This window comes from Pelodiscus sinensis, chromosome 1 (genome assembly GCF_052426305.1).
Source record: "Pelodiscus sinensis isolate ZL-2025 chromosome 1, ASM5242630v1, whole genome shotgun sequence".
Taxonomy (NCBI): Eukaryota; Metazoa; Chordata; order Testudines; family Trionychidae; genus Pelodiscus; species Pelodiscus sinensis.
Window position 1 is genome coordinate 125281999 of NC_143052.1, and position 288358 is coordinate 125570356.

The window sequence follows — 288358 nt, forward strand, 5'->3', positions numbered from 1 at the left end:
CCACTGCTTTAGAGGTGCAAACAAACCATATTACATCTCTGAACCGTTAAGGAGAGGGCTGGACATTGTGGAACAGATGGTTTGGGAGGTGTCAGTTCTGGGAGCGTTAGGGTCACCCTGCGCATGGTAAGCAAGGCTAGTGTAAGCCAGAGAGGGGCTCTGGGCCAGCAACCAGTCTGCTGAAGTCAGAATGGTTGAAGTGGACTGTGTAACACACAGATACTATTATGTAACCTATATGCTAACTGGCTAGTTGTGAGTCGCCCAGGTAGGAGCTATAGAAGCAAAGCATTGTAAGGAGCCCAAGGTTACAGAGATACTGGTGACACAATCCCACACTGGTTTATATTGCACCTCACCACATGACAAATTAATACACACACACACACACATACAGTGACAGAGTCAGGCCAGAACGGTACTAGAAAGTGAGGGAAAAAAGGTATATTAAAAAATCTCTGTTTCCAGGGTAAACTGGCAGGCACTAGTCCCGAACCAATGAGAACTTGCCAGAATTAATCATTAAGTGGGCTTGCAGAGCCAGGTGAACCAAGGCTAGTTGAAACACCAGGGGCCAATTAAAGAATCAGTTGAGACAGGTTAAAAAGGAGATTCTCTGCAGTTGGTGAGCATGCAAGGAGTTGAGAGGACAGAGGGAGCACTACAGAGAGTCCAGGAGGAGCAAGCACCAGTGGATTCTAGTAGGAAGAGCCTGAGATAAAGAAGGTGCCGGGGAAAGTGTGGGGAAGTAGCCCAGAGATTTTGTAGCTGTCTCACATCTGGTTTTGGAGACTTTTATAAGCAGCTGTGATTACAGAGCCCTGGACTGGAACCCAGAGTAGAAGGTAGGCTTGGTTTCCCTCAACACCCGTTTCCCTATTTCCTCTTGGGGAAAAGGCTGGCTGGGGAAAAGAAAAGGGGAACCACTTTGTCACATAAGATTTCTCATTTTAACATTTTTTAATGTTATTTTCCAAAACATTTTACCAAAGAACTCAGCTATTTACTGTTTACTGTCCTGCTTCTACTTAGGGTTGCCTGGTGTCCGGTATTTTTGCCTCCTTTCTGGTAAAAAAAATTCAGAACATACCGGACACCCAAAATGTCTGGTATTTCCTGTTTCTTTTCCCTGCCAGGAGGCAAAAATACGGCACACCTGGCAACCCTGCACACACTCAGCAACTGGGCCCAACCCCTGGGCTCTCTCCCTCCAGCCTCCCAGAATCCCTCTAGTCCCCCTCCCCCCACCCTCACTTACCTGGTTCCACAAGGAAGCTGTCTTCTGGCTCGATCAGGAAAACAAGATGGCCACTGGCACAAAGCTTCAAAGGCTTTTCTTAAAGGGCCCGTGCTGTTTTATTTTTTATTTTATTTTATTTATTTATTTTTGCTTAACTCCTCTCCTTTTTTTTTCCTTTCCCCTCGACAACTTTGGTCTTTCCCCCCTTTTTTTCCCTCAACAAAAGTTTTTCCCCTGTGTTTCTTTTTGGGGGCGGGGAAGAGCTGTTCGGTACCTTTAGTTAAACCATCTGGCAACCCTACTTCTACTTACTAAATATACATACTGGGCAAGATCTTCAAGTAGCTCAGCAGAAAGGGGTGTCACACTGCAGCAGGAAAGGAAAAAAAAAATATCCTCTTTCCTGTTTGTGGCGAGGCAATGGAATCACTCCATGTCCACTTTGTGGCTGGAGCAGTCTCTATGATGTGGATGGGGATGGATTAGAGGCTCTGTGTTACATCATTTTCTGGTCAGGCCTACAAATGGTAAATCAAAAAGCTCTTTCAGAGTTGTTTTCTGCACTACACAGGAGGTGTTCACTGCTTCCATAGACATGCCAAATCCTGTCACCCTCCTGTCCATTACAAGAGGGGCCTCTGTACCTCTGAGAATCTTCAGTTTTATCAAGAATTCTTCATATTGATACAGTACATAATCCAGGTTAAGCCTGTTCAAAGTATGGCTCACATTTATCAACAACAGACCTCTACTTCAGTGGTTGCACACTGAGTAAAGCAAAGACACAACAGAATTTCTTTCTGGTTGCTATTAACAGAATTAATTCCAATAGAAAGATCCAACCATAATAGGTAATATTTTATAGAAGAATGACTAAGCACATTCTATGAGGCAACGCAATGTAAACACTCTCTCATTTTTTGCTTTTTTTTACTTAGTCATTGCTAGCAATTAGGAAGGTGTTCTTAGGCATACAGTAATTGCCAGAAATAAGTGAGTGAGTGTTCTCCTAGAGAACAATAGTGTGTCAAAACTTTTGTCATGCATATGCTATATTAGACATGAGTAGTGATGCCTTCCTGTTAGAGAGCAAAACTGACAGAGCTTAGCAAAATAGCAGTGGAGTGAATTTTGCTTTTTGGCATCAGCATCTTTAACATGTTTCTTGATGAACTGAACAGGAAATGATTTTCCCAGCCCAAGAAAATTTGAGGTTTCAACATTTTTCCTGTTCCACATTGGGGAAAACCCGAAGTCTTTTGAAATTTGTGTGTGAAAACAAGACTGCAAGAGAAAGCATGCATATGCTACCCCAGTCAGGGCACAGAAGTGGGCTGTGGAAAACCCTGCTCTGCCTAACTCTGAACATCAGTCTTCAAAATCATTTACAGAGCACTTTTCAAGGGCAACATTTCTTCCTCCCCACTTCCCATTTCTTACTGCTTAGAGAAATTTATTTTTCTCTTCTCACTCCCTGCTGTGATTTCCTTATCAAACACAACAGAGCTCTTTTTCTTTCTTTAATTTCATTTTTACAAGTCAATTTTGCCAGGTAAAATTTCATCAATTGATATTTCATCAATCGATGACAATTAGAGAAAAGACAACATATTTTGCAGGTAGTCCTATACATTGTAACACACTATACAACCCAAAGCCTCAATAGCTTTGTATAGCAGTTAAAGATCCCATAGAACTTGTGGTAAGGTTACAGATTTACCGTGGCACAATGGATAAAATTCCCTGCTCAGAACTCTTATGCGACATCGAGGTGGCCTTAAGGATAAAATCCCAGAAAAATTAACATTGGTGGCCAGCAGTAAAGGTGAGTGTAGTATAAGCAGGAGCAGGTGGAAGTGAAATGACTGAAGGGACCAGAAGCAATAGTTAAAGATGGCACACCTCTCCAACTAACCTCGTCTACAAAGAGTTCATCCACCCTAAAGGAGGAACTAACTAAAGTTCATCTAGCTCCTACTTATGGCCTGGGTAATAGTTTGTGCAGTCCACAAAATTCAACCAAGCATATTGCATGAAAATATTTTCCCTCAAGATAGAACGCTCTCAATTTTTTTTTACATTAAAGTATTCCACTTTTTTAGGATCCATGATCCCTTTTTAACTGAAATGTTTATTAAACAGAATTGTTAACAGAGACCCACTTCGTTAACTGACAGCTGGATTTTCAGCAAAGGAAATTTTTCAAATAATTTCAATACAAATTACGGTAAATGGAGACTTCAGTGAAAAATAATAATGTATCCCATTTTGAAGGCTTCAAAATGGAAATAGCCATGAAATGGAAAATGTTAATAAATGTTTCCTGTGTTTTTTTATCAGCTATAATAATGTAGAGGAGTGGGATGGGCAGATGGGTGGATACTAGTACATCAGGGAGCATATGCTGTGTTGGGTGTGCACTTGTAGTTTACTCCCTCTTTTGGAGCAGTGAGGAAAATGAGAGGAAGACTAATGGCTGAGGAATCTTGTTGCATCTTAGAAAATAGCAGATTTATTAAGTCATGAGCTTTCATGGGTAAAACCAATTAATCAGAAAGATCATAACCTAATAAATCTGTTAGTCTTTAAGATTTAAGAAGACCCCTCATTGTTTTTACAGTTACAGACTAACTTGGCTACCCCTCTGAGACATATTACCCAGGGTTATCCAGGCTTAGTGCAACAATTGTCTGTTCCTTATTCTGTGTTATGTTCAAAACATACACACAGAATATTTATGGTTATCTAATTTCTCTTTGTGGAAGGTTGCAATGAAACACAACTTTATTTCTTTGATTTCAGACTGGTAACATACAAGAGCCAAAAATCAGAGAGAAAGAAAACAGACTGCTCTGAGGCAGTGAAACAACTCCCCTTGGGTGAGATTGTAAACTGATGGTCTAATAAACCATTGATTATTAGATCCTTTCTGATGAAATATGCTATAAAAAAGATAAAATATTCTAATGAAGTGAATTTGGAAATAGTGAACATTGGTAAGAGAAATCAGTGCCTGCAAAAACAAGAAGTTTCATACAGAATTTTAAAAATGTATATTTTTTGGCAAGGAGGAAGAAACAGACCAATGAATAATGGTAGAATGCCAGCCAGGAACAACAGAGCATGCAGATATGCTGTTTGTAGTTACTGTACACATGAATTCATATAAACTATGAAAAACAATGCTGAAAATGCAAAAGAGAACTGGCAGTTCAATATTTATGTAATAAATAAAGTGCTGCAACTGTTTACTTAGATTGCTCATCACATAATCATTTTGTAAGATAAGACTTGCAAACCTTACACATGTGAGTAGCCTCCTGGAAATCAATAGGGCTCTTCAATGTAATATAAAAACTACTCACATGCATAAGGGCTGAAGGAGTGTAGCTGAGGTGCTAAAAATCAGTGAACATATGTCTTGCTGTAGAAAATAACATGAAAAGAGCTGGAGTGAGGAATCAGGGGGCAAAGGAAGATTGAGGTGCTTCAGGGCTTGAGTGTATGACTACAAGAAAATGCTTTATTAAGGATTCTTAGAATTACAACCACGATATGAAAAAGGTAAATGCTCAGACACATTTGAAGCTAAAATAAATTCAGAACTCCAGAGATGAGTATTGTTATCATTCATGTTTCCTACTTACAGTACAATGTATGCATATTTCTTACAGACAAGGCCTGGGGAAGACTGAATTCAAATGAGGTATGCCATAGCTCAGCTGTCTGAGTCAGCCTGATTATACTTTCATATATTCAAGAAGATTTACAAATGGATTCTGTGCTTTTATTTTGAAAATGTCCTTGTCTACATGACAATCAGCAAATTCAAAACTATAGTCCTTTCAAGGGCACTTGTCCTGTGCACAAGAAGGTGGGAAAATATTGATAAGAGCTGAAAAGCTTTCTGGCTCTCAACAAATAGAAACAAAAGGCAAGAGGGAGGTTTAGTACCACAGCTAAATATTAAGTATTTCTTTTATTGGATTTGGAAATCAGTTCAGTCATGAATACACTAGCATGACCAAATTCCATACTCCATGTCCTTCAACTTGCTTCTTTTTCTCCCCAAAAATATAATTCAGTGTCTATCTGTGGCCTTCAACTTCACATATCACTGGGTCCAACTCCCTCCTTCTACCTCAGGGCAACAGTAGGATCTCCCTTTGGACTATTAAACTTTTTCATTACTTCTGCCTGTTTGTTTGTTTTTTCATCTTCTTTGTCTAAACTAGAAAGGTTTTTTTTGGCAGAGCTATACTAACAAACCCCTGTAAAGGAGACTAATTTATGCCCGCAAGAGTTCTTTTCTTGATATAGCCTGTACCAGATCCCCAAACAAAATAAACCACACCAGAAAAGGACTTTTTTGATGGTGTAAGTGCATCTACAATGGGTCTTGTGCTGGCATAGCTATATTAGTCAGTGGTGTGATATGTCACATTCTTAACCAATGGAGTTCTGTAATCAAAACTTTTGAGTTTACACCAGTCATAAGGAAAGAGCTCTGAAGTGTTTGTGTGCAAGGAGCTAAAAGAGTGCAAGAAACTTTGACATGAATAGTGGGCAGTGCTCAGGAAAATCACGGATTAAGTATATAAATCTACATAACATATCATGGAATTATAGAATTGGAAGGGACCTCAAGAGGTCATCAAGTCCAATCCCCTGCACTCATGGCAGGAGCAAGTACCATCTAAACCATCCCTGACAGGAGTTTTCTAACCTGCTCTAAAAAAATCTCCAATGATAAAGGTTCCACAATCTTTCTAGGCAATTTATTCCAATGCTTAGCCAGTCTCACAATTAGGAAGCTTTTCCTAATGTCCAACCTAAACCTCCCTTGCTTCAATTTAAGCCCATTGCTTCTTGTTCTATCATCAAGAGTTGAGGAAAATATTTTTTCTACCTCCTCCTTTTAATTACTTGAAAGCTTTTATGCTCCCTCTTAGTCTTCTTTTCCAATCTAATAAAACCCAATTCTTTCAGCCTTCCCCATAGGTCATGTTTTCTCGCCCTTTAATCACTTTTGTTGCTCTTTTTCCAGCAGCCCAGTTGCTTTTTAGCTCCAGAGTTTTATAGGCCCCACCTATCACTGAGCAGCTGAACCTCCTTAATTGACTATCTAATGTATTAATTGGCTCATCTGGCCTGCATTAAACTCTGCAGGGTGAGTGTGGGATAGTCACCCCATCACACCTGGCAAAATACAAGGGTCATGTATCCCAAACATTTAAGTGGGGACACATTCTGGATGATGTATACTAATTGCTATGTGGCAAGAACCTTGGGTAAACCATTAGCCAAGACATGCAAAGATAACACCACTAATGGTACTTGTCAAACTTCTCTCAACAAACCCAAACTGTGTCCTCATTATTTTATATGCAATATTTTGGACCTTATTTTTTTAAATAGTAGACTATATAGCCACCACACTTCAAGTTGTTATCCAGTGAATTTTTATGTTAAGTAGTATTGGGCTAGTATTAGTTTTCAACCTGTGGTCTGTGAGCCCCTTGAGGTCTAAGATTTCCAAAGGGCTCCACCTCTCCATTTGAAAATTTTTAGGGGTCCACCAATGAAAAAAGGTTGAAAACCACTGTTCTAGGGAAAGCATAGATGTTACAAAGAGTGATGTTTGTAACAAACAGCCTCTGCAATCAGCAACCAACATCCTTTATAAACCCTGTTTTATCTTTCCTTACATCTTTGGCTTGCAACATTGACATGAACTAAAAATTACTTGTCTTTACTCAGAAGACAAAGGAGAACATTTCCACAAAGTACAAAGAAAAGTCAAACAGTATGAATCATTTAACAATTACCCTGATACACAATTGAGTTTTTTCTAACATTTCGCCTAGGTTTACACTACCGCTTCTTTTCAGAAAAAGCTACGCATAATGTGCTCCACATTTTGAGTACCTTTTTCTGATTCTTTTTTTCCAGAAAAGGGTTTTCCAAAATTTGGCCCATCTATGCTGGGCTAAATTTTGGAAAATTCCCCTCTTTTGGAAGATCCCTTCTTTCTCATGGAATGAGGGAGACGGGGCTTCTGAAAGAGTGCGTTTATATTTCTCCTCTCCCCCCAAAAAAGAGCAAATATGTTCTCATGATGCAGCAGTTTTTCCAGGATACCTCCAGTATCCTGGGAAAACCCTGCAGTGTAGATGTACCCTTCTTTATCTCCCCCTAGCTCCTAAATTGCTTGTTACTTCCTCATTAAGTTTAAACCTCCTTACAAAATCATATGTTGGCAGGGGTGCAGGTGCTGAGAGCCACTGAATCAAACTGTAAATCTTGCGTATAATGGAAATCATTTCAAGTCAGGGAGGTAAGCTGGAACATTTACTGCACCTGTAGTTCTAGCTCCTAAGTATGTTAGCTACATTTGAAGAAAATAGATTAAGAGTTAAGTAAAGCTATTAAAGAATTCTGTTGCAGATAGTTTGAGGGTCAGTGCTGCCCTCATTGATGTCAATGAGAGGTATGTGTATATGCCTGTGTATATTACACCCACATGCTCCCCCAGTGATTTATTTGGAGCAGTATCCATTACTCCAGATGATATCTTCATTTGCAATTAAAGGGCATTCAGAGCAGGTGAGAAGGGATACGTGTGCAGAGCTTCCTGAACATCAGGGAAGCTCTGGACCCTGATGTCTGTGAGACATATTGCTGTCTCGATTACATCTCTAGCAAGCTCTTTGGCTCATTCGGCTGAGTGTTGTCCTTTTACAGCTAGAGTATCACAGTTCTAGTCCCAACTGATAAGTTGTCCACTGTATAAGTTTTAATGGAATCATTATAAGGCTCCAGCCCCAAAGAACAAAACTTCTATCTTCAGAGTTCATCAACAATTAGAATGTGTTCTGAAGCTTTTCATTAACCTCAATCATTTTTTTTTAGATGTAAGTACTTCAACTATATAAAGGAGAATATAACGTGTCTGTGGCTCTCGCTCCCTCTCTGTGCCCGGTGAAATATTTCACCACAAAATACAAATATATTCTGACACTGGCACACAGTAAAAGTGGTTTTAGGGATGCAAATAAAAAAATTAAGATATTTCCATTGTTTGAAAGCTTGACATAATTTTCTGTCAATGAAGCTAATGTAGAATCTTTTCATTAACAGCCTCCAAACCAAACTGTGCTACTTTTCACAAGTGAAGGAAAATGTCAGGCCTCTGCACTCAGACTATGACTACATAAGCTATCATATATATAGTAGCCCAATGTCTGTGACTCTAACACTGAAATGCTGGCTGTTCTCTCTGGGCGGCGCTGTTGCTGAAATGCTGGCTCGTCCCTCTGGGCGGACCATGCAGTATGGGGAGTGCGCAGCCCAAAAAGCTGTTTGGGCTCCACGGTCCCCTGAGTGAGAGGCAGGAGGGGGAGGAGAAGAGAAAGAGAGAAGCAGGAGGCAGAGGAGAGCTGAGGGGTGGCGGAGGCAGTAGGAGGAGGAGAGAGAGAGAGAGACGGAGCGAGAGACCAGAGGCTCAGGGGAGAAGACTGACGTGGAGGAGAGATCTGAAAATCCCGTTTTATGACGGACTAATTGGCTAGTATAGTTAATAGCTATTCATGGAGCAACTGCATGTGGTGGAGAAGCAAGTTTGGGCCAATCCAATAAGCCCCAACTGGTGGGATGGAATGGGTTACAAACCTGGGATGATCAGCAGTGGCTCCAGAACTTTCAGATGCAGAAGCCCACATCCCAGAAGTTGTGTTCTCAGGTCGCCACTGTCCTGCACCACAAAAACGTTGGGATGAATGTTGCCTTTATGATGGAGAAACGAGTGGAGTTTACCATGTGGAAACTTGCAACCTCAGATTGCTATCTGTTAGTGGGACATCAATTTGGCTTTGGAAAAATCAACAGTGGAGGCAGTTATAACTGAAGTATGCAAAAAGCATGTCCTGTTGAATGGACAGGTCAGATTAAGCAATGTGCAGGAAATAATAGATGGATTCAGGGAGCTGGGCTTCCCTAAACATGCTGGGGTGTTGAATGGTGCATATGTCCCCTTCCTGTGCTCATTCACACCTAGCCACCATATGGTTATGCAGTCCTTGGTGGTCACCATCAGTGCTTTAATGTCATCACCTTTGGCTGGGCTGAAAGAGTCCCCAGGGCCAGAATCTTTAGAAATTCAGTACTTGTTGATAATCCGACAGGAGGTTCTTTCTTCCCCTGGGCTGCTTAAAGGTTGTGTGTTAATCCTGATCCTACATGACACTGCCTATCTTTTGTTTGCTGGCTCATGCAGCCATATATTGCTAAGTTGGATGAAGATAAGGAAAGGTCTAACTAACCAGCAGGACACTTGCCAAAGGAATGGAACATGCCTTTTGAAAACTGAAGGGAAGTCGAAAGTGCTTCATGGCAAGACAAGACCTAAACAAGGAAACTATTCTTACAGTTATTGCAGTGTGCAGTGAGAGCAAGGTGAGAGAGTTGCGTGGCTGAATGAGCTGCTTGCCAGGCCAGGCACACTGCTGATTTTGAACACCCTGCAATAAGTATGGTTACGACGGACACTGGTAGTGCTTTTCAGGTGACAGACATTCTAAACAGTGAGAGTTAACCTAACACTGTTTGTGAATACTATTAAATAACTGCAGATGTATGGTAGGTGATGCTGAGTACATTCATTTTTATAAATCTACAAAAATCTTTGTGGACTAATGAAGCCTTTTCTAGCCCTTGAGGTAGCATCATAGTTCCAGTGCTCACAGCAAACATGCATAAACTTATGCACAACTTGTCTTTATTTACATCATAACAGCACTATATACGCGGACTGTAACCTGCAGCATAAAAGGTCTAAAGGCTGCCGCAGAACATACAGCCAAGGTCTTTTCCAGGAAGATTTCCTCACCACAAATTTGGTGAAACAAATTCAAGCCCCTTCCCTTGTGTGCATGAATTATACAGACTTTAATTACATGATCATATATTATTTTCCCTCATAGGACCCCTGTCTTATTTAGTGTACAGAAAAGACAGTGCTCAATTAATGACCAGCCATTCAATGACCATTTTCTCCTCATTGTTCAATGTGTGGCCCCAGGCCTTCTTTGCTGCACACTAGTCAAACCCTGCTCTGAAGACAGAATTATTCATTACTGCCCAGGCTTTTCCATAGTGAACATCCATATTGTATCTGAGTGCTTCATAAATATTAATCAATTTATTTTCACAGCACCATGTGAATTAAGGTTATTCCCATTTTACAGATGAGGAAAAGAGACACAGAAATTAAGATTCAGACTATCCACTACTTTCACGTGCCCCATTGACACATATAGCATTTTAAAGCACTTTATAAATTTAAATCACAGCTACCATTGACTTCAGATGTAAGTGCTCAGACTTCTGCAAATCACACCCCAGCACCTCAAGTGCCCCAAAATAGCAAACACACAGTTAGAGACCACTCTGTAAAGAAAGTATTTTAAAAGTTTAAGTGATTTGCATAGTATCACCTGTGAATTCTATTAAGGTTGCCTAGGAAACCTTAATTGTGGTATTTACTACCTTCAGAGTGCTTGACTTGGCGAATTAACTTTCTTTTAATTTTTGTTTAATATATGTATTATGGTTGAGTTCACAAAGTTTGTAAAGAACTTGGGATCCTTCAGGATGATAGGTATTATATCAATGTAGGGACAATGTATGTTAATTATAATTACTGAGAAGATTCAGGTATTCTCTTACAAATGTTATACTGCACTGATTTTTAACTTCTGAATTATTCATTAATTCCTTTACTTACAGAGGGAATTTTTTTCAGCAAAAGTGTTTAATTTGTTTGATTCACTCAGCTATAAATGAATCCGCAGAGTATTGTATTTGTTCTCAATTCTGAGAGTAGAACTATTGATAGAATAAGGTATTTAATTGTGCGGAAAACAAACATTAGTTTTGGTCCATAGACAAAATATTGACTATTGTGCGGAAAGTTAGCCTTAAGTGCGATAAACATCCATTACAATTATCTTATTGAGTTCATGCACTTTATAGATCTCTAATGCTTACACTCTGCAAAATAAAGAAAAAATAAACTAATTTACAAAATCATTAGTTCAATTTTTAAAGATTGTTGATTCTTCTATTTCTCCTCTTTGTCTCCTCTTTGTATGATGTGTGCCTCATTGGTGAATGACAATTGTGAATTTACTTATTAAGCATCCCTTTTTTCCCCTCATATCTCAAAGTTGGGTAATTTACTTCCTCTTGCATTACTGCTTCACAACAAGTCCTTCTCTAGCTCATTAAAAGGAAAACCAGGATCTCTTGTGGGACCAGCATCTCTTGTGGGACCTCACTGGACTTTGACAGGGAGGTTTGGTTAAAACACACACACACACACACACACACACACAGATGGAAGTGATACAGATTGTTCAACTTGTGGCCCCAATCAATGAGACATATTAATCAATTATTTTATCAAACAAAAGTTAATATTTTAGGTAGCTGGGCTATTTCATTTCACTCTTCTTGGCTGAATTACATCTAAAAACAATACAGTCATGGGTAACTTAGGCCATGTCTAAACAACAAGAAGTTACATTGTGGTCAACAAGGTACATTGGCAGAAAGCTCCCCCTGTTACAATATAGCATGAGTGTGTGAATACTTGGCTCCTTGTGTCAGTGCTGCATGTACCCACCATCAGCACTAGGGTTAATGCACTGTGTGGTGCACCATGTGTAGATAAATATTCCTTGTGTCAAATCTTATTGTCCAGAGCACTGTCTTTTGGGGAGTTATGGAAATGTATCGTGGGCTGAAATGAATGGCATAGGGAGGACTAGAAGCAAGGCTTGACTTCCCACTGCGCCACTGTCTTGATCTCATAATGTCTATATCCCATAATTTTCATGACTTTTTAAAAAATCCTCTGAACTGGCAACCAGCTCTGACACAAGCCTACACAGCTCTGAACTATTGTCGTAAGTATTGCAACTATCAACTCCCTGATTTTGCAAAAGTCTGCCTTCTTGAAATCCATTGTCTTTATTTTGCTGTTTTCCCTCCTACCATTGCATAGAATCATGAAATCTATCATTTCATGATCCCTTTCACCAAGGCACCTTCCACTTTCAAATTCTCAACCAGGTCCTCCTCCTTTGTCAAAATCCAATCTAGAACAACCTCAAACCTAGTAGCTTTCTCCAACTTCTGAAATAAGTCTCCAATACGGTTACGGTTACCAGGTAGACCCTGCCAAAAAACTGGACACACTTGAGTGGGGGTGGGGGGGAGGGCGGAGGGACCAGCCGGGAGAGGGGCAGGGTAGGAAGCACTGGCGGGGGGGGGGGGGTTTCTGGGGGCCAGCCGGGAGGAAGGAGGGGATGGGAGGAGGAGGGGTGGGAAGCAGAGGTGGGGGGGGTCAGGGGCCACGGGGCTGGCTGGGAGGAAGGGGGGGCCGGGAAGCAGAGCTGGGGGGGGGGGGGTTGAGGGCCGCGGCGCTGGCTGGGAGGTGTGGGGCCTGAGGGAGCATGGAAAGCAGACCTGGCGGGGGGCGGGGGTCAGCCACTGGCTGCAGGTGCTCCCTTTAGTTGCAAGGAGAAGCTGAGCATGGGGCAGGGCTGGGAGTCCCAGTCCCTGACCCGCCCAGCTTTTGCACATGACCACAGGCTCCCAGCTGGGAGGCGGGGCCGCGATTGGCACTGGGAGCCTCTGGTCACGAGCAGAAGCCAGGCGGGGGGAGTGGCTGGGAGTACCCGTCCCACCCAGCTTTTGAATGCAACCACAGGGCTCCCAGCGCCAATCGCGCCCTACCTCACAGTCGCTCCCCCGCCCCCGCCAGGCTTCTGTCCGGCGCCCAGCCAGAAATTCAGAAAATACCGGATATTGCACATGTCCAGTATTTTCTGATTTTTTCTACCGAACAGATACTGGACTGTCTGGTAGAAAACTGGACACTTGGCAACCCTAAATACAGTCCAAGAATGTATTGCATAATCTGTGCCCTTATGTGTCATTTTCCCAACAAATGTCTGGGTAGCTGAAGTCCTCTATCACCATCAAGTACTGTGATTTTACTAATTTAGTTAGTTGTTGGGTTTTTTTTTAAATCTTTTTTAAAATCTTATCTACCTCTTCTTCCTGGTTAGGTGATCAGTAATAGATCCCTACCATGACATCATCCTTGTATTTTACTCCTTTTAGCCTTACCCAGACATTTTCAACAAGCTGGTCTTATTTCCATCTCAACCTCAGTTTAAGTATATACATTTTAATCTACAAGGCAACACCTCTTCCCTTTTTCTCTGTCTGTCCTTCCTGAGCAAGCTGTACCCTTCTATACCAATATTCCAGTCATTGGTATTATCCCACCAAATCTCTGTGATGCTAATGATGCTTTATTTATTGTGAATGATCGATGTTGTGTTTACCTTATGAGGTAATAAAGATGAAATATTTTCCAAATAGAATTTTATAAGCTAATACAGGTTGAAACTCTCTTAACCAGGATTCTCTGGTCCGGCAACATCCATGGTCTGGCATGATGGTACAGGACCAGAGAGTCCCGCTGGAAGGCCAGTGGCAAGAATCCCTGCAGAGCCAGCAGGGCAGTGGGATGCCCGTAGCGAGCTGATGGCAGGGCTGCCCAGCACATGGCAGCAGGGCTGCCCAATGGGGTTGGGTGACCCAGCGCATGGCTGCCCTGTGGGGCTATGAGCTGCAGTAGCTTGGTGGGGCAGGGAGCTGAAGCATGGTCCCAGAGCTCCAGCACTTTGTGCATGGCTGCCCGGCAGGTCTTGGAGTCCCAGTGCAGTGCACGCAGCTGCCCTGTGGGTCCAGGAGCCCCAGCGTGGCCCGTGCAGCTGCCTGGCGGCTCCAGGAGTTCCAACATGGCACACGGAACTCCTGGACCCACAGGGCAGCTGCGAACACTGCACTGGGACTCCAGGACCTGCCGGGCAGCCATGCACAAAGTGCTGGAGCTCTGGGACCATGCTTCAGCTCCCTGCCCCACCAAGCTACTGCAGCTTATAGGAGCCCCAGTACAGGGCTGCCCTGCAAGTCCCAGAGCCAAAAGAGCTATGGCTGCCCAAAAGAGCTATGGCTGCCCTGGCAGTGGGGCCAGCAGGAGGTGGGGAGCCGGCCAGAAGGCTGATGACTTGGCCAGGTGGGCCAGTGGCAGGAGCCAAAAATGACCTCCTCTGATCAGTTAGGTCCTGAGGGTGCCGGACCAGGGAGGTCCATCCTGTAAAGGAAAAAGTGAAAAGAAAAATGTGTGCAATTTAAAAGCAAATACATTAAAAACTAAGTTAGTGGAACAGAGCATTCATGTTCATTTTACCTACACACAGTGCAACTGTGGCTATCACATGTAGGTGCCTGTGAAGCTCTGGTTGCCCTTGATGTCCCTGAAAGTGGAGTGGTAGGGAGGCAATTCCTGATGCCCCATGTGGAATGTTGAGGGGAAAGAGTGTAGGGAGGTGCTGTAATGGACTTCTCCATGGATGGCAAAGGCTGGCAAAACCGTGATTATTGAACCTGCAAGTCTCCAAGGGTATGTCTACACTACCACCCTAGTTTGAACTAGGGTGGTAATGTAGTCAACCGGAGTTGCAAATGAAACCCGGGATTTGAATTTCCCGGGCTTCATTTGCATCTTGCCGGGCGCCGCCATTTTTAAATATCTGCTAGTTCGGACTCCGTGCCGCGCGGCTACACGTGGCACGAACTAGGTAGTTCGGACTAGGCTTCCTATTCCGAACTACCGGTACTCCTCGTGAAATGGTTGTTCGGAATAGGAAGCCTAATCCAAACTACCTAGTTCGTGCCATGTGTAGCCGCGCGGCACGGAGTCCGAACTAGCGGACATTTAACAATGGCGGCGCCCGGCAAGATGCAAATGAAGCCCGGGAAATTCAAATCCCGGACTTCATTTGCAACTCCGGTTGACTACATTACCACCCTAGTTCAAACTAGGGTGGTAGTGTAGACATACCCCAAGAGCCTTGTACATCTGTGTTTGCTGCCCCATGTTGGTCTCAGAGTATTAAAGAGAAGGTAGTATCGTTTACTACACCAACTTCTGCTAGGAAGAGAAAAGGTTTTTTTAGCTACATCAACCTTAAGAAAAGCTCTGTGGAGCTTGAAAGCTTGTCTCACCAACAGAAGTTGGTCCAATAAGATATTCTCACCCACCTTCTCTCTAAAAGTAGATGTAGTTTTTTCTAATTTATCAGGAGGGTGGCTGATAGATTAACCAGACTTCTTTTGCCCTGAGTTTCTTCACTCACAGGTGGCAATGAGTGTTGTTTAGCAAATGGGGTTTTCTGTTGATTCCCTCATTCCTTGTTCAGTTGGAAACAGATGGAATTTGATTTTCTAACAATAACTATGGGCTTAGAATAACAACTCTTACATTTCCATCTGAGGAGAGGGAAAGGAACAGCTAAAAATCCCACACAAACACTCTAGCCATCTGGACATCAAAGTGTAGAAATAATAATTCTATCTAGTGAGGCTCTTATGCCCTTCACTGTGGTCCTACTCAAGGCAGATTTTGTCTCCATAGCTCTACAAAACATATATAAAAAGAAGATCAAAATTTGATATTTATAAAGCACAAGTTTTCTATAAATACAGAAAGCATTAATAAACCTGATGGCTCTCAAAACCTTACAGATGCTGCCAGAAAAATAGGACATCTGTTGGTACAATGAGAAACCTTGTATCTAAAAACAAAGCTCACATAATTAATTTTACAAACTGAGACGTTTACTGATGCAGATCTGCAAAACTAGCTTCAAAGTAATCTTTTTGTTTAAGCAATGTGGAGATAGAATTTACATCAGATAGCCACAGAAAGGAGGGAGGAAAATGTGCCCCCTGCTCATTTTGCAGGTAAGACTGAACAGGAGAGTGCTGTAGCAAGCGCTCATATTCCTAAGATGTTGTTACTTTGACATACTTTTTTATAGCATTCCATCTTAATATTGCAGTGTCTTGCAAATATTAATTAAGGCTAACAATTGCTCTTTAAGTATTTACTTTAACACTATGACAAAGCAGAGCAGCCGCCACCTGCCAGAGAACCTTTAAAAATTATACCACAAAATTTCCTAGGGCAGAGGACACATGACATCCCAAAACACTTTTCTATCTGGAGTAGCAAGAAACAAGTCATTTTGGAGCCACACCTTAATTTGAGTAGCAGTGCCTTTAATTTGAGAGCTTGACCTCAAATCAACCATTGTACCTACTTCAGATATGAGTCTGCATATTGAAAAGTGGCCTACATTAAGACTGGGGAGGGGTACAGCTCTGCACTGAGGCTATGTCTAGACTGCAGGCTTCTTTCGAAAGAGGCTCTTTCGAAAGCATCTTTCGAAAGAGCCTCTTTCAAAAGATCGCGTCTAGACTGCAGGCGGATCTTTCGAAAGAGAAATCAGCTTTTTCGAAAGAGAGCACCCAGTGAGTCTGGATGCTCTCTTTCGAAGACGGCCTCTTTACATTGAAGAACGCCTTCTTTCGAAAGAGGAACTTTCGAAAGAAGGCGTTCTTCCTCGTAAATTGAGGTTTACCGCCATCGAAAGAAAAGCCGCGTTCTTTCGAAATAATTTCGAAAGAACGCGGCTTGAGTCTGGACGCAGGGGAAGTTTTTTCGGGAAAAGGCTACTTTTCCCGAAAAAACCCCTGAGTCTGGACACGGCCTAAGGGAGCTCCAAGAAGTACTGTGATTCACAGAGACACAATGCCTTCTGGGGAAGCAATGTCACAAGGTAGCATTTCTCCCCAGCTTGACAAAGACTCACTGTCCCACCCATAGTCTCTTGGGTATGTCTTCATGCACGCACACACACACACACACACACACACACGCGCACACACACACACACACACACATCTCAGATTCTATGTTTACAGGGGTAGGTTCATCAGGCTGATAGTACAGTGCTAAAAATAGCAGTGTAGACATTCACACTCATATACTGGTATTTTTAGTTTGGTAGCAAGAACCATCCAAACCTGGTCCCAAGCCCATAGACTCAAGGTTGGAGACTGGCTGCTGTGTTTGCTGGGGTCAAAATATCTTACTGGATGCTTCGAAGAAATTGTCAGAGAAATTAGACATCTGTTCACTATACTTGTTTATAGAAGAGATTTGGATACATACTGTGACTGTTCCCTCCCTCCCTCCCCCCAAGCTTTATGAAATTGTCTTATGGATACAAATATGCATTACTTGAAGATGATTTGGACAAAATACCTCATGTACCCTATCAATTTTAATGTCACAATCTGCTGTGTATCTTATTTTGGTGTATCTATCATTTTTGCATGTAAAGTTAGAAATATGGGTTATGAAATGGTTCATGATTTTAAATGTGCAAATAAAAGCCATCAAGGGTGTTTCCAATGCCTGGACAGCTTAATGGCTGGATGATCAACTTAACTTGAGAACAGCTCTCTTTGTCTTTTAGGTCTTAGCAATGGTTGATCTTGGGAAGACATGTGACCACCCCAACTGGTAGGATCTGACCAGGAAATTTTCCATAGAAGGTGAGAGAGAGAACAAGTTCCCACCCAAAGTGGAATCTATAACAATGGGAAGCAAGCTGTCCCTTGGTCTTTGGCTGGTATGGCACCCAAGAGAATAGCCACAGATCCCAAGGAGAAAAAGGTATCCCCTGGCTTGAAGATTTTTGCCCAGAATAAGAACAGTTTTAGAGTAAGTTTGCAATGAGCTTCAGTGTGTTAGAACTAGCTATGTATTTTCTTTTATTTTAAATTTGTAATTTACTTTGCTCTGTCTGTTTTCACTTGCAGCCACTTAAATCCCACTGTTTGTACTTAATAAAATTACTTGTATTTACTATCAAGCTCACCATAAATAATTGTTTCCTGGGGAGCATTCAGTGTGCACATCCTCCTTTCATTATTAAAGGCATCTTACCTGAATGAGCTTTTAAAGTGTGAAACTCTCACACAGTGAAAGATAGATTTATTTGGAGTTCTGATCCCATTTGGGGGTTAGTTTCCTGGATGCTGTGTAGAGAAGTTACTCACCCTGTGAAGTAACGATTGTTCTTCGAGATGTGCCCCGTGGGTGCTCCACTCTAGGTGTCGGGTCCCGTCCCGGCGCCGCAGCTCGGAGACTTTTCATAGCCGTGCTCCGCCGGCTCGCGCATGCATGGTTCACCAGGATAGCGTTCGCGCCTTTGATCAGCCGCGCGCGAGCCGGCAACCGTCCGTTCCTCTCATCCGCTCATCTGAAAGAGACATTAAGAAGAAAAATTTTTCCGGAGCGGGGAGGAAGGGCGGGTCGTGGAGCACCCACGGGGCACATCTCAAAGAACAATCGTTACTTCACAGGGTGAGTAACTTCTCTTTCTTCTTCGAGTGGCCCCGTGGGTGCTCCACTCTAGGTGACTCCGGAGCAGTACACAGAGCAGAATCAAAGCGCTCCGGAACCAAGACTATCAGCACGATTTAGTACTGCTGTAGCTACGGAAAAATCTGAAGCAAACTGTTCTACTATAGCGTAATGTTTCATAAAAGTCACATATGAAGACCATGTTGCTGCTCTACAAATGTCGCGAAATGACACTCCACTGAGGAAGGCCGTAGTGGCAGCCACTGCCCTAGTTGAATGAGCTTTAGGGCGAGAGGGGAGAGGCTTCCCTTGCAGCGAATGACACATTGATATACATAAAACTATGAGCTTAGAAATACGCTGAGAAGTTAAAGGCTGTCCTTTTGAGTGACCCGCTACTGCAACCAACAGACGGTCTGTTTTCCTAAAACCCCGTGTTCTGTCGATGTAGAACGCCAACGCCCTTCTCACGTCCAGAGTATGTAAGTGCGCTGCTTGAGTTGAGGTATGAGGTTTCGGAAAGAAGCACGGTAAGACCACCGGTTCATTTATGTGGAATTCAGAAGACACCTTCGGAATAAACGCTGGATGGGTCCTCAAGGTTACTGATTCTTTCGAAAAAACTGTTTAGGGCGGAGAAGCCATGAAGGCTGCTATCTCACTCACTCTGCGAGCTGAGGTGAGGGCTAGGAGAAAAACCAGTTTGAGCGTAAGTAAGTGTAGTGTTACTGTCGCTAAGGGCTCGAAAGGGGGACGAGTCAAAGTTTGTAGGACCAGGTCCAGATTCCATGCAGAGGGGGGGGTCTCCGCGGAGGGTGGAGATTCAAGAGCCCCTTCAGAAACCTTTTCGTAGTGGGGTGAGCAAACAACGAACTACCACCAACTCTATGATGGAATGCATTAATTGCTGCCAGATGCACCCGTAGCGATGCAATTGCCAAACCATTGTCATGTAGTTGCAAGAGATAGTCCAGTACACAAGGTAAGGGTGCAGAACGCGAGTCCACGTTATTGTCCGCACACCATGCTTGGAACTTTGCCCACTTAGCTGTGTAAGCAGTTCGAGTAGATTGTTTCCGGCTATGCATCAACACTTGTTTGACTCGTTGGTAGCAGGATTGCTCGGAGTCGGTAAACCAGCCAGCATCCACGCAGTGAGGTGTAGGACCTCCGGTCGCGGATGACTGAGGGATCCGTTGTCCTGGGTCAACAGATTCGGAAGGGAAGGTAGAGGATATGGCACTTTCACTGACATCTGGTGAAGCATTGAGAACCAAGGCTGGCGAGCCCATGCTGGTGCAAGAAGGATTACCCGAGCTTTGTCTACATTGATCTTTTCGAGAACTCTGGTAATTAACACTACTGGTGGGAAAGCATACAGTAATGACGTCCCCCAATGGAGAAGGAAGGCGTCCCCCAGCGAATGGCGTCCTATCCCAGCTCTTGAACAATAATTGGGACATTTCAAATTGAGTTCTGTCGCAAACAGGTCTATCGTTGGAAATCCCCATCGACCGAAGATACGATTCAGTATGTCCGAGCGAATCTCCCACTCGTGGTCGTGTGGAAAACGCCTGCTGAGAGAATCCGCTACTATATTGTCGGCACCCGGCAGGTAGGAAGCTGTTAGAACAGTGTTGTTGGTAATACACCAATTCCATAAACGGATGCTCTCTGCGCAAAGAGAACGGGATCGCGCACCTCCTTGCTTGTTTATATAAAACATAGTCGCCATGTTGTCTGTTAAAATCCTTGTCGTTGTATTTTGAATGCGTGACTGAAAATGCCTGCACACGTGCCGCACCGCTCTCAATTCGAGCACATTGATGTGCAAAAGCATTTCTCTTGTCGACCACCATCCCTGGACCGTGAGATTGCCCATGTGGGCACCCCAGCCTATGAGGGAGGCATCTGTCGTTATTTGTATAGTAGGTTGGGGGCGATGAAATGGAATGCCTGTGAGGAGATTGGTTGGGTTGACCCACCACTGGAGGGATTCCCGGACATACTGCGGCACCACTAGAGGCCTGTGGATACCGTGCTTCGACGGGATGTAAACTGTGGCTAACCAGTGCTGGAGGCAACGAAAACGTAACCTTGCGTTGGGCACGACGATGGTGGCAGCCGCCATATGCCCCAACAGTTGTAGACAGACACATGTGGGGATTGTTGGAGCGTGGACCACCGTGTGCACCAATTCCTTGATCATTGTAAAATGTTCCATCGGTAAATACGCGCGAGCCGTGGTTGAATCGAGGCGTGCACCTATGAACATGAGATTTTGGGATGGAACTAGTGTTGACTTCTTCAAGTTTATGAGAAGACCCAGGGTAGCAAACTCGTCGGATACTGTCCGAACCATATGACACGTTTCCATGCAGGTCGTACCCCTGAGAAGGCAATCGTCCAAGTAGGGAAATATCATTACCCCTAGTCTGCGTAGGTGGGCCGCGACCACTGCTAGCATCTTGGTGAAGACTCTGGGGGCACATGCCAGGCCGAATGGGAGAACCCTGTACTGGTAATGTTCGCTCCCCAGTTGGAACCGAAGGAAACGTCTGTGTGCCACGTGAATCTCTACGTGGAAATAAGCGTCTTGCAAGTCGAGGACTGCAAACCAATCCTTTTCGTTCAATGACGGAAGAATGGTCGATAAAGCTACCATCTTGAAACGCTGCTTTCGAAGGTGCCGGTTCAGTCTTCGAAGGTCCAGGATGGGCCTCCATCCTCCCGACTTCTTTGGTGTGAGGAAATAACGGGAGTAAAAGCCTTTCCCCCAAAACTGCTTGGGAACTCTCTCTATCGCCCCGATGGTGAGCAAACGTTGAACTTCTTGCTCCAATAGATTCTCGTGAGAGGGGTCCCTGAAGAGGGACGGGGAGGGGGGAGTGGTAGGGGGAATAGAGAGAAAGGGGATGGAGAGGCCGGATTGAACTACCTCTAGTACCCATCTGTCTGTGGTGATCGTAGACCAATGGTGGTAAAAAGAGCGTAAACGATGGTGAAAAAGATGGTGGGTTTCCGTATTGACTATAGACGATTGGTTTGTATCCTCGACAAGCAAGTCAAATCTGTTGCTTAGTAGACTGTTGATTACCCGAACGGTTCTGTTGTGGTCGCTTGCGCTGGGGGCGCTGTCTAAGACGCTGGTTGTCGAAGGGACGTGATTGTTGTCTAGGGAAATTGAAGTCATACCTCCGTTCGTAGGGGAAATAACGCCTACGTTTGAAGGAAGGTGTATACATCCCCAGTGTACGTAAAGTGGTGCGTGAGTCTTTTCCCGAATGGAGGACCTCATCGGTGTTTGCCGCAAAAAGTTAAAGTTTGTCAAAGGGCAGATCCTCAACCTTGCTCTGCCACTCTTTCGGTGCCCCTGCGGACGAAAGCCAAGATGATCTCCTCATGGCTATACCAGTAGCAGCGGCCCGAGCTGCTTTGTCAGCCACATCCATAGCGATCTGGAGCGCAGCGCTACATGATGTGTACCCTTCCTGTACTATCGCTTTCAGGAGTGGCTTCTTGGTGTCTGGGAGATGGTGCAATAAATCTGCTAATTTGGAGTAATTATCAAAATTATGGTTTGATAGGTGGGCTGAGTAATTCTCAATGCGAAGTAAGAGTGTAGCTGAAGAATACACTTTCCTCCCAAATATATCTAATTTTTTATTGTCCTTGTCTGAAAGGGGATTTCTGTACTGTGGCGCCTTACTCCTACGTTGCGCTGCGTCTACTACCAGTGAATTGGGTTGGGGGTGATTAAATAATCCCTTCGCTGGAACAAAATATTTTCTATCAGCCTTTTTACTTGTAGGTGCAATTGATGTTGGGGTTTGCCATATCTCGTCCGCTATTTCCATAATCGCCTCATCGATTGGTAGCGCGACTTTCGCACGTTGTTGTGGGCGGATATTCTTCAGAAGGCGATGTCTCTTAACAGGCACATCTGCTAGTTGAATGTCCTGTGTGTCTGCCACTCGTTTGAAGAGATCCTGAAAATGTTTCAGATCGTCCGGTGGGGAGATTTCAGCTGGGCAAATTGCTTCATCTGGGGAAGACGATGGACAGTCCGCCGGGGAAGTTTCCGGTTTAGGATCTTCCGTTTCTGATAGTTGGCCCTCCTCTGGTTCGGATTGATCTAACTGAATTGTTGAGCTTTTGACTGGGGAAGGTGAGTGTAGTGGTTGTGATTTATGATGTAAGTAGTCCGTTAACGGTGATTGGCAGATGTGAGAAGATCCCCTGTGCGATAATGGTGAATGATGACGGTAGAGGCAATCGTCATACGATCTATAATAGCGGTCACAGCAACGTTCAGAGCGTGACGGAGAGGGGTATCAAGAAGAACGTGCGCTATCATGCTGGATATAATAAACGCGGCAGGGGGAGCGCCTCACCAATCCGTATCTTGAGAGATGGGAGGGCGACCGGGATTGTGAACAGGATCGGTGTGCATCTAAATACACCACATCCCTATAACCATGCCGACTGTACATTCTCCGAGAGGGGGAAAAATAGTTGTGATAGCGACTCCGCCCTCTTGGTGAAGCAGGTGGGGAAAAGGACCTGTGCCTCTGATGGGTCTTTGACAATGACTTCCTATGTGCTGGAGTCTCATCTCTACCACGAGGCATAGGGGAACCAGGCACCGATTGAAGGTGGGACGGTGCCGGAGAGACCAGCTGCTGCTGGTCTAATGTCGGTGCCGGCAGGACGCCCGGTGCCGGAGTTGACAAAGGTGCCGAGTCTGAGGCATTAGCGTGTTCCGCCTCAGGTCTCGGTGCTGGGGAAGACGGTGCCGACGTCACCGCCGGGGCAGGGGAAACAGGCGCCAATCCACCGGGCGCCGTTGAAGCCGCTGAAGCCGGTGCCGGGACGCTGGTCAGTTGCGGTGCCGGCGCACTTGTCAATTTCAAGGCGCGTGAAGCTGAAGCCGATGCCGGCTTGCTGGTCAGTTGCGGCGCCGTTCCCGGTGTTGGTGCTGAAGCCACTCTGGCTCTAGATGATGAGGGCTCCTTTATGCCATCCCCCGTGAGTTGTCTGGACCCCCCGGAGGTCACTTTAGAAGCCGCTGCCGGGGTTGAAGCTGCCACAGGGAGGGAGCGCGCCCGGGACGGCTTTGACATTTTGGAGTCAGCCGGTCCCGGAGAAGCCACTCTCCGCTTGTGCTGGGAGATTTTTGTGGCTGCTGGAGGAGTAGGGTCAGGCTGCAATGCCTTACCAAACATGAACATCCTTAGTTTCATCTCCCGCTCCCTCCGGGCTCTCGAAGTTAGTTCGCGGCAATGGGTGCACTTGTCAGGGACATGAGTCTCCCCCAGGCACCTAATACAAGTATCATGGCCGTCAGCCATTGGCATGGCTTCTCAGCAGACCGAACATTTCTTGAAACCAGTTGATCCTGGCATTTTGAGCAGCGTTATGGAAAGACTGAATCTTGTGTAACCCGCTGCAGTTAGTCAATTTCACAGCTTAGCGCTTAGCAGCAGCGCTTCTGAGTGAAAACAGTTTTAAAGAATTTTCTTTTTTTTTTTTTAACAAGGAACAGGTAAAGTTAACAGGAACACAGCTAACCCTAAGAACTCTAACTATTTACAGGTAGACAACTATCTAAAGCATGACTAGATAAGAGATCAGGGAGCTCCGACCGCGACCTGAGGCGGTTGAGAGGAACTGACGGTTGCTGGCTCGCGCGTGGCTGATCAAAGGCGCGAACACTATCCTGGTGAACCACGCATGCGCGAGCCGGCGGAGCACGGCTATGAAAAGTCTCCGAGCTGCGGCGCCGGGACAGGACCCGACACCTAGAGTGGAACACCCACGGGGCCACTCGAAGAAGAACTGTATTTTCCTAGAGTTGGTAGGATTCTTTGTTTATATTCCTCTTTGGGGGTAGGTGGTGATCTCAGCTCTTTGCCATGGCTGGGGAAGACTGGGAGATCTGGCCCAGCAGGACAGGGTGGTGAGAAGCCCCAAAAAGCAAGAAGGCAAGTGTCAGTGGCTTTGACAGCACCCTAAGGGGTCTTCTGTGACAGCACCACATCACACACACCAATAAGTCTTTTTATTATATGTTAATAAATGTTTGTCTTTCTGTAATAATTTTAAATAGACCCCAATCTTATTTTTTGTTGATCTTACTTAGCCAATATTTTAAGCATTAGATATAGGAATGAATCTTTCTCTCTGTTCCCCTAAATGTGAGAGTGTTTTCTAGTTGCAAGGAATTATCATTTGGAAGGAGTAGGAACATATATGTCATCAGTCATTTAATGACACACTGCTGTTTATTTTTCCTTCTAAATCACTAGCATCAGGGAGACAATTCTTAGCACTCTACAGGGACTAACGAGGGGATGACAACAGAGAGGCAAACTCAATTTACCTTCTGGAGATAATTCATTTGATAGTTATTTTTGGGCTTGTAGGAAATGCCCAGAACAAATGCTGTTTTCTAGATGGTTATACTAACCAAGGTCACATAGCAAAGCAGAGACATAAACAAAAGAACCTCCCACAAATGTCTAAGCTTGGATCAACAGGGAGCCTATTTCCCTGCTAATGTAATAGCACTCAGGAATCTTGAGTACTCTGTCCACTAGGCAGCCCTGCATACTGTGCCATAATTATAGTCTCCTGCATAGTGTAGTCCAGGACACACTCATACAACATAAAAGATGATTTTCCAACTCAAATAGTTCCAAGAAATTCTTGAGAGAGAGTCTTCCAGGCTACAATACCCAAACATACCAGACTAGGACAGAGAATAAGAAAAAGTTTACAATTTGAGTGAGTTGCCTAACAGACAATACCGGATTTATAATGGAGTCAAAGATGTGATTGCCCCAGGCCCCCACACAGCAGGGGGCCCACTGGTCCAACGGGCTCTCTCCCCTTCTGCTGCAGCCCTGAAGCTGCAATGAAGGCTCTACTGTCTGGCCCCTCCCTGTGCTCTTGGCTGGCTGACCCAAGGCTTTTCCTTATTCACCCCTATCCTGGACCCCACCTCACTGTGCTCTTGACACAGCCCCTGCCTCACTCCAGCTGTGGACCAATCCTCCCCCGATCCCATGCTCTTATCCCCAACCCCTGCCTTGTTCCAGCTAGGGACCACTCCTCCTCCCCCATGCCCAGCTGTGCGCTTAACCTTGACCCCAGCCTTGACCCCAACCTTGCTCCAGTTGGGAATCAGTCCTTCCTCCTGCCCCCATGTCCTGCTGTGCCCTTCTCCCTCCTCCCCCCAGTCTCTGCCTCACTCCAGGCAGCATCCTGCATCCCAACCTCTGGACTCCTCCCCACACTCTGCTGGTGCCCTTCACTCCCAATCAGTAGCCCTGATCACTCTGCCCACTCAACCCCTTTAATTTATTTCCCTCTCCTGCAGTCATTTACAGCAAGGCACATGATATCACATTGTTCACTTTTTGTGTCAATCTCCTGGATTTTACAATCATTCCACCAAGGGGGACCGCTAATATGTTTGGCGCAGGCCCCACAGAAAGTTAATCCAGCTCTGCTAACAGACGTCTTAGTGAAAGAGCATCTTATAAATGTATTTTTTTCTAAAGCACTCTGGGAATTTTCATCACAGTGAACAGCAGTTCACAAGAAAAGCTATTTTAAACCACTAAGTTTCTGGAAGAATAAAATGTGTACAATAAATATGGGAGAATGCCTCAGCTTGTGTGTGTCCGTGTGTGTGTGTGTGTCCGTGTGTATGTGTGTGTGTGTATTGGACTTATTTTGTACAGCAATGGAAACTACCCCTGAAATGTCTTGCACATGGTAAGAAGCCACCTATTGAAGCCAATCACCTTCAAATGGCTTAGTGTGGTGGCTGATGAAAACATGTGGGCAGTGACCTATTCAATTTAAATAAAATGTGCCTTGCAATGGCATGGCTGAATTCCTCCATTTCCTCATTAGTTCCCCTCTGTCCCTTACTAAGACAAAGAAAATTTTTGGGTACGTCTAGCCTACAGGCTTTTGTCAACAGAAGCTTCTGTCGACAAAGAGTGTCTAGACTACATCCAGTTCTGTCGACAAAGCAAGCCACTTTGTCGACATGACAGTGTAGATGCAAAGGACAGTGTAGATGCAATAACACCTTCTGTCGACAGAGCTCTGTCAACAAAAGGCATTATTCCTCACAGAATGAGGTTTACAGCCATCGACAAAACTACTGAGTTTTGTCGACATTATGTCGACAGAACTCAACAGCGGTGTAGACGCAGGTATAGTTTTGTCGACAAAAGTCTACTTTTGTGGACAAAACCCTGTAGTCTAGACACACCCTATGTGTCAGCTTCTATACTGAAGAGGGAGTTGGAGACAATTGCCTGTCTCTGGTTAATGCTAAGCCAGCACTGCTAAGGATAACTTTCATCTGTCTCATCTGGCTTAGGAATGCACAACATTGCACCTAATAATGACATGCATTTTCCAGAGATGGGCCTCAACTACAAGGATTACATCAGAATCTGGCTCAGATCCAAGATGTTGGTTTATCTCGTTAAAGACAGAGCCCAGCTGCAAACTTTGGATCCAAGGTTACCCAGAGTATGTTTCAGTCTAATATTTAATTTGGGTCTAATTCCTAGTATTTCCCAAACAAACTCCCAGGTGAAATGTCCCCAGCCTTCCTGTACAGATTAATCCCCACTCGTACCTTCTGGTTACTCGGCTGAAGCCCTTTCTAGGTTAGATACATGCTATGATTAGCTCTGCAGAGAGATGGTCACAGTTCCAGGATTCTCTGCCTTGTGCATGCAAATCATGGGGACTGTCTAAGGGTATGTCTACACTACCCTCCTAATTTGAACTAGGAGGGTAATGTAGGCATACCGCACTTGCAAATGAAGCCCGGGATTTGAATTTCCAGGGCTTCATTTGCATAAGCCGGGCGCCGCCATTTTTAAATCCCGGCTAGTTCGAACCCCGTGCCGCACGGCTACACGCGGCACGGAGTAGCTAGTTCGGATTAGGCTTCTAATCCGAACCAGCTGTACTCCTCATGGACTCCTCTTCCCGGGACCAGGCTGGCGGCTCCCGGGAGCTTGCCCGGGACCGCAAGAGGCAGGCACCCGCCTGGGCTAGTGCGGACATCGTGGACCTCGTCCACGACCTCCGCACTAGGCACAGGAAAGTGGCCGGCTTGGGCAGGAGAGCTGCCAGCCTGGCCACCCAGGAGCAGGTGTGCATGAAAATCAAGGTGGTCCACTGAGACCCCCGACCCTGAGCCCTGAGCTTACAATGACCATACTGGGTCAGACCAAAGGTGCATCTAGCCCAGTAGCCTGTCTGCCGACAGCGGCCAACCCTAGGGACCCTGGAGGCGATGGACCGAAGACAGTGACCAAGCCATTGGTCTCGTGCTATCCCTCTCCAGCCTTCCACAAACTTTGGGCAGAGACACCACTCCTACCCCCTGGCTAATACCACTCCATGGACCCAACCTCCATCACTTTATCTCACTTCTCTTTAAACTCTGTTCTAGTTCTAGCCTTCACAGCCTCCTGCAGCAAGGAGTTCCACAGGTTGACTCTTTGCTTTGTGAAGAACAACTTTCTGTTACTAGTTTGAAGCCTGCTGCCCATTCCTTTCCTTTGGTGTCCTCTAGTCCTTCTATTATGGGAACTAATGAAGAACTTTTCTTGATGCACCCTCTCCACCCCACTCAGGCTTTTATAGACCTCTATCCTATCCCCCCTCAGTCTCCTCTTTTCTAAGCTGAAAAGTCCCAGTCTCTTTAGCCTTTCTTCATATGGGACCTCTTCCAAACCTCTGATCATTGTAGTTGCCCTCCCCTCTCCCACCCTATCTCTTTCCCTCTCCCACCTCCTTTTCCCAGTCTCCCCCAGTTTTGTTCAATAAAGAGAAATTCTATTTTTGAACACAATTGTCCTTTATTTTGTACATCAGGAAGGGGGGCTAGGGAGGGGTAAGTGGAAGGAGGTGAGGGAGGAATGGGGTACGAGCCCCCGATGGGGAGGACTGGGCTGGCTCTGCGGGCTTCTCAGGGTGCAACCTCTCCTGCAGCCCTCCAATTGCCCCCTCTCCCCAGATGGCAGCCTGCAGCAAGTGCAGCCGGTCTGATGGCCGAGTGCTGTGATGTGCCCAGTGTGGGTACTCCGGGCAATCCAAGCCAGGACTGCTTTGCAAGCGGGGCACCCCTGAGAACTGTCTGTCTGGGGTGGGGGTCGGGTCCCTTTAAGCACAGCCCTCGGCTAGCCTGAGACAGCAGCTTCACGCTCTAAGTCCTACTCTGATGCCCTGCCGGCACTGCTTCCGGCCATCCTTAACCTCGGTTCAGGGTCCACTCAATGTGGACATGCTAGTTCGAATTAGCAAAATGCTAATTCGAACTAGTTTTTAGGTCTAGCTGCACTAATTCGAATTAGCTTAGTTCGAATTAACTAATTCGAACTAAGTTAGTTCGAATTAGCGCTGTAGTGTAGACATACCCTTACTTATTACACATAGAGGCTACGTCTACACTGGCCCCTTTTCCGGAAGGGGCATGTTAATTTCAGAGATCGTAATAGGGAATTCCTACTTTGAAGGAGGAATAAGATCCTCCGGAAAAGGGCGCTTTTTCCGGAGGATCGGGGCCAGTGTAGACGCTCTTTTCCGGCTTTTCTAAAAGCCGGAAAAAAGCGGCGGGCATTTTTATTTAAATGCAGCGGGGGATATTTAAATCCCCCGTGGATTTCCCTATTACGATCTCTGAAATTAACATGCCCCTTCCGGAAAAGGGGCCAATGTAGACGAGCCCGGAGAGATTTGTACCAACTAAGGGTACGTCTAGACTACAGGCTTCTGTCGACAGAAGTTTTGTCGACAGATACTGTCGACAAAACTTCTGTCGACAAAGAGCGTCTAGACTACATTGAGTTCTGTTGACAAAGCAAGCTGCTTTGTTGACATGGTAGTGTAGACGCAAAGGACAGTTTACATTCAATAACATCTTCTGTCGAGAGAAACTCTGTCGACAGAAGGTGTTATGCCTCGTAAAATGAGGTTTACCAGCGTCGACAAAACTGCTGAGTTCTGTCGATGTTATGTCGACAGAACTCAGCAGTAGTGTAGACGCAGGTATAGTTTTGTCGACAAAAGTCCACTTTTGTCAACAAAACTCTGTAGTCTAGACACACCCTAAGAGTTCCAATTTGCTAAAAGGTTATCAGATGGCTAGATGCAACCAGATGGCTAGATGCAATGTTTCTCAAGAGGGGGTGAGCAGAAACTATAAAAAGGAAGGACTGCCCCCCCCCCCACACACACACCCTACCAATTGTATTCTCTGATCTGAGAAGACAAAAAAGACATAAATATAGGACTCAGGTGGTCTTGGCCTGAAAAGTTTGGCCAGTAAGGGTATGTCTACACTAGCACGGGTGGTAATGTAGGCATGCCGCACTTGCAAATGAAGCCCGGGATTTGAATTTCCCGGGCTTCATTTGCATAAGCCGGCCGGCGCCATTTTTAAATGCCGGCTTGTTCGAACCCCGTGCCACGCGGCTACACGCGGCACGGGCTAGATAGTTCGGAATGGCTTGCTAGTTCGAACTATCTAGCCCGTGCCGCGTGTAGCCGCGTGTAGCCGCGTGGCACGGGGTTCGAACAAGCCGGCATTTAAAAATGGCGCCGGCCGGCTTATGCAAATGAAGCCCGGGAAATTCAAATCCCGGGCTTCATTTGCAAGTGCGGTATGCCTACATTACCCCGCTAGCTCGAACTAGCGGGGTAGTGTAGACATACCCTAATATAGCTGGTCCCATATAGTGAGACATTTTGCTTGAATCTGACATAGTGGTGTTAAGTTAGGCACCAGAAAACATTTTCTCTTTAATTTTCTTGTAACTGTTTCTGCCTTAATATTTGTACTCACTTAAAATCTCTTTGTAATTAATTAACTTTTATCTAATCCAGTGTGTTTAAATTGTTGGGTCTAGGTAATTCTGTTTAAGATATATTATTCCCTAAAAATAATACTGGATTTAATACATTTGACTTTTTAGGAAAGGGCTGGACATTACCCTACCTCCACCCCCCCCAAAAAAAAACACCACTCTGAAGGAAAGTCATGGACTAAGAGGCTGTGTCTAGACTGGCAAGTTTTTCTGCAAAATCATCTGCTTTTGCGGAAAAACTTGCCAGCTGTCTACACTGGCCGCTTGAATTTCCGGAAAAGCACTGACGATCTCATGTAAGATCGTCAGTGCTTTTCCGGAAATACTATGCTGCTCCCATTTGGGCAAAAGTCTTTTTCAAAAAGACTTTTGCGCAAAAGGGCAGTGTAGACAGCAGAGAGTTGTTTTCTGCAAAAAAGTCCCGATCGCGAAAATGGCGATCAGGGCTTTTTTGCGGAAAACGGCATCTAGATTGGCCACGGACGCTTTTCCGCAAAAAGTGCTTTTATGGAAAAGCTTCCTACCAATCTAGACGTGCTTTTCCGAAAATGCTTTTAACGGAAAACTTTTCCATTAAAAGCATTTTCCGAAAATCGTGCCAGTGTAGACGTAGCCAGAGTGTGTTAAGGCTCCCTGCAGTATAACCAAGACTGGTAAAAGTTGGGTTTTGACTGGCAGGCCGCAGTTATACAAACACATTTGGGAGTGGCCTACATGCTGGTGGCTAGTTGTGAGCCATCCAAATTAGAGGCACCACACCCCAGATTACAGGACAGCAGTGACACAGCCTTCCTCCTCCCATTGGCCTGGATTATATAGTTATAAAATTTGCAGAAAACACCAAACTGGAAGAGGTTGCAAGCACTTTGGAAGACAGAATTAGAATTCAAAACAACCTTTACAAATTGGAGAGTTAGCTAGAATTCAACCCGATGAAATTCCATTGTGCAAATTATTTCATTTACAAAGAAAAAAATCAAATACCTCACAATAAAATGGGGAATAACTGGTTATCTGGCAATATTAATGAACAAGATCTGGGGATTATAGTGGATCATAAATTGAATGAGTCAATGAAAAGGTCAGTATTCTGGGGTGTATTAACAGGAACATCATTTCTAAAAAATGGGAGGTAATTGTCCCACTCAACTCAGTACTGGTGAGGCTTCCACTAGAGCAGGGGTGGGTAAAAATTTTTGGCCGGTGGCTGGGATGGAAGGGGCGGGGCCTATTCCAGAAGGGGTGGGGCCAGAATGCTTCTGGTCTGGAGGTGAGGGAGCCCCTTTGGCCTCCCCCTTCCCACTAGGCACCCATGCCCCTGGAAGGCCAGGAAGAGGCTTCACACACTACTCCACCCCCAGATCCCGATTGGCCTGAGAGTGAGGAAGTGCGGGAAGCTTCCCCCCACCTTGTGAGGAGCATGTGGTACTTTGAAGTGCTACACACTCCTCCCAGGGCTGGGACACGGCGAAAAAAGCTTTACGCAGTTCCCCTGCCCCCAGGCCCTCATTGGCCTGGGGGTGGGAGGAGCGCACGAAACCTCCTCCCGCCCTACGCCCGCACTGAAAGGAGCATGTGGCACTTGGAAGTGCCATGTACTGCTCGCAGGGTGGGAGAAGACATCACACACTCCCCTGCCCCCAAGTCCTGATTGGCCTAGGGGCAGGGGAGCTGTGCAAAGCTTCCCTCACCCTGCTCCTGCCCTGTGCCGTACGCCCCTCGCAGGGCGGGGGGGGGGGGGGGGGCGAAGGCAAAGGAAACTTTGCACTCTCCTCCTACCCCCAAGCCAATCAGGGCTTGGGGATGGGAGAGTAAATGATGTCTCCTCCCACCCTGAGAGCAGCACACGGCACTTCAAAGGGCGTGAGGAAGTTTCGCATACTCCCCCGCCCCTACGCATTGATTGGCCTGGGGGCTGGGGAGCGGCAGGGTCTCCACAGGCTGGATCAACCCGCTTGGCATGCCGGATCCAGCCCACATAGGCCCTTTTGCCCACCTCTGCACTAGAGTTGTGTGTCCAGTTCTGGAGTCCATACTTTAAGAAAGATGTAGACATATTGGAGACAGTCTAGAGGAGACAACAAAAATTATAAAAGGTCTAGAAAACATGACTTATAAGGGAAGGTTAAAAAATTGAGCATGTTTAGTCTTGAGAAAAGACTGAAGGAGTGTGACATTATATGGCAGTGGTGGGCAACCTGTGGTCCGAGGATTCTATGTTTGGCCCACAAGACACTGTTTACCGCTGCCCATGCACAGTGTTGCCAGATTCTGATGATTTTAATCCACAGGTTTTTTTCCTAACAGTATTACAAAAGTGACATGCACTTAAATCAAGGGCATGTGTAGTGAGGTATGCTGACTGCATACAACATTGTGAGAGCTGTGTGCTCCCTCTGCATCCAATCAAAGTGCTGCTATGGTTCAATCAGCACATCCTGCAAATTCTAGATACACACGCGCACTTAACAAAACTAGCTTATCCCAGGAGACAGTCTTGGTTATGACCATCAGGTGACCCACTCAGTAACCTAGATTGCCCCTCACTGCGGTATGAAATATGGGTGACCCATTTATATTACTGATACTGATACAGGTTGGACCTCCCTAATCCAGCACCCTCAGGACGTGACCAGTCCCAGACAAGGGAGTTTGGTGAACCAGAGGACATCGTGGGGGAGGGAAGGGAGGAAGAGGAGGAGGCGGGGTCAGCCTCCCCACTGGGCTCCTCTCTCCATCCTCCACTCCCCAGTCTCCTGGTACCACAAGCTGTTGGAGCTCTGCTGGAGCTCCCAGGCCCGCAAACTGCAGCAGTCCCACTGGAGCACCTGCCAGCCCTGCCAGCCTTGCAGCAACCCTGCCACCCTGCCAGAGCTCTCAAAAGCACTGTTGGCTTCAAGTCAGCCCTACTACTTTGCTGAAGCTCTAGCAGCCCTGCTGGCCTTGCAGCAGCCCCACTGGAGTTCTTGCTGGCCCCACTGGCTGCAGGCTCCACTACCACCAAGCTCCAGCTCTTCCAAGCTTCCCTGCCCTACTGGCTGCAGGCTCTGGTGCTCTGTGGGCTCCACTGCCCCCAACAGCTGGCTCTGCTCCAAGCTGCTGGCAACCTCTGGCTCTGGGTCCTTCTACTCCCATAACATCCCACAGTTCAACCTGTATTGCAAAATTGCAATGAATATTATAACATATGCCATGTAAGATATCAGTGAAAAAGTTATGATTTGCCAAATATAACAATCTTGTTTATAAAACATGTAGATGGTATCATGAACTTTCATGGGCACAGCCTACCTCTTCAGATGAATGGAGCATTAAAAGTCCAGGTCCAAGAATAAATAAGGGAAGGGGGGAAGGAAGGGTGGGAAAAATGTGAATTAATGTTCAAATTACAAGAAACTAAGAAGAACAATTTGCACCTTTTCTAAGTGCCCATTGTTTAGTTGGTTAAGTCATTAGGATGTGGAAGGTAGTGTGCTAGTCAGCCAATATCTTTATTCATACTTCTATTCATGGTACCATCTACATGTTTTGTTAGTCTTTAAGGTGCTGCTAGACTATTTGTTGTTTAAGTTTCTCCAGTTACAGACGAACTCGGCTACCCCTCTGAATCTTGTTTATAGGTATGCATCATCTTTGTCTCGTGAATTATAAATGTGTGATATATTGATCTCGAACTTGTGCTGTGTTTCTGGGTGGCACAGCCCGACAGATTGGCATCAGTACCAGTGTTCCCTCTAATTTTTCCCACACCTGAGCAAAATGAATTTTCTTATGTGCACCAAAATGGAGGTGCATATTGGTGCACGTAACAAAATTCATGTGGCAGGAGTGGGGCCAACAAGTTCTGAGTGTGGGAGGGAGCTCAGGGCTGGAGTAGAGGGTTGAGGTGAAGGAGAGTGAGGGTTTTGGCTGGGGATGCAGTCCTCAGGGTTGGAACAGAGGGTTGGAATTCAAGGGCTCAGGGATGGGGCTGGGTATGAGAGGCTTGGGATGTAAGAGGGGGTATAGGCTCTGGGGCTGGGGTATAGTATAGGAGACAGTATAGGCTCTGGGCTGGGGTGTGGGCTTTGGGGTGGGGCTGGGAATGAGTGCTTTGGAGTGCAGGAGGGTGGTCAGGGTTAGGGGAACTCAAGGTGGGGTAGGGGGTTGGAGGTCAGGCTTTCCTGGGTAGCTCCATGCTGGGGGTGGCTGGCCTCAGCAGCTTCAGTGCTTGGGGAAATATCTCTCTCCCCACTGCAGCCCTGAGCCCCTGCACAGGGTTTAATGGGAAGCTGCATAACTTAGGGAGAATTTAGATCAGTACTATCCAGCCTTCTTAATGGCCTATCAAGGGCAATCAGCTGTACAATGACCCCATTAAGAGAAGTTGGGGGCATAAGTCAGCAAGACATGTAGGGACATGCCTCTGGACACAGGACTCAACTGCTTTTCCCTGCACAGGTGCTGTGAGCTTGTGTTTGAGACAAAGGAGGTACAAGCCACATTGCAAAGGAGATAAAAGGCAGCTGCAGCTTCTCCATTTTATCTTCAGTCCTGCTTCCTACCTCTGGAATAACTTCATAGAATCATAGAATAATAGGACTGGAAGGGACCTCGAGAGGTCATCGAGTCCAGCCCCCCACCCTCAAGGCAGGATCAAGCTCCGTCTACACCATCCCTGACAGATGTCTATCTAACCTGTTCTTAAATATCTCCAGAGAGGGAGATTCCACCACCTCCCTTGGCAATTTATTCCAATATTTGACCACCCTGACAGTTAGGAATTTTTTCCTAATGTCCAATCTAAACCTCCCCTGCTGCACTTTAAGCCCATTACTCCTTGTCCTGTCCTCAGAAACCAAGAGGAACAAATTTTCTCCTTCCTCCTTGTGACACCCTTTTAGATATTTGAAAACCGCTATCATGTCCCCCCTTAATCTTCTTTTTTCCAAACTAAACAAGCCCAGTTCATGAAGCCTGGCTTCATAGGTCATGTTCTCTAAACCTTTAATCATTCTTGTCGCTCTTCTCTGTACCCTTTCCAATTTCTCCACATCTTTCTTGAAATGTGGTGCCCAGAACTGGACACAGTACTCCAGCTGAGGCCTAACTAGTGCAGAGTAGAGCGTCTAGTGCATCTACAAACTGAAGCTTTGAACAAATGGCTAGACCCATCCAAGCTTTTGATCTATTCCAGATGGACTCAGCATGCCAGCAAACTCAGCAATGCTCTAAGAACCTGATATATAGACTCTAAAGTCATATGTGTATATCTGATTGCTTTGACCATTTAACAACTCTCTTCTCTTCCTTTTACAATAAAACCTTCAGTTTTAGATACAAGAGGATTGGCTGACAGTCTGGTATTCTAGGTAAAATCCAAATTAATATTGATCTGGTCATGTGGCTGACCCTTTGGAGATCAGAAGAACATTTTGTATAGTGAATAATGTTTTAAATAACTCCTTCCCTTACTGGACCTCTTTGCAGATAGGGAGCTGGAGAACTTGGAATTCAATAAAGGGGACTGTGTGATTTCTTTTTAGTTTCCAGATAGCCAGTGTGAGGGAACAGGAGCCCAGTTTGTGAATTTAACTACAATGTTAGTCATTATAGTTTTGGGATAATCTGTTCTCATTTTGCAGCCTGCCCTTACTTTGGCATTTTCAGTGTGGGCTACTCTAGACACCTCAGGTCACAGAGTGGACCTGATAACAGTGTTCAAATATCTCAAAGGCTGTTCTGAAGAAGACAGTGTTGAATTGTTTTTCCATGTCCTCTGAAGGTACAAGAAGAAATAATGGGTTTAATCAGCAGCAAAGAAGATTTAGGTTAGATAGTAGGAAAAGCTTTCTAACTATAAAGGCAGTTAAGCCCTGAATAGGTTGAGAAGAGCATTTCATCACCTCCTATCACTGGAGATTTTTAAAAACGAGTTGGACAAACACCTGTCAGGGATGGTTTAGGTTGACTTGGTCCTGTCACAGTGCAGGGGGCTGGAATGATAACTTCTCAAGCTCTTGTCCAGCCCTACATTTCTATGATTCTATGCCACAGCTTCACTCATCTTAAATTTGAACTGTATTCTTTAACTCTTTCATTCACACAATATTATGGGTTATATATTGATCTCTTAACGCAGTACAAAAATTGGTGCGACTTAGCTGAAAAGTGTAATAGAGGAACATTTCTGCACTTAGCACCAATAAATACACTACCACATTACTGTCATCTGCTTGGTTACAGATTCCTTGACCAGTTAGAGCATTTTTCAGAGGTACCCTCTCCAGATCTTTCCTTCAGAAAGTCTTTCTGTTTCCTCTTTCCATTCATCAGCAAGGCTCCCATCTTGCTCTCACAGACATTATGCAAAACGCAGAAAACACTTATCACAAAAGGCATATGTTGCTCATCAGTCTCCAATCTTGTCAGGAGGCAACTTTCCTTCCATATTCCAATGTACACTTCAATGTCATTCTGCAGTTAGTTGGTGTATATTTGAGCATCTCTTTTGTCTTGTCCAAATGCCCAGTAAAGGCAGATAAGCAAAGGGGAAGCTAGGTCTCCCAGAATGACAAAAGACATCATAACTCTATTAATGCCTATAGTGGTCTAGGGAGCAAAAATTCCCTGGACTGATTCCAAAAAAAAAAAAAAAAAAAAAAAAAGCCTAAGTTTCTAAAGATCACCTCACATTAACATAAGTGAACCTTCCTTGTCAATCAGCCAGGTCTTGAGGCACTATGAAGAAATATACCTGCCTGCTGAGAAAATCTTTAGCCTGATATGGGGGCAAAGAATAGCCAAAGATGGCCATCAATAGTTCCATTACAGTTTGGGACCCTCCCATCTGTCCAAAAACAAACTAACAACCCCTCTGCCAAAACCCGCTATCAAGAACTTCCCATGTATTGCCAGGCTTTATTACTCAGCACAGCAGCATCCTCTGAATAGCACAACAAATATCCATATCAATTGACCCATCAGCTTTTCAATCAACACTAAATTATTTAGCCAATTGTTAGCAATAAAGGATGGCAAGCTTACAGAGAGTGATAGACATGCATCTCTTCATACTGAGTATAATGCTCATGAAGGTGTTCTATCAGTGCAATCCTGGCACAAGTTCTGCACAGATCTCCAGGAAAGTAGCTTTCTGCAATATGAACTCATGTAAACATGGCTGATCATGGCATTATCTTGTCACACCAGTCTCTGCCAATTGACTAAACCTAGAAGCAGCACTCTACTGAATAAAGCTGCTCCAGATAAATGCCCTGCAGACCTAATTGCTTGAGTTTGTCCTCCTGTTCTTCCTGTACCTGAAGCCATATTGCTGCAACATCCAAAGCTGTCTGAAGTAAGTTCAACTGAGCAATAGCCACTACATGTGCATTATCCTGTTCATATAAGTCATTGCCATAATCTCAGGACTCAGAGGGTACGAGAGTACAGGCTTTTGTCGACAGAAGTTTTGTCGACAGATACTGTCGACAAAGAGCGTCTAGCCTACATCCAGTTCTGTCAAAACAGCAAACTGCTTTGTCGACATGACAGTGTAGATGAAAGGACAGTGTAGATGCAATAACGCCTTCTGTTGACAGAACTCTGTTGACAAAAGGCGTTATTCCTCGTAGAATGAGGTGTACAGCTGTTGACAAAACTGTCGACAGAACTCAACAGCAGTGTAGACACATGTATAGTTTTGTCGACAAAAGCCCACTTTTGTCAACAAAACCCTGTAGTCTAGACACACCCAGTGTGTTCTTGGTATATGGGGGCCTTTGTCTGTTAGTACTCCCTCGAGGCATGATAGTGAGCCACACCAATCTCACTCAATCACCATTATGTCTCCATACCCAAGTCTGCATTTTCCAAATCCTTGTTATGACTAGGGATCTTAGTTTTCTGTGATAAAAAGCCCCATATTCCCCAATTAAAAAAATCCACAAAAATCTGTTTTCCCAGGATTAAAATGAAACACTGAAATTTAGTTTCCCTAAGCAGTGGAACACGATGTTTTATTGATATATTCACATTTTTAAACAAGTTCAAAGCCTACCAGGCAATCATTATACTATAAAAATAACAGCATTGCAATATGTATTGCTTATATGTGCCAAATAATTCTATGTGTGCATTCTATATTTTGAGAAAACAGGTTTTTTTAACTGAAGAAAAAAATTAAGCAAAAATTGCTTTATTCCGAGTTAATCCCAAAAGTTGAAGTGAAATTTGAGCTGCTTTAAAACACAAATTCATATACGCCATTGGGTATATTCTGGAAGCTCTTTATTGGAGTATGTTTAGCTATGTAAATGTAAACTGAATTCAGAAATCAAGAGAAGTTAATTGCATAAGCGACACTGTACATAAAATTGAATTGAGTATACTTTTTTTAACAAAACGTAAAAGCTAAAGATTCTCTATAAAAACACAAATTCTGTGTTTTTCTATGGCAAATGGATTTTTAGGATTTCTGGTTATGACCCAAGTCCTGCTGACCAGGTCATTGGTAATCTCTGTCCCCTTCAGAATGGTGGGGAGTCAGAAGTTTCATGGCTCTAGCAGATGCTAATCCACCCTAGCCTAGGCCTTAAGATCATTTTTCTGCAAAAGCCACTGGCTGCAGTAGGAAGTGGAACACAGGCCCATGCACTCCACTGTTTTCCAGCTCAGGGCCCTTGTTTGCAACAGCCAGAGTCAGTCCATCTCAGTCCCTTTTTTCTCCTGAAGCTAATTCCCACCTGCCATGTCTTCACTGTAGGCTTCCCCAACTTCTTGCCTTGCTTCTCCCTCTTTGGAGTGTTGGGTTGTCTAGGAGTTTCTTACTAGTCCGCTGGAGGAATTGTGTCTACAATCCCTTTACCTCTCTAACAACCACTACACCATCCTGAATTGCAGCCCATTTTATGCTCAGTCTTGTGGGGTAGTCATTTGGCTGGCACCGTGAGCAGGCAGTTGTTTCATTAACCAGGTGTGGCCAGGAGTGCCTTTGGGCAACTTCGTTTGATCCGCCAGCTGCAACCCTTACTGAACAAACATAACTTGGCCACAGTGATCCAAGCTCTTGTTACATCCCGACTGGATTACTGTAATGCACTTTATGTAGGGCTGCCTCTAAAGAGCCTTCAGAAACTTCAACTGGTCCAGGATGTGGCTGCTTGAGTTTTAACTAACACTAGTTATACAGAGCACATTATGACAGTGCTTCAGCAGCTGCACTGGCTTCCAGTATGTTTCCAGGCACAATTTAAGGTTTTAGTTATGACCTATAAAGCCTTAAATGAGTAAGGTCCAAGGTATCTGAAGGACCATCTTCTCCCATATGAACCAGCCTGGGGACTGAGGTCAGCTGGGGAGGCTGCGCTTCGTGTTCCCCCACTTGTGGAGATAAGATTAACATCTACAAGGAACAGGACATTCTTAGCTTTTGCTCCCAGGCTGTGGAATTCTCTTCCTCGGGATATTCGCATGGCGCCAATGCTAGCGTTGTTTCAGCGTCACGCTAAAGCCACCCTTTTTACTCGTGCTTTTATTAATGTCTGAGTCTGTATGTGTGTTCCTCCTCTTTATAGCTACGTCTAGACTGGCATGATTTTGCGGAAATACTTTTAACAGAAAAGTTTTTCCATTAAAAGTATTTCCGCAAAAGAGCATCTAGATTGGCACGGATGCTTTTGCGTGCCAATCTAGATGCGCTTTTGTGCAAGAAAGCTCCAATGGCCATTTTAGCCATCATGCTTTCTTGTGCAAAAAATTAAGGTGCCTGTCTACACTGGCCCTCTTGCGCAAGAGGGCTTATCCCTGAGCGGGAGCATCGAAATATTTGCGCAAGAAGCACTGATTTTGTACTTTACAAAGTCAGTGCTCTTGTGCAAATTCAAGCGGCCAGTGTAAACAGCTGGCAAGTTTTTGCGCGAAAGTGACTGAAAATAAGCAGCAGAACGGCTCTTACGCAAGAGGGAGTTTTTGCGCAAGAAGGAGCAGTATAGACTGCTCTTTCTTGCGTAAAAGCCCCTTGCGCAAAATGGCAGCTTATTAGGTATGCAAATGAGGCACGGCGATATTCATCATCATGCCTCATTTGCATATGTTATCGCACAAGAGAGCACAATGTAGATGTAGCCTCACTGTAGATGCTATAATTCTTCTATCAACTTAATTTACGCTTTTTGAAGAGGTGTATTAACTCCAGCAAGTTCTCTACCAATTACTGCTGTCCTGCGTTTATGGTGATCATCACTGTCAAGAAGAGTGCATACATTCCAGGATGCAAAATGTAGTTTCTGTTTAGTCATTAATTTTCTTTTGTGATCACAAAACTGGATATCCAGTCGTCATGGCTAACTGACAGGAATCAACTTGAACAAGCTGTGTTTAGGGTTTGTTTTCTCTCCCTCTCTTCTTTTAAAGAAAGCAACGCTATCCCTAAATAGGGCGGCTTTGCCATCTGGACAGGATACAGAAGCTGCTGTTGTTCCAGTTCAGCAGCCAGATGACCATCACACCCGAGCCACCTATGTGCAGGTTTATGGCTAGATGCTTCCAGTGGTGTCCGCCACCTGCATCCAAATGTCACTTGCTCATCACCATAGAACTTTTGTCAACAAGAGGTAAATCTTTAGTGTCAAGAGATATACCATCACACATGAATGGATTTAAGTGAGACTGGCTTGTGGGTTCTAACACCACTCTCTCATCTCATACCGATCATTGTACACAGGCACAGGAACTGCAACATGTGCACTGAAAGGAGAGAGTGCATGTTTCAGATCAGAGTTGCCTTCTCCTATACAGATGTGACTTAAAAAGGCTTAGTGAGCTCTGTCTGTCTCTGTTTAAAATCAGAGTTTCCCTTCTCCTTGGTACTGTCTGTGGGTCCATGGCACCTTATTCCATATTATTCAGCACAAACCCTCAAGATCACTTCACAGAGGCCTTCCTCAGTAAAAGCTTTACCAGCATTAAAACACACATTGTCAGCATTACATATCAAAATGCACAATGTGTATAGCCTCAAAATCAAATCCTAGTACGTTATCAAAAAGCATTTTCTTTACTGTGTCCAGCTATAAATTTTGGTGATTCTCAATGAAAACATTTTTTCAGCTTGTGTGCAGAAAGTGAAATTGATGTTTACCAACATTTCATTGATAACAATATAACTCCTCCCAACCCTGTCTATACTACAGGACCTGGATGAGACCCTCCAAAGTTATTCAGACTCCACAACTGGCACATCCCGAGTATAATATTTGACCCAGTTAAGTGGAGAGCCCTAAGCAGCAGTAAAGGAGCCACAGTAGCCAGACAGAGAAGGAGCTCTGTAAACAGACAATCCCTGCCTTGATCTAATCTGCATGGAAGTGACTGAGCAGTGAGTCACCAGTGGCTACGGGCAGGCAGGGCTGATGTGGCTGCTTTTAGTAGGGCATCCATGGGGCCCCCGTATATACCCACAGCTGTCACCCCACTCCCAGAAACACACATCCTGGCAATTGAAATTCAGGGCCTCTCAAGTCATCGGGGCAACCTTCAGAACAAAGTTTCCTTAGTGCTTTTTACCCCTCTGATACTTTGTTAGTGCTTGTCGTCTTGGTAGCCTGTGCCCGTCACGGGACATCAGCGAGACAAGGCGAATGAGATAAAATATATTTTATTGGACCAACTTCTGCAGCTGCGAGCCTGATTATCAGAGCCCCTGGGTCACCACACCCTGCTCCCTCCCTCTGCTCCCCCGCCCCCCGCAAGCTGGGGGAGTGTCCCTAGGGCGCTCTCTATAGGCCAGCAGGCTGCTTGAGACACGTGACCCAAATTCGAACGCGACCTAACCCCGCCCCCTCCCTTCCCCGACCGGCTCAGTGGGACGGGCGGAGCGGGAGAAGCCCAGCGCATTGGCTGGCGGTGGCACGCGACCAGCATTCCAACGGCCGGGCGCGAGTCACTTTCCGGAATCTCCGCCCCCCACCCCCTTTCTCTACTGCGTTTGCGCCGCCATTCCGGCCTGGCTGCTGCCCGCCGGCCGGCAACAAGAAGTCGGGCTCAGGGCTGGGGTGAGTGCGCATGCGCCGGGGGAGGCCGGGCGCCGGGACGGTTCTCGACGGGTTTCCCTCCCGTGTTTCCACGAGCGAGTTCCGCGGCGGTACCACAGTAAAATGGCCGCGGGAGGAAGCCGAGTGGGGGGAAGGCCCTGATCGGAGCGCGAAGGGGACTTCCTGTGTCGGGGGGTGGGCGAGAGCGCTCGTGGCCCTGCGACTCAGACTCCGCCTCCTCCGGAGCCTCGGCCCCGCAGCGCTGCGAGAGGCGCCACCGTCCGCTCCCCGCCGCCCGCCCCGCCTGACTGCTGGGAACGGGAAGCGACGAGAGAGGTAGCGGCCCCGCGGAGGCGCCCCCCTCTCGCCGGCGCTGCCCCCCCCCCCCCGCCCCCTCTCGCCGGCGCTGCCCGGGCCTGGGGGCGGAGGACGCGCCCCTTTGCCGGTACCTGCCCCTGTCCTGGTCAGCGCCCCCCTCCCCGGCAGCGCGGCGCGCGCCCATCACGCTCTTCCCGGGCCTGGAGTTGCCGGGGGGGGGGGGGGGGGGGGGAAGAGACACTTGCAGCGCGCGCCTCTCAGTAACGTGCAACCCTAATCGGCCCCCTCCCCCCGCCGCCTTGGCCTGTAACGCCGCAGTGGCAGGGTGGCTGCTGGCCCCGCGATGCCGGGGATGGAAAGACTCCTGCTGCACAGACCTGACCGGGGGGGGGAAGAAATCTGCTGTTACTTTTCTATCCTGCTGGTTGCAGAGAAACAGTGTTGCAGCTTAACCTCCTTCATCAGGAGTCTATTTCATTACGTATTTTAATGTGCACAGGAAGTAAATTTCAGGCAAGCTAATGCTATTACTATCAATCTTCTTTTGAACAGTGAATCTTTAAAAGGTCTCACTTGTTTGATGCCCAGAGATCTATTAGCAAACCATCAGTAAGCTCAAGATATGAAGGCAAGAGGGGGTTTATGTAGAGAGGGTTTTCTTAATAGTGGAACTTCTGCAGGGAGGAGGGGAGGCGGAGATGTCCTGACTGGTGCACTTCTCCCTTTGAAATGTACATGAGAGGCAGACAGCTCTTGTACATTTCTCAAAGGGAGAGGCACTGCAGGATAGCCTATGCCTTCCTTATCGACTAGTTGATGGAAATCGCAACAGCTACTTGATTAAATCTAATTTTAATATCCCTAGATGTGTTCATATAGAATAGGAATATGGTATAATTAAGACATCAAGAAGTGTATCATTTAAAAAAATATATACTTGTCCTTGAAGGAGTTGAGCTCCACCATCCTCTTATCAAAAGCAAGGTAGTTTTGATGATGGTAAATTGAAGTGGTACATTAGTCTCACTTACTTTTGTACTGTGAAATATTTGACAAACTGCAAAATGACATCCTATTAATTTTTCAGTATGAAAAATTGAAGTATCTTTTCTGACAGTCTTATAGAAATTTCACTTAATTGTAGAAAGTGTACAGTTTCCCATGAGGTTGAATCATGTTGAGATATTGAAATTTGAGATTCGCAGAAAGTTGAGATGTTGAGTTAAAGAATACTCTAAAACTTTACTCCACACACTGCATTAAATGCCTAAGTTCTTACAGGTAATTAATGTTCCTCTAATCTTTTCCATCTATGTACAGAATTTTGTGTGTATCAAGGCATGTGTGAATGTGCACCACCAACAAACAAAAAGCTCTAGCCAGCTGTCCAGCATTTAATCTGAGAGGCTGCACAAGTGCACTTCTTACAGCAGTGGTCTCCAACCTTTTTACACCCCAGATCACTTTTTAAATGTCAGAACAAGCCGTGGTCTGCCGCCCCATCCTTCCCTCAAAACCTCACCCCTTCCTTGAAGCCCTACCCTCTCTATTCTCCTCCTCTCAGTCACTTGCTATCCCCAGCCCTTATACAGTCTACGCTGCTGCTCTTTTTTGGTACTTCTGTAGGAAGAGATTTTTCCAACATTTGGCCTGTCTAGACTGGACCAAGTGTCATAAAAAAACCTTTCGGAAGCCCCCTTATTCCTCGTGGAACGAGGAATACATGGGTTACCGAAAGAGTACGTTTGCTCTTCTACTAAAAAAGGTGGAAGAACAAACGTGTCCTTGGATGCGGAGGAGTTTTTCTAGCCATACCCCCACTGGGTGGAGACAGGATGTGGGCTCTGGGATGGGAATGAGGGATTTGGGTGTGGAAAGGGGTAAGTGGTGTAAGCTCTGGGAGGAATTTGGATGCAGGAGGAGGACAGCTCCCAGTATGCACCTCCTCTGGGGAGTCTTCCCCATCCTGCAAGTTCTCAGCACATCATAGACCTGGGGGAGGGAAGCAGGAAGCTGGCACTACCTCCATTGTCACTGGAGGTAGGTAGTGGGGCTTCTGAGGAGTGGGGCTCCCAGAATCAACGGGTTGGTGACCACGGACTTACAGGGAACACTGCAGGCAACCTATCTCAAACTTAATTTTTTAAATGAGCCTTTAAATTGTTCATTTTAAATTACTTTTAACTAAATCAGATGTCACAATATAACCAATACCAGAAATTTACATCAGTTTCAGACCCATCTAAATTAATTTTTAGATGTTCTTCTAAAGATTGGTTTAAATCTCAAAATTAATTGTCCAAATTAAATTTATGAATCAAGCCAAGGAGAATCGAGAATGAATTCATGAACTCGGTGTAATGGTGCTGTAACTTTTTTGAAGCTTCTTGGTAATTTAATTGTTTATAAAAATGTTTTAATATTTGAAAAACTTTTAACCTCAACAATAGAACCGTAAATGTTTAGATCTTATTGTAACTCCCATCTCTAACCTTTTAAAAAAGCCCCAAGTCACCACAACACTCCTTCCTATATAAATAGTATATAATTCTATAGGGTTTTTTTAGTTTATAGTTAAATCTATCAACAATTTTGTCAGGGTATAATATAGGCAAAATAGTTTAATTTGTTGGCGTAAGTATACATTTTCAGAACATCTTGTGCTAAAGTGGAGTGTAGAAGCTTTCAGCTATTAGATGCCTGGCATACCGTATAAGATTCTTACACTGCAGTGAAGACCAATAAAGTGATTGTTAAGGTGAAATATGAACAGGTTATTTTCCCTCTCCCAGTACATTTCAGAAGTCACTAAGTGTCATGCTGCCTTACTACAGTTTGGTGTTTGAAACAAAGTGCAAGTTTCCCAACTTCCTAAATGTTTCCGCAGTTTGGTTTCAAAAGGGCAACATATTTAGTCTTGACTCTTCAGTAGTTATTTTTAGCTTAAAATTCTACAAGTTTTCGAGAGTGTGCACTTCAGATGCAATTAGAGGTTCTTACACATGTAAAAGCAATGTTACACACAATGTCATAGTAATTCATAAACTTAGTGTCAAATAGTAACTCCTGCACCTTGTGTGATACAATATGCTGTAAATTGAGCCTCCAGTGTGCATAAGTCTTCATTCATATTTCCAGTTTTATGTGATTTCTATAAACCCTTTTTATATTAACACAAAATAAAGATCGGACTAATTTTTGGTTTCTTTTTAAAATCAGTTTGATGCTCTTAATAGAGATTGCTGATTACTGAAATTCTTGCACAGGTGTGGGAAAAATGGCAAAGAGAATTGCAGAGAAGGAGTTGACTGACAGGAATTGGGATCAAGAGGATGAAGCTGAGGAGGTAAAGTTTTGTTTTTGTTTTTTTGCATTTCCAAGCAAGAAAATAAAATGACTTGGACAAAACAAATAGTGAGGTCTTTTCTCTGAAGTAAAGAACAAGCATCTGTAAGATGTACACTAATACTGTAAAACTGGATAAACATTAAGAAAGTAAAGATCAAGTTTGAAAAATTATGAGTAGTAAAAGGATTGACTCACCACTGGCATGCGCCCTTCTGCAGTTAGATATAGCAGTTCTTTTCTCAACTAATTCCCGCTGTTCTAGCCCTGGTCTTTCCTTGTGGCTTTGTTCTTCAGCCATTTCATATCTTTATTCCACTCTTCTAGGGTATGAGTCCAACAAACAACAGACCAGGGTCCTTTCAAAACATCTTCAGCCTGTAACTGTGGATCCCATGGTCTTAGATCTTAATTGTTCTTATGCCTTTCTGTGAGGCCTCACATCACTTTCTATAGCAGCTGTTAGGAGAACCCAGGCTCTCCCACTACATTGGTTCCAGTTCAGACTCTGTAGCAGCCAAAATCTGTTCCTCTTCACTTCTTGCTATTTTGGACTTTCTTATACTGTAGCCTGTCAGCTGGCCTCTCACTTAGTTCACTCTTCTGTCAGGGCTGGAAGACTCTCAGGACTTTCCTCTGGCATCTTCTAGTAAATCATCAACCAGAAGTATAAGCTTAAACTGAATTCATGCTCCATCAACTTGATCTTTCATGTCTCTTATGTTCCCCTTGTTCTGTTCCCTGAACACCTTCCAGAGTACACTCCCTAGAATTACAGGTCCTGCTCTTTTTTTCAAGATTCCTCACCACTGAAGTTTGCTTCCCCCCCAATATTCTGTCTCCCCTGCCAGACTTCTCCTAAGTAGAGAAGATCCTAAGGCTAATTCTTCCCCCTAGACTTCCTCTACTTTCTCGTCCTAAAGATTAATTGCAGCTTCCATCTGCTGCTCCAATCTTCCTTTCTTTATACTAACCACCCAGCTGGGAGTTATCTTTTAATTAGAGCTGGCCCATCCTCCAGGTGCAGCCAGGTCAGTTAATTGGTGTTGCAGACCCATATTGAATGCTTTCAATGACAGGATAGGGGATAAATCCTGTCAGTCCCCAAGATGAATTGAACAATGATGTTAATTATTTGTTTGGTGGGGTAACAAGGTCTCCCTTTTCTCTAAATTCTTTAGGGCAGTAGACAAAGTAGTAGTCCATTTGTCCTGATTTTAAGTCCTCTTTAAAAAAAAAAAAAAAAAAAAAAAAAAACTTGAGGACTGATCGTACCACATTACTATCTGAACTAGTGTTATGAAGGAACTAATCAGGGCAGGGGGTTACTAGCTTATTTCCCTTTCATTTTGGTCTTGGAGAAGACTATTCAGTTATCATAAAAGGAGCAAGGCCTCCTGGAGCTGATAGATCTCTCTCACAAGCTGAATTTTGGTGTCTGTGCTGTGTAGGGTAAAGAAAATAAGAAATCCAAGGACCTTGTGCAGTCCTTGAAAGCAGCTAATATTGGGGTCGACAGGACCACCAGGATCCTCAGGCCCAGGGCATCCAGCTGCTTTAGAGCAGCCCCATGCCACTGTAGTTCTCTGCTCCCAGAGCCAGGAGAAAGATCTGTGGAAACCAGATGGGAGCGGAGAGATTTTGCTGGGGTGGGGGCAGTGTGGAAAACCTTCCCCTCCACCTGGTGCCCAGAACAGAGCTCTGTTTGACCAGAGATGAGTGCAGGATCTTGGATGGAGTTGTGACCTGGGGGAATGGAGTGTTTGGAGGGTGACCTGGGATAGAGAGGTAGGGAGAAGGATGTGCCGGGATGTCAGAAACAGGCTGCAACTGGTAGGTGATTACCTAGGCAGTTCCCAGCCAGAAGCCCTGCTGGACCCCAAGGCAGGACCCAGACTGCTCAAGATGGCTGGTTGCAATGGTCAAAATCCTCTTCTGCATGTAGACCCCCTCCTGGACCCTGCACTCCAACCCCTCTGCCCCAGTTCACAACCCACTCCTTCACCCAAACTCCCTGTCAGACCTCACACCTTCTCTTCCACTTCAGTTCTACTCCAAGTTCCCTTCTGCACACAATCTTCATCCCAGACCCCACAGCCTCTCCATTGAAAAGTATGGCCTTTGACTACTTAGCAAAATCTTAGTGTGGTCCCCATCAAAAATTATTGTCCATGCCTAAACTAACAGCATCATCAAAGAGTAGATGCTGAATAGGAGAGGAGCAAGGACACATAATTGCTTTGTACTATTTGATACTCCAAAAGGTGCTATCATCTCCATTAGTGGACGCAATCCAGCATGCCATCATGAAAGGACTGAATTATATTGATAAATTTTTGAGGACACCCAAATTGCTTGAGTACCTCCAAAGCCCATTTCTGATGAGCAGGGTGTGACGGCGCGTTGGGGGTCCCCCGTCTCCTGCACCCCGAAATGGCACAAACAGACTGCACCAGCTGGTGGAATAGAGGAAGTTTATTGCCTCTCCAGGATACAGAACAGATGTAATCTGGTCACAGAGCTGGGCTAGGATGCCTCAGGCCCCCTTGAGATGGGGGGAGACTGGGCCCCTAAACTCCAGCCCCTTTCCCTAGGCTGTCTCCTCCATGCTCTCAGACAGCAACTAACTAACTCTCTTCCAGCCCTGCCCCCCCCCCCCCCCCCCAGCCAGGGCAGCATTCCACCTTCCTTTGTTCCTCTCCATGGGGGGTGTCTGGCCATACTGGATTGCATAGTGACTCATCCTGTTTTGCTGGGTCGTGGTACCCATGGCAGCCAGTGGGGGTTACCCCAGAGCCAGCAGCATAGAAACCAGCCAGGTACCCCCACTACGTCACACAGGGCTCAACAATTACTATAATCTACTCGCCTGAGGCGAGTAGATTACGAAACAGCACAGCCACACAGCGCATGCGCAGCGTGCCGAACTGCGCGGCTGGAGAGTGGGGCTCGCTGCCGCTTGGCGAGCCCTGCTGATGAGCATGTCAAACACCTTGGTCACGTCGATTAAAAATCATGTAGAGCTCTATTTATTTTTCTTGGATGTGCCTGGCTGTGAATATCGTGTCGGCAGTGCCTCAACTGGCACTAAAGCCACACTGACATTCGGAGACTATGCCATTTGTGAATACATGTAATGACAGCCCGTTGTAGAGGCTGTGGGCCAGGATCTTACCAGCTATAGACAGCAGTGAGATGCCTCTGTCTTTACAACATGCACTGTCACCTTTTGTCATATGTTCATAATCAGGGGTTCGTTGAAGTCCTGGGTAATCTTTCAAATGGTGATACACTGTCTCACCCATTTGTTTATCAGCTGGCCACCACTGGCTTTATAAATTTCTGATTGGAAACTGGTCATTTCCAGGTGCCTTAACAGATTTCATCTGCTTGACAGCTTTTTGTTCCTCATCAAGTGTTGGCAATATAACCAGCTGTGAATCACTAGCCCTCTCAAAATTTCTTCAAGAATTCTGCGCTCAAAAGTTGATGTAGTGCTGCCATCAGCAGAGCGCACTGACAGTGCCAGCAACACATGGCCCATAGGGTGCGTTCAGATGATCATAGAATGCTTTAAAATCATGTCTGTAGGCTGCATCTTAAAGTTTGACTGCTTTTCATTTGCACCAGTCCTCTTTCATTTGCTGTAATTTGACTTGTGCCTCCAGCATATATTCAAGCTAAGCAGATTCCTGGAGGTATTCTCTTTATTGTTGCTCCAGGCCAGGAGTCACATCCATCTTATCAAGAAGATCTTGGGCATCTTTTTCCTTGTCAAACCAGTCCTTATGGATTGCGTTTTTGGAAGCCTCGTATTTCAATAGCAGTTTTGTAGGTTGTTTCCTTGATGTTTATCCAGTTCTCAATAGTGGATGAGTGCTCTGGACCTTCATTGTTAATTACTAAGGAAGCATCAAAACTGAGTTGAAACAATGCTTATGTCTTAGGCATTTCAAGTTTACCTGCATCCAACTTTTTCCAGCATACAGCAGAATGACGTTTTGGCAGACAAAGACTCGGAGAGGACAGTGTGTACCATCTAATAGTGAGACCAGGAGTCAGTGTTATGCATTGCAGAAGTCAACTTAACATCAGAAAGATTTTTGTTTTGAAATGAAGTAGTCAGTCATATGCCAGTACATAGACTGAGGGTGATTCTAAGTTGCTTTGTATTTGTTAGCCTCTGGCAAGCTCAAGCTCCACAAAGGTTTGAAGGAGGGGGCCATTTGAATTCTTGCTTCCAATATTAGGAAGCCCAAATATCTTTGGCCATGAGACGCAGTCCTGACCAACTCTAGCATTAAAATTGGCAATTGTGTATACAGGCAGTCCCCGGGTTACGTACAAGATAGGGACTGTAGGTTTGTTCTTAAGTTGAATTTGTATGTAAGTTGGAACTGGTACATATTGTAGGGGAAACTCTAGCCAAACATTTCTCCAGAGCTCAGTTTTATTCTCCCACACCTCACTTCCCTCAGTCCTTTATTCTAAAGCTGAAGTGTCTGCTGAGAAAAGCCGCTCTGCGTCTCCCTGGTCTGCTGGGGGGGGGGGGGGGGGGGGGGGGGGGGGCGCGGCGCGCGCTAGCTTCGCGTCTCCCTGGTCTGCTGGGGGAAAGCAGCTAGTGCGAGGTTGCCTCCTCCCGTTTGTAAGTAGGGATCTGATGCAAGTCGGATCCATGTAACCCGGGGACTGCCTGTATATAGTTTGGATTTCAAATGTACTGAAGAGATGACTCAATTCAGCCATCATAGAAAGCTTCCTTTTCATCATCTGCCTGCAGCCGGCAATGTGGGTGCATATGCACTAACAAGTACAAGACATTATTCCTGCCTCAGTGGAGGTTTTGTGGTCATGAGGCAAGAGAACTGATGGCATGTGGCTGGAATTCAAGCTGGGGAACTAGTCATGTCCTGATGGTGAAGCCAATTCTTGGATGCTCCTCACAATAATATGCATGGCTTGCTCTATTCTCTGTGGTATCAGATATGCAAGTTTCTTAGGGCTGCAACATCAGTGTTATAATGTATACATTCTCTACCAATGATTGCTTGTGACCACAAAATTTGATATCCAGTCAGTCATGGTTAACCAACAGGAATCAGCTGGAATAAACTGTGTTTAGCGATTGTCCTCTTTCCCCCTCTTATTTTGAAGAAAGCAGCCCTATCCCTAAATAAGGCTGCTTTGTCACCTGGGCAGCATATGGCAGCTGCTGCTGTTCCAGGTCAGCAGACAGACAACCATCATTCCTGCACAGCCTATATGCAGGTTTATGGTTATATACTTCCAGTGGTGTCCTCCTTCTGGAATCAGCCTCAAGAGACATACCTTCACATATGATAGGGTGCGTAAAGAGTGATAAATGTTAAATATCCTGCCTGATTATTTTCTTTCAGAGAAGTGTATTTCTTCTTTATTTTAGGGAAAGGTGTGTTTGCTGCCAAAACACGAAGGCTCTTCAATCTTGAACAGTTGCTTGAATGTCAGCTGAAGGATTGAAATCACCTTTGGAAGCAGAAAAATTGTTCATTTTACTAGTCATTCATAAGATATATGTGCTCAAAATCAATGTTCTTTTTCCGTTATTTTGTTCTTCCTTTTCCTCTATTCATTTTATTCTCCACTTCTCATTTGTGAAGCTTTGGCAAACTTTCAGAAATCAATCTAATTGTTGGAAGTGGGAGTTACTACTGAAGCTGGGAGTGAATGATGGGAAATAGTCCCTTAGTGATTGCCTGTTCTGTTTAATCCCTCTAAAAAAAATGGCTTTGGCTTCCGTTAGGAGATAGGATAATGGGCTAGATGGACCATTGGCCTGATTCAGGGATGTTAAATTTAGATTAATTGGCTAATCAAATAGTTGATGCAATTTGTATTCACTATTTGATTAGTCGGTAAGGGCACCTCTGCCTTTGACATATAGCAATAGCCCCTTTGAAGCACTGTGGGGAGCAGGGGCCAGCCGGGGACTCGAGCAGTTCCCTGCGGTGTTTCAAAACGGCCATTCTTACAACTGCTTGGAATGCAGAAGACTGATGCTGCTGATAGGTTTCTTTCCATGGTATTTTGATCCTGCTTGTTCTCAGATCCTCACCATTGATTCCATGGTTTGCACTCTTCCTACAGGTGGGAACTTTTTCAGTGGCCAGTGAAGAAGTTCTGAAGAACAGAGCTATTAAGAAAGCAAAGCGCCGAAATGTTGGGTTTGAGGTAACTAACACTAATATAGTTAGACTGATTTTAATACTGGAAAACGTGCCACCTGTACTCTATTAATGTTTATGTATTGCACATTTCTCCTAAAATTTAACTAACTTAGTACCTTTTTAAAAAAATTACTATAGTGGACACATTTCAAATAACCTCTGCAGCAAATGTACCTAGATTATTGTATTTTTAGTAACAGTCCATATAGCAGTGGTAAGGTTAAGGTTGCCAGATGTCTACTGAAATACCCTATTTTTAGTTGCTATACTTCTAACCATTAGGCCTGAAATTTGCCATCCTGAAATTTCCTGAAACTGGCAGAAGATGTATGTATGGAAAATACATCCCCCCCCCCCAATTTTTACCTGCAGTTATTGTATAGCTCTACAGTTGTGTGTTCAGCAAAGCAAGTTAATTATGCAAGATTCTTGCTATGGGAATATATCAACTGTTCATCAACAATGATGATACAATGTTTAGTTACTAACACATCTTCCTGTCAGACTTCCACATACAGGCAGTCCCCAGGTTACATGGATCCGACTTACTTCGGATCCCTACTTACAAACGGGGTGAGGCAACCTTGCACTAGCTGCTTCTCCCAAGCAGACCAGGGAGACGCGAAGCTAGCACCCCCTCCTCCCAGCAGACCAGGGAGACGTGGAGCGGCTTTTCTCAGCAGACACCTCAGCTTGAGAATAAAGGACTGAGGGAAGTGAGGTGTGGGAGAATAAAACTGAGCTCTGGAGAAATGTTTGGCTAGAGTTTCCCCTACAATATGTACCAGTTCTGACTTACATACAAATTCAACTTAAGAACAAATCTATAGTCCCTATCTTGTACGTAACCCGGGGACTGCCTGTACTGTACAATATATACTTTTTAAAATAGGGCATTTTCCTAATCATTACTGATCTTACAGATCTTTCACCATACATTCACACCAATGCCAAAATACTTCCATTAGTAGTCAGACATTTACAGATAGAGAAACTTCCATTAGTAGTCATAAACATTTACAGATAGAGAAAGGAAGGAAAATATTGCTTGAAAATTAACTAAATGGCTATCTGTTGAAATTACTTTATAATACCCCACTAGATATGGCAGAATGTATGTACCTTTGTACTTGTATTTGTTAGTTGCCTGAGCCAAAGTACTGTAAATTATAAACATTTTGTTGAAAACAAAGCATGTATGAACTGTAAAGAAGTTGATGCCTGACTTCTGTAAATAGAGAATGGCTAGAAAATGATTTGTCAAATGTAGTAAACTACAAAAACCACCCTTACTTGTTTTTGTAAGGATTCAGTACCATTGAAAGTATCCTTGACAATTTTTTACTGGAAATGTAAAAATGAGTAGTCCTATAGCATCTGAGAGATGAACAAATTATATAAAATCATGAGCTTTCATGGGCAAAATTATATATCTCTATTTTGGTTTCTAAAGTGCTAAAGGACTTCTCATTTTTATAGTTAGACTAATATGACTACCCCCCTGAGTCTTGGAACTGTGTTGGTAGTACTGTTTAATACTAAGTTGGTGGAATAATATGTGGGTGAGGTATGTAACTGCTAGTATTTTTTTTTTTCAGTCTGACAGTGGAGGAGCTTTTAAAGGGTTTAAGGGTTTTGTTTTACCTTCTGGTAAAGGAGGTGGCTTCACTGGATTTGGTAATGGTACAGAAATTAAGCCTTTGGAAGGGCTGTCGAATGGAAGCAGCGGTATTTCTTCTACTCCCTCATTCACTTGTGTAAAGACTGCTTCTGAAGCACAGCCTGCGTTTGGTAAGTTGATGAATACATTTATTTGTATTAAATGAAACTTCTATGTAATTATTTCCAAAGTTGTTTAAGGCACAATGGTGGCCCCAACTTTAAGTAACAGTTTTAAATTGTTATAGTAAGAGAAGGCTTCAAAAAACTGTTGGGATTTCTTACAAAGACTTTATACAAGTGGGAAGGATGGGTCATCCTAAACTTAGTTGGACCCACAAATGTAATATTTGGAAACTAATTCATATTTGGCAATAGTTTAAATAGAAGTTAGAGACTTGCTGAAATGTAAAATTAAAACATGACTAGTTTGTGAAATCCTGCTGATAAAAGTATTTTAATTTTAATTCTCATTTTTCTTAAATTCTACAACTCAGATCAGTTGTGGGCAGCTCTTATTGTCTGGGAATGGTGAACTGCAGCCATTGGGAGCTGCAGGGGGCAAGGTCTGTTGATAGTCAACAAAATGTCTTGTGGCCCACAATCATATTGTGCAGGTTACCCACCACTGACTGTGGGTGCCGTGAAAGTAACTCATAAGATGTGACTGTTTCAGTTGTAACTCTCATTATTGAAAGATGGATCAGATAGTGTTTAGATCTTAAGGGAAGAGATTTAAATGTTTCAGACTATGCTTTTTTAAATCTTGTGTATAAAACATGTGGCTGATCGACTTAAAATCAAACCGAATGCACTGAGAATTGTTACTTTTAAAATACTTGTGAATTACTCACCATGCAAATAATTTTTTCTCTGTAACAATTATGTTCGTTATAGTGTTCTTGAGGTAATGTTAAAATCATGATTCTGGCCACTTGGTTCTATAATTGTTTTCTAAAATAACTCATGACAACTGCAGAAACTTCATAAAGCAGCTACAGTGATCTGAAATGGATTTTTGTACTGTAGTTTCTTATGGGAAACTTGTAACTAATGAAGTGATGGGTTGTGCAGTCAGTGGTGGGCAGCCTGTCTTTTGTACAATAATACTTTTGGCTCCAGTTTCCTGGAGTCAAACTGACAACTTTAAAGCCTTCATAATGCTTGTGACTTATTTCCTTCTGGTGGTGGGGTCATCCTTATATTTTTCCTTGAATGAAGAGCTAAAACAAACTTTTTTGCTATTTTCTCCATAGAAACGCTAGGTGGAGCTATGGACATCTTAGCTGCAGATTGCAGGATAATCAGTTTCCAAAGCTGTATGATTTTATGCTGTAAGATAATTTACAATGTATAAAGATGTATATTTTTAAATGGATTGTATACAAACAAAAGTATTCATCCATAATGAAGAGTCTAGACTAGGTACTCTTTCAGTTTACTGTAACATTTTCCAACACTCAGATCTTGTAGCTGCAGCATTTTTCCATACTATGTAAATATGCACACCTTACATTGTATATACAATTTTAGTATTTACAATAATTAACATACACTTAAGTTATCCTAATAACTAGACTTTCATATATTGTGCTATGACCCTTCATAGCTTTAAGAAATTTTAAATAGCTTGACAATAGGTTTATCCAGACTTTTTGAAATAACTGCCAGTATTCGACACACATTAAACGACACCATTCACTACGTTATCTTAATAGCCAGCACTGGCTATGCTACTTATAGTGAGTGAAGGTGGTAAAACTTTCTAACTCCTGTTTCCCCACCATTTTCTAGAATTATTCAGGATTGAATTCTTTGCATGATCTCTGCTGGAAGATGAAACTTAATTTTGAAAGTTTTTTTTCCTTCTTCTTGCTGTATTGTAGATATGCATTCCTGAATTTTAAATAAGGAAAGTACTTATGCCAACCAAGTACTGCTATCTCATGCTCTGCCTCGAGGCTATATAGTGCTGCATGGGTGAACCACTCTGAGTTCTTTCCCAACCACTTTTGGCCTGAAATAAAGCATTAGCAGAGTCCAAGTGATTTATTTGTACATTATATTTCCAGTTGATAGTATAACTAGTACAGTTTGTTAGACTATTATTTTTTCTTAGTCTTGGGAAGGTAGGGTTTGAAAAGTTGTCTCCCTGTCCATAATAGATTTTCTACTTGAAGTAAAAATAAAGGACAATTAAACATGAATTCAAGTGCACACTCCTCATGTTGGAAAGTTCAGTGGGACTGCCTCAGAACAACAGTCCACCAACCACCATCAATCAGGGTCCTCAGGACATCACACTCAGATGGCTCTAAAGAGGAGATGCGGTCATCCATCTCAGAAAACCTTCAGAAAAAGGGCTGCAAAATCCTAGACAAAGTAATTGACCAGGAAAAATGATCCCTGGCAAAATTGACTACTTCGGTGTCAACTAAATTTCAACTGGATTCCCAGGAAGCAATAGGCTCCTCAAGTACTGGTACTTCCGGTAAGTCTAAAGATTTGAAGGGCACAGGCTCATGGACATCAGTACAGTCTGTGGAGAAAAGTGGTAGAAAGCACATTAGCACTTCCAAGATGGCACTGTCAGAGTCAAGGAGAGCCTTGGAACCTGGCTGTTGCACCACAAAAGAGACTACAGTACCAGCCTCTGTCCTCTTATCAAACCACAGGTATTGTTGATTCAACACTGATGGTCCCCTCTCTGCAGACTTTAATGGTACTGATTGCTACCACAATACTGTACAAATTCCATTTCTCCAAATACTTTTACTGGTCATAAACATCTGAATCCCTGTTAGTCGGTACTGGCACAATCCGAGTATCAAATACATAATGATCACCTGAATTCTCCATGGCACTAAAACTCACCCTCAGCTTTCTTGTCTGCTTCACCTTTATCTAATGAAGAGGAGGATGATAATGACCTATATTCAGTCTAAGTGCAAAGCTTCCCCAGGATAATGTCACAGGACCAGACACCTAGAAACAGTCACAGAGCTACTGTATCAATCTGGCAGACAAGGGCTATCCACTTGGTAGGGAAACTCAAACCTTTTTCATCACCCCAATTGACCATACTAGGTCTCATGGGCAACCTATAGACTCCAGTTCTTTAGGAGCACTAGAGTTTTTCTTCTGTCTCATATCAGGATAATTTCCCAGGGCTTCCTTTTCTAGACCCCCAGGTTCTCAAGAGGAGACTTTCTGAGAGACAGGAAGCAAGACTGGACAAAAAGATTACTCCAGTAACAAATATTTCATCATCCTCCCTGATGAAGCCATTAAGCCTCCACCACCAACCATGGCAGATGATATCAAACAGTTTCAAGAACTTACCAAGACAGTAGAGGACTCACTTCAGATTACCCTAGAAGAGTGAAGGAGTCACAATGCAAGCTGCTTGACAACATGCACACATCCTTATTAGCTGATAATGCCATCTCTATCGATAAGGGCCTACTAGACCCAGTCAAAACCATGTGGCAAACAGCCATGATACTGCTCACATGTAAAAAGGCTGATAATATTTATGTCCCTTTTAAAGATGTGGACTCTCTATTTTCCTGTTCACACACAAATTCTTTCATGTTAAATTAACATGGCACATGGTGCCACACTAAATTGATACCATACGAAAACTGGATTTATTTGGCAGAAAACTGTTAATTAGTAGCCCTACAATTTAGCCCAGGGCAGTTAATAGGTGAGCCTTACCAATTCTGGTTAACCAATTATGTCCCTAATATGTTGAGGCCTCGAATTACCACCTCTCACCATCAATTTGTTGCAAAACTTGAATCATCAACATCCTATTGGACTCCACTTTTTACAAAACTAGGAAAAGAGAACATCAGACAAGTAGGTACTAGAAATCTTTTGTGGTTCTTTCATCCCACTTTTCTTACCTCCCTCTCTCTGCTTCTCATGAGCAATTGTTAAGTCAGGAGATGAGCCATCTACTAAACCTCTGTGCTGACTGACGAAAGGGTTTCTAGCCAAATACTTGCTGGTCTAGAAAAAAACAGAGAATGGAGACTCATTCTGGATCTGAGAACTCAAAGGAAAAGTAAAGGCACAATGATTCAGAAGTTTACAGTTACCAGCATAATTCCATCTCTGAACTAGGGAGACTGGTTCTCGGGACTTGACCTCAATTTTGGGCAAATTAGTTGAAACTGTAGTAAAGAATAAAATTGTCAAACGTGGATGAACATAATTTGTTGGGGAGAAGTCAACATGGTTTCCGTAAAGGGAAATCACGTCTTATTGATCTACTAGAGTTCCTTGAGGGGGGTCAACAAATGTGGACAAGGGAGATCCAGTAGATATAGTGTACTTAGATTTCCAGAAAGCCTTTGACAAGGTCCCTCACCAAAGGCTCTTAAGTGAAATAAGTTGTCATGGTGTAAGAGGGAATTCTCACCTGGATTGATAACTGGTTAAAAGACAGGAAACAAAGGCTAGGAATATATGGTCAGTTATCAGAATCTGGAGCAAGGGGTAAACAGTGAGGTGGCAAAATTTGCAGGGGATACTAAACTGCTCAAGATGGTTTGTAAAGAGCTTCAAAAAGATCTCACCAGTCTCCTTTGGTCTTAACTAAGTGATTGGGCAACAAAATGTCATGAAAGTTAATATTGATAAATGTAAAGTAATGCACATTGGGAAAAAATAATCCCAACAGTCCAGGCAATATGATGGATTAATTTAGCTAATAGAGATCTTGGAATCATTGTTGATAGTTTTCTGAAAAGATCCACTCAATGTGCAGCATCAGTCAAAAAAGCAAACAATGTTAGGACTAAGACGGAGAATAACCTATTGCCTCTATATAAAACCATGGTATGCCCACATCTTGAATGTTGAATACAGATGTGGTTGCCTCATCTCAAAACAGATATATTGGCATTAGAAAAGGTTCAAAAAAGGGCAACAAAAGTGATTGGGGTTTGGCACAGGTCCCATATGAAGAGAGATTAAAAAGACTGGGACTTCTCAGCTTAGAAAATAAGAGACTATATGAAAATATGATAGAGGTAAAATCATGACTGGTGTGGAAAAAGTGAAGGAGAATTTATTTACTTGTTCCCATAACATAAGTATGAGGGAGTCACCAAATAAAATTAATAGGTAGCAAGTTTAAAACAAATAAAAGGAAGTTTTTCTTCTCATAGTACACAGTCAGACTGTGGAACTCCTTGCCAGAGGAGGTTGTGAAGTCCAGGACTTTAACAGAGTTCAAGAAATAAATAGATAAATTCATGGAGGTTAGGTCCATCAATGGCTGTTAAGTATACTGTGCCTAGCCTTTGTCAGAGGCTGGGAAAGGGTGATGGGGTGGATTGCTTGAAGGAGGCCCTGTTCTTTCACTCCCTCTGGGGCATCTGGCATTGGCCACTGTCAGAAGACAAGATACTGGGCTAGATAGACCTTTAGTTTGACCCAGTATGGCCATTCTTATGATGTACAAGATGCTTATTTATTTGTTTCAGCCATCCCACAGTGGGCTTTTGAGATTGACTTTGTGTCAAGACCATTTTCAGTACATGGTACTTCCATCTGTCCTATCATCTGCATCCAGGATGTTTTCAGAGATCCTATCTGTGGTAGTAGCATATCTTTGCAAGCTAGGAATTGGGATTTCCATATGTACACTGTCTACTCAAGACCTGATTCTTCAAAGCCATATCAGCCACACAAGACTACAAATATATTAATGGAATTATGACTATAAAAACTGAATTTTCAAAAATTAACTCTGACTCCAGTACAATATCTATAATTCATAGGAGCCTGGATAGATGCAGTGAAGGCCAGTGCCTTCCTCCCACTACATAGGTTTAACACCTTAACTGGCTTAGCATAATCGAGACCAGCCCACAGACTTCAGCCAGAAATTGCCTACAACATGGTGGTAGGTATCTTTGTAAGAACTCCCACAAGACCCCATATGCATTGCCTTTAAGCATATCTCAGAACAGTATATGAACCAAAAATACTGAACAAACTGCTGTCAAGGTTCTCAATCAAAAACTCTCTCAAATGGTGGCAACTCCACAGTATGTTTGCGTAAAGTCTTTCTTCACTTAATCACCTCCCAAAACGTATACTGACAAATATATCAACTTTACTACACTGAGGAGCTCATCTAAACAACCATATAGACCAAGGCAAATGGTCCCTTGTGGCATCAACACTAAATATCAGCCTGTTAGAGATCTAAATGATCAGGAATGCCCGTTCACATTTGTTGTTGTTGATCAAAGGCAAACATAGAAAAGTTGGTAGACAACACACAATGTATGCTTTAGATAAATCTCTAAAGAGAAAAATGAGTCCGATGGTGCTAAGGCAGTGCAACTCTGGAATTGATGCATTTGTCACAGCATCAACATACCAGCAACCTGCCTACCTTAGAACACCAGAGCAGACTCCCTCAGCAGAAATTTTTTGCAGCAGCATGAATGGAAAATGGACCCTGTTCTCATAACACATTTCTGCATTGGGAGAGTATCAGAAATAGACTTATTTTCCAAGGCCAACACCAAGAAATGTTCCCAGTTCTGCTCATCATTTGTGGAGACACTTTTCTCTCTTGCTGGAACACAGGTTTCCTTATTCCTTTCTTCTATTTTCTCTCCTATCAAAGGTCCTGCTCAAGAAAAGAGAGCAGAGATTATTCACATAGTTCTCATTTGGCCAAAACAAATATGGTTCCCCTCCCTTATCAGTCATTCTTTGGCCCTTTTTCCCCCTCCTCCTCTATCAGAATGCCAGATAGAGCTGCCACCCAACTTGTAGGTTCTGACTCAAGGCACAGCTCTTGATGATTTAAAAGCATAGAGATTTCCAGTTTAGAGGATGTGAAAGATGTGCTACTACATAGCTAAATAAATAAATTCATTAAAATGTATATTCACAAGTGAAAAAGATTCCAAATCTGGTGACTAACAACACAGTGTCCCCACATTCTCTCATTATCCCGTTTGTACTCATCTACATTCTATATCTAAAGTCAGGATTATCTCTTAAAATCATCCATAACCTCCTTTCATGGTAAGATAGCAAGTCTGTTTTCACTTTTCCTACCTGATGTCAGGCTTCTTCAGAGGTTCCAAACAATTTAATCTGTTGTTGTTGAGCCAGTGGATGTGTAGTGTACTTTGGCCTTTAAGAAAGACTTTGATAAGATTACTCAAACATGGGCTTTTCAGCAAAGTAAGCAGTCATGGGATAATCATGTACCGTCTTCTCATCGTTCAGTAACTGGCATAAAGGGTAGGAATAAATGGTGGGTTTTCAGACTAGAGAAAAGCTGGTAACTGTGTCCCTCAAAGATCTGTACTGGGACCAGTGCTGTTCAACATAGTCAAACTATCTGCGAAAATGTGGTAAACAGTGAAGTGGCAATGTTTGTAAATGGTACAAAATTATTCCAGCTTGTTAAGTCCAAAGCAGACTGCAGAGTTTCCAAAGGATGTTGCAAAACTAGGTGACGAAGCACCAGGATGGCGAATGAAATTAAATTTTGACACATACAAAGTAATGCACATTTGAGAACAATCCCAGCTGTGCATGCACAAAGAAGGAATCTAAATTAGCTGTTAACCACTTAAGAGATCTTGGAGACATTGTGGATAATTCTTTGAAAACATCTGCTCAATATGCAGCAGTCGTCAAAGATAACCATTGTTGGGAATAGGGATGTTTAAATTTAGATTAGCTAATCAAATAGTAGATGCAATTTGCATCTACTATTCGATTAGTCGATAAGGATGCCTGAGCCTTTGAAGTGTAGCAACAGCCCCAGGGCTATTGCTACACTTCAGAGGTGAAAGTACTGCTGAGTGCATGGAGCTAGCAGGGGTCTCAAAATAGTCCCCTACTGGCCCCGTACTCTTCACTGCATTTCAAAGCGGCAGCTCTGCATGGAGCCCAGGATCAGTAGGGGCATCCGCAACTGACCCCAGGCTTCGCTCGGTACTGCCACTTTGAAGCATCCCTTCCTTTTTCCCCCTGCTTGCTGCCTTTTTCTGTTAGAAGCAGCAAAGGGGGAAGTGATTAGTCGACAGCTGTATTGACAAGTCGTTCACATCCCTAGTTGGGAACCATTATAAAAAGGATCAATAAAGAAATACAAGATAATGCATCTATATAAGTCCATGGTATGATGGCAACTTTGCTGCATACATTTGATTGCCCCATCTTTAAAAGAATTGTTTTGGAAAAAGAGAAGGACAACAAAAATTTAGCTTTTGTAGGAGGAGAGATTAAAAAGATTGACTCTTTAGCTTGGAAAAGTGATTGTGAGGGGGATACAATGAATGGTGTGGAGAAAGTGAACAAAGTGGTGTTCTTTACAAAACCCAAGCTGTTCTTGGACTCTTCAAAGTTTCTTGGCCTCTGTTTATTCGCCAAGTTGTTTCATCTGAACTTTTTGCTGAATGTGCCTCTTCAACTATCAAACTTTTCTAGAGTAGCGGACAAACCCGGTCGTGTATATAGACATTTTCTTTGTGCAGCCTCAACCTTCCCCTCAAAACTACATGTTAGGGAGGTAAGTGCTTCAGTTTCGTTTATGATGGTTTCTTCTCAAGTCATGGGAAAAAGCCTGTTTGTTATCACATACAACACAGTGCCAGTGTTTTATTTCCATAGGCAGGGTGGTTCTTGCTTTTGCTTACTTTGTCAAGAGGCAGTTCACTTACTGAATTTTTGCATTTTCAGTTCAATTGATCTTGAAACCTCTTACATTCCTGGGTAGCAGAATGAGCTTCCAGACTGCCTAAGCAGATTGAGTCACCATAAGTGGTTTCTCTGACTGAATATAGGCAGATGCATCTTCCAGCAGGAGGGAATCCTTGAGTAAACCTATTCTCCACTAAAATCAACAGGAAATGCTATCCATTGTTTTCTACAAGGTTGCAGTTCTGGTTCCATTGAACTGTTTTAATTATGCAGGATCGTGACCAGTGATTTCATCTAAATCTTTTGACATGCATTTGTCCACTAATCAAAAGAAGGAAAAAATGCTTACTAAATTTCTGTGACTGTTCTTCAAGATGCACTGTGCATGTCCATTCTAGAACCTGCCCCTCCAGCATTAGAGGAGTTGAACAAAAAAGGAACAGAGAGGGTTCTGGGGTATCTGAGGTTCTTTATATGGACATTCAGCAGTGTGCATAAGAACGGCCGTACTGGGTCAGACCAAAGGTCCATCTAACCCAGTATCCTGTCTGCCAACAGTGGCCAGCACCAGGTGCCCCAGAGAGGATGGACCGAAGACAATGATCAAGCGATTTATCTCCTGCCATCCCTCTCCAGCCTCTGACAGACAGAGGCCAAGGACACCATTTTATCCCCTGGCTAATAGCCTTTTATGGACCTAACCTCCATGAAATTATTTAGCTTCTCTTTAAACTCTATTATAGTCCTAGCCTTCACAGCCTCCTCTGGCAAGGAGTTCCACAGGTTGACTACACGCTGTGTGAAGAAGAATTTTCTTTTATTAGTTTTAAACCTGCTACCCATTAATTTCATTTGGTGTCCTCTAGTGCAACAGCAGAGAACTCTTGATCTGCTGCAATATGTGCCACTGAGGGGAAAATTTCCTAGGACTGCAAGGGTGTGCGCATACCAAACATGGAATGGACATATGTAACACCTCTTGAAGAACCGATGCAGAAGAATGGCAACCTTCTCTTCCCTCCCTTCTCCCGTTGTCTCCTAAATTCCCTGTGTTATGTACAGAGTGATTTTATTTTAAAAAATAACTAACCTCTAAGTCATAGCAAAAGGTGGGAAAGTCAAAGTTCTGTTGAATCTTTTTCAACACTAAAGCTGAATACTGGCAATTAGGAAGATATTGTTGGAGAATAAATGTAAAAGCTAAAGTTGCGCAAAAGCAAGGTTAAGTTGCCTGTACTGAATGTATTCAATATTTTAAATCCCTGCCTTTTTGATTGAAGGGACTGATCTGTCTCTCATTGAAGTGAATGACACTTTTTTTTTTTAACTTCAATGAAAACAGGTTCATGTGTGTGTGTGTGTGTGTGTGTGTGTGTGTGTGTGTGTGTGTGTGTGTGTGTGTGTGTGTGTGTGTGTGTGTGTGTGTGTGTGTGTGAAGATCAATATAACTATGGGCAGATCTACACTATGGGGGAGAGGTGGTTTAAAATACGCAATTCCAGCTACGTAAATAAAGTAGCTGGTATCAATGTACCTTAAGCTGAGCTAGGGTGCTGTCCTCGCTGTGGGAGGTAAATGGGAGAAATGCTGCTGTTGACTACCCTTACTCAAGGTGCTGTAAGCATTTGATTCAGCACGGCCCCATTAGACCCTCTAAATTGAATGTCAGAAGATTGACAGTGCAACATCAGTCTTCCCAGTAATGTAGACATGCCCTGTGTATAACATTTTGTGAAATCCTGCACAACTGCATATAGCCAAGTAAATATTGCTGTGTGTGTGTGTGTGTATCTTCTGCATTTCTTGATTTTTAAATGTACATCTTTAAACTTGTAATAGCTTTTGATCTTTTAGTTTTTATTCGCTGAATCATGTTGGATACAGCAGATAAGTAACTGAAAAGGGACCTATACCTAGAATCTTCCCTTATATCTCCTTGATACTTTCCTACACTGCTTGCTTTTTTTTTTTTTTGTACTGTTTTTGTTTTTTGGAATTTTTTGTTTCCTTTAATCGCTGTGTAGCCATACAATTTTGAACCTGCAGACTGCAAACATTGTACCTCTTTTAAAGTATTGTTTATTTACTTGTACTGCTCTCTACCTGTGTTTTTCTCAGCCCTTAACCAGTGGTGATACAGATTTAATTGAGCTCAGAGAGCTAGCTGAGCAAGACCATAGATGATTTGATATACATACTTTGAAGTAAGTATCTTCCAGATTAGTTTCATTTTTTAAAATTACTTTTACTTTTTTCAATAGGATCTGTGGCATCAAATGGTCCCACCACCACGTTGGTTGAGAAAAAGGCGTCAGGCACAAAAGCTAACGGTGGCAGTCAACAGTCCTCTTCCTCGGATTGCACTCAAAGTAAAACATGCAGCTCTAGTGTTTATCACAAACAGTTAGCAGCTCTAAACTGTTCTGTGCGTGACTGGATAGTAAAGCATGTAAACACAAATCCACTCTGTGATCTGACTCCCATATTTAGAGACTATGAGAAATATTTAGCAAGCATTGAACAACACCACGGAAGCAGTAGTGATAGTGGTTCTGAAAATGAAAGTAACAAAACAATTGGAACTCAGTGTGTTCCTACATTTGGCACTTCTAAACTTCAGCAAGGATCAACTTTTTTGTTTAACAGCAACAAAACTGAGGATAAATCTGACAAGAAAACTGAATCTACAATGGAAAAGAACAGGGAATCATCATTAGGAGCTACATCAAATGTTTCATTTAATTTTGGCAAGAATGTTGATAGTTCTATTTTGAGTTCCCTTAGTTCTGGCACAAAAACTAGTTTTTCATTCTCCCCTGGGAATTCGGGTGTATTTGGAAAAGACGAAAACCAGGGAAAGACTGTCTCTATGCTTTCCAGCAAGGTATTGGAAGCTCAGACAGAAAGTGGAAGTAGTGATGACAAAGGTAAATATGTGTGTCGTTTTTTGTATGTGTTTTTTCTTTTGACAAGTTAAACTTTTGCAAATAAGCTTTGAGTGTTGAGGTATAACTTGATATTCCATGACTACTTTGTAGTGAGCTTTTAAGCTTAAAATGGGGCTTGTCCATGTTTATTCACTGTTTTGCTCTTGTATTTTTAGTATGAATAATTGTAAAACTTTCTCTCATCCTGAATATCAGTCTTGCTGTCATGACAAATTAAATTTGTTGAATTTATACATATTAGTAGCATCAGCTCAGTGTTATATAAGCAGTTTATTTGCCTACAGAACTTGACATGTTACATGATTTGAAATCTTAAATTTGTGTTCATCCAAAATTTCAATCAGATTTGTAATTCATACCCAGTGTTGATTTACAGGCAGTCCCCGGGTTACATGGATCCGACTTACATCGGATCCCTACTTACAAACGGGGTGAGGCAACCCCGCACTAGCTGCTTCCCCCCAGCAAACCAGGGAGACGTGAAGCTAGCGCCCTCACCACCCCCCAGCAGACCAGGGAGACGCGGAGCAGCTTTTCTCAGCAGACACCTTAGCTTGAGAATAAAGGACTGAGGGAAGTGAGGTGTGGAGAATAAAACTGAGCTCTGGAGAAATGTTTGGCTAGAGTTTCCCCTACAATATGTACCAGTTCCGACTTACATACAAATTCAACTTAAGAACAAACCTACAGTCCCTATCTTGTACGTAACCCGGGGACTGCCTGTATTTGAATACCTGTCAGACTGGTATATGTCTAAAAAGTGCACATTTCTCCCTGCAATGAAATATAATCACTAATGAAATGTAATTACATTGCAGTGTTTAGCTCCAGTTAAACAATGTACTGGAACCTGCATATTTAAAGGGGCTGCCACCTGTTAAAGGGAGGATCCCTTTTTATCTTTTTTAGAACATTCTCTAAAATTATAAATAATGATGCAACAATCAGTGTGATAAATGGTATTTTTATAAAAGTGCGGAATTTTAAATAGCACTGTCAAATACTGATTAGATTGTTATATAAAAGTACTATTTTATGTGAAAAGTGAGTGGGTTATTGCAGTGTTTTTGATTCCCTGTCCCCTATTTATCTGGAAATTACTACTGGTACAGTATTGATAAATGTTTCTGTTGTAATCCTATACATTACATTTATCTTTTGAGGTTCAGTGTAGGAACTTGTAACCCTATTTACTTGTAATCAACATTTCAGTCTGCCTATATCGAAGTTCTATAATTCTGTTTTGGGGAAAAAAACCACTGACTAGTAAGTAACTTCCCTTGACGTTTTGCGGCCTTTCCCCACCACACTTTCAATATTTGTGGAACTTACACTTTTGAACAAAACTAAGTTCCTTATTTTTCTGAATGGGATCAACCTATACAGTGGTACATTAAAGCCTTCAAGTCTCCAGGCAGTTTCGGGCCCCTTACTCAGTAGTTTTGTCGCACAGTTGCAGAGCAAAATTAATAAAATTCTGGTCAATTTCACTGCTGCTATTTATAAGTAGGTAGGAAGAAGTCAAACAAACAAAAAAATCAGTGTCCTTCTGCTACTGCTTAGAAAAGTTTTGAGTAGCAGCAGAGACAGGCACAGCATCCTGGTAGAATTCCTGGAAAGAGGCTGAGTTCTTACCCAGTTGTTGTCTCTTGCTATCACGGGTATAACTCTCCTTCACCTTCTCCCACCCCCAGGAATACTTTAAGCTCTTCAAATAATTTTATTTGGGGGGAGAGGGAGAACTACTCATGTAAATCTCTTCATTTTCTAACTAACCCCCCGCCCATCCTGGTTTTAAAAGACCCTTATAATTAACTAGCTGCTATTTAAACGTCCAAAATAGATATGGTGATAAAAATGATACTAATTATATTTAGCTGATGTGACTCTTAAAATGCTAGATTTACCAGGAACAAGTTTCTTACAGTTCCCTTACTTCCAAGGTACCAAAAATTTTAAATGTGATCTTAGGGGACTGTATTTGGGTACTCTGAATATGTAACTTTTTATGTTTGTGTATTACCAATAATGCACTGCGAAGAAAATATTTTTGAAGTAGCATCTGCACAATGTTGTTCTGAGTTGTATTAAATCATTCATTTGTTCAAGGAGGCGAGGAGGAGGAGGAGGAACCGCCAAAAGCAGTTTTTAATGAGGTGAAGGAAGACGATGCCTTTTACTCAAAGAAGTAAGTGATCGTTTTTAATGTTTAACAGCCACAGTGGATAAAAATCATGTCTCTGTCTCTCTCTCATTTTATTTCTATATATATATATATATATATATATATATATATATATATATACACACACACACACACACACATACACACACACACATATGGAGAGAGAATGAATTTTAAAAATTCAAAAAGCTTTTATTTACATGCTGCAGGTTCTGTAACTCTTTCCTATTTTACAGTCCTAAATTGGTTAAATTGATGTTTTCAGCGGTTTTTAGTTTCTTCATTGTTAAAACTTCAGATTTTACAGGATTTTTTTTTTCTGTGAAGAAGTTTCATCTATGCAGAAAATATAAGGTTTCCAAGGCATTGTCTACACTGCATTCTTTTTCCGCTTTTTTCCAGAAGAGGCTTTTCCGACATTTGACATTCCTCAAAATGAGGAATGCAGGGCTTCTGAAAGAACATGACCGCTTTTTCGGAAACTGTTCCAAAAAAGCAGATCCATTCCCTCGATGCGGCAGAGTTTTTCTGTGATACCTCTGGTGTCCCAGAAAAACTCTGTAGTGTAGACGTAGCCTAACTTCCTCACTGTGAGAACAGCACACACAAACAAAATTGATATGCAATAATTTATGCCCCTATTTGTAACCACCACCACATTCTACTATATCAAATCTCCACAGCTCAAGAAAGCTGAAATTCTTTGACCAGCTACACTCCATCAGATTTTGCAATTTGAAGTCTGAGACTTTTCACTTTATATGCTTTTTGAAAATCCCTCCCATAGGAGACTAAAGTTACACACTTTTTAAAAATTTTGGTTTGTATATGAAGTAATTCACAATATTTAAGGTATTTTAAGTCCATACTTTTTGTTAACATTGAACCAAATGTTTCAAATTCAGGCTTTACGCCTATTAAAAGAAATGTTTAATTAAAATAGTTTGTCAAAGTGCCTCATTCTCCAACTGCTTATGCACATGCTTAAAAGTTAAATTCTAAGTTTGAAATATTCTAACTCTGGCATTTACATTTTTTAACAGTTATTTTCAAGGTCAGCTTCCCATTTCTGAACCCTTTATTTTATGGGCATGCTGAAATCTGTTATGTTTTAACTTGACATTGTATGCGAATTCTGTTTCCCCAGTTTTCCTGTTAAATTAGCATTGCAGACAATGGCCACAAGCTTTATGTATTACAGTTTTTATTTAACCGCTATTTACTTTTACCATAAAATTTTAACTTAAAATGCTTTCAAACTTTTGTTACAAAAAAAGTTTGACAATGATTATTGTATGTTTCACATGGAATTGATAGTCAACAGTTTATACTTGAAACCTAAATGACACATTTTCTTCCTGAAATAACAATATAGACAAGCCTGCCCATGCTGTGGGAGCTACTGTGCGGTAGTTGCAGTAAGAATCTGAATAATACATTTTGTGATCTGGGAGACTGGACATGTGTGGGAGGCTTCATTATTGAATGTCAGGTTTAAATTTATTTAAAGGGTTTTAACTGTATGGTCTTCTGTTGTCTATTTTCTGGGAGACTTTTTATATTTGTATTTACTGTCTGACTTTTATAGGTGCAAACTGTTCTACAAAAAAGATAATGAATTTAAAGAAAAAGGTGTAGGAACACTGCATTTAAAGCCTGCAGGAAATGAAAAAACTCAATTGTTAGTGCGAGCAGACACCAATTTAGGTATGTAACTTATGAGTCTTCCTTGTTAGTCTTGATAATGCTCTATAATCGTTATATTAGTACTCGCCTAATGGATTCAGTGTTTGCTATAATTGACAGATCTCAAACTTCTAGCATCTCTTATTTGAACGTGTATATACATTGAGCACATAAGAATTTTTTTTAACTGTGAGATAGCTATAGTTGCTCTGAACTGTGACTGTTTTTTCCCCTCATGGTTCACTAAACACACACATCCTAGACTTCTAACTCACCTTTTGGATAGAGACCTGCATGTCTTCTTCCTAATGAGTTGCACATTTCTTCCTACTTACACTATAATAGTCTCAGCAAGCCAATATCTGCATTTTGCTTCCTCTTTGAAGACTGATTAGCAGTAATTGCCAGCTGTCATAAGTAACAATACAGTCCTTTATAAACAAATATGTTGATTAAGGTGAAAGCATTACAGAGAAAACATGTACAAAAGTAAGGTAATACACATGCGTAAATAAGCTTTAGCCAGAGATTACCCAACCGCTAACAGTGTCTCTAGAAGGAGACAGACCTTCACATACTAGTTCTTGTGTATTTAAATGTGTAATAGCCTTAGCTCAGAATTAGCACAATGACTGGATTTATTAGTCCATTATACAGCTTGGGCCTTTGATCTTGAGTCCCTGTTGGGCCAGCCAGAGAGCCCCCTCGAGTGGCGCCGGTATATTGGCACATATGTATCACTGCTGGCCCCCCACCCCATCAGTTCCTTCTTACTGCCTGTGACAGTAGCTGGAGTGGTGTAAGACTCTTAGCCTGTACGTAGTTTTACTTATCGCCTGAATATTGTATTAGTTAATTAGTAGTTCATTAGTTACTGTAAATAGTTAAGAAAGGAGGGCTTCTCCGGTCTGGTCTCTCCCCACCTGGGGAGGGGATGCCAGCGATTTGAGCCTGTGCCCTGTGGGGATCTGCATTACTCTTGCTTGAAGTGTCTTGGAGAGACCCACAGTACAGAGAGCTGCAACATCTGCAAACAGAGGACTAAGCACAAGAGAGACTCTAGGCTCAAGCTTATCCTCATGGAGTTTGCTTTACAGCTGCCGGCTCCGGAGCGGGTTCTGTTGGTGTGCAGCACACCATCCTCGGTACAGGAGACCTCAGTAGTGCTGTGCAGGCACCGGTCACAGTCCCCAGCACAGAGGAGAGCTAAGGATGTCAGGGGAAGATTGCCTGAGAGTCGTGGCTACAAGGAGTGCCCTAAGGAGGACAATCAGCCTCAAAGGCACTCTGGGATGTCCCGGTATCACCAAGGTGAAGACACAGCTCTACCTGGAGAGAAAGTCCGATACCGGAAGGGACTTTTGAAGAACTCCATCAGCCGTCAACCTCAGAGACCTTTGATTCGGCACGGGAGCTCATCGAACTGACCTCCCCAGATTCAGAGGCCTCAGCACTGCAGGTGCCAAGACAGCCATCTCCGGCATTGTGAGTAGCTCTGGGATAGTCTGAACTGGCATCAAAGCAGGCACTGAGTCAATCGGCAGCACTGGCACCGATACCAACATTGGCACCAATACCGGTTCCAGTACTGACACCGGCGCAGGCAATTGTGCAGCCGATGCCCATGCTTCTGTGGACAGCATTGGAAGGCCCAACACCGCAGACTGCTCCAGTACCTCCAGCATATGCGTCCTCCCAACCGCCACCTTTGGCACCAGTGTACTCAACCCTGGCAACGCCACACGGTCCAGTACCGATGGAACAACTTAATCTGACCCCGATGCCGCCAATGAGTCCACCAGCACCAGTGCACAGAAGGAAGCAGACAGACATGGCCTGACACCACTGGGAGCACAGGTCAACAGCTCCCCTATGGTCAACCTCAGATTACTTGTTGGAGTCAGAGGCCGAATCTGTACATTCGGTGAGACCCTCATATAGGTTGAGATCCTGGCACCACTCCCATGTCAATTATAGATTGCAGCGCAGGAGCCCTTTGGATACATGTACTTGGCCACCCCAATGGCAGCCACATCCCCAGTGGCCATTCTGGACTCCATGGGTCTACCACCAGGTTCAAGGTTCACCACCCCCGGTGTCAGTGTCGTCATGCCAGGGGAACAATGGTCACGAGTTAGGTGACTTTTTTTTACAGGCATACGGCAAGAAATTGCCATATCTGTAAGTGATTGAGAAATTGTGAATACTAGAGTGCTTGGTAGAGTCAGGATTGTGTAGCCTTATTATTGGGTGGGAAATTCTGTATTATGCAGTGGCACAAAATTCACTCAGGAATAACTAGAGCAGCTATAATAAATCTTATCTCCAAGCTTTGCCACCTGCACACAGTGCTCAATCAAATAGATCATCAGAATGAAACAGATAATACCAGTCTGCTGTTGCTTCAAAGAAATCATGAAGTAGAAATATACCTGCAGTTCTTACTGGTGGGAGAATCCCTTCCAATTCATCTGATGAAATGAATCTTTTTCATGAAAGCTCATGATCCTCTATATTTTTGTTGGCCTCTAAGATGCTGTGGGACTACTCGTTTTTAAAGTTACAGACTAACACTGCTATCCCTCTGTGTCTTGGGAATATGATGGGGAAAGAGAAATTTGAGAGTGGAGGGGCTATCTATCCCTCATTCCATGCTACATATTAAATTTCTGCTGTGTAAAGCTTACTAATATGTAAACTTTTTCTTAAAATGCCAACAATTTAATTTATATAACTTGCTCTTTTCTCACAAATGCAGGTAACATACTCTTGAATGTGTTGGTTCCGCCCAAGATGCCCTGCACAAGGACAGGAAAAAACAACGTTCTTATTGTCTGTGTTCCCAATCCACCAATTGATGAGAAGAGTTCCACTGTCCCTGTTACTATGTTAATAAGAGTGAAAACAAGTGAGGATGCAGATGAGTTGCACAAAATTCTACTTGAGAAAAAGGAGGTCTAAACATAGTGCATACAAATGCTCTGAGAAATTACTGCCAAACTGCTGCTACTCGTTTTTTCTTTAACTTAGAACACTTCTTAACTCTCTACTCTTACATTCTAAGAACGGTGTAGGAAAGCTGAAAAGTTTTTTGGGAGGAAAAGCTAAAATGACTAATAAAAGCTTTTACTGAAAACAAGTTTCCATCTATCTTCCCTCCTTTTTTGGAATATCTAATGTATGACCCATATTTGGACAAAATTTGTGCATTTAATTTAAAGTGATTGCTGGATTGACAAATCAAATTATAAAATGGGCTACCCTGTGTTCCTCAAGGCTTGAAGGTTGAAAGTGGAGCAACCTTATTTTTTGAGAAGGGAGAATGCTGCATTGTTTAACTTTTGAAACTGTTTCTAGACTGAATTTACTTTTTTTTCTTTCAAAATACAAAACTGGTTTCTACTAGCTTTGGTAAGGGATCTAATCTTTTGAACTATCACCTGAAAAATTATGCATCTCAATAACAATGCCTCTAGATTACATTTCTTACAATTTTTTAAAAATAATGTACTGTTGGGATTTAGAAACTACATCTGTGGTTCCTCAAAGAAAATGTTTGCATTATTCCTGTTGACTTTAATGTTGCTCTGCTTCAAATTCAGGGTTTTTGTGTGTGTGTTTACTGTTACAGTAGTAGCCACAGAAAACTGGAGATGATCATCTCTCAACGCAGACTAGCCCTATAATTGGTATTGTTGATAGAGCTAGAGGCAAGGGTAGAGATTCCACTACTCACTTTTTCCTAGAAGTATTCTTCTCTATTCCCTGCAGGTTATGGTTCAGAAACACAACAGTAGAAGCAGTGTAGTGTGGAAAATAGGGTATGTATTTTCCCTTTCCCAATCTGTTCATAAAATTTTGTATGCATGAACATCAAATTAAATTAAATAAATCTTGCACTGTAAGTGTCTCCTACACGGCCAAGAGTTTGTGTAAACTTGGGTACTATACTATTAAATATTTGTCTCTCTCTGAAAAAGCAATTTGCTGGCATTACATAGAACAGTTGGATTGGCTACAGTGTTATAGCTTTTGGACTACTGAAACATCTTAATCTGAGCAAAGTATTTAGTGTTAATCTGGAAGGGAGCTCAGATGCTGTATAGACATGACCATTATAAATGTAAATTGGTGCCTTTTTTGCATTTGGTTTTGTATTTAGCCACTGAAGTGTGTGTGTGTGTGTGTGTGTGTGATTAGTTTCCTTCTAAAGTCATGCTGGCACACAACTCAGATCAGAATTTAAATGTCTGCATGTTAATTCTGTGAGTGAAAAATCATAATGTGTACAAGTTTTACAGACTCAGGTTGAAGGGCCAAGGGAGGAAATAGTTTTGAGTTTGTTTTTAGAAAACAAAATTCAGTGAAGAAATTGTTTTGTAGGCCACAAGTTACTGCAAATGGAGGAGAGTAATCTGAGGAGCAGATCACTAATTAGGCACCTCTCAGTTTAAGAGGAATTTTGTATTACTCTTAGGTGTCTAATGCTTGGTATTTGTTTACTTCCTCATGTGCGAAGATATGTAGTAACAATGTGCCTCAATTGCAATGTGGACCAATAAACAGGCTAGACAAATTCATTAGTGGCACATTTGGCTAACTTTCCATGTGTCCTTTGCACATTGCCTCTGAAATTAATGAAATCTGAGCCATGGAAATGCATGTTTTGACTTGCTGTTGAAGCTGGGTAGGCTAAGTAGAAGAGGCTTATCAATGGTTCTGTTACCTCTGTGATTGCAAGCATTTAAAACGTTTACATTGTGACTGTATGTTTGGTGGTTGGTGTTGACGGCAGGAAAGAGGATAGGACTAATGCTATTTAAGGAAAATCTAATATGCTGGAAACTTTATGCCCCACAATGTCCAAAATAGCAAATACACAAATTTTCCATGGTAGTTTGGGAGGACACACCTTATTTAGCTTAGCATGTGTTGGTATTTGTAAATGACATGTAAACATACATAGGAAAGATGAAATAAGCAAGTTTATATTCTCATAATACTAAAGTCTCCCTTAAAGAAAACTGTACACATATGAAATGTCTTAGGTCTATTTTTTTCATTTAAATTTGTAATCAGTTACAATTAAATAGGGAAAAGTGATATTAAATCTAAAAGTTCTTTCTTATATTGACTCTTCAGTAATTTGAATTGAGAGAGTGAGAACTTAAATTGTATGCTTTACTTGTAGTGTTCAATTGTAAATCAAATTATTTTGCTCTTAGGGTTATAAAAATGATTATTGTGGCACAATGGTTTGGCTTTTGTAGTTCATGGGACAGTGAGGGAGAAACCTAGAGTAGATTTTAGGAAAGTCTACAGATTTTAATACAGACCCTGGGGATTTTGTTGTTTGAAAAATTAACTAAACACAAATTAAAAGTAAATGTAAAAAATGGAGTTTGTTAGGAAATTACCCTTTAATTTGTATTAGGATGTTATCTGTTTCTTAACTATGAGTGTCTTAATTAGAATTCTAATTCAATAAATAATTTATTTCTTGCCTTGTAGATAGAGCATTGCTGTCTTCTTTCAAGAAGTAGGGAAATAAACAGGAACTAGAAATGCTAATGAATAATCATAACTATGGCATAATTGGCACCACAGTCTTAGTAGGATAATACACAACTAGAATATTAGTATGGAAGGGTTACAGCTTGCTCAGAAAGGACAAAGGTGTGTGGGTGAAAATACACACACACACACACACACACACACACACACACACGAATTGAGATTGAAATAGAAGACAGACTTGTTCAAAATGCCACGGTAGAGGTAAAAAAAAAAAGCCAGGGTAATGTCATGGTGGAGGTCTACTATAGACTGCTTAACCAGAAAAAAATAGTTAGGTAAGCTTTTTACAAACAAAACTAATCCTCCAAAACACAGGACTTGATGATGGTGGACTTCCTAGATGTCTGTTGGAAAAATAATACAGCTAGGCATAGATTAGTCAAGTTCTTGAAATGAATATTGGAGATAACTTTGTTCAGAAGGTAGAGCAGGGAACTAAGGGAGAGACTGTTCTAGATTTGATTTTGACAAACAGGGAGGAATTTGTTGAGATTTTAAGAGCAGAAGAGAGCTTGGAAGAAAGTGATCATAAATGATATGGTAACAAGAAAACATTCCACAAATACCTTGGAAGCAAAAAAGATGACCAAGGACAGAGTAGGTCTGTTTCTCAATGAGAGGGAAAGGAAAATAGAAAATGTGTATATAGAAGTGCTAAATACCTTTGTTTTCACCAGACAGGCTAGTAGCAATTGGACATTTATCATAGTAAACACCAGTAAAAATGAGGCAGGATTTGAGGCTAAACCAGGGGAAAAACTAGTTAGTTGTCTTCAGGTTGGCAGGGCCTGATGAAGTACATTCCAGAATACTCAAGGAGCTGATGGAGGTGATCTCTCAGCCATTAGTGATTATCTTCAAAAAATCATGGAAAATAGGTTCAAATTTATAAAAAGAATAAGGACAATGTGGGGAATTAAAGACCAGTCAGCTTCACTTCTTCAGTATCCAGAAAGATAAGGGAGCAAATCAATTTGCAAACACCTAAAAGATAACTGATACGTCAACACACATTTGTCAAGAACAAATCACATCAGTCTAATACTGTCGCTTTTTGATAGGGTAACTAGCTTGGTGAAGCAAGGGGAAATAGTTGTGGTATATCTTTATTTTTGGTAAGGCTTCTGATAGTGTCGTATATGACCTCAAACTAGGGAAATAAAGCCTTGAAGGAGCTACTATAAAGTAGATGCTTAACTAGATGGAAACCTGTTCCAGAGTAGTTATCAAGAGTCAGGCTGGAAGGGCATAATGAATGGGGTTCTGTAAGGCTCAGTCCTGGAAATTTTTCTTCATATCTTAATACATGATTTAGATAATGGCATAGAGTATGCTCAACAAGTTTACAGACAATACCAGGTGAGGAGAGATTGCAAGTGCTGTGTAGGACAGGATTAAAATTCAAAATGATCTGAACAAACTGGAGAAATGGCATGGGGTAACTAGTATGACATTCAATAAGAACAAATGTGTATTCCACTTGGAAGAACAATAAGTTGCACACTGACAAAGTGAGAAATTACTATCTAGGAAAGAGTACTGCAGGAAGCCATCTGGGGTTGATATTAGATTACAAGCTAAATTAATCAGTAACACTGTTGCTGATACATGCGGATTTTTTTTTGCAACAATATTGTAAGAGAGTAATTATTTTCCACTCTGTGCTTAAGGCCTCAACTGTGTGTGTGTGTGTGTGTGTGTGTGTGTGTGTGTGTGTGTGTGTGTGTGTTTTTGGTGTCTGAGCACCACACTTCAGAAGAGATATACACAAATTAAAGGAACATAAACATGATTTACAAAGAAAGATGGAAAAGAAATTTGTGGAGAAGAGGGAACTGTGAGGACAAATGTTTTCAAATATATAAAAAAAGTAGAAAAATTGTTCTTGTTAATCTCTGAGGATGGCATAAGAAGCAGCAGGCATACATTGGAGCAAGGGATATTTAGGTTAGACATTAGGAAAAGCTTCCCAAATGTTGGGTAGCTAAGCACTGGAACAAATTGCTTTGGGAGGTTTTAGAATCTCTATCATTGGCAGGGCTCGCTGAACTGTGGCGAGCCCTGCTCGCCAGCTGCGCTGTCTGGAAAATCGTTCTGCACATGTGCAGATCGCCCGAACCCGGCTCTTCCGGGTTACAGTCTACTCACCCGTGGTGACTAGATTGTATTATTTGTCGAGCCCTGATCATTGGACATTATGAAACAGGTTAGGCATACTTTTCAGGAATGGTCTAGTTATTACTTACCCCTGCCTTGACCACAGGGGAAGGGCTAAATGACCTATTGAGGTCCCCTACAGTCTTACACGTCTGATGCAATGTGACATTGTGCCAGCTGTCTGTTACACATTTGTGCAAGAAAGTTCTTCCCAATCTGACCTCAAATAATCAGTTTAAATGTTACAGCTGTAGATTGTTTTGATGGTTTTACATATGTTTGAGTTTGTTCTAATTTTGAAGCTCTGACTTTCTGGATATATTTTCCCCTCAAAAGAACAAGATTAACACCATTTCTTGTTCTTACAAAATCCATTTGTTATGAATATTAAATCGGAATGACTTAATAAAACCAGGTTTTAGCTGTTCCGGAGCAGAGAAATGGGTCATTGAGTGGCTGCTGTTGTTCCATGCTCCCCTCTAATGGCAGTCTAGCAAGATTCCAGTTAAATCTACAGCGATGCATCTTTTAAAGTAAATGTATAATTAAGCATAACAGTTAAAATGTATGTTCAGTGCTACCTACTTTAGTTCCTTTTGCAACATCATGACTTCTGAAATGTCAAGACTTTTCTGATGCCTTTATTTATTTGCATTTGCTAAATTTTGTGGCTGGTACATGTGTAAGCAAAAATATTTAAATTGCACATTAAACAACTTCAAATGGCATGAACTAGTATGAAATCAGTAATTAAAGGTTATTGAATTGAGTAATGTAACAATTTGCTCTTCATTATTGTCAAAGCCTTCAAAAAGCTCAAGTTTTTTCCATAGGAAATCTTTTAATTGAATGCTAGATTTGTCATGTAACTTCTTGTTAATTCTAATACATTCTGAGGAAATGTACAAATTCCATGGAAAATGTGAATAAACAAATGGGAGCTATAGCAGCCCTTTTTTTTAATGTTTCACTTTGTACACTTTTGGGTATGACTAATGGTAAAACTTCACGGTGGGAAGTGGCAGCTACTTGAAGGGAAAACTCTGCTCTGGTGCAAGTAGGGATAACTAACTACAAGGGAATTTTACCTGCTTATACCAAAGTTGAATTTGAGCTTTAAGGTAAGCCAGGCCAAGAGAAAATGAAAATACCTTCACAAAACCCAGAAAGGTGGATTTTCATAGCTGTGCTAATCCAGGTCTCAGCAGGAGCTTTTACTGCCAAAGTCAGAAATGGCAATTCCACGTCCAGTAGCCTTATACGGAATAGCTGGCTAAATGCTCCTCTTCCTCCTTTTGATTGTCCAGGTTTGGCATTCTACTAATAAGCAAAAATGTAAAGTAAATACTACAAATTAGGTGAAACCAATAATATGGCCCATCATTAAGGTTGCCTAGCACTTCGTGTGTCAGTTGATTATGATTTTACCAAATTTTAATCATTGATTTTAAAAAAAAAAAAAATCAGAAACCATGCAGATGAAAATTGGGTAAAAGTGGTTCTTCGTCGAGTAGTGTCCCCGAGGGTGCTCCACTCGAGGTGATGGGTCCGTCCCGGCGCCGCAAACGGAGAAACTTCCACAGCAGTAGCCCTGCCGGCCCGCGCATGCGCTCCTGTTGCCTCGCGCCGTTACAGCTGAGCGCGGGCCGGCTTGTCAGTTTCCTTCAACCGTCCGCGGCCGCAGACGGACCTAGGACGCGCTCCCTCTCCGGCCTGAGGAGAAAAGGGAATTTCATTTAGAAATTTGTTTGCCACTTGGCAGTTTATGGTTAGGATAGTTCTTAGTAGTTTTTACTTAGTTAATTAGTCTCAAGTTCCTTGTTTCCGTCCTAGTTTATTTTTTGTAGTAGCCTTTCAAAGAAAAAAAAAAAAACAGAAAAAGAGAGAGAAAACGAAAGAATAGACAAAATGCCTGGTTTCAAGAAATGTTCCCAGTGCCAGGAGGCCATGCTGGACTCAGATGGGCATTTGCGCTGCGTTAAATGCCTAGGGGACGGGCACATCCCTATGAAGTGCCCTCACTGCATGAAACTGACAGCCCGTGCTCGGCGCGATAGAGAAATGAGGCTGAGGGTGATTTTATTCAATAAAGCCCTCCAGTCTGATGCGACCGCGTCTTCTCCCACTACCTCGGGAGTTCACTTGTCCCGTTCACCTAAGAAGGACCTCTGCAATGCCGAGCCACAGCCCAGGACCGTACGGGACAGACCGGGTACCTCTGGCTCTTTGCCGAGGCACCCGACAGAGAAGCCGGGCAAGAGCCGCAGTGCCTCAGCTCCGACTTTGGTCGGATCAAAAGACCCGATGCGGGCTCCCCGTAAGGGACCGCGGGCAAACTCGGCACCGACAAAGGCTCCAACGGTCGGGCCACAAGCAGCAATGGCGGCTCCGGCACCGGCTGATACTGCGCATGCGCAGTCAATGACAATTCCGCCGGCACCCGTGCCCACGGAGCCAGCTGATGAGACCTTGCTCCGTGCGGTGCCGCAAGCAACAGCACCGACTCAGGCACCGCAGGCGCCCAGCAGCACCATGCAGCACTCTGCACCGCAGCCTCCTCCGGCATCGGCACAGCTGTTAACTCCCGCGGCACCGCTGATTCAACCCCAGGGCAGCCATGCGACCGGGACTACACCACTTCAAACAGCACCGTCTTCTCCCACAGATTGTTCGATGCTGAATGAGGTGCCCTTCAAGTCAAGGTGCGTGCGGACCCCTTCACTCACGCCTGAAAGAGCACGGTTCTCTCCGGGACCTTGGTCACCAGCTTCAATCTGCTCTGGGAATCATCGTGCTTCTCGTTATGTCTCCACTAGAGATCGATATCATAGATCGCCACAGCGATCACCGTCGTACCATCACTATCGCTACCACGACCAACGACGCTACTCCTATTATTCTCGTTCACCATCTCATTTTTCTGACAGATCTATATCACCGAGGTCTTCGAGACATTCGAGATATTCACGTCTATGCGAGGAGTCTAGAGCCTACACTCCTAGACGATCCCTGACTCAGTCGGAGATGTGACCGTCATTATGATGACCCTTGGTGTCCTCATAACACACGATATCCACGATCACGATCTCCGCAAACCACACACCCAGCGTCTCCACCTCGTGCGCCTTCGCCGGCGATTCCATCAGTGCCTGTGGAGGGCACGATGCCAGTTCCTAGTCAGGACACGTATGAAAACAACTACACTCCAAATACGGAACCACAGACCCCTGACTCTCCAGCCAACCAGTCATCTCCGGACGATGCTGTCTTTCCTGGTGAACAATCCCCCACGGAAGATCACAAACAGCTTCAGGAGCTCTTTGCCAGAGTGGCACAATCTCAGGGTATCCAGATTATGGACATACAGCAAAAGCAACATCCCTTGCTGAAGAACTTGCAGTCCTCACAAAAATCAAAGCTGGCTCTACCCTTCGATGAGGTTATCCTGGAAATCGCAAATGATATATGGCAGACCCCCGCCACTTCTTTACCGACTAACAAGAGAGCGGACAAGAAATACTTTATAAATCAAAAAGGGATGGACTTTTTGTTTACCCATCCCCAGCCCAATTCCCTTGTTATGGACGCCGCCCAGCAAAGATCAAAGTCGGCCCAAAATAAAAATACGGCAAGTGATAAAGAGGCTAAACGCCTGGACATTTTGGGTAGAAAAGTGTATTCTTCTGCCACTTCAGTTCTCTGGATGTGCAATTACGCCGCCCCTCTTGCCAATCACGACTTTGATAACTATTCCAAGTTAGTCTCTCTTCTAGAGCACCTACCAGACTCAAAACGCCAGATCTTGAGGGCAGTAATACAAGAGGGCTACACAACAGCCAGAACAGCGCTTCAGATCGCCCTAGACACTGCTGATGCAGCAGCTAGAGCCACGGCTACTGCGGTAGTTATGCGTCGCGGGTCGTGGCTGCACCAAGCAGCTACCCCGAGGGAGTTATTAAGCAAAGTGGAAGACTTACCTTTCGATCGTCAGTCTCTCTTCGCCCAGTCCACTGATCAGGTGTTCCACTCGGGCAAGGACTCCTGTACAACTCTTAGAACGCTTGGCATGTACACGCCTCCGTATAAACGTAAGAGGTATACGCCCTACAACAAACAGAGATCCTTCTCTTACGCAACATTCCGCCCCAAGTCATATGAACAACAGAGATCAAGACAACGCCAGCAAAAGCGAAGACAGCAACCTGGCAAGACTTCCGGTCAACAGCAGGGCCGGCAACAGGTTTGATGGGTCAGTCGAGGGACTGCGTGCAACTCCTTTGTCGGGAGCGTCACACAATCAGGTAGCCTTATTCCATCATCGGCTGAGGCCTTAACATCGCTGGTCTCTGATCTCCACCGATCGATGGGTCAACGACATAATTGTTTCAAGATATGCCATCCCTTTCAACTCCATTCCCCCCCACTTCCCGCCCTCCCCGTCCCTTTTCAGGGACCCCTCTCACAAGTTTCTGCTACAGCAAGAGGTTTCCCGACTACTTACTACAGGAGCCCATAGTAAGTAGGTACCCATTCAATTTCGGGGGAGAGGTTTCTATTCCACGTACTTCCTCACCCAGAAGAAGTCAGGGGGTTGGAGGCCTATCCTGGACCTGCGTCAACTCAACCGCTACCTGAGAAAACAAAAATTCAAAATGGTCACTTTAGCTTCTATCATCCCGGCTCTCCACAAAGGGGATTGGTTTGCATCCCTCGACTTACAGGACGCCTATTTCCACATAACCATTCACCCGGCCCACAGGCGATTCCTTCGTTTCGTAGTGGGCGCGGAACACTACCAATACCGAGTGTTACCCTTCGGTCTGTCAGCAGCACCACGGGTGTTTTCCAAAACCCTGGCAGTGGTAGCTGCCTACCTCCGACGCCTCAATATCGCGATTTTCCCATATCTCGACGATTGCCTATTAAAGGCCCCGACTCGCGAGGAGGCTACGTGGGCAGTGACCACCACCACAGCCGTATTCGAGGCTCTGGGCCTCATAATCAATGTCGGCAAATCGTCCTTGGCACCAAGTCAAGACTTGGAGTTTATCGGCGCGAGACTCGATGCACTGAGTGCGAGAGTATACTTGTCTGCAACAAGATTCCAGAAGATTCGGGACTTGGTACATACGGTTTCAATAGCTCCCAGATCCAGCATACTGACTTACCTGAAACTGCTCGGACATATGGCTGCCACCACATATGTGGTGGCACATGCGAGACTTCATCTACGCAGCCTCCAGCATTGGCTGTTCAAAGTCTACACACCGGGGGTACACGCTGTGAGCAAGAGTGTCCATTCCCCGACAGGTCAGGACTTCACTAATATGGTGGGACAACCCGCAAAATTTGTTATCGGGGTCCCTTTCCACGCACGAAGACCCACAGTGCAGATCACAACAGATGCTTCTCTGATCGGTTGGGGCGCACATCTGCAGCAACATTGAGTTCAGGGACTCTGGTCGGCACAGGAGTCGCTTCTACACATAAATCTCGAGCTCCGAGCTGTATCCAATGCATGCAGGCACTTCCTTCAGAGGATCCGAGGTCATGCAGTCCACATCCTCACCGACAATATATGCACGGTGTACTATATCAACAGACAAGGCGGGGCCCGTTCACGATCCCTGTGCGCGGAGGCGATACGACTGTGGAACTGGGCGATCCACCACAATATAAGCCTTACCGCATCGTACCTCCCAGGCAAAGACAATACCATCGCCCATGCCCTGAGCAGACACTTCCTTCCTCAGCACGAGTGGGAGTTACACAACGAGGTGGCCCATGGTCTCTTCCGTCTCTGGGGGTTCCTGAGTATAGACCTCTTTGCCACTCGTCACAACAAGAAGTGTCATCATTACTGCTCACGGGCAGGTACCGGCAAGAATTCCCTGGGGGACGCTCTTCTGCTCAATTGGGGATCTCACCAACTTCTCTATGCGTTTCCGCCTCTTCCTCTCATTCCGAGGGCACTAGAGAAGATAGCGACAGAGGGTGCAACAGTGATTTTCATAGCACCCTTTTGGCCTCGGCAGACTTGGCTGACACAATTGTCCAGAATGTCGGTCGCTCAGGCACAACGACTTCCACTGATGCCCAACTTACTGTCTCAGCAGCACGGGTCGATGCTACATCCGAGCATCGATCGCATGCATCTTACAGCATGGCTCCTAACTGGTTTCAGCCACCGGAAATGACTTGCTCTCAGGAAGTGAAACATGTGCTTATGAATAGCAGACGCCATAGCACTCGCAAGGCCTACACCTACAAATGGCACCGGTTCCAAGCGTGGTGTCTGGAAAGGGACTTTGACCCTCTTTCTTTACCGGTGCAGCATACTTTGGACTACATCTTCCATCTGAAGATGGAGGGCTTAGCAAATGCTTCGTTGAAAGTGCACTTGGCAGCAATCTCGGCCTTCCGCCCGCACATCGATGGACATTAGCTATTTGCTCACCCGTTAGTTAAGAGGTTCCTAAAGGGACTTGATAACCTATATCCGGCCTTCACAATCCCTCCGGAACTGTGGGACTTATCTTTGGTACTGGACGCATTAACTCGTCCCCCCTTTGAACCATTAGCAACTTGCGACCTGCGCATGCTAACAATGAAAGTGTCATTCCTTCTGGCAATCACGTCAGCACGTCGGGTTAGTGAGTTGGCAGCCCTTTCAGCCGATCCACCATACACTTTATTTTCTGAGCAAAGGGTTCTGCTTCGCGTTCACCCTCCCTTCCTTCCGAAGATAAATTCTCCCTTCCATGTAAACGAGCCCATAATTCTGCCAACATGCTATCCGAAACCTCATTCCTCGCCAGAAGATTCACGTCTACATACCCTCGATGTTAGACGAGCACTGGCCTTCTACCTGCATAGAACACACGCCTTCAGAAAGTCTCGGCACCTTTTTATAGCTACGGCGGAGCGCTCCAAGGGTCAACAGCTCTCCGCACAACGTATTTCCAATCTGATCACCCCCTGTATCTCGCGTTGTTATGCCCTACGATACAAACCCTTACCAGGACGACCTTGCGCTCATTCCACCAGAGGCATGGCCGCATCTACTGCGTACCTTAGAGGGGTACCATTACAGGACATATGCCGTGCAGCAACCTGGTCATCCTCGCTCACCTTTGCCAAGCACTATGCTCTTGCGAACATATTGAGGAATGATTCAACGGTGGCGCAAGCAGTCTTGGCCACAGCACAGAGACCATAAGTCCGAAGCACACCGATAGTGCTTGACCACTGCTCTGTACTCACCTTGAGTGGAGCACCCTCGGGGACACTACTCGATGAAGAAGAGAGAGTTACTCACCCTGTGCAGTAACGTCTGTTCTTCGAGATGTGTGTCCCCGTAGGTGCTCCACGACCCACCCTCCTCCCTGCTTCGGAGCTTCTGTTTCTCTCTTTCAGATGCTTCTGGTTGGGAGGAAACTGACGAGCCGGCCCGCGCTCAGCTGTAACGGCGCGAGGCAACAGGAGCGCATGCACGGGCCGGCAGGGCTACTGCTGTGGAAGTTTCTCTGTTTGCGGCACCGGGACGGACCCAGCACCTCAAGTGGAGCACCCACAGGGACACACATCTCGAAGAACAGACGTTACTGCACAGGGTGAGTAACTCTTTTTATTCTGCCAAAAGTATTTTCCTGACACCTATTTAACTTGGATGGAAAAAGTGTTCTGCTGCTGTTTCAATACTGTATTCCTGCCTTGCAGTAAACAAAGGGAAGAGTGACCAAGGTGTCTTAATTTCAAAAGTAAAGCTTTCTGAAAAACATTTGGAGGAGGGAAAAAAAGATTAGAGAGAGGAGGGGGAGGCTTTGTATGCTGCGCCCCCCCCCCTTTTCCCTCAGCAAAATCTCTCATCTACAAAACCGGTCCATGAGAGCAGAGAGATTGTAGTGTTGGGGGAGAGGGCAGCAAGTGAACCCTCCCTGGCACCCAGAGCAGATGACAGGTCATGCCACAGTCCCCAGCCTTTAAGCCCTATGATCACTGTAAATGCCCTATGCCCATCAGCGATCAGTATAGCAGGTGCATTGGTGAAGGGCATATAAGTGACAAGTGTTAGGTATCTGTAAACCCTTTAAACCCAGGACCACCAAGGAGCACAAGATCAGGTTTAAAGAGCTCATGACAGAGTCTGCACCTACTCTGTACCTGGAGGAAAGGTCCAGCTCAAGCCTCAGCAGCTCAGTATTGGGCTGTAGTGCCAGAGCAGCTCCATCAATGAGTCAGCACTGATCCCCCTTTGCAGTCCTGGCCAATAAGGTGAAGGTGACCAGTAGAGGTTGATCTACCCCCCACAAGGGGAAGGGCAGGACTGGGGACAAGCTAAGACCCACATTTGGCAACTCATCTCTCCAGTCTGGAAGTCTGGCCAAGCTCATGTTGAGTGGTGCAGCCCATCCCATTTCTTGCCTGAAAGCCCAGACACAGAGGCTGCGTCTAGATTGGTAAGTTTTTCCACAAAAGCAGGCGCTTTTGCAGAAAAACTTGCCAGCTGTCTACACTGGCCGCTTTTAATTTGCGCAAGAACACTGATCTCATGTAAGATTGTCAGTGTTCTTCCGCAAATACGACTCTCCCGTTTGGGGAAAAAGCTCTCTTGCGCAAATGCTTTTGAGCAAGAGGGCCAGTGTAGACAGCTGAGAACAGTTTTGCACAAAAAGCCCCAATGGCGAAAATGATGATCGGGGCTTTCTTGCGCAGAAAGTGCTTTTGCGCAAAAGCGTCCGTGCCAATCTAGATGCTCTTTTCCACAAATGCTTTTAAGGAAAAACTTTTCCATTAAGAGCATTTGCGGAAAATCATGCCAGTCTAGACGCAGCCAGAAGGTCTACAGGCTGCACAGGAGATGCTGATGCTCCTGGTGCTGCCCACACAGGCCCCAGCAATGACCAGACCCCAAGTTAAGCCTGCCTTGGGATCCTTTTATCTGTCTTCGTCCCCAACAGCACTGCTCCTCGTTGTGGGCTACTCCCTGGCACTGGTCACCTAGTAGAAGCCAACATACCTCAGACTGGGGGAGGCAGTTGCAGCAAATCCCTCTCTGGTCCCTGGATACCATCTGCAGGAGTCAAGGTGGACTTCAGTCATTACCTGGCACAGACCCATAGAGGCACACGCCTCCCAGCAATCACGTTGGGAGTGAGTCATCGAGCCAAGTCATTACAGATCCAGAGAATATTCAGCCAACAGGAGCCACGGTGTCCGTTTCGCTCTTCGTGCCTGTACCAGTCTTGATGTGTGGATTGCTGGTCTTCCATTGTGACTACACCAAGCACTGACAGAGATCCTCATGCAGGTGCACCTTCTCCAGCCCTGATTCTGGCACCACTAGTTACTGCTTCAGTGGATCCTGGTTGCCAGACACCTATCACTCTGGATAGAGCTCAAGTACAGAGCAAGGCTCTATATTGGTGGTGCAGTCCTCAGTGCCCTCTACATCACAAGCACCAGACACAGTGGCCGGTTCTATGATACCTCTGGGCAACACGGGGGTTCACTCAGCCCTCCTAACTTACCTGCTTGGTGTGTCAGGAACTTCAGACAGACCAGTGGCCTCAACAACCCAACTGCCTCTGGGGCTCAAGGACCAAGGGGAAAAGACCTCCCCAAGTCCATGTAGCCGAAGAGGGTCAACCTGTAAACCACCAATAGGTTCTGTGCAAGGTAGGATACTGCCCTCCTCATTGCCAGCCAAGGCTACCGTTGGGGCCCCTCATCCTCTACAGGATGACTCCAAGGGGTATGAGGAACTTCTAAAGAGGGTTGGGTCCAAATACAGCCTGCAGGCTGAGGAGTTGGAGCAGCAGGCGAACTCCATGTTTGATGTTCTCTCCCCGCAGCCACTGCTAGGATGACCCTTCCCCTTTGTGAAGGGGTGTCCAAAATAACTAATGTCGTGTGGCAACCGCCACCCCGGGTCCACACCATCTCCAAGCAGGCAGAGCATAAGTACTTTGTCCTGACAAAAGGGCATGAATACCTTTTTCCACCCTGCCCCCAATTCCCTGGTGGTCAAGGCAGTAAATCATAGGGAACATGAGGGACTTGTTTGGACAAGAAAATTATTCTTTGTCTAGCCACCCACCAGGGACTCCTAGGCTGCTATGATTTTAATGTGGGGCAGATGGTGGCCAAGTAAGAATACCCTCCCACAGGGTTCCAGTAAATAATTCCAGGCAATCTTCAATGAAGGCATGGTTGCTGCCATAGCAGATTTCCAAGCAGCATTGAATGCCACAGACTACACAGCTTGCCCAATGTCATCTGTCATCACCATGTCGTCACGCTTCCTGGCTGAGGCTCAACAGTCAGGCCCTGTTTGTGGAGCAGACTGATAATAAATTACATTGGCTTGAAGACTCCTGTACCACCCTGAAAACCTTGGTTCTATGGATTAAGCCCAGTGGGTAAGAGACTCAAATCTGCAACCTTCCTAGAGGCAAGGAAGCCAGCCTCAAAAGACCCACACACAACGTGCAAGGGCTCTAGGAAGATCACAAGCCACCCACCCTAACAGTCTGCTCAGTCAGGCTCGACATGCTCCAGGTAAGGGGCCAAGAAGTCGTTTTGATGATACGACAGAGGACAACACACACTATTCCCTGGTTTTTACTCCCCAGTTTCAGCAACCTCCTTTTCCATTTCCTCCCCTCTCCCCATCTCAGCTTCCCATTTCTCTTCTGGATCTCTTAACACAAGAGTCTCCTCAACCAAGAGTTTGTGGGGCTCCTGCACCTACTAGTGGTGGTGGAAGTCCTACCTCCTTACCGGAACAAAGGTTTCTAATCCTGCTATTTCGTATTCCTGAAGCCAAGTGCAGTCTACATCCCATCCTAGACCTAAACAAGTAGCTATGGAAAATAAAGTTCCACATGGTCTCCCTGGCCTCTGTTATCCCCTCCCTGGATTTAGGAGACTGATATGCCATCCCTGACCTCAAAGACATTTCTAGATGCGCGTCTTCCTTGAGCACAGATGCTTTCTTCATTTTCATGGTGGATTTGGCTCACTACCACTTTGCAGTTCTCCCATTTGGCCTATTACGACGAGGGTCTTTGCCATAGTTATGGTTTACCTTAGGGTACTGAAGTATTGAGCTAAGGAAAAACGTGGATGATTAGCTGGTCCAGGGCAGCTGCAAAGTGCAACACTACCTCAAAATCCTGTAAATCGTATGCAGTTCCTTGGGGGCTACTGGTCAACATCAAAAACTCCATGTTAGACACAGTTCAAAGGATAGAATTCATCAGGGCAGTTCTTGACTTGTGCGAATGCATTCCTGCCACTAGCCAGGCTTCAAGCCCTGATGGATGTCATTGCAGAGGTTCCTAAGTTTCTCCTGACAATGACCAGTGTGTGTCTTTGCTTGCTGGGGGCACATGGTGCCACATACTTGTGTGTTCCATCATACCAGGCTCCACCTGTAATCCCTCCAGCAATCGCTGGAATCAACCTCTTCCCAGGCCAGAGCCCATTTGGAAAAGAACATAATCATTCCTTCAGCAGTGCTCGCCTCATTTGCAGTTGTGGACCTAACCAGAGAAAGTTCTGGAAGGAGTCTCATTCGACAATCATACTGCCTCCCATAAGCTGGTTCCAGATGCCATGGATATTGGCTAGGGAATGCACCTCAGGGATATTTGGACCCAGGGGGATGTGGACCCCAGAGGAGATTGTTACATACAAAGATCAAGGAACTCAGGGTGGCTCATTTGGAAAGCAGGGTCTTCCTGCCGCCCCTGTCAGGCAAGGCAGTAAGAGTCCTGATGCACAACACAGCCTGGAGGTTCTACATTAAGGCTGTGTCTAGATTGGCAAGTTTTTCCAGAAAATCATCTGCTTTTCCAGAAAAACTTTCCAGCTGGCTACACTGGCCGCTTGAATTTCCGGAAAAGCACTGACGATCTCATGTAAAATCTTCAGTGCGTTTCTGGAAAAACTATGCTGCTCCCGTTTGGGCAAAAGTCTTTTTCCGAAAGATTTTTGCGCAAAAGGGCCAGTGTAGACCGCATAGTACTGTTTTCCGCAAAAAAGCCCCGATCGTGAAAAAGGCAATCGGGGCTTTATTGCGGAAAACCGCGTCTAGATTGGCCACGGACACTTTTCCACAAAAAGTGCTTTTGCGGAAAAGCACCCTGCCAATCTAGACGCACTTTTCCAAAAATGCCTTTAATGGAAAAGTTTTCCATTAAAAGCATTTTCGGAAATTCATGCCAGTGTAGACGTAGCCTAACAGTTTAGGGTAGCACCACAAGAGGCAAAAGGCATTCCATCTCTGGGTCTTGTGCATCACCCATGACATCCACTTGGAAGCTGGTCCCCTCTAAGGAGTCAGGAATGCCCCAGTGGATCATTGCAGCAGGGACTTCTCTTGCCACAAGTGATTGCTCCACCACAAGTGATTGTTCCACCCATTGGTGGCCTACATGATCTTCCAGAGGTGTGGAATTCCCCAAATAGACCTGTTGGCTACCCCAACAGAAAGTCATCAGTTCTGCTCTCAGCAAGGCCTGGGCAAGGACTCTAATGCCTTCCTCCTGTCATGGATTGAGGGCCCGATATGCATTCCCACCTATCCCTCTCATCTGTTAGGTCCTAATAAAATTAAGAAGGCTTGTGGTTACTCCAGCGTGGTCTCAACAACTTTGGTTTGGTTTGGCACACTCATGAACATGGCAATGGGCCCACCTTGGACCCTTCCTAGTCATCTGGATCTACTGTCACAAGACCACCACTGGCTTCTAATGGAGACTTTTTTCTACACACTTCCCTTAGTATTTCAGCACAACTCAGATACAGAGGGCACATCTATTTTAAGTAAAAGGATTCTTGCAAACTAAACCCATCTTTGCAATGCGAAGGAGATACGATGGGAGTGGGGGTTGTAAGGAGATGTTTACTGCAATTTAGGTCAATTTAATGTACACATGCTGTGTGGGAAGAACAAGTGCAAATTTGTTGCACCACATAGAAAATAAGCAGCTGGTGGCAGTTTGGCAAGATATGAATCTGAATGTCAGTAACTATACATATTACTCTGCTACTCCTGGATTTTATTTCAGGGTTGATAAGATTTTGTTTTTAAGACCTTGATTAATTTGGTCCGAAAAAAGGAATGTGGGAAATGCTCTGATAAGGCCTCTGCATATATATTAAATTAAAAGATTGGGACTCGGTGGAAAAAGGGTTTAACAGTTGACTATTGACTAGAGTTTTGTTGTATGTCCCCCTGTGAATTTTAAAGAGCTGGAAGAAAATACAGAAATAACATATAGAAGAAAGGAAAGGGATCAGTAAGTGTTCCCTGGGATGCTGGAAATATGGTTATATAAGGATCCCCCATTAGTAAGAATCAAACCTTAAATGAGTTTGGTTCATGAACTTTGTTTTGGAAAAAGATATACACTTTTAGATTCTGCAGATAAGAAATTAAAGGGGGAAAATGAAGTTTGAAATAGGTAAGGCTCAACACCCACCTAGCTGTTAATACGAGTAGAACTCTTAGCCAGAAGGGGAAGAGAGGTGTGGGGGGTCGGCTGGGATGTGCATATGTGTCACACACATACACCCCCATTTGCTTTGGCATTGGAGTCATCCACAATAAGGGTACCAGGCACAGGAAAATGAAGCGGCGATTTAAATCATTGCCGCTTCATTTAAATTTACATGGCTGCCACGCTGAGCCGACAAACAGCTGATCAGCTGTTTGTCAGCTCAGCGCGGTAGTCTGGACGCACAGGTGTTGACATCAAAGGCATTTGTCGACCACCCGGTATGCCTCCTGGGATGAGGTTTACCTGGGTGATCGCCAAATGCCTTTGATGTCGACACCCACACGTCCAGACTACCGCGCTGAGCCGACAAACAGCTAATCAGCTGTTTGTCGGCTCAGCGCGGCAGCCATGTAAATTTAAATGAAGCGGCGATTATTTTCCTATGCCTGGTAGCCTAATCTACATGCCTCTGGCGACAGAGGCATGTAGTCTAGATGTACCCTTAGTGAGCATCAGCCCCTGTGTAAAAGGCATTAAAACACTTGCTAAACTAAAAACTAATTTTGTATGGTGACTGTCTTTTTTGAAGAGGCTTCTGCAAATAACAGTTCATCAAGGAGCTGATAGAGGAAGTATCTGAGCCATTAGCTATCATCTTTGAAAAATCATACAAGATAGGAGAGATTCCAGAAGACCGAAAAAGGGCAAATATAGTGCCCATACATAAAAAGGGAAATAAGAACAACCCAGGAAACTACAGACCAGTCATGCATCTGACAAAGTGGGTCTTTGCCCACAAAAGCTTACGTTCCAATAAATCTGTTAGTCTATAAAGTGCCACAGGACTTCTTGTTGTTTATGCAGATTCAGACTAACACAGCTACCCCTCTGATACAGACCAGTCACTAACTTCTGTGCCAGAAAAGATAATGGAGCAAGTAATTAAGGAATTCAACTGAAAACAAATGGAAGATGATGAGGTGATAGGTAACAGCCAGCATGGATTTGTAAAGAACAAATAATGTCAAACCAATCTGATAGCTTTCTCTGATAGGATAACGAGTCTTGTGGCTAAGGGAGAAGTGATGGACATGGTATACCTAGACTTTAGTAAGGCATTTGATACGGTCTCGCATGATATCAATCAACTATGCAAATACAACTTATATGGGGATACTATAAGGTGGGTGCATAACTGGCTGGATAATCATTCTCAGAGAGTAGATATTAATGGTTCACAATCATGCTGGAAGGGCATAACAAGTGGGGTTCCACAGGGTCTGTTTTGGGACCAGTTCTGTTCAAGATCTTCATCAACTATTTAGATATTGGCATAGAGAGTATGCTTAGATGATACTAAGCTGCGAGGGATTGCAAATGTTTCAGAGAATAGAGTTATAATTCAAAATGATCTGGACAAACTGGAGAAATGGTCTGAGGTAAATAGGATGAAGTTTAATAAGGACAAAGGCAAAGTACTCCACTTAGGGAGGAACAATCAATCAGTTTCACACATACAGACTAGGAAGTGACTGTCTAGGAAGGAGTACTGCAGAAAGGGATCTAGGGGTCATACTGGACCACAAGCTAAATATGAGTCAACAGTGTGATGATGTTGCCAAAAAAAGAGTAAACATGATTCCGGGATACATCAACAGGAGTGTTTTGAGCAAGACACGAGAAGTCATTCTTCCACTCTATTCTGTGCTAATTAGGCCTAAATTGGAGTAGTGTGTCCATTTCTGGGCACCAAATTTCAAGAAAGATGGAGAAATTGGGGAAGATCCAGAGAAGAGCAACAAGAATGATTAAAGATCTAGAGAACATGACCTATGAAGGAAGACTGAAAGAATTGGGCTTGTTTAGTTTGAAAAGGAGAAGACAGAGGACATGAGAGCGGTTTTCAGGTATCAAAGGGTGTCACAAGGAGGAGAGAGAAAAATTCTTCTCCTTGGCCTCTGAGGATAGGACAAGAAGCAATGGGCTTAAACTGCAGCAAGGGAGGTTAAGGTTGGACATTAGGAAAAACTTCCTAACTGTCAGGGTGGTTAAACACTGGAGTAAGTTGCCTAGGGAGGTTGTGGAATCCAACCTGCTTTTAAATATTGAGAGAATCCAAACTCTATAGCAATACTTTCTTGCCTCTGACTAAGCTGGGTTCGCTCCTCCCCATAATGAGCCTGATGCTGTTTGGCTAAGGGGTGTTTGCTAACTTATTGAGAGAGATACCTTGTTGCTAGAGATGGCTGTGTAAGAACCTGAAAGCAAGGCTTGTCCTCATCTTTGTGTTTTCCTTACCAAGAGCTTATCCACACTTATTGATGTGTGGTGCTACTGCCTGATTTTTCTCTTCACTACAGGCCTAGAATCTTCCTACTTTCCCTCTCCTCTGTGTCTCTTCAAACCTTCCTGCACACTACCTTTTCTAGTATGATCGAGGAAGCACAAACAGTGCAGCAAGGGACAACATATCTATCAAAGGGTTGAAGTTCCCTTGCTTGGGATTCTTAGTGCAAATAGTGCTTACACACGAGAGCAAGTTCAACACCATCTGCTTTGTTGACACAGTACTTCATAAACAGTTGTTCCGTCTCCCCCCCCCCCCCGTCTCCCTCTCCCCCCCACAGCCTAAGGCTTTTCCCCAAGTCTTTCTCTGCTACTCAGACACAGGGCAGGACTGAAGTGAGAGCATTCATCTCAGATCTTGGGCATCTCTGGTGCACCCTTCCACGCTCCCCCATATCTTCCTGACTTCCTTTCAACAGTTTCCAGCTGACAGGATGAATCACCCAGATAATTATTTAATTGCTTAGTACCAAAACTTACCTCAGCAATGTACCCAAGGTGGGGACACCTCCAAACTCTGAGTGGAGAGTCCGCCTTAGACTACTCACATTGTTACAACAGGCTTAGCTTTCACATACTATGAGTGTCTGCACACAAAGTAACCCCCTAATTGGCAGCTGCGGTGGATATTGATCAGCCCAGAGTAACCAGCTGTGACCATAAGATGTACATAAAACATTCTCCAACTCTGACGTGAGTTCCCACACTCGATCATTGAATATAAAGATAATTCAAGGGAATCTTAAAATATGAGGAAGCGGCAAGAAACTTATGACTCAGACTAACATGGATATAGACCCAGCCGTATAACTTTGCTTGTCTCTAGACATGGCATAGGGCAATTTTTTCCCAGGTGCAAACCCCTTTGGAAATCTCAGACAGTCTGTCCCCTTCTTCTCCCTGCTTGAAAACCATTGGCTTATGATGAACTAGTTGTTTCCTTACAAGGGAAATTTTTGCTGCGCATGATTTATTGCAACATTGTTTTAATAATGCTGTTTCTTTTGGCACAAGTCAGAAGTCATTTCTGCCCACTCATGGTCTAGGCTGACAGCATCAAACAAGACATATATCAGTTGCTCAGTAGCTTTCATAAGCAGCCCATCATGCTAGATAACTTGAAACTACAGTATTTCATATCACTCTCTTCCCTAAGATACAGGTAATAAATCCAAAAAAGAAACTTTCAAGTTAGTGACAATAAATGTAAATTTCTTGTAAGATATGAAAAATCTTTTAAAACACTGTTGCCTTTCCTTTCCCTTCCCTTCCCTTTCTCTCCCCTCCAATCTAGAGTGATCACGCAAGGAGCCAATATTAGTCACAGAAGATGAATCCTTTATTCAAGGTCAAATGAAAGTGAACAGGAAATGGGTTACTCATCTTCAGAGAATTGCCTATTTGGTGGCCCTTACTACATGTTTCACATTATTAGCCTGACCAATTTCTTTACTTGCTGTGCAATATAAAGACTTGTACTGTTCTGGAAATATAAATTCATATGACCCTTAAACATCATAGGATACAATGCAAAGAAAATACTATTAAAACATATGTTCATTTAAGAGGTCTTTGCTTTTTGGCTACAGGGTTCAACATTTTCTCATGTTGCAATAAGTAATGTTAGTTTTATTTTGGTGCACACTGGTGTTCTCACTGCTTTGTTCAAGGCGCTCAGCTATAGTGACAGCATGATTTTCAGTTGATCATCTGTCACTCAATGCTGATGATCACAGAGGCAAAAAACCATGCAACTAGTGTTAATTGGCTAAAATTAGTCTGCGAATATATGTATATATGTACTTTGAGAATGTTGAACATTGTAACCTGCTTGCAATTTTATATTATCCTGACCAAACACCTGTACAGTTACCTTCTGCTGTAAAATACTGTCTCTTTTTTATTTAAGGTTTGGTGTTCAGGCAACTTACCCATTTAGCCGTTGCTCTAAGTGAGTTCTATTCTACTTACTTTCAACATACACAATTTCTACACAGTCTGTTCATTCATATTTAATAATGCAAGGTGAGGGGCAGCCCCAGATAACTCTGGGCAGTGATTACAGGGAACCCAATTTCCAATGTTTGAGTCACAACCCTGTGGAAGTCATGAAAACTATTTGCTAATGTAGATAAGACGGGTCTGCAGGAAATAGCTAGCTCTGCCAAGTACAGTTAAACTCACCACTTCTAGCAGCTGTCCCTGGAACACTAGAAGAATTCTCCCAAGTACCATCCTTCCATGGATTTAAGAACTTTCACATCCTATTGACTGTTGCTGGGACTTGAAACTTTCAGAAATGCTCATCTACAGTTACTTCTATCGGGAAAATTTTAGACTTGAAAAAGTAGGTGACAAAAACTCAGCTGGAAAGCAACATATTGCAATGACTGGCTAAAAGCAATGTCAACACTCACATGTGTGGACATAAAGTTATAGCCGGACATTGTGGGTCTTAGCAATTTTCAGAAATGAATGCTGGTATGAGGAGATATTTTGGAAATGTAAGTGTAATATGTATCTCCCTTTGAAAATCAAACTAAATGTCTCTTTTTGGCAAAAGCTCATCATGTCCTTTCTGCAAATAGAGGGCTGTAGATAACAGCATAATACAAGCCACATCACAAATCAACCTTTGCAAAACTCGATGTCCCTACTTTTGTTTCAAAGCCAGGTTCACCATGGTGAGCCATGTGATCTGACTTACAGTTTTGAACAGGCTGATTCATGTGGCTTTGTCTCAGTCAAGTTTTGCCCCCAACATGAAGTGAATCAGAAGAGAAGGAATGTAAACCTATGCTGATAGTCCAGATGAACCAAGACTGCTCAAGCTTATATAATAATGGCCTCTATCAATGATGTGACGTATGCAAGAGGTTGGACAGACTTGAAAGACATCCTGTGGTGGAGGGGGACGGGACAGCAAAGACTTTGGACAGAATTTTACATACACTGTGGTCTTTAAGGCACAGCCCACACTGCTAATACAATATAATTGATCAAAGAGAACATCTTTTTAAGCTTGTCAACCTAAACAGCCTTCTTACACTCTTGCATTTGACATCTATCTATATAGCCATCGTGAGGATGATCAGTATGGAAAATTTCAGCTCTCCGGAGATGGTGGCTGCGCAGCACAATGAAAAAAGCTATTAAGACAAGAATAAGCCTATTGATTAACAGACCGACCTGAGCAGCAAAACTTGCTTGTGTTAACCACAATGCCTACTCATACTAAAAACTTCCATTCTAGTTGCCAAGTTGCAGTATCCATAATTAAAATTCCTGCTGCTTCAATAGTCAAAACAGAAACTGGGCAAATGAAACCCTGTTTACTGTTGTTGTGGTCTCCATGGCATATTTATAGAACTCAACAACACTTCAGTCCATTCCCTAGTAGTGTTTCATTCCAGTGTTGCCTCCGATCCATTGATTTAATGCTTTGGAGCTATGGGGTGGGGGAAATTCCAAAGAAAAAGCTTAGGGGCTCCAACCTAACATTTCCGTATGTGGCATAGTGCAAAAATATGTTAAAGGTCCAGTTGAGCCAACCTCCTGCTAACTTCATTAGGAATGCAGATTTTGGTCCTCATAAGGGGTTAATAAAAAAAAACAAAAAAACCCACTCAAATCCTCATACCATGGAACATTTTCACTTGACAGTGGGTAACAGCTGAGCAGAGCTGTTATACTTTAGATTTTTAGAAGGACTATTTTAGAATCTGGTACATCTACTACTTCCTCAAAGCAGTATTGTCATTCAATGCACACTGATTTGTATTTCTCGTGGCTGTCCAAGCAGGTGCATTTCCAGCTCCTTTCTGCTAGTCAAAAAGGTGACTTCATTAATAGTGCCTGTGAGAGATCCGTTAATGCAGTATAAAATATATCAAAATGAATGGCTGACTTAGGACTTAGCAGCCCTTTAAAAAACTACATAGTATCAAATCTCAGGTCTAGTACATCTTGCATAAAGGTATGGAGTTTGTACTGTTTTCCCCTAGAGTTGTCCTTACATTCCTGCTCAGTTCAGTTCAGTCTCATACCGTGTTTCCTCATTTATCCTGAAAATACAGAGCATGAAGAATTTAGGCTATTTAATGCTGTCTTATTGATGTCAGCCTGAGACTGGGAGGTGAATATGGCTACAGACAGAACAGTACTCAGATGCCTACGTCATATTTCCAAGTGCGTACATTTTCCTATTCATAATATTTACTAATCTCAGAATATTTTATTCAAATGTACCAATTGCCTCTAGAGGTACAACTGTTAACTCTCTTTTCCCTCCTCACTGCAATGAACATGTAAAGAAAAAGTGCATTGATTTGCTTAGCCCACCAGTATGAAAGTGCAGAATAAAGGGCATTTTCAGAGTCTTAAGACAAGTATTAAAAGCTGCTCTCTTGCAGAAAGTGATTTAATTCTTGACACAAAGACTGAAGGAACAATGTGTACAACAGCCTCCAATCTGCAGCGATATCGGTTAGTACTAACAAAATACACTCTACTAGTTAATGAATTACTTAAATCTCAAAAGGTTTTAACTAAAGGGGATTGGAAATGGGCCTACAATCTCTTATAGTGCGTTCACATTGCCAGTGTTAGAAATACCATCACTGCCTTCAGTGGACTTCTTCCAGGCCTAGGTTCCAACAATGCGTATTCTAATTTAAGTTTCAAATGTAACCATAAACACACTGACAAGTACTTCTTGCCAGACGGAGCCTTCATGCTGGGTGAGTGATAAAGATACAGACCACCTTGAAGCTGTAGTGGAGCTGTTTCCATGGAGTCTGGGCAGAAATTAAGCTGAAAGCTTTACCTGAAAGTTGCCTGATGCTACTGAGAGAATGACAAAGCCATTTAGGAAAAAGGTCAAGGGGACAAACAAAGATTAAGGCTTTTAACACATGCCATGTTGGTAACTGCATTGCCAGCATACAGCATTGGGTGGTTATATTCTGAGGGCTTGTTTGCATGTGTAGACAAGCCTTGAAAAGTAATTAATGGCATCCCCTTTCTCTATTGATCTCTCTCCTGTGCGTTCTTTAGAATCTCTGCTCTTTTTAGCGACATTCTATTACTTTTTTCCTACTCCCAGTTGCTGCATTGGTTCTGGAGCGCTAAGAAAGTGAACTGTGATGTATTCTGACTCTCCTGTCAGAACGGTTAACAATGCTAACTGCAGCATATTTATCAGTTTAACTTTCAGATTCCCAGAGAATATTACAGGGCTGCTATTTAGTAAAACATGCATTTGTAAACATAGCACACATTTACAAGCCTCCAATATACTCATTTCAATTTCTTTTCACTTAAGCTTGTCTTTACAGAAAACCCCTTTGTGGTTCAGCACAGTGAATCACAGAAACTAACAAATGTAGAATCCAGAGAAACAGCTGAGTTGGTCAAAGTCTTCCAGGAGGAGAACACTAGTTACCCTGCAGTCCTGCAAGTGCAGGATGATAAAAAAATAATCCCAAAGTGTCTGGTACTAGAATCTAGTTATGCTCTCCCGTTTTTCTATACTTTAAAACTTGCATCCTCTCTTAAATGTTGTATCAACAGCAGTTCTTGTACTGGTTTACAGATTTTTAAGAGCAGCATTTTCCCTTCTTATGTTTGCTCTTTCCCCTAGAGCACTCTGGAGCATGATGTCTTCACTGTTCTTTGGTAGAGGGGGAAACTGTCATCACAGAATAAAGCTGTTTAAGGAATTCAGCATCGACACACCAACAGAAATAGAACATTGAAAGCATCATTTTAGCGCCATCCTTACCAATTGCACATACCACAACAACAAGACATCTTTGTTGCATCTCTTTCCTTACCCTGTCTCACTAGTGAACTATTCTACTGTCCCTTGCATTCCAAAACACATGCACACAAAGCCATTATAACAAGGAGGGCATGGATAAGAGTCTTTGAACAAAGTTAATTGGTACATCATTATGAAACCCTTAAGTCGTTTCTCTCAAAGAATATAAAGTTCACCATATTCTGTACATGTTGTTGGTTTCTCAGTTATAAAGTAAACACGGTAACAAATTGTTCATAAAGCATTGATTTTTTTTTTTCAACACAGCCCCTTCTGGTTTTGTTTTTGAAAGTCCTCTAGTCAGAACACAATAAAGAGATGTATTACTAGTGTGTGCAGACGGTGTATGACAGCAGAGGAAGGAAGAGAGAGGCACTTTGATAGGCTGGTATTCTTAGACTTCCCTTTTTTCTGTGTAGGTTTATATTCCTGACACTAGATGGTAGCATTGTCACAGAAAACCATCGTGGATAGGCACTTGGCAGCAAGATTCCAAGGCAGTGCCCAGCACTCTGCTATGTCATCAGAATTGGTTTCTGCCGCACTTCCAGAATATCTAAACAGACAAGGGAAGACAAGTGACAATCTGTATTGAAAATACCTGGCAAAAGTTGTAATTGTTCAACAGCAAGTAAAGTGCAACAGTGATCTAATCATGGATTTCATATTAAGTCACATCTATACTTATCTGCAGATCAATGCTCCGAAGGTCGATCTTCGGACATTCGATTTAGCAGGTCTAGTAAGGACCTGCTAAATCAAATGCTGAAGGCACCCTCATTGACCCCAGTAGTCCCAGTCCTCATGAGGAGTTAGGGAAGCAGATGGGAACATTTCTCCTGTTGATCTCACACTCCGGGGACAATGCCAAAGTTCAAATTAAAGGTACAGTACATCAACGCCAGTTACGCAATTAACATAGCTGGAGTTGTGTATTTTAATTCAAACTTATCCCCTAGTAAAGACCTGGCCCTAGTCAAATTGTTTTCACACTAATTCAAAAGGGGGTTAAAAAGCAGAACTGTCACATCATCTACCATATAAAACATTCATTTCCTGTTCTGAGTACTAAAAGTGTGGTAGTAAATAGGAGCTATGTGACATCAGAGAAAAAGGACAACTGATCCAATGTACAGTTATTGTAGTTGCATAGGATTCCTTGATAGGAAAGCGTAGCTGAACGGTATCCTTTCAGATGCCTTCGTTAGCCAGTGGAAGAGTCTTCCAAGGGAACTGGTGGAAGCCCCATCACTAAAAAAATCACTGTAGCAAAATAAGCTTTTGCTGCCATGCAGAAATGCACCCAAATTCTGTTCTCACACACCAAAGGAGTCGAGCCCATGGGTTTCTTAAAGCTTTAGAGACAAACATTGATAAGATTTTGTCTGATGGCCTCGGTTACAGACAACACAAAGCCTAAGGGGTTGGAGCATTTTTACTGTGATCTAGTACAAGAATACATTCATTGAAGAGTGGTTTTGAAGTCAGGATTCAGTTTCTATATTGGCATTGAAAGGCAGACACTTAAATTTGAGTTTAGATGCCTAAATGGGTACTTTAGTTACTTAAATGACATTTCAAAATTGGGCTGCCAGTCTCTCCTTTATTAGGCAACAGAAAAAAAAAAGGATTTCACACTTAAGAAGCAAAATAAATACATGTGCACAACTTGCAAAAATCAAGCTTTAGTGCTGAATAAGATTCTCACTAGCTCCCACTCCCACTTAATAAATTAATGGAGATTGCCTATCTCCTAGAACTGGAAGGGACCTTGCAAGGTTGATGAGTCCAGTCCCCAGCCTTCACAGCAGAACCAAATACCATTCCTGACAAATTTTTGCCCTAAATCTCTAAATGACCTTCTCAAGGATTGAACTCACAACCCTGGGTTTTTCAGGCCAATGCACAAACCACTGAACTATCCCTCCCCCCCTTGTAAAGAAGGAAACCACGTACATCTTTCTAGCTAGTTTTCCCCCTTTCTAGCAGTGCTTATAGCACTTGGGTGCTCTGGGAATGACCTCTGAAGCCAGCCAAATATCCTCCTCACAAAGTGCTGCTGCACCAGCCAGATTCATCAGTGCTGAACTGCGAACCAGAATCTATATCTGTGCAGGTGATTTAGCTGTGGGTTATTTTAGACCCTAATTCTTGTAAGCCTGCCTTTGAAACATTTTCCTACAGAGAGCCTCAGAAGGGTGTTAGCCATCAGCAAACAGGATGGAGGCATTTATGAAGCCCAATTAAACATGTAGTAAATGCCAGAAGAAAACCATACATTTCTCTGTACTGCAAAATGCATACATTAAGAGAGATAGGCCTTGATGAAGGCTCCAGTTATGCAGCAGATACAGTCTCAAATATCTAGAAGTGATTTTATAATATGAATATATAGTTATCCATTAAGGTACAGATTTAGCTATGGTTCTCCATTTTCCTCAAGTATTCTTCACAGTCTGTTTTTAACTGTGGAGGGCCAATGGATGGATGAATGAATGGAATTTAAATTTGTCATTTTATTCTGAATTACACTGACCGCTATATGCAAAGGGAAAAAGGATATCCATATCCATCACTTTGCTAGTTGTAGTATTTGTCACTGACTCAGTTTCACATGCTGTAAAAGGAGGATAAATACTGATGCATCTTTGTAAAGAGTTTTGAGACTCCTTGCTGAAAATTAGCCTATAATTGCAAGCTATTATAATAGGATAATGCAACTGGAGGCATGATAGGCACATCAGTTCCCCCTTTCAACATTCCTTGACTAGTGTAAAAAAAAACCATTTCCTTAGTACAAGTCCACCCAGTCTTCAAGCTACCTCACAGAAAGACCCTGACAAGTAGATAATATTTATAATGTTCCCTGAATTGCAATAACTGTGGGGTTTTACTGGATTAATGCAAAAAGTGATTTCATTAGGTGAAAGCTCTGTGCTCAGACAAACCCATTTGGGATCTATCAGTTCACACATCTCAGGTGATCTCAACTGCTGGACTGGAGCATGAAGTGAGGTGGATTCAAAGATACAGGAGGCCCAAGTAAAAAAGATCTTCCCAGATCAAAACCAGCTCCTTACAATTCACCCAGAAAATATCTTTGAGACAGTGCAGACTATGGAATGCAGTTGTAGCATAGCATGAAATGCTGTTATGTAACCGGACAAATAATTTTGTACTATCTGAGCTTGCTAAGTGGTCTGAAAGGGCACTTTCATCTACAGGGTATTACGATGCTCCAACCTGAAGCTGAAAGAGGCATAGTTGGGTTTGCCTGAAGAGAAGCGTCACAGCCTCCAGATTGACATAAACAAGTACTCTTGATCACTGCTGCTCTCTCAGCATCCATAAGCAGCCTAGGATCATACAGGATCTCTAGACTGGCAGCCTTATCATGGAAAGGTTAGTATGCTCCCTCAATTGACAGCAAAAGCACAGACCCATCCTGCTGTTTTCCTCAGCCCATGAGCAATAATTCTGTCTTTAGCAAACAGATTGGCATTAGTTGGATACAAGTCTTCAGAAAGCCTAGGTCACAGCTGAGACATAGGTCAACTAAATTGGCAATGGTCAATTGACATGAATACAGGAAAGAAAAAATACAGGAAGTCCCCGACATGCGATCCCCCGAGTTCCGACCCTCCCGCACTTACAACCATTTTTGTAAGCGTGGAAGGGGCCAGAAACCTGACTTATGTCCTCGGCCTGCGTTTACAACGGCGCATGGCTTCTACCGTAAATGCTGGTTCAAGGTACGACACCCCAACTTGCGACGCTTCCCCCAGAACAGACCGCATCACAAGTCAGGGGCCTCCTGTATCAATTTGATAGTTTTATAAGAAGCCTAACCCTAAGACACTAGCTAAGTCACAGGTATGCATCACTTGGGGACTAAGCTATTTGGGGTATTTATGAGAAAACCTGAAAGGTTTCACCTGTTAAAATTCGATGCAGTGGCAAAGTGACATAGGTTAAATGTGCATAGAGGAGGAAGTTTTCATCTGTTCTGTTTAACTTCAGCCAGGAGCCAACCAGAGACCGTCCTGTTCCAGATAAGGACCGTGACCTTAGATTCGAAGCATTGTGCAGATCTGTCAAGGTAGAAGACAATAATCTTAAAGAAACTGTGCTTTAAATCCATCCTGTCTCAGGCATGTTCAGGCATCCATTTCATCTTGAAAAGAACCCTCACAAACAGGATGAAAGTGGTGGTGTGATAAATGATCTAGAACTGAATTCCATGCGGGGCACTGAGACCCGTCCTTCAGGCAGTGGTCATTGGCAGCAGTGGAATGCAGGATCTTGCAAAGCAAATGCTCATTATCACTTGAATTAACAGAGACTCCACATGCTGGTGGAAGTAGTAATCAGTTATCTTATCATGGTCAAACACCAGTCTGGATCTTAGGCACACAGATGTTCTTGATCACAAAATCTCTCTGTATAGATATAGCTTATGTAGAAAAGTAACACTACGAAATTATTGTACTTTTAGCTCTCAAATAAGATCAACACCTGGAAGCCAGGAAAGGCAACACCATGTGATGAACCAGCTCAGTTCACAAGGACCACAGTTGGGTATACCCTACCACATGGCTTTCTTTACATCATCAATTGATAGCGCCAAAAATAGGCTCTCAAATGGAACAGGGACTTAAGTTACACAACAGTATTTACATTAGAGCTTGGGCTGAACAAAAACTTGAAACAACTTTGGGAGGGAGCTGCTCGAAACTGAAAACTAGGACAGAACCAAAAGGCCTTAACAGTAGAGAAATGTGCAGCAGTGGCCATTCCAGCAAACCCTAGAACAAAGAATGTGAGAAGCCAATTTCTTATTTCCTCATTGCTGTCAGAGAGCTTGTGGTGGTCAGCCTATCAATCTACTTTTCCCTCCCATTCCAGGAGATGCCATAGAAAGTCTCAGCTTGACAAAGCCCTGGCTGGGATGATGGTAGTTGGGATTAGCCCTGCTTTGGGCAGGGGGCTGGACTTGATGACCTCGTGAAGTCTCTTCCAGCCCTAAGATTCTATGAAATCCCAAACATACATAGATCCAGCACTATAAAGTCTATTATCAACTATTTAGTTAGAAGGTGGCCAATTCAACTTGGGTAAGGTTTTCAAAAGCATGCAAGTGACTAACATGCCTAACTCATTTCTAAAAAGTGACTTGGGTGCTACTGAAAACTAGACCCTACATCAAATTGATTAAATTCCTATTGAATGAAATCTCTGGAGGAAAAAAAATGTAGGGACAGCAGAAGTGTCTCTAAGACAAGCAAAAGGAAATTGTCCCCTCTACAAACTAAAGGACAGTTCAGAGTAGGGTCCTCAGAGGGCTGTTCATGAATCTTTCAGCGCCTCACCCCTGCTGTTCTCTTTTCTCCCTAGTAAAAAGGGACACAATAAAACTGGGCCCTATAAACTCTGTCTGGTGTAGGATTCCCCAGGCATAAGCATGGTGGAAGAATGTATTAAGGCTGTCTTCCAAGGAGCCCCTTGCAAAGCCTGGCACAGGGAGCACACCAGGGGCAGCATGCAGTACTGAACACACTCCAGGCTATGCGGAGGCCTCCAGGGCAAGAGAGAGCCTGGCACAATTTAAGTCAAGCACTCAAGGATCTTTGAGTAATACTAAGAGCTTCTACATCAATGGTCTCCAACCTTTTTACACCCAAGATTTTTAAATGACAGAACAAGTCAAGATCTATCACCCTGCCCCGTCCTTCAAGCCCCGCTCTCTCTATTCTCCTCCTCTCCATCACTTGTTATCCGCAACCCTTATACTGCTGCTTTTCCCCCCCAATTCTTCTGTAGGAAGAGGTTTTTCCAATATTTGGCCTGTCTAGACTGGACCAAATATCAGAAAAACCCCTTCTTTTGGAAGCCCCCTTATTCCTCGTGGAAAGAGGAATGACCTAAAGATCACGTTAGCTCTTCCACTAAAAGAAGCAAAAGAACAAACGCATCCCTGGATGCAGAAGAGTTTTTCTGGGATATCTCCGGAATCCTGAAAAACTCCTGCAGTCTAGCCGTAACCTCGCTGGGTTGAGACAGGATGTGTAGGCTCTGGGGTGGGAATGAGGGACTTGGGTGTGGGAAGGGGTGAGAGGTGCAAGCTCTGGGAGGAAATCTGGATGCAGGAGAAGGTGGAGAAGGGGATGGTGGCTCCGGGAGGGGGCGCCAGGCTGGGCAGTATTGGGGTCAGATGTAGGGGTAGGGTACTAAGCAAGCCACAGACTTCTGGATGTGAGAGTTCAGGAATTTGGGTTGGGGTATGTGAGGGGCTCAGGGCAGAGGTTCCAGTGTATGATCGGCTCAGATGTACATAAGAACATAAGAACGGCCGTACTGGGTCAGACCAAAGGTCCATCTAGCCCACTATCCTGTCTACCGACAGAGGCCAGCACCAGGTGCCCCAGAGAGGGTGGACCGAAGACAATGATCAAGCGATTTGTCTCCTGCCATCCTTCTCCAGCCTCTGACAAACAGAGGCCAAGGACACCATTTTATCCCCTGGCTAATAGCCTTTTATGGACCTAACCTCCATGAATTTATCCAGCTTCTCTTTAAACTCTATTATAGTCCTAGCCTTCACAGCCTCCTCTGGCAAGGAGTTCCACAGGTTGACTACACGCTGTGTGAAGAAGAACTTTCTTTTATTAGTTTTAAACCTGCTACCCATTAATTTCATTTGGTGTCCTCTAGTTCTTCTGTCATGGGAACTAATAAATAACTTTTCTTTATCCGCCCTCTCCACACCACTCATGATTTTATAGACCTCTATCATATCCCCCCTCAGTCTCCTCTTTTCTAAACTGAAAAGTCCCAGTCGCTTTAACCTCTCCTCATATGGGACCCGTTCCAAACCCCTAATCATTTTAGTTGCCCTTTTCTGAACCCTTTCCAAGGCCAAAATATCTTTTTTGAGGTGAGGAGACCACATCCGTACACAGTATTCAAGATGTGGGCGTACCATAGTTTTATACAGGGGCAGTAAGATATTCTGGGTCTGGGAGAAAGAAGTGTAGGTGTTATGATGCTATGGCCCCAACCGGGGGTTTTGGTGGCCAGGCTTCATTTTTAAATAAAATACTGTGTCAAACAAAAAAAGTTTCTGCATTGTCTTTATTTCTGAGAAGGGCAGGGAACCTGTTTTGAGTCAGGGGTCACTGACCCAAGAAAAGTCAGTTGGGGCCACACGAGTGAAATGCAAAAAAAAAAAAACACTCCTCCAACTCCCCCTCAAGCTTCACTAATGTGGCCCCAACTGTGTTGGTGGAAACGGGACATAGTACTGGGGAAGGGTGCTAGTGGGTGCTTTGGCAGGGGACAGGGGTGCCAGTGGGGACAGAGTTCTGTGGCTGGGAGCAGGGGACAGGGTGCTGGCAGAGGAGAGGGAGCAGGGTGCTGGGAGGGGAGAGGGAGCAGAGTTCTGCAGCTGGGGACAGGGTGCCAGTGGGGACAGAGTTCTGTGGCTGGGGAGAGGAAACTGGGAGCTGGGTACAAAATTTCAGTAATTCTGTCTGGCTCTAACACACTCACCTGAACCACTCATGTTATATTTGCATCCTTTTTAGATAAGAGGAGATTGAGTTCAGTGGCTTTGAGATTAAAATAAAAGATTTATTATAATGGTAAATAAATCTATATTTTCCTAAGGGCATGACAGAAGAGAGAGATTCCAACTCAGATGAAAAAAAGAGGGAATTTAAATCATGAGAATTGTTGTCACTATGATTTATTGCTTTAAAGTCTGATTCTGCCAAACATTACTAAGGGCTTGTCTCTTCTATGCTGGGGATTGACACTGCAGCGATCAATCCACCAACCATCAATTTATTGTGTCTGCTTAGACACGATAAATGAAACTCCAAGCACACTCCCATCGATGCTGGTACTCCACTAGGACAAGAAGAGCAGCAAGTATCAACAGGAGAGCAGCTCCCACCGACCTTATTACACACAAGATAGTGTGGTGAATACATTGACTTCAGCTACGCTATTTGCATAGCTGAAGTTACTTAGATTAGATTGATGGCAAGGGTCAGTGTAAACAAGGCCTTAGTAAAGCATTTTTACCATGGATATAAATTCATCTGCAAGAGCAGGCTTGAAATGAGATGAAGGTTTCTAGTCATCACAGGAGCATAGTTCTGGAACAGCTGTCCAAGGAAAGCCGTGAGGCAAAAACTCAACTTATTTCAAGACCGAGCTTCATAAATTTATAGAGGGGATGGTCTAATGAGGCTGCCTACAATAATGTATGACCCATCCATGACTATTAGTTGCAAATATCCCCAATTGCCAGTGATGGAACATTACAATGGATTACTGGAAAGAATTCTCTCTCAGCTGTCTGGCTAGTGGATATCACCCAGATACTTAACTGCTAATCATATTTAGAGTCAGGAAGGAATTTTCCCCCAGGTCAGAGATCCTTTGGGTTTTTGCCTTCCTTTGCATCATGGTGCACAGGTCACTTGCTGATTTGAATTAATTAGAGTAAACACTTGATTTTCTATAAGTGGAGGTCTTTTCATTAAGACTTGAGGACCTCAGTAATTCAGCCTGTGGTTAAAGGCCTATTGAAGGAGTAGGGGGTGAAGTTCTGCGGCCTGCAATGAACAGGTGATCAGACTAGACTGTCATGATTTGGCCTTGAAGTCTACGAGCCTAGTCCCATTGATATCACAGCAAGTATAACTAACAAGTTCTGTTGGATAAGTCCCAGAGGCTCCTATTCCACGTCACATCCAGCGGGAACCACAATACAACCAGTCACAACAGTTTTCTTCCCATACTGCACAGTACAGGATTGATGCTTTAGTTCATGCTCTACACTTTGTCTAATCACACAGGCCAAGTATCTCTTAGAAGATGAAGCGGTGAATTTTTTTAATAGAAAAGTTAAGGGGAAAGGGAGGAGAGTGGTCTCTGTGGATGAACATTTTAAGAATTTAGATGAAGTTTGGCTCCTGCATTTTACTTCACAGACATGGGATGGAATGGAACGTGGTTACTGAAGTTTGCATTTTCATTTGAAACTCTGATCAATACATTAATGTATTTGCATTAACTGGGCTTTAATTCTTTATGGCTTCTTGTTGGATAATATGGTCAAATTTCATTGAAATTTGATGGACAAAACAACATTGACCGATCATTTCTATTAATATTTTGTGATCTAGGAAATACCCCCTTTGTATTTACAAATCATCATATCAATAGGCCCTAATTTTGTTGGCTTGCCTACTGAATACATTTTTTAATATGAAAAACAATTCTTTCTTCTCACTGAGTTTTTAGATTATTTTCCGGCTCATAATTTTATAACGTGGCTGTATTCATTTCCTGTCTTATTAATATTGGGCTTCATTCATCTTTTTGCTTATTCCTACTGACTAACCAAGTCTAATTTAATTGGAACTGGAGAAATAAAAAATGTTAAGTTCTGTATGAAGTGGTAAAGCATCCCAATGCAATTTGCTATTAGTATCAGACTTTTTCATTTGTGCCATTAGGACCTGATCCAAATCCCACTGACGCTAATGGGAACCTTTCCACTGGCTTCAATCAGCTTTGGACGAGGCCTTTATTATAGAAAGTATTCTGAGAACTTGCCATTGAGTTTATTGTATATTATTGCCTTGGAAAGTGCATCTAAAATGAAGGACTTTCTTCTCTCACTTTTCTCCCAGATAAAGAAGGATATTATAAGAAGCAGGTAGGAATAAGAGGGCTCAAATTTTCAAAATTTTCTAAAATGGTTAGGCTCACAGTGAAAATCAATGCTTGCGTATTTCACTTTCAATGAAGTTGGGTGCACATTTCTTAGGCCCCTTAAATCTCAACTTTGATCCCTTTCCAGAAGTCTGCAGCCTAAGCTAGGGTTCTCTGATGTCATCTCTCTCACCTCCATCGTCATCGTCTCGAAAGAATTCTTCGCTATCATTTGCTGAGTGGGATTTTTTCATCTCAGCGATCCGATTCCGGGGCACTTTTCTCTTCAGAGATGGGGAGAAAAAGGATGGTCGATTGTTGCGCTCTGGTGTCGGTGGTGTACTGAAAGAAGTGACCTGAAAGGAAAGTAGAAACAGAAGAATTTTGGTGGCAGAGTTTTATTTGAGGATGACTTCTGCTTGTATGCAATGAGTTCATAGATACTACAGCCAAAAGGGACTTCTATGATCTATCTAGTCTGACCTCCTGTACAGCACAGGCCAGGCGACTTCCCTGAATTAATTCCTGTTTGAACTCTTTTTATTTGGTTGTCTCCGCTAGCCTTATGGAAGGGGACAGGTGAGTGTGGGTGGCAGTGGCTGGCACTCTCACCAGTTGTTTCAGCACAGTGCTCAGGAAGAAAGTGGAGGTAGGCCAGAGTATCTGGCAGCACTGCTATTTCTGCTGTAAGTAAAGAGAGAACTTCATTCTTCAGGGCTGTCTATTGAGCACCCCATTCATAGGAGACAAACTAGAAAAAAGATTGAAGCTGATTTTAGTAACAATAAAAATAAAGCAACCTTACAATGAAAAAGTTATGCAAAATGGATAAAAAAACCAGCCCTTGAAAATGCCACCAGACTCCATGCTGAGAAATCCATGAAGCACTGCTGTGCTAGGGGTGGCGTAATCCCAGTGGTGCTGAGGCTGTGGGAGGAGGAGGGGGGGGAAGAGGGCGGGAAGAGAGAGCTAGCCCCACTCCCACACCTTCTACCAAGGTCCTGCCCCTTCCGGGGGCACCAAGCCATCCCCCAGGCTTGACCAGGGGCCCAGTAAATCTGTCGGTTCCACTGGGATTGGCATGTGAATGGCACATGCACCTTGCCTTGGAAACCACAAGACTGACTTTCCTTGCCCTTAGGAGGACATATAGTGGCCTTCCTGAAAGATCCAATATCTCAGTGAGGCAGGGTCAGGAAGCAATTATTTAGACCGAGATGCTGATGTGAAAATGAAGTCAGTATATAATTATGGCAGATAAGAAAATGTGGGAAAGAACTTGTGATGATTTAGTTAGGATTAGCGATGGCAATTCCATGGAGATAGCTGCCTACAGTGGAGCAAAGCCAGAAGATGGAAGAGTAGTGAGATCCTTCACTTGGATAGACAGTTTCTCTTGGGCCAAACCAGGACTAGGACTGACCAGTTCAGGAACGCTTTCACTGCCTGGATTGAGTGCCGCTGCTAGTACTACTTTAACGGTTTCCTTTCAAGTTAAAAAATGGGTAACTACTTTTCTGCCTTAGAAATCCCCATCTCATCTTTTCTTCTATACACAGTTAATTTAACAATGTTGCTGCTGCTTGTAAGATGCAGTCTTACATTGCTCACATCTGTCCCTACATTTAAGGAGCTACGTGACACATGATCGAGGATGACAGCAAAGTCTGCCAGGTCCGTGGTGCACCGCAGAATCTCTCCATATAATTTCTCTGTCATTACTATAAAAATGCAAAGGTCTTCTTACATCCATCTGATCCTCTTGGTTTATGGCTGCGTTAGAAAAAACACATTTTCTTTTTTCTGTACACACTAGCTATATACATGGAAAAACAATAGTCAACTATGCTTACTTAAAACCATTCCCAGCAGGGTACAGGCAGTCCCCGGGTTACGTACAAGATAGGGACTGTAGGTTTGTTCTTAAGTTGAATCTGTATGTAAGTCAGAACTGGCGTCCAGATTCAGCCGCTGCTGAAACTGACCGCCAGTTCTGACTTACATACAGAATCAACTTAAGAACCCCAGGCGTCCCCAAGTCAGCTGCTGCTGAAACTGATCAGCAGCTGATTCCAGGAAGCCCGGGGCAGAGCAACTCTGCCTCGGGCTTCCTGTAGTAAGCGCTGGTCAGTTTCAGCAGAAGCTGACTTGGGGACACCTGGGGCAGAGCAGCTGGGGTGCTGCTGGGTTGCTCCAGTAGCGCCGCTCCTCGGTGCTACTGGACCAACCCAGCAGCACCCCATCTGCTCTGCCCCAGGGTCCAAAACAAAAGCCTGGTCTGCTGGGAGGGGGGCAGACCAGGGACACGGGGAGCAGAGCCGCAGCGGCAGCGGCTTCAGTCCCAGTGCCTGTGGTCTGCTGGGGATGGTCCCCAGCAGACCACAGGCACCCGGACTGAAGCCGTAGCCGCGGGGGGGTCCTGCGCCTCTGAGGCTTTGCTAGAGCAAAGCCTCAGAGGCGCGGGGAACCACCGCTGCTGCCGCTTCAGTCCCGGTGTCTGTGGTCTGCTGGGGACCGTCCCCAGCAGACCACCGGGACTGAAGCGGCAGCAGCAGCAGTTCCCCGCGCTGTGCCCCTGGTCTGCTGGAGACAGTCTCCAGCAGACCAGGGGCACCGGAGCAGCTTACGAACGGGGCTCTCTCGCCCCGGAGCTCGCAGGTAGCAATCCGCCACCTCGACCTCCGGTGCGAGAAAGCCCCGTTCGTAAGTGCGGATCCGACATAAGTCGGGGACTGCCTGTAATGTCAAGACACAAGCAACCATCAAGGAAGAACACTGGAAGTCTTGAGACATGAAGAGACCAGGAACTCCCTCCAGGCCTGTATCAAAGCTACAATGCAGGGAAACTAACTCTGTTCTAGGATATGAGACACCAGGATCTTTCACTCCACAGGTCGGCAAAGCACGGAGAGCACTGTGGTGGCTGTTCTTTATGGCCCTTTGGGAAGCCACAGACACAGAAAGGCCTTGTTACACTGGAGCGACCATGCAAAGGACTAGCATGGGTGAGCTTTGAAGAAGTCCTGTTCAGCTCTCCTTGACCAAACGAGGTTGCTTGTTTCATGCAGGAGGTCAGATGAGCACAACTGTCCCTTCTCACCTTAACCTGTGAAACAGGGACTTGGAGGAAGGAAAAGGCAGAGCTCACTGCTGAGCATGACAGAATAAAGTGGCACATGGTTACTGTTTTCCAGGGCTCTTTTGGTGGAGTATTCAATCCATTGGCCCTCACAGTGTATAGGAAAATAAATCCATTACTGCCAAAGGTGGGCCATGGTTTTTAAAGGGGGTTCTAACACAGCGTGGCATCATCCCTAAAAGCCTGGCAAAACTGCTTCGCTGAAACTGTAGGAAATTGGAATCTCTCCTGTCTCCCATGCGAGGACTGGAAAAGGGCAAATATAGTGCCCATCTATAAAAAGGGAAATAAGAACAACCCAGGAAACTACAGACCAGTTAGTTTAACTTCTGTGCCAGGGAAGATAATGGAGCAAGTAATTAAGGAAATCATCTGTTAACACTTGGAAAGTGGCAAGGTGATTGGGAACAGCCAGCATGGATTTGTAAAGAACAAACTATGTCAAATCAATCTGACAGCTTTCTTTGATAGGATAACGAGTCTTGTGGATAAGGGAGAAGCAGTGGATGTGGTATACCTAGACTTTAGTAAGGCGTTTGATACGGTCTCACATGATATTCTTACCAATAAACTAGGTAAATACAACTTAGATGGGGCTACTATAACGTGGGTGCATAACTGGCTGGATAACCGTACTCAGAGTAGTTATTAATGGTTCACAATCTTGCAGGAAAGGCATAACAAGTGGGGTTCCGCAGGGGCCTGTTTTGGGACCAGCTCTGTTCAATATCTTCATCAATGATTTAGATATTGGTATAGAAAGTACGCTTATTATAGTGGTCCCCAACCTTTTCAGGTTGGCGGGCACCAGGGGGCGTGGCCGTTCGCCCGCCGGGTGCCAGGGGGTGGGGACACTTGCCCCCCCGGAGGCGGCCCCACCCAGCCGCATGCCCGGGGGCGGAGCCCCCCGGCCGGGGCACACGCGGTGCCCCCGGGGGCGGGGCCAAGGCCAGAGCCAGCAAGGATACGCGCGGCGCCCCCGGGGCCGGGACCAGCCATGCGCCCAGGGCTGGCACCTGCCAGCCCAGATTGCTCCGCGGGTGCATGTAAAGAGCCCGGCCGGCGCCATGGCGCCCGCGGGCACTGGGTTGGGGACCACGGGCTTATTAAGTTTGCAGACACCACCAAGCTGAGAGAGGTTGTGACTAATCTGGAGGATAGGGTCATAATTCAAAATGATCTGGACAAATTGGAGAAATGGGCTGAGGTAAATAGGATGAAGTTTAATAAAGACAAATGCAAAGTGCTCCACTTAGGAAAGAACAATCAGTTTCACACATACAGAATGGGAAGCGACTGTCTAGGAAGGAGTACGGCAGAAAGAGATCTAGGGGTTATAGTGGACCAAAGTTGAATATGAGTCAGCAGTGTGATGCTGTTGCAAAGAAAGCAAACATGATTCTGGGATGCATTAACAGGTGTGTTGTGAGCAAGACACGAGAAGTTATTCTTCTGCTCTACTCTGCGCTGGTTAGGCCTCAATTGGAGTATTGTGTCCAGTTCTGGGCACCACGTTTCAAGAAGGATGTGGAGAAACTGTAGAGGGTCCAGAGAAGAGCAACGAGAATGATTAAAGGTCTAAAGAACATGACCTATGAGGGAAGGCTGAAGGAATTAGGTTTGTTTAGTTTAAAAAAAAGAGAAGATTGAGGGGGGACATGATAGCAGTTTTCAGATATCTAAAAGGGTGTCATAAGGAGGAGGGAGAAAACTTGTTCATCTTGGCCTCTGAGGAAAGAGCAGGCAGCAATGGGCTTAAACTGCAGCAAGGGAGGTTTAGGTTGGACATTAGGAAAAAGTTCCTAACTGTCAGGGTAGTCAAACACTGGAATAAATTGCCCAGGGAGGTTGTGGAATCTCCATCTGTGGAGATATTTAAGAGTAGGTTAGATAAATGTCTATAAGGGATGGTCTAGACAGTATTGGGTCCTGCCATGAGGGCAGGGACTGGATTCGATGACCTCTTGAGGTCCCTTCCAGTGTTAGTATTCTAAGATTCTATGAAACTGATTAGAAGTGAAGTATGGCCAGACTGATATTTTCCTCACATGAAATAGTATCTTCCTTCCAGAGAAGTCCCACTTAAGGCAACTGAATTAGCTTCATGCTTAAAATTAAGGATGTACTTAAGTGCTTTGCCTTAATAATACACCGGTCCCAGACTAAAACTAATTTGTGGCAAAATTCCCTAGAAATTCCTCCACTATTTGGTAAAGAGCAATGGGCACAGAACCTGTTGGCTGTACAGAACATACAGAATTGTGGTTAATCAGAGCCTTGGCCAATATGTAGATTCATTTAAAATTTCCATGTACTACTTACTCTCTCATGCATGGGGGACCCTGGATTAGAATCTTCCTCTGTTCCATATGGAGAAGTGTCACCGGTTGAAACTCGACTCACCGCCATCTCTGCATGTCCTTTACCTTGAGGCCCCTTCATCCGCACAAACTCCATGTTGCTGTACTTATAAAAGCCAAAGGACATCCTTTGAGCCATCTTTGCGGCAACGCTCACCTACAAGGCATAGAAAAGGAAAGAAGCGTGTAATGTGAATTGCTAAACATTCAAGAATAATTCTATAGCATGTTTGTCTAGTAGGCATTTAAGCACTGCACAATAACACCAATGCAAAACATTAAGGCCTACATTTGGAACTGTGCGTTTTGAAAATATTGATTTAAAATCCAAGTATACAAATATAGTAGATAATGAACAACACTTAGCTCTGATGTGGCATTGTTCATCTTTAGTTCTCAAAGCAGTCTACAAAGGAGGACGATATTTCCAATTTACAGATATTTCCAATTTACATTGCCTAGTAGGATTCAAGAGCCTAGTAGTCCAAATACAGAGCAAACCTCAACAACCTGCTATAAAAGCTAACCTGATAGGCCTTAAACACACCAGAAGTCATAGAACAATTCCCAATTAACAGAGAGAACAGGCTTGAAAAAGGGATAGGTCCCAAAATGGCCAAGGATAAGCCAGTTGACAAAGAGGGATTTATTCAAAGTGTTTCAAAATTTTCAGTAGTGAAAGATAAGGGGTCAGATTTATTACTGATAAAAAACAAGTCACATCATAGTTACAACTGTAAGTAATATGACCAAAGGAAACCAAGCAGTCTTCAAAAAACCAGTCACATTTTCTTCCATTCCCTCAAGTAGTAGTAAAAAATGACGACGGATCCAAGTTCAGATGTAAAGTCCCTCCCCGAGTTTGAGTACTTAGCTGAAATAGACTAGTTGGACTATTAACAAAACAATGTGAAATAGCAGCAAAATCAAACATACACTTTTAGTATGTGGGGACATTCCTTAGCTATTACGCTTTAGATACACTCCATTTTGACTTTCCACAAGACGTTTTCTACTCTATTGTGTCTTTTGTATACTCAGAGGACACACCTTCTGATTGTCCAAAACCCTACAGTCACATGACACGAAGTGTAGGAGGACTAGAGAAGCTAGTTCATGGTCTCCTGAAATTATGTTAATACAGGAGCAAACACTATTTTTCTCAAGATAAATTATTCAGGTCATCTCTTTTATGCGGGGGGAGGGGAAGAGAAAAGAAAGTGTACAGTGTCAAATAGAAAAGGCACAGCCCTCCCTGGTCTAATGGTTGAACTGATGCATCTATCACTGCATACCCAATCAGACTTTTGGATCTGAGTATTTTCCTCTCATTTGGCACACAAATGTATATTTTGCAATATAAATTTCCAAAGCATAAAGCATAGCCAAAGTTTTAATGTCTTCTAGCTTGAGCTTATGGTGGAGGGAGGCAAACCCCCTTAGTTTAGATGCACTTTTTAGCATGTTTGTCAGAGCTGCCTTTGGTGCTGAGCTCCCTGGGAAGTTCTGTTGATGGCTCTCACTCTCTGGAATTCTACATCAACTTTATGTGAATTATAAGCCATTTCTGTTAATATTTCCATAGCAAATCAATACTCCAGTGGCAAAGAAAATTGCAGAAGTCCTTTCAAAGCACCCGAGAGAGAGGCATCTGATATGTAACAGGGCAACAGTTATAGGTTAAAACCAACAGATGCAAAAAGGTAAGAGGTTCTTCCCACCTCTTAGAAAATTACTAAAGGTACCCAAAGACCTCTCTGAAAAGAGGAGGATCAAACACAAAGTGGGATGGCAAAACATCAATTTCATTACAGAACTGTCAAGAACCTAATTTCACACCAAGTTCACTTAGATTTCTTGGGGACCTGTCAATTTTAAAGCCTAGACAAACATCAGGAGTTACAACTCCTCCCTAACTCTTCAGATGATTTCTGTTGACTATGCCGGTGCAAACCCAAACTAGTGAATTTCATGCAATCATTTCTGGTAACTTTCAAAGACATCCAGTGTAAATAGACTGAGAAGACAAAAAGCTGGCAGCATAAATAGTATAAAAACCATTGTGGAAATTTCACTAACACCATTGCTCCAAAAGAGATTCTCTGGGTAGGAAGTGTCTTACCCTGTTGTCATAGACCTTCTTGAGTGCTTCGTAACGGATGGATCCCTGGAAGATCACTCCTTGGAAGGTGTTGCTTTTGTCACTGGCCACCAGCTCCACACAGACCATTTCTCCTTCCCCGACAGTCATGTCACTGAACACCTGTCATTGCACCCAAGGAAACCACTTTCAGGAAAAACTGTAGTACAGGCAGTCCCCGGGTTACGTACAAGATAGGGACTGTAGGTTTGTTCTTAAGTTGAATTTGTATGTAAGTCGGAACTGGCGTCCAGATTCAGCCGCTGTTGAAACTGACCAGCGGCTGACTACAGGAAGCCCGAGGCAGAGCTGCTCTGCCCAGGGCTTCCTGGAATCAGCCGCTGATCAGTTTCAACAGCGGCTGAATCTGGACGCCTGGGACATAAGTCGGATCCACGTAACTCGGGGACTGCCTGTAATTAGATACTTTAGCTATAGCTTGAGTGTGCATTGGTCTTACTTCTGCCCATTGTAAGACAGGGACCACATGGAAAATTCAGATCTAGATCTGTGTTTCAAACACCCATGCAGTTGGGGTGTTAAGGTGTAATTGAGCAATCTCTTAATGCTAACAGCAAGGAGGAACGGAGGCATTACAGAAATTTAATGAGTGTCACGAGTACGTTGTACAGGCAGTCCCCGACTTACGCGGATCCAACTTATGTCGGATCCGCACTTACGAATGGGGCTCTCGCGCCCCGGAGCTCGAAGGCAGCAGTCAGCCACCTCGACCTCTGGGGCGAGAAAAGCTGCTCCCGGTGCCCCTGGTCTGCTGAAGACGGTCCTCAGCAGACCAGGGGCACCGGGAGCAAATCCGCAGCGGCGGCGGGTCCCGCGCCAGAGCAAAGCCTCAGAGGCGAGGCACCCCGCCGCTGTGGCTTTGCTCCCCGTGTCCCTGGTCTGCTGGGGGGGGGGGGGGCGCAGCTAGTGTGCCTCCTCCCCCCCCCCAGCAGACCAGGCTTTTGTTGTGGACCCTGGGGCAGAGCAGCTGGGGCGCTGCCGGTTGGTCCCGCAGCGCCGCTCTGGGCACTACTGGACCAACCCGGCTGCTCCCCAGCTGCTCTGCCCCAGGTGTCCTGATTCAGCCGCTGCTGGTCAGTTTCAGCAGCGGCTGAATCAGGACTCCTGGGGCAGAGCAGCTGGGGTGCTGCTGGGTTGGTCCAGTAGCACCAAGGAGCGGTGCTACTGGAGCAACCCAGCAGCACCCCAGCTGCTCTGCCCCAGGCGTCCCCAACTCAGCCGCTGCTGAAACTGACCAGCGCTGACTACAGGAAGCCCGAGGCACAGTTGCTCTGCCCCGGGCTTCCTGGAATCAGCAGCTGATCAGTTTCAGCAGCAGCTGACTTGGGGTTCTTAAGTTGAATCTGTATGTAAGTCAGAACTGGCAGTCAGTTTAAGCAGCGGCTGAATCTGGACGCCAGTTCCGACTTAAGAACAAACCTACAGTCCCTATCTTGTACGTAACCCAGCGACTGCCTGTAGTTCACCAAAAAATGTCATGTGAGGTTTCAAATGAAAGCTGGTCTTTAATATTGTTGTGAAATGCATGTACAGATACTACATAATGAGTAATGTCTAGATAACTGAAAATATATTGGTAAAGTCTGTATCAAAATATCAACCACCAGCACAGATGAAAAACCTACACAGGAGGTAACAAATGTGCATTCTGTTATAAATACATTAAGCACTGTTAAACACAATGAATGTCCATTTACATATGCAGTCAAATGTTAAAGACATAAGCTCAACAGGAAAGGAACACACAGGAAAAAACAAAATCCTGGACCATGTGGAATGATCTCTGGGATATAGCTAGAAGGGAAAGAAGATGCCCTTTCATTTGCACCTAGAAAGCAGATAACATTTGCATTCCTGAAAACAGAATCTCAGTCAATTCTGAAAATGACTTTGGATGAAACAAACCACATTGCACAGGAGGATAACCTGTTAGCCATCTACATGTTCTGTTAGTCTTTAAAGTGCTACCAGACTATTTGTTGTTGTTTAAGTTTTTCCTGTTAGCTAGGATTAGTCTGTACAAAGCATGTTATGAGCTGGTTTTATATTTATCCATTTCCACTATTCTTACTCACTATTTCCTGAACGTCTAGTCTTTGATAATATATTTGCAATGAAAACAAATGTATCTCAGTGCTGTGGTGCTAAGCAAAGTGCTGGCTGGGAGCTGAATTCTAGAAGCTGGTGTTTACTGTTCTTCCCGTGGGAACAGCAGTCCCGGTAATTCTATGACTGTTCAGTGGTTGAGGAACTGGACACTAGGGAACATCTGGAGATTGCTCAGGGTTTGTGCCTTTCATTAATAGGCACAGAAGAACCTGGCAGGCAGTGCTCATGTTGCCAGAGACTGGTGGATTTAGGGAGCTGGATCACAGCAGGCACGGATAAAGCTGCTTCAGTGCTAAGAGCAGGTGGTGGTAAGTGCCTCACAAGCCTAAGTACTCCTGGGGAGTGTCATATACGATTAATGTTTCTGGGAAAGAATCATGGCTTTGCTTAGCTGGCTGGATCATGGTTAGAGGGCTCCATAAATCATAGAATACTAGGACTGGAAGGGACCTCGAGAGGTCATCGAGTCTAACCTACTCTTAAATATCTCCAGAGATGGAGATTCCACAACCTCCCTGGGCAATTTATTCCAGTGTTTGACCACCCTGACAGTTAGGAACTTTTTCCTAATGTTCAACCTAAACCTCTCCTGCTGCAGTTCAAGCCCATTGCTTCTTGTTCTATCCTCAGAGGCCAAGATGAATAATTTTTCTCCCTCCTCCTCATGACACCCTTTCAGATATCTTTTAGATACCTGAAAACTGCTATTTCTCCACATCTTCCTTGAAATGCGGTGCCCAGAAATTGGACACAATACTCCAACTGAGGCCTAACCAGCGCAGAGTAGAGCAGAAGAATGACTTCTCGTGTCTTGCTCACAACACACCTGTTAGACTAAGTCAACTGTTGCCTTTTTATCTGAGACAGCGATACAGTGGTGGGAATACATCAGGTTGGACAAACAATGGCAAAGGGAGATTAGCGAACAAAAATGAGAAAAAATGCTTCACTTTCATGACAGACCCACCTCTTCAAAGTTATCAATCATGAAGAATATGTTAGGGTAGCTGATCTTCGATTCCTCTCCTTTGCTGTCCATTGGATGTTTGCTTGGAGAGGCAAACACTTGCTGGAAGAAATTTTGAAGATGTTGTATATCTGACTTCTTGAATTTATGTACAATTATAAATAATTTAAAAAAAACAACAACAGAGTCAAACACTGCAGAACTGGCCAAAGGCATATTTTAGGACTATTTTACCTTCCTTTAAGCCAACAATTCTCCAACTTCGTTGTGTCTGCTGTAGGGGTGTAAATACCATTCAAACCACAATTATATGGTTTAGGCAGTTAACCATTTGTGGGCCAGTACAGAGTAGGATGATCTTATGGGTCCTAATACTGATCAGGTAACCAATTATCCTTTTACATCCCTAGTCTGCAGTAGTGCATGCCCCTCCTCCACACACACCATGTCCATCCTTACTTCTGTGTTGGTGCTGACAGCAGTGCTGCCTTCAGAGCTAGCTGCCCAACTAGCAGTCACCGCTTTCTGGCTACCCAGCTCTTGGGCCAAACTAAAAGTAGGGGTGGCAATTCTTTAAATCGGCTTCCGTACCTAATGACGGGAAGATAGCTAATGTGACATCAATATTTAAAAAGGGCTCTAGAGGCGATCCTGACAATTACAGACCGGTAAGTCTAACTTCAGTACCGGACAAATTAGTTGAAACAATAGTAAAGAACAAAATTGTCAGGCACGTAGAAGAACATAAGTTGTTGGACAAAAGTCAAGACATGACTTCCCTTTACAGAAACCATGTTACTAATCCATTAGAGTTCTTTGAAGGGGTTAACAAACATGCAAACAAGGGGGATCCAGTAGATATAGTATACTTAGATTTTCAGAAAGCCTTTGACAAGGTCCCTCACCAAAGGCTCTTGTGTAAATTACGTTGTCATGGGATAAGAGGGAAGGTCCTTTCATGGATTGAGAACTGGTTCAAAGACAGGAAACAAAGGATAGGAATAAATGGTAAATTTTCGGAATGGAGAGGGGTAACTAGTGGTGTCCACCAAGGGTCAGTCCTGGGACCAATCCTGTTCAACTTATTCATAAATGATCTGGAGAAAGGGGTAAATAGTGAGGTGGCAAAGTTTGTGGATGATACTAAACTGTTTAAGATAGTCAAGACCAAAGCAGACTGTGAAGAACTCCAAAAAGATCTCATCAAACTGAGTGATTGGGCAACAAAATGGCAAATGAAATTTAATGTGGATATGTGTAAAGTAATGCACATTGGAAAAAATAACCCCAACTATATGTACAATATGATGGGGGCTAATTTGGCTATGACAAGTCAGGAAAGAGATCTTGGAGTTATCGTGGATAGTTCGCTGAAAACTTCCACACAGTGTGCAGCGGCGGTCAAAAAGGGAAATAGGATGTTAGTAATTATTAAGAAAGGGATAGAAAATAACACAGAGAATATCTTACTGCCCTCCCCCCCCCCCCGTATAAAACTATGGCATGCCCACATCTTGAATACTGTGTACAGATGTGGTCTCCTCACCTCAAAAAAGATATTTTGGCCTTGGAAAGGGTTCAGAGAAGGGCAACTAAAATGATTAGGGGTTTGGAACGGGTACCATATGAAGAGAGGTTAAAGCGACTGGGACTTTTCAGTTTAGAAAAGAGGAGGCTGAGGGGGGATATGATAGAGGTATGTATATAAAATCATTAGTGGTGTGGAGAGGGCGGATAAAGACAAGTTATTTATTAGTTCCCATGACAGAAGAACTAGAGGACACCAAATGAAATTAATGGGTAGCAAGTTTAAAACTAATAAGTGAAAGGTCTTCTTCACACAGCGCATAGTCAACCTGTGGAACTCCTTGCCAGAGGAGGCTGTGAAGGCTAGACCTATAATAGAGTTTAAAGAGACGCTAGATAATTTCATGGAGGTTAGGTCCATAAAAGGCTATTAGCCAGGGGATAGAAATGGTGTCCCTGGCCTCTGTTTGTCAGAGGCTGGAGATGGATGGCACGAGACAAATCGCTTGATCATGGTCTTCGGTCCACCCAGTCCGGCGCACCTGGTGCTGGCCACTGTCAGCAGACAGGCTACAGGGCTAGATGGACCTTTGGTCTGACCCAGTATGGCCATTCTTATGTTCTGCAACCTTTCTACAGTAGTCCTGCTCCTCTCTCTTTTTCCTAAATCTTCTCATGCCCTCCTCCCAAAATACATTCTGCATCCCCCCCAGGCAGGTACAGTCCTCAGTTTGAGAACCTCTGCTTTAAGTCAGGAGTGTCAAACTCTTCCTATTAAGAAGGCTGAGCTGCATTACTAATGACAGCCTAGGAGCCAGGGTAAACTTTTAGGACTAACTACTACTCTTAATCCAAAGTGCCATTGGTATCAGTGGAAGGTTTGCACAGCGATAAAAGGTAGAATATGAACAAAGTATCAACTTTTAGTTATTTGCTTTGTAAATTAATTCATCTCAAAACCACTCCCTGAGAAAATATGCTCCTCTTTAGGGCCGTTACTTTTTCTGCTCTATCCTCTTTTTTCCCCATTTCTACTCCTCTTCACTCCTGGAGGCTCTCCCTCCTTTCTTCCTCTCTGCAGCAACTCCCACTTCATCAGCTAATATGTCCTCTAATAAAATAGCTAGTGGTGACATTTAAAGTAGTCTCAATATTTAGAAGTAATTCACTACTGAGAACAAGGCACAAGGTAGGAGGAGGCGTTCACACTAAATAGCATGTTTCCTGGTTGCCTATTTGCTGAGTTAGGAAGACAACATGGCTTTGGTTTACACTCTGTTCACGTTTGGAATGTTATCTTCCCAGCCATGAGGTTCTGCAACACATCCACCCACAACGTGAGCCACAAATCCATGAAGTGATTAGGATCTTACTCTACTCTTAAGGCTATTGCCTTCTGTCATTTTATATCTGGGCTGTTGATTTTTGGCCTCTGGGTAGATTTTACCTTTTAGTAGGAGCGAGTCTCTTCTCTTTACCTGTAGCTCCCACATCTACAATCTCTCCCAGCAGCCTTTTCTCTGTCCTCTTCTGGGTGTGATGCCCTGCCATTTTGGGGCAATTTTTAGACGTTCTTCACAGCTGAATGTACACCCAAGAGACTCCCAACAAAGACGCTGAAAGGCACTGGGCTGGGTTTTGAGCCAACCCCCCAAAACCCTATCCTGATAGCAGAGAGCTTCGCAGAGAGGTTTGGGTGCAAAACGTTTGTCCTCGAAGCCTCAACAATAGTGGATTCCTCTCACCTGAGATTTCTTTTTGTGTATGTGAATATCCCCTCCATCTGAGCGAGTACACACAGCACAGGTGACCACATAGTCCAGCTGAAACAGATGACAGAAGCATCAACAGTTGGGGAGGGAGGGAGGAAGGAGGTAAGGAAACAGATACTCAGAACTTAGTATTAGCATGCAAAACAGAAAACACGTTACAGTCACAGTTTTCATCTATCTGGCCTTGTCTACACTGGCATGGTTTGTCACCAAAAACTGCTTTTTGGCAACAAAACAGTGAGAACATTTACACTGTAATGTGAGTTGTTGGGGAAAAAATTCATTTTGTTGACAGTAAACTTCCACCCCTGTGAGAGACTTTTTTCTTTTTCCCCTCCCTTTATTGTCGACAAAGAGTCAGTGTGGATGCTGCTGTTTGTTTTATCGAGAGAACTGGCTTCTGCCAGTATCCCACAGTGCCCACCCTAAAGGCTACAGTTTTTTGTGATCTCTGTTGCCTGCCGCACATGCAACCCTCCCCCTTTCAAAGCTCCAGGAAGTAGCCAACAGCTGAGTGAGTGCTCCCTTTGGGGAAGAAGCAAAGAACAAATCACTGGAATGCTCCTGTTCTGCCCTGCTAGGAACACAATAGCAGGCCGGCTACTGCTGCAGAGGGAGGGCTGGAGAGACTGCTGTGCTGCTTTGACATTCCTTAGCACAGAAAGCTCACAGAACAATGAGGGAATCCCAAGAAGTGCAGGGATCAGCTCTGCCTTCCCACAACACTGCACTGTGGGATGTTTAAATGTCAACAATAGGAGGCAGAAAAACCGTTTTGAGCGTTTTTCACTTTTGGTGACTTTTGCATGTCAACAGAACTTTTGTCACCCAACCTTCCCAGTGCTGACATAGCCTCTGTCTTGTTTCAAAGAAAAATAGGTTTGCATTCCAATTTCTTTTCTGCCCCAGCTCAATGTTGTTTTATTTATAGCCAAGATGTACTTATTCTGACCATTACTTCAATCTCTAATAGCTCTGCAGAGACCTTTATTGTTGTTGTTATTTATAGTCAACTCCGGATGCGGGTGTAGGAATCCCACAATCATTCTATTCAGAAGTAAGTTCAGGGGTTGGCTGGAGAAGGAGTGTGCCAAATGTAGAAGTTAGTTTAAGGATAAACTGGATGAAATTGATTCCGTGGGCATGGAAATAAATAGAAATGTTAATTAGGAAAGGGCAACACCCAGGAAATATCCCTAGTCATGAAGCACCCTACCATGTAATCTGAGTAAATTTGGAACAAACATTTCCCAGCTGTGAGTATAATCTCAGAATCTCTGGCTTACAGTGAAATTATGCTATTGTATTCTACATTAAAAAAATTGTGAAAATTGCTCTCTGAAAAGCATCTTTAGAATTAGCCTGTTGGATAGTAAAAGAGGAAAAATGGAGAGAGAAAGAGAGAGAGAGGGAAGATCTCCCATTGTGAGATTGTAATCAATAAAAACTAGTGTAGATCTAGAATGATTATAATAAAAATAATTATCCCAAAAACTCCATATAATGTGTATTAACTAAACAATTCACGTGTTATTCTGAAAAAGAAAACAAACAATCTGTACTACTTCCAGATGTCTCCAAATAAGAAATAGCTTGCTAAACTTTTGATGCCAGTAGCTAGCAAATCAATAGAAATGTAGAAATGCTATTAGCAGGAACTCAGAACATTTTTTAATTACATCAACATTAAAAAAAGCCTTCATTAAGATTTGAAAACAGTCTTATCATATCACTAGATGAAGCTCACCTATTTTCTCATTTGGTTACAAAACTCAGCACATATTCGTTGAACATTGGAGGATTTACGGTTTTTAGATGGGAATCGTAGCTATGGAAATGTACATAAAATGTACATTCGCTCCAACCCAGAGAATCAAGATGAAACATGAGTTGTTTTTTTCCCTTCCCTGAATTGCTGAAACACCTCAAGCTATACTGTAGGTAAGAGCTGGCTTTGAAATCCCTGTTACCATGATTAGTCTGTCAGACTAAAGTGAGCATCAGAAATGGAAGAGGTTCGTGTCACCTTCTGCAGGATGAGGTTCAGATAGACGCTCTCCTCCCAATCGATGTCTGGGTCACCCAGGCCAGGAAGCTTCTTGGAATCCCTACGATAAACTTCAACTTCAACCTGCTGATAGAGGACAAGACATCCGGGGTAAACATGATATACAAACACCCGTGTGTGTGCATTTTTGCACTGCACTTGGAACCTCTGCTTTGAAATGTGCTGCCACTTCTGCCAGAGCCTGGATTTGTTCCCTGAAATGTCATCTCTTACAAACTTTTTCTGGTGTAGCAGGTAAGGGATGAATGTAGAATAGAAAATACACCCAAGTACTATTTTCTATATTTTTATAGTTTTCAGAATTGGGGAGGGCTTTTAGTTTTGGATATTCATCTCATTTATTCAAGTAAAGTCTAGAGTTTATGCTAGTCATTTTAACCAAGCACATATATAAAATACTCACATAAAAGGGACAGGATAATGTCACCTTGTAAGTGAAAGATGGTGGCAGATAATGCATAATTTAATCTAATGGTGGTTATCTGGAATGATGGGGGAAAGAACAAGAATCTTAAATTAAAAGCATCTGAGAAACCTTCATTTCAAAGGATTTGAAAGTGCTTTATAAAGGAATCACTTCACCTACTAGTGAAACATCTTTTGGATAGAAATTCTGTAGAGCTCACAGTAATTCTGCATAGCAGTGTAGGTGAGGAAGCAAAGAAGGATGCGTGTGCATTTGCTTTCACAAGGGAAACTTAGACTATCATTGCACAAACTAGAATTTAGCCAGCACACCCCTCTTTTTTCCCCCCATGAAAAAAGTGCTAGGTTACCTGTACTGATGACATTACTTGCAATGGGGTTTTTCCATCTTATCCAGAGATGAGAGGGTCCAGCACAGTCTCACCTAACACCTACCTGTTTGGGACACTGACTCTGAGGGGGTGAGGGGGGAGAAATGGAGTATCTACCACATCACTAACACTACTTCTTATAATCCTTCCGTTTTCCTTAGAGGTTTCCCATCAAGTACTGACTCTGCTTCCCTTTAGGTAATATGAACTCAAACAACAAAGCCTGCACCAGTGAAAGGACAGATGACAATGATAAAAAATGGCCTAGATAGGAATCTTACAGCCTAAATAGTGCACATGTATTATTTATAAAAGGACTGAGTTTGGCACAATACCAATATACAGAATGCGCCATGTAGCTGGATCTATTAGTATATATTAAAATAATACTTTGAAGGAGAACCTGACCAATAGACCTAAATACACACAATATCTCTAAAGACATCTGTTATGTTAATGTATTGATATGTTTGCATCCTATCTATTATTTGACAGAACACCAGAATAGCTAAAAAGAATCTATTCCTTACCACAAAACAGTGTCAGAAAATGCCAGACAGCATAACATAGCTAAGAAACATCCACTCATGCACCTTCATTTTGTTTTCACTGGGGCAAGAGGAGAGCTACTGAGTTTAGAAAATAAAGCTAGCTAGCTAGATAAATAAGTACATACATAATTTTTTAAAAAAAAACCAGGAGAATAAAACTACAAGAAACAAGCCCCACAGGAAATACAATGCAGCACTGTGTTAATTCTATACATAATTCAAATCCTCCAAAAAGAACAAATGCTAGAATAAATGCAGACATGTACAGAAGAAAGAAAATGAGGGAGCACAGTGTTTCAGAGCAGGTAGCAAAAACAGTCCTAAGAGAGGAAGCATTACCCAGATCTTGGTTCTACTCACAGCTCTACAATGACCTTGTCTACACAGGGACATTTAGAACTATGTAGACAAGCCATGACTAGCTACAGACCATCAGAAAATAGCTGGGGAGAGAGAAGGCAGTGGGGCAAGAGACATATGGAATAAGGCGTAGTTTGGGATAGTATTCATAAACAGTTCAGCAAATCAGATTCTGGTTCTCTTCTGGACACTTAAGGGGGATTGCAGGTCTCTTCAGCGGTTACATCATTCCTTGGTTTACTCAGTCAGCTCCAAAAACAAAGAAACCATAATAAAAGAGTGAGGGGAGGCAAGGCAAATCCCTTCCCAGGTCAACTCCCTGTCAAAAGCAGAATTATTCCTTATTGTAAATTTATTATGTGATTTGTCCAGACTAGTTTTTAAATGTGCCAACCAATAGCATTATCATCATGTCCACTATTCCACAGCTTAATCTCACTCACAGAACGAAGATTTCCTAATAATTATCCGAAATGTTTCCTTTATTATTTTCCCCCCATTACTAACACTTATAACGTCTCATACTATTCTCAATAATTCTGATTTATCTTTTTTTCAAAAGACTGGTCAAATATTTGAGAATTTAGGTCTTCCACATCTTAGCTATTATTTTACCAAACTAGACACATTTCATTCCTTCCACTATCCTTTCCTTGTATGCTGATCTCTCCAGCTGCTTGTATTATTCTTTCATTTTACCAGTCTCTCCTAGGAATGAGGTGTCCAGAAGTCAATGCTGTATTTCAGATGCAACCGTTCCATCACTGAGTGCAGAGAAAGTGTTCTGGATCAATAATGTGATGCTTCTAAATATGGAGTCAGAAATTGGTGTCCAACTTTGCTTTGGTCTTGTATGCCATTTGATGGCAATGCAGCCAATGTGTTTAAATGCCCAAAGTTACCCACCCCCATCCATAGATAGGTATCCATATAAGCTTCCTGATTTGTGCTGAGTACACAATGCTAGATGCCACAGGCTGTTGGCATACATTGTTACTTTGTATCTTTTAGACTGAAAAGTCCTAGATTTAGGATTTTCCTGCCCATTTTTGTTGCATTACTTTTTTTGAAGAGTGTAGGGAGGGACACAAGGAAGCTGGTTATACTCTCCAAGGTAAGAAGTCTTTTAGCTGACTTCACAATATTATCATGTTTCACAAAATGCAGGCCCTGATCCAGCAATGCAATTAAGCAGGTGTTTAATTTTAAGCACACATTCAATCAGTGTTTACAATAGGCTGAAAAAAGTGTGTGTGAGGAGGAGATGGAGGGGGGCGGGAGAGATCTACCAACCTGGGAGCAGCAATTTTGTAAGACAAGGCTTCAAGTGAATCTCCCAGTGATCCACACCCATTGCATTGCTCCTCTTTCGCCCCTCTCCCCACCATACACACTTTAAGCACTATGTGCAGACCTGCAGAAGTCAATATTCTTTGCTGAATGGGTTGTGTGTGTCTGTAAACACATCTTTCCCCCATTAAGTAGCTTCCTGTGTAGCATAGTACCACTGCATGAATCAGCACTCAGTCAAAAAGTAAAGAGTTGTTTCACAGTCCATAGACAAACACACCCACAGATCCATAACAAACCCAATGGAAGCAATTGTTCTCCAAAATACATCATGCCTTCATCTCACTAGCTGTTTAGCACAATTAAGATTCATTCAATGTGGTACTTACGTATCAGATTCAGGAAGCATCAGTGTGCGTTATTTTACACACCGTGATGTATACAGCTATAGAAGCAGGCCATGAAGAACATTAGATGTTACCAGTCTTTAATCTATTGCAGAGCCAGATATTTCATTTACAAGAATGAAAAAAAGACCGCTTAAAAAAATGTATGGAGATATCTAAGTAAAACAAACACGTGCTGCTAAATGCTGATGGTACATTCCAAGCACTGCCAAACATGCTTTGTGGATACACCGTATTTTCCGGCGTATAAGGCTACTGGGCGTATAAGACGACCCCCTAATTTTTTAGTTAAAAGATAGGTTTTCGTCTTATACCCCAGCGCCCCTCCACCTCTGCCAGAGCAAAGCCTCAGAAGCGCGGAACCCCTCCACCGCTTCGGCTTTGCTCCCAATGCCTCTGGTCTGCTGGGGACCGTCTCCAGCAGACCAGGGACACCGGGAGCAAAGCCTCTGAGGACGCCCCGGCAGCAGGACAGCCCCGGCGCACCTGGGCTGCCCCGCCGCCGGAGCCCCTCCACGGCTTTGCAAAGCCGCGGAGGGGCTCGGGCGGCGGGGCAGCCCAGACACACCTGGGCTGCCCCGCCGCCTGTATACCCGGCGTGTAAGACAACCCCCGATTTTTGGGGGATGTTTTTTAGCATCAAAAGTCGTCTTATATGCCGGAAAATATGGTAACTAGAGTGGTCTTCACTCCAAATCGGAGCAGAACATTACACACACATCCCTTTGCTTTTGTCCATAACTCCTTGGTTTTCTTATTTTGTATACATTTCTTGCAAGTAACTGAAAACACATGGCTTGAATTTGTTCTCAGAACGAATATAGCCCAACTATTTTAATGGATCATCATACCTAGGCAGGCCATTTGTCCTGTTATCAGCCAGAAAGTCCCACTTTTCTAAGGTTTGTCCCCAACCCGCTACCTGGACAAAACCAGACATGGCTTTGTCCAGTACTGGAAGGGGGTGAGGTTACATTGTGAAGAGCACTTCACCCTGATGGCATAACTTTGCACATCTCATGTGTGAAAGGTAATACCAGGAGGGGCAGGTTTATTTTATTCCCAGAAGTACCTGAATGTCCAATATTCTGAGGATGCACAAATGGCCAGTCTAATCACACTGCCTTGTAACTAAGGATATCAATATTATTGTTCATCTATACAAATAAATTCAAGAGGCAACAGTCATGCAAAGTCATAATGAGCACTTGAAATGTGTTGAAAAATAAAATGGAGAGAAAACAGAAACATCTCCTAAGGCTTCATAAGCATGTAAATGTTTCTTCTGTAAACAAAGGAACTGTTTTCTAGAGGGCATGTATTCTTGATAAGCATGGCAAGATTAGAATAGAATAGATTAGATAAAACAGACTTATGTACGATTTCTCACCTGAAAAAAGATATTGGGTTGTTTGCATCCTTCATTCAGCCAATAGATTATCTTTCCTAATCCCAATGTATCCTCTTTACCTCATCTATAAAAACTACAGATGAATACATACAAAGGTTGTATATTAGCTGATATTATATATGCAGTTACTCTGGATTAGCTGTCTAATTGTATTCCATTGTTGCATCTGTCACACTTTAAAAAACATCTAAATAATGACTTTGGTGATATTTAAATCAGAAACTTTTGCTTATGCATTTCTACATCTTGTTATTTTTCGTCATCCTGTGTTCAGAAAACAGGTCTTCTTACATTCTTTATAAATAAGTTTGCATGGAAGGTACTAGACTCCTCCATCATTTTCTCCTCCCAGTGGAAACAAACTACAAGGCCTCAAATTTTGAGTAGCTTCTAAGCCTAAGACTAAAAAGGGTAACAATGAAAATACTTCTGTACATGATGTATTCTCACCACCAGTCATCCTACTGAAGTCAGTAGGACTATCCATGTTAGTAAAGCTATGTTCATGCTTAAGGATTTGAAGGATAAGGGCTTTAATTTAACTTTTTTTTGGTTCGGAGCAGTTCTGTAAGATTCAAATTCCAAAAACCCTACTAATAATGGCATTAAAAGAAAGTGGGGATGTTTACAATTTGTCTGATTATAAATTTCAAAATAAAAGTTGCAACAGCACAAATTTTCAAAATTATTTTGCAAAATGTCAAGCTGATTTTACATCACTGTTTTTTTTTTAAAAGTGATTTAATTGCCTTGATGCAGATGTTTCCATCCTGATTTGAACATATCCCACATCTTTCAGCAGGCAGTAGGACTAATTGAATAGATAAATTGGGTTGGGCAAGTTTGGAGTCTTGGAGAGGGAGTGTTTTGTGTGAGGAAATGTTTGAGAAGATTATTCATGGAGATTCCCCTCTCTCAGCCTCTCTGGGTGAAGTGAGAAGAAGCTGTAAGATGCAGAAAAGCGGTCTTCAAAATGACTAGGACCATGAGGCTGTGCCTGGAGATACTGAACTCCTGCAATGACTCTAATGCCTCCCTCAGCACACAGTCACATGGCTACACAAAGACTACTTTGGGAGGAACTTTCCCCTCACATTACATTACAAACAGTCCACATTCACGTAATTAAAAGACGGTATAATTCTCACACACAAGACTACTGAATTAAGATTAGACAGGCATTTCTAACTTCTGTGAGAGTGTATAATTTCCTACATTTATAAAAGTTAACAAAATTGCATCTCTCAGATCATCAGCAGGTTTGGAAACGTTAGATACAACCCACAGACTTCTGCGGCTCCAGCTGCCGGGGAAACTGATAACAGTAGCAGAGTCTCATCCCCTAGAGGGGTATGAGACACACATGGCCAGTGGGTTTCACAGCTGTTCGCTGACAACAGTGAGACTCACAAACCTCCATTTCAGGCTGTGTAGGGTGCATGATTGAATGGCTACAGGCTCTTCCATCCATTTCCTCTGAGCTTGAGTCCTTTAGTCCTTGCCCCTTCTTCTGCAGCCTGTCCTTGCCCCATTCACTTCACCTAGCCAATCCCAGTTTCTACTCCTCAGGCTTTTCATCCCAGTTCCAATCTCTCCATTAGGACTCCCCGACCCAGGCCCAATTCTCCCCCAGCTGCTCCCTATCTCCTGGTCAAACCAGTGCGAGCCTTGTCTATCCTTCCAACTTACAATTTCCTTTGTATTACCTCTCCTGCATCAAACACCCTGCCCCTATGTACTCTCCCACCTCCCAAGTCCAGACAGCTCTTCTCCCTTCATGTCAGGCAGCTTCTGCCTCCACATGGCCTGGGCTTCAGCAGGGAGGGAATTGAGAGCATAGAAGATAAAGGTTTGCTGCTCTCAGTTCTGGTACCCAGCTCCTTACACGGAACCCTAGAACTGCAGCTACAGGGGAATGCTGTAGAATGCTTAATGCAGCGAGAATCTTCGGGGAAATTTAGCTGCAAAAACCCGAGAATGTGTGACTTGCGATTTTTCAGAGGGTTACAACTTTAATTTGATTGAACGTTCAGAGGTATGGCAAAAGGCACACATCAGATACACAAGCCATTTTGCACTGCCAAAGTTGAAGTCTTTGTTCCAAAGCATGGGAGGGTCAGTGAAGTTTTTTAAAATGGGGGTTATCATATGGACAAAACAGATTTTTCACTACCCTCACCCTCAGAAAAGATTCAGTTCTAGACAGATAATCAGCACGGAAAAATTCAGCCCAAATTGTTGAAGTTTAGCAAAACTAAAAAGTAACTTAAAACAGTATCTTATAATGAGAAGTGTCCAGCAACCTTAATGCTAGGAGTACTAAAAGCCCTGACTACAATATTTATCCAGACTGAATTTACAAAGGAACTGTTATACTTATCAGCACACCACTCTACCATTCTACAAAAGCTACCATTCTACAAAAGCTGAAAAATACAAACATCCTATATGTGACACAGGTTTTTATTTCAAAAGTACCTGACATTTTTATTTTCACTGGAATTCTTAAAAAAAAAAATACATTCCCCCAGGCAAAGTAAAAACCCAACTCTCTCTTCTCACACACCCTCTTAATCATTTACAAATCTGCACCTGATGCTCCTGGAATGCAGTCTGGAGCCCACATACAAGGCGGCACGGTTTCCAGTAGCTATGGCAACTAGACTCTTGGCTCTAAAGCGCTCCTAAGGTTCCATGCACGTAGCAATTGTGAACTGGCTTGTGTAATGGGCAAAGATCAGCCATCACAAAAACAACAAAACCAAAATCAATTTTGTTTTATTTCTATGGATATTAATTACCTAGCCTTTTTCCCTTTTGCGATAATAAAGCTACAGCTAACTAAAAATTGTCTGTAGGGTAGCTTGTGTTCCCAGGATTTTTCATACTCTGATAAACCAAAATGGCTAAAAGCTAACTATGTGGTGTATCCTCAGCATGGTGCTGTGGCTCCTTCAAGAATCCCAAAGGGGAAAAGAAGAATGAATGAGTGCTGGAATTGCCTTGGCAATTTGCCAATAAGAGAAGGCCAGAATGTCCATGACCCTCCCGTAAGAACCCATATATGAGAGTCTAAAAAGAAAGGACATAGCTTTGCTCCTGAAAAACTCTTAAATGTGTGCTTAACCTTGCATTTACATCAGTGGGATTGCATATATACATCTGAACTTAAACATGTGTAAAAGTTTATGGTAGCAGAACCATAAGATCTTTCACCACAATCTTTGATGATGCTTTAAAGAAGATATTCATCTCATATACACCAATCCCAATCCATCACAACTTAGTCAGGGCAATGGTACTCAGAAATGGCCACCAGAAAAGAGACTTGTTGAATTAAAAAAGGCACAATAACCCACTTAGACTCATCTGTTCTAAACTAGGAGATCTACTACTCGGTACTACACACAGAGGTGGTGAGTTCTACATCCTACAAGAGCAGGCACTACACATATCTATCTTACCTCTAGGGACCACTTCAGTTCTAATTTACTTTGACAATGATGTATCATACTGCTAAACCTAGTGTAAAGCATGCTCACAAGTGCTGCTCTCCTCCACCTCCCACATGTCCTCTGCAACCCACAAAAATCTCCCCAAACCACTCTTCTCCTCAGTGCTAATCGCTTCCTCAGAACGAATGGTCTAGTGGATCCACAGTGCAGTCCAATAGCCGAAGTCATTATCTAGAGTGCTGGTAGTTTCCTTGGTCACAGAATGGTAAATCACTAGAATTACAGATGCACATCTAAAAATAGAAGATGCATGGCAGCGTCTTCATCCCTCCTCTTGCATACATGTATAAAATCTTCAGTGGGACCTACTTCTGATGTAAGAGGATACAGAATGTGTTTACAAGCATCAGAGTCTGGGTCTGTATAAGATGGACAAGCTACCATTTTACAGAATTGAGAAATGCTCAGCAGAAGTTATTGTAATAATATGAAAGGGTCAAGCCCAACTTTCTGGTGGGAGGAGACATCCCACCTGTATGTGAGACCACCACATAACCATATCACACAGGGTTAGGTGAGCATCTCATGGAACTGATATTGCCTTTTTTAGGGAATGCATTCCTTGCGTGGCCCTTCTAAAACCATGCCCAATTTCTAACTCTCCAGAGTGTGGATTTCAGTAGGATTAGAGTAGCCTGTGTTTTTAAATTGTAGTAGAACTTTTGGCACACCTTAACCCATGTACTTATGTAGAAATATGTAATGCGGCCTAGGGTTATTAGTATGACAGCAATAGACAAGCTACAATGTGAGGGTATTCAAAAACAAACAGAAGTTTGAAAGGAGGAAAAATAATGTTGAGCCAGACTGTACTTGATGTAACACAAAATTTATGGATTCATAGATTAAAAATCTAAAAAGGCCACTGTAATAATCTGTTTTGACTACCTTTAAAACATAGGCCACAACTTCCCAAAGTAATTCCTACCACAGGTCTTTAAAAAAAACAAAAACGCAATTTTGATTATTTTAAAATCATTAGCGATGGAGAACCCATCACAATCCTCCACATGTTGTAGGTTAATTATGTCCATTGTTAAAAGTTTACACCTTATTTCCAGTTTTTATCTAGTCACACTCCAGCCATTGGATCAAGTTATACCCATGGTGTCCAACCATTTCCGAAGTGAACTAGCCACACTTATCTGGCCGAATAGCTACATTGGTCAAGCCAAACAGCCACACTAAACCAACCAAAAAGCTACATGTGGCTAGTGACCACAGTGTTATACCTTTCCCTGCTAGACTGAACAGCCCATTAAATATTTGTTCCCTATTTAGGTACTTAAGGACTGTAATCGAGCAAAGATATTTTTAATGAATCCGTTAAACTCAGGGGTCATACACTATACAGTCTCTATTTTTAAGAAGTTGGGGGAAGTGATCTGGGAAATTATAGGCCTGATAGTTTGTCCTCAATTCTATGCAGGGAATTGGAACAAATTTTGAAAGAAAAAGTAGTTAAAGACATAGAGGTCATTGAGATAAAATACAGCATGGGTCTACAAAAGACAGTTCCCGCCAGATCAACCTGATGATCTTTGAGAAGAGAATGGATTTTTTAGACAGAGGAAATGCAGTAAATCCAATCTACCTGCATTTCAGTAAGGCATTTGATACAGTTCCACATGGGAAATTATTAGTGAAACTGGAAAAGATGGGAGATTAATAGGGGAATTGAAAGGTGGATAGGAAACTGGCTAAAGGGGAGATTATAATGGATCATACTGAAAGGTAAACTGTCAGGCTCGAGGAACGTTACAAGCAGAGCTTCTCAGGGATACATTTTGGGACCAATCTTATTTAACATTTACATTAATAATATTGGCAACGAAAGTAAGTGTGCGCTAATAAAATGTGCAGATGACACAAAGTTGGAAAGCATTGCTTATATGGAGTACTGGAATATCAGACAAGAAGATCTAGATGACCTTGAAAATGGGAAAAATAGAAACTGGATGGATTTGATAATGCAAAATACACTTGGGGCATAAAAACAAGGATTTTTTTTATATGACATGGGGACATATCAGTTGGAAGCAACACAGGAGGAAAAAGACCTGGGTATATTGGTTGACACCAGGAGGACTATGAGCTGCCAAAGTGATGCAGCCATTAAAGAGCCTAATGCAATCGTAGGATGCATCAGGCAACGTATTTCCAGTAGAGACAGGAAAATGTTGGTACCATTATACAGGGCACTAGTGAGACTTCATTTGGAATACCATGCGCAGTCCTGGTCTCCCATTTTTCAAAACGAGGAATTTGAACCCTGGTGCAGAGATGGGCTATTAGGGTGATGAAAGGAATAGAAAACCTACTTTGAGGATGAGAGAAGACACATAGCTTCCATTGTTTAACTTAACCACACAGTCTGAGGGGAGATAGGATTGCTCTCTCTAAATACATGAGTGGGATAAATACCAGGATGGAGAAGAATTTAGGTGACGCACCAATGTTAACACAAAAACAAATAGGCATAAACTAGCCATCAACAAGTTTAGCCTTGAAATTACACAACTGTTTCTAACTACCAGAGGAGTGATGTTCTGGAAAAGCTTTCCAAGAGGAGCAGAGAGGGCAAAAAACTTAACTGGTTTCAAGACTGAGCTTGATACCTTTGTGAACTGGTATGATGGGACTGTCTAGAATAGCACATGGCCCATCGGTGACAGCTAGTAGTAAATATTCTCACTGGCCAAAGATGTGACAACTTAATGGGGAAGGCTCTGATTTACTATAGAGAATTGTTTCCAGGTCTCTGGTTGGTGAGTTTTGCCCACATTCTTAGGGTCTAACTGCACATCATATTTGGGGCCAGGAAATATTTTTTCCCACAAGATCCTATTGGCAGTGACCCTGGGAGGTTTTTGCCTTCCTTGACAACTTGCATGTTTAAACAGTGGTGGTTTCTTTGTGAATTGGTCTTTAAATCATGATTTGTGGACTTCAGTAACTCAGTCAGAGGTGAGGAGTCTAAGACAGGAGTAGACAGGCAAGATCTGTGACCTTCAAATGTTCAGAAGGGCACAGCAGATGATCACAAGAGTCCCTTCTGACCAGAAAGTGTGCAAGCCTATGACAGAGGGAAGGTGGGTGAGGTATCTTTTATTGGACCAACTCCTATTACTTCACCCATCCCCTCTGTCTCTAATATTCTAGGACCAACGTGTAACACAGCATATACGTCTACAAGTAAGTCATGCCTGAATCTTCTCTTTGATCAACTAAACTTTAAACTGATCTCTCTATAGCTTGTTTTCTAATTCTTTAACCATTTTTGTGGCTTTTTCTGAAGCCTCTTCACAGTTTATCAATATTCTTCCTGAATTCTGGACACCGGAGCTGAATATAGTATTCTAGCAGCGGTCACGCCAACACCAAACTGAGGTAAAAGAATGTCTCTGCTTCGCATGGCAATTTCCATTTTCATGAATCTGAGGATAGCACTAGCTCTTTGGGTCACAATGTTCTACTGGGAGCTCAAGTTATGCTGGTTTTCCACCATGACTCTGAAACCTCTCTCAGAGTCCCTGCTTCCCAGAATAAAGTCCCCATCATATAAATATGACCTACAATCTTGTTCCTAAATAGTTAGGAAATTTTTCCCAAAGTCCAACCCAAAACCTCGTTTACAGCAATTTGAGTGATTGTTTCGTGACTTGTGTCACAGCCCAACCTGGCACTTTGAGTGTAAATAATGGGGGGCAGCTAGCAAAATAAAAACGATTGTCAGATCTTGTCTCTGCAGTTCCCAGACACAAAAAAGTTTTCCTGGTTTCAGTTTTCCTTGGAATCCATTGGTACTGCCACCACCAAGTGTACAAATCTCCTTTTCCAGGGAATAAATCACTTGGAATCCCTTCTGAGGACAAAACCCCCCAATCTCCTTTCCCCAGGGAGTTGGAAAAAACCAAGCAAGGACACCCTCTGAGAACAATGAACCTGTGCTCTCTCTGGTAACGTATCTGCAGCCAGACACACAAGTTTAAGGACATGAAAGATCAACCAGTACTTAAAAAAATACTTTTATTATTAAAACAAGACTATTGTTGCAAGCATGGTAAATTACTTGGTGTTAAAAACCCTGAATTGAACCAAAGGTCAGGGATTGTCCCTGGGATTACTACTTGGTTACAGGAGAGGAAAACAAAAATGAACAATTAACCATCTCAGACAATTTCCACACCCCAAACAATGAAAACAATAAATCTTATGGACTATCTAGACTTTCTCCTACTCACACATTCTGATGAACCCAGGGGATCTGTTTTGGGAAAGCTCATTACTTCCCTCTGTACCTGGAGAAGATCCCTATCTCTCTAACAAAGGAGACTGCTGCTTCTCAGTTTGAAATTCTTTACCTGCATTTCATCGGCTCAATGCCCAAAGCCCCTTCCCTCAGATGCAGAATAGCTTAAAGTTAGCTTAACCCTTTTCTCGCTCTCCAGGTAAGTTTAGGCTCTCCTTTACAGCTCCCATTCATGACAACTTATCCTCCTCATATGTCAAAAAGAACTATGTCTCTCCCTGCTCCTTGTAACAACCTTTATCAGTGATTTTATATTTTGTTCCAGATCATTAAAAAAATGTTTAATAGCACAAGGCCAAGAATGGATCTGTATGTGATGCCACTAGAAACACACACATTTGAGGATTCCCTATTTACAACATTTTGAGACCTATCAACCAGCTTTTAATTCATGTAAATTTTATATCTTTCTAATTTTTAGTCAAAGTTTCATGCAGTACCAACTTATATGCCTTACTGAAAGCTATTATAGTTTGACCAGATCTGTTTTCCAAAAAAACAGGTTGATTTGCAATAGTTATAGTACTCTCTCCTTCAATTCTTTATTAATCCAGTTTGGTATCAACTTCTCCACTATTTTGCTTAGTGGCATCAGTGTCACACTGACAAGGCCTACAATTACTCAGCCCATCCCATTCCTTCTTTTTAAATATTGGCACAATAGTTACCATTCATAGAGTCTTCTAGAATCTTCCAGTGTTCCAAGATTGACAGCACTGGGGCCGGGAGGTCAGCCCAAGAAATTCAAATTACCTGCAAGTAGACTGTGAAAGCCTCGGGACAATTTTGATATTGAACACAGGACTGATTGGTTATTCAATGTTAATCTGGATAAAAGGATACAGATGGCAAAAAAAAAAGTTTCTACAACTAAATTCCTAATAAGGATAATTGCACATAATCAAAAAATATAAATAAAGATTCATTGTATTGGGCCTTTTCTTTGCGGCCAGCTGGAGTAATCTGCTAGATTTACAATGCTATCTGCAGTCATATTGTTTCAAGTCTCCAATGTAAGATATAGAAGTCTTCATACTGGAAGATATATATAAAGTGATGGCAATAATTACAAATAAGATAGGGAAAGATGGCCTGGAAAGAATGAAAACATTTGATTGTATAAAATATTTATACTTTAAAACTATGGGAAGGCTGAATTATAAAAGATACATTGTTTATTTTGTTGTCACTTAAACAATCTGATGTACAATGATGAAGTTAGTATGGTGTAAAAAGAACGAACTGTTCTGTCAGAAGAGCATTTTGACAGTGCAGCTGCATTGTCAGCAGAACTATTATGCTTATTTCTATGGTCTGATGATTTATTGTCCAAGGAAATTAACAGGCAGCATCAATTCCACCATCTATAAGGTACACTGTAGCTTCTAGTTATCGCAGTTTACTCGTATTTAGGAGCAACACTTGACCATCTGTAGAAGCTGAGCAAATAGTTTATGTTTTCTAGTTAATTTAGGATTTTTTTTTAAATTACTAGGGGTTTTTTTTAATGTCACCAGCTGGTACCAATAAATAGGAGTTAAACTTAAGGATAATCTTTATTTGTATACACTGTACTGAATGAGAATGTTCCCTCCTAAACTGGCTAATAGCTTCCTAGAGAAGACAGTATCCATATCGAAGTGCTATGGCTGTGACTATAGAAAGGGTTCTGTGTACAAACTTGTTAAACACTGGGGGCCAGATTGAAAGTCTGAATTGCTTTAAAAGCCCAAGATTAGAAAAGGAAAGGGGGGGGGGGGGAGAAGACATTTAGCCATTTATCTCATCTGATTTTCTGCAAAACAAAGTCCGTTACCCTACAGCATATTTGCTAGTGCTTTGTCCACTCCATTTTTAAATGATCTAATTCAGTGTTTCTCAACCAGTGGTATGAGTACCTTTAGGGGTACTTGAGAAATCTGAGGGGTATGTCACCACATTTGATATTTAGAGAAAACTGAATTTTTGTTTTAAGTTTTACAGCGTTTTATTATTTTTGTATCTTTTACACCCCAAAATTTCATCACCCACCTGGCTATGATTTAAGTTGTTTAAACAAATGTGTTGCAATGGAAGAAAACAAAATTGTGTCTGAAAACTGTAGGTACTGAGGGTACTTATTTTTTTTATTGAGAAGGGGGTACTTTATAAAAAAAGGTTGAGAACACTGACCGAAGTTATGAGATTTCCACTCCTTCCCTTGGGAAACTACTCCACAAAGGTCTCAGGCTTTAAAAACACCGTCTGCTATTCAGACAATCTTCCATGGTTTAATTTCCTCTCATTGCTTTTAGTTACACTGCCTTGTAGTGCTCTAAGCAATTCCACTCTCACTCTCCAGCTTTTGCACCCTTCTGTACAGGCAGACATACTATAATCCCTTGGTTATATGCCTATATTAACACTGTTCCTTTAATACTAACACATATATCAGTTTCAATTTCTCTCTGCTTAATCTATTGAGTTGCAGTCAAAATTTAAAAGAACAGAAGAAAATCAACCTTCACAATCTCTTTTCATCTTCACCTATTTCCTTTTGAAATTTAGTTTTGTACAATTATTCCCACAACTCATGGGGACAGCAGCGCTGCTATAATTCCTCATAACACAATCATTCTCCTGTCATTTATTACTCCAGTAGAAGAGGATTTTTAATGGTGCAAGACTGAAATGTAGAGTTCAAGCAGTCTACCTTTTAGAGAGAGATGCCCTTGTTTGGGGAACAGAGTACATTTACACTGCACACTTATTTTGAAATAAGCTATTCTGGAAGAAATACTCCAAAGCAGCTTATTTTGAAATAGCACATGTAGACTACAGGGAAGCCTCAAAATTAGTCCCAGGCAGGATTTCCTAATGTGGACGTGCTACCTTAATTTAGAACCACAGGAGGCACTGAGGAGTAATTATTTTGAATGGCCCCGGGGAGGAGTTATCTCGAAATATCAGCAGTGGAGCAACCACACTACTGCTATTCTGAAATAGCCATTTTGGAATAGGTGTTATTCCTCGTGGAATGAGGTTTACAGAAGTAGGAATAAGCCTCCTGTTATTCTGAAATTATTTCGAAATAACAGAATTGCTGTGTAGATGCTCGCATTGTTAGTTTGGAATAAATACCCCACAGGAGATAATGCTGCCTGCCTGCTTCTTATTAACAAAGTCACTTGAATACAAGGTATTTACTTGCCAGATATGCTAAATATTTATATGCACTTTCACACTCAGCCACCCTTCCAGCAGACATGCTTTCATGCTAATGATGCTCATTAAAAAAAACAAGGTATTAGTTAAATTTGAGAGTGAATTTCCTGCCCAGGGAGGAGGAAAGGGAACGGTGTGTCATCTGCTCTGTTTCACCCATATTATGCCGTATATTTCATGTTACAGAAGTCTCTGATGATGACCTAGCATGTAGTTTTAAAAATGCTTTCACTATAGATTTGACAAAATGCGAAGCATCTATGAGATGTCTAAAGACAGCTACAGCACTCAACCCAAGGTTTAAGAATCTGAAGTGTCTTCCAAAATCTGAGGGGATGAGGTGTGGAGTAGTGCTTGCAGAAATCTTAAAAGAACAACACTCCAATGTGGAAACGACAGAACCCAAACCACATGCGCGCACACAAAAATCAACTTTCTGCTAGTGGCATTTGACTCCTATGATGAAAATGAACGTGCATTGGTCTGCACAGCTTTGGACCATTATTGAGTAGAACCCATCCATCAGCATGGACACGTTTTCTGGAATGGTGCTTGAAGCATGAACAGGCATCCGTCAGGTGACTTGGGCTGTGGGGCTAAAAACTGCTCAGGCAGGCACCTAGCACCTGGGATTCTGCCCAACCTCTCCGGATCTCAGAACCCAGGCTCTAACTTGTGTCCAAATGTCTACACAGCAATTTTGTAGCTTGGCTAATCAAGCCCAGCCAGTCCTGGGTCTTTAATTGGTGTGTAGGCATATCCAGAGATTTTCAGGCGTGACTAGTGATTTTTGATCCAGAACTTTTCCCTATCCCCATCCCCTCTATGCACTCTTCCTTCTACTTCTACACACTGGGTATATCTACACTGTAGCATTTTTCCAGAAAAACTACACTTACGTCCATACTGCTATTGGGTTCTTTTAACAGAAAGTCGAAAGAACAGAGGGGTTTTTCCAAAAGCAGTAAACCTCTTACTATGAGGAAGCAGACTTTTTCCGAAAAAGCTTTTTTGGAAAAAGGCATGTGTGGATACAGAAGAGGGAGTTTTCGAAGGAAGAGACCTCCAGGAAGTAACACTGGTGCCCTGGTGGCCACTCCGTCCATACTAATCACAACTTAAATGCAAGATAGCATCCAATCAATGTGGACGCTATCTTTCAAAAAAGCACATCACTTTTTCCTTGCGCTTTTGCTGAGTAGACACTCTCTTTCTAAATAAGCTTTTCTGGACAATCTCTTCTGGAAAAGCTTCTTCCGAAAGAAGCCTGCAGCCTAGATATAGCCACTCTGGGAAGTTATTTGGAGAGGAGGCTGTTCTATAGCTCAGCTGATATAATTTATAAGTGAAGCCTTGGAGGACATGCAGGACTGCAAGAAGGCCCTGTTTGAGGACCTTGTATTAATCAAAATATTATTAGGCTGAGGAAAGCCCCTTTCCTATTGCAATCTGTTTCTCACATAGAATTTTCACATCTTGCCTCCCAGCCTGATGGGCGGTAGAGAAAGAGAGATTACGTCACTGCTTTGTGGCTTTTTTTCCCTCTCATACACTTTGTATCACTAGTTAGGCCTCAGCTGGAGTACTGTGTCCAGTTCTGGGCGCCACATTTCAAGAAAGATGTGGAGAAATTGGAAAGGGTACAGAGAAGAGCGACAAGAATGATTAAAGGTTTAGAGAACATGACCTATGAAGCCAGGCTTCATGAACTGGGCTTGTTTAGTTTGGAAAAAAGAAGATTAAGGGGGGACATGATAGCGGTTTTCAAATATCTAAAAGGGTGTCACAAGGAGGAAGGAGAAAATGTGTTCCTCTTGGTTTCTAAGGACAGGACAAGGAGTAATGGGCTTAAAGTGCAGCAGGGGAGGTTTAGATTGGACATTAGGAAAAAATTCCTAACTGTCAGGGTGGTCAAATATTGGAATAAATTGCCAAGGGAGGTGGTGGAATCTCCCTCTCTGGAGATATTTAAGAACAGGTTAGATAGACATCTGTCAGGGATGGTGTAGACGGAGCTTGGTCCTGCTTTGAGGGCGGGGGGCTGGACTCGATGACCTCTCGAGGTCCCTTCCAGTCCTATTATTCTATGATTTGTCATGTATGTCTAGATCCGTGGTCACCAACAGGTCGATCGAGGCCTCGACCAGTCGATCGCGAGGCATCCTGTCCGCCCCGCCCCCATTTTCCTCCCACCCCCGAGAAACCCCACTACCTACCTCAAGTGAAAACGGAGATAGTATAGGCTTCCCGGGGATGAACAGAAGTCCCACAGCTTAGCGTCACTTCCGGAAGTGCGCTAGCTGCTCTGCCGGGTGTACTGTGGGAGGGAGCATCGGCTCCCTGCACCGCACAGGAGGGGTGAGTCAGCCCCGGGGGAGGTGCGCGGGGGGGGGAGGGGGGTCGGCCCCGGGGGAGGCACGCATGGGGGCTTCCCTGCGCTGGGATGGAGGTGGGGGTCGCTTCCCTGCGCAGGGTCGGTCCCAGGGGAGGCGTGCGGGCACAGGGCTTCCCTGCGCCGCGGTGGGGTGGGGGGGTCGGCCCCAGGACAGGCAAATGCTGGTTTCCCTCTGCGGGGGGAATCCTGGGAGGAGGCAGATGCAGGGGACTCTCTGCCTCCACTGGCATCCCACTCCCCAGCCCCCACTACCCTGCCACAGAACTCTGTCCCCACTCCCCTCCCCACTCCCCAAACTCTGTCCCTACTCCCGTCCCCAGCCACACAACTCTGTCCCCACACCACTGTTCCCACTCCCCAAACTCCGTCTCCAGCTACAGAATTCTGTCCCCACACCCCGAACTGTCCCCACACCCCATTCCCCAGCCACAAAATTCTGTCCCCACTCTCCTGTCTCCAGCCACAGAACTCTGTCCCTATTCCTGTCCCCACTGGCACCCTGTCCCCAGCTGCAGAAACCTGTCCCCACTGGCACCCTGTCCCCCGCTGCAGAACCCTGTCCTCTGCCCTCCCAGCATCCTGTTCGCTCTTCCCTGCCCCCCGCTGCAGAACTCTGTCCCCACAAAATGTATAATTATAAATGCTTCATTTTAGATTTAAATAGCATGAATAAAAAACAGACCATTTATTTCATAACTATAAACATTATTTTTATTTTTAAATTATGCGATATATAAAATTAACTGTTTATCAGAGTGTGTAAGTAAAGGCTGGGGATAGCAAGTGATGGACAGGAGGAGAATAGAGAGGGCGGGGCTTCAAGAAAGGGGCAGGGCTTTAGATCTTCGCCTGTTCAGAGATTTAAAAAGTGATCTTGGGTGTAAAAAGGTTGGAGACCACTGGTCTAGATAATACACATACTAGATAAGTAAGAAGGTAGACAGGAATGTGACCAAGTATCTGAGAACTATGGATGTCCAATGATGTCTGACCACCATATGAGGGGGAAGAAAGTACTGAAGGTTCAGAAATGATCTCTCAGTGCCAGACCTATAAGTCAAAAAGGTGTTGCAATTGTTGGACAGCAAAGAAAGAAGTGTGCTTTCACTGCTTTGGGAAATTGAACCATTACTTCCTTCATGGGATTGAAGATATTGTGATCAGCATGCAAGATTAAGAATCAATGCATTTAAGATGCTGACAAACTGTTCTTAGCTTCTGTCTTATGCTAGTATTCTAAAAACAGTAACATCTTTCAATCACCAATTCAGTCTCTGGGAGGTCTGGGTTTCAGCTTTCATAAATTTGCTCATCTGTTGTTCCTATTCTTGTAGGCATCTGCTAATTTGAGCATTAGCCAAGGGTGGTCAAAGGCCATGTATTCTTACAGGTGTCATTGACAAACATTTGTCCTAGATTTTTACTCTGTCAGAACTGTTCAATAAGCAATTCCTAATGAGTGTAAAGATCAACGTATTTTACCGTCAGAGCAGCAGGGCAACAAAGACTGCAGCAATGGATTGCCCATTTTTAGTGCAATTCCTTAGCCTTATTGGATTCATTTGTACAGGGGTGGATACCTGAAATGGAAAGTGGAATGCCTAAAACTGGCATCACGTGAGAACTTATGCTAGAGCAGTAACTGATACATTAGAGCAGCAATACTAAGAGCCTCAGGCGTTGAGAGTAGCTCTTTAATGTGTGTCCTGTGACTCTTTGCAGCACATGATATTAAAACGCTGTGGGATTTAATTATTAACCAATCTAAGTTTTTAGCTGTTGAGGATGTTTTTGCTGTCATTAACCGATTATAGAACACTTGGTTTACCATTTTGCTACAAGACTTTTATTACATGTGTCTGTAAATATGTATAGGTAATGTTGATTGCTAATTTGGCTCCCGAACCACTGTTACCTGAGTATCATTGCATTGGAGAGACATGGAGGAAGTGTGATTAGAGTAAGCTAACATATTAGCACATCTCAAATTATCTTTGCCTGATAGGGAAATATTTTAAATGGGTAACTGAACATAAAATGTGGAATACAAAACTAGGCTGGCAAATGCACTAGATTTAAGATTTTCTGCCCTGAGCATTTTGCTATTGTAGACATTAGAGCATTAATTATGATATTCCAAAGCTCTGATTTGGTTGAGTAAATTATATATGCAGCAGATAAGTTTCTGGCCTCAAAAGAGTTAGTTTCATACCTGCAATTGTTAACTAGTTGATACATGATGAGGTAACTCACTGATTAAGTACATTGTTCTTTCTTCAGTGCATTTTGTTGCTTGAGAAATGGACTGATGAAATTGTCAGAGAGCTGCTACCAGCCACTTCTTATATTCAAGTCTTCCTAGGTGGCTTTCCCCTGTCCTTCAGTGACTCACAGGAGCTGTGTTTGCAGTCATGAATTATTCATGACATTTGTTTCTTCCCCATCAGATGGTAAACTAGGTTTGTATTTCCTCCTTTCATAATGAAATTAATCTCTGCAACAGAAGCTAGATGAAAAATATAATGGAGGAAATCTGTGGCCCTTATTTTCTTTTCACATACAGTTAAGAATATGTAGTTAGTGGATTCCAGGAAGAGGTAATTTCAATTACATAACTCAATCCTGTTACACATTTATACAGTTTATATTAGGAATTTCCTGTTTCTCTTGTTTTTTTAAAACTTCCTTTGATTTAAATTATTCAAATATCCTGCAAAGATTTTAAACATTCATGGCCACCCACAAAGTGTAATTATATAGTTGCACATTACACATAGGAACATTAATAATCAACTTAAAAAGTGATAAAAATGATGAAATTTAGTGATAATGTTTCAACCCCTGATGGGCGCACAGATGATCAATGAGGCTATCAAAAAGCAGAATTGTTACGTTCACAAACTTATAGGCTCAACAAAATGTCAGAAAACGAAAGTGTGAAAATAAATGGAGGCGATTTTGCAGGCAACTTACATACAGTAAAAAGTGAGTTCACCATTTTTTCTAAGGCTTTGAAAATCGTTTTAGAACATCCTCGTGAAACTCTGGCAGTGCAAACACAATCTTTCTCTATTCCATTTTCAGTTTCTATAATGAATATGATTTTGCCAGCATACTCACAGCTATGACTGCAACATAAAACTCAAAAGACTCAGAAAAATATTAAGCACTAGAAGGTTTACCTGGCATTGCTTGGGTCCTTCAGGCTGGGGGTGTGTGGTGGTGAAGAAGTCAGGACTGATGGGCTCAGGACACGGTGTGGAGGTACCAGAGTCAGGACAGGGGGTTGGGAGGTGTGGGGGACACAGGAGTCAGGGTGAGAGACAGTTGCTGACTGCTCCTGGGGCCAGCCTGGGGAGGCAGGGGCTGCATTGTCTAAACACTGGCTGCTCCCAAGGGCCAGCCAGCATGACAGGGGACATAGGGCAAGGGCAACAGGGACTGCACAGCTGCTTCCCAGAGCAGGGAGGCGGCGGCACACAGTCTGGCCGATGGCTATCTCCAGGGCAGACCTGGGCTGGATGGGGGCCACACTGTCAGGCCAATGGCTACTTTGCAGCTTTCCGAGATTGACAGGGTGGCGGGGGCATGCTGCCTCTATGTGGTCATTCTGGAGTATAACTCCCCCTGCACTCTCAGCCCTCCCTTTCCATTTGACGAGAAACAAATCGCATTCCATGCACATATCCCATTGTCCTGACACAACCAAACCCTTACCTTGCTGTAAGATTATAGTAAGAGGAAGCTGCAAGCTGATTTTTAGGAAAAGTTCTCAACCAGAATCACAGATGAATGGACAGACAGAAACTCTCACAAATATATAGTAGATTCAGGGAGCACAGCTGTCTGAACTGGTTCGCCACACAGTGACTGTGTAACTGTGCAAAAGGGCTGGAGAGTTACTGCACAGGTGAGAATGCAGAATCTTGCTTTTTGTTTCAGTGATCGTGATTTTCCAGCCAGTTCTTTGGACCAGCCAGAAATTACAATTTAAACGTGGCTCTACTGCCCACAGCCCCATAGCTTGCTTTACAACAAAACCAAACCAAAACAAAAAAACAACCAAACCATCAGTGGCTAGTAAGGTGAAGTATTTTTTTTTTAAATAAAGAGAGTGCCAATTAGCAGCAACATAAAACAAAGAAATTGCCATCTCTGTTAGATGACATATTGTCTCAGATTTTTTAATCATATGGTCTGGCAGATGGTGGATGAAATTTTCCCATTGAGCTAGGGATTTAGACATATAACTTTTGTTAATTGTAAGGGAAGTTTAGATGTGTAAATCCCTTCGGCTTTGAAAGTATCAACTAACCTGTCTCTCACCACAGCCAATACTTGGTACTTTAAGGGGAGAATAGTATAAAGACAGCACTCATTCTGGAGTTTACAATCCATGGAGTTACATTAAATTATTTCTGAAGATGGAGCACCAATATTGATAATTTTTATGTCTTTAGGAAGACTACCTGTTCGGACAGCTAAGTTACATCTAACTGGCAGCAACTTCAACACCACTTATTTATTCAAATTTATGTTAATCAAGAGAGCATAGGTACCCTTGTCCTATGCAATACATCTAATAAACGTATTAGTTCCTTCTCAACCCTACCACAGATGCGGTGCACGTTCCATATGACAAAGAAGAATTCAACAGCAAAGAGGTTAATACAATCTTCCATTTCAAATTTCACTTCTGTCTCTGCCTGGGTGAGTTGCCTGTTTCTTTTAAAGAAAGCCATGCTACGATTTCACTTCATCTCCTGAACTCACAATTTCCTTACGGTCTTCTACAGAAAAATCAGAAACTTCCATAAATGTACCAAAATGTAATTCTTTAAAAACATTTATTATAGGGCAGTGAGATTGTACCCTGAAGGGAAGCCATTACACTTTTAATGCAAAGGGTCTGATTCCATTTATACTTAGGCCCCTTTACATCATTCCTGCAGTAAAAAGGGGGCTTTAATGTAATTGAGGAGCACATATTAAATTTCCACTAATTATACTGGCTGGTGTTGGAGGGAGTGGGAAGAGAAAAAAGGTGTTTTTTCCCCTGATCGACATAATGGAGCATGAAGAACCGTGAGTCTGAGGGTTCTGGTCCCCCCTTAAACCACTATGGCTCTGTTAAATTTGAGAAGAGTTTAGTTCTAAGTTGCCCTGATTTCTCTGGTCATGATGGAGGAGATTTTAGTTACAGAGATTCTGAGAACTAAAGCCTTAGAAACTTGTTAAGATGCACTTTTGCCATAAGTAAAAAAGAAAAGCTGGTACTCAAGAGTCTATTTCTCTTCCCTGACATAGAATGATAGGGCTGGAAGTGATAGAGAGGTCTTCTAAACCAATTCCTGCACTAAGGGCAGGACTAAGTGTGATCTAGAGCTGATGATGCTCTTCAAAAATCTTTAATAGCAGAGATTCCACAACTTCCCTAGGCAATTTATTCCACTGATTAACAGAATCAACGTTCTAGGTTTGACACCATGAATTAAGGAAATAAAATTCTGTCCTGACACAAGCCCTATCAAGAACTCAGTGTGTACACACACACACACACACACACACACACACACACACACACACACACACAAAACAGTAAAAAAAGAATGGAAGGGGCCTGTTTTCAAAAGCCTGTTAAACAGAGGCTCAAGATAATTAATAATCATCATCAGCAGCAGCAGCAGCACATGGGAACCCCAGTTCTGGGGCATAGCCCCATTGTGCCAAGTGCTGTACAAACAAAACAAAAAGACTCTGCTCCAAAAACCCTACAATCAGAATTTTCAAATGACAACCTCTCTGTTGAAGCAGACTCAAGATGGGAAAAGCCTCACTAGAGTAGCTGATCCGGTGAACCCAGTCGCTGCTTCATCCTTCAAATTGTATATCTCCTAAAACTAATCTGAATCCAAAAAACAACCTTTTTTGCCCATCTTAATTACGTCAATTAGCCTATTACAGTCCATTTTAAAAATCTAGTGTTATTGCCTCTCCAGTTTTAGTAGAGACAGAAGGAATCATGTCATCAGGACAATTACAAAGTCTGAAAAGTGGCTGGATGTAGAAACAGAAACTGTCACTTGTTTCTTGTTGAAACAATAGATTCTAGTTAACATGGACAATCACAACATGGCACTAGAACATTAACATGCAACATGATCTTATTGGCTCAGAAAACAAGGATTTTTATTGTAGATGTTTTTACCAGAACTTTCTGAAATATTCTTTTTTGTGATCTCTGATCAGCCCCATGCACAACACCAGGCTCAAATCAATTGAGGTATTTCATAAGCTTGAAAGAACTATTTGTAGAGGCCAGGCATAGCATGGAACTTCAATTTACCTCACACAATTTAGCTCAGATTGCAAGTTGGCAATCCAAACAGACAGTCAGATCTGGAAATAGACCATAGACAAGTTTTCACAATGTCATCCTCTGATTAACTACCTTTACATCAATCCCATTCTGCAAACAGACCCAGTTCTACAGAATGAGCTTACCTTGCTGATAATCCTCTGTGCACTTCAAGCCACACACAATCTGTGGATAAACCTAACCCCAGGTAGAACAGGCACAATCTAGTATTCTGAGCACGGGGCCAGAATTAGAAGTTAATTCCACATTTGGAAACTATTCTCATTGTGGTCCTGGTCAGCTCACAATCTCTTTGGTCTCAATTTCCCCATCTGTAAAATGGGCATAATATGTCTCCACCTCTTAGGATGTAGCTAAGGTGAGTGTGCAATTTGGAGGTGGTCAGATTTAAAATGCAATTTTAAATGTTACTGATGTTGAAAGCCCAATCTTTTGTCTAGTGAGCTCTCTCTCCTTTAAGTATCCAAATAGGCAGACACTTTTACAGTCCCAGTGAGGGGATGGCAATCAGGTACTGCAGACAGTTGTCTCTCTGTCACAAGATAGTCGACAAAGCTGCAAAGTCAAATCAGTTGACAATGCTGCAAAGTGAAAAACAGCTCTATCATAAATCAAGACTTAGAAGCCACAATTCAGTGTTTCACGTCCCAAGACAGGTTCAACAACCCTACATAAAAGGCCGTTGAAACTGGCAAGCAACATAAACCTTCCATTTAAATAGGAACCTACAGGACAATTTTGAAAATAACTTGTAAAATATGTAAGTCCACAAGGCCATGAATTACAGCAACAGTCCCAAAAGGAAACAGCCTAACTCTCAGAGCTTGTTCCAGACACAATCCCGAAGCATACAATATGCTCTTTTGCTCAGTATGCTACAGCACACACAAGTTCTTAACTTCCCACATTAACCATTGTGGTAGGCTGTCTACTAAGGCTGAATCTGAAACAAGGACTTCTACTTATGAAAAATCCTCAGAGATCAGAAATATTTATGACTGCATTTTTACACTTGGGGCTTTGTTTAATGCAATATAATCAAGGCATTATTTGATCTCCTAATCCCTATAGGAAAGATGAATAACTTCAAAAGCTTTAGGCATCAGAAATTAGTTGTGTGTGCATTCAAGCAGACAAGCAGTAAAAGTGATCCTTCTTTCTCATTGGGAAGAATGAGTAGTCAGAAGACCCATATTTTTTCCAGGCTATATGAAGCCACAATCTTGTGTTATGCACGATAGTAACGCAACTGTGGAATTTCAAGGGTTCAGCTAAGGGTTACTTATTAAAGCACAGCTGTCCTCACAAAGCTACAAGGCTGCAAAATACCACATCCCACTTTCAGTGAGGACTGCTACGCACCATTTGAATCAGTAACTGTTTTTCACCTAGGATGCCAAACGTAGGGTCTCTTTTTTGTTTAGCAGCTCTATTGATCAAAGACACTTCCCACCCACCCCACGTCTTCAAAAATTATGAAAAAAGTCTCAAGATGCCTTCTGGCCCACTTTCCCCCTCTCAAACAAACAGGTTTTGATGCCTGAGGTTCTATTAGTTGCTTATAAGTCACCTCAACACCACTGCATATGAATTCCTGAGCCTGTGCATAAGTTATTGCCAAGTGCCTAATGGGCACGATATTAGATGATCCGGGCACGTGTGGATGCCACCAACCAGCCCTGCTTTGGTGTGTGTCTCTCCTGCTGCACTATTTAAACTTTCATTTAAAAAATTATTATTTCTACTCCTTATAGTTGCAAAAAGAAATCTTCTAGATGTGGACCAACACAGTGCCGTTTTCCTGAGTTTGCAGACAGATAGCTCCAACAAAAACGTGAACCACACTTACTCATCTCCTTGGGCTAACACTGAAGCATATTGATATTATTGTTGAAATCCACCTTGTTAACTATGATATTTCATCGTAAGCCAATTTCACATTAACATTCCCACCCTCAGTTTATAGTATCCCTGCAATACTTCAGGCAAGTAAGGCATGGCAGAAAGCCAAGTTGTGTGTTAAATGAGTGGAAAATATTTTCCAGACTGCAATATCCAGCAGAACAGAGTTACAAACACCTGAGGAATGGAAATTGTTCATAGCTCTGAAATGTTCATAACTCTGAACAAAACATTATGACTCTCCTTTCAAAAGTTTACAACTAAACACTGACTTAATGCAGTTTTGAAACTTTACTATGCAGAAAAAAAACCACTGCTTTCCTTTTTCTTTTTGTAGTTTACATTTAACGCTTCTGTGATGTATTTGCTCTTTATTTCCTCTCTTATATTTGCTGCTGCCTGATTGCATACTTCCAGTGCCAAATGAGGTGTGTGCTTGACTGGTTAAGCTCATAACTCTCGTGTTCCTAATTCTGAGGTTCACTGATGTAGCTGTTCACTCACCTTCTTTCCCTCTGTACTATCGCCACTGAGGCAGGATAACTTTCGGCGGACATAGAAAAGCATATCATCCTGCCGGGGGGCCCATTTCTCCATGAAATAAGTAGAAAACATCCAAGTCCAGAACACAATGCGATCATCTTTGAAGCAACCTAAGAGGAACAAAACAGGAGAGTCAGGAGTCGTTGAAGCTGTACTCTCACATTTCATTTTACTTAGTTTGTGTGTTGCAGGATCAAGTGAAATCCTAGGGTAGAGTTAGTTGCATGGCTTCGTGAAAGAAGTTCACCTCTGAGCAACACCCATACTACACAATAAGTTTCTGGCCAGATGTTTAAGTGGTGTAAATTGGCACAGCTCTGATGACAACATTTCACACCACTTGAAGGTCTGGCCCACAGCATTTTTCTCTATTTTTCCAGCTGCTCTGTTGGTGTCATTGGAAGAGACAGGGCCAGGGCACCAATCTAGGTGATATTAGAGAAGCACTGAAGCACTTAATTTCAAATGCAGCTAACACCACTAGTTGCCAGATTTTATTACTTAAATCTGTCAGCTTGTAATAGCCTTACCATATGTTGGCAGGGGAGTGTGGTAAGCACTGCAGAAAGCGAATAATTTAATCCTCTTTCCTTAGCCAATCCACATTAATGAGCCCATACCTTGAAAGGCACCTCTAATGCACGGGTGGCCAACCCATTCTGGGCAAAGAGCCAAGGTATCAGTGAATCCAGTGCAAAGAGCCTGGGCAAAGTCGGCAGAGAGGGGGGGAAGGCCAACCCCCCTCCCCTCCACTCTGCCTCTAAGAAAATGCGTTTAGAGGCTTTTGGCCACATCAGGCTCCCGCCAGCCAACACCATCTTTAATGGCCACGCCAGATGGCTCCCATGCCCAGGTGAGCACAGAGAGCCAGGAGGAGAGGGCCTTTTTTGGGGCACGGGAGCTGTTTTACGAGCCACAAGGGGAGGGAGCGGCTAGAGCCGCATGCAGCTCACAAGACCCGGGTTGGTCACGGCTGCCCTAATGCATCCCATGTATGGCAAGATACAAAACTAATTTTAATTTCTAATGGAAAAAAAGACACCAATCCTCCACTCAAACAAAGAGTGTAGAAGGCTTTCATGACAAATCAAGAAGCCTTATTAAGTTACATGGGGAATCAACTTTCCCTTGAAGGAGGAGAAAAAGGGTGGGAGATGAAGGGTAACCAAAGTCCTCTCGACTGTAGAAACAAGAAGTGCTACCACCAAACTCTGAAGTCTCTTAGTCTGGCTCCAATGCCATGACCGCGAGGAACGTGTTTGGAGGACGAAGACAGCAGCATGAGAAAAATCTCTCATATCTCACTGCAAGGAGTCACAGCAGAGGTTGACTTACAGTTTTATATATGAGACATTTTGTGTGTCTCAATATACACATACATTTCTGTTCAAGAATTTTTCCTAAACACTAAGAGCTATGACAACCACATTTGGTACGCAGCTTCCTCTTCTCATAACTTAAAACAAGGTCAGGGTTGTACCAGGAGAATGGAATGTGTGTGGAATCAGATTGTTTCTCATAAAACTGAAAGGGAAGGGTCCACTAGCAAGGACAGTTATACTGTACAATGACCATAGAGGGGAGCAAAGGGACAGAGACAGCTATAACCCCAATGGAACAGCATGGGTGGAGAAAGGGAAAGCTATCTGCTATATATTTCATAGAGTTTGTATGTCTGTCTGTCCCCAGACATAGGGACATGCACCGCTCCGGCAGCTGTGCCCGTTATAGCTGCAGCAGCCATGGACAGGTGCGACTCACCTGGCCCCAAGCTGCTGTAGTGAGAGAAGGCTAGGGTTGCCAGGTGTCCAGTTTTGAACCGGACAGTCCGGTATTTGAGCTTTTTGTCCGGGAAACAAATTGAGAAAATACTGGACATATAAATGTCCGGTATTTTCTAATTAAGTAAGTTTTATTATTATCATGAGTATCAGTACACAGTTGCGTACTGCCTGGCTGGTAGACATGCTCACACTGTGTGAGCTTGTATCAGCCAGGCAGTACGCAACTACATCATAGAAAGGAGGGAAATGGGGCCAGGGCCGGGGTGGGATGGAATCCCCAAGGCCGGACTCGCCCGTGTGCCCTACCGGGACCGCGCATGGGATGGGCAGCACCCCGGGATCGGTGTGTGTCCAGGCCAGCCCCACTGGCTGGTTCTCCCCCTCCTGGCCAGCCCCACTCCCCACTGGAGACTGTTCCCCCTCCCCCCCCCCGCTCCCGGCCAGCCCTGCTCCTCCCAACCCCCTCCCGGCCAGCCCTGCTTCCTCCTGGCTGATTCCCCCCTCCCCTCCCAAGCCAGCCCCGCTCACCCCAACCTCCTCCTGGTCAGCTTCCCCCCCCCCCAGCCCCAATCTGAGATCCAGTGTGTCCAGTAATCCTAGGGAGGGCTGGGGTTATTCAGTCTGCATTCTGAACCCCTCATCCCCAGCCCCACTCCAAGGCAATGATTTAAAAGAAGGAAAAAAATTGAGTTAAGGACCCGAGCAACGCCTGGTAAAATCTTCTAGTGGTTAAATAAAATAAGAGGGCAAAGATACTGCAAGTAGCCCCTCTGCAGCCCCACCTGGTGCTATTGGGGTCCTTGTGCTCCACAATCTGGCTACACAGAGAGGAAAACTGATGCTATGTCCTCTCATATGATGGCTGGTAGTGAGGCAGCTATGCTTCTGCAGCACTACGTGGAGCTACCAGAGGGCCTAGTAGGTGAGTGAATTGTGGTTTTTCTACCACTTTCACCTACTCTTGAAGGTGGCACCCTGGCTATGTACCACAGTTCAGCTTCTTAACTGCTTTCCAATCCTCTGGAATGAAAGACACTTTATATAAAGTGTCATTACTGGTTTATAGCAGCAAAAAAAATCTGAAGTGGATACAACAGTTGCCTTTAATAAACAGAAACAGCCACCTATTTATAGATCCGTACTCCACAGCTAACTTTCAGTATAGCACATATGCCTAACAGCAGTGTACTGCATATATGGACTACACAACAGTTTCTGTACAGAAGCACAAATCAACCTTATTTTGCAAAACATGATACTTATTTATGAGGATATCTGAATTAAGCTTTGAGGGAGTTTTTAATCAATTGCAAAGAATGGTGCCATCATCCATAATAAAAAATATTTTTTCTTGGACTCTGTTCACCATCTTCAGGACTTCATATGGGACCAGTCAGTTTTTTAATTCACAAATCTTGTTCAGAACATTTTCCAACCACATTATATGTGCATTTAATATTTACAGGCGAGACCTTTCTTCCCATTCTTAATCAACATAGCAAGCAAGGAAATTAGAATTCAAAATCTTTAAGCAGAGAAATATCTCATCAGGAAGTCTTTAGATTTCATTTCCAACTAAGTCCAAGAACAACAGTTCAAACAAAATGAAATTCTACTGCATGACCATGCAGAGAATACATTAAAGGAAGCCACAGCATTTGTTGGAAATATCTACTGCGTATTCAATATGATAACTATCATTAATATAAAGGCTGAGACAGAACACAAAGAAGCCAGCATAGTGAAAAGTTTTCAGTAATTTTGCAGTCTCACACAGGTGCAGCAATTGTTTTAGTCATTGAGTGGTTCTACTGATGTCACCATAAGTACTCAAGCATGCACTGCAACAACACTTGGCCTTGTGTAAAGTTTGTGAAACATTTAACAACAAACTGTAATACATTACACTTTAAACTTAGAGCATAGAAAACTCTGCAGACACACTTCCTAACCAGCTAAGTGTTCCATAGGAATCTGGACTTGTTAAATTTCTCGAGTTTGGGGTGCTTGAGTTCACAGTCTTAACACTGAATTCAATGTTAAGGGATTTGATACTTAACTTCTCTGGTGTTTTACAGAAATGAGTGAGAATGCAGAAAAATGGAGGCATCAAAAGTATAGTCAGCTTTAAAAGAAGTTCCAATGTTCATCACTTGAAAAACTTTATATGGCTATAAAACGTCAGTCTGAACTTGTCACTTAGAAAACCCAAAGCCAACTGACTTAAATATTTGCGTAACTAATGAGTCACTAAAATGGGTGGCCAGGAGGGCTTGGAATGGAAATTGGGACTTTGTATAATCATGGTGATGGGTTTAAGTATAAGAACCTACAATGGAATAATTTTATTTGTTATCAACAATATGTACATGCCTCCATGGGACCTTTACGGAATGGGTGTAGAGATGCCCAGCTCGTATTCAAATGTGTCAGAAGCCCAAAGTTACTGTGAACTGAAAGACAGTTTCCCTTCTACTCAAGCCGTAGGAGACTGTTATTTGGAGTAAGAAAAGCTAGATGTGGTTTTAATATAAGTCACTAAACACAAACACACACACGGGTGTAGGTAAGTGATCTAAATAAGAAAATACACAGTGTCTTCTGGTGTGGTGAAATGCTATATAATTGTGTATCTAAGTAATCCCGGCAATATTGCTTTGTCCTGTTAAGGAACCCTGGTTTTGAACCAGAATTCAATCTCTGCTGCAGCTGTAAAATTCTGAATGGACAACATTCATTTTTGTGTCTCATGTTTCAGTTACAACAGTATACATCTATTAATACACCTGTCCTAGAATCATGTCTGAAGTTACTGCAGTGCACTAGTATAAATGGGAGAGATACAGAGAAGAGACTAGATCTGAGGATTTGCCCAGGATCTCCACTGGGTAGAAGATTTACCAAGACAGGACAAGGGGGGAGGAGAGAGGAGTTTCTGATCACGCCTAGCAAGCAGAGCAAACTATCTTCCTTTGGTGCCATAATGCTGCGGCAAACAAAACCGGTTATCCACAGGGCCACGTAGAACTTCTGAGGAAAAACTGGTGACCCAGAAACAAGAATGCGAGGTGGTGACCTATGTTCCCTCTAATAATTTCCATTCAGGTGAAGATTTGTTCCAACCATGTGTGGAATAAATTTTGTGCACACTGAGGTATGTGTGAATGTAGAAACAAAAAACCTAAGTGTGAGTGCTCTGCTAATCAGCAAGGCAGCAGCTGAATCTCTCTTGAGCATCCTTACAAGCACATAACTTACAGGGAACACTGGTAGTGACTTTACAACTCAACCTGAGATTTAGGGCAGCTTCTCTGTCCTGGCTGAGCTGTGCTCAAAGTGGGAATGGTAAGGAGACATATGAAGGAAGGATTTCTGCTTCCCTTATTCTCAGAGCTGCTCGGGCTCCAGTGTAATTAACAGTAGCCCCAACTTCCCTTTGGCTGCAACGGCCCCTAAATGATTGTTGCTGCAGCCAAAAAAATAGCTGAAATGCATCAGCACTATAACCATACCCCCCACATCCAGGGCAACAGGAAGACTAGTACAGAGAATTGGACTTTGAAATCTACTACAACTGCAGAAGAATTCACTGTGGGGGAGAGCTCATTGCTCCTAATCATTGACTTTTTTCTTTTTTACATTTTAACTTCATACAAGAAATGAACAGACCCTTTCAATTTCATCAGCAGCTAATTAGCTCTCCATTTATTAAACAAAAACAAAAGCAGCCCATATGACCAGCATTATTTTCTAAATCCACAGCTGATCACTAAAGTGTTGGAAAGTTAGGGGACTTCTGTTTAGTTGCACCTAACTGATTTTTAAATATTGTTTTGGGCATCAAATTAATAGCCCAGGAGACAGAACTCCCCTTTTACTTACCGAGAATACAGACAGCACAAGGCCTTGTCTAGTCAGACTCTGCTATATCAACTATCCAAGTGCCACAACCTGCCCTGGAGTGCCACCTCTAGGAGTGGAGACAACGGTTCTGTCTCCAAACCACAGACTAATCCTGCAAGGTGTTGAGCAATTGGAGAAGGAGACATTCTGCTCCTAGAAGAATCAGGCCTTTAACCCTTTGGCACCACAAGGATGCCAGTTCACCTTCATACCGATATTGTTTTTGTGATGTAGACAAATCCAGTGGAAAGGACTGAGCCCAAACTCATTTTGTACAAGTATAAGCCGGGGTGACATTATTGTACTATGTATGGACATCACTGTTTGCTATCCCTGTTATATGTTTGCAACACATCTTATATGTTTGCTATCCCTGTTATAAGTGGGCCAAGTGAAGTGTCTATAAAAAGCTTATGATTTGCTGGTTCTGTTTGTGCTATTCATATGCATGTACCATTCTTGTATTTGAAGTTATGAGTATTGGTCATGCATTTGTATTTCAAAAGTTTGCTTCTAGGAGACATCAACAGGAGGCTTAGCCAGTCTACTGTGAAAGGACTAGGAGTCAAGTGAATAGAAGCACTTGACTGACAATAGGCCTTGGGTGGCACCAATCTACATCTGATGAGCTTTGCCATGAACATTCAGACCAGCATGGAAACAATGGCTTCTCCCTGTAAAGAACTGAGACATGCACGGACAGGTGACTTGCTCATGTGACATGTGATGAGATTTGGTTTTCATAACCCCTCATATGCATAAGGAGTGGTACTGGTGCTGGCATACGAGAACTGGGGTGTCTTAGGGAGTTGCTTGTATGGTTTCTTGCTAGTCAGTGTGGTGAATAGAAGTGCTTTTTATGACTGGTTTGGTGTGCCTTCGAGTGGAGGACCTCTAATCTTGGGCTGTAAGTAGCTCTTTCTCTAAGCAATTTGCCCTAAAATTACCTCTCTCAGCAGTGTCCCCAGAATTCCCATGTTACAGACAGTAACAAATTTATATCATTCTTGTCCTTGGCAAGACTTACACCAGACTTACAGAATGAAAACGCTTTATAAATACCATGGCCAAGACGGAAGATATTTAATGACAGACTTGCTAATGCTAAAGCTCTGGTGACATTGAAAAAGGCATTATGGGGTTACTGCTTCACTGACTAAAAGCTATGGTACAACTCTCACTTATACAGGAATAGAACTGGGCCTTTTTATACAATGGAATTAGGGATTCAAGAGGACCAATCCTATGCACAGTACAGGATGCAACATGAATATGCTTGGTAAGAACTCTCTACCACTAATAGATTTTGCTTCTAAATGACCAAAATGGAATTAGGAGTTCAGATTATAAATCTCAATATACCAAAAGTTAATTATAGGATTATGAGACCTGTGTAATGAATAAATTCTAATTACAATCATTCATTACCATGATTCATTTGCATGGATTTTACTGTTAGTCAAAAATTATGTCAGCTGGTATGCAGTCAATGTGTCCTTTTACTTGTAGTAGATTTTATATCAAGTACTCATTTGAGGGAACTCCAGATAATATAATAGGTTAGGATTTTTTTTTTAATTAATGCTTCTAAAAAGCAAAAATCACTGGCCAAAAAGAAATGTCAGGGTTGGGGTTTTTTCCTCCCTTCAAAACAAAACAAAACAAAACAAAACACAAAACACAAAACACACAAAACAAGATGACTGTGTCATGCTGGATAAATACTCCTTTGGCAGTTATCACTTACACTGCAGAGACGAAAAAGAATCTTCCTCTAATCTGGTGATGTGAACAAAAGATGGGGAGTCAGGTCTTCCAGGCTTTATCCCCAATTCTGCTATGAGTCACTATAACCTGTGGGATACCAGACTAGTCATTTAAGCAATCTGTGCCTCACTTTCATCATCCACAAAATGGGTTAGCAGTATGATCTTACCGAGGTGTTTGAAAGTTACCTGAACTGCTTGTGAAGCTCTGCAAGATTTTAGAATGGAAACAATGTGTAGGCAGTTTTTATTAAACTTCATTTTGGTTCTGCGTTGGCAAAACACGCGATGTGATAAACTGTTCTTTTAGCAATGTATTCCCAAAATATTCAGATTTAAGATAAAAACCCTACCTTGGGTTATAGTTTTATCTTTGTAATTTCAAGAATGCCTAACACAAAACCAAAATGCCACATTTGTCCTCACCTCATACCAAATATCATCTAGCCAACACATTAGAAACCCAAATCACCCAGGCTTCCTTCCCAAAAGCTCACCCCTAACTACTTCAGCTGTCCCACAAAGACTTTGCAAGAAACCCAGAAGATCAAGACACTCATATTTCACAATGGAAGGTATGAATCACTAAAATGAGACACTCTCTTAGAGAACATCTTGCCAACAGCTTCTTTTCTGACGTAGCAAGGGGCATGGGCATGAACAGCTCTACCAAGCCTAACTTTGTTAATATAGCCTGGGGCGAGAAATGCCCTCTCAGGCTGGAAGGTCCAGGCCACTTAAACAAAAAGTCATACTTTCATCAGAAACATCCTTCCTTTGGTAGAACTTTCGGTAGAAGAGGAAGAAGGAAACAACAGTGGTTAAGGGGCTAGCCTGGAATACACACGTTTCAATTCCTTGCTCTGCCATAGACTTCTTGTGTGATTGTGGGCATAGAATTTAGACTTGGTGCCTCCATTACCAAATCTGTAAAATGGGACTAATCACATTGCCCTACCTCATGTGTGTAGCAAGCATATACATTGTAGGATGCTTAGATAGTGACATATAAGTATCCAAGACAGAACAATTTTTTCCTTGAAAATGAAGAAAATCCATGGACCAATCTAAATGTAAAAAATATATATCTTTCACATTTTAAAAACATACAATGTAAAATGATGTAAGTTTGGAATCTGAAAAGAGTTCCACTCTTCAAATTATGTATATGTATGGCCTCTATGGTAATGAGCAACATCAGTACTCACTGCCTACCATCGATGAGGGAATTCAGCACTGTGACATCAAAAGAAAGAAAGAGAGAGACTGTATAACAAGCAAATATTTTACTAAAGAGTAAGAGCTTTAACTTTTCCCCTTGTTGCTCTGGATTTTTCTTCTTCTAATTTTACCAAACAACTGTTTTAAAAAAAACACCCAACTTATTACAGGGGCCTCTAATACAGAGAGAAAAAAAATACTGACTACATTATCAAAACATGCAACACACTTTCCTGTGCTGCAAATGTGGACACAGACTCAACTTTCCATGGAGGTTCCACTGACAGAAATGGAAGATCCATTTAGGTAGGGAAAGCAGAATATCATTAAAAGTTATGAGAAGAAAAGTTTGCTTAAATTAGACTAAGTGTCTTTCAGCCACTTGATCACTCCAGGCAATAAGGGAGGTCACAAGGAACTGAAAATGTTATTACTCTAAAGCAAAAAAAATCTCACTCTCCTGCTCTCCTCACCCCTTTACCCACCAAGGTCAAGGACTCACTGTCTAAATACACTCACAACAATAACCCTATATAAATACCCAATAACCCAATATCTAAAAGGGTGTCACATGGAGGAGGGGGGGGGAAATTGTTCTCCTTGGCCTCGGAGGATAGGACAAGAAACAATGGACTTGAACTGCAACAAGGGAGGTTTAGGTTGGATATTAGGAAAAACTTTCTAACTGTCAGGGTGGTTAAACACTGGAATAAATTGGCTAGGGAGGCTGTGGAATCTCCATCTCTGGAGATATTTAAGAGAAGGTTGGATAGACCTCTATCAGGGATGGTCTAGACAGTGGTCCTGCTGTGAGGGCAGGGGACTGGACTTGATGTCCTCTCAAGGTCCCTTCCAGTTCTAGTATTCTATAATTTATCACTGATACTTTTTAAAAAACCTCTTACACTAAAGGTAAAGGGGCCACAAAATATTTGGAATCAAAATAAGTGTCATCAACATGAAAGGGTTAAAAACCTCACTGACTTCGGGCAAGTAATTAACTCTGCAGCAGCTGCACCTTATTGCCAATAGATGAGTAGTGATCGTCCTGCTTGTCAGATTTCCAAACATGGCTGAATGGTGTTCAAATAGCTAGAACTCCATTTTTACAGCTGTCTGAATTCAATATATTCTCTCTTTGGAATCAATCTGCAGTTTTCTATTTACACCTTAAGTATATTCGCTCTGCTATTGCTAGATAACCGATCCCTTTGATTTGAAATAGCAGGTCAGCCTGTGGCCCATTATCATCATTCCTATGGAAAGGGAGTGGGGAAGGTTGTTGTACTCACGATTTCATTCCAGCTAAGCACTATAAATACTGTTGTGATCAAACACTTCCAACACGTACACGATGGGGTAACACACTACAGAGGGGGGTGTGTGTGTGTGTGTCTGTGTGTGCACGCGCACACACGTGTGCACATACTAACACATTGAACATCAACTGGTCCAGCTAGACCCTGCTAGTACACACCAAAAAAGATTCCTTAGTGTGCTTTATCCATGGTGCTCTTTATATATTAAAATTCATGAGGAAGCCTTTGATTCACATCAGCAGAGTCTACATGAACCAATTAACCCCCATACAATTGCAAGTAATGCTCATACAACTGCACATCATCTCATGTGATCTATGCCATCAAGTGGAAGCAATGCCCCTCTGCCATGTATCTTGGCCAAACTGGACCGTTTCTACCACAAAGTATAAATGGACACAAATCAGACAGCAGAAATGGTAACACACAGAAACCTGTACAGGAACATTGTAACCCGCCTGCACACTCAATCGTAGATGTAAAAGTAGCCATTCTTCCACAAAGGAATCTTACAACCCAATTGCAGGCAGGCAGGCAGGCAGGCAGGCAGGCAGGCAGGGATTGCAGAACTGGAATTCATCTACAAATTTGACACTGTTACCTGGGCTTGCATAAAGGCATTAACCGATTAACTATAAAGCCAATTTCCACTGTCTCTGACATTAACATTTTCATATCAAAAGTTATCAATGGGACACATCCAGCCCATTTAATTAGATTAATTAACACAGGTCCTACAATTGATAGGTACTTCTTTTGCGGTTCTCTCTCTCTCCCTCTCTCATTTTAGTTATAGATACAGATATAGATATATAATCTGTTATTTCCACTAACTCATCCAATGAAGTGGGTCTTACCCACTAAAGCTCATGATCCTACATATTTTTGTTAGTCTCTAAAAACAATGAATAGTCCTGTGGCACTTTAAAGTAAAGAGATTAACATCACTACATCCCTAAGACCAATTAACGCCCAGTACATTGCTGCACTTTAGAAGTTGGACCACAATAAAGTGCATTAACCCACCATGTAGACAAACCCAAAGAAATCTGAGAGTGTTTAGATGACCATTGCAGAGTAAGTTACAATATTCTTAAAATTTAAGTTACTGAGAAAAAAAATAAGTGAAAAATAATGTTCAGTTGCATCCAATTTCTGTGCAGAACTAAAGGGTGCATTGAGAAAAGAAACTACATCCTGGAAGCAAACACCCTTAACCATGTTTACTGGTAATTTCCTTCCTATGTAACTATGATGAGGTGGACAAGGCCTAAAGACAGCCTGCTGGAGGCTCCAGGTTCCTGCCACATCCATCTCAGGAAAGGAGCGATAGAGAAGTTCTCCAAGCAGGCTATAGCAACTTAGGGGAAACTGCCAGTTAGGACCCAGGAGGGCCATATAAAAGGAGCTGCAGAGAAGAGTAGCAGTTCAGTTGCTTCTGGGAGCTAGAGGGGAAGTGCCTGCATGCCTGGCTATGGGAGGGAACTGCAGCACAACAGGAGTAGGGACCAGAGAAGCAAGAGGACTAGGGATAGACAGACAAAAACCGTTTGCTAGCAGGTGCTGCGGAAGCAATGAAGAAGCTCTGGGCTGGCTACTGGGACTGAGCCCGGGGAGGGCCACAGATGGTGTCTCCAAGGAAGAGCACTGGGAATATAGCCCCATATCAAGGCTGGACTGGTTTAAAGAATGCAATCACACCTAACCAGTGGCAGGAAGCCAGTGAAAAGAGCATGCTTATCCTCAGATTTAAGCCCAAGATTTAACTGAGACCACTCATGTCACAATCACAGTACACCACACACAGACAACTTTTGATTACTGTCACTACCCTGGGCTAGATTTGTTCCAGGATATCTAGGTAATCAAGCATCATTTTTGAAGTGTTAAAAAACAGCAACTCCACATAGAGTTTCTCTCATTCTTGCATGCCAATGCTCTCTCATTTCCCCAATGCAAGAGACTCAAGCATTATTATTATTAAGATCATAAACATGTTTCTTTTTCTCTAGGAATGGAAACATGGTCCATGTAAGTGAAACTGGACCAAGAAAAAGGTTTGTAAAACATTGCAAAACGGTGTGATGCTCAGCGCAAGTGGAGATTTCCACCAACTAGAGAAAGCAAGAGAGGGAATTTGTGAGACATTTGCTAAGTTTTTAGTTCATTCTCAGAGTGTCTATCCCTTAGTGAATGATAAAAAGTACCTTATTGAAACTAATTCATTGGAACCAAAGACAGAGATTGAAATTTACATCCCATTCATCTGCCATTTAATTACAAAACTCCATCCACATTAATGTTGATGCTCTCCCTCTGTTGGGGAGGTGGGAGGAACTTGGCAGAAAGATGATCAGGAGGTACCCAAAGTGGAAAGCGAGGATGGGGCTTTCATTTTCCCCTTAGATATGCAAATTCCTGTTAGTGTGCATTCTGCTAACAGGAAACCATCAGGATTACAAGTTCAAAGGAGAGAAAAATCTGATCAAAAGGATGAGACCCTTTATAACCTAAGACTGACAGCACTTAATTTTTCATTCACATAAATAAAATATGGGTTAGGTTTTTAGTGTTTTTAATTGATTTAGCTTTTTATCATGATGTTGAAGGAATTAGATCAAGAATGTGTCTGTCACCTCTAATACCATTAACTCACAAACATCCCACTCTCCCCACCTCTAATATCGTCAATTCACAGACACTTGCCTTCCTTCCTCCCCCCCCCCCCCCAGCATCCCACTCCTGTTCTGAAATGTGATTTGTCCTTTTCATATGTGTTCATTTTTTTTAATTGTATCCTTTGGTATATATGCTTGTGACTATTTTCTTCCACTATTTGATCTGAGGAAGTGAGTCTGGCCCACGAAAGCTCATCATCTAATAAACCATCTTGTTAGTCTTTAAAGTGCTACATTGTCCTGCATTTTGCTTCTGTTTCTAGAAAGCATCTAAGCAACAGCAAATGGGTGAAGCTTTAGGGCCTGATCCTACACCACTGCAGTCAACTGATAAGCACCCAGTGACCCTGAGCTCCCAGTGACTCTAGAGGTGGGCCTGGGTGATGCTGCTGATCATCTGTGTGAGTATGAGGGAATCTCAGCACATCTTACAGGCTCATCTCCTTGGCGTATATTTGTACCTGTAATATCACTAGGGCCTTACCAAAGTCATGGTCCATTTTAGTAACTTTTACGGTGCTAGTATTTTTAAAATCTTAAATTCCATCGCTTCAGATATTTAACTCTGAAATGTCAGTGTTGAAACCATGGTCCTGATCCAAATGGGAGCTGCGGGGAAGGGGCAAGGCTATTGTAAGGGTAGCAGTACTGCAACTCCCCCTACATCTGAGCTACTGCTGGTGGCCATGCAGTGTTTAGAATTGGGTAGTAACAGGGTGGCAGCTGTTGGCTGAGATGACTCTCCACTCCTTACAAACAGTGGCACCCAGGGCAAACTTTTAGCGCCATTTCAAGATGTACAGGGGTTGTGTGTACAAGAGACAGGTCCCTAAAGAGTGACCTCTTCCCACAACTGGGGAATGATGGGGGCAGGAAGTGTGTGGGGGGGAAATGTAGTGCAGAGTTTCCTTCAGAGGAGGTTCCTGGAGGTGGGTGTGACTACCTCAGGAGCGGCCCGTGCAGGAGAAGAGGCAGTCATGTCCTTCCCCAGCTCACTAGGACTAGCAGCTGGAGTTTGGTGTCTTGCAGGAGCATTCCTAGGGGTTGGGGGTTAAAAAGGCCTTAGCATGTATATGGAACAGGGTTGACCATGGTACCCTGGACAGGTGCCCACCCATAAGGCCAGACCTGCCCCCTCCTAAATATGTTACAACCCCCCCACTATGCCATGCCACCCTCACTTTTGTGCTGCTGCTGGCAGTGACACTACTGTCCAGGAGCTGCTGTTCTTTGACTGCCCAGCTCTGAAACCAATGCAGAAGGAAGGACGGCAATACTGTGACCCTTCCTCTTGCCCCTTTACAATAGCTGGATTTCACATGCAATGCCAGATTTAATGCTCCACATCATGGTTTTTTTCCCTCCATGATCGTGAATCTGGTAAGGCCCTAAATATCAGACAGCTGAAAAGAGACCCAGTAACACTAACTACTCTGTGAAAAAGAAAAGTTAATTGGACAGTAACTAAAGAAATGCTGGCAAGAAAGTAACAGATCACATCACTGCTTTGGGGCGCTTTTTCCTCTCACCCTTTATCTGGTCTGTCTAGAAGTAACAAGCTAGGCTGGAACAATTTGAGAGCTCTAGATGCCCAAAGATGTCTGACCAACAAATGAGGGAGAAAAACATCTTAGAGCTCAGAAGACACTGAAGGTTGAGAAAGGATCTTTATGAAGCATAGCTTTGGCACTAGAAAGCTAATGTAATTGTAGCACGACAAAGAAAGAGGTGTGTAACTCAAGCCTTATGTGTAGTGCCCCAGAAACCCCACTGGTTCAAATGCTAATACTTTGAAATAGAGTTGCACAGTAGGGTCATAATTTTAAAATCTGTGAACCGAAGCTTAGGCTCCTGGCCTGAATATTGCAGCGGCCCTGGACACCTGCAAATCTAGTGAAATCAAAACTAATGAAAACTGCATTAGCTGTAGGTGTTCTGCCATTCTTAAAAAGCACACACTTTGGCTTATGCACCTCAATCCTATTTTGGTACCTAATAGGACAACCAAGTTGATAACATAGCCAAAAAGGACCATTTGATCATTTAGTCTGACCTCCTGTGTAATAGTACAGGCAAATCTTTCCTGAAATAATTCCTAGAGAAAAATCTTTAGGAAAACATCCAGTCTTGGGTTAAAAATGGTCCATGATGGAAAATCAACTAAGACCCCCTGCTAAATTATTTCAATAGATGAATTACACTGTTAAAAATGTGCATCTTATTTGCCATCTGTGCCATTGTAAGGTGTCTAATGTAGATGCAGCCTAAAGTATGAATAATTCTTTATTTCTGTGGAGTTACATATGGCTAAGATAATGGAGCAGTTGATAAGGGACTCAAGAAAGCAGATCAAGAGACACACAGTAATACAGCATGCTAAATATAGGAACATAAGAATTAACAGAGTAGATCAGACCCAAGGTCCAGATAATTCAGTGTCCTGTTTCCAACTGTTGTCAGAACCAGAGGCCTCAAAGGAAGGTGTAAGAACCTTAGAAGCAGGTATATGAGGGGTAATGTGTCCCATGAAGATCTCATTTTCATACTCTATTGATGGAGACTATCTTAAAATTCTGAGGTATGTGTTTTCTTAACCTTTTCCCAAACTCTTCGTTAGCATTACCTGTTAACTCCAATTAGTGTGGCTATCCATATAATTATCTAGACCCTTTCTGAATCCTGCTGAGTTCTCAGCCTCAATGAAATACTCTTTTCCCTTCTTTTTATTTTTAAAAGCTGTAGTTTTTATAGTCAATAAACATGCAGAGCTACTGTTGTTAAAAGGGTGAAGGAGAGGGGAAAATGTTACGCATTTCAAAGTTCCTATATCCCCAACTTTGGAAAAACATTATAAAACAACAGGAGCATTAATATATTCCTAAAAGAACATTTGACTGGGGTAAATCTGAAAGCCACAAAGTCATAGGAGTGATTTAGCAATATCAAATACTGTGTGCAATCTGGGAAATTTTACCAGGGGGCAAGTTTGTAATTTCCAATGGGACAGTTGCAGACCAATACACAAAACACCAACCAACCAACTTCGGAAAACAGCAAAAATATTCTTAAACAATATATGCTGGGGATAACCCCTCAGCATGTTGGCAAGAGCTGTCCCAGCACATGACGACAGCTTCTTGTAGTCTTCTCATCATACACAGTAAAGCACTATAATTACAGACAGAGTAACACATTCCAAATAAAGTGACTTACGAACCAAAGTCTTATTATAAGTTAAAGGCACTAGGCTTGTTTGAAAATGAGACTTAACATACTTTTGAAAAATTTACTCTAGATACTTGTCTCATCCCCACTCATACACTTTATTCCAGAACCCCTGGTTAATAGAGATCAAACACCCCTTTTATCGTCAGGGAATTGGACCACGCTCAATGCCAAAATAACTAACTAGCTGAAGGATAAATTAAAATATCCATTGATGTTAACATAGTTTTAAAATGTTTTTTTTCAGGAATCAGGACACGCAAGTTCTTTAATTTTTTTGTTTTGCTTCAGTCCCCTGAAATCACAGTTGTCTTATGGTTAATATTACAACCTCCATTCATTCCGATCAATTGTTTCGTAGTCAGGGGCCTCTTTCTGGCTGGTGAAGGTCAGATCCATGCCCTTCGGTATTTACAAAGTACACCCATCAATTTAAACAAGGGACATAGCAGCCCAATCAGAGGGGGAGGGGATTGGGTTCAGAGGGAGACTGTTTTTATTTTGAAGAGTGGGGAAAATCTCACTACAAATCACTCTCTGATATCATCATCCTAATCCACTGATGATATACCTACATCATACCACTGTGTGTTTTTCATTCTAACAAGGAATAGTATCAGAAACAGAATTCATTCTTAATTTCTCAGCTGAACACCTTTTAAAAACTTAATGAAAAAGACGGATTTTTCATTCAAATGAAAAAAATCCAGAAGGAAAATGAATGATTGAATCGTAAGATAGAAAGAAATATTAACTGAATTCACTGAAGCAAGACACAAACCTTATAGTAAGCGTGATCAGATTTTGCAATCTGCTCTCATGACTGCTACTCAAAATTCAAGCCCTGTTCTAGCACCTACATGCATATAAAGTATGGCACGCAGGAAGCAGACATGGTTGTAGTAGACAATTAGTTATAGTGGTTGAAAAAACAATCTATCAAGAAAACAGATTAAATTTGATACACTTTTCCTCTGGCTGCAACAGACACATGCATGACTTGCACGCTTACACTAACTGATCTGTGTAGCGCCTGTGAATGATGGCTCAGTGCATTAAATGTATACTTTGCAAGGTCAACCCTTTAATAGTTTATAAGGTATGATGCAAAGGAAGCTTATGAAAGGGCCGTTTCAGTTCAAAAATAATTTGGAATGGTAAATGCAAGCATTAAGAAATGAGGGATACAAAACCAAGACCGGGTTGTAGTTCAGTTGTTCAAATACCTGTGAGGATGACAAAAGCTCATTTTGTTTTGTTTTTTTAAATCCACAGTAAAGGTAGCAATTAGAATTTTGCTCCTAGCTGCTAAGGAAACACTGAGCCAAACTGCTTTCAGAATGCTCACCGCTCATATCTTAGCTTCTTTTTAAGAGCCATCCAAGCAGAAAGATGTATGCATCCTTGAGAACAAATCACAGCACACAAGAAGGTAGGCAGGTCTTGGAAAGCACTGGACTAATGTGCAGAAAATCTGGGTTCAAGTTCTTGGCTTTGCCACAGGCATCTTTAGTGATCTCAAGCAGGTCATTTTATCTCTCTGCATCTCAGTTCCCAAACTATAAAAATGGGAGACTTAAATGTACCCCAAGCCTTTGCACTTGAGAACTGATAGTATCAGGAAAACAATTCATAGATATGCAGCCATGTAGAACCAAAACTTAGTATATTTGGAAAATTAAGTATGGAAAAAGAGCAAGAAAAGATTTATCTACAGAAAGTAGATAAAATGCACCCCAAAGTCCCTTCTCTATGATCCTTTGAACTAGGGGAGAACAGTCAAGGATTTCAGTGGGAGATGTTCATGGGAATAGAGAACAGTATAAAAGAAGGCTCACCTATCCCTACTACAGATGCCCATTACTTGTTTTTGGTGAGGCAGTTAACTGAATTAACACCTCATCTGATTACATAATCTATTGGAGAGGACAGTGCTAAATAAGTCTGATGGGATGTATGCATGCATAGTGATTGGAAGAAGAGGTAGATGGTATGAGCACCTCTTATAAATTGACTGCCTATTAGCTACCAAGCAGAGGAGACTTAAAGTACAGCAGTGACTTGAATCTATTCCAAATCTTGTGCTCTGTAGGTTAAAAGCCAGCATTTCAAATCTACTCTTGCATCAACCATCTTGTTTTGCAGAAGCTAGCTGAGATCTCAGTACCTTTGGCATATTCATTTCCTCCTATAGGCAAGCTGAGCGTTCTTTGTATTACATCATCTGTCAAACTGTCTGGAAGACTAAGAGTCACATGTCACTCTCCCATCACGATTGTACTGAGTAATGAAAGCACTTGTCAGAAACCTTGTGGCAAGTTTACATACATGAAGGAAAATACCTTTATGCCAAATAGCCAGCCATAGCTAGATAGGCCTTCCTTCTTGATGGGGAAAAAAAGCTTAGGAAGTTTCCAGCACATAAAAAAGGATTAAACATTTTAAGCGTTTACATTGATAAAAATAATGTCTGTAGCATTCTCCCTGGTACAGAAAACTAACTGTAATCCTGAAACATTAGAATTTAGATAAGCTGCAATCAGGGAGACATTTCCCCATACAATACTGGAAAATTAGTTCCACTTTTGGCTGGTAATGGTCATAAGAGATGTGGGAAAAAATTAGCTTCTCCTCTAATAGATCTGTCACTGGCCAGTGGTGGAGAGAACATACTGGGTTACGCAGGGCCTGGGGCCTTTTTTATTGCTATAATTATGTTCAAATCCAATACACAGTAGCACATGGCACTAGGGGTAGAGGGTGCAAAGCAATAATTATTTTGAACAAGACCAAACAGACAAAAATCTCGCAGCGGGCACTTTTCTTTTTGAATTTATTTCAAGCATATATTCTTGGTTGGACTGAAACAGCAACATGCACACACGTTCGAATCAGCCCAGCAAGTGCTGAGCCAGAGACCTCCGCAAAGTTTTCATACAAATCCAGCAAAGTAGAGAAGCAAAACTATTAACCTCACAAGATTTCACCTCATCCCACCAAGCTTGAGATTGCAGAACCAGAGGCCTACAGCTTAGCAGACACCCAGAAAATCAAAGGGGTGGAGCTAATAACTTCACAAACATGCATGACTTAGTATCATCCCAGAAAGACTATATGCAGAGCATGAGAATGCAAGGAGACCTGTGCCGTGACATTATCCCAGCTGGACAGAGTCCCTGGATCATTACCGTTATCACAGTTTACTACTTGACATCAGAGCAGCAAGCTGAAGTTAAACCAAGAGCCTCCCAAGAGTCTATGCCTAGTCATCAGGCCAGAGTTGCTGAGCAACTGTTATACAAGGGGAGAGCACTGGAAGCATGTAGCTCCCTCTCTGCTGAATGCTTTCTCTCCTGGATTTGGGGGAGAGCAATTCCTCCTGCCGCTTGTCATTGGCCAGTGAGATTAAGACACTCAAAGTGGGAGGATAGGGAACAATAAGCAGAGCTGGTGATGAGGTTATGGGACTTCAAGCCTTCCTGCCAGTAGCAGACAACACTGGTGCCTGGGGAGAGAGTAAGAACCGTCCAACCAGGAATTATTCTAGTTGCCTCCTTTCTTCTCTCCCACTGCTGGTTTCCTCCACTCAAAGTTAAGAGGCAGATCCTGTTCCTATAGCTCTTCCCTATCTGCAGAGAAAACACGACTCTTCTGCATACCTCCCCTGGGTTCTAGCTAGAGGAAAACCAAGCAACTCTGCCAGCTCCCTCTTCCTTCTTAGAAGCCCCTAAAGGAGAGTATGAGTAGAGGGGGTTGTTGAGAGCCCAAGGGATGTTTCCCCTACAAGTCCATGTACACAAGAGCACCCACAATGCTTTTCTGGGTATAGGCTTGCTTGACGACACCGACTCCTCTCAGACACATCCCTTGTTCCCATTATCTTCCCTGTTCTGTGTCATACCACACAAATGATGCAGTGTCACATAGCATCACACAACCCCTTCCTAGTTCGATCTGACTCAGCCACTGGAGATGCCCAGCCTTTGTATCATTATACGAGGCAGTAACTGTTATAAACATACTGAATGCCAAGAGGTGCTATGCACTCAGCTGTTCCTCAGGCCTAGGTAGTCACTGCAGAAGTGAATGCAAGACCATGGACGGACGAAGACAATTCTATACAAAACAAAGGTGACTTGATCCGCAGCAATCAGTCAACCAACCAAGCTAATGCAGTCCAGGGTATTCCCATCCCCTCTACAGTACAATTTTTGATGCTCCATTTGTCTGTGAAGGACCCAGAAGTCAGGACAACAATGCAACGAACAATTAAAAATGGTTCTGTCGTTACACGTTAAACATCTTTGGAGTCTTTTAACCTCCACGAACTAACAGTCTATCAGGACCAAGGACAGGTCCTAGATCACTAATGGCTTGCTGATTTTGTTTTATTAAGAAGTCACTGCTATGCAACTAATGCAAAAGATCTTTGCTTGGACTTACTGGGTACTGCATCAATGGCTATTCAGAGTTATCCAAATGTCTTGAATATTCAAGTATTCTCTCAATATTAGATGTGCTCTAGACTTTGCTTTAGGTTAGCTCTATTTCATATCAATACATAGCATGGTTATTTAGAATGATGTGCTATGCTGAGATAACCTAAAGATTCTGCTCATGTATCAGAGAACTCTACAGACTGCTTTCTGCGCCACTTTTCTGGAAAAACCCTTATCTAGAGAAACTCCCTTCCGCTTTTTGGTCTCTGCATCATGGGGTCCTTTCTCTCTTGGGTCTGTCATTACCATGGTGCCCGGGCGATTCATTCACATAACTTTTCTATGCATCCAACACTTGTTATATTATTAAAACAGTGTTTTAATTGCTTAACAATTCACACAAATCATTTTTTCTGCATAACTATAAAGGGTACAAATTGCACTATATACACAAACACATTTTACTTCTCTTTCAAAATGTAAGGAATAGCAACCGATTTTCACTGAACATCCAAATTAAACCTTTTAAACTGCTCTCTCTCACATTCTTCAAGACATACTTTCACAAAAGAGAAATACTGCCTATTATGATACAATGTATCAGAAACCACATATATACTTTCGGAAGTCTTCTGCACAGCTCAGATAGATACGATCCTACAGAAAAAGGATAGCACGTTCAGTCAGGAAGTAGACTGATCTTCACTTTAAGAGACGTAAACCCACACTACAGCATTAGGAAGAGGTACATTCAAAACAAAGCCTTTTTTTGCTTTTGACTCCAATGAGAGGTCTGTTTTGGAGACTGGCTCCAGGGCCAGCTCTAGGAGAAAAAAACAGACATGGCAAAACTAGTGTTAAACTGAAACAATTTTTTTGTTGACAATATTAAAGCAGATGGCTTGAATGCAAGATTATGTTTACAAGTTTCATAATGCAGTCAGATCTTTCTGCACTGCAGACATTCCCATTCACTGGTTTCTTTCTAGGGATGTAAATATCCATTAAAAAGTTAACCGGTTAACAATATAATTGTATTAATTTAAATGCTTAACTGTACGGCTGGGGTCCCGTGGCTGGGATCCAGCCAGCCCGCTGTGGCCGGGGGGGGGGGTCCTTCAGCCTGTCCCTCTGCAGATGAGGAGGGACTGTTCCGGCCAGCAAGGGTCCCACCACGCTGCAGCGGGCGGGGGACTGCTTGGACCAGTAAGGGGGTCCTGCTGGCTGGGCCACAGGAGACAGGGGACTGGGCCACAGGAGACAGGGGACTGCTCCCCCACCCAGTCCTCTGGTTAACTGGCAATCAGGTAAGCCTGCCAGTAAGGCTAATGCTTACTGGGTAACAAGTTAACCTTTTACATCCCTATTTCCTTCTAGATCAACTGAACATAAAATCCCCCAGACTGCACAGCAATGCTTTGTCTCTGAAGAGTTGATTCTGCAAACAGGTATCTGGAAAAATGGAACTAGTGTGTCTCTGACGGCATTCCTCTCAATAGTTTCAAATCCAGTTTTCTGGGTTTACAGGCTTTGGTTTGCTTTTTAATGCAAACAATGTCTCATCTCTGAAAATCAAGCCACATTTTTCTTGTTTTGCATCATCACAAGCAACTCTGACCAAATCAAGGTGAGCTATAGTTGTAGTTAATATTGGAGGACACTTACAAGTATGTTTCTGTTTTGGTCAAGGTTACTAAATAAGATGCACATACAAAGATGAATCCATCCTGACTTGACATTCATGGTTGAATTTTTGTCTTCATTAGGGGAAAAAAAAAATCTCTTTTCAACTTTAAGCTGAATGCATTTACCCTTCACTGAGACACAAACATGGACATTTATAGTGCTATTTTATAGTCATTTTCCCAGTAGATTTTCATGCTTTCAAATGAATTTGTTACACCAAACACTCTGTCACATCATCAACACCTACTGCTATCACACTATGATTTCAGGGCAGTGAGGAGGGTGAGGAACTGACAGGAGAAGCCATATGTTAATGTAACAGATTAAAATGACCTCTATTTTTACTGTTTATAAACAACTTTAAAATATTTTTGAGAAACAACTACATTTTGTTTTAATGTTCGTTGTTTCCTCAACTGTACACACACAGTGTTATTAGCGATGCATCTCGTCCACACACCCTGCATGTATTCCTATACACAAATAAATAGCTCATCATTAACATGCAGCAGACTGTCTGTTAGAGCTGCCTCTCACATTTACCCTGCTTCATTTCCAACAGCTGCCTGGCCTTGAAGCAGACATTGCCCGGCAGAGCTAGGGTCACACTGATCTTTGGCTCTCTCTATGCCATTATCCGTCTGTTTGCCCAGATGAAACTCACCAGCTGTTGTTACGAGTGAATCACGAAGTAAATATTTTCCTACTCTTGTGACAGTGTTTGCTTTTTGTTAATTTGGAACCACCAGTTAAAATTAGGATTTGCCCAGAGTGTTCCAATTCATTACACTGGGGTTTCCAATTCAATTTAGCAAATGTTAATTGTTTTGATTTGCAGTTATCTTTTGTAGAAAGAGTGTGGTAAAGCATTGCCTCATACTTATAAGATCATCCGGTAATTGTGTTTTATATTCGAATGTGCAGGACAGAGAATTTAGTACTCAAAGTAGACACTGAGTGGACAGAACAGCTAGCAGCAGCGCAAGCTCTTTGCCCTTCATATTTGCCTCAGTTCTTATCCGGAAGGATCACTACCTCTACAGGTGACTGGGTAGTTCAGTCCTCATACCCATTCAGTCCTTCTCTACAGACACTTCCCACAGACACCAGTTCATGGACAGCTGTAACAGAGGATTTGGGGCACTGAACTGTTCACTGAATAGAAGCCATCAAATTTTACAGTTCTCACAATCAGCCCTTACGGGGTAACAAGTCTCATTTACGATTGGTTCAAATTCAGTTCTGAACAACCACTCAAGGCTTGTCTAACACTAAAAAATTGGATTGACAAAGCTATGCCGCTGAGAGCTGTGAAAATTCCACAGCCCTGAATCATATAATTAAGCTGATCTCAGTTCCCACATAGGCAGCACTAGTTTAACGCTGCCGCTTGGAGAGGTGCATTTACAACTGCAGTGGGAGAACGTGGTGCCTTTGTCTCAGTGTTGTAAGTGTAGACTTAGCTTGAGAACCTCATTACTAATCCTGTGAAAAGTCCCATCTCAATATGTGATTTGTAATCTCTTCATTCTAAACTCTAGAAACAGATCATGGATTCAAAATTACGAAACCATCAGATGTGTAAAAGGTTCTGTTAACAAGTGGTATAGACTCCATTCTCCTCAAGATTGATGTAACTGCTCATATTTAGCTTTATAGGCAGAATTAGTAGCCCAGCCTATTAATAAGATTGCCTCACACATCTCATTTAACCTCTTGGGTTGAAATTTTCCATGCAGGGCATCTTCCTCAGGTTGAATTGTTCTGGAAATTTTCAACCAAAATCATTCAGCCATTTCTGAGAACAAGACTAGGGAAATCTAATCCTTTTGCTGATGTAAAAAAAAATTGAGACCTTTTCTTTCAATGGCGTTAGTGCTTCCATGCTTTGGAAAAAGGGCTTGAAATTTGGAGTAGGAGGGCCTGTGTCTCATGGATATGCTTCTTCCCATCTTGTGATAATCCACCCAAATTTAATCATACTACAAGGCATGAGAGAGGGGGAGGAGAGGAACAGCTCAGGAAATACCTGTTTGAGAAAGGGTGGGCAAACTTTATGAACTGAGGGCCACCTAAAGATTTGGAAATTGTACGGTAGGCCATGAATACTCATGAAATTGGGATTGAGGTGTGGGCTCCGGCTGGGGGGGGCACAGGCTCTGAGTGGGGCCACAGATGAGTTCAGAGTGTATGAGGGAGCTCTGCTCTAGGGCAGGAAGCTGGGGTGGAAGAGGCTGCGTGCTCTGGCTGGGAATGCAGGTTCTGGCATGGGGTCAGCAATGAGAGATCTGGGATGAAGGAGGGGGATCCAGATGGGAACCAAGGGGCTCAGAGCAGTGGAAGGGGCTCTGGGCTGGGACAGCAGGTTGGTGCGTGGGTGTGGGCTCTGGAGTGGGGGTTTGGAAGACGGGGGTGGGGGCGCCTCAGGGGTGCAGGATCTGTGCAGCACTTACAAGCACTTACACTACAAGCAGCTCCTGGAAGCAGTGGCAGATCCCTGCAGCCAACTCAGGCAGCTCTGTGCACTGCCCCCATCAATAGGATCTCCCGGAGTGGCACCAGCAGGTCATGGTTCTCAGCCAATGGGAGTTGCTGGGGGCAGAGCTTAGGGTGGGGGGAGTGCACAGAACCCTCTGGCTGCGCCTACTCAGGGATGGGGAACATGGGGCTGCTTCTGGGAACCACACAGAGCAGGGGAAGCCCCACACCTCACTGCCCAGCAGGAGCTTGAGGGCTGGATTAAAATAGAGCGACAGGCCCACACTCCTCTCCATTGGCCACAGCGCCTCTTGGGAGTAAAGCCCTGCAGGTCAGCATATACTGATGTCTATTTGCGGATGTCTACATCCATGGGTAGACAAATATACAAGCAGGGCTCTTTTAAAAATATATATATATCAGTGGATATTTTTTACCTGAACTTCTCTGTGTGTCAGCTCCCCAGCTGAGAAAAGAAGATAATATCAACCTGCTCATGTAACAGGGGTTTTGTGAAGATAAATTCACTTATATTGGTGGAGCAAGCAGGTACAACTATGAGAAGCGCCACAGAAAAGCCCAGAAGGACATTTTAATAATTCGATCTTCCTGACAAGATTTGAAGAGTGTCTGTGCAGTAATGAAGGCCACAGTAATTAAACATCTATTGAGCAACAAGGAGAAAACAAAATAATTGAATGGCTGCTCACTAAAGCTATGTCTAGACTATATCCCTCTTTCGAAAGAGGGATGTAAATTAGACATATCGAAACTGGATTTGAATTTCCCGCACTTCTTTTGCATAATCGCCTCATGGCGTTTTTTCGAAAAATGCTATTTTGAGAGCGAAACTGTGGTCTAGACATGGTTCTTTTGAAAAGTACATGATTTTCTGAAAAGTACAGGATCTTTCAAAAAAAGGCTTTTCTTTTCGAAAGAACTATGGCTAGACAGCAATTTCACTTGCAAAATAGCATTTTTTAAAAAAACATTGTGACGTGATTATGCAACTGAAACACGGGAAATTCATATCTCGGCTTCATTTGCAATTTCGATATGTCTAATTTACATCCCACTTTTGAAAGAAGCATGTAGTTTAGATGTACCCTAAGACAGCAATAGCCACCCTCTGCACTGAATGAGGAGGGGTCCTCTGCAAAACAAAAAAAGTCTGATCACACAATTAAATAAATACTGTATCATAATGCAGATGCACAAGGGAGCCCAATTAAGATTACACAACCTCAATTTTGTCATTTCCTAACTTCCGCGTGCTTGATTTCATAACCTCAATAATAATTATCTTTTAACAAAGATTTTTGTTTATGATTTTATATAGCACTTTCTACGCTCAAAGAAGTGTGCAAATATTTACTAATTAATCCTCACATGACAGGAGACAGATGGGAAAAACAACAACAAAGTCAATGTGACTTGCCCAAGATCATACAAATGAACCAGTAAGAGCGCCAAAATTAGAATGGAGGACCTCTTGACTCCACATCCTTGCCTGAATCCATTACATCACACTCTGACATGTATTCCATCCTCACTGTTCTAGGACAAGCTAACAACACTAACATTCGCAATGTGGAAATACTAAGGAGCTTATTCTTTTAGATCAACAGGAGTTGAATTCTCCCTTTCCCAAGTGCAAACACTAAGGTTAAACGTATGAGGTATTCAAGATGAACTGAAAGCCTTTAGAGTTAGGAGTCACATTCCTGAGTAGAATACTACACCCATTGGTCTAAACATATCCAGTGAGGCCAAAGGTTCGCACCAGGTCCAAGTTTAGCCCATGATGTTTTCTAGTGTTCTAATAACATTTAAAATTCTCACTTCATGCCATGTAAGAAATGATACCAATGGACAAAAAACAGTTAGTTGAATAGGGAAAGGAAATATTGTCAGGAAAATTTCTAGTTAAACTCTCTACCCCAAAAAATAACAGTTAAATCTTTCCCAGGCTGAGCAAACTGATTTCTCAACAACTAAAAAAAGTGTGCTCTGAATGTAATTATTCCAGATCTATGCTTTAATACATCTAGAGCCAAAAAAGTGTCATACATAATTTATCCAAATGGACAAATTCTCACTGTTTTCTGGTGGGGGCTACGGGGAGTATACAACACTGTAATTGGACAGAGGCAGAATCAATAACGTTTTTTACTGGAGGCCTAGTGTCTAACTGAACTTTCAGCATATCCTTGGAGAGCACCATTGCTCCATGAACCGTGCAAGCAATTATTTTGTACATTCACATCAGCTCCAGAGGAGACCATGCTAAGTAAACTGCAGCAGCTACAAGCACAAACACGATTACCAGTGCTGGGTAATGCATAGAGCTAACATTCATACCTTTAGCAAAATCACAACACGGTGTTGAATTTAAGAGTTTTGCACACATTTTGATCAGTTTGCTACACTGTTTTGTGCCTCCATTTTCTGCTTGTAATTTGGCAACCGAACAAAATCTCAGAGGCATTGACACTAAATAGCAGAAAAGCCATGAAATCTCAGAAGGTTTTTCTGCAACCTAGAAATCTTACAGAGTTTGCTTAAAAACTTTGGAAACTTAGTCCCTGGCACTCAGAATGAACACAGAGAAAAGAAAGAAGGTATCTGTGACATTAGGTGAATTGTATGTTTCATCACAAATTGTTGTATCCACCTAATTTTAGGTGTTCAGAGATTTTGTTGCAAACCTTTTCCATGACTCCAGGCCAGAGCATGATGTGCTTAACTCTCACGAGTTCTGTACTCACTGTGAGAGATCAGACTATCTGCGATCAGATGACTGACATTTTAATTACAATCTACTGGTACTTTCTGTTCATGAGGTAACTGCCTTATGTTGTTATGATGTTAACAGCAAGCAACTTTAGTTTCTTGCACTGAAACGTGTTCTCCCCTCCTAATAGGTTATTGATTCTTTCACTGCCTCTCTCTGCTGTGGTTATCTACTGCACTCATCATCTGGCCATAACAAACAGAGTCACTTCAACATCTAAACCTCTCCCAACTATGTCACATCCCAAGACCCAAATAAGACACTTTTGGGCCTTGCGGTGCTTTAGGTTAACACAGAGGGGATCGGGCACGATGTGGGGAGAGAATGCAAGGGAGTGGCAAGGGAATAGGACAGCACCTGCATATCTCTCTGTGTGGGGGGGGGGGGAGGGAGGGAGGAAGGCAGCTATGAACGGAGCTGAGAGCAGAAAATCTGGGACAGTGGTAATGGAGCAGGTGGTGGGAAAGAGAAAACATTTCTCTTATCTAATACACCCCTAGCTATTGAAGCCAACTATATGGCCCCTCGCCTGCCCTTCTCCTTGGACACGTGTCCCAGTTTCGTACTCAAATCTGGACACCCTGCAATTAGCTGCATGGCAAAACAAAACGTGGAAAAAGTCAATCTCTGAAACCACATGCTGAATCTGCACCCTCAATGGGGCGTGTGTGTGAAGGGAGAGGAGGAGAGCTGTGGCTTTCTGCACAGACTTTTTAAAAATTTACTCCCCACCCTCTGAAATGAGGTGGAAGAGGTTACAAGAATAAAAAGCCTGATTCTCCTCTCTCTCAGGGCGTTGCTACATGTAAAAGTTATTGCAGTGTATAGCAGAGTATGAATTTAAAGCAGGATAGCTATTCTGAAATAACTCCACATGTAGACATGCTTATACATCGCTCTAACTCTGCTGACTTCCTACTGCCGATTAACCCCATCATGGCAGTGCAATTAGGCGCAACGTATTCCAAGTTCTCACCGATACTATAGACTGCAATGAGCGTTCTGGTCTTCACAATGTCACAGAGTGATGGATTGTGATGGGGCGACCCACTCCCGTCCCCCAGGCAAGAGCATGCCAGCGCTTGGGAACGAGCTGCACAGCGCTCTCCAGCGCTGTTGTGCATGCTCTGGTGGCCCGACGGACAATTTAAAAGCCGGTCCAGCACAGCTGGTGGGGAGGGGAGGCGTGGGGGAGCACATCAACGCCACGGCGGTGGGGAGGGCAACGGGAGGAGCAGCTGCAGAGGGCTAGAGGAAGCCGGAAGCAGTGCAGGATGGGCGAGGGGGGGGGGAGCTGTCCGTCAGCCGTTAGTCCCAGGAGATGACAGCCAAAGATCCCAGGGAGGAGGGAGGGGGAGTGTCCCAGGTGAACCGCCACGGGGATAGCTCTGACCCCTGCAAAGCCGGGTGAGCGGGCCCAGGAGGCCTGTCATGGAGGTCCCTTGGGAGAAGAGCCGAAGTCCAGCATCGGGACACCGGGACCCCCCTGGAAGCCACAGGAGCCTGTGCCCCAAGGACCATTAACCCCGGTGAAGACGACACCAGACTTGGTGGGTAAGTGTCGTGATGAGGCCAGCGAGCGGAGGGCATCAGAGGAGCGTCTAGGCCTAGTAGGAAGTAGCCCAGGACGGGGAGCTGAGGAGAATCCCCCGTGAGGGGTGGTGAGTTACTGACTGACACCTCACCTCTCGGGTAGTGCGAAGGTGTCCTACCCTTCAGGGTCCTGAGCTGGAACTCGGTTGAGAGGGAGGGCCTGAGTTCCCCAACCCCACCAGAAACTGAACTGTACTACTTTGGAGGTAGCCCAACTCGAGAGAGAGACTAGGCGGACGGACCACTGCCCCGAGGCACCGAGGAGGGGTCCCGGAGACTGTGGAACTTCGCCCCTAGGGGCCACAGAGACGGGACCCTTGAGTCACCAGTAGGCGAAAGGTACAAGTGGTGATAACGGGCTGCCGCGTCAAGGGCCTTGCCCGATCATGCAGGTAGACTCACACCCGACCCTAGATTAAACCCAGGACGGGGTGCTCTGGTCTCTCATATGAGGGATATCCCATCCTACATGCACCGGGGGGGAGGGGGGGACCCTGAGTGGGTGACATGCATAAACAATACTGCATCCGAACCGGCCCAAAAGATCTACAGGGGTGGGAGTGGGGAAGAGCCAACTTTAGAATATTAGCATTTGGCCCAAAAATAAATGTGACACCATTCTGACACCGAACCTAACAGTGATCTGTGCTTAACCAAGTTTCCAGTTATGCCTTCCAGTTCGTCTGGAAATCCTAGCAAGAGATCCGGGCTGCTAACAAAGTCAGCAGTTTGTCACTTATTACCAAATACTGCTGAACTTTGACTATTGTAACACATAGCTGAATCAGAGCTCTGAGGCTTTGTGGCTGGAGGCACCGAAATACTTGACATTTCAGTAATGCTTTGCAAACATTAACTCAGGAAGGCTCACAATGTGCCTCTAAAGCAAGTAAAAAGCTTCAGCTTCCCCATTTCATAGCATGGGAAAGCTATGGACTGCACAGGAAGGAGGGGGAGGGTTGAAACTGATGAAGGTGGATCATTAAATAAAACAGCACAGTCATTAATACACAGAGACAATGAGGAAAGAGGGATCAATATTTTCCAGCACAGGAAAATCGGAATGCAGCACCTTCTTTGAAAAACAAAACATGGGCCTGGATCATCCCTGGTGTTTGGGGAGGAAACTTCTCGAGTATGAAGACACAGTTCTTCCCCTATCGTACCAGAAGGAGGGGAGAAATCATCTTCCCGTTCCCACACTCCAGAATAAACAGTCCTATCTAGTCCTGAATTTAAGAGGACCCTAGGGCTATCAACAGGAAGATCCTGTGCCAATACAGCAGTTCCAGACCACAACGGCTTCCTCAGTCGCTGACAGCGAAAGTGCAGTAGGAGCCATGTTACCTGGGACTCCCTCTGGCCGCTCCATCTCCTGGGAGGGGGGTCTGTGGAAGAGTCAATGCAGTCACAGTCCAGGACATGAGGTTGCAGGGAGGACCACTCCAAGCCCCAGCTGAAGCCCCTTCTCTATCCCCTTCCAAATCTGGGCCATTTAGTTTCTGTTTCCTCCCCCATGCACGGACCTCAGGCTTGCAAGTTGGGGAAAATAGTGTCTCGCCATCAGCTATTCCTCCTCCCTTTCAGTTAGGGACCAGGAACCTCCAGAGGGGAGGGCAATGTGTAAGTGGAGAAGTTGTTCTGGGCCTTGGTTTCTTTGCTGATTTTTGTTATGCATTGATGTATCTTTAGGTTTATACTGCCACCCACCAAAGCAATGCCTGAGCGCCTTCCACATAAAAAAATCAATAGCAACAGCAAAGTCCCTAATAGACTTAATGGGGTCTCTGGCACATTTCCTTTGGGGGGTAGGGTCATATCTCTGCAAGGGGGAGCTTGTGTTGGGATTTTGGTTTGTAGTAGCTTGGGGATAGAGGTCAGTGGTCATTGTGGGAATGGGGGGGGGGGGTGGAGAGAGAGAAGGGAGGAGGGGACATCAATGCATCCCCAGAATACCAGGCATTCCAGTATTTCCAGGAATGGCGTGGGCTTGTCATGCATGTAAGGTCATGCCATGGGGTGAAATGCGCTCTCCAAAATGGTGCCCCCATCTGACACTGAACAAAACCACATCCAGTTTTCGTTTTGCTGTGAGACGAGGGACAGACCTTTGGAAAACAGGACTGTCCCGCTTAAAACCAGGCAAATGGCTTGCCTAGTTCTGACTGTCATTCTTATCATAGAAAGGCTCTTGCTACGCAGGAAGGTTTTGCAATGTTTCCTAAAGACAGTTAGTCTCTGGGTGTGCATGAACTCTGGACGTCTGTAACCACAAAACTGTAAACATTCTAGTATCCAAATTAACTTTTTAGTTAAATATTCATAACAACATGACTAAACCAAAAAAAAAAAAAATCTTGAATTAAAGTAATTTTTTGATCTGACGTGAACTTCTATAGCAACATAAAGCTGAGAGGATAGAACAACTACCAACAAAACTAAGTTTTAACCTTTTGGAGGCTTAAACTGGTATTTACTGGCAAGTCTTGACCTCAATTTCACTGTTGAATACCAGTTTACTTTAAAAAAAAAAAAAAAAAAAAAAGGAAGTAATCTTTGGATCATTTGTCAAGTTCCTCATTTGCTCCGTAGAGAAATCTTCCAAAATGTGCTGTCTGCATAAAAACATGGAGTTGAAATATAATAGAATTATTAGAGATTCTGACTTCAGCTGATCAGATGACAATCCTTGCCTTTCCCATTTATTTTTATACAATGAATTTGTTTGGCGGGTGACATGCTAGTAACTATGCACTCTCATTGTCCCCTGGTTCCCTCTACGGCCTGTGTATCCAACTCTGGTATCCCATCTTAGACTGTAAGCTCTTTGCTGCAGGGACCATTGTATATTTCATGAAGCATCTTCCACAATGCACTGAGGGCTCTAGGTGCTACTACAGCTCAAACACCATCACCAAAACAACCATTTAAGAACATTTATCTGTTATGATTTATATATTCCCAAGGTATGTGAAAGCTGCTGAGTCAATTGTATTAAGTGCTTTGTAGGGATGTATAAACCCTGTGTCTAAAGTTTACCGAGAATTAAAGTTACAAATATTTGGGGGTTTTTTTGTTGTTTTTTTAAATAAAGTAACTGTTCTCTAGACTTTTTTCCAGGAGTAAAAGTAACGTACATTTCTTACAGATAACGTCCTTTCGCCATACCCCTTGGGGGAGGGTTTGCAACAGGATAGTATCTGTAAGAAACTGAAGTGTGGGATGGAGTGTGGGAGGCTCAAGACAAGGGGTTAGTGTATGGGGGGGGATGAGGGCAGGGGTATGAGAGGAGCACTGGGGGCTCACAGCATGTGGAGGGTGCAGGAGTCAGGGTAGGGAGGTGGGAGGGGCTCAAGGCACAGGCTGGGGGTACAGGAGTCAAGGTAGTGGTGGGAGGCTCCGGGCAAGAGGTTGGGGGTGTGGGGAGCACTCAGGGCTGGGAGCGTGGCCACTGTGATGCATGGCTGCCAGATCCCCAGGGCTGGCCAGAACAGCAGGTACTGCGCTGTTGAACTGCCCGGGCACCGGGATGTGGGGACCACGCTGCCTGGTTGCCATGTCCCTGGAGTAGTGGAGACTGCACTGCCTGAGCAGTGGAGCAGAAGCCTAAGTGAGCTGTGGCCATGCTACAGCTGGCAACATCCTAAGCCCAGCCCTCAGTTGGCCAGCCTCTTTGTGGTACGCTGCACCCCTGATTATTTAGGAGGAAATGTGGAAAGGTGAAAGTAGATTCAATTCCCACTTGTGGCTACTTTGTAAACCACACTCACATGCAACTAAACCAAATCAGATATCTGACTGTTTCTCTCTACTTGTTTACTAATTTATTTTACTTCAGCACCTTACATGAATTAACTTTATCAAAACTAGAACAGGGTCTAGAGCAGTGTTTCTTAAACTGTGTTCCAAGAAACACTGGTGTGCCGCGAGGCAGTCAGAGGTCTGCTGCGGAGAACAGAATTCAAAATGGCCACCCTTAAAGGGGCAGGTGACTTTTTTCTCAACTTCCCCCCAATCCTTTCCCTCCCCCCCCCCGAATAATTCCCCCCCTTCCCCGACTTTTTTTTTTGGGGGGGGGGGCTAAACAAAAATCCTTAGTGTTCCTTATTAGAAAAAATTATTGTTTGGTGTTCCTCGGTCTTAAAAAGTTTAAGAAACACTGATCTAGAGAGTGGTTAGTTCCTGATTTCAAAAGTTACCTGAAGTTGATTATTATAGGAGCTAGGCAGAATTTTCTTTATGAAACTTGAAGCCAGGGATTACTCATCCAGGTTAAGCTTTTGTCACCAATTCCAAACTCAGGCCAGGCTCACCAGAAGGTTCAGCAACAGTCATGAACCTCTCTAGCATTGCTGGGTCAAGTTTTGATTGAGTCACTTTACAATGAGGTACTCTAAGATGATGGGATGGAACCCACATACCATCAGTGTACATCTTTTCTGCAGAGTTAACTTGAGAGGAATAAATAAGTACAGGCCGCTCCCGACTTGCGACGCAATCAGCTCTGGGGATAGCATCGCAAGTCAAGAGCATTGTAACTCAAGCCCACACTTATGACAAGCGCTGTAAGCAGTCAAATGTGGGGCTGAGGATGTAAGTTGGGGGATTTCGGCCCCTTCCACACTTATGGAAAAGGACGTAAGTGCGGGGGTCGTAAATCGGGCCATCGTAAAGCGGAGCCTCCTGTATAGATAACCCAAGGTAGCCCAGCATGAGCAAGAGCAGCCACACTTCAACACACCACTGGAGATGTACAGAGAGATTGTGTCAGCTGACAACGTGTGCTCACCAAAGCTGTAGCCAAGGTGGGTTAGAAACACTGTCACACTCAAGGTGAGGAGGGTTTGTGGGCAGACAGTACCTGTATTAAGGTCAATATTTGAGCTATATCTTGAGTTAATTCTGCAGCAAAGACAATACCTAAGTGAAAAAGATAAAAACTAGTCTGGATTTTGCTTAGAAGCTTTGGGTTCATTCAGATGGCAAACTAAGGGGCCAGGAGGTAGAGGGAGAATTGAACAGAAGTTGAACACAAAGTTAATATTCACTTGAAACCCCTTAAACACATAATCTAGTTCATGGGTTCCCAAACTGGGCGGGGAGGGGGGGGGAGACAATGAAGAAATTCCTGGTTGGGGGGGAAGCACATGAGGTGGCCCAGCTCCACCCCCCAATCAAGTTTTGCTGCCCTAGTTAGTTCCTTTTTTTTGGCTCAACAAGTTTTGCTCCTTGGGGGGAGGGGGGGGGGGAGAGAAGGTGAGGATTTTTCAAAAATCAAAAAGGGAGAGTGATGCTGAAAAATTTGGGAACCACTGATTTCTAGTTTCTTGCAGCTCTTCTTATTTTAGGCATTTTGAACCCACTGATCAAATTTCCAACCTATGTGCAAGTGGCTGCGTACCCTTGAGATATGGCCTAGGCAGAGTCATGCAGAGTTCAGATCCTAGCCAGGTCCCAGCTGGCATGGCTTTTTTTTTAAAGTGTGGGGGAGGGGGGAGGAAGGAGAGAGACATGATTCAGTGGTTAAGGTGCAATGCTGGGACTCAAGAGAACTGGGCTCAATTCCCTGCTTTGCTACAGATTCCACGTGTGAGCTACCTTGATCTTTGTCCTACCTTCCCATCTCTATGAGGGAATAAAAGAACTTTCCTCCCTTACAGGGGTGATGTAGGATACAGTACTTGGATACTTTTGGTGTTGGGGACCATATAAATACTTTTAGACAAAAGAATGATTTACTTTTGACCTTTCAAAAACCAAAGAAAATGATGCTACTTCAAAGAAAAGCAGATCTATACTTCCTTTGTTCAAGTCACAATACTGTCCGACTTCAGGAAACATGGCAGGCTACCCCCCAAAGAGAGATCTCTCACTTTGATGACATGTTACTACATTAGGGATGTTAAATATTAGTCAATTGAATAGTCGAGTAACCTCATGAATTCTTATTGGGTGCCAGGTGGGAGCCACTCCACAAGGGGAGCCAATTTAAAAACTAGCTCCTCTTGCAGACCAGCTGCTTGTCGCCCTGTGCTGCTACCTCTGATAAAGAGGCAGCAGTGCAGGGTGGCAGCAGCCCGTCTGGAAGGAGGGAGGGGTCTGAGCTCCCAGACCCAGAGCGAACTGGAACCGAGCCGAGCCGTCTGCCCACCCGGCTCCTAATGCACTTTAAATGCAGAGCCACAGCGGGGGTAGGTCTGGGACCCAGCGTGAGCCAGAACTGAGCCGGGCTGCTGGTCAGCCTGCAAAAAAAATTTACTGGTTGGGTGGAGGGGGGGAAAATGCCTGTAGTCTGTAGCATTAACCTATAAGCTTTTACTTATCGGTTAATCAGTTATGCTATTACATTCCTTTTCTTCATCTGTTGTTTATTTGTCTTTGCTTTGCAGAACTGAACTTCATTCAGTGTTTTCTCTACCGACAGTCACAACTGAACTATAATTGGTTCCTGAACAACTTTAACATAAATGAGCAATACTGCAGACCTGACACACCACACAACAAATAAGAACATAAGAACGGCTGTACTGGGTCAGACCAAAGGTCCATCTAGCCCAGTAGCCTGTCTACCGACAGTGGCCAACACCAGATGCCCCAGAGAGGGTGGACCGAAGACAATGATCAAACGATTTGTCTCCTGCCAGCCCTCTCCAGCCTCTGACAAACAAAGGCCAAAGACACCATTTTATCCCCTGGCTAATAGCCTTTTATGGACCTAACCTCCATGAAATTATCTAGCTTCTCTTTAAATTCTATTATAGTCCTAGCCTTCACAGCCTCCTCTGGCAAGGAGTTCCACAGGTTGACTACACGCTGTGTGAAGAAGAACTTTCGCTTATTAGTTTTAAACCTGCTACCCATTAATTTCATTTGGTGTCCTCTAGTTCTTCTGTCATGGGAACTAATAAATAACTTTTCTTTATCAGCCCTCTCCACACCACTCATAATTTTATATACCTCTATCATATCCCTTCTCAGTCTCCTCTTTTCCAAACTGAAAAGTCCCAGTCACTTTAACCTCTCCTCATATGGGACCCGTTCCAAACCCCTAATCATTTTAGTTGCCCTATTTTGAACCCTTTCCAAGGCCAAAATATCTTTTTTGAGGTGAGAAGACCACATCTGTACACAGTATTCAAGATGTGGGCGTACCATAGTTTTATACAGGGGCAGTAAGATATTCTGGGTCTTATTTTCTATCCCTTTCCTAATAATTCCTAGCATCCTATTTGCCTTTTTGACCGCCGCTGCACACCGCGTGGAAGTTTTTAGAGAACTGTCCATGATAACTCCAAGATCTCTTTCCTGATTTGTCGTAGCCAAATTAGCCCCCATCATACTGTACATATAGTTGGGGTTATTTTTCCCAATGTGCATTACTTTACACTTATCCACATTAAATTTCATTTGCCATTTTGTTGCCCAATCACTCAGTTTGGTGAGATCTTTTTGGAGTCCCTCACAGTCGGCTTCTGTCTTGACTATCCTAAACAGTTTGGTATCATCTGCAAACTTTACTACCTCACTGCTTACCCCTTTCTCCAGATCATTTATGAATAAGTTGAAAAGGATTGGTCCTAAGACTGACCCTTAGGGGACACCACTAGTTACCCTTCTCCACTCTGAAAATTTACCCTTTATTCCTACCCTTAGTCTGGTAGCACCTTATAAACTAAGAAAACATGTAGATGGAATTACGAGCTTTCATGGGCACAGCCCATTTCTTCAGATGACTGGAGTTTTATGTTTAGGATGTCCAGACCCAAAATAAATAGGGACGAAGGGAGGAGGGGGGAGGAAAAAATGGAAGGGGGCAGGAAACAAGAAGCAGAGGGTATATAAATATCAAAGGGAAAACCAAACAGGCAAACTCCAGTCACCTGAAGAAGTGGGCTGTGCCCATGAAAGCTCATGATACCATCTACATGTTTTGTTAGTCTATCAAGTGCTACCAGACAGTTTGTTGTTTAAGTTTATCCTGTACAGACTAACTTAGCCACCCCCTGAAACAACAGCACAGTGAGGGATTTGGCGTGTATAGCAAGGGGATGGCAATAGCATACACTGCTTTCATCTGTAGGTAATTTGCCTAGGCGAATCCAGCCCAAGGCACTGTGACCTTACATCTTGGTAGACTGCACCCCTTTGACTTCAACTAGACTCTGCCCTCATGGAGTTCATTACAGGGTTGGTGTCTCAAATTGTCAGTGACCAATGTTCAGACTCATTCCTACATTTAATCCTAGTTCAACATCTTACAAAAAGTGAAACTGGTTGTCTCAGTCCTATGTGTGCTTCACACAAGCTACAACTGTAGTCTCAATACATAAGACAAGGGAAGGCAAAGAAAATTAAGTGATTTTTTTCAAGGTCATGGAAAAGGTGCCCAGATCTCGAGTCCCTGCCCTGCGCCTTCACCACAACGTTATCCATTTTCTGTCCTTCCCTTCCTCATTTAAAATTGGTTGATCTATGCTACATGACATTTAGAAACAAATCATTCTTGCCTCTTCGATCCAGAGAAAAAATACTGGTTAGGACCTCTAAATCAGTGTTTCTTTTTGAGACCACGGAACACCAAGAACACCAAACAATAATATGTTTTTATGCAGAACACTATGAAAATTCTCTTTAAAAAATTGTTGCCAGACAAAAAAAAACACACACAAAAAAAGACAAAAACAAAGAAGAGGTCGCGACACACCTGTGAGCTGTACATGGAACATCAGTGTTCCACGGAACACAGTTTAAGAAACACTGCTCTAAATCATACCATCTTACATTTTCCAACATTGTGCATGCTCCAATTTTAAATGATAAAAAGGACCCCTACTTCATGTATAACCAGCCTGTCCTTTGCACAGCTTAGCAGACCTAAGATGGAGATGTTTATGGCACACTGTACTTACACAAATATTCACACAATACAAATTCTCCTCTGTGGTTTTTAAGTAAGTGGGATTCATCTATTTCCTCTATTTGGACATATTACAATTTCAGGTGGCCACTTAAAATAATTCTACATACCGCAAAGAAAATTGTTGAAGGGTCAGATTTTCCCCATATTTGGCTTTTTTCTATAAATATAAAAACTAAGGCTAATAGAAATGTTGTGATGAATTTTTAAAAACTACCAAAGGAAACAGTTGTTTTGAAAAAATAAATCTCAAAATGTTTCACCTTTTTACTAATCTATGAGGACCTTGACACAAAACTGATGAGAAAGTGCATTTTCATTACCCTGAGAGAAATGCAAGAAATAAACTCATACAAATACTGAAGTATGCGTTTTGATTAAAAAAAAGCCTTTTAGCTTTATTATATGATAGCGTCATAGATAATACAGGTAAAGAAATAGTTTCATCAAGTGTGGTTTTTGAGCTGACAAATCCCTTGTAAAAACAAACATGCCTGTAGTAATTTAATCCATACAGGTACTTGAGTATAATTGTTTTTCCCCCATTACTATGACATTACAACCTAGCGACAGAGTCATTACACCACAATAACTTAACATAAACCAAAGTGCAGGAAAAATTGATGTGATAAGTTTTATCACACCAAAGCCGCAGAACATAAATGTAAAGGTCAAATTTGTCTTGCTGTCAATTCATCTTTGTAAGCATGGACACAATTAAATCCAGCCTTTCTTCCCAGCCATATAAATCCCCACTGTTCTTTTGTTCAGACAAATACCTTGGTCTTTTGTATCCTTATCTAGGAAGCAACTAAACATGTCAGCTCCAACATTTAAACTGGGTTTCAGCCAAGGGAATGCCTAATACTGATCCAGTAGAAATCTGTCTTGACCTTTCTTTCAAAACACCTTTGTTTAGAAACTGGCAGCAGTTAAGGTTTACTTTAAATTGCTCAACAGTAAGTGGGTATATTTTGAATAGAGAACACATAACGGATAGTCACGGATGAGGGAAAGAAGAACTTTAAAGAACTGTGATTTATCTGGGCTTGACTATTTTCCAGCTGACAAAACTGGTAATAAGCCGTTTTTAAAAGAAGGAAAAAAGAAATCAACAGTGATTTGGAACAAGGAACGTGTTAATATGTGAGAATAACTGATCTAATTGCAACACAGGCAGTGCTAACTTACGTCTGGCAAGATACAGCTTCAAAAGAAGAAAATGTTGATCCCATTTATTTAATAATTATTTTTTCACGGATACTAAATATAGTCTCTCTTTTATGATGCTCATCTCCTCTATACTGGCATAGCTATTGTATCCAAGCAATACATCTCTCATCCACTCCCCAAGTTTTTTAGTTCCCTCTTATTTCTACATCACTCCTGCTGCCATGTCCACTTCAGCGCCAATTCAGTCATCCTATTCTGCCAAGCACTGCAGCATCTGCTGAAGTCCCATGGATTTTGAAAAGTAAGCACGTGTTTAACTGCTTGACTTAAGTGGAGATTTCATTCTACACATCAAGAGTGTTTGTTGAAAAGAAAAGGGGATCCTTACATCATCATTCATAGAATCATAGAATAAAAGGACTGGAAGGGACCTCGAGAGGTCATCGAGTCCAGCCCCCCGCCCTCAAGGCAGGACCAAGCTCCGTCTACACCATCCCTGACAGATGTCTATCTAACCTGTTCTTAAATATCTCCAGAGAGGGAGATTCCACCACCTCCCTTGGCAATTTATTCCAATATTTGACCACCCTGACAGTTAGGAATTTTTTCCTAATGTCCAATCTAAACCTCCCTTGCTGCACTTTAAGCCCATTACTCCTTGTCCTGTCCTCAGTAACCAAGAGGAACAAATTTTCTTCTTCCTTGTTGTGACACCCTTTTAGATATTTCAAAACCGCTATCATGTCCCCCCTTAACCTTCTTTTTTCCAAACTAAACAAGCCCAGTTCATGAAGCCTGGCTTCATAGGTCATGTTCTCTAAACCTTTAATCATTCTTGTCGCTCTTCTCTGTACCCTTTCCAATTTCTCCACATCTTTCTTGAAATGTGGCGCCCAGAACTGGACACAGAACTCCAGCTGAGGCCTAACTAGTGCAGAGTAGAGCAGCAGAATGACTTCACGAGTTTTGTGTACAACACACCTGTTGATACAACCTAGAATCATATTTGCTTTTTTTGCAACAGCATCACACTGTTGACTCATATTCAACTTGTGGTCCACTATGACCCCTAAATCCCTTTCCGCCATGCTCCTTCCTAGACAGTCGCTTCCCATCCTGTATGTATGGAAATGATTGTTCCTTCCTAAGTGGAGCACTTTGCATTTCTCTTTATTAAACCTCATCCTGTTTACCTCTGACCATTTCTCTAACCTTGCTAAGGTCATTTTGAATTATGTCCCTATCCTCCAAAGAAGTCGCAACCCCACCCAGTTTGGTATCATCTGCAAACTTAATAAGCGTACTCTCTATCCCAATATCTACATCATTGATGAAGATATTGAACAGTACGGGTCCCAAAACAGACCCTTGCGGAACTCCACTTGTTATCCCTTTCCAGCAGGATTTAGAACCGTTAACAACAACTCTCTGACTACGGTTATCCAGCCAATTATGCACCCACCTTATCGTGGCCCTATCTAAGTTATATTTGCCAAGTTTATCAATAAGAATATCATGCGAGGCCGTATCAAATGCCTTACTAAAGTCTAGGTATATGACATCCACCGCTTCTCCCTTATCCACAAGGCTCGTTATCCTATCAAAGAAAGCTATCAGATTAGTTTGGCATGACTTGTTCTTCACAAACCCATGCTGGCTATTCCCTATCACTTTATTACCTTCCAAGTGTTTGCATATGATTTCCTTGATTACCTGCTCCATTATCTTCCCTGGGACAGACGTTAAACTGACCGGTCTGTAGTTTCCTGGGTTGTTCTTATTCCCCTTTTTATAGATGGGCACAATATTTGCCCTTTTCCAGTCTTCTGGAATCTCCAGTCTGCCATGATTTTTCAAAAATCATAGCTAAAGGCTCAGATACCTCCTCTATCAGCTCCTTGAGTATCCTGGGATGCATTTCATCAGGACCTGGTGACTTGCTGACATCTAACTTTCCTAAGTGATTTTTAACTTGTTCTTTGTGTACCCTATCTTCTAAACCTACCCCCTCTCTGCTTGTATTCACTACGTTAGGCACACCTCCAGACTTCTCGGTGAAAACCGAAACAAAGAAGTCATTGAGCATCTCTGCCATTTCCAAGTTTCCTGTTACTGCTTCTCCCTCCTCACTAAGCAGTGGGCCTACCCTGTCCTTGGTCTTCCTCTTGCTTTTAATGTATTTATAAAAGGTCTTCTTGTTTCCCTTTATGCCTGTAGCTAGTTTGATCTCATTTTGTGCCTTTGCCTTTCTAATCTTGCCCCTGCATTCCCGTGTTGCTTGCCTATATTCATCCTTTGTTATTTGTCCTCGTTTCCATTTTTTATATGACTCCTTTTTTATTTTGAGATCATGCAAGATCTCCTTGTTAAGCCAAGCTGGTCTTTTGCCATATTTTCTATCTTTCCTACACAGCGGAATTCAACTAAGGTGCACGCAGTTCCAGTACACTGCCTCTTGTATTTGCAACCACTGTCTTCTGTTCCCTCTACCTTCTCTCTCTGATTTGTCTGCCCTCCTCTTTTCACATGGCTTTCAAAGGCCCTGGTTCCACAGGGGTGAATTTCTAGGTACGGCGTGCCACTGACACGGTGAGAAAGGCCATCTCCAGTTACAAAACTGTAAGCACTTTGAGGCAGGTATCAGATCTATTTTATTTGTGCAGATGGCAAGTAGCATGTTTGTAGTCACTCCATCTGACCACTGATAACAGAATGAGACCTGCAGTCCTTCCAGTCTGACTCCTATTGATATAGTGCGTTCCTACATATCAACCATACTTTCCCTTTTAGTTACGATCCCTCTACTAAACTTCTACCGTCTTTTATTCCTTCTGCCCTCCTACCTGCAGCAGCCGCTGTTTATTTCCAGAAGTCTCTAGGACTGCTCCAGATAGACATTTCCTATTAGACTAGCACGGAGGGCCTGGCCTTTTCTCACTTGTTTCCTCCCATTCACAGCCAAGGCTTAAAGTGCATGGTGTCACTATTATTTAATTGTTCTATGGTAGCAGTCACAATATTTTCCAGTGAAGGAAAATCAGAATGCAGCACCTTCTCTGAGAAACAAAACATGGGTCTGGATCATCCCTGGTGTCTGGGGATGAAACTAAGGATGTTAAGAACTAGTCAACTAGTTGACTATCCAATAAGCAAAAGCTTATTGGATAAGTCCAGTCAACTAGTTGTCCCTCCCTGCCCCCCCCCCCCCCCGGCATTGCTGCCTCTATCTGACAGAGGCAGCAAAGAGGGACGAGGGGAAAATGGGGTACTTCCAAGGGGAGCCCAGGCTCTGCTGTACGGCACTGCCCCTTTGAAATGCTGAGGTGGCGTTTCAAAGTGGCGCTGTGGAGCCCGGGGTCAGCTGGGGACTCTGAGGTATGACTCTGCGCCATGCTGCACTGCTGCTTTGAAATGCACAAGAGCCCTCTGCTGGGGACTCTTGTACATTTCAAAGCTGGCACACTGCTGGCCCCGGGCTGCCCTCGGAGTTCTGTATTCCTCCTTTAAAGTGTACAAGAGCCCCAGCAGAGGAATGCGGAAGTACCTATGGACTAGTCGAGTAGCCAATGGAAATTCCATTGACTACTTGACTAGTCAATTAACTGACATTAACATCTTTAGAGGAAACCTCTCCTGAAGTATGAAGACACAGAGTTCTTCCCCTATCATTCCACTGGAAGGGGAGAAACTGGCTTCCCCTTCCCACACTCCAGAACAAACAGTCCTATCTAGTCCTGAATTTAAGAGGACTCTGGAGGCTATCAACAGGAAGATCCTGTGCCAATACAGCAGTTCCAGACCACAACAGCCTCTTCAGTCGCTGCCGGTGAAAGCGCAGTAGGAACTACGTTACCTAGTCCTCCCTCTGGCCGCTCCATCCCCTGGGAAAGGGTCTGTGGAAGAGCCGATGCAGTCCGTCCTGGACATGAGATGGCAGGGAGATGTCACCATTATTTAACAGTACAGTCACAAACAGCACTCTCCACACGTGCCATTCACAGGCAGCTCCTGTGAAGCTTTAATTACTATAGCACCCAAGAAACACAATTACTTTTACAGCTGCCAAAAAAAGGAGGTGCTTTGCAATGCCAATGGCAAGATGTGGGCCCTGTACCAGAAATCCTATAATCCAGCATTAGACATGAAAGATGAGGGATACAAAACTAGGCCATTGAAGTCAATGGATGTGTTGTAGGATTTCCAACTCCCTGCCTGCCCTGGTTCTACATGACTCCTGGGAGCAGCTGGCATGTTTCTGCGGCGGGGGTGGGGGGATACCACTCACTGCCTCAGCCTGTAGGCATCATTATTTTGATTCCCATTGGCTGCAAGATCCCTTTAGTAAGATCCTCAAGTTTTGCCATCTGCTTCAGTGGCACCAACATCTCACCTAAGGAGGAGAGCAGGAACGTGCCATTGTTACTCATTTGTGGCATGTGTTTCCAGCTCTGCTTTTAGGGAGATATTTCTCTACAGCACCTAAGTGATATACATGCACAATTCCTATTGATTTTCAATAGGATATGTGTGCCTAAATTCTACAGCCCCTTTGAAAAAAAAAATCTCTCTCCTAGTCGCATGCAGGGACTATATCCATCATCTCACACCACTGAGGCACAAAACTAAGGTCACTCCCTAGTAATATTGCACTGGCTGTTGGCCATATCAAGGGGGCTAAAGTAGTGTCATGGTTTGTCAACAATAAGAAGCCTGTCAGCTGGGAATTTTTTGGGGGGGAGAGGGGAGGGAGATCCTCCTCTTTCATATCTGTACCACAACCCATCACCTAACCGTTATCCCACAGTCTCAAGCAGGAGCCGTGCAAAAAAACTTTCATCTTCAGCAGCCAGTCAAATCCTGGGGGGAGCTCTCAAGGCTACAGAATGCTCTGAGAATAGTGGTCAACAGCTGAATGTCCTCATGTTCTCAGATATCTTTGCTAACCCTTATCTAGATGAGAAAGCTGACTCTGCCACATGCCAGTGAGTGGAGGAACTTGGTGAGTTTGTGTAATGCTCCTTACTTCATCCTAGCCTCAAACCAAGACTTTTCTACCTCAGACAGCATCTCCACCAGGCAGGGCTGCCACAGGAAGTTCGAGGTCCAATGAGAAAGAAGAAAGCATCATGTTTCCTTACCCACTGGCTCATCATTCCAGTGTATGGTCTCACTGTCGCTTCCATTCTCCGTCTCCTTCTCCCCACAAAATCATTTAAACAAGACATCTTCAGGAGGCACTTTACAGCAGTAAAAAGAGCTTCCCACCAACCTTGCTACTCCCCGTAACAGACACTTGGCCTCCTGCTCTCTCTGTAGTGCACGTGGCCTTGAGGTGGTCGTTACAAGAACAGGTCATTTGAGCAGAGAACAAAAGAAAGAAGTGGGCTGAAGGTACAGAGGAAAGGTTTACTGCTGCTACTGGTATAGACAGAGTGGGGAGGCATATACAGAGTGGGGAGTTCACACTTTCAAGAGAAGAACTAATGTTCAGCGACTTATATGAATTATTAATATTATTTGTATAGTCATTGTTTGAAGTGAGGGGGGAAGAAAATCTCAAAAGGTCACAGATCTGGCATTTATTTATTTAAATCAAGCCAGGTGGCTGAAGGACACATTTAAATCCTTTTTTTGCCAAAGTTACTGCTCCCAGATTAAAATGAGCCATGCTACTCCACGCCCCCCCACACACACTTTTTACAGACCACTCTAAGTACTGTGTACTGTGGTAGCTTACAGAGTCACAGATTCCAAGGTCAGAAAGTCTGATGTCCTGATAAAACAAGCCACAAAACTTCCTCAAAATAATTCCTAAAGCAGATCCTTCAGAAAAAACATCCAATCCTGAGTTTAAAAATGGTCAGTAATGCACAACCCACCTCGGTAAATTGTGCCAATGGTTAATTACTCTCTTAGTCAAAAACTTACAGCCTACTTCTAGCCACTGGGTCATGTTACACCTTTCCCTGCTAGATTGGTGTACCCATTAAATATCTGTCCCCCATATAGTTACTTGCAGACTGCGGTCCAGTCACCCCTCAACCTTCTCTCTATTAAACTAAACAGATTGAGCTCCTTGCGTCTATCAATATAAGGCAGGTACCAAATCATTTAATCATTCTTGAGAGTCCTCTCTGGACCCTCTACAGTTTATTAACATCTTTCTTAAATTGTGAACAGCAGAACCGGACACTATTCTAGCAGCAGTGACACCAATGCTAAAAATAGAAGCAAACTAAACTTTCTACTCCTACTCCAGATTCCCATTTTCATGCATCCAAGGATTTAGCAAGAGTCTAGGAAGATCATGTTCTGCTGATTATCTACCACAACCCCCAAAACTTTTTAAGAGTCTCTGATTCCCAGGATAGAGTTCCCCAGCCTGTAATATGTCCTGTAATCTTTGTTCCTTCGATGTATACATTTAGAGCTATATTTGAAATGCATTTTGTTTGCCTATGCCCAGCTGACCAGGTGATTCAGATCTGTACAAAACACCTGTCCGCCTTATTGTTTATAACTTCCCAATTTTTGTGTGTTATCTGCAAAACTTTATATGCCATGATGCTATGTTTTCTTTCAGGCAACTTATGAAAATATTTAAAAAGCTTTGGGTCAAGAACCGATCCCTGCTGGATCCTATTAGGTTACACTTAAAATTACATTTTGAAACCTAGCCAAGGATTTTAATCCAGATAACATGTGCAACGTTAGTTTTAGATCTTTCCTATATTTTTAATTAATATGTTGGTGGTATCAAGTCATGCTTCTTACAGAAGCCTAAGTACATCAGGACTATTACCTATATCAGCCAAAGCTGTAAACATCCCAAGGTAGAGGCTCCAATGTGCTGTGACTTTTCAGAGACAGTCTTTGCCTCAAAGTTTCAAATGAAGCTCTGGATGCTGGAGAAAGGGAAGGGACAGGAAAGATTCGAGCCATTGTTTGAAGATTTCAGTTAAAATAATTAGAGAGGAAGCTCGGCCCAGTAGTTAGGGCACTAACCTAGGATCTGAGAGACTGGTTTCAATTCTCTACTTCATCTCAAACTTCTTATGGGACCTTACACAAGTCACTTTTCCCCTCTGTATCACAGCTTTTCATTAGTATGCCCAGCATGCTGTGAGCAAAAGTGCATTAAATACAGCAAGGTGCTCAGATACTGCAGTAATGCAGGCCACGTAAGTACTTCAGACAGAAAGATAAGTATGAAAACACCACTAAGAAATGCTTTCAGAAATAAAGATCTATTAAATATACGGGCATGTTTTGTTATGTATTATAAAGATCTTAATATTCCTAAAACATAACATCACTGGCACATTTCTTCCCTTGCATTAATATCTCATAAGCAGCCAGCATTTTCCAGCTGATGTTTGTGCTCTTTAAATATGTGTTTTTATATATTTGAATTATTTATTCATCTGTATTTAAATTCCTCTCTGCAATATTTGCTGGTAAATACATGTGACTGACTCTACTCCGGCAGTCGATCCAGTCTGACCCTGGACTTTCAGAGCTGAAAGCATGAGTCTTGGCCCCAGGAGCTGAAGGACAAAATCCCCAAGTTGGAAGTAGCAGCAGATAAAGCCACTTACATCAACCAGCCACTCAAGGGAGGAGGGACAAAGACCCATGGTAGGAGGGAACGTAGGAGGAAAAAAAATAAATATTTAGCAATGCTTATTAAAAATATATAAAGAGCACACAATTATTGCATTTGGATTTATTAAAAATGCTCTTGTTACTCGTTAGACTTTGTAGGGTATTGAATGCCCTTCACAACGTAATGTCCCTGGAAAAAAATACCTTTGTCCTCTCTCAAAATTCCACATCACCTCCTGTTCACAATCCAGCCTAAACAGGAGTTTCCGAGGCCAGAGATGCCCTGTTCAACTTTGTAAGATGGAAGTTGATATCTAATTCACCTCACTCCTCCCCATTGCGTCTTCATTGAACAAATGCCATGAAGAAAAGTATCCCATGCCAGATCTCCTCCCCCCTCCAAGGCACAGAAAAGATGGACTGCTCTAGCAGCTTCTGTACCAAGTGTGAAGACACGCTTGCGAGTCTGAACATCACAGCTTGCATCCAGCAATTTTATCAACAGCATTAGCTTATCCTAAGGAAGTGCCTGCACGACCTCTAGACTGCTTAGCATGCAAAACTGTTTTGAATGTGTCTGCAATGCATGAGTCACACAGGGGAACTGACAAACTCCCACACCTCACTCCAGCTCTTGTTCCTCATTCCTTAAAACATCATGAGGCAGTAGGGGATGAGGACAAAGATGATGAATCTGTGCCTCCAAGAGGATTTGGAATGTAATTCTGTGGATGATTACACTTGGAAATTTTCTGGGAGTCTTTGCACCAACATTTACTTGCTCACAGCTCTGCTCGGCATAAATTACAGCATCATACCAAATGAGGAAGGACTTGGCCAAAGGAATGTTTTCTAATCTATAAACAGTACATTGTGTTCGGTGCCACAGCATCGGATTCTCTCTCAGCAAATGTCTACAGTACAGACGCTACATTGGCAACAAAGCTGCTTCTACATTAGGGTTCGTTGCTCCCACCCCTTACTAATGTAGCTATTCTGACATAACTTTTCAGCGCAAACCAAACTCCAACACCTCAACACTGTACTCACTCAGTCCTTGACCATACGACACAGCCTGAACAATTAATGGATACCCCTGCTAGCCAACACATGCTTTTGCTCATTTCAAAACGAGGCCTTCTCTGTGCAGAGGCTGTGTTCCATCACTCTCCAGTTTGCCTACAAGATCAGCATGGCATTTCCACCTAAGGGACTGGGCTTCCCTTAAACAAAATCCCTCCCAAGGAGAGAGCATGCATGTGCCCTTCCATACAATTGCAGTCATAGATCATGTATTAACAACCGTGCTACTTAAGAACACTTAAAGCTTAATAAAGAGCCAGATGCTCAGCTGGTGTACAAATACAGCTCCAGCTTCACTGACTTTGGAACATACTAGGAATGATAAGAACATAAGAACAGCCATACTGGGTCAAACCAAAGGTCCATCTAGCCCAGTATCCTATCTTCTGACAATGGCCAATGTCAGATGCCCCAGAAAGAGGGAACACAACAGGTAATCATCATGCGATCCCTCCCGTCATCCATTTCTAGACCAACAGAAGCTAGGGACACCATTCCTATCCTTCCTGCCTAATAGTCATTGATGGACCTAGCTTCTAGAATCTATTTAGCACTTCTTTGAATCCTGTTAAAGTCCTAGCCTTCACCACATCCTCCAGGAACGACATCCAGAGGTTGACTGTGCACTAAGTGAAGAAAAACTTCCTTTTGTTTGTTTTAAATCTGCTGCCTATTATTTCATTTGGTGACCCCTAGTTCTTACATTGTGTAAGTAAATAACTTTTCCTTATTCACTTTTTCCACACCACTCATGATTTTAGAGACCTCTATCATATCCCCCCCTTACTCTCCTCTTTTCTAAGCTGAGTGTCCAAGTCTTTTTACTCTGTCTGCATATGGAACCCATGCCAAACCGCTAATCATTTTTGTTGCCCTTTTCTGAACCTTTCCTAATGCCAATAAAACTTTTTTGAGATGAGGTGACCACATCTGTACACAGTATTCAAGATGTGGGCGTACCATAGTTTATATTGCCTGTCTTATTCTCTCTCCCTGTTTAAATGATTTCTAACATTCTATTTGCTTTTTTGCCTGCTGCTGCACATTGTGTGGATGTTTTCAGAGAGCTCTCCACAAGGACTCCAATCTCTCGCCCATGAGTGGTTGTAACTAAATGAGTCCCCGTCATTTTGTAGGTAGAGTCTGGGATTCTTTTTTCCAATGTGCTTTACTTTACATTTATCAATATGAACTTTCATTTGACATTTTGTTGCCCAGTCACTTAGTTTTGAGAGATCCTTTTGAAGCTCTTTGCAGTCTGCTTTCGTCATAACTATCTTGAGCAGTTTGGTTTCATCTGCAAATTTTGCCACCTCACCATTTACCCCCGTCTCCAGATAATTTGTAAATACAATTAATAGGATGGGTCCCAGGACAGTCCGTTGGGGTCCCCACTAGTTACCTCTCTCCACTCTAAAAACTTAGCCTTTATTCCTACCCTTTGATTCCTGTCTTTTAATCAGTTATCAATCCATGGCAGAACCTTTGCAGTGCACTGAAACTGTGTGTAGTACAAGGAGGTACAGTAGGAGAATTCATAGCCTCTTGAATGTGACCCATTTCTAATTCTCGAGGACAAAAAGGAAATACCTTTATTTATTCAGATTATTTAGGGGGATAACACTGTTGGTGGTCTGCATGCTAAGACCTTAGCATAGCTATTTTAAACAGAACATTTCTTACTTTCCTCTTAAGTATTATTACTTATTTTGAGAATATAGCTTAGGGCTCGTCTATGCACACATGCTGTACTGCTTTAACCTAAAGTGAGGAATCTCCAGCACCCTGGCCAGGCACTGTTCATCAGAGTTAGCCAATGGCAGGCCACAAGACTGTTTGTTTACCTGAGCTTCTGCAGGCACAGGGCCCTGGGGCTCCCAATAGCCACAATTCACCATTTTTGACCAACGGTTGTGGTTACCTGTTGTGGCCCAGCCTGTGCATTCTTCCTGCAGCTCCCATTGGCCAGGAATGGCAAACCATGACCACTGGGAGCCATGGGGTTGTGTGCCTGTGGCTGCTCATCCCTGGCTTTAACTATACTAATGTAGTTAAGCAGTCAAATCCTCTAGTGCAGACAAAGTTTTACTGGTATTCTTAAACTGGAATAGCTTTACAGAAAGGAGAATAAGCTAGTCTTTATACCAGTGTAATTGTACCATATTATAAATGGTTCTAGTGTTAAAAAACCAAACACACTGCTACAATTTTTAGGTGGAGATCAGGCCTTAGATACATCTGTCTTCTCTACTTATCATGCCTTTTCTCTGGATGGTCACAAAGTTGCATGAAACAATGCTCCTTTAAAGCAATGATTCTCCAAGTAACTAGGTTGTACTTTGAAAGAGTAATTTTAATAAAACAAAACCCCTCAGCATGTGGTACAGACACACAAATTCAGTTACTACTGCCTGAAACCTCAACCCTATTTTTCCAGCTGATCAGCAAAGCCCAAATCCTGCCCAGGAAACTGAACACCCTTACATTTTTGTTTTTATACAGAAAGAACGGTCTACAAATGAAATATCACCTCCTTGCTAATAAACAACAATTAGAAGTGCAAATGACTCATCAAAATTCAATGACAACCTTAATTAACTTATGTTTGTATGATGGGTAACTTAAAAACCACACACAAAACTAGAGTGCACAGGGAAATGAAAATTTCAGACATAATAATTGATTGCAGCTGGGTTAATGGTGCAGCTGCAGCATTAAGCTTCTCTGTGTGTCAGAGTGAGGCAAAGGGCTTCTGTAAGCTAGGCACTGTTATCGTATTTGAAGAGGATTGTAAAGAGTCAAGTTGGCTGACATGATGTTGATTGTGATGGACTGAGCACCATCAAGTAGGACATCACTGTGTTCAGTATTGGGTCCTAGTCTACATTTTCATGCCTCAATCATGCCAGCATTGTACTAGCTAACCTAACTCTATACTGTCACTTGCAAACATGACAACATCCTTTTGGGACCAGACAAAATGAACAAGCCTGAGAATGAGATCCCCAGGTAATGAACACTAAGGGGCAGATCTGTATCAGATGTAAATCAGCATACCGCCACAGAAGTCACTGAAGGCATCTGGACTTAAATATCGGAGAACATTTGACCATGACCAGTTGTTTTACACAACTAGAAGATTTCAAGCAGTACACCCTTTTGTAACCTCAGCCCTAGATCCTTCCCTTTAACTTGTTTTGGTTCTTGGTAGGTGGACATTTATTCATATTGATTTTAAATGTTTATTATTGTTTATTTATTGCAAGATACCTTATACATATTTTGAATAGATCAAAAAAGTAGTGTTTTCCCTATTCATGTCATACAATAAGCCACACACACACACACACACACACACACCTTTAAATCAACATCTACTGTTAATTTGATAGCCTGCAAAGTATGGAAATACCAGAGTCTGCCACAGTGAGAGACACTATGCAAATATCCATACACAGTTCTGTATAGCCATCATCAGCCTAATTCGTATTATGCAGTGAGTCACATCTGAGTGCAGAATGCCAGCCAAATGTCACAGCTTTGGATACATCCCTATCATGGACATCAATGGGTAAGCAACAAGCGGACTACCTACTAGTGACTCTTGACTAGTTGCTTCTCCCTCCCCCTTGCTGCCTCTGTAACAAAGGCAGCAAAGGGGGGGAGCAGGAACTGGGGGGGGTCAAGGGGAAACGGGTGTCAGCTTAAAAGCTGATTCCTCCCAGCACCGTCTCCGAGGGCGGGGCAGGGGAGGCAGAGGCACAGTGGTGGAAATGCTGTGAGCGAGTACTGCTTGTCCCCATTCGCCCTGGGTTCCCTGCTGCACCTCTGTCTTCTAAATGTAGTCAGCACCGCAGGTGGCACTTACTACATTTAAAAGGCAGAGGCTCAGCGGGAATAGTGAGTGCCCTCCTTAACTAATCTAGTAGTTGAGGGAAATTCCATCTACTACTCAATTAGCTGATTAATTGAAATTTAACATCACTAGTCCATTAGGAAAGAGGATGATAGAACCACCATGCTCATTTCTGGCCTGACCTAGATTTTTCACCCAGGTTTCCAGAAGTGAAGAAGCAAATATCCCTGTAATCCTCATGTTATTCCTCCTCTCTTTGGTGGGGAATGCTGATAAAAACCTGCCTCAACAGCTTCAGCATCTTTTTCAATGAGACAAAAGACAGGACTATACAGCATTTTAACAAGATGGTTTATTAGGTGATGAGCTTTCATCACCTAATAAATCATCTTGTTAGTCTTTAAAGTGCTGCATAGTCCCGTCTTTTGTTTCGGCAAGACCAGACTAACACGGCTACATCTCCATTACTATTTTTCAATGAAAGAGACTGACTAGGCATGAACTAAAAGTCTATGGCAGCTTTTAGGGTAACCGGAGATGTGTAAGCAATCTTCAAACAACCTCAAGCTCACAGCAGAGGCAGCAATAAATGGCAACAATTATTTTCCGCACAGCATTGGCAAATGGTCAACTAAGCAGGTCAGACATTACTGCAATAAGATATTTGCCTTTAACAGGAGAAGAGCTTTCCTATGTCTAGTCTTATTCTAATTTTCCTACTAGGCTACCGGTCCCAGGCCCTTAAACTAACAATAGCCAGGATTTTTCCGACACTTTCCCCTTTCCAGTCATTAATGATTTCTGACGACCATCTTCCTCTTACCAAGTGTCTGTAGTGGTTATTCTTTCAGCCTTGATTTGCCACCCTAGGATACCTGGACAGTATTACTGGCCTTTGAATTAAAAGGGACAGTACTCCATCACATGCAGTAACCAAAAAAACAGAGCTATCTGTTCTACAGGCAGCCATACCAAGTTCCATTACTAGGCACTGAATTAAAATATCAAAATAAAAAAATAGGAGCAATTTACCAAATTCAATACAAGCATGGATTGGACTGAGCCATTACTCATTGGAATGTTGTTGCAGCACCTTTCTGGTGGCTCCAGCAGTTTCTAGAGAAAATTTAGTACAGTGAAAACTACTCAATAGCTTCAGAAGAAGAGGAGAAATTAATCCATGACTGATTGTAAACTCCTTGGGGCAGAGGCCAGCTGTTTGTTCTATGTTCATATGGGTCACACGAGAAAGGGGTCCTGGTCTAAAACCAGGGCTCCTCAGCGCTACAATAATACAAACAATAAGTAATAACTATTTGGGACTTTGTTCAGTTACCACAGAAACACAGCACAGGGAACACATCAAATTAGATCATACTGTCAGAACACTAAAAATTTTAATCCTTATCATACCTACACAGATGGATATCTGCTTCCACAGGGAGGCCAATTTGCTTTAAATGGAGTTTTCCAGAAGTGTTGGGATTGGCCACATGAATCTGACTGCACAACGAGGACTAGAAAAGTGAGGAAATACATCACACACACATATACTTTAATGGGCAATTCTCTTCTTGAAAGCAACTTTGGATGATGTATTAAGGTTTGGTGTTCATGACCTCTCAGCAATGCCCAGCCCCTTTGGCTTGGTTGAAAAGCAAATATGTTTCTCTCTCAATGCCAGTCCTGCAGACACAAAAAGCCATGTTTCTCTCCAGATTGAGCATTATTAGGCAGAATAAAGATCCTACAGACCAGATTCTGCCTTCAATTGTATCTGTACACAGGTGCAACTTCAGGTAGAATGGGAGGGTGCAACTGGAACTTACCAGAATTATCAAAACTGACAATAAGGAAATCTAATTGTTTCCTCATAGCTGGGTTGGCACCACGGTGCTAAAAGGCAGTAAAACCTAAAGTAAAGCAAAGCAGACAGGATTCCATATGCCCGAAGAGTTGAGACAAATTGTGCCAATTGTACAAGGTAATTTATCTGATCTTAGCAGCACTATATAATTATTCTAGCACCCCCAAATAAATGAGTTAAAGGGGTATGAGCACATTTCTAAAGTTTCACCCCCCTGCCACTTCATTTTTGTTTACGAGGTCCATTATTTTCAATTCTTTCTCAATAAAAATCCCCAGCATTCCATCCCCAGAAACACTGCATCAATTGTACTACACAGGTTACTAAAATTAAGAGCCATCTCCTCTATCAGTGTAAATCAGTGCAACTCTGCTCAAGTCAATGGCGCAACACTGAATGACACCAGCTGAGGATATGGACCCAGGTCTACTGCCCTAAGCCTCCCGTCTTTTTCTTGAATCTTTCCATATTTGCACTCCCATCATTTACCCTCTGGTTCCCAGGCAAGTTAAATCATTCAATGACTGTGAAAAGAAGGTTAAATTGCATCCGTTGCAAAACTAATCTGCCTCCCCCGTGATCCTCTTATCAAGCACTTTATTGAATTTAAAGAGAGAAGATACTCTTTCATAAAATAAGCTCTGTATCCTTTGAAAAGATCCCCTTTGAAGTTACTGGGTGACTATTAAAACTAGTCTGGCGACCTGAATGAGATATAGAATGAAGCTGCAAGCGCCACAAGGAAATTTAGCAACACATTATTCATCCACAAACATGTAACTGCAGACTGCTTATTATCCCTCCCCTCTTTCCTGAAGCAATTAAATGTGATGAAGAGGAACAGGCTGCCTTTATGTCAGGCTGCCTTCTAACAGCCAGCCCTTTCACTCTTAACTAAGGGTTTGCTTAGTTGTTTCATTTTTTTAATACCGCAGACGTAAGAAGCATCCTGAGGGGACAGTATTAGCCCATGGCTAGTTCTATATTGTTTAATTATTTAAACATCAAAGAGCTAATAAAGTGGAAGGCTCTTCCCCTTTATTATTATTATTAATTATTTGCATTGCATAGTGCATAGGAGCCCTTGTCAGAGACCAGGACCCCAATTGTGCTAGGCACCACACAAACATCTTATTTCTTGCTGAAGGGTAGCTCAACATTGAATTTTTAGTCCCATTTTATCAAATTTGATAGTAAATTATAATATAGACAGGACTCTGGAAGAAACACTTATGTGGTATCCACACAAAAATTTAAAATTACGTTACTTATAAGGTGACTACAAATTCAATAGCAGACATACACAAATAGTTCTTATACAATAAGGTTTGTCACTCTTGGAAAGTTTTAACCAATTCCAGGAAGAGACAACAGCACAACCCACATGGGGGAGGCGGGGGGAAAACAATGATGGCTGGAGTACCAGGCCCCTTTGAATGGCTGGGCCCTGGAGTAATCTCCCCCTTTGCCCCCATCACCTCATCAGTGGGCCTGAGTGGGGAGGTGTGAATCTGGCCTGGCTCCACCCATCAGGGATCAGCAAGTGGTCCCTCAGCCTGTGGCTCAGTGGAAGACCATTCCACCAGATTACAGACACACACTGACTTTATGCATCCATCTTATGGATCAGAAGTGAAGACTATCTTATCCATTGGGGACTTCAGAAGAGATTTAGATGTATGGATTGTAATTTCCTAAATTGCACACATGAAACCCAGGCTAATTCTTCTAACTTCTATATTTAAAAAAAAAAAAAAAAAAAAAAAAAGTATCCATATGATCTTCTTAGAAATCCTATTCCTGATCATCAATTTCATTTTTCACCTGAAAGGCAAAATGTAACAGTGGCTAGTAATTAATGTGTTAAGAGGACATATATGCACCTTTATATTGGTAATCCCTTAAAGGGATAAGTCAGATGATTCCTATGAAGGTGCTTGTATGGTATACTGAGATGGTGATATTGACACATATAACTAGGTGTCCTGGCTGTATGGGTAAGCACCTCCAAACAAAAACATCAAACACAATGAAAAAAACATCGAAGAATAAATATTCAACTTGTGTTGTTTGAGTTACAGCACTTATATTAGCAATCACATGAAGTAGGGATTGGGTCTTCCTCTGTGTTCCATTCAGCACTACGTTGTTAACATACAACAGATAATGGACAGGTCAACAAGCTAGCCAGACCAAACAAGTTTCATTTGGAGAAGCTTTTAATCTTAAAATTGATTCCATGTACTGTAAAAATAGTTCCATTAAGGAATTATTCCCCAATATTTTTTTAAGAGGCAATGATGCTGTATCTGTCACTCTTGTTTGCTGCTAGCTTATTAAGAGGTGGGAAGAAGACCCACAAACTATTACAGAAGTGCTATAATTACATGCATTAGGAAATTATGTATATGTCGTTAGATTAGCAGTCACCATCCTTGTTTTAATTATTAGATTCTAATAATTCTATTTGGCAGCTAAGCCTCTTGATGATCAAATTAAATTTACACAAAGTGTTCATTTGAACATGGTGTAGATGCTGGAAGGGAATGCTAGAATATTTTGCAAATGCGTGGGCAAGCAATAGTGTTTTATTTGACACCGCAGTCATTTGGGAGAGGTGGGAAAGTAGAGATGCTGCATTTGCCATAGAAGGCAGTTTTCAATACATATTTCTTGACTGTACTTCATTTCCAGAAGCAATTTTTACCTTAATCCTACTGTTCTCTGTTCCACCCAAATGAACATCCACTGCACTTTTTTGTTTGAAGTTACAGCAGAAATGAAGACTCATGAAACTGAGGTTACAGAAAGAAATACACCTCTCACTAAAGGAATAAATCTTACAGCATTTTTACTTCCTGATTGGAATAATTTTTGTACGTTTCTTATTTGGGGCTTTGCATATCATGTTCCATATTTGAGGTTTGACAGGTTGAGAGGTATGTTTGAGTCTTTGAAAAATGTTGAATTACTTCATTTTCCATTGTCATCGCTGTTCCCTAAGCTTCATCTCACCTATCATTCTCCAAAGGCTCAGTCCCAGAGTTGTTAATAATATACCACCAGGCTGGTTTTGATATTAGCAATTAAATCTGAATCCCTAAAAATCCAAATGTCTGGGTTTTTTCCCTGTTTGGAGGGAAGGGTTTGCATTTCATTGTGAACATAATGTGTCAATATAGTGTCCATTGGGTCCTTAAAATAGGATTTAAAAAAAAAAAAATCAGATTTCCATTCAACAATTTCTGTTCAGATAAAACTCCTTGAATTGATTTCATTTTGCTCATAACCTAACAATTAGAGCTCTTATGAGATGTGATGTGAAACTGTCAATTTCATTAAAGTGACATAAAAAGTAGTAATTTGGGGCTGTAAAATAGCCTGAAGCAAAATAATTTTGCAACTCCTCTGCAACTGCCATCTATACTCCCATTTAAGACTATAGGACTGGACATTAAGGGCCTGATACAAATGCTGTTAAATCCTATGGGATTATTTCCATTGACTTTAATTGTAGCTGGATTAGGCCCCAAATGTTGCTTAGGGGAAGCAGTTGCCACCAGTCAGTATCCTATGCACTACAGGCTTGGTTGATCCAGAATTGTTTTGGTTGATCCAGAATTGTTGTTAAATACCATTTGGAGTTGGGGGTCAGAACTATCATGCTATTATGAATGATTATATACAGTTAATTGCAGTGGTGGTAAAGCTGTGTTAGTGCCAAGATATGAGAGAGAGAGGAGGCGGGAAAGGTAAAATCTTTGACTGGACCAGCTTCTGTTGGTGGGAGGAACAAACTTTTGAGCAACGAAGAGCCAGGACACTGGACAGCGTTTTTTGGCTCTCCCCTGCCTCTGGGCTTAAGCCTTGTTTGGTTGCTCCACAGCCAAGGGCCTGGGCTTCTTAAACTGTTAAATTGTGTTATCCTGCATAAAGGCCACAGCTTTAAATTCTGATAAGGAGCTGAGCCTCACAGACCTAGTGAGGCAGAGTGGCCTCTCACTGAGCCAGATGAGGAGGGACCCCTGCTAACACATTCAGTGTCGTTTAACAGTTGTTGAGTTTCAACATTTCAGTAGGGGTAAAAGTGATTCCTGTACATGGCTTGTCAGTCAGTCACTAAAACACTTTATAATCCTTCTGGATAAGTTGCATCACTGTACAGTAAGATTACACACGAGCTACGGTAACAAAGTTAAGTGAAGAGATACCATAGAACCTTCATTCAGACTCCCTGTCTTTAAGTACATGAGCACATACTATTTTATCCCAGGATTTTGCCTAATTTTTCAAGTCTCTGGTCCCAAACATGGAAATACTAGAACTTTTCAATTGAAAGACTGATTTTTTAAAATTATTTTAACCTGTGCAAAACCTATTTCCCCCCCCCATCTTTCCGAACAGAGAACAAACAAATCATTTTTACTAAAAATTAAGAGTAGGATCAAGGAACCATTGTACTCTAATTCCTGCTCCTTCATCGACCCTCTCCATCGCCTTGTACCTGTCGCTTAACTTCCTCCATTCATACCATCTGTAAAGCTGAAATAATAATACTTTTTAATCACAGTGGTGTTGAGGCACTTAGTTAATACTTGCAGAGTTGAAGATGGAAAGAGATGTGCATGGGGAGGATGTATGTGTAAAATATATTTTTCTAGCTAAAATCCTTATTTTCTGTAACAATATGATATTGAAGATAACCATCGAAGCAAGAGAGATTGATTTCTGGAGATTGTATTTATAAAGCTGTTTAACTCCCAATTTTTACTGACCTGTTAGCATCTAGAACTGTCAACTTATCCAACATGCCCAAAGACAAGACATCACAAGAAATCTTAATTTTCTCCCCTTCCCTCAATTTGAGTAGCCACACTATCTTGCGTCTGCTTTGGTTTATAAACTTGTACCAACATTTTATTATTCCTGTCTTACAGGATTGCTGTCAAGGTTTAATGGAATTAGAGACAGGTCTGTACCACAATTTCCTCTTCAGGGTTCACTGATCTCATGCTACATCACCAATAACCATGCAGTATCTTTAGTGCGGAAATATGAAAGCTTCAAGGCAACACAAAAACATACTGAAGAGCATGCTGTGGAGTTTAGACTAAACACATTTAAAACACAGCAAGACAGAATTTGGATTGGCAGAAATGCAGCCACAGGTATAAGTTCATGAAGAAGAGGAGGTGTGTGATACAGCAGATACCCATAAAGAGAGTGTATTTGTACATGGCAACTGCTTCTGTATGCAGTTAATGTCAGGGTCACATCCTCAGGTTTCAATATGCCAAAGAACATTTGTTTCAAGGATATAAAGGCTCATCATAGGACATATTATATGGGAGACTGTCTCAGAGGAGTTTCTATGGAACCATGGAAAACTATGATTTGCCCTTACCTCAACTTCAGGCCCATCTTTCCAACTACCAGAACTTTCCATCATGACTCAGTCGCCCTCCCAACCAAGTTTGACCTCTGCAATGGAAGTCATCCTCTTCTTCCTCTAGACATGTGTTCCAGATCTTTGCAGCTGTTTCATGCTGCCTGCATGCACCCCTCCCTACTGGGGTGAGCTGAAGCAGATGTTCCAGGAGGAAGATCACCATAAAAGAAACAGAGCCAAAGCATCCTCACCCCCACATCCTCAAGACGGGTCAGCAGAATCACCAAAGCAATCACTTGGGCATCACAGCAAAGGTACTTGACAGGGAAAGGCTGAAAGACAACCTTTGAGCTACAGCCATAATGTGAAACACTACACTGATTTGTCTTTAGGAAATTCTGATGATGCTCCGGATCCTTTCCCTTGAACGGTTCCCCGAACCCTCCTTTTGTTAAGCAGGAAAACATTTCCAAGCACAAAAGCAATAAGGAGTGCTGACAACTCATGTATTAGAAAGTGAGAGAAAAAAGGAAACCTCGAGCATGAGAAAAATTAAAATTGACATGTATTGCGATTTTATGGTTTTAACCTTCAAAGATTAAAACATTAACAACTGGAAGTGAAACAATCCCATCTGCTCGATTAACAGACAAGACAAACACTTGGCAGTCAATGCTAAGTATTTTTCAGCAGCTTTCTTTGCTCTTACAGCCTTGCATACATTACAAATGACATAAAGCTCTTTAAACAAAAATAAAGTTTGAAAGTTTTATTAAATTCCTCAAATACATATAGTCGAGAGAAGACCAATTCACAGAAGTATCCTTGAATACATAGAGACATTCCTAAAACTACACCAGAAGAGAGCAATACACACTGTAGATAAGTTATGTCTTAGACTGACTAAGTCACTACAGGTTGGACATGTCTTATCTGTACCCTCGGGACCTCACTGGTCCTGAACCAGGGAATTTTGCCAGACTAGATTCCCTGCCACGGCCCCCCAGATACTGACTCTGCCAGCTGGGTGAGGAGGATTAGGCATGGGAGACTACCTTCAGCCCTGCCAGGGCTGCTGGCCCCACTGCTGCTGCCCCAGCCAGACCATCTGTTGGACTCCAGTAGCCTGCGCTGCTACAGACTGGCTCTGGCACTGGTTGGGCTGCTGGAGGCTGCCAGGTGCTTGGGCTCTGATCCCAACACCACAGCAGCCTGTGGGCTCTAGTCCCACTTCCATGGTCTGGCTGGGGCTCCAGCCCAATACTGCCATGTGTTGCTAGGGCTGCCGCCAGCCCTGGCCTCGGTCCCCCTGCCATGGGCTGCTTGGGACTCTGGCCCCAGCCCTGTGTTGTTGCCAGCCTGATTCTGAGCTGCCAGGGACTGCCCCAACCTAGTCCCAGTGCTGCAGGCTGTTAGGAGCTGCCAGGGGCTGCTCCATCCTCTTACTTCAGCCTGGCCCCGCAAGCACTGCCCTCCTGCCATTAGGCCACCAGGGTTCTCTGATCCAGGAACATCCGTGGTCCTGCTGGTTTTGGAAGGTGCAACCTGTACTAGGGATGGAACAGTGTAGTCGATTAACTGATTATAGCATTAAACAATAAGCTTTTGCTTATCCATTAAACTACATGCATAGACCACCCGGCCAGGACATTTTTTATCCAGCTGGCTCAGTACCAGTTTGTGTCGGGTCTGGGACCTACCACTGCTGCAGCTCTGCATTTAAAATGTATTACGAGCCAGGTGGGCAGGCAGCCCAGCTCAGTTCCAAGTCGTGCCAGGTCCAGGCTGCTGCCACCCAATGCTGCTGCCTCTGTATCAGAGGCAGCTGTATCAGAGGCAGCAGTGTGGGGTGACAGGCAGCTGGCCCATGAGGGAAGCTGGTTTTGAAACTGGCTCCCCTCGTGGACCAGCTCCCTCCTGGCACCCTGCACTGCTGAATCTGATACAGCAGCGCAGCGTGGCAGGGGGTCCCTTGGGAGTGGGGCCCGAGCACACTGGTTGCCAGCTCTATCCCCAGGGACTATAGAATAGTCAAGTAACTGAAAGAATTCTTGAGGTTAATCGACTATTCAATTAACCAACATTTAACATCCCTAAAATGCATCTCAACAAGCAAGTTGTAAAACTCAGTCCAGGTGTGGGCAACCTAAAGGCTCGGGGGCAGATGCATCCCCCACTTGTGTATCTGGCTCTCGAGGCTCAGGGTTCCCCTTCTAGCATTGCCTACTGAGGGACTAGAGCACACAAAATCTAAGCCTAGACCCCCATTAGGCTCTGGTGTGAGAGGGGAATGTCCTTCTCCTCAGTCAGGGGCCACGCCAGCAAGGGTTTTTTTTGTTTGTTTGTTTTGGGGAGGGCTGTTTTGTTTGTTTGCTTCTTGTTTGTAGGTAGCTCTTGATTCATTTTTCCATGGATCAGCAGCCCCTCCCCAGAAAAGGTCCCCTCCCCCCCATCTTCGTCAAAGGCAACTGGGCTACTCCCATGAAGAGCTGCCACCCAGTGTGAGAAGGAAGTTCAGAGTTGAGCCTTGAGTAAAGAAAAGAGAAAAGAGGCGGAATGACTAAAGTTCAACTACATGTTTTCCAACCTAATTCTGTCCTACACGTTGCGTGTCTCACTAATTCCTCCCCTCTATACATGGGATAATAATTAGAAATTTCCTTGTTCACCTCTTTCAGCCTTTTCTTTATTCCTAGTGTAATTAGTTAGTGTAATCCTTGAACATCCACTTATTTAACTTGGGGCACATTCTAGCCATAATGACCTGCACCTTGCTTTATCACATGCTGCATTTTCGTGTTTTCTCTCATATAAGAGCACTAAGGGTGAAAGTCAAAGTAAGGTTTATACCCATATAAATCTCACTAATTCTCAAAATGTGGACTTATGCAAGATATGAAATGAGTCTATGCTGGCCCTAACTATAGACGGCAAGTAGTACCCAAAATGCCTTTATCACCCTCAACTCCTTTTTGGATTACTGGATACTTAATGAAAATAAATTAGTCAAAGGTCTAGTTTTATTGCAAAATATGCAATACTATAAGCTAACATCTGCTGCATAAATATTGAAGGTGACTACCAAGATGAAATGGGGGAGAGAGGGAGAACCATCCTACCCCTAAAAAGCTCCTCCATGAGCTATTTCAATGGAATGCTGAAACTGGAAGAACTACAGAAAAAAGTGTGAGATCTAAGGTTTGATCTAAGGTTTAAGGTCTTAGAACCAAAGTGTCTACAGAAACAGGGTAAACAACCTATCAACAAAAGTAATGCAGTGTCCTTTCCATATCAGTTAATAACTTATAACTTACCTGTCTTGCAGAAGATGCAAGGCTAGTGAATACTTGTAGTAGGAGAGGGAAGGTTCTAAGTTCACCTTCTAGCCAAGACCAAAGTCTGTACTTACATGTAAATTTTTTTTTTAATGTTACAACTCTCACTCTCACCTGCCAATTATTGAATCGAAATCGTGTCCTATTCCAACCTGATGGCTGCCTCATGTACAGGGGTGAACAGAGTTTCCCAACAGAGATGCAGATCTCCTCAAGTGTCGTGTTGTGCCTATTTCCCCAAGAACCATCTGGAGCAAACCAGATCAAAAAGACTTTTGTTCCATCTCATGCACACGACTGGCCGAAACCAATACTGAAATATGGGCCTCAAAGAGACTCATATTTTCAGACTGGATCTGTCTCTGCAGATAATCAACACGTGCTGCTTTAAAAAACCTAATAAATAAAATGAATGTGAGAGGTCAAAAATAATTTTAAAAAGTTACTTTGATCCTAGTTTTACTGGGAGGGTGCGAGGTTATTATTCCTGATGCAATGCTCTAGTCACCACCTCTTATACAGGCCTAGTGCCGGTGACACTCACCAAGTCTGAATAACTACTGCCCTACTAACAGTTCACCAGACAAGGAACACCAAATATGGAATATTTCATCACTATTGGAGTCCATATTACAGTATTCTGACAAGCTATCTTTAACTTAAAACAAAGTATGTGCGGAATTATTCATTAGCACTTTAATAGGAGTTACACCTTTTGTCAAAGGGACACAAATATTTTGTGTTATTTAGGACCTGTAAAGGTCAACATATTCATAATCCTGATCGTCAGTATCTGAAAGCAAAAATTGGCATCAGTCTTCCAAGAACAGGTAAAAAAGCTAAATAGCAACAATTCAGCTGGAACATTTATGAGGCATCCAAAGTACATTCCATAGAGATGTAAAATAATTTGCCTACATCTTTAATATAGAAGCGTAACCCATGTGGAAACTATAAATTCCATTATGTACCCCGGCCAGTCAGACTAAGATAAAGCAGTGCATAATGGGACCTGTGGTCTCTGTATTAAAGATGGAAATGGCTATAGTCAGTTCCACTGTGTACAAATGAGATGTATCCCTCTGATATTCCCATATGTCTACACTGCATCCCTAGTTCAGACTAGGGATGCAAAAGGAGACGACCAAAGTAGTTAATGAAGCGGGGATTTAAATATCCCGCGCTTCATTAACACGATCTCACTGGCGCCCTAGTTCGAATCTCAGATCATTTTTTGAGGAGTAACGTTAGTTCGGACTAAGGGCTTTAGTCTGAACTAACGCATCCCGGCGCGCACTTCCTGGTTTGAATCAGCTGTGATTCGAACTAGCGCACCGGCGAGATATTGTTAATGAAGCGCAGGATATTTAAATCCCTGCTTCATTAACTACTTCGGTCGTCTCCATTTGCATCCCTAGTCCGAACTAGGGATGCAGTGTAGACGTACCCTGATAATCCCATGTGCTTTGGTGGCACAATGTCTGAGCACCCTTATTCTAATAGTAAGGGTCACACCATTCAGGCGTTCATGAATTATAATGAATTTTCTTACAAAAACAACCCCTGAAACAGTCCTCTGGCCAATGGAAAGCTGACTATTAACAAGTCTCCTCATTTACAGAAAGATTTAGCTATAAGCTTCATTGTGATGAGCTTGCTGTTTCATAAAACTCACCTTGGTCAGAAGAGATTCACACAGGCAACAGCCAACCATAGGTGACCCTTCTGAGACAGTAAACCCATAATCTCTAAACATATTAATTACACTGTACACCCTTCCTTGTGTAACAGAGATCTGTGAATTCTATGGAAAATAAAAATTTCCCCACTTTCTTTAAGAGGCACTTGAGTGGATCAGTCAATCAAAAAGGTAGTAAGAATCATATAGTTTGTTTTTCAGCACTGCCTATCTTTGCTGAATAAACAGAGAAGTTTTAGGAGTCAGACAAAATTCCTTACGACTACTTCAAAATATTCCCTTAGGCAGGCCAAACATCTTACAATGTGAGGATGATCCACAGTTTGTTGACATCTTAGTTTCTTTCCTGCTGAATCTCCCTGAAATTTTTACCACTGATCAAAATAACTCCAAAATAACTTCGTGACAAAAAGAACTGAAAACTCTATAAACACAATCCTTTGGCATTTGAACTCAACATTAAAATTTTCAGATAAAGGACTCAGAAATAGAAGTTAAAAGAATGCTACTTCCATATGCAATTATTCTCCACATCCATTGTATGGGGAAAGAATATCAACTGATCGTAAGAATTCAGAGGGCAGTTCAGAACAAAGAACACTTACAGGATGGGCAAGAGGATACTCTGTCCCAAAAGCAGACAATCCAGAAAAAAAGTGGGAGGGTGAGAGGCTATTATGGTGGATAATCAGCTGAACATAAGCTCCCAATGCAATGCTGTGGCTAAAAAGGCTAATATGATCTTTGAATGCATAAGCCAGGGAATCTCAAGTACCAGAAAAGAATTATTTTTCTCTCTCTATTTGGCACAGGTGCATTTGCTGCTGGAAATGTCAGTTCATGTCCACAATTCAAAAACAATGTTTATAAACTGAACCGTTCAGAGAAAAGCTACTAGTGAGATTAAAGGATTAGAAAACATGCCTTATGCAGTGATAGCCTCAAAGAACTAACTCTTGTTTAGCGTAACAAAGAGAAGGTTATGGGATAGACTTGACCATAGTCTAAGAATCTGCATGGGGAAAAAAATATTTAATGAGCTCTTCAGTCCACCAGAGAAAGGTGTAACTGTAACACAATCCAGTGGTTAGAAGTTGAAGCTAGGCAAATTCAGGCTGCAAATGAAGTACAGGCAGTCCCCGGGTTACATGGATCCGACTTACATCGGATCCCTACTTACAAACGAGGTGAGGCAACCCCGCACTAGCTGCTTCCCCCCAGCAGACCAGGGAGACGTGAAGCTAGCGCCCCCCCCCCCCCCCCAGCAGATGAGGGAGACACAGAGTGGCTTTTCTCAGCAGACACCTCAGCTTGAGAATAAAGGACTGAGGGAAGTGAGGTGCGGGAGAATAAAACTGAGCTCTGGAGAAATGTTTGGTTAGAGTTTCCCCTACAATATGTACCAGTTCCGACTTACATGCAAATTCAACTTAAGAACAAACCTACAGTCCCTATCTTGTACGTAACCTGGGGACTGCCTGTACAGGTAATCCCCGACTTATGAACCGGTTATGTTCCAAACACCTGGTTGTAACTCAATTTGTTCGTAAGTCGGAATACATGCTTTTAAATACGGCCATGCTGTTCGTAAGCGCGGATTGCGCATTCATAACTCAGGGACCAGCTGTAATGGGCTTAATGGGAGGCTGGTCATAAGTGCCAACGATCGTAAGTTGACGTGTTCGTAACTCGGGGACTGGCTGTACACAATTTAACAGTGAGCATAATTAGCTACTGGAACAATTTATCAACTGCTATGTTGGATTATCCATTATTGATATTTTAAAAATCAGACTGGATATTCTTCTGAAAGATCTGCTCTAGGAATTATTTTGGGCTAGTTGTATAGTCTGTGTTATACAGTATAGGTCAGACTAGATGATCACAGTGGTCCCTTCTGGCCTTGGAATCTAAGACTGCAGAAGAACTGACACCATATTTATTCTTTGGGGGTAGATGAAGAGGAGGGAGGGGGTTATCAAACTTTGGGGAAAAAAATCAGTTGAAGTTAAAAAAAAAATCAGAGATAGGAAATAGATAGCAATAAATATGATGCACAATAACTGATTTGAATCCAGCTCAGATAAGGAGTAAGTGAAAATAAAGACACTGTCATTTTAAAACTACTTGATGATCAGGACATGAGCGAGTGGTCTGAGTCCAGCTCCTCATGCATGTGTCTACATTACAAAATCTACTCCCCTTGATTGCATTTCCAGTAGTGTCAGCTGTAAGGCACTCTTCTGAGAGGACATGGAAAATAAGTCATCTTCTTGCAGAAGGGCTGACAGCCACCGCAGGCCCCAGGGACAAGTGGGAGGGGGCAGGGCCTGGGACAGAAGGGGTGGAGCCAAGTGCAATTAGCCCTGCCTCCCCCTTACCCCCCAGCTCTGAGCCCTGTGGAGCTACACTCCAGTGGCAATTCAAGGGGGCTGGGGCTCCAGCCATCTGGCTGCTGCTGCAGTAGTGGCAGTCAGGAGCTCTTGTCCCTTTTGACTCTTCAGGCCCCGGGGCAATTGCTTCCTTTGCTCCCTCCTCACCCTCTCCCATTACCCTTGCCATCAGGCCTGCCCCCTCGCCATTAGAGAGACTCCTTCCAAATCAAGGCTGATGCAGCTAAGCAATGTAGGATTCTACTCCAACTCATGTTATGCATGTTCTTTGGATAAAATAAAAACCTGTCCCAGAGCTGATCTATCTGCCTGTGTTCATGCGCAGGTTTTATGTTAATCCTATCTAGGTTTCCAGGACGAGGCTCAGATAATGCAGAAATACTACAGAACTAGAAAAGCTGGACTGAGCTACACCTGGTCCAAGGATTATTGGAGAATCAACCAAAGGCACAAGAGGACATAAAACATGTTCAATGAATAGTCCTAGAGGGAGGAGTGTCTGAGGTTGTACATAGCATCAAAGCCAGTATAAGTCCCAATCCAGTATATAGCAAGATTACAAAATCCAATCTGATTACCCTACTTGCTGTGGGTACTGGTCAAAGATGTAGTCATATCCTCTTCAATCTCATCTCTGAATGTGGGCCACTCTAGTACATATAGAAAGCTTTCTGTGATGGTTTTGCATGGATGCTGAGAAACAAGATGACCCACCACATCTTGTGTTATGGCAGACACAATTAGCTGTAGCCAGGAAGATAGTAGGGCAAACAGCATTTCTGGGCTACCTATCAAGTGCAATACAGCTACAAGCACTAATAGCTTGTGTCCTCATTCTGTCCCTGCACTGCAGTCATGGTCCCATAATCGGAGACAATTTCTTTTTATTACTGAAGTGGAGGTTAAGCAGCAATAACATATGTCTGTCTTTTTGCAAAGTGACACATTCATCTTACAGATATTTTTTAGAAAAAAACACCCTGGAGTTGGTTTCCCCACATTTGTATAAACCCCTCAAGCAATTCAGCTTGCATTACATCTTGAAATGATTTTTGAAAGGGAGGGAGAGAGCATTGTACTTTTCAGACATTCAACTCCTGAATAACATTCCAACAGCAGCCCTGGAGAGGCTCACTTAAACTTACAAAGCCAGAATGTAAAAACTCTGATACATCAGGCCCCCTTAAAATTTCCTTCTATTAATCAGACCTTTGGTTTTAAGAATTTAAAACTGAATTTTATTTTTCAGCCTTGATGCATTTTATAGTTCAGTCACTTTGGCAATGAAACTAGGTTAATCTCTGGCAGCCTAAAACAAAAAGGACATTAACTTGATACCTCTGTAGAGCCAAGATTACGATATCTGGGATGGTCCCATCTATCCAGGAAAGACAAACAATTCTGTGCAATCATAATTCAGCAAAGACCAAAAGCTGCTAATTGCTCTTTCCTGCAGGAATGAAGCTTGTTACATTTCATTAGAGCTGTGGTAAATAACAGGTTTTTCACTTTGCTAGCAATTCTGAAAAAAAAATCTTCTATTTGTTTCAGGTCAACCTGAAACTAAGATTTTCTGGAATTTTTGGCAAATTGAGAAGTTAGAAAAGTATGTGTTTCAGCTTGAATATTTTGTTACCTATAAAAAAAATGTTTCTTTCTGATTTCTGCAGTTTTGGCACAAACATTTTACCCAGATCAAAATTTTTTCCCCTCTGGGCACTCATTGGGAAATGACCATGCATTCCTGCAATGGAGCACCTTAAGATATTACACTGATTCATACAAATTTTCACACCATCTCCCTTTAGTTTTGCCTTTGATATCACAATGACCCTACTTAAGAGTTTGCTGAGCTGTTCACCTGTCCTTCCCTGTCACTTATACAAGAGATGCCCAATCTATGTCTCCCCTAAGCATTTCCCAAGACCTTCAGCCTTCTTCTCCACAATATATTAACACCCAATTAATTAGTGTTTTGTCACGTTCATATCATTTAGTTCACACAAGTGTGTAAACAGACAATACTGTATTTAAAAGCAACTTATCATACAAAACTGAACTTTAATTATAAATATATAGTTTAATTTAAATCTTATTGAAATATGTAGAATCTATTTACGCCACCCAAAGTTGTGCTTGGGTTTATGTGGCCTTCCTGTATCAAAAAAACCTGGACACTACTGACTTATGCAATAACTGGATATAGTTATAAATAACTTAGGTTTATTACACCCTAATTTCAATATAACCTATGTGCAAAATTTCAATTAATTTTACCTTTATAAAAATGTCACCTCTCTACATTTATCCCTTTGAAGCTAAAACTAGACAAGTGAGAGTAATTAACCGTGGTAAAAATTTACTGAGGGTGATGGTAGATGCTCCATTACAGGCAATTTTTACATTCAGATTTGATGTTTTGATAAAAGAGATGCTCTAGTTCAAACAGGAATTACTTCTGTGCAGTTCTGTGGCCTGTGTTATACAGTAGGGCAGACCAGATGATCACAATGGTCCATTCTGACCTTAGAATCATTCAGAACAATGGAAAGGTCATACACATGCCGAATCTCTTTAAGTACTCAATTTCCAATTATGTTAATTGCTTTCTGAGTTAACAGACTGCCGTGTACATTCTGAGAATTCATTCTGTCCTCAGAGCACATGCACTAAGTTTGGTGAAGATAAATTTATGGAAGGGAATGGAATAATGAGATCACCCACAATGGCACGTGCACCATCTGTGACTGCTAGTATAAGTTGGACCTGCTTGGTTTGGTGTCTTTGGGACCTGACTGATCCCGAACAAGGGAATTTGCCAGATCAGGGTCGGTCCCCTGCCACTGACCTCCTACCCATTGCCTCTCCCTGCTGCCAGCTCCTGCTGGCCCGGGCCCCGGCATTGCTACCACCAGATTTTAGCTGCTGCCACCAGAACCAGCCTCTTGCCCTGGTCCCCTGCCACCAGCCCCCATGGGGTTTCTGGCTGTTCCATGAGGCTCCCAACTGCATCAGCCCCCCCAATTCCCAACTGGGCTCCCAGCCATGCCACCAGACCTCTCCACCCCTGGACTCTCTGCTCCAGGAATATCTATAGCAGTGTTTCTTAAACTTTGTAAGACCAAGGAACACGAAAAAAAAATTTTTAAATAAGGAACACCAAGGATTTTTTTTGTTGAGGGGAAAAAGGGGGGGGGGGAGGCGGAAGGGAGTTATTGAGCAAAAATAAAGGTTGCCTGCCCCTTTAAAGACAGCCGTTTTGAACTCTGTTGTTCTCCGCAGCCCATCTCCAACTGCCTTGCGGCACACCGGTGTATCCCGGAACACGGTTTAAGAAACACTGATCTATAGTATTGGTGTAACACGGATGTTGCTGGACCAGAGAGTCCTGGTTTAGGAAGGTGCAACCTGTAGCAATTATCTCCAGTTGGAGACTAGATGAAGAGCACTCTGAGCTACTACAGTCAGATGTCTGGATGTGGGTCTTGCTCATATACTGTTTGTCATATTTGGAGTTGGAAAGGAATTTTCCCCTAGGTTAGATTAGCAAAGACCTGGGGATTTGTTTGCCTTCCTCTGCAGCATGAGACAGTCACCTGCTAGTCTGCATTAAATTAAGATTTGAGACTCCAGTATTTATTCAACAGAACACAAGTTCCAGAGAACTTCAGTAACCTCTGGCTGAGTATGGATCTACCATGAGTAAGTAAAGGGCTGTCTGAGATGTACAAGAGGTCTGATTACATGATCAAGATAGTTCCTTCTGGTCTTAAAGTCTGAGTCTGCAGTGGGACCAACAGTCACTGCAGGCTCTGGGGCAATGTGGAGGGGGCAGCTTTGTGCCCCCAAAAGGGGTGGGCCTCAGGCAAAATGAGAGGGGCTAAGGGCAGTCAGCCATTAGCACCGCCCAGGCCACAGTACGTCCCTCCCGCCAGCCCTCAGCGCCACACGGAGCGGTTCTCCAGTAGCAATTCATAAGGACCCGGGGCTCTGGACTCTCCCGCTACAAGAGCGGTGGTGGCTGGGGTGATCCTAGCCCCTTTGAATCTCCAAGCCCTGGGGCAAATGCTCCATTTGCCCACACCCCCTGTAGGTGGGCCTTTGAGCCTCTACTAGGGATGTAAGAGTGTAGCCATTTAAAGAGGTAGCCAGTCAGCATGAGCATATCGGTTATCCAAACGATTACACACGGCTCCCGGTCTGGTTCCCAGGGAGCCAGCTGCTGCCTCACACTGCTGCCTCTGTATCATTTGTATCATATGAAACAGAGGCAGCAGTGTGGGGCAGCAGGCAGGAGCCAGTGCTAGCAGCCAGGTGTAACCATGGAACTGCTAAAAATTTTCAGCAGTTACACAGTTAGCCAGTTACCCACATTTTAACACCCCTAGTCTCTACTGGATTTATAATTCATAACAAAGAGACTGAATCCCTGCTTTAACAAAATGAAACTCATCCTTAACTGCAGAGTTCTGGCCAGTGTCTCCATATTACACCTATGAGATTTATACTGATAAAGAATGCATCACCATAACATCTAGATACCAAATACAGCTGAAAGACTGCCACAGAAGAGCATACATAAGAGGCAGTGGGCGAGATTTAAAAAAAAAAATGCCTTAAAGTTAAACTCCTAGATTTGTATTTCAGTTCCTACATAAGACGCTCAAATGAGTGCCCAACCGCTTCCATGGAAGGCGAGTATGATCAGCTGGATGCTCAGCATTTTTGAAAACCAGGTCATTTATTTAGTCCCTCACTATAAATGTGGGACTCTAATTTTAGGAATCCATTTTTTAAGTCATGGCCCCTGTTCTTTACCATCCCATTGGCTTGGTGCTTTTACTTGCAATTTGTATATACACATGTATGTATTCATTCACTACTTCTGGGCCAAGAGATCGGTCATCTTTTTTAGGACAGTAAAATGACAGGCTCAACTACATGCTTATCAGCTGTAAAAAATAATTTTCTGTGCATTTATGTTTGATATCTCTCTCACTGAGTTGTAATAGTGCAGGACAGCATCCTAAAAACTCCATAAATCTCTATTATTATTTTGGGCACTTTAAAAATATCAACAAAAAAAAAAAAGAGAGAGAGAGAAAAGAAGAGGAACCACAAAACCCAACTGCTCAAGAGATATGTAAACAAACAACAACATTTTATTATTAAGTCTTAGACCATGTCAGTCAAGTTCTAACATGAGGCTAATTTTATGGTTGAGTTATAAATCCCTGAAAACACTGGTTTGTAATGGAAAACATGACAAGCCCATAACGACAACAGTATGAATGGGGCTCTTACCATAAAAAAACTAAATGGAATTTTAAATGAACTGCCATGTAAAGGTTATTTACCCCTAAGGAACTCAGTCCTGGAGATGTAGCCTCAATTACTGTTCTCCGTAACACAGCAGCCAGTGTAACAAATAGATATAACCACTTCCCCGAGAACCCAGAACGTTTTTATAGCGCTCTTACAGGAAGTGTGTTACAAGATGAAGTAAACGCACAGGTCGTGTAATGTTATGCTCAACGGGGACTCCCATTAAAGGCTTGGTCCTGCACTGGCAATAGTGGGAGCAGAATTAGGCTCTGGCTCTGCACAGTGTCTAAAAGTCACTCTTATCTCCACCTTTAAATGCCAAAATACCAAGTCTCATCTACGCTGAAAAAAAAATAAATCCTGACATTTGAGAATGCTATTGGGAGATCATGAGTGAAACTTCATTAGAAATGGCATTTTCACAATAAGTTAGCAAAAGCTGGCATACTGGTTAATATTTATGCCCTCAGCTCCTCCTCTGTCTCCTTTGTTCCCTTCAGTTTGACCATGTTTTCTTCCAACTGTTTCCTCTTTCACCTATTCTAAACTTCCTTCCCTCTTTCCAGGCACCCATATATCTCAACAGCCTCTCTCAATGCAAGGGTGGGCAAAATGACCTCTGTGGGCCGGAAACAGCCTGCCAAGATAGTTGACCCAGCTCATGGAGGCCCTGAAGCTCTCCCAACCCCTAGGCCAATCAAGACCGGAGGATGGAGAGAGTGTGTGAAGTTTCTTCTCGTCCTGCCCCCGCCCTGCAAGGAGCGTGCGGTGCTTAGAAGCTCCACACCTCTTGCAGGGTGGGAGGAGACTTCACACTCTCCTCTCCCCTTCCCCCCCCCCCCGCCCAGGCCACTCAGGGTTTGGGGGTGGGGGAGCACACAAAGTCTCCTCCTGCTCTGCAAGGGGCTTAGCACTTAATGTCAACCACCAGCTTCTGCTCAGCTGGCGGTTGACTCCAAGCACGGCGCTCCCTTTCAGGGTGGGGGCAGAGAGAGAGAGACTTCACCAGATCCCCCTCCCCAGGCCCCGACTGACCTGGGAGCAGCAGGGGGAAACACACGAAGTCTCCTCCCACCACCAGGTGCATGGGTATCTGTAGCCAGACACAAAACCCCATCTTGTTTTTCCACGAGCCCCATCTTGTTTCCCCCCCCCCCCCCCCCCAGAGAGCAAGAGAAAGGCAGTCAGCCTTTGATGCCCTGGGAACACAGGTTTGCTGCCTGTCCCTGACTCTACCATAAACAGAAACCGGACAGTAAATGGGCTAGCTGACGACCCGGGGCCTCCCGTCGCCCTGATGGCTAGTACCAGTAATTGACACGCCTGCACTGTCCCAGGAGAGGAATCTTCGCCCATCACATACCAGAGGTGCCCATTGTCTGCATTTTCCCAGGTGTAAATTATGCTTTGCACCCTTCGTGGGAAACTTGGCGTTCAAAGCCATTTTTCCTAATTGGCCACTTGAGACCAGGAAGAAGCCCATGTGACCCAAGGGGTATAAAGAGGGTTGAGTTGCCCACCCAATTTGAGCTCCAATCATCTATACCTGCTGGCAGGTATTGATTGTCTCCCGAGGTCTGTGGGACGCCCAACCTCGCCCTACTTCTTCCCGAGGGATTGAGAGAAAGACGCTGGCCACGCCAAGTCTGGAACACAGGGGTGAGAATATATACCTGCTATGTGTATTTTGCATGCATTTAATAAGAGCTCAGAGAACCAAAAGGGTTTCATGGTACCTGTAAGTAACTTATTAGTGTAATTTCTGTCCTGTCCTTTGTAGTGTCTGTGTTATCTGTAACACAGTAGTAGCATTTAACAGCTAAGTTTACCCTGTAACAATAAATAGTAACTGTTTAAGCTTTAACCTGACTCCTTCAGTTGCTGTAACAGAACCAAGCACAATTTAAAAGAACTTCAGCCGGTCATAAGGGACTCACTGCCCTGACCGTCGGCTGACAGAATTGGCGTAGTCGGCAGGATTGTGCTACTGGTTCACATACAGCAACATGAAGCCTGTCATGATAGACATGGATTTAGTGGTATAGAGAAAGGGTTTGCCCAGGAAGGTTGGGGCAACCCAAAATGGGATAGAGAAATGTTAGAAAAGGATTGGGGAAATCCTGAGGAGTTGTGGGTGCACTTCTGTAAGTATAGAACTGTGTGCAAGCTAAAGAATGGGACAAAGCCTGTGGAAAGGAGCCACTTTCCATTTAGCAAGGAAAACAGGATCAGGCCCAGGCAAGCAGGCAGGAAAGGAAAACAGGATCAGGCCCAGACAAGCAGGCAGGTAACAGATAAGATTGAAAGCCTTGTGGTAGAACTGAGAAAAAGGCAGTAAGTACTGGAAATCTAAATCCTTAAAGCATACTTACAAGAGTAATATCTGAAACAAGGCCAGTTTTTATTTTAGAGATAAGAAAGTGTTTTAAGAAAAGAGAAACAAAGAATTTAAACTCTGCAGAGAATGGAGAGAATTGAGCAGTTGTGCAAATGCTAAAATGGTGTAGATAGAAAACTGTGGTTTCTTTACAGTCATTCTGAAGGGAAAATGGGCCCTTTTTCCAAAGGAATGTCTGTAAATAATCCAGGCGAATTTGACTCAAATCTGTACATTCGATTAGAGAGACTGCTAAAAGAACTCTAAAGGGAGGGGGTTCTATTGGAACTGAACTACCCCAATGAATAAAAAGGGAATGTAATTGTTGTACAGCTATGTAGAAATAGTGTAAGAAAGGTTCAGAGAGAATGTATGTGTATATGTGTGTAGATATATATATAAATAATATGAAGTTTTCAAGGTCCAGTAATCTTGTTTGTAGGTTTAAAACAAATTGGTTTGGTTTACTTTCAGTAAGACCATTTTAGTCCAAGTTGTTTAATAAAGGTACAGGAAAACTGTAAGCATAAAGAAAGAGTTACACGATATGCAAAGTTTAATGTGGCTAAGTAGTGTTGTAAACAAAGATTGCACATTTTCCTGTAAACTATAGAATGAGCAAAAAAAAAAAACTGCAAACAGACTAAAATGCTGTGAAAGCTCCAGGAGTCACAACAGGTTGTGATTTCCTTTGTGGTGCAAATGCCCTAGCTGGCAGCACAAAGAAGCTTTGCAGGTAATAGCTAAGTTTGATTAGCAAACTACCTGAGACCAGAAAGTTCAAATTGTAGCCCTCCAGAAAGAAAGAAAGAAATAGGAGGTTGGGTATACTAGGAAAAGTTTAAATGTAAGCAGTCTTTTAAGAAGGCAGAGAGAAGACTGAGAAATTGGCATTTGTAAAAGATGTTACCCCTTTTAAACAAAATCTTGCAAAGGTTCGGGCATAGCCCTTGGTCTGATCAAGTGTTAATTGCTATCCATACAATTTCAGACCTACAAGACAAATTGGCTAACTACCTGTAAATATGTAAACCCTTGGCTCCAATGAAGAGGGAAACAGCTGCAGCTTAACTTCTATGGAAACCCTGTAATGAGGTGTTCTTCAAAATTGTCTGACTATAAGAATGCAAACATGAAACTGGAAAAATGTAAAAGCCTCTGCTGCCAAAGTGGAGAGGTAGAAATGCATGTCCCTCAGTACCCAGACAGAGCTAGATTCCCTTAAGGATGGGTGCTGAGAGTTAAAGCAACTCTCAGATTTTTTTTTTCTTCCCTCAGGAATATGTTTAAGAAAAGGACCAGGAGGTATGAGGCTTAGTGAACAAGCTCACCCTCCTTACCAAATTAATAGTAGACAAACCTGTGTCATTGGGAAAAGTCATTTAGCAGGAATTAGGATGGACCATAAGAAGGAAAATGCATGTAAAAAGGGGAAGGCAAAAAGTTTGGAGCCCTATGGGCATAGTTAAATGAATAAGGAAAGTAGAGCAGACATTGGAAAGTTACTAGGAATGAGAAACATTTTCTTTGAAAGGACAAAGCAAGTGATTTGAGGGAATGTGAAGATAAAAGGTGGACTCCATGGGAGTGTGGAAGGAATTAAGTGATGGTTGTAATAAAAATGACACCTTGTTTCTTTGCAGCCTCTTCCTTAAGCACTGTGCAAATCATGTAGGCAAAGAAACAATCAAATGTAAACATTTTGTCTATGGACACCTTTGTTAAATCTGCAAAGGAAAATTAAGGATTCTACTAAAACTTAATTGGTTAACTGCATAAAGGAATGAGCTCTATATATATTGTAACTCCATTTTGTGGATTTCAAATGAACTAGTTTTATTTTGTTTTGGATAATGTCCTCTTGCTTAAAATTGCAAACAGACAAGGCACAAATTAGTTAGTGCTTGTGTTGGGCATTCAACTTTTAAGGTTAAATTTAACTTTCTAGAAACCAAATTATTAGTTTAGAAATTCAAGCTTTGAAACTTAACTGTCTCTTTCAAGGCTGAGTTGATAACACTTTTGGCTTGCTTTTAAATTCAACATTATATGTAAATACAGGCTGCCTGGTTATTTCAAAGGAAAGTGGACAGGGAAGGCTGTTGCTGTTTCAGCAGACACATCCACTGCACCCCTGTCCACAAACATAGAAGGAACAGCTCAGCTTGCAGAGCTGGCAGCAATCAATTAGCTTGTGAGGCAGGGGCCAGTACCATCTACACTAACTCCTATGCTGTATGGGCTGGAGCCACCCAGTGGATAACTAATTGGAAGAATAATAACTGGGAAATAGGAAAGCCTGTTTGAAGATTGGAATATTGGAAATGGATATACCAGTATGCAACCCAAAATGCCTTAAGCATAGGTCATGTGGCAGCTCACCACAAGAATAACACCCTGACTGCACAGCTAAATAACCTAGCAAATGCAGCAGTACAAATTTTTGCTGCCCAGGTGGATTGGGAACGCCTGTACATTTGGCTACATAAAACCTTGGGACACACAGAGAGCTGGTGCGGCAGGCACATGCCAGGGGGTGGCCTATCACCCACAAACAAGCCAGAGATCTGGTACAAGCTTGCACCCTATGTGCTGAACTCAGAAAACATATAACAGAAAGGCAATGATTTGCCAGGCTAAAAGATAGAAAAATACTATGGGCAACCTGGCAAGTAGAGTATATTGGTCCACCGCCCACCAGTAAGCAAGGGTGGGAGTATGTTTTAACTGAAGTAAAAATTGTTTCAAGAATTGGTTTTGCTTACCCAACCCGATGGACAACAGGGTTGTCTACGATCATGGGACTAAACCACTTAATAGCCCTGGTCCCAACACCCCAGTTTGGGAACACAAACCCATGTACTGCACTCCTATAAGGGAAAAGGAGTCTGGACAACTGCAGATGCTGGGCTAACACCAATAACCATTACTGAGGCTTGGATTGTATCCAAGACCAGCAAACCTTATGTTTTATTACAGGAAACTGAGGCAATATCCCTGAACAGTGCTCCAGTGGGATGGATCCCTCCCAGTGCTGGTGCGAATCCGGGAAACCACCATGAACTTTTTGTATATATATACCGCTTGCTGTTGTGCTTGCAACCACTGTTGTTAGTTACAGACTATTGAAATAAGACATGGTACTCCAACTCGCCATGGTCTTCTTCCTCATCCCAACTGCTACTGCTGTACCAGAACACCTTACTTGACTCCTCTACTGGACTGGGAATCGAGTTTGTCCCTCTCAGCCCAAATGACTGGTGAAACAAAGTGACATCTTCCGATGGGGACCGGTATGGTTCGATGACAGCGACTACCGCAATCCTCTAAATAACTCTGGGGGGAGATCAAGGGGGGAGGCAAGGGAAGTGGCAACAAACGGTATGGGATAAGACATGCTGTAACTAAAAATGTAAAGCCTCATGGCTAGATTGTCTAGCCCAACACCTAGGACTTTCGTTAACTCCCTTCCTTCACTCTATTGTAAATACTATAGTAACCATTTTACTTGTTGTAATTGCTTGCTGCATGCTTCTATGTATTGTCAGGCGTTTTGTGTACACTGCTACCTCCGCTGCACAAATCTGGTATATGGCATTGGGAAGCGATCCTAATCAATCCCTTGATCCAAATTATCTGATCAGACCCTGCTGATAGGGCGATTTTAGCTTCCTCCAAGGAGGGCAAAGGGTGCTGGCATCACCGCCATCTTGCGTTCTGGGACATAGTGAGGCGTGTCAAGGGGGTGGAATGTAGCCAGACACAAAACCCCATCTTGTTTTTCCACGAGCCCCATCTTGTTTCCCCCCCCCCAGAGAGCAAGAGAAAGGCAGTCAGCCTTTGATGCCCTGGGAACACAGGTTTGCTGCCTGTCCCTGACTCTACCATAAACAGAAACCGGACAGTAAATGGGCTAGCTGACGACCCGGGGCCTCCCGTCGCCCTGATGGCTAGTACCAGTAATTGACACGCCTGCACTGTCCCAGGAGAGGAATCTTCGCCCATCACATACCAGAGGTGCCCATTGTCTGCATTTTCCCAGGTGTAAATTATGCTTTGCACCCTTCGTGGGAAACTTGGCGTTCAAAGCCATTTTTCCTAATTGGCCACTTGAGACCAGGAAGAAGCCCATGTGACCCAAGGGGTATAAAGAGGGTTGAGTTGCCCACCCAATTTGAGCTCCAATCATCTATACCTGCTGGCAGGTATTGATTGTCTCCCGAGGTCTGTGGGACGCCCAACCTCGCCCTACTTCTTCCCGAGGGATTGAGAGAAAGACGCTGGCCACGCCAAGTCTGGAACACAGGGGTGAGAATATATACCTGCTATGTGTATTTTGCATGCATTTAATAAGAGCTCAGAGAACCAAAAGGGTTTCATGGTACCTGTAAGTAACTTATTAGTGTAATTTCTGTCCTGTCCTTTGTAGTGTCTGTGTTATCTGTAACACAGTAGTAGCATTTAACAGCTAAGTTTACCCTGTAACAATAAATAGTAACTGTTTAAGCTTTAACCTGACTCCTTCAGTTGCTGTAACAGAACCAAGCACAATTTAAAAGAACTTCAGCCGGTCATAAGGGACTCACTGCCCTGACAGTCGGCTGACAGTATCTAAAGGACTCTGCGCACTTCCCCACCTCCAGGCCAATCAGGGTCTGTGAGTGGGGAAGCACGGAAGTGTCCTGGCCCTGCCCCTTCTGCCTAAGGCCCCCCCTTCCGCTTCAAAAGTTTATGAAGTGGCCCCTGGTCAAAAATTATTGCCCACCCCTGCCTTAATACATGCCAAGTTCCACCTTCCAGAAATAGATCAGATATCTACTTATTCAAATCCTGATTCAGAAAAATGCCTTAGCACCTGTCTGACTTTTGAGCACGTGTCATCCCACTAACTTCATGCATTACTGACAGCCAACTCAAAGAAGTTCAGATACTTATCTGAAGCCTCCAAGAACACCCCCACACCTCCTCCAACTTTGTCACTATAATGCCCCCTCCTGTGAGTCAGAAGAGTGGGGGAAAACTTCTGATCCACCCTCAGTCAGTAGGACACACAGAAAACAGAAGGATTCTCTAGGCCAGTGTTTCTTAAACTATGTTCCACAGAACACTGGTGTTCCATGAACACTCACAAGTGTGCCACAACCTCTTCTCTGTTTTTGTCTGACAACTTTTTTTTTTTTTTTTTTGGAAGAACTTTTTCATAGGTATTCCGCATAAAAAAAAGTTATTGTTTGGTGCTCCGTGGTCTCAAAAGTTTAAGAAACGCTGCTCTAGCCACTGACAACAGCAGGCCCACTGCATGATACAGCAGCCCCTCTTGTAGGTCCCGCTACAGCTACCTTTAAGGTCTCCAGTGCTCTGGGTCTGCAAAGAGGTATTTTAGATCTTTTACTTGCTGATGTTATTTCATGACTATCCAAGCACACAATCAACAAAGACAGTGAATAGTATTTTTGGCTACTTGGACCTTTCCCATCTTTGATTGTCTGTTTAATACATTGGTCTGTTATTGGCCAGCCATGGATTATTTCTCAATTGCCTTATTCAGATGTCTACTTCTTGTTTCCTAGCATAAGTAACAATACTATTTTATAAAGTAACACTTTCAACCCAGGACCTCAAAGTAGCACCTTCTTTAGCATACTGTAAAGTAAGTATTGTTAGAGGCACAGCAATGCACAGAAAAATTAATCATGTTTCCCCTATGGCATTTTGTGTGACATTGGTTAACAGAAATTGAACCCTGCCAGTCCAGTGCTTTAATCTAAAACTCCTTGGACACTTATTTGAAGCCCAATGAATTTTTCAAGGAGGATAAACATAGCAAGAGATAAGGAATTGTAGCAGAAAGACAGGAGACAGACAACATGAACCTTGGAACTATTCAGCTCTGAGCTACTGTTGACTAAATTCCATGGAAAAAAAAAAAGAAAAGGAAACCAAGATGTGTCTTCCCTGTCCGTCCCCCCCCCCAAATCCTCAGAACAGTTAATCGAAGCAGCTTAGGCACAATATTTCCACGATCCATGCTTTATCAGCGAAGTAAAACATAGAACACGGTTTTTATTTCCCCAAAAGAATTTTTTTAAAAAAAACACAGACACTAGTGGATTCCATTTCATAGCAAGCCTAGTGGTAGTTCAATATAGTTGGTGATTGGATAGTGCCATAACAGGCAGTTGAGACCTATTGTAATTAGACGGACAATACGTCATCTTCTCTACTACAGTGTGATTATAAATCATGGAGGTATTCATTCTTCCTGGGATTGCATTCTATATTTTTCGCCACACTTTCAAGAGTAACACACAACAAAGAGGCTGATTCACCTCAATATGGGGAAGATACTTTTTTTTTTTAAGGGATGTCTAGTTGGAATTGATAGTGAAAGAATTTAGGAAGAAGTAATTTGCACCATAAAAGCTTTGCAACTGAATCCAACCCAAAACTGAAAAAAAAGTGTAGTTCCATTGAAAACACCATTTGACAGCTCAAGCGAGCAAGAAAGAACAGTCCTGTGGTCTGTTATATGTCTCATTGTAGTCAATGGGAGTTAATAGCACTCAGCAGTTTGCAAGATCAAGCCTCCAGAGAGAAGTCCCCTGAAATCAGTTAATCAGATTTGCAGATAGGGTATACTGAGATGCGATAAATCTCTGTCATTCCACTGAAGTCATTTGGATGCAACTGAAGATCTAGCTCATGATGACTACAGACACAAGTACAATGAACAGAATTTGGCTTTTATTATGGAAGAAGCATTAAAATTGTGTTCTTGAGCTTCATAATTATGGAATTGCACTTGCAATAGTATAAATTCCTGAATTTCGAGGTTTCAGAAGAGTTCATGAACTGATTATTAACTAGTTCTTATGTTTTTTTTTTTTTTAAGTGACACATACCATACCCGGGGGGGGGGGGGAGGGGGGATCTCAAATTTTCATTGCACCAGGCAGGGCTGGCCTTACCATGAGGCGAACTGAGGTGGCCGCCTTAGGTGCCAGACAGTGGGGGGGGGGGGGGGTGACAGCGCCTCTAGGACACAAAGTATAGAAACTTGTGTCTACTGCTGTGTATTCTCTCTGCTCTAGATGTACAGAGATGGAGGAGTGCCATGAGAGGAGTAGAACAGGAAGAAGGCAGAATTTAGACCTTTCAAAGTTTTGGCCCAAGCGAGGGGGCATCACTTGAGCTCCCCACCTCTGGTGCCTTAATGTTGTGGGCTGGCCCTGCTACCAGGTCCCCCTTCTGATGACCATCCAACCCCTAGAGACTGAAGCCTGAGTCCTTCTAAGCTTCGCTGAACCAGGCAGGAGACCAAAGTCCAAGGGCTTCAGCCTTGGGCAGGGACCATGTAACCTGAGCTCCACCAGCCAAGATGGAAGCCCTGGGACTTGTGCTTCGGACCTGGGCCAAGCAAGTGTAAGTTAGCTCCGGTGACCCCACTAAAATGAAGCCATTCCAACCCACAGCCTGAGAACCGCTGCCATACATAAAGCAACTAGTTATGGTGCTTGAAATTAAGGATGTCCTGTTCAAGGAAGCTCTGCAATATAAAAGAAACTCACTACAATGTGGTATGTGGAGCATCCATTCTCAGCCTCCTGCTGCTGCACTCTGGTGTGACTCCCTATGCTTTGAGAAGCAATATATATGGAAGATTATATAGTAGGGATGTGAAATCCCATGCAATTGGTTAATTGTGATGTGGGATCGAGTGCATGTACCTCCAGCCTGGCCAGAGCAGTTCCTGCCTGGGACACACTTGGGCTTGCTGTGGACAGAGGCTGCTCCAGCTATCTGCGGAACTGTTCCAGCCCCCAGTGGTTAACTGGAACCAGTAAGCATAGCATCATCCATTAAGGGTGATACTTACTGGTTAACCAGTAAGTACCTTTCACATGCCTATTATATAGTGCTATGGAAATAGAGGTCCAATATCATGGCTATTTAAACACAAACATGCAATGTGGCAGGGCCATTCTGTAGTCCATTGCAGTCTTCCCACCACTTGTCTGAATGTAATGTTGTAGCCTGGAGCGAAGTGCAAAAATGCAGTGCCTTAGAAACAGATATAATATGATCTGTCAACATATAACTTTTTAATCACTCAAATCTAGACACAACAGGAATATCTCCACTGACAAGGTCACATGATTAAGCTGTACCTTTCCTATTAACATTATTTATACTAACCAGCTCTTGCATGCTAACTTGCAGGATTGTGCCCATACTCATGTGAAGAGCTAGGCAGGACATGCCATGAACATTTTGAGAGTCTGAAAATTCTCCCGCCCCCCCAATCCCAAATTGGGATGAAAAGTTAAAATCTTGCAAATTTTCACAGTCTGAAAACATTTTGTTTGTCTCTGCTGAAAAGTTTAATTTTTATTTGTACTATGAATTAGCTTGAATTATTACATGAAATGCCATTTCAAGCCAGGAAATTTGAATTTGTTTAGAAAACTTTGAGTTCCACTAGTTCCAAAGCTCTTTCCTGCCCTTACATCTCCACCCCAAAGTTTTTTCAAAATCAAAAAAATTGTCAGAACTGACTGCTACTGAAGATACACCTCCATTTCAAATTACAGGCAGTCCCCGGGTTACGTACAAGATAGGGACTATAGATTTGTTCTTAAGTTGAATTTGTATGTAAGTCGGAACTGGTACATATTGTAGGGGAAACTCTAGCCAAACATTTCTCCAGAGCTCAGTTTTATTCTCCCACACCTCACTTCCCTCAGTCCGTTATTCTCAAGCTGAGGTGTCTGCTGAGAAAAGCCGCTCCACGTCTCCCTGGTCTGCTGGGGGGGGCCTGCTAGCTTTGCGTCTCCCTGGTCTGCTTGGGAGAAGCAGCTAGTGTGGGGTTGCCTCACCCTGTTTGTAAGTAGGGATCCGATGTAAGTCGGATCCATGTAACCCGGGGACTGCCTGTACTGGCATTTTCTGATTATAAAACATTTAGCTGAAAAATGTCCAACAAGTTCTATTCATATGAGTGGATCAAACTTACACAATGGGACTTCTTTCAAGACAGTGTTGTGGAACTGTGGTATTGAGTAAGGATGTTAAGAAGCAGGTAACTGACTAATCGTGTAGTTGATACAGTTTGTATTGACTACACGATTAGTAAATAAGGGAAGACAGGGCCCAGGAGCTACCCCCACTGTGACTTTGCACTTTAAATGTAGTAGGAGCCAAGTGCACAGTACACTTAAACTGCAGAGCCACAGTGGGGGTAGGTCCCACTCCCAGGTTGCACTGAGTCGTGAACCGCTGCACATCTGCCTTTTAAATGTAGTAAGTAGCTGCACCTCTGCCTCTCCACCTCCTGTGGAGACGATGCTGAGGGGCAACCAGTTTTTATGCTGGCTCCTCCCAGCACTGACTCTTGCTTCTAGGGATGTTAAATTTAGATTAATGGGCTAATCTAATAGTTGATGCAATTTGCATCAACTACTCCATTAGTCCATAAGGGCGCCTCCGCCTTCAAAGGCGAAAGCATTGCGGGGAGTACCGGGCCAGCAGAGGACTCAAGCAGTCCCCCCACTGACCCTGTGCTCTGTGTGGCGTTTCAAAGCAGCAGTGTTGCGTGGAGCCCTGAGTCCCCTGCTGACCCCAGGCTCCATGTGGTGCTGTTGCTTTGCAACACCACAGGGAGCCTGGTGTCAGGCTCCGCACGGAGCCCCAGGTAGGCGAGGGAGTCCCCAGCTGACCTTGGGCTCCATGAGGCGCTGCCACTTTGAAACACCACATGCAGCCCAGGGCTAGCTGGGGACATGGCTGCATGCAAAGTTTCAAAGCAGCAGACCCCAGGCTTCATGTGGCACTGCTGCTTTGAAGTCCCCCCGCCTTTTCCTCCCCTCGCTGCCTCTTTCTGATAGAGGCAGCAAGCGGGGGAGCGGGGAGAGGGGGAAGCGAGTAGTGTGTCCACTATCTGATAAGCATTTGCTTATTGGAGAGTCAACTAGTCGTTCACATCCCTATCTGCTTCCCCCCCCCCCACTTTGCTCCCTTTGATACAGGGGGAGCCTAGGCTTATCAGGTAGTCGACTACTCAACTAGTTGCTTAAATTCCTAGCATTGAGGTTCATACTGTTGTAGAGAAAGTGTTCCAGTCTCCTGACCAGCCCTCACCAACTAAACAAGAAAAAAAATCAGTTTGTCTACAACTTACAAAGAAATACAAGATTTTTATTACTTAAGTTCCCATTTTCAACTTAACCATCAGATTCAAAGTTCATTAGTAGGATCTCTATCTTCATACTAACAACAAATGAACAGGACAAATAAATGCAGCAAAATACCAAATACTGATCTGAAATAGTCCATTATTTCTGTAGCACCTGAAGGTTACAATCAGGAATTGGGGCCCCATTATGTTACATGCTTTACCAACGTGTAGTAATTATTCTATTTATTTATGTATGAAGCGCATACAATAACGAAAGGGTTCTGCTCCATGGAGATCATAATATAAGGGCAGATGTATGAACAAGTAATACAAAGGTCAGGGAAGAGGAACACAAAAGGGATTTTCTATGCAAACTGATGAGATGCCTTATATGTAGTGTAACAGAAGTAAGTTTTTAAGAAAGACATCACAATGGAGAAAGTTGTGGGGCCTTGTATATGTGCTGGGGGTGGTCAAGCCACACATTGAGGCCACCTGAAAATAAAAGCACAGCTGTGGGTGTTTTAGAGACTTACAATCTGGAGAGCATTGATCCTGCAGCGAGCTGTGTACTGGTACATGGGTCCAACCATATGGAGCTCATAAAATCAGGGCTAGGGTACAAATACCATTTTAAGCTAAGTTTAAAAAAATAAGGTTGAAATAGTTGTCTCAAGAACATCTGTTGAATATGAGCTCTTTTTTTCTTGTCACCATATGAGACCATACAGTTTTATGAGCAATAACCTCTATCCATTAACCTAAGCAGATTCAAATGGCTTCATAATATGAGAGACTTAGGTTAAGGAAGAATTTCACTGCAATCAGGTTTGGAGGGTACTCAGATTTCAAACCTTTGTGTGTTGTGAAATAAGTCTGTTTCCCAGGAACTGGATTAAGCAATATTTATTTTCTCTCAAGTAACATTAGCACTTTTCAATATTTACTATTTTTAAGTAGCTAAAATAGGAAAAAATCTTTTGATTAAAAAAAAAAAAAAAGACATTGTGCTCTTACTAGACCTTAACAAGCGGTATGAAGTCACTTACTCCAAAAAGGGAGGTGTCTGATTCATAAGGGGGAAAAAAGCTACAGGAACGTGATCAATTGTTTGACAGCCATGTGATCTCAAGAACTGGGGGAGGGGCAGGGGGAGGAAAAGGAAGAGTATATATTTGGTATTTGTTCCATGATGTACAAAAATATCTAATTTTTTTAAAAATTAGTTTATCCACATTGTGCCTTCTAACCAGTTTTCGCCAAGGGCATTCCAGACAATAGAGTGAATTGCTGATCTCTTCAGTTCTTAGCCCACTTAAGACTAAAATCAAGACTATTTATGGAACAATAAGAGATCCTTAGCGCACACAACAGGTTTCCAGCAGCAATTATGGCTTGCTATATGACAAACCAACAGACTTTGATTTAGTCCACAGGCTATTTTATGAAAAAAAAAAAAAAAAAAAGGCCACCGCAGTCTGGAAAGCAATGGCACACAGCTAGCTTTGTTCCTTCTGCTTTAAGCTTCCGTTCTTGCACGAGATAAGAAGTAAAGGCGTTTGTGGGACTCTTGCAGATTGCAGTGCATTGTCTCTACAGGATGTGATCATCTCATCCCTTCACACATATGCACAAGTTGATACGAGCCATTTCCTTGGATAATAGGGACTTTTTGTTTCCATTAACCCCACTTGGAGATGGGGGGAAAGGAGGACTGGAGGCTGGGGTGCTCACAGACCGATTAGGTGTGTGTGGAATACTAAGAATATGGAAATCACACACTACACAACGCGTAGTGCCATTCAAACCTGTTTCCTTCTCGCATCACAAGGAACTACTCAATATCGGGCTATAGTAGTAAAGCCACTAGACACACACACCCCTCAGCCTCTTTGCACCCGTAGCAAATGCTCCACTGATCCACAAAAGCACCGGGCTAAGCTGGAGCGACCAACCTCCCGCCGAGAGGCAAGCTCGGTCTTTTCTAGCCCGCCCTGGCTGTCAGCAGGAGTCCTGGCTGCATGGTTAGGGGAGGGCTTCGCACGCCACACGGGGGAAACCCAGGCCGGCCAAACCCTCGCCTTCCCCGCGCCTCGCCTGGCCGCCCTCCCCGCAGCCGGAGCTCACTGGGCGGCCGGCAGGCGGGCTGCAGCCGCAGGCTCCAGGGTAACTTTGCTCCCTCCCCCGCAGCACCCACCCAGCTTGCCCGGCTCGCTCTGCAGGGGCAGGGAGGAGGCAGCCCCGCTTTGAGCGTGCCTGGGAGAAAGGGGGGGGGGGGGTTGCAGCAGCCGCTGTCTCCCCCGCCGCCGCCGCCCCCGGACTCACCCAGCCCGCTGCTCTCCTGGCGGATGTTGATGCGGTTCCTTTCCTCCACTATCGCCCGCAGCATCTGCTGGAGCGATCGGTCCAGCTCTCCGTTCGCCTTCTCTTCTCTCTGCCCAGCCCGGCCGAAACTCTTGAGAGATGCCATGCTAGAGCCGCCGCCGCCAATGATTTCATCTCAGTCTGCCTCGGAGCTCAGACTGCAGGACTGGCCCCTCCCCGCCCCACCGCACCGCACAGGCACCACGGGCTCCGAGGCAGGGAAAGGAGACTGCAAGAGACTCGCGGGGAGGAAGAGGCCGGGTGCTTTTTGCTTTACGAGACGAGGATATTTCAATAAGGAAGAAGAATCAGGATCCTGCCTCTGGCCGTGCTGCGGGTGGGAGGGAGCTAGTCCCTCTGCAATGCCAAAGCGCCTGGAAAAGTTTCCGAGTCAGTATCATGCACCCGCTGGAAATCTCGGGTTTAACCCCGCTGCTTTCTGCAACCCAGCTGCAGATCGCTTGCAATTTGCTCCCAATGTATCTAGGAGGCACTTCCGCCTCCCATAGCCGAGGAGCTGGGGCTGCTTGCTTATGACACTTCCTGCAACAAGCAGCCAGCAGAGGCGATTTAAAGAGACACCAGGCAATTCCCCGCCAATGACCGCAGAAAGCTGGTGTGTGACAAGGAGAAAGGGGCGGAGAGGGCTGTAGGGTGGAGTTTGTCTGAAGTCATCATGACAAGCTGTTTCCTCCCCCAACTCTCTCTCTGCTTGTGCAATTAACCATATGCATGGTGTACCAGTTATAGAAATAAAGGTGCTCTCTGGCACAGATACACCCCTTTGTCTGGTGGCTTCTAATCCATTCTCCTCTGGACTTGTTTTAACATTTTTAAGGCCCAGAGCCACTTCCAACAGTTATTTTAAAGCAAAATGCCATGTTTTTCTCTGCTTCTCCATCATACCTATTCAATTAGGCCCTGTCTACACTTGGAAAAATCCATGACAAAGGCCCAAATAAGCTGTGTTCAACTGGACTGGTCCACTCAAGGTTTTGAAATGGCATTGATCTTAGGGTCCATCTATACAGTTGAATTTTCCACCATGGGTATAAGAGGTTAAGTAAAATAGACTGTACATTCCCCTCATTGTTATTTTGTAGTAGAGCACAGAAGCCCTAATAAGGCCCCACGACTGTTATATTAGACATGGTAAAAACACAGAACAAAACAAAGTCCATGGCCTAAAGAACTTACAGTCTTAGTAAAAGACAAGACAACAGATGCCTACAGGCATCCCAATGGGAGAGTGCAAAGAAAATAATAAGACAACAGTACAAACCAGGGGTCTCAAACTCCTGGCCCATGGGCCATCCCCCAGCAGAACAATTGTGCAGTGTGGCTCTGGAGTCTTAGTGGGCTGGGGAGAGGGAGGGCCTGTCTGTTCCTACTCCTGCCACCACTCCATACACTCCCCTCCATAGCACCATGTCTATGGTGCCATCCTCTCCCCCTGTAATCCTTGAAACTGTGTCCTCAGGGACAGGGTTCCATGAAGAAGAAGGGGGAGATGGCAGGAATGGTCTGGGCTTGAGGAACAGGAACCGACAGATTCTCTTCCCTGGGGCCCCCGCCAGCCAGGACTCCTGGGCTGGATTGCATAACTGTTCCAGCCTGGGATGGAACACAGCAGGGAGTTGAGACCTCCTGGTATAGATGCTGACCAAACATACACTAAGCATCAATGTCCTATGTATTCTAGAATGTTCAGCCTTCATCAGGTAACATGTTAATTAGCACATGAAAACAAAGTAAACACTAAGTGTAAACCTGTAGATTAGGCCTAACTAAAGTTGCATTATTAGTTATTAACATCCATTGTCAGTCAATACTTTTGCTAATCCAGAAAGGGATTAGTGGTCAATTGGCAGCATTCACTGCTCTGTATATTAATTTCCGTGAATTAGTGTGAATTAGTGAGTTTCTACTGTGCATATTCGGTAAGGACTAGGAGAGACCTTTATGAATTGTGAATGTTGTAAATTGGGCCTCAATTCTGCAAAGATTTATGCATGTTTAATTTACAACCTATTAGATGTCCCAATATAAATCTTTGCAGGATTGTGCATTTCATATGCTTGTAAACTGTTCAACCAGGGGTCATGTTTTAATCTGTGTTTGTACAGTGCCTAGAACACTGGGTCTCAATTAGGACCCCTAATTATTACTGTAATACAGATTATATGGCTGTTCAACATCTTGACAGATGAAGGAAGAAGCGACAAACTTTGTCAGTGATGCTTAGCAATGGTATGAAAAAAGAGCCTGATGTGTGAGTGGCAAACCTTCCCACGGTGGCTACAGATGGAGGTTGCTTCACAGTCCTGGGGGGCCTCTGATTTACAAGTGCAGAGCGTTTGCAGGATCACATCCAAAGTTAGCTGTGAGCAATGGAATCATAGTTCCAGTGCATTAGGCACTATGCAGACCATTAACAAGGACAGTGCCTGCCCCACAGAGCTCATAGTCCAGCCAGCTAACACTTTTGCAGGCCAAATAGACTTTTGTGAATAATTTTTTTGATAAAATTGTTATACGTGGTATTAACTATTTAATTATGAAAACACTTGATCACTATCACTCAGCTCAGCTCCACGGCTTCTCACTCAGTGAGGTTCTCCACAGTGCAGAAGGTCATCACAAGGGCTCTGGATCTCTCATGCCTCATTTCAGACCTATTTTAAGTTACATGAGTCTTACGGGGTTGTTAAGGCCTCATGAGGGTGCGTCTATACAGCAGGGCTTAATTTGAAATAATCTACACAATTGCGTAGCTTATTTTGAAATAGTTTATTTCAAAATTGGGAGCATCTACACAGCACTTATTTCAAAATAGAGCACTCCTCCTCTGACTTCCCTTATTCCATGTACAATGAGGGTTACAGGAGTCAGAGTAAGAAGACCTCCAGCATGACAGTATTTCGAAATAACTGCCTGCTGTGTAGATGTTGACTAAGTTATTTTGAAATAACACTAGTTATTTCAAAATAATGTGGCTGTATAGATGTACCCTAAAAGGGTGCATAGGTGCTGTGTGTGTGTGAAAGAGAGAGAGATAGAGAATTTCAAAATGGCGAGGGGATTACATTTTTTACCATAAAAGACATTTATTTACAAACTCAGTTTTATCAATTACTATTTGTGATGCAAATAAATTAACAATAATACCCAGCAATATTATAACTACATTCTACAATAGCAGAATAATTATACACTGATATTGAATTTCCTCTTGCTTAGATATTTATGGGATTATTCCATACGGATCAGTGTTAAATATGGTACAATTTTGAAATCAACACTTTTTTTCCAGGTAAAGGGGAGAAGTAATTATGGGTTTAAAACTAGGGGCATCCTACATAAACACATACAAAATATTGTACCCTATTTATGTCATTTTTTCAAATAATGATTTCTTGACCCACAAGATTAAGAACAAAGGGCTGTATTTGCATCCTGGCCTTCATTGTGCATGCTCTAGTTCAGTGGTCCCCAACCATTTGGGGTTGCTGGGCGCCAGGGGGCGTGGCCGTTCGCCCGCCGGGCGCCCGGGTGGCGGGGCCCCCCCGAGCGGGGCCCCCCCAATAGCCGCATTCCCGGGGCCGGCGCTGGCGCTCTCTCCCCCCCCCAAGCGACGCGCGCCCGGGGCCGGCGCTGGCGCTCTCTCCCGCCCCCCCTTCCCCAAGCGCTGCGTGCCCGGGGCCAGAGCTGGCGCTCTCTCCCCCCCCCTCCCCCATGCGCCGCGGGGGGTCAATCCGTGGCGCCCCCGGGGCCGGCGCTCACCGTGCGCCACGCGCCCGGGGCCGGCTCCGGCACCGTGCATGTACCACGTGCCCGGGGCCGGCTCCGGCACCGCGCATGTGCCACGTGCCCGGGGCCAGGCCAGCCCTGAGCACTTGGCGGGCGCAGACAAATGCCCCTGCGGGTGCCATGGCGCCCGCGGGCACCGTGTTGGGGACCACGGCTCTAGTTTCTTCTTATCCAATGTTTTGCAAATAAGAAGAGTAGAAGACTGTTCTGTACTTTTAGCCTTCAGATCAGTTATTTCTAGTCTTAGTAAGATATGAAAGAAGTGATCTAGATCAGTGTTTCTCAACCTTTTTTAAAAAGTACCCCTTTTTTTAAAAAAAAAATTATAAGTACCCCCAGTACCTACAGTTTTCAGACACATAAAAAATGTTTCTACCATTGCAACACATTTGTTTAAACAACTTAATCGTAGCTCGGCGGGCGATGAAATTTTGGGGTGTAAAAAGTACAAAAATAATAAAACGCTGTAAAACTTAAAACAAAAATTCAGTTTTCGCCAAATTTCAGTTGTGTTGACATACCCCCCAGACTTCTCTCAAGTACCCCTAAGGGTACTCGTATCACTGGTTGAAAAACATTGGTCTAGATTACCTCTATGAGAAATAAGTAATGACACAAACTTAGTCTGTGTCTGTTGAAAGGACCATTCTATTTAAAGCATCAAGCATTTCCCCCTTTGGGTTAGTTTTGAAGCAATATTACAACATGATGTTAGGGGTCATGTACTACTGAAGTTGTCATTGTTATAAATCTGAAATCCTAACTAATGGTCATTTCTTAAATAAAAGGGCCGTCTGTCTGGTGTTCTGGTCAAATTCCAGTTTGGGCAATTACATGCCGTCATGGATGCAATCTGATTCTTTACTTCCTCTTCACTGATGTTTAATATTTGTGTCACCATTATGCAAAATATCTCATATGTTCTTGGAATGTGCTGGGGACAGTTTCCTGTTTCTGAAGGTGGAGGAGGTAACTAGAGGAGACAGTCATTGGAAATGTGATTCTGACTAACTGGGAGAAATTAATTGTGAATATGCAAGTTGATGACAGTGTGGGTGAACGTGATCATGAAATAAAATGATAGGATTCATGATTCTAAGGAAAGAAAGGAAGGTAACAGAATAAGAGCGAAGGACTATAAAAATAGAAAAACTCAGAGAACTGGGACATAAGGTCCCATGGAAAGAAAAGCTGAGGCTTTGCTGCTGGCCTCATGTGCCAGGTTTCCAGCTGCTGCAGTGCACGGCAGAAGCTCTGCTGCCAGTCCCAAATTCTGGGGTCCAAGTTTGAGCCCTGCCTGTCAGGGCTTTGCTCCTGGCCTCAACTGGGGATGGGGGTTGGCAGGGGTAAGAGGCTCAGCACTACCAGAGCTGGCAGTTTCTCAAAGAGACATTATTAAAGACACAACAGCAAGGTAACCTCCAACAAGAAAGAGACATTGGAAGATCAATAAGAAGTGAATATGGTGCATCAGGAGATGGCCTGAAAATACAAGGGAATCCTAAAAATAAGAAGTATGTATAAATTGCTAAGGATAAGTACGGAAGAATAGCACAAACATGTAGGGTCAAAATGAGAAAAGCTGACCCACAGAATTATTTACACCTAGCAAGGGATACAAAGGCTAACGGTTAAGATTAAGAAAACGACAAAGGAAAGCATAGGTCCGCAACTTACAAGAGAAGGAGAGTTAATAACACACAACACCAGGAAGGCTGAGAAGTTTAATACTTATTTTTTGATGAAGACTGAAGCAAAAACTTAATTGTGACAATCAGTTTAACACCAATAATATTAACCGCAAGAGGAAAGGAACACAAGCTAAAATAGGAATGAACACATTAAAGAATATTTAGATAAATTGGATGTATTCAGGTTGACAGGGCCTGATGAAATTCATGGTAAGGTAATTAAGGAACTAGCTGAAGCAATCTCAACATTTGTAATTATCTTTGAGGACTCTGAGAGGATGGTGAAATCCCAGAACATGAGAGAAAGACAGAAATAGTTCCTGTTTTTAAAAAGAGGAACAATGAAGGTCTAAGGAACTGCAGATCAATCAGCTTAACTTTGACATCTGGAAAGATACTGGAACAAATTATTAAACAATTAGTTTTTAAGCACCTAGAGGATAATAGAGTTATGAGAACTTTCTAACTTGCATTTGTTGAGAACAAATCATGCCTGACCTACCTAATTTCTTTCTTTGGACTACTGTACTGGCCTCATAATTTTAATAGGGCTTTTGACAGTTTCACGTTGCATTCTCATAAGCAAACTAGAGAAATGTAGTTGAGGTGAAATAACTGTAAAGTGGGTGCAAAACTGATTGATAGCCCATATTCAAAAGCAGGGGTGAAAGTAAAGCAAAATTACTCACCTCGGTGCAGTAACTGTCATTCTTTGAGATGTGTGTCCTCGTGGGTGCTCCAGTGTAGGTGCTGGGCTTTTTCCAGTGCCACAGAATGGAGACTTTTGCAGTAGCAGTTCCCGGACGGACCGCACATGCGTGGTGGCATCTTGCGGCATTTGCGCCATTTTGAGTGAGTGTGCAGTCCGGCCCCGCCAGTTCCTTGAGGCCGCCTCGGAATCTGAAAGACATAAAGGAAAAAGGACTCTGAAGTGGGGAGGAGGGTGAGTAGTGGAGCACCCACAGGGACACACATCTTGAAGAACGACAGTTACTGCACCGAGGTGAGTAACTTTGCTTTGTTCTTCGAGTGATGTCCCCGTGGGTGCTCCACTGTAGGTGACTGAACAGCAGTACTCCACTGAGCAGGAAGGAGGGAAAAGAACGAAGTCCCTATTTATCTGCTGAAGAGAGCACTGCTCATGCTACTACAGTATCTGAATGCCTCCTCTGATGTATAGCGTAATGTTTTATAAAGGTATCATGTTAGGACCAGGTGGCAGCTCTGCATATGTCCTTCAGGGGAACACCCTTGAGGAAGGCTGTTGAAGTTGCCATTGTTCTTATAGAATGGGCTTGTATTGAAAGCGGAATACGCTTGGAAGCGTAGGCCTCAGTTATACAGGTGGTTATGAGTTTGGAGATTTGCTAGGATGATATTGGATGTCCTTTCAATCTCTCAGCCAGAGACACAATCAGTTGGTTGGTTCTTCTGAAAGATCTTGTGCGGTCTATGTAAAAGGCAAGAGCTCTTCGAACATTGAGTATATGGAAAGCCACTTCACATAAGGAGGCGTGAAGTTTTGGGTGAAAAGATGGGAGGACAATTGGTTCATTCACGTGAAAGCTTGATGATACCTTCGGGATAAAGGTTGGGTGAAGTCTTAGGATTATACTGTCTTTATTGAAGATGGTATACGGGGGTGTTGCCATCAGAGCCGATAGCTTGCCAACTCTATGCGCTGATGTAATGGCAAGAAAAAAGACTACCTTCATGGTCAATGTCTGAAGCGGTATGGTAGCGAGTGGTTCAAATGGCGAAGTCGTTAAAGCTTTGAGTACGATATCTAAGCTCCACACAGGAGGAGCGGGTTTACAGGGAGGGCTTACATTTGTAAGGCCCTTAATGAATCTTTTTGTGGTTGGATGGGTGAAGAGGGAGGTGCCCTCAATAGGTTGTCTGAACGTTGAAATGGCCGCTAGATGGACCCGGACAGATGCCAATGACAACCCTGTGTGTTTTAGGTGGAGCAAGTAATCGAGAATAATGTGCAGAGGGATCGATTCGGAAAGCTCTTGCTGTGTGGCGCACCAAGAGACGAACCTGTGCCATTCTGAAAGGTAAGTGTTTCTGGTTGTTTGTCATCTACTATGGATGAGAATGTGTTTGATTTGTGTGAAGCAAAGAGATTCAGAAGGATTCAGCCAGCTAGGAACCATGTGGTGAGGTTCAGCATGTGAATCTGGGGATGTTGTAATGAGCCTTAGTTCTGTGTGAGAAAGTTCAGGAGGGCTGGAAGTGAAAACGGGGTTTGCATGGTGACATGCGTCAGAGGAAGGGGAACCAGTGCTGATGTGACCATGCTGGGGTTATCAGTATGACCGTGGCCTGTCCACTCTCACTTTCTGCAGAACTTTGGGGATGAGAACTGTAGGTGGGAAGAGGAGAGGCCCGTTCCAGTTGGTGAGGAATGCATCCCCTAGGGAGCCCAGACCAAGTCCTGCCCTGGAGCACTACTTCTGGCATTTTCTGTTGTGATGAGTGGTGAAAAGATCTATTAGGGGAGTGCCCCAGAGTTGGAAGAGGACATGGAGGACACCATCGTGTAGTTCCCACTCGAGATCCAAGGCAAAGTGCCTGCTGAGAAAATCCGCCGTGACATTCGTAGTTCCAGGTAAGTAGGATGCCACAGGTGTTATTTTGTGACAAATGCACCAGTTCCAAAACTGGATTGCCTCTGCACAAAAGGAGCGAGATCGAGCTCTGCCTTGGCAGTTCACATAGTACGTTGCCGCAACATTGTCCGTGAGGATTCTCACTGTGGTATTTGTCATGGCTCCTTCCCCACTCTGGCATGATAAATGCAGAGGTGGGGGCCAGCAAGTGTACCCCAAAGCCTTATCTACCAGGCTTTGGTATAAAACTTCCCCCCAAGATCTCAAAAACCTAGATCTTGGGAATAAAACTTCCGCTGCCACCACCCAAATGTTGCTAAAGAAACCAGGGGAAAGATCATTTGGGAAATCTTCCCCCTAAAACAAAAATCAGGGCACACCATTAACCACTGCCAGGTTAATAAAAGAAAAGAAAGAACTTTTATTATTACAACAATATCCTGGTTGCAAGTATAATGACTAGAGAGGAAGGTAACAAAATATACTCATGGAGAAACTCCATGGGCCTAGAACTTAGTTACAAAGAAAAGCCAAACCATCTTTTAAGCAGTGCCAGATCTCAGATCCCATACCCAATCCATAACACAATAAAACCTAACGAAACTACCTAAACTTTACCCTACCTACAGAAAATGAAGAATGATGTCTTGGAGAGAGAGAGAGACATGCTTGTCCCTCTCTGTAGCTGCAGAGAACTCTCAGAGAGACAAAAGGGAGAAAAGAAAAAAACCCAAATTCCTTTGTCCCAGTTTGAAAAGTCCCACCTACATTCTTATTGGTCTCTCCACCTGGCTAGGTGTAGTTAACCCCTTAATCCCCAGGCTGCTGGCTAACCCTCATAATCATGACAGTATTGCAGATACATTAATGGAAATATTTGCAGGTGTTGAAAATCACCCGGAGCTCCAAAAGGTTTATGTGGAGTCGTGTCTCTGATGGTGACCATCGGCCCTGTGTGGACATGGTGCCCATGTGTGCACCCTATCCTAGGAGGGAAGCATCGGTGATGATGTAGTGCGAGGGTTGCTGTTGGCGAAAAAGTGCACCTGTAAGAAGGGTTTTGTGGTTCATCCACCAGGTGAGTGACTGAAGGATGGATTGTGGAAGGGTTACTGGCCTGTGAAGATCGCATTTGGTGTGATTGTATACTCGCGCTAGCCAATACTAGAGGCTGCGGAAATGTAGTCTGGCATAGCTTACCATGTAAGTGGTGGCGGCCATGTGACCCATGAGCTTTAGGCAAATGATTGTCTGGACAGTTGGGCTGCCTTGAATGATTTGTATGAGCTCTTGAATGGCCTCGAATCTTTGTAGGGGTAAGTATGCCCTGGCGGTGATCGCATCTAGCCGGGCGCCGATGAATTCCAGCTCTTGAGTCGGATGAAAAATGGACTTTTGGTCATTGATAAGAAGTCCAAAGGTATGGAAAGTTTGCCTGGTAGTGTCGACCATATTGAATACTTCAGTACAAGTGTGACCCTTGAGTAAGCAATCGTCTAGATAAGGAAATATGATTACTCCTCGTCGGTGAAGGTATGCCGCCACTACCGCCAGGATTTTTGAGAATACCCTGGGGGCGGACGATAGGCCAAATGGTAGGACTTTGTACTGATAATGATCTCTGCCGACTGTAAATCGTAAGAATCTTCTGTGTGCTGGGTGGATTGAAACATGAAAATACACATCCTGGAGGTCAAGGGCAGCAAACCAGTCATCGCGATCCAACGCGGGAATTATAGAAGCAAGTGTCAGCATCTTGAATTGTTGTTTTCATAGAAATCTGTTCAAACAGTGGAGATCTAGTATCGGTCGCCATCCCCCCGCCTTTTTCTGAGTGTGAAAATAATGGGAATAAAACCCCTTGCCCTTGAAATCATCCGGGAGCATTCTATTACCCCTAAGGAGAGCAGAAGATCGACTTCGATGCATAGCAGGGCTTCGTGAGATGGGTCCCTGAAAAGGGGCAGGATGGGAGGGGTAGTGGGAGGAATGGTGAGAAAGGGGATGGTGTAACCTGATTGAACTATTTCCAACACCCATTTGTCCACAGTGATTGTGGCCCATTGGTGGTAAAATGGCCTTAAACGTTGATGAAAGAGAAGGGTGTGGTGACTACTGCTGTTGTAGGAGACTGTCTGCGTACCCCTGACCAAGACATCAAACCTGCCTGTTTGATGTGTTCTGCATGTGGCTGCCCAGGTTTTGGCACTTTTGTAGTCTTTGGCATGGGCATTGTTGGTTGAAGCTTCTTTTCTGTTGTTGTTGCCACTGTTGTCTCACATATGGGTAGTCATAACGTCATTGGTAAGGAGTATACCGGCATCTCCCATACGGTGGGGTATACATACCCAACGTCTGAAGGGCTGTGCGTGAATCCTTGGAGGAATGCAGTACGCTATCGGTCTTTTCGGTGAACAGTTTGTCCCTGTCGAATGTCAGATCCTTGACTTTACTTTGTAGGTCCTTTGGGACTCCCGCTGCCTGTAGATAAGATGCTCGGCACATGACTACTGCTGTGGCCATGGAACGGGCTGCTGTATCTGCCACATCCATCGCTATCTGGAGGGCTGTTCTCACCGATGTATAGCCCTCCTGCACAACCGATTTTAGTATAGGCATTTTAGACTCCGGCAGGTGGTCCATCAGTGTCATGAGCCTTGTAAATGTATCAAAGACATGATTAGAGAGATGTGCCATATAGTTGGCAATTCTGAGCATAAGTGTTGCAGATGTGTAGACTTTTCTGCCCAATAAATCAAGTCTTTTTGTGTCCTTGTCTGAAGAGGCATGTTTGTACTGTGGGGTTTTTAACCTCTGATGGGCCATGTCAATTACAAACGAGTTGGGCTGGGGATGAGTGAAGAGGAATTCCATGCACTTGGAAGGTACAAAATATTTTCTGTCAGCTTTTTTGCTGGTCGGTGGTGCAGAGGCTGGGGTTTGCCAGATTTCCTCAGCGACCTCCAGTATAGCCTCATCCAAGGGGATAGCTATCCTTCTTCTATGTTGTGGCTGGAGATTTTTTAGAAGATGATGTAGTTTGTCCTTTATTTCATCCAGCGGTATGGTAGGGGACACCTCTGGTGGATGATCCTCAGTGGAAAGGTGGGTGTCATCTGGCTCTGATGGAAGTTGAGGTGCGGACATTGGTTGCCCTGTTGGGGTAGGAGGAGCTGGAGTCAGTGAGTGTCTAGAAGATGCGCAGTCACACCTGACCTACCGTGCAATCTCGATCTATAGTGGTATGAGTACCTACTATGTGAATCACAGTGGTAACGGTCGTCACAGCGGTAAAGACTGTCCAGTGGTGAACGCCTATTGGAGTAGGAAGGTCGGGCATGTTCCCAGTGATGACTGTGAGGAGAGTGGGGGGAGCAGCAGCGGATGTAGGAGGCTCTGGATGAAGCCAGAGAAGTCGAAAAATGCCAGTAGTGATGTTGTCGGTGGCCCCTGTAGGATGCTAGGAAAGGGAATGGTAGTCATTGGTGCAGAGTATGGTGATTGGTGCCGGTGACCATGGTACAGTCTCAGGGATCGCAGTGCTGGTGGAGATGGAGACGGTGCTGGTGAGAACACCAGAGATTGGAAACAACTTCGATATGGAGGAGTATTCGGTGCTGAGGCATGCACCCCGGGTCAACGGTGTGTGAAGTCGGTGCTGCTGGTATTGGTGCCGAATCTCTTGGTTCCGCGTGGCGGTCTGAGGCAGGAATGGCTACTGGTGCCAATGTTGCCGCTGTCAATGTCGATGATGCTCTCAGTACCGAGATGTCTGTCGGTGCCAGAGGTTTGGTAGGGGGGAGTGCTGAAGCAACCCTCGGTGCCACTGTCGGTGCTGCTTGTGTCGGTTTCTTTGGTTTTGATGCCACGGATGTCTTTAAACGTTGCTTTGCAGTGCCTGAAGTGCCGGGCTTATCTCCCGTGCTGACTCTGGCATGTGAGGTGGCTGGTAAAGACGTGGCTGGTGATGCCCATGGTCTTTTGGGTGAGATGGCTGTAGGAGATGAGGTCCTATGTTTCAGGGGCTGATCTCCTGAGGCTGACTCAGGGCATGGTGACTGGAGGGCTTTATCAAACAAAATCATTGATAGTCTCATTTCCCTGTCCTTCCTGGCCCTTGCAGTCAACTTTGAACAATGTGGGCACTTCTGGGGGACATGGGCTTCCCCAAGTCAGCAGATACACGAGGAATGCCCATCGTAGGCTGGCACTGCATCGCGGCAAGTGTCGCATTTTTTAAAAAAGGGCAACGGCAGCATTTGCAATGTCTTTGCTGCTTTTTTTTTTAAAAGAACTAAGAAACGATATCTATGCTATAATATATAACTATGTACAGCAGGAGGGACCATAGGAATAAACTGGGTACGAGTGGGAGAGGAGAAGCTCTGAGGTATTTTAAAAAATTTTTTTTTAACTAGGAGGAATACTCAAGGGAAGTAAAAAACGAGGAAGAATGGCAACTTTCAACAACTTTTAACAATCTCACGATAAGAGAAGTTGAAGAGACGTAGTTCACTCTATCTGCAGCCTGAGGCGGTTGAGAGGAACTGTTGGGGGCCAGAACACGCACTCACTCAAAATGGCGCGAATGCCACGAGATGCCACCATGCATGCGCGGTCCGGCCGGGTACTGCTACTGCAGAAATCTCCATTCTGCAGCACTGGGGCAAGCCCAGCACCTACAGTGGAGCACCACGGGGACATCACTCGAAGAAGAACTTAAGTTTCTTACAGGTGCTGTTGTATTGCATCCCCCAGGGAAGGACTCAGGGCAGCGGGGTGGGCAGTGGATGAGATATGACAGTACCTATAAGAAATTTAAGTGTGGGGTGGAGAGGGGGGCTCAGAGTAGGGGCTTGGGGAGTGTTGCGTGTGTGTGTATGGAAGCTCAGGACAGGGGATAGGGATATTAGGGGGTGCAGGAGTAAGGGCAGGAGCTTGGGGTTGGGATTTAGGGTGAGTGAGGTGCAGAGTCAGTGTTGGAGGTGTGAGGAAGGCTCAGGGCAGAAGGTTGGGGGTGTGGGGGGGTGAAGGAGTCAGAGTTGGGGGATGGACAGGCTCAGGAATGAAGGCATGGGGCTGGGACTGTGAGGGGCTCAGGGCAGGGAGCTGCATAGTGTGTAGGACTGAGTGTGTGTGGGGGGAGAAGTACCATCTTGAGAGAGCGGAGGGGATACAGTCTCACATAGCGGGACACTGCTGCTATTCTTCTCCTTTCTCTAATGATCAGGGAGTGAGGGGAAAGTGCACAGCTTGCGTTACTTACTTCTCAGCCCTCCCCTTTATGCAGATCACAGGCTCTGGTTCTCATGGTGGACTTTAATTTCTCTGACATCTGTTGGGAGACCAATACGGCAGTACACAGACAATCCAGGAAGTTTTGGGAGAGTGTTGGGGATAACTTCTTGATACAAGTGCTGCAGGATCCAGCCAGGGACTGTGCGCAGCTTGACTGGCTGCTCACAAACAGGGAGGAACTAATAGGGGAAGTAGAGGTGGGTGACAACCTGGGAAGCAGTGATCATGAGATGGTAGATTTCAGGATCCTGACCAAAGGAAGAAAAGAGAGTAATAAAATACACACCTTGAACTTCAGAAAAGCAGACTTCGACTCTCTCAGAGACCTTATGGGCAGAATCCCCTCGGATGCTAACATGAAGGGGAAAGGAGCCCAGGAGAGCTGGCAGTATTTTAAAGAAACTTTATTGAAGGAACAGAAAGAAACCATTCCAATGCGTAGCAAGAAAAGCAAATATGGTAGAAGACTGGATTGGCTTACCGGGGAAATCCTTGGTGAATTTAAGCACACAAAAGGAGCTTACAAGAAGTGGAAACTTGGACAGATGACTAGGGAGGGGTATAAATGCATAGCTTGAGAATGCAGGGCAGTTATCAGGAAGGCGAAAGTACAAATGGAACATCAACTCGCAAGGGCTGTGAAGGATAACAAGAAAGGTTTCTACAGGCATGGAAGCAAGAAGAAGGTGATCAGAGAGGGTGTGGGGCCCCTACTGGATGAGGGCAGTAACCTAATGACAGATGATGTGAGGAAAGCTGAAATACTTAATGCTTTCTTTGCCTCTGTATTCATGGACAAGGTCAGCTCCCAGACTAATGCGCTAAGTGACACAATATTGGACAAAGGTGGACCGCCGTTGGTGGGGAAAGAACAGGTTAGGAACTATTTTAAAAAGCTAAACGTACATAAATCCATGGGTCCGGACTTAATACATCCGAGGATACTGAGGGTATGTCTACACTACAGCACTAATTCGAACTAACTTAATTCGAATTAGTTAATTCGAACTAAGCTAATTCGAACTAGTGCATCTAGACCTAAAAACTAATTCGAATTAGCGTTTTGCTAATTCGATATAGCATGTCCACATTGGGTGGACCTTGAACCGAAGTTGAGGCTGGCCGGAACAGGTGCCGGCAGGGCATCAGATTAGGACTTAGAGTGTGGAGCTGCTGCCTCAGGCTAGCCAAGGGCTGTGTTTAAAGGGACCCAACCCCCACCCCGGACAGACAGTTCTCAGGGTTCTCCGCTTGCTTGTCTACCTCGATGAGGGACAGCAAAGCAGTCCTGTCTTGGAGTGCCCTGAGTGCCCACACTCGGCACATCACAGCACTTGGCCATCAGCCCGGCTGCACATGCTGCAGGCTGCCATCCGGGGGGGTCAATCGGGGGACTGTCAGGATCCAGGAGACCCTGCAGGAGAGCTTCCACCCCGAGGAGCCCGCAGAGCCACCCCAGTCCTCCCCATCGGGGGCTCGTACCCCATTCCTCCCTCACCTCCTTCCACTTACCCCCCACTAGCCCCCCCTTCCTAATGTAAAAAATAAAGAACATGTGTGTTCAAAAATAGAAACTCTTTTTATTTAACAAAACTGGGGGGGGAGGGATTAACCCCTGGGGAGATTGGGAACAGGAGGTGGGAGAGGGGAGAGGGAAACCTGGGAGGAGGGAGCTGTAAGGGGAAAGCCGGGGAAGAAGGAGGAGGGGAAGTATAAAACTATGGTATGCCATATCTTCAGTACTGTGTACAGATGTGGTCTCCTCACCTCAAAAGAGATGTTTTGGCCTTGGAAAGGGTTCAGAAAAGGGCAACTAAAATGATTGGGGGTTTGGAACAGGTCCCATATGAAAAGAGGCGTTCCTGTGGCACCCCTCCTGCAATAGCCACCCGCACCCAGGCCAGCAGGCACACCAGCAACCTGGAGGACTACTAGTGGTGGCACCTGCGGCTACTGGAGCACCAGATCCGCATCTAGGAGCACTGGGTCTGAGAGGATCTGCAGCTGTGGCAGCGGAGCTTGGAGGTGCTGGAGGAGCAGAGCCGTGCCCTCAGAGGTCACCTCCAGACCTTGGTGGACAGGTTCCTGCCTCCTCCTGCTCCAGCCCCTGCAGCCGCCCCAGCTCTCAATCCTCCTCCCACCCCTGGTCCCTCTCCCACTTCCTCCATACCCCCGTCCCTCCTTCCCCACCCTCCACACCCACTCCCCCCAGACTCCCCCACACCTGCAGTGCTGCGAGACGGGAGAGCCAGCAGGACCCCCAACCCTGAGCTTTCCCTTCCCTTCCTCCCCTTCCAGCTCCCTCCTCCCAGGTTTCCCCCTCCCTTCTCTCACCCTCACTCCTCCCTCCCTCCACCCCAGTTATGTAAATAAAAAGAGATTTTTGTTGGCAAAACAGGTGTCTTTATTTGACATTAGGAAGGAGGATTAGGGAGGGGAAAGGGGAAGGAGGGGAGGGTGGAAGAAGGCCCCAGTGGGGCATGCAGGGAGAGTTCAGTCCTCCTCCTCCACCTGGAAGCTCTCCCTCGGGGCTTCCCAGATCCGGACAGCCCCCCGCTGGGCTTCCCAGACGGTGGCGGTGCGGGGCTGCGCGTATTGGCCAGCCATGCGGTCAGCCTCAGCCATCAAGGCTGGCAGGAAAGCCTCTCCCTTCCGCTCGCACAAATTGTGCAGCACACAACATGCTGCCACCACAGGAGGGATCTTGTGTTCGGCGAGGTCGAGGCGGGTGAGGAGGCACCTAAATCTAGCTTTCAGGCATCCAAAGACCCCCTTGACCACGATGCGGGTCCTGGTGAGCCTGGCATTGAAGGCCTGGCAGGAGGGGTTGAGGTGCCCTATGTACGGCTTCATCAGCCAGGGCTGTAGGGAGTAGGCTGCATCCCCCACCAGGCACACGGGCATATCCACGTCCCCGACCCTGATGTGGTGGTCAGGAAAGAAGGTCCTGGCATGCAGCTTATGGCACACGGAGGAGATGCGTAACACCCTGGCGTCGTTTGCCTTGCTGGACCAGCCCACATTAATGTCTGTGAACTAGCCCCGGTGGTCACACACGGCCTGCAGGAGCATGGAGAAGTACCCCTTTCAGTTGATGTACTGGGAGGCCTGGTGGTCTGGGGCACAGAAGGGGATGTGCGTCCCATCGATTGTCCCCCCCCCCCCACAGTTGGGGAAGCCAAGGGTTCCGAACCCCTGGATGACTGCATCCAGGTCAGTGAGGCGGATGACTCTGCGGAGCAGCACACTGTTGATGGCCTTTACCACCTGCAGAGAGACACAGAAAACTGAGGGTCACTGGGGTGCCGGGGTGGCTAGGAGTGTTTGTTCCCCACCACTGCCCCACACCCCACTTCCAGGAGCAACTCCCGCTGCAATCCTGGCCACTGCAAGCAGTCTGTAGCATGGCCAGGTCAGACCGAACCCTCCCGGGAAGGGCACTTACACCACTTCCCCCCCGTTTTCTCTGGGGCAGCCCATGTCCTCCTTGCAGCCCCTCCTCCTGCACTAGTGGCTGGTTAGTGCTGTACCTGCATGAGCACCGCTCCAACGGTGGATCTCCTCACGCTGAATTGGTTCCCCCTGGATCAATAGATATCAAGCGTGGAGAGCTTCCAGAGGGCGATGGCCACTCACTTGTGGAGGGGAATGGCGAGCCTCATGCGTGTTTCCCATCACCACAGAGCAGGGGCGAGCCACTCGCAGAGCTCCAGGAAGGTGTCCTTCTTCATCCTGAAGTTCTGAGTCCACTGTTTGTCTCCCCAGAGCTCCAGGACAATGCGGTCCCACCAGTCGCTGCTGATGTCCACACGCCAGATGTGGCAGGGCACGCTGGCATCCAGGAGCCGCTCCTCCAGGGTCCCCAGGGGAAGGGCCAGGGGGCTGGCCTGCAGCAGAAGGTGCCAGGCAGCCTCCAGCAATTGATGCCAGGATTGCAGCAAGACATTCAGCATGAGCACCAGAGTGTCCAGTGGCTCTGGCTCCATGGTGCCGAGTGCTGCGATGTCCCAAACGAGAGCGATCGAAGCAGACGGAGAGGAAAATGCTTTGCTGTCCCTCGGCGAGGTAGGCAAGCAAGCGGGGAAGCTGAGAACCGGCTGTCCAGGGGAGTCCCTTTAAGCATGAGCCTCAGATAGCCTCAGACAGCAGCCACACAAAGCAACTACTGACCCGATGCCCTGCTGGAACCGGTTTCAGCCGCCCTTAAATGCAATCCAGTGTCCAATCAGCATGGACGCACTATTTTGAAATAACAAAACGCTATTTCGAATTAGTTTTTGTGTCTAGATGCATTATGTCGAATTAGCTTATTTTGAATTAACTAATTCGAAATAAGTTAATTCGAAATAGCACTGTAGTGTAGACATACCCTCAGGTGTGATGTGTGGTTGCTGGAAATAATTTACTTTAGGTTATAGAGTTGTCTGTAGGGGTATGTCTACACTACAAAGTTAGTTCGAACTAACGGACGTTAGTTCGAACTAACTTTAATAGGTGCTACACTAGCGCTCCGCTAGTTCGAATTTGAATCGAACTAGCGGAGCGCTTAGTTCGAACTAGGTAAACCTCATTTTACGAGGACTAACGCCTAGTTCGAACTAGCTAGTTCGAACTAAGGGCTGTGTAGCCCTTTAGTTCGAACTAGTGGGAGGCTAGCCCTCCCCAGGTTTCCCTGGTGGCCACTCTGGCCAACACCAGGGAAACTCTATGCCCCCCTCCCGGCCCCGGACCCCTTAAAGGGGCACGGGCTGGCTACGGTGCCCGTGCCAGGTGCAAGCCTGCCAGCACCCAGCTAGCAGACCCTGCATCTGGCACGGCACAGAGCCACCCACCCGATGCCCCCCAGCCCACCCCCTCTTGCCGGGACCAGGCTGGCGGCTCCCGGGAGCTTGCCCTGGACCGCAAGAGGCGGGCACCTTCCTGGGCTAGTGCGGACATCGTGGACCTCGTCCACGATCTCCGCACTAGGCACAGGAAAGTGGCCGTCTAGGGCAGGAGAGCTGCCAGCCTGGCCACCCAGGACCAGGTGTGCATGAAAATCAAGGGGGTCCACTGAGACCCCCGACACTGAGCCCTGAGCTTACAATGGCCGTACTGGGTCAGACCAAAGGTCCATCTAGCCCAGTAGCCTGTCTGCCAACAGCGGCCAACCCTAGGGACCCTGGAGGGGATGGACCGAAGATAATGACCAAGCCATTTGTCTCGTGCCATCCCTCTCCAGCCTTCCACAAACTTTGGGCAGGGACACCACTCCTACCCTCTGGCTAATAGGACTCCATGGACCCAACCTCCATCACTTTATCTCACTTCCCTTTAAACTCTGTTCTAGTTGTAGCCTTCACAGCCTCCTGCAGCAAGGAGTTCCACAGGTTAACTATTTGCTTTGTCAAGAAGAACAACTTTCTCTTACTAGTTTCAAGCCTGATACCCATTCCTTTCCTTTGGTGTCCTCTAGTCCTTCTTTATGGGAACTCAGGAAGAACTTTTCTGAATGCACCCTCTCCACCCAACCCCTGCTTTTAGAGACCTCTATCCTGTCCCCACTCCGTCTCCTCTTTTCTAAGCTGAACAGTCCCAGTCTCTGTAGCCTTTCTTCATCTGGGACCTGTTCCCAACCCCTGATCATGTTAGTTGCCCTCCCCTCTCCCAGCCTTTCTCTTCCCCTCTCCCACCTCCTTTTCCCAGTGTCCCCCAGTTTTTTCAATAAAGACAGAGTCAATGTTGGAAGAAACGTTATCTTTATTTTGTACATCAATAAGAAGAGGGGCTAGGGAAGGGTAAGTGGAAGGAGGTGAGGGAGGAATGGGGTACGAGCCCCCGATGGGGAGGACTGGGCTGGCTCTGCGGGCTTCTGGGGGTGGAAGCTCTCCTGCAGCCCCCCAATTACTCCCTCTCCCCAGATGGCAGCCTGCGGCAAGTGCAGCCGGGCTGATGGCCGAGTGGTGTGATGTGCCCAGTGTGGGCACTCAGGGCACTCCAAGCCAGAACGTCTTTGCAAGCGGGGCACCCCTTAGAACTGTGTGTCCGGGGTGGGGGTCGGGACCCTTTAAGCGCAGCCCTCGGCTAGCCTGAGACAGCATCTCCATGCTCTAAGTCCTCCTTTTATGCCCTGCCGGCACTGCTTCCGGCCATCCTTAAGCCCTGTTCAGAGTCCACTCAATGTGGACTTACTAGTTCGAACTAGCAAAACGCTAGTTCGAACTAGTTTTTAGTTCTAGATGCGTTAGTTCGAACTAGCTTAGTTCGAATTAACTAATTCGAACTAAGTTAGTTCGAACTAGCGCTGTAGTGTAGACGTACCCTGGGTGAGGATTAGCCTGTTAGCAACGACTGGCCAAAATAAACCCTCCAGATCTGAACTCTCCTGAATTTCAAGATAGTTTAGATCTGGATTTAAACTTGGAAGCTCTGTCTCCACATATACTGGTACTGAAGGAAGCTAGCGTTGTGCCTTGCCTTTGCCACACACAGGCTCGTGGAAAAAGGAGAGATATACATTCTCAGAGGATTCAGATGAGAGGAGAGATTCAGAGATGCTTTGAGTGTTCCCTCCCCACCACAAGCTAAATATTAGTCAACAGTGTGACGCTGTTTCAAAAAAAGCATTCTGGGATGCATTAATAGGAGTGTTGTGAGCAAGACACAAGAAGTCATTCTTCCACTCTACTCTGCGCTGATCAGGCCTCAATTGGAGTATTGTGTCTACTTCCGGGGACCACATTTCAAGAAAGATGTGGAGAAATTAGAGAAGGTCCAGAGAAGAGCAACAAGAATGATTAAAGGTCTAGAGAATATGACCTATGAAGAAAAACTGAAAGAACTGGGCTTGTTTAGTTTGGAAAGGAGAAGACTGAGAGGGGGCATGAGAGTGGTTTTCAGGTATCTAAAAGGGTGTCACAAGGAAGAGGGAGAAAAATGTTCTCCTTGGCCTCTGATGATACGACAAGAAGCAATGGGCTTAAATTGGAGCAAAGGAGGTTTAGGTTGGACATTAGAAAAAACTTCCTGTCAGGGTGATTAAACACTGGAATAAGTTGCCTAGGGAGGCTGTGGAATCCCCATCTCTGGAGATATTTAAGAGCAGGTTAGACAGACATCTATCAGGGATGGTCTAGACCAATGGTTACCAACCAATAGATCGGGATCTACTGGTAGATCTTGGAGCCTCTGACAGGTGATTCTGACTGTTTTGGCCAAGAGGCTATCAAGTGCCTGCTCTTCAGCTGCCCCTCCCCCTACTGCTGCTCATCTCCTGCCCTTTGCCTTGGAGCTGCCCCCCACCAGAGCTGTTTGCTTCCTGTGAGGGCAGGGGAGGGAGAGAAAGGGGTACTGATGTCAGGGTCCCCCTCTCTCACCCTGTGTTCTATCTCCACAGAATGGATGGGGGCACAACAGGGCTTGGGATGGAAGGAGTTTGCTGGCTGCTTTTGGGAGTGGTGCAGGGCCAGGCGAGGGGTACGCCTGTCTTAGCCCCACTGCACCACCCCCTGGAGCCACCAGAAGTAAGCAGTGTCCAGCTGGAGCCAGAATACTGAACTCCTGCCCCAGTCATGAACTCCCTCCTACACACCAACCTCCTGTCCTAGCCCTTAGCTCCTTGAATCCAAACTTCCTTACAGGGCCTGTATCCTGAACCCCCTCTTGTACCCCAATCCCCTGCCCCAGGCTCAGCTCAGAGCCCCTCTCGCACTCTAAATCTTTTAGCCCAAGACCAGAGCCTGTGTCCCAATCCACTGCCCCAGCCTGGTGAAAGTGAGGGAGGATGGAGTGAGCAGGGGTAGGGCGTCAGAAAAGGGGCATGAAGGAGGCCGGGCAAGGGTAATTGGGTCTGAGATAGATCCTAGATTGCACTTAAATTCAAAAAATGATCTTGTGCTTAAAAGGGTTGGAGACTCCTGGTGTAGACAGTACTGGGTCCTGCCATGAGGGTAGGGGACTGGACTCGATGACCTCTCGAGGTCCCTTCCAGTTCTAGTGTTCTATGATTCTAAGCTTTCACAGCTCATGCTCACTCTTTTGGCTAGTCCTACCTATTCAGAGAACTCCCTGAAATTTTATCAGTGTCAGATTCACAATGCAAAACTATACCTTGATAGCTCACTGTGCAAATTTAAGGGAGAAAAATAGTTTCCCGTCTGGAAGAGCTTATGTTTCTAAATACAAGCATCAGGTCCCTGCACAATGTGGATTTCAGATGCTGAGTCCACTTGCCAAGCCTCTTTCAAGTGAATACAAAGACTTGGCAGGTAATTAGTGAGTGCTGCATTGTAAGTTCATGGACAGGTTGATGGATATTAGCTGGGGAAAATGCTTTTTTTTAAACAAATGTCATTGAAAACTGCTGGAGTTTCTTTTAATGAACTGGTTTGATGGCATGTCTTCTTACAGCGGTCTGCTTGTGCCATTGCAGATAGCATTGTGTGAAAACTTCCATTATAAAACCTTACTATCCTGCTGTTTAAAACTCAGCTAAAAAAATTTGCTTCAAGTAGAAAAACAATTACAACTTAGAGCTTGGAAGCAAAATGAAGGGATTTTGTCGCTTTGTTTGCTCAGCAGAGTAGAAAAAATTAGCAAGGGCAGTTTGATCTTGTTAAAATTAAACCAAACCAAAAATATATTATTACAAATTGTAATGCTCTGAGGGATTGTATTAATCAGGACTTTAATTTTTAAAAACCCTGTAACTTTGCTGTTCAAAGTATGCTGGCCAGGCTGATTACCTTGTAGCAGGCCAACAAGCCGCCTGCTTAGTGGGCAACCGCTTAACCTCTTACATCCCTAGCACCATTATCATTCTCTGGTCCTTGACTGGGCCTGTCCCTGTTTCATTATTAGTAATAGTTGTACAGTAGCACCTAGAGATCTCATGTGAGATCAGGTTCTCATTGGGCTAGGAACTGTATATCTCAAAGTAAGAGATGGTCACAGGTCATAGCCTCGAAGAGCTTGTAGACCATGAAAATAAAGGGTAAAAGGAAGGAAATACAGGTAGTCCCCGGGTTACATGGATCCGACTTACATCGGATCCCTACTTACAAACGGGGTGAGGCAACCCCGCACTACCTGCTTCCCCCCAGCAGACCAGGGAGACGCGAAGCTAGTGCCCCCCACACCCTCCAGCAGACCAGGGAGACGCAGAGCAGCTTTTCTCAGCAGACACCTCAGCTTCAGAATAAAGGACTGTGGGAAGTGAGGTGTGGGAGAATAAAACTGAGCTCTGGAGAAATGTTTGGCTAGAGTTTCCCCTACGATATGTACCAATTCCGACTTACATACAAATTCAACTTAAGAACAAACCTACAGTCCCTATCTTGTACGTAACCCGGGGACTGCCTGTATGACATAAATACAAATTACAGCTATCTACTGAGAGGAGAAAAACACAGCCACTAGGAATGGCAGAAGTCAGACTACAGTATTGCAATATCACCACATATCTGAAGGAATAAGGGAAGACCACATACATGATCTTAACATCCAACAAATTTGGAGCACTAGCAGAGCAGCGCCTTCCCTAAAGCCAGCCACAGGAGGCATGAGCCATGTCAAGAATATTTAGTTTCAATTCCCATTCTCTCGGTCTGTGTCCCAACCAGTTCCCATCTGCAATGTAGCCAGGGAGGAAGGGAAAGCCCATTATGTTATAGTCTGATCATTCCTTGTATTTGTAGTTACAGAAGCGTCCAGAGGAGAATTAGAAATAAAAAATGAATTTAGAAGGGAAATTCAAACTACCGGGAAACATGGAGTCTATTGCAATAAGCTTCCGAAGGCACTCCATCCCTAGTAGGATGCTGAGTGACTGCAAACTGAGCCAATGAAATGCCTGAAAGCCAGCTCCTCAGATTCTGAAAGCTGGTATAACTCCACTGAAGTCAATGGTGCTGCGCTGATTCAACAGCACTGAGGAACTAGCCTAGAACCATTACCCATCAGAATAACACTACTTGGCTGACTGGTAAGTCTGAAAGCAAGGCTTGGACCTAACTACTCACAGCAATGGAGATACCTGTGGGAGAGGATTCTCAGAGAAGAAAAACTGAGTTTCTTTTCAAGCAATTTTTCCTAGTTTCTTCCTTTCTTCTGTATTCTCTTTGTAGGTTTTCTAATTTTAGGCCCCTGTTCAGCAATGTAGTGAAGCTCATGCCTGATGTAAAGAATATGAGCATTTCCACTGAAATCAGTGGGACTATTCCCATGTTTCTAGTTAGGTATGTGCTAACATATCCCACAGAATGACCATACTGCGTGATTGGAAATTAAATCCAGCTGAGAAGCCCATCCCATACAGGAAATGAGGACACAAAGCAACCAAACTATCTCTCCCCTGAGGCACAATAGCAGCAGAACCTTATAGAAATATTTTAGGTTGGCCTTTGTGAATTGCTAAATTACATATTGATCTTTTTTCATATACTTACTGGTTGAAAATAAAATGAGAAAAGTTTCTCAGATTTAAAGTGAACGAATAAAGAAATAAAATTAAAGTACTTACAATTTTATTTAGTGCAAAACTCATTGTGACGGATAGAACAGCAAGTAAGATTGTCCATGCTTCAGTACAATATAGTTGCAGGACCAAATCCTGCTCACCTCATTCACAAGAGTAGTCTTGTTGACTTTAATGAGACTACTTGCACAAATGGGTAAGGCAAACGGAATTTGTCCTTTATTTTGCACAGCATCTTTCATGGAAAAGTGTATTCCGATATACAGGCAGTCCCCGGGTTACATGGATCCGACTTACATCGGATCCCTACTTACAGACGGGGTGAGGCAACCCTGCACTAGCTGCTTCCCCCCACCAGACCAGGGAGACGCGAAGCTAGTGCCCCCCCGCCCCCAGCAGACCAGGGAGACGTGGAGCGGCTTTTCTCAGCAGACACCTCAGCTTGAGAATAAAGGACTGAGGGAAGTGAGGTGTGGGAGAATAAAACTGAGCTCTGGAGAAATGTTTGGCTAGAGTTTCCCCTACAATATGTACCAGTTCCGACTTACATACAAATTCAACTTAAGAACAAACCTACAGTCCCTATCTTGTACATAACCCGGGGACTACCTGTACTACAGAGCTAAATATATTTGTACAAGTGACAAAGCACAAATTAAAATTAATAGCAGTTGTCGGGGCAGCAGATATGTTTTCAGACTACATTTGTGAAGAGATGGAGAGCTGATCAAGTTGTTCCAGACATGGCCACTTGATGGATTTGTCCACTGGGATAAAACTGGCCATCATCATATTAACCTACATGGTGGCATTGCAATATGATGAGATTTTAATGCAATTTGGCCAAACTGTTTTAGAACATCTCTCTTAAAGATTGCCTATCAAAATGTCACCTCATCATATCAAACAAGCAGTATGTCACAGTGTGATATCACAGATCAGAAATGAGGTAATTTTTGGTAGGAAAATTTGACTTTTTGATGAAAAACACCCCCAGAATATTTCAGCCAAAAGTCAAAATATTTCAGTTTGGAAATGCCATCACAGTGCCTCATGGGATTTTCAGTTGGATAGTGGCAGAACTAATAGAAATCTTTAAGTATCTGCTTGGTGCCTTTTCAAGCATATGAACTGACACACAGGTATATAACACACATTTTCATACAGGGTTGGAAAGCAAGCCCTGCCTTCACCCGGTTTCCCACTCAAGATCCTGTAACATGGTACCATAGTCATGTAGCACTATGATCCCATGTATCGTGCTGTAACACCACTCACACAAAGGAATAATAGTAAATGATTACTGAGACCAAAACTGAAATGGCACTGCGACCCTGTGCACTAGGTTGCAATGCTTCAAGTGGGAAGTTGAGGCCATTCAGAAGATGTTGCTGCAGGAGGAGTGAATGGCAGGCTTGCTCTCCACCAAAAACCTATTGCCCTTACTTCTGGTTGCAAACCCTGGGTCTGCTACAAAGTCTGAGTGCCTCAATCTCCCATAATCCCCTATAGGCCAGGCTGTCTCCGGCTGGAATACATTTCCCATGATAGACTTCTGGTTGGGGGAAGTGGCAAATCATAGGAGTTCCATTGCCACAGTACACTATGGAAGATGAAGTCCAGCTGTGGAGGTCAGTCCATCGAGGAGAAAAGAGACTTGAGGTGCCATATCCAAATTTAAAAAAACTGTTTTCACCCAAAACCTGAAAATTTTTGTTTCCGGGCATTTTGTTTATTGATCAAAATTTTCCACAGAAAGCAGATACTTTTCAGAAAAAAAATCATTTGTCATCACCAAACTTTCCATCGAAAAACAGTTTTTGAAAGAAAATTTCTACCACTCTCACAATGTGATCTGATGATAACTTGACCAGTAATGGAGACTCATGAACACTGCAAATACTCCTTGTGGCACACGGGGCTCTCCCCAAGAAAACTGAGGCAATCCTGGAAATAACGAGATAGATGACAACGTCAGCTCTTATATCAATGACTGTAGACATGTCTACACAACAAATTACTATGTGGCTAGCTAGGATGTGATTCTATAATGAATCTACCAACTTGCCACACAGTTAGAGTCCTGCACAGATACAAGATTTGTATCCACATTCAAAATTATATCCACAAAAATGAGCTGCAGAAACCTACAGCTGTGTATGCAGATACCTGCAAATATACAGCTATCCATGGATACCTATGAATTTAGAGCTCTACACACAGTCACAGTTCATATAGATGATGCCTAGCCAGGGCCGGACTAAGGGGTGGACTAGCTGGGCCGCTGCCCAGGGTTACAACCTACAGGGGGGGGGAGCCGGCTCCCGGTGGGCTGCAGCGGCCGCCCGTGGCGGCCGTGTTAATCCCCGCAGCACCAGCCAGCAGCACCCTTCCCCCTGTGGCTGCAGGGCCCTTCACAGCCAGGCACAGCCTTCCCCAGGGCCCTGGGCTGTCCGCCATCAGCAATGGCTAGGCCGACTGGGCAGCGCATGCACCGTGTGTCCACCCACGCACCCCGGGGGCAGGCCCACACATGCGAATTGCACCCAGTGGTGGGGCTGCATGTCCCAGGGGTGGGCCCATGCATGCATTGTGCACCCAGAGGCGGGGCCATGTGTCCCGGGGGCAGGCCCACGTGTGCGCCCAGAGGCGGGGCTGTGCGCCCCGGGGGTGGCGCCGCACTCCTGGGACCTGGGGCACCAAAATGGCTTGGGCCAGCTCTGTGCCTAGCACAGTGAAAGTCTAGGAGTCTAGCTTAGCAGACTATGCTTTCAAGTAGCAGTCAACCAAGTTGCAGTACGGCGGTATTCCCTGTCTTATAGCAGTGTCCACATGGGATGTCACTGTGTGGCAAGCGAGTGCACTGTAGATTCGCACCATGGCTTACTGTGCACAGTAACTGCTGATATGGTTAAAAGGTGTTGAGAGCTCAGGAAGTAGAATGGGGAGGAGGAACTTAAAGAGAGACAAGGCATCACTTACTGGCCTGTGTACATCCGAACAGAATATGGTCTAATGCAGGTGTGCAAAAAGATTCCTACAAATCTTACACATTCTATTAAGGGCAAAGATTCTCACGCATCCTACAAATACAAACTTCCTCAGTCTGTTTCTGCCTCTTATTCCCCAGCAAAAATCACAGTAGCCTCAACTTTTGATGTGCTTTTGAGTTAATATAACAGTTAGTGTAACTGCACTGCACCCCTTCACACACACTGCGCTCCATGGAGTTGTCCAATTACTGTAGATGCCCCTCTCCACTGTTCCAGAGCTGGCTGTACTTCAGCAGTGCTCGATATCTAGCGGCAGTCTTTTTTACTAGTACAAGTAGTCCCACTGACTACTCAAATGGTTCCTCTAGTTTGTAATGTGTTTTCAGAATTCTTCAGAAAAGACAGTGCTCTACAAATGTAAGACAGTACTTCATCTAGACACCCTGACTTCTGATCTTATGCTGTTTACACATGACTATATTTGCTGTATATACACATTTCTTCAGACAATAGGCCCCTGTTTAGCAAAGCACTTAAGCACATGCAGAAACCCTTAGCACATGCTTAAATGTTCTGTGGAATCAGGGTCTTAAAGCATAATGAATGTTCTAATTGTTACAGACTGAGCTCATTTATGATCAATATAAATAACCCCATATATATGGTGGACAATTGCATAGGGCATGTCTACACTGCACAGCCATTTCAAAATAAGCTATTCCAGAATAATTATTCCGAAACAGCTTATTTTGAAATAGCACGTCTACATTGCAGGGAAGCCTCAAAATTAGCCCGAGACATGTTTCCCTAATGGAGATATGCTATCTCGATTTAGCGCCCCAGCAGGCACAGGACAGGAATAACTTAGAATGGCCCTGGTGAGAGGCTATTTCAAAATATCAGAAGTGAAGCATCTACACATCTTATTTCAAAATAGCTATTTCGCAATAGGCATTATTCCTCATAGAATGAGGTTTACAGATTTCAAAATAAGCTGTCCATTATTTCAAAATTATTTCGAAATAACAGAATGGCTGTATAGATGCTTGCATTGTTATTTCGAAATAATGCTAGTTATCTCAAAACAATGGAGCAGTGTAGATGCATCTTAGTTTCAAAATCTTCCATCCCAGGATAGAGACAAGTCAGTTCTAGAATAAGAGTGATGCAAATAATTGTGTGTTCGGGGAGGGGGCTGGGTTCATCAGCACATCTGAAAAATTAAAAAAGAAAAATTGTTTCAAATCTGAAGCAAACTTTTTTTAAAACAAAATAGCTTTTAAAAAAAAATCATTTAGAGTCAAACAAAACATTTAATGTGACCGGAAATAAAACTTTCTTTACACTGAGCTTTTTGAAGTTTTTATTATTTTTATATATGGCACTGAACGATTTTTTTAAATAAAAAGTCATTTCAAATAAACTGAAATGTTTCATTTTGAAAAATTAAAATGAAATATTTTAAATTTCCTAGAACTTATTTTGATTGTTTGTCTTTTGGGAGGTATGCTTGACAAATATAATTTGGTAGATTCAACACAATTGTCTCCATCAATTCAACTCTGCTTTTATTATTATTTTTTAAATAAAAGATTCCATGTAAAAATTGCACTCTGCTCTACAAGAACTTGATAATTAAAATGATAGATACGTCTTTTATAACAAATAGTACTTGTCCCTGCCCACACCACTTTTTACCTTACTTTCTTTTACAGTTCTATGTATAAATCTTAATTTTACTCTATTTATAAATGATCTGGAGAAAGGTGTAAACAGTGAGGTGGCAAAATCTGTAGATGATACTAAACTGCTCAAAATAGTTAAGAACAAAGCAGACTGTGAAGAACTTCAAAAGGATCTCACAAAACTTGGTGATTGGGCAACAAAATGGCAAATTAATTTTAATGTTAATAAATGCAAAGTAATGCACATTGGAAAAAAATAATCCCAACTATGCATACAAAATGATGGGGACTAATTTAGCTATAACCACTCAAGAGAGATCTTGGAGTCTTTGTGAATAGTTCTCTGAAAATATCCGCTCAGTGTGCAGCAGCAGTCAAAAAAGTAAACAGAATGTTAGTAATCACTAAAAATGGGATAGAGATTAAGACAGAAAATATTTTACTGCCTCTGTGTAAATCCATGGTACGCCCACATCTTGAATATTGCATATAGATGTGGCTGCCTTATTTCAAAAAAGATATATTGGCATTGGAAAAAGTTTAGAAAAAGGGCAACAAAAATTATTAGGGTTCTGGAATGGGTGCCATATGAAAAGAGATTAAAAAGACTGGAACGTTTCATCTTAGAAAAGAGGAGACTAAGGCGGGGATATGATAGAGATATATAAAATCTTACAGGTATGGAGAAAGTGAGTAAGGAAAAGTTACTTATTTGTTCCCATAATATAGAATTAGAAGTTACCAAATTAAATTAATAGATATCAGATTTAAAACAAAAGGAAGTATTTCTTCACACAGCGCACAATCAACCTGTGGAACTCCTTGCCAGAGGATGTTGTGAAGTCCAGGACTTTAACAGGGTTCAAAAAAGAACTAGATAAATACACTGAGGATAGGTTCATCAATACTTATTAGGCAAGAGGGGTAGGAATGGTGTCCCTAGACTCTGTTTGTCAGAGGCTGGAAATGGGTGACTGGAAAGGGATCATTTGATGATTACCTGTTCTGTTCTCTCTCTTTGGGGTATCTGGAATTGGCCACTGTCAGAAGATAGGATACTGGGCTAGATGTACTTTTGCTCTGACCCAGTATGGCTGTTCTTATGCTCTTACGTATCCTCGCCTCGTGGTGGAAAGCAAAAAGGTCTGGGGAACTGATCTATGCCTGACTTTGACACTGAGTCAATCTATGATGTTTGTCAAGTCACTTCACTTCTTTCCCCTTCAATTTCCCCATCTGCTAAATCGATATAAGGATGCTTGCTCATATTGGTAAAGTACTTCACAGTCTAGGGGCCTGATTTTCTTCTTACATTAGGGTAAATCAGGAGTTCTCCATGGAGGGCAATGGAGTTACAACTATCAAACCTACACTGTCTCATATAGAACACACTCCATGGCTGCATCTAGACTGGCACGATTTTGCAGAAATACTTTTAACGGAAATGTTTTCCGTTAAAAGTATTTCCACAAAAGAGCGTCTAGATTGGTACGGATGCTTTGCGCAAAAAGTGCTTTTGCGCAAAAGCATCCGTGCCCAGTATAGATGCACTTTTGCGCAAGAAAGCTCTGATAGCCATTTTGGCCATCGGGCTTTCTTGCGCAAAAAATTAAGGTGACTGTCTACGCTGGCCCTCTTGCGCAAGTATTCTTGTGCAAGAAGGCTTATCCCTGAATGGGAGCGTCAAAGTATTTGTGGAAGAAGCACTGAATTCTTACATTAGAACATCAGTGTTCTTGCGCAAATTCAAGCGGCCAGTGTAGACAGCTGGTAAGTTTTTGCGCAAAAGCACTTGCTTTTGCGCAAAATCTTGTCAGTCTAGACGCATTGTATAGGAGATAAAACATTTAGTTGACCTGTGACAAGTCTGTTGCTATTGTTGTTTTGCACTGTGATAACCTCAAGGAGGCCAAGTCATGGAGCACTGTGCTAGGTGCTGTACAAACACAAAACAGATCTTAGTGGCCATGTGTGCAGTTTTTTTCAGGATCAGTAATTAATCTTTCGATCACACTACACACCACTTAAAGAAATATTAACGCACTTGACAGACTGTGCCCATCAGACTGTGGGGTACTGTTCATGGCAGGCCTCATTGCTGCATCCCAGTGACTAATAGCTCCATGACAACCGAAAAGGTTTTCCTCTTCTGAGATGAGATTAACAGTGCAATAATGAGTCCTCAGTTATCTTCACTGAGGGGAAAGAAAGGAGGCCCCGGTTGTCACTCTAATGTCCATGAGGATAGAATTATGTGTCAGGGGAAGAAATAATGCAGCCACCACCAAACCCTCACTTCCTTGCAAGAAAAAAGAATCTCGGGTTCATCTAATGTGATAAGAGCCTGGATTCAGACGTGCTCCCTTTCAGCTGGGTAGATATTCCCAGAGAATGCTCTTTTCACGCTGAAGGAGACAGGCACCCAGACTACTGCTTTGTTGCTTTCACATGATCTCAGCTGCTATAAAAGGAAGATGATCTCATCTCCCTTTTTAAAGATGTATCACCTTTCCTCTCTCCCACCATCAGCCAGCATTTAAATCTGTAAAGGGAGACTAGGGAGAAGTGATCACTCATGCAGCCTCAATGACAAAGTTAATAGCCTTAACCCTTTATCTACTACGGGGCTGCATCTGTCCCTGTTCCAGATACTCTGTTTGCCATGGAGGAGCCTGCTGCTGCACTGCATAGGGTTTATTCAGCACCAAAGGTAGTGTTACAACTAGAGATAAACTAAAACTGAAACCTCCAGTCTGCACCTCCTCAGATTTGGCCACAAGGGTGGTGGTTATGGTTCAGATCTCTGAATCCACGTCTATGCCTTCATTTTACTATTGCTAAAACCTTGTCCCACAGGAGAGATTTTGTTATATGGGGCTGAAATTGCCTGAGAGGCCTATGCAAGGTGGGCATACTATTGTGGCCAGACCTGGTTCCCATTTGTCCCCCAACCCAAACTCCAAAATCAAAGTAGGGCCCTGCCCGGTGCTGAGCTCCTCAGAATCCTACTGACTGTTGGGAGGTAAGGACCCTCAGTGATTCACAGGCTCTGAGCTGGATCTCAGCACTACCTCCCTGACTCAACTCACATAGTTACTGGCAGCGTTATCTGAGTTGCTGTATCTTAGCTTCCCTTGTTAAGAGTCCCACACACAATGGACTCAGGTGTGGCTTTGTCATGAGCCCCATTGGTGGGACAGCATGAGACCAGATCCTGGTTCAGATTCCCAGTTTCCCTTTTACTCTACTTCAGCCCCATAACTGGCACAGAGTGCTCTCCGAACGGTCCCAGTGCAATTGGGCTGGCCAGCATGTCTCTACCCATTGCCCACCACATTCTGCCTATCCCAGTGTACAGACATGGGAAAGAACATAACAGAAACATTGGGATACTTTCCTTCCTGTGCTTCTCCCTCCTGTGGAGTAGGCAGGTGGCAAGGGGAGTAAGAGATGCCATAGGCGCCTTACTCTGGTGTTCAAGTGTATTACAATATGGTCTGATTCCAGGTAAGTACAGCAACACTGAATTGCTGCTAGCTCTGGGGTGGGAACATGGCAGCCAGATAGCACAAACCACACTGAAAAGAGTGGAGAGATGGCAAATTTTAGGCAAGGCCTCTAAAACAAACACTGCCGATGCAATGAGATCTTCAGTAGCTTCCCAGAGGAAACGGGCCCTTGGCCCAAGATTTTTCAAAATAAGATCCTAAAGTTAAACTCCTAAATCCATATTTAAAACATCTAAATAAGTGACCAAATTTTTAAAAGAGTCAAGCACACAGCAGTTCTTACAGAGGTCTAAGGCAGATCTGCTATACTCAGCATGTTGAAAATCAGCCCCTTATTTATGTGCCTAACTCAGGACTTAGGACACTAACTTTAGGAACCTATTTTTAATATCTTGGTCTTAGTTTTTAAAATCTTTGTTGATAATATTTCAAAAATACTAAACTTAGGCTGGTTCAGTTTTAATGTTAATAAAAAGGGGGAAGAACATAAATGCAAAACTGGAAATTAGATTTATTTTTAGAGTTATAAAATATTATTCTCTACAATAATGCTTAAACCCACGCTTCACACTGTTTTAAGCTGTAATGTTTTGTAGTTTCACTGGAGTATTCTAAAAATTATTAATTGAATTGCAACATTCAACATAGCCTGATAACATTGAGGGCCTATAGTGTAAGTGACAATTCCTGCCCCAAAGATAAAACAATAAATAACAAAGTATAGCAAGTGGATGAGCCAGACCAGTGAATGTGGTTAAGGGGCACGGAGGATGGAATAATGGTGAAAATAGAATGATCTAGGCAAAGGCAGGCTGTGTGCACAATTCACAGGCAAAAGCCCTAGTCAGTAGCAGCTGCCTAGTCATATATGCTAAGGGTGTATTGTGCTACAAAAACAACAGTCAATGCAGCAGTACAAAACTCTCAATTTCAATGCCTCAAAATAGGTTCACCTAATAAAATGAAAGATGTGCTAAAGAGAAGAGTTGCCATGAATAACAATAGCTGTACTGACAGGAGCAAAGGCTTCTAAGAGCCAGAGTTTTATATTCCAGAAGAGACACAGAACTTTCCTATTGATGCTAACTAATGCTGTTTGGTTGTTTGGGTTCACCTCAGCAAACTCAGTACTAAAAGAGCACTTTCAGAGTGCATTTGCCCCTGCCTCCAAGCCCAGGCTCAGATCTCATTCCCATGTTAGGCACATTTTTTGTTAATCTCTAAAATGCTGCAGGAGTATTTGTTGTTATTTAGGTTTTCTCCTTAGGAGCATCACTGCTTACCTGTTAAGGTGGCAGAAGAGACAGGGGATCACACACAGCACAGGGGAGGGGAAGGTGGAATCAACTTAAAAGACAGTTATTCAAAACAGCTGCTGAACTGATTACAGAATGCTCATTAATTTTATTTGGAGCGGAAATGGAGAGAGGGGAGGTGGACTGGTTTTATTCTGTGTTGGGCAACCCCTTTTCCTTTAGATTTCTCAATACAAATTCCTCAGTTTTTTTCCCAAACACACAATCAAAGCCAAGGACGTTATTAATGACCAAATTCAATATACCATAGAAATACATAAAGCACTAGAAAGGACCCAAATAATAATCATGAATAATAATATTTTGCATTTCTATAGCATTTTTCATCTACGGATTTCAAAGAGCTTTATTAACCCTTATCACATCTGAAAATACCTTTGTGAGAAAGATGAAAGACACAGAGTTGTCACTTCACCCATTGCTGCAGCCACCTCTGGAGGTGGAGTACCACAACTATTTAACAACTTACAGTAACACTGCACAGTGGTTTAGAACAGGACAGCAGGAAAAGTGCTGTCTGCAACTGAAGATGCAGGTTGAATTAATATAGGTTCTATGTAGTTGCCTACATGGGAATTTGGCCAAGACATCAGGAGTAACACTCTTGCGAAGTTTCCTGGGACTTTGTGACCACAGGTAGTCAGGTTTTACTCAGTATTATATCCGAGTCATGATACCTGCTAGCTGAGGCATTGAACTCAACCTAAACCTGCTTATTGTATGTTTCTATGTATCAGAGATGTGTCAATAACACATCCACCTGGGCTAAGATCCAGCTGCGCTTTTTATAATAGGCTGAATCAAAACCGGTGACCTGAAAGCCTCCCAATTTTAGGGTGTTAGAAATTTGTATTCAGAATCAGATTTTGCAGTTTGAGTCCATATTTGCTTTGTTCTTGTGCTAGATAAGAGAGGCAGTGCTTGACCAGCCCTATCTGCATTGTAATTATGGGTAGTATTTACTTGCCATGATCATTGGGAGGAAAAAATCAAAATGTAGAGTTTAGAATGTTTTGCCCCCCCCCCCCCTTTTCTCTCAGGCTCTTTTTCTCCTTGATCACCAAAAAAATACTGCCATGGCAGTCCCACAACTCATTATCTCATGCGTTGGAATTCACAGCTAGGAATGCTGGCAGGAGAAAGCATAAGTATCAATGAATTAAAGCTAGAGAAACCAATACTGAGATGCTCACATCACATTTTAGTGGTAGCAGTTTTCTCTATTGGCAGATTCTTTAGGGTACAGCATGTTGCACTGCTCTGACAATGATTTTCTGCTTCATAACTGTAAGCCTGACTTTAAAGTTTATGGCAAGACCTTGCAGCTTCTGATGGAACATCCAGCTAAGCAGGAAAATGAGGGGATGATCTACAGCTGAATTTTAAAAAGAGAGGGTTTCCCCTGGATACTTGTCTCTAACTTACATTAATTTTAATAGAGTTGGCTATGTCCACCAAGAGCCTGCTCTTCAGTAGTTGTAAGCACTCACAGCTTTTGCTGACTTCAACTGGAATTGTAGTTGACCAGCACTGCTAAGAATTAGGCTCCAAAGGCCAGATTTTTAAAGGTATTTAGGCACTTAGTACATTTTCAAAAGCATCTAGGTTACTGGTTCCCATTCATTTTAGTGGGTGATTGGTCCCTGCATGATATTATAAATCCCACAAGACATCTAAATACCTTTTAAAAATCTGGCTTCAAGAATCTAGTATTGATACAATGGAATCTGGCTGAAATAGACATTATAAAAAGATTCATTATGCTTGATTTTGAGTTCATAAAAGAAGATCGATTTTATATTTTAAGTGAAATTTAGGATAATAATCGTTGTAGCATGATTGTGTTAATATCATCAGGAAAGCTTTTATGTTCCCCTTTCAAATTTTGACCTGGGTTGGTTGGTAGTGATTAGTTGCATGAGTCACAAGGTATTAGTTCACATGGAATTGGTTCCCTATTTCATGATTGGCTGAGCCAACCTCTTGTAGCCAAGAGACTGAGAAGATGCCATTTGGAGTAAATCTCTCCAAGAGAGATGCTCTGGGTCAACTGTTCATGACAAAATAAAATCTAGTCATTGCTTTTTTGGTGCCATCACACCAGCAGTGGAAAACTGCACTGATTATATACTGATATTGATTAGTTTAAAATTATTATTTCATTTAGTGCTTTACCCTGCTCTCACTGAGGTCAAAGGAAAAATACTCATTGACTTCAATGAGTACAAGGACAGCATTGTAGTAAGGGTACTTTATGTTTGGGCATCATCCTAAGTATGATTACAATCAGGCCTAAATAGGCCTCTCCTATACTTTTTTTGCTGCACCTTTATTTCTCATTTCCACAATCAGTTCTTCTTCGCTATTTGTTTGTCTGAGAGGCTCATATTGCAAAGGGCACATAACTACCTGTAAAATTGAGTTATTCTTTTTTGCTTCTCTCAGATCCACTGATGTGCATTGCACAGATCTGGGTTAATCAACAGGTCTGAAATACATCAGTTCTCGATTTGGACCATTGCACTGCGTTATTTTCTGAGGCCTTGATCCTGCAGCACAAAAGTAAGGGTGATGGTAAGATATTGCCACCCTTACTTCTCCTTGCTGCTTGCAGCAGTGCTGCCTTCAGAGCTGGATGCTAGGCCAGAAGTCACTTTTCTCCGGCCATCCAGCTTTGAAGGCAGCTAACCTTTAACAAGAGACCACTTCTTGCAGCTGACCACTTGTGCTCTCTCTCATGATTGGTTGCTCTTGGCACATGTGCCTGTATTTGTTTTATCTTGTTTCTAACCTGTAACATTCTGTCTTTCCAGAGCCTGGGATGTATTTAAAATTCCCAGTCTCCAACATTCTACTATCTAGCTAACAGCTGTCTAATATAGTAGCAAAGTGTGTATCAAATACCCCTCTAGTGGTTGGTCCACAATGAGGCTAGCAATCATTCCTATATCACGTAGAAAAGGTCTGTTCTGATAATATAAAGATCAAGAGTTGGCTGTTTGGTGGACACACAGGAACTGCAAATGATAGAAATTACGTTGCAAGTTTCCTTTTTAAAAAAACTGGTTCATCTGATGTATGCAGTAAAAACCAATGAGCAAAACGCTATTGTTTACTATGAATACTAGGCCTTGTCAGAATATGATTGTAGGGTGTTTGGATTTTTGCAGAAAAAAATGAAAGTGAGGCAGTACAGGCTGGTAAGGGAGTGGTAAGGAAGCTGTGGAAGTAAGATGGTCTGGTCTAGTACGCCATACCAGCAAGCTCTTTATAGCCAGGACAGCATCCTGGAAAGATACTGCATTGCCTCCCAAGCTCCTCCACAGAGCTGCCTCCCAGGGGAACAAGGCTGGGGAGGAGGAGCTGCCAGTAGTACAGCAGCAGGAGGAGCTGCCAGCATTCTGCTCCTTTCCCCATGTGCTGCTGCCCCTCCTAACAGAGAAAGGAGCAGAACCCCAAGCCGCTGTAGAGAGCTGGAAGAGACGCAGCTCTCTGGAAGCACAGAAGGTGGGCCTGGGGATTCTGGTCCTTTCCCCACTGGGCGGTGCAGCAGGCAAAAGAGCAGAACTGCCAGCCGCTCCTCCGGCTGTTGTTCTGCTCCCAGCCCCCATTCCCTCAGGCAACATGGAATGGGGAGGAGAGGAAGAGTGTGAGGGCAGAAATGGGCGGGGGAAGAGATTGGGCAGTAATGACGGAATTAGAGGTATTCTGGGGAGGCAGAGAAGCCTGCCCACAAATTAATGTTACTCCACCATGCATCCCTATGCAGGTTTGATGTGTCCTACTGCACTAGAGAAGCAGCATAGCTGCCAGACATGCCCTCGGCAGAGCTTTTCCCAGCCAGTTCAGAGAGAAAAAGCATGACCATCCAAAGGATTAACTCAGCAAGCCAAGCACAGAAAATGCTTAATTCACTCCATTTAATGCAAGAAAACAGAGGAAGTTCAATACACCTTAAACTCCTGTCCTAGATACCTAATCAGTCTGATAACCATTCCTGGCATGATATGAGGGACGATCAATTCTTTACAGTAAATAGATGATGTTAAACAGTTTGAAAATATAGTTTAAAGCATCTGACATAGCTTCCTAAATGAAGCTTTGAGTAACAGCTCAATCATCCTGTCATGACAGAAATATATGGTCTCGGTAACAAGATGTGAAAGGCTTGAGATGTTGCATTTCTGAGATCCCAATTAAATAAGACAGGGATAAAATTGGTTAATACTTAAGCTGATTCAATAAGTGATCCCTATATTTAAAAGCCAGAACAGTAATCGTTTCATGCGCGTTCTCCTCAAGCACGCAATGACAATAGCCTGTGTATCAGCGTAACTAAGCCAATTCTCAAGGTTCTCCCACTGAGGCTTTATCGACAGTTGTTGAACATGTATTTGCATTTTTATTCAGGCTCTTTTTCTTTTGAGTAGGTTCTTTATGTCTTATGGCACCTATTCTGAGGTACATGCAAATTTACTGCCCTAAATTCCATTCATATTTTAGGTATCTGAGTCCCTTACCCATCAATATAAGAACCCATACCTCTTCATTTTTTGAGGGACAATTTCCAGTAGTCAGAGTAGGGTATGGAGAGTCAAAAAATCTAAGTTCTATTTCTGGCTCCACTACTAGCTCATTGTATGACCTTCAACAAATCTCTTAGCCCCACTGTGCCTTGGTTTCCTCATTTTAAAACAGAGATAATACTTCTCTGAGGGTGCTGAGTAGCAGTGAAAGTAACTTAACATTTCTTACAGGGACTGTCCTATTGCAATCTGGGTCCCTGCCAGGTCTTTAAATAGCTCCCTGTTGCCTTTTGCCGCAGCGCAGTCAGCTCTTGCCAGAGCTGTGCACCAGGGCGCACGCGCTTACTGACATCTCTGGTGCTGAGCCATTATTTATTATTTGTGAAACAGTGCTAATATACACCATTCTTTCCAGAGCATGAAGTAGAAAAAAATGTCCATCCCATACATTTGTTTGTAAGGCATTATGAGATCCTCAGAAACCACACACAGTAAGAATTGCCACAGTAGGTAACACAAATGTTCTCCTTAGCCTAACATCCTACACCAACAGTGGTCACTACCAGACAGATCTATGGAAGGCTCAAGAAATCCCATTGACAATAATTATAGATTAACCCGCATATAAAGTAATTTTTCCCTATGCCTAAACAATTGCTAGTGGGTATGCACCTTGATGCATAAGGGGTTGTAACCCATACATTTTTATCTTGCCTAATGCAACTGATGGTCTTATTTTTAGCTTGCAACTGCCTGAGCAAACTAAATAAATAAATAAATCAATAAGACATTTGCAAACAGACAAAATATTCCTTCTTCATACATAAATGACAGAAAATCCACTTCCTTAAGTCTTACTCTCCTAGAGTTCTTTATTATAAAGCTATGTCTACACTGCACGATTATTTCGGAATAAGCTATTCTGGAAGAAATACTCCGAAATGTATTATTTCGAAATAGCACGTCTATACTACAGGGAAGCTTGGAAATTAATCCAAAGCAGGCTACCCTAATGTGGACATGCTACTTCAATTTAGAGCCCCAGGAGGCACTGGGAAGTAATTACTTTGAATGACCTAGGGGAGGAGCTAGTTAAAAATAGCAGCAGTGGAGCATCCACACTACTGCTATTCCGAAATAGCTATTTCGGAAGAAGCATTATTCCTCATGGAATGAGGTTTGCAAACACCAAAATAGGCTGCCCTTTATTTCAAAATTATTTCGAAATAATAGGCTAGCTGTGTAGATGCTCGCATAATTATTTCGGAATAACATCCGTTATTCTGAAATAACGTCTGTTATCCTGAAATAACACTGCTGTGTAGATGTACCCTGAATGACCAGTACATTAAGTGAATGTGCATCTCATCCTTAGAAATGTGTTTGACAGCTTCCTATAGGTAGCATCTGTGCTTACTCATTGAGCCAATTTCTATTTTGGAGAAATACAGAATCTTCTAAATATGCATGTTCCATCACCACCACTGAGAAAGATTTTATGACATTTTTATACAATTCCACTGAGCTTATGTTTTGGATGCTGTATGAAGGTCCCATGGAACTATCTACTTTTTCCATCTCTCAGAAACTATCCACCCTCCTTCCAAAAAGCACATTTTCCACGGAGTTTTCCTTCTGCGCAGCTCCAGTGTCTGGGAAGTACATAAATAACATGTTGTGTATCAACAGGGGGAGTATCTATAACAAAATGAGAAGATGTACAGCATACATTGTAAGTACACATTTCCATTCCAGTACTGCCTTGATTAGGCTCTATAGTTCTAGGATCTATACACACCCCAAATCAGCAACAATCCCAGAGCTTACAGTCAGAAAAGACAAGACATTATTTTCCACATTTTACAAATGGGGAACTGAGGCACAGATATTAACTTTCCCTAGGTTACAGAGGAAGTCCATGGCATAGCTAAGAATCAAGCTCAGATCTCCTTAGACCTAATTCAAGACATACTTTTCATGTTCTGTAACTTTCACCTTCCCTCCTACAAATCCTTGAATGTAAGGGTACGTCTAGAATACTGAGTTTTGTCGACAAAAGTGGACTTTTGTCGACAAAACTATACCTGCGTCTACACTACCACTGAGTTCTGTCGACATAACGTCGACAGAACTCAGCAGTTTTGTCGATGCTGGTAAACCTCATTTTACGAGGCATAACACCGTCTATCGACAGAGTTCTGTCGACAGAAGGTGTTATTGCCTGTAGGGTTGCGTCTAGACTACAGGGTTTTGTCGACAAAGCAACTTGCTTTGTCGACAGAACTGAATGTGTCTAGACGCTCAATGTCGACGGAAGTTTTGTCGACAGTATCTGTCGACAAAACTTCCGTCGACAAAACCCTTTAGTCTAGACGTACCCTAATTTTGGCACAAAACATCTGTGCTGTTAGAGCATCCTACGTCTAAGAGATGTCAAGCCTTTAGATTAGACTTGTGTTTCTCAACCTTTTCTTCACATAGAAACTAGATAAGGGAGTGGGGAGAGTAGACAGACAAGATTTTCTTTGCTTTACATTATAGTTATATTTTTAACACCTCACAACCTCCCTCATTGCCCTTCATGACTCCTCTGGTGATCAGAATCTACCAGCTGAGAAACAGAGTTTTAGACCATGGGTTGGAGAGCTCCTGTGACATTATAAATTACATTACTATTGTTATGGCTGGCATCACCAGGTGGCACTCTTGTATGTAGTTTTTCAAGCTCTTCATTTGCAAGTAAATGTTTAACACTGAAAAGATATATATGGGTACATCTACACTGTGGCACTATTTTGGGATACTTCCAGTATCCCGAAATAGTGTTTTCTGCGCCTTGACGTGCATGTGTTATTTCAAAATATCTTTCGAAATAACAGGCGTGCTATTCCAACATCCCTGTAAACCTTGTTCCACGAGAATTAAGGAACGTTTCAGAATACTGCTCTATTTTGAAATTTGGTGCTCTCTACAAAGCGCCAAATTTTGAAATAAGCTATTTCGAAATTCACTCGAAATAAGCGATGCAATTTGAATTACACAAATCTTAAATTGCGTAGCTTATTTCGAGCTACGGGTGCTGTTAATTTGGGGGTGATACAATGCTTTCTATAAAGACAATAGGCCTGGGAGAGGAATGTATGTGAGCAGCAGGAGAATTTGTTCATTGAGGCTATGTCTATACTACGGGGTCTTTCCAGGATACTGGAGGTATCCCAGAAAAACTCCACCGTGTCCAGGGAACGCGTCTGCTCTTCTGCTTTTTGCGTACCTTTTTCCTACAGTTCATTGTAGTGTAGACATAGTCTGACTTGGGCTCTGTTTAGAAGAGAGAATCCTTAAAGCAGAGTTCCTCTGTGGGATCTGGCATTGGTGTGGGCTAAGATTCTGCAAAATGTGACTTTTTGACCACAGCTGTGGCAAGACTCGGGTATCTGTGGAAATGAAATGAGTTACACTTAGAATATTACTGTTGGGGTATGTAAAAATTAATAGGTCTGAAATGGCTCTACATTAGCGGTTCAGGAGTCAGCCACAGCATTAACCTTTAAACATGCTTTTTCCTTTTTTTTTTTTTGTAGTTTGGGAAGATAGATTAAGGGTCCAATCAAAACCAGTATTATCCTTTTTGATGTATAAACATGTTCTCTTTCTTTGTTCTTGCAGCCTACGAAACCAGATAAGTATAGAGTTGCTCTATTTTGTTATATCTCTTGCTTATCCTTATTGGCTCTGCATAACACATCATCAGGGTCAAATTCCTTGTAATCTCTGTAACCTGTTTATTTGTAGTATAGGAAAGTGTTGATTCAATTAGAAATTATACAAATAGTAATTAGGGGTGGGTATAATTGTATTAATTATTTGCTTATTAATATTCATTTTATGTGCGTTAATATTACTAAATAAGGGTATGTCTACACTACAAAGTTAATTTGAACTAACAGCCGTTAGTTCGAATTAACTTTAATAGGGGCTACACATACAAACCGCTAGTTCGAATTTAAATCAAACTAGTGGAGCACTTAATTCGAACTAGGTAAACCTCATTCTATGAGGACTAACACCTAGTTCGAATTAAGTAGTTCGAATTAAGGGCTGTGTAGCCACTTAATTCGAACTAGTGGGAGGCTAACCCTTCCCAGCTTGCCCTGGTGGCCACTCTGGGCACAACCAGGGAAACTCTTCTGCCCCCCTCCTGGCCCCGGAACCCTTAAAGGGGCACGGTCTGGCTACAGTGCTCGTGTCAGTTGCAAGCCCGCCAGCACCCAGCCAGCAGATCCTGCACCTGGCATGGCATGAGCCAGCCACCTGCTGCCACCCAGACCTCCGCCTCTTCCCAGGACGAGGCTGGCGGCTCCCAGGAGCCTGCCCGGGGTTGCAAGAGATGGGCGCCTGCCTGATCTAGTGCAGAGATCGTGGACCTCATTGAGGTTTGGGGGGAGGCATCCAACATCCACGATCTCTGCACTAGGCATAGGAATGTGGCCGTCTAGGGCAGGATAGCTGCCAGCCTGGCCAGCAAAGGCCACATGCAAACCCAAGCGCAGGTCTGCATGAAAATCAAGTTGGTCCAGTGAGACCCCCGACTCTGACCCCTGAGCTTAGAACATAAGAATGGCCGTACTGGGTCAGACCAATGGTCCATCTAGCCCAGTAGCCTGTCTGCCGACAGCGGCCAACACCAGATACCCCAGAGGGTGTTGGACCGAAGACAATGACCAAGCGATTTGTCTCGTGCCATCCATTTCCAGCCTTCCACAAACAGAAACCAGGGACACCATTCCTACCCCCTGGCTAATAGCACCCCATGGACCCAACCGCCATGAATTTATCTAACTTCTCTTTAAACTCTGTTCTAGTTCTAGCCTTCACAGCCTTCTGTGGCAAGGAGTTCCACAGGTTGACTACACGCTGTGTGAAGAAGAACTTTCTTTTATTAGTTTTAAACCTGCTACCCATTAATTTCATTTGGTGTCCTCTAGTCCTTCTATTATGGGAACTAATGAAGAACTTTTCTTTATTCACCCTCTCCACACCTCTCATGATTTTATAGACCTCTATCATATCCCCCCTTAGTCTCCTCTTTTCTAAGCTGAAAAGTCCCAGTCTCTTTAGCTTCTCTTCATATGGGACCTGTTCCAAGCCCCTAATCACTTTTCTGAACCCTTTCCAGGCCAAAATATCTCTTTTGAGGTGAGGAGACCACATCTGTACACAGTACTGAAGATATGGAATACCATAGTTTTATACTTCCCCTCCTCGTTCTTCCCCTGGCTTTCCCCTTCCAGCTCCCTCCTCCCAGGTTTCCCTCTCCCCTCTCCCACCTCCTGTTCCCAATCTCCCCAGGGGTTAATCCCTCCCCCCCCCCAATATTGTTAAATAAAGAGAGTTTCTATTTTTGAACACACATGTTCTTTATTTTTTACATCAGGAAGGGGGGGCTAGGGAGGGGTAAGTGGAAGGAGGTGAGGGAGGAATGGGGTACGAGCCCCCGATGGGGAGGACTGGGGTGGCTCTGCGGGCTCCTCGGGGTGGAAGCTCTCCTGCAGGGCCTCCTGGATCCTGACAGCCCCCCGATTGACCCCCCCGGATGGCAGCCTGCAGCAAGTGCAGCCGGGCTGATGGCCAAGTGCTGTGATGTGCCGAGTGTGGGCACTCAGGGCACTCCAAGACAGGACTGCTTTGCTGTCCCTCATCGAGGTAGACAAGCAAGTGGGGAACCCTGAGAACTGTCTGTCCGGGGTGGGGGTTGGGTCCGTTTAAGCACAGCCCTCGGCTAGCCTGAGGCAGCAGCTCCACACTCTAAGTCCTAATCTGATGCCCTGCCGGCACTGGTTCCAGCCAGCCTTAACTTCGGTTCAGGGTCCACTCAGTGTGGACATGCTAGTTCGAATTAGCAAAACGCTAATTCGAATTAGTTTTTAGGTCTAGATGCACTAATACGAATTTGCTTAGTTCAAATTAACTAATTCGAATTAAGTTAGTTCGAATTAGTGCTGTAGTGTAGACATACCCTACGGCTACGTCTACACTGGCATGATTTTCCGAAAATGCTTTTAACGGAAAAGTTTTCCATTAAAAGCATTTTCCGAAAAGCACGTCTAGATTGGCAGGATGCTTTTCCACAAAAGCACTTTTTGCGGAAAAGCGTCCGTGGCCAATCTAGACACGCTTTTCCGCAAAAAAAGTCCCGATCGCCATTTTCGCGATCGGGGCTTTTTTGCGGAAAACAGTACTGTGCTGTTTACACTGGCCCTCTTGCGCAAATGATTTGCGCAAGAGGGCTTTTGCCCGAACGGGAGCAGCACAGTATTTCTGCAAGAACACTGACGATCTTGCATGAGACCGTCAGTGTTCTTGTGGAAATTCAAGCGGCCAGTGTATACAGCTGGCAAGTTTTTCCGCAAAATCACGTGATTTTGCGGAAAAACTTGCCAGTCTAGACACAGCCTACGGTTTTAGGAAAAGTAGTGATAGATGTGTGAAATAACATACTAAAACAGAATTAACATACTAACATAATCAAAGGGTCTGACTAATACTAATTTGTGTTGAATGTCCAAGGTAAACGTGTATAGGCAATAAAGCGGTTCTGTTTCCCCCATCTGCTCTGGGTCGTCTGTTTCTTCTCTAACAATAACCAGACACTACATCACTGATTTCTCGTCCAGTAGGAAGCCAACTTGCAGGGTCCCCAATACTTGCTGCCTCAGAGAAGAGGGGTATACATACTGCTCATTGTGCACCCTTATTATATAGCCAGTGGATACAACTATACAATTAAGCAAACTGCAAACATAGTCATTACAATTGTATCAGACCAGGGTCTGTTTTTTGTTGTTTCTGTTTTTAATCACCATTTCAAACTCTCATTCATCTTTCTAAGCAGCAGGTCAAATTCCACTCTGTAAAGCAGAGATGAATGGGGATCCATTGTGATTTTTTCCACCATATTCTAGCATCAGAGGGGTTTCTTCCACTATGGCAGAAATCAGACTTTACAAATAGTGAATGGAATAGCCTCTGGGGGGGGGGGAGGGGGGGGGGGGGAAATCTAGCTTACTGTTGATCCTTGTGTCCAGTGACATCTCCCGATGGTTTGTTTTCTCTTTGTCTGTGTCTGTACAACAGCTCGCTCAATCGGGCCCAGTCCTGAGTATGAACTCTAGGCACTACTATAATACCAATTAGGTGACAATGAAGTATCACTGTTGTATAGCAACATAAAGAGATTCCCAGGGGTGCTGTAACAATTTGTGTAGTGGGGATGTTGAGAGCTGTTGAACCAAACTGAAAACCCTGTATTGGAAACCCTGTATATGAGGGAAACCACTTCAAGCCAGGGAGCATTGCAGCAGCTCCCACACCCCTAGTTCCAGCACCCATGAAGATTCCCAAAAGGCAAATGCAGCATCCACAGTGATAGCCATGAACACTTTTGATCTTTCAACATCTACACAGCAGAGCAAAAGTCAAATTAAGCTACATAACTTCAGTTACATCAATTGCATAGCTGAAGTCAAAATAACTTAATTCGGCTTTTGGTGCTGGCTACACAGCAGGAAATCAAAGAAAGAACACTCTTCCTCCGACTTCCCTTACTCCTCGTGAAATGAAAGTTACAGTAGTTGAGTAAGAAGTCCTCTAGCTCCACATTATTTTGAAATAATGGCTTGCTGTGTAGACACGCACTTTGTTAATAACACTGCTGGAAGGTGAGAAGCTGGAGTACAATGCACGTCACAAATTCCCCAGATAGCATTACAATTCCTAGGGCATTTTAGTCAGCGTAAGTTAGAGCAGCCTTGTGGCTACTCTAACATGTACCAAGGGCACGTTTGGTCCAGTTCCATCTTTACTGTTCGGTAAATAGCAGAGATGTGCCCATGCTGTAATATTAGATCAGACATCCAACATAGGGGAAGGCAACCAAGAGAATGTGAGTCTCTTATTCCCCATGGTGGTTTTAGCTACATGTGGATTGCAATTCATTTCAGTAGAGGGGGCTAGGAGATACTTCACCAGAAGGGCAGCACCAGGGCAATAAGAAAATGACTTGGTCACAAGTGCAGTGTTCCCTAAGTCCAGAGCTAGGGTGGTCCTCACCATTCTTGGTGTCCTACTCAACACGAGCACTTGTGCCCACTCTGCCAGGGCAGGAGTTGTGGGGGACAGGCACAGAGCTACAATGGGCAGGAGCACGAAAGGAGGCTGATTAGGGGAACAGGTGTGGGCACCAGGCAGTGAGCGGTGTGAGCTGTGAGTTGAAGATTGAGCAGGGGGTGGCTGGAGACAAGCAACGGTTTCCTTTTCTACTGGAAGGAAAAACAGCTGGTGAGCAGTGGCTGGGCATAGCCCATGGGGGGACCTGCTGGGGAATGGGGTTCGCCACCAGGGCTGATGCTACAAACACAGCACACAGCTGGCTAGGGAACCATGAAATTTGGGGCAATGGTTCCCCTCATTTTGTGGTGCTTACCCTATGCAGCTATGTATTCTGTGCATGCCGAGGGATGGCCCTGTCCAGAGCTGTCCCTCATACAACATAGACAAGGATCCCTATATATCTGAGGCTGTGTCTACACTACAATGAACTATCAGAAAAAGGTACACAAATTGTGCTCTGCAATTTGCGTATCTTTTTCCAATAGTTTTTTCGGAAGAGATTTTTCTGAAATTTGGCCCATCTACACTGGGCCAAATTTCAGAAAAGCCTCCTCTTTCGGAAGAGCCCTTTTTCCTCGTGGGAGGAGGAAGACAGGGCTTCTGAAAGAGCGCATCTACTCTTCCCCAAAAAATAGTGGACGAGCAGATGCGTTCTTCGGACGTGGCGGAATTTTTCCGGGATACCTCTGGTGTCTCAGGAAACCCCCATAGTGTAGACATAGCCTGAGAGGGAGAGAACATAAGAGGCAAAACTATGATAATTTTCTAAGAGCGAGGCAGTGACTCTGAATGCTGGGCGGCAGAATCGTATCCACAGTATCCTAGAACCATCTCCCACTGTATCTATGTACCAAGGAAGGGATGGCGGCAGCAGGACGGAGGGGAAAAAGGGGACAGGATCTCATGAGAGAGATGAAAGGAGACAATCACAGGAGATTGTCTGCAACTGGAAAGGGAGCAAGGCAGTAAGGAGGGGATTGGGTAGGATAGGAACAGGGGAGAGGAAAGCGGGGAATTGGCAGCAAACCAAAGCCTGGGGAGGGCAGGAGGAAGGCAGCAGTGAGGACGGGGGTCTGGAATGTCTAGAGAGAATGGTGGCAGAGAAGAGGCAGAAACTGGCAGTGATTGGGGGCTGTACAGCGGGGCTGACAGGCACTGCAGACCCTGGGGCAAGGTGTATGTGTGTGTAGGGAGCTGGCTCCACACCCCCCAGAAGGAGCAGGACTGAGGGCAGTCAGCTCTTAGCCCCACCCAGACTGTGGTGTCCCCCCACCAAGCCCTCAAAGTCACGAAAATGCTGCCCCAGTGGCAATTCAAAAGGCCTGGGGCTTAAGGCTGCAGCAGGAGCGCCCTGAGCCCTTCTGAATCTCCAGGCCCCACGGAAATTGTCCCCTTTGCCTCCCCACCTTGGTGGGCCTGAGGTTGCAGGAAAAAAGGAAAGGGCCATCACCCCTCTCGAGCCCCCGGAACCGCCCCTTCCCTCCTCTCCCCCCACTTACCTGGTTCTGCAGGGAAGCTGCCGTCTGGCTCCAATCAAGAAAACAAGATGGCCGCTTGCAAAAAAAGCCTAAAGACTTTTCTTAAAGGGACCATGCTATTCTATTTCTTGTATTTTTTGTATTTTTTTTTTTTGCTTAACTCTCGGGGTCCTTTTTTTTTTTTTTTTTTTTTTTGCTCAACATCTTTGGTCTCCCCCTTTTTTTTCCTCAACAGAATTTTTTCCCTGGTGGTTTTTTTTTGGGCGGGGGAGGGTGTTCGGTATTTTTGGTTAAACCATTTGGCAACCCTAATACATACACGTAGGTTTTGGGATATTATTGTGTTCCCTCATATTCTGCAAGTTCTTGGTTGTCCAGGTTTATGCTGCTAAATAGGAAATCAGCCCTGAAAATCTGTCAGAAAAGCCATTCACTCTTTCTGACTTTGACTCCTTCCCTGTCATGTTCACTTTTCTATATTTCTTTGTTCTGGTTTCTGACAAAACAGAGCTATCATTTTGTCTGAGTGCACTAGGTGGCAACAGTCAGCATGCAACTGGCTCTGCAGTTTTCCACCAGAACATCTGGTTGTTCTTTTCTTTCCAAACAAAGTTAAGTTCTGGTTCATCAAATGACCGCAATTCAAAACATTCAATAAAATCTGTTCCCTGCAGATGTATAAATATTGTCTCAGTTGGCCAATGCCCAGACCAACTGACTGTCGTCATGTTTGTCTGGTTTTGCTCAGAGCCACTTTGGCTTTGCTTTGATGTGATACTGAGGCTACCAACTTTGAAGCCTTGAAGCTGTAGCCATTTTTGCCTCCTGGGAGCAGAGTCATTACTTTCTAATCAAGCAGCTCATGAAAAGTGGGAGAAAATCATTTATGTTCTCGGAGCATAAATCTTATGTGTGCTTAAAAGTTCCCACATTACCGAACATGTGTTTCAAAGAAAGACATGGGCTTCCTCTTTTTTTACTGTCCTGGACGAGTGGCAGCTTTAAACCATTATTAACTTGGAATACAGAGTGACATAGTTATTAAGGGATTAAATGTGGATTTCTTTTCTAGTTAATATATGCATTTTTCCTGCTAAGTGGAGAAGTTTGGAAACTTCTAGATGAAGCAATGTGTGGAAAGAGGCCCCTTATCTGCAAGTACAAAAAGATTACATTTTCAAAATTACTGCATGTGTTTGTGCTTTCATTTCACACCATAGCCACTGAATTCTATAATGTTAACAGAGTAAAACTCATTCAAGGATATTTGTATACAGTAATTTAAATACAAGCCTTCATCAGGCCTGCCGATGAAGGGGATAAAGAGGACAGTTGCCCTGAGCTCTTTGCAGGAGGAGTGGCAGCCGGAGACCAGGGCTCTTTAAATTGCCACTGGAGCAGCATGCCACGCACTCTGGGTAGCTCTGAAAGCTGGCTGACACAGCCTTGCCCCTTCCACCAGAGGTCCTACCCCTTCCTGGCGCGCAGCGCTCCCCCCCACGCCACGCACACCTTACCCAACGGCCTGGCAAGTCTGTCAGCCCCCATGACCTTGGTACAAGTCCACAGATGGCTTTGGGGACCTACTTGCCTTGCTAGCCCACCTTGATATCCGTGCTACCGCATTTTCACTGCTGTTTTTACCAATGCTAGCTAGGGTAATGCCTACCCCTGCTACAATTACACCTTTATTTGATGTACAGACATACCCTAAGTGAAATCAAACAAGTAGACAATCTAAGTTACGTCTAGACTGCAGTGTTAAATCAGAAAAAGATACGCAGTTTGCGTACCGCAAACTTTCTGATTTACTTTCGAAAGAGGCTTTTCCAAAATTTGGTGCAACTACACAGTACCAAATTCTGGAAAAAAGTGCTCTTTCAACATATCCCTTAGGCCTCGTAGAATGAGGTTTACAGGGATGGCAAAAAAGCACGTTCGCTTTTTCGAATTTTTTTTCGAAAAACGCAGACACGTTCCTCGGATGTGGTGTTGCTTTTCTGGGATACCACCAGTATCCCGGAAAAGCAATGCAGTCTAGACTTAGCACTAGTGGAGAGGGCACTGGCTGTGGATTCCTAGGTGAGCGACAGACTTTCTTTGTGATCTTTGGTTCAATCATCTAATCTACCTTCTGCCACAGTTCCCCATCTCACAGAATTCCCTATTCCCCAGGGTGTGGATAAAATCAATTAAAGGCCCTGAGGCACTTAGACATAGCAGTGATGGCAGCTATATAACGACACAGATAGAATGAGTCCTGCTTGGGTACACTTTGATCATGCTTTCATCTAAGTCAATGATAGAAGAACAGGACTCATACTCAAATATACATTCTGATTTGCCTACATTTCTTCTATAGTTTCATTGAGATAAATTATTCTAGGCTGCCTGTCTTAAACTGTCTAGTGTTGCCAGCATGGATACATTTTATGGATATTTAATTGGAAAAGTGGCTGCAATTTTAGTGGAATGGATGTTCTGTTTTTCTATTTTTTTAATGGGCTT

At 43.5% G+C, this 288358-nt stretch overlaps 2 protein-coding genes across 3 annotated transcripts; one reads left to right on the plus strand and one right to left on the minus strand.

The window, feature by feature from the left end:
* The first annotated feature begins 42340 nt into the window (after positions 1 to 42340).
* On the plus strand, positions 42341 to 72700 carry NUP50 (nucleoporin 50). Its single transcript, XM_075899884.2, has 8 exons — positions 42341 to 42855; positions 46104 to 46183; positions 52309 to 52392; positions 53987 to 54179; positions 65003 to 65668; positions 67799 to 67877; positions 69463 to 69581; positions 72319 to 72700. The coding sequence occupies exons 2-8, from the start codon at positions 46115 to 46117 to the stop codon at positions 72519 to 72521; spliced, it is 1413 nt and encodes a 470-aa protein (XP_075755999.1). The 5' UTR covers positions 42341 to 42855; positions 46104 to 46114; the 3' UTR covers positions 72522 to 72700.
* Positions 72701 to 94465: 21765 nt separating this feature from the next.
* Positions 94466 to 238880, minus strand: KIAA0930 (KIAA0930 ortholog). 2 transcript variants are annotated; one of them, XM_075899899.2, is made up of 10 exons: positions 238269 to 238878; positions 151826 to 151974; positions 124757 to 124864; positions 122704 to 122781; positions 119432 to 119533; positions 116317 to 116457; positions 114157 to 114351; positions 108889 to 109051; positions 102905 to 103060; positions 94466 to 99525 (listed from the first exon to the last, which is right to left on the minus strand). In XM_075899899.2, the coding sequence occupies exons 1-10, from the start codon at positions 238411 to 238413 to the stop codon at positions 99485 to 99487; spliced, it is 1278 nt and encodes a 425-aa protein (XP_075756014.1). In that variant the 5' UTR covers positions 238414 to 238878; the 3' UTR covers positions 94466 to 99484. The 2 variants fall into 2 exon arrangements, with proteins under 2 accessions (XP_075756014.1, XP_075756021.1); XM_075899906.2 differs by lacking the exon at positions 102905 to 103060 and having other exon boundaries at positions 238269 to 238880.
* Between the last annotated feature and the right edge of the window lie 49478 nt (positions 238881 to 288358).

Bases quoted from the DNA above. Each gene is read 5' to 3' on its own strand.
- NUP50 (XM_075899884.2), top strand. From the start codon at position 46,115: ATGGCAAAGAGAATTGCAGAGAAGGAGTTGACTGACAGGAATTGGGAT. The intron at 46,184-52,308 runs GTAAAGTTTTGT...CTCTTCCTACAG, and splicing joins AAGAGGATGAAGCTGAGGAG to GTGGGAACTTTTTCAGTGGC. The intron at 54,180-65,002 runs GTAAGTTGATGA...TTTTTTCAATAG, and splicing joins TGAAGCACAGCCTGCGTTTG to GATCTGTGGCATCAAATGGT.
- KIAA0930 (XM_075899899.2), bottom strand. From the start codon at position 238,413: ATGGCATCTCTCAAGAGTTTCGGCCGGGCTGGGCAGAGAGAAGAGAAG. The intron at 124,865-151,825 runs GTGAGTGAACAG...GTCCTCTATCAG, and splicing joins ATAGTACAGAGGGAAAGAAG to CAGGTTGAAGTTGAAGTTTA. The intron at 114,352-116,316 runs GTAAGACACTTC...TATGCCTTGTAG, and splicing joins AGAAGGTCTATGACAACAGG to GTGAGCGTTGCCGCAAAGAT.